Raw genomic sequence first — 261,418 nt, 5'->3', positions numbered from 1 at the left:
TCCAACTTCAGTGGGAGGGAAAATACAGGTTGGCATTTTGAGGCCAACAATGTCACGCAGACTCTGTGAAAAACCTACGTATACGAATAGCACCCCCCTTCATGGATCAATGCCTTGTCGTGGCGAAGGGGCTTGAATAACTCAGAGAAGCTATGAGCTATGCCATGCAGGGCCACCCAAGATGGACAGGTCATAGTGGAGAGTTTTGACTAAACGTGATCCACCTGGAGAAGGAACTGGCAAGCCACTCCAGTATCCCTGCCAAGAAAACTCCATGGACAAAGACAACAGGCATATAAAAGTTATGACGCTGGAAGATGAGCCCCTCAGGTCGGAAGGCGTCCAACATGCTACTGAGGAAGAGCGGAGGACAAGTACAAGTAGATTCAGAGCTGATGAAGCGGCTGGGCCAAAGCCGAAAGGACGCTCAGTTGCGGATATGCCTGGATGCGAAAGGAAAGTCCGATGCTGTAAAGAAAAATATTGCATAGGAACCTGGAATGTAAGAACCATGAGTGGAGGTAAGCTGGATGTGGTCAAAAATGAGATGACAAGAATAAATATCGACATCCTGGGCATCAGTGAACTAAAATGGAAGGGAATGGGCGAATTCAGTTCGGGTGACTATCATATCTACTACTGTGGGCAAGAATCCTGTAGCAGAAATGGAGTGGCCCTCATAGTCAACAAAAGAGTGGCAAAAGCAGTAATGGGATGCAATCTCAAAAATGACAGAATGATCTCGATACGAATCCAAGGCAGACCTTTTAACATCACAGTAATCCAAGTTTATGCACCAACTACCGGTGCTGAAGAAAGTGAAATTGACCAATTCTATGAAGACCTACAACAACTTCTAGAAATGACACCAAAGAAGGATGTTCTTCTCATTACAGGGGATTGGAATGCTAAAGTAGGGAATCAAGAGATAAAAGGAACAACTGGCAAGTTTGGCCTTGGAGTTCAAAATGAAGCAGGGCAAAGGCTAATAGAGTTCTGTCAAGAGAACAAGCTGGTCATCACAAACACTCTCTTCCAACAACACAAGAGACGACTCTACACATGGATATCACCAAATGGGCAGCATCGAAATCAGATTGATTATATTCTCTGCAGCCAAAGATGGAGAAGCTCTATACAGTCAGCAAAAACAAGACCTGGAGCTGACTGTAACTCAGATCATCAGCTTCTTATAGCAAAATTCCAGCTTAAACTGAAGAAAGTAGGAAAAACCACTGGGCCAGTAAGATACAATCTGAATCAAATCCCTTATGAATACACAGTGGAAGTGAGGAACAGGTTTAAGGATTTAGATTTGGTGGACAGAGTGCCTGAAGAACTATGGATGGAGGCTCGTAACATTATACAGGAGGCAGCAACGAAAACCATCCCAAGGAAAAGGAAATGCAAGAAAGCAAAATGGCTATCCAACGAGGCCTTACAAATAGCGGAGGAGAGGAGGCAAGCAAAATGCAAGGGAGAGAGGGAAAGATACAGGAAACTGAATGCAGATTTCCAAAAAACAGCAAGGAGAGACAAGAGGGTCTTCTTAAATGAGCAATGCAAAGAAATAGAGGAAAACAATAGAATGGGGAAAACCAGAGATCTGTTCAAGAAAATTGGAGATATGAAAGGAACATTTCGTACAAAGATTACCATAATCAAGGACAAAAGTGGTAAGGACCTAACAGAAGCAGAAGACATCAAGAAGAGGTGGCAAGAATACACAGAGGAATTATACCAGAAAGATATGGAGGTCTCATACACCCCAGGTAGTGTGGTTGCTGACCTTGAGCCAGACATCTTGGAGAGTGAAGTCAAATGGGCCTTAGAAAGCATTGCTAATAACAAGGCCAGTGGAAGTGATGATATTCCAGCTGAACTATTTAAAATTTTAAAAGATGATGCTGTTAAGGTGCTACACCCAATATGCCAGCAAGTTTGGAAAACTCAGCAATGGCCAGAGGATTGGAGAAGATCAGTCTACATCCCAATTCCAAAGAAGGGGAGTGCCAAAGAATGCTCCAACTACCGCACAATTGCGCTCATTTCACACGCTAGCAAGGTTATGCTTAAAATTCTACAAGGCAGGCTTAGGCAGTATGTGGACCGAGAACTCCCAGAAGTGCAAGCTGGATTTCGAAAGGGCAGAGGAACCAGAGACCAAATAGCAAACATGCGCTGGATTATGGAGAAAGCTAGAGAGTTCCAGAAAAACGTCTACTTCTGCTTCATTGACTATGCAAAAGCCTTTGACTGTGTCGACCACAGCAAACTATGGCAAGTTCTTAAAGAAATGGGAGTGCCTGATCACCTCATCTGTCTCCTGAGAAATCTCTATGTGGGACAAGAAGCTACAGTTAGAACTGGATATGGAACAACTGATTGGTTCAAAATTGGGAAAGGAGTACGACAAGGTTGTATATTGTCTCCCTGCTTATTTAACTTATATGCAGAATTCATCATGCGAAAGGCTGGACTAGATGAATCCCAAGCCGGAATTAAGATTGCCGGAAGAAATATCAACAACCTCAGATATGCAGATGACACAACCTTGATGGCAGAAAGCGAGGAGGAATTAAAGAACCTTTTAATGAGGGTGAAAGAGGAGAGCGCAAAATATGGTCTGAAGCTCAACATCAAAAAAACCAAGATCATGGCCACTGGTCCCATCACCTCCTGGCAAATAGAAGGGGAAGAAATGGAGGCAGTGAGAGATTTTACTTTCTTGGGCTCCTTGATCACTGCAGATGGTGACAGCAGTCACGAAATTAAAAGACGCCTGCTTCTTGGGAGAAAAGCAATGACAAACCTAGACAGCATCTTAAAAAGCAGAGACATCACTTTGCCGACAAAGGTCCGTATAGTTAAAGCTATGGTTTTCCCAGTAGTGATGTATGGAAGTGAGAGCTGGACCATAAAGAAGGCTGATCGTCGAAGAATTGATGCTTTTGAATTATGGTGCTGGAGGAGACTCTTGAGAGTCCCATGGACTGCTAGAAGATCAAACCTATCCATTCTGAAGGAAATCAGCCCTGAGTGCTCCCTGGAAGGACAGATCGTGAAGCTGAGGCTCCAATACTTTGGCCACCTCATGAGAAGAGAAGAATCCTTGGAAAAGACCCTGATGTTGGGAAAGATTGAGGGCACTAGGAGAAGGGGACGACAGAGGACAAGATGGTTGGACAGTGTTCTCGAAGCTACGAACATGAGTTTGACCAAACTGCGGGAGGCAGTGCAAGACAGGAGTGCCTGGCGTGCTATGGTCCATGGGGTCATGAAGAGTCGGACACGACTAAACGACTAAACAACAACAACAACAACGAATAGCACCAATCCCACAACATACACTCGTGTGAAAGGGCCTTAACTGGCTAACGTTGGCGCCTGTGTTTCTAAATAACAGCTCACTGCTTTCAGTGGATGGATTGACAAAGTGATGGGGAGTCATGTGCTGAAACAAATGTCAGAAAGACTCTGGGGCCTGTGAATTTGGCACAGTACTGAGGTTTCATTGCTTTGCAACTTAACAGCAAGAGGAAAGATTCTTGCCTTTTTGTGTCTCCTGCAAATTTGGATATCCAAAACAAAATACGATGTGTTTTGAAACTGTGACAGATTAATTTGAACTCTGTTGTTGCATCAAATTCTAGATAATTTGCAAAATTTGTTTTGAACCCTGATTTGAACAGTCACACACAGAGAGACACAAACAGACACAGGGGATTCAGAAGACCAGGAGCCTTCTATAAGCATACTGCAGAGCGTGGATAGGGAAGCAGTGACCCTCTGGACACTGATGGACTACAACTCCCATCATTCCTGACCATTGGCCATGCTGCCTAGAGCTGATGGGAATTGTAGTCCAAGAACACCCGGAGGGCCATGGGTATAGTGAGTATAGTGAAAGTGGATAGAGCTTCCTCCCCTCCTCCTTCCCATCTCATCACAGAAGCACTCTGTGAAACCGATTGGTGAATATACTAAATATACTTCTCACACAACACATGGCTGATTTGCAGCTACGCGATATGGCTGTGGGCATTCTTCTTAGCGTCTTAACAAATGAAACTGATTTGCAAAAATCATACATGTTAAGATATGAGTGACACTGCACACACCTTTGCAATTCAAGAAATCTTTAATAAAAAATATTTTTTTAAAAAAAAAGCAGAGAGGGATAAGGCTACAAGAATTTACAGAAGGCTTCTTCTTATCACCTGCCAATCACAGTACAGTCATACCTCAGGTTGCGTCCGCTGCAGGTTGTGTTTTTCCGGGTTGCGAACGCAGCAGACCCGGAAGTGTTTCCGGGTTCCGCCACGCACGCATGTGCAGAAGCATTCTGCACGCTTCGCGCATGCGCAGAAGCACTCTATCGCGCTTTCGTGCATGCGTGAAAGTGTCGCTCGGGTTGCGGACTTTTTGGGGTGCGAACGGCATCCCGGAATGGATCGGGTCTGCAACCTGAGGTACCACTGTATCTATTGTTCTACATCCCAGTTCCCTTCTGTTCCCAAACAGGACTCTGAAGCCTGGGCATTCATAGTCTCAGAATGCATGGTTCCCTCCAGATGTTATTGGAGTACAGCTTCCATCATCCCTGACTATTAGCCATTCTCGCGGGGGATTCTGGGAGTTGTAGTCCCACATGATCAGGGAGGGAACCCTGTGGACTACCCCTGAGTTAGGTTCCCAGTTGTGTTACTTGCTAAGGTGGAATTCTGACAGTTATATCTGGCCTGTACCGTTTCACCCAGGTGGAGGGAGTGAGGCGAGCGTTTTGATATCAACCTCCGCGCAGTTTCGCCACCCTACAGTCTACTTCCTACCTTGCTTTCATTGCGGCACACTTATCTCGGTAGCGTCTCTTTCTTTCTTGAAGTATCTTAGCTGATGTTATTGTCAGTTTATTTATTCATTAAATTTATATACCACCCTTCATCAAAGAAATCTCAGGGTGATTCACAGAATAAAATCAGGATGAACTTTGCAAAAGCTGAACTGCTATAGCAAACCAAAGCTCCTTGGAAATTCTCCTCTGTGAGGCCACCAGGATAACTGCAATAATAATGGCCAGAGTGGAGCTTATGGATCAAACTTTGAAAAGTGCTCCTTTGCAAATTTAGATAAGCTTTGACTGGAACTGAGCTGCTAGGCCATATTAGAGCACCTCTGATTAGGGTGGACAAGACTAGTGAGAGCTGAGCTGCTACCGCATAAATCCACTGTTCTTTCGAGAGATTCTCTGCAAGTTAATTGAAATAAAGCGAGATAAGCTTGGCAAGCAGCCAGCTGCATGTCAATTAAGATGAGAACTCACGAACAGCGAGAAACAAAAGAAGCCTTAAAATCTACTGTTAGGCATCAACAGATGGCAATAGGATAACAATTTTGCTTTTTGTTGCGCATGTGTATCTTTAGGAATGCGGTGTGCTAATATTAAAATGCCCACACTAGGGCTATGAGCTTGGCTCTCTGGTTGGATGAAAGGGTGGAGATAAGAGCCTTAAGAGGCACACTGGGAAGCAGCCACGACACACCCACCCACGCCACGTATAAAAGATGTACGGTGGGACATTTGCGGGGAGGGGAGGGCTGCAGCTCAGTAGCAGAGCATCTGCTTTGCGTGCAGAAGGTCCCAGGTTTGATCCCTGGCATCTCCAGCTAGGGCTGGGACAGATCCCCTGGCCGAAAACCCGGAGAGCCACTGCCAGGCAGCATAGAGACCATGGAGCAAGTACAAGGCAGATAATAATAATAATAATAATTTATTTATACCCCGCCCATCTGGCTGGGTTTCCCCAGCCACTCTGGGCGGCTTCTCACAGAAATATTAGAATACACTAATTTCTTACCGTAAAGATTAAAAGCTTCCCTAAACAGGGCTGCCTTCAAATGTCCTCTAAAAGTCTGGGAGTTGTTTTTCTCTTTGACATCTAGTGGGAGGGCATTCCACAGGGCGGGTGCCACTACCGAGAAGGCCCTCTGCCTGGTTCCCTGTAACTTGGCTTCTCGCAGCGAGGGAACTGCCAGAAGGCCCTCGGCACTGGACCTCAGTGTCCGGGCAGAACGATGGAGGTGGAGACGCTCCTTCAGGTATACTGGGCCGAGGCCATTTAGGGCTTTAAAGGTCAGCAGCAACACTTTGAAATGTGCTCGGAAACATACTGGGAGCCAATGTAGGTCTTTCAAGACCGGTGTTATGTGGTCTCGGCGGCCGCTCCCAGTCACCAGTCTAGCTGCCACATTCTGGATTAATTGTAGTTTCCGGGTCACCTTCAAAGGTAGCCCCACATAGAGCGCATTGCAGTAGTCTAAGCGGGAGATAACCAGAGCATGCACCACTCTGGTGAGACAGTCCGCGGGCAGGTAGGGTCTGCTTCCTAAAAGGCAGTGAGATAAGACAAGAGTCGGGCTCTGCACAGATGACAAACGTTTGAGGCTCCACAGAGATAGCAAAACTAGAGCAGTTTGGGAGTGCTTCCCCCTTGCACATCTTGAGAGCCATACTATAGATAATGGGGGAAAATATATGGGGAGAGAGTCTTCTTGCTGGAGGTGTGGCCTGGCAGAAGCCTGTTGATTCTCGTCTTCATCTCCATTCTCCACTACTTCCATCCCCCCACCCAAACAATTCCATGGAAGGGTGTGTGGAATGGATCGGATCGGATGGATCATCAAAAGCAGCACCTTCTGCCTGGCCTAGTCAATTCCACTCCCTGAGAAACAGGAAGTGGGCATGATCACGAGAGCAAGAGGCATGGGGATGCCTTCTTTCCTCCTCCACCCTTTGCTATGTAAGGCTATTGTTATGGTCTCGGTAACAGGGAAGATGCTCTGCAGAAATTTTCATCAGCGTACACAGCTCCAGAGGCGGAGCTAGCTGCTCTGGCACCCGGAGCGGCGCGCATGCTGTGCACCTGGGGCGGGGCTAGCGGGCCCATGGCGAGCGGCGAGTGTCCCAGGGGGGCAGGGCGTGATGTCACCCCCCCCTCAGGGATGACACCCGGGGCGGGCTGCACCCATGGCACCCTCTTCCTCCGCCAGTGCACAGATCCTGACTTACATTAATCTCAAATGTATCATTCCAATAGTGGCGCCTTCCCTGTGGAATGCCCTCCCTTCAGATGCCAAGGAGATAAAGAACTACAGTACATAACTTTTAGAAGACATCTGAAGGCAGCCCCATATCAGGAAGTTTTTAATATTTGATTATGTTGCGATATATGCTATAAACTGCCCGGAGTGGCTGGAGAAACCCAGCCAGATGGGCGGGATGTAAATAATAAAATTATTAAATCACTGGGTGGTTGAAATCACCGAGTGGTGGGGACCCAGTGGGGAGCTTTGAATATTGTTCTGGTCCCTCAAAAATCCCACCTCCTTAGGATTTCTACTTTGCTTTTCTACCTAAAATATAATCTGAGCAGCTAGCTGGGAACACTTGATGTCTGCAATGTCTCCTCAATCCCACCCTGCTGATTCAGTAAATTTCAGAAGAACTAAATTGTCATGATCCAGGTCTGAGTCTATTCCACAAACTGAAATTCAGCACCATTGCTTTTTAAAGCTAGGGCGGGTTTCAAGCCAATTAAGAGTGTGTAAAGAGGAGCTCGAAAGTGTGTGGCCATAAGAACATAATAGGTAAAAGGTAAAGAACCCCTGGATGGTTAAGTCCAGTCAAAGGCGACTATGGGGTTGCGGCGCTCATCTCACTTTCAGGCCAAGGGAGCTGGCGTTTGTCCACAGACAGCCTTCCGGGTCATGTGGTCGGCACGGCTAAACTGCTTCTGGTGCAACAGAAGAAGAAGAAGAGTTTGGATTTGATATCCCGCTTTATCACTACCTGAAGGAGTCTCAAAGCGGCTAACAATCTCCTTTCCCCTCCTCCCCCACAACAAACACTCTGTGAGGTGAGTGGGGCTGAGAGACTTCAAAGAAGTGTGACTAGCCCAAGGTCACCCAGCAGCTGCATGTGGAGGAGTGGAGACGCGAACCCAGTTCCCCAGATTATGAGTCTACCGCTCTTAACCACTACACCACACTGGCTCTCAGAACACTGTGACAGATGGCAGAGCGCATGGAAACACTGTTTCCCTTCCCACTGTAGCGGTATCTATTTATCTACTTGCACTGGCGTGCTTTCAAACTGCTAGGTTGGCAGGAGCTGGGACAGAGCAACGGGAGCTCACCCTGTCACAGGGATTTGAACTGCCAACCTTCTGATCGACAAGCCCAAGAGGCTCAGTGGTTTCCTAAGAACATAATAAAAGCCCAAGGGTCTAGCCATTTCAGCATTGTGCTTTTCCCACATTGGCTCATCAGATGCCCCACCGAAGCCCATAAGCAGGAGACAAGAGCCCTAGCACACTCCATATCTGCTCCCTAGTAACTGGTCTTTGGTCAGACAGAGAGGAGGGTGAGCAGAGGCAGGTGGGGGGTGGAATTGAAGGGAAATTAGGAAGTTCAGGTAAGGAGACAAAAGGTAAGGCAGATCAGGACAATGGTTGTGCCTCAAGTTTCCTTCATCAGGGTGAGGAGGGCAGGCTGGCAGTCGGTATAATGAATACAACCATATATATTTGATATGGTAAGATTAAAAAGTGTGAATGCCCAAGCAATGAATGAATGAACAATTTTAACAAAAAATATATACACAGCCTTCATTACCCAATTCGAACCACTGCAGGTTACTTGGCACCAGGTGTATTTGTTGAATGAATGAATGAATGAATGAATGAATTATGCAACCTACGGTAAGTTTTGCTTGTTGGTGGTGCAATGGCCATGTGACCTACTTTACAAAGGACAGTCCACCTGATCCCTTATATCTATGCCCAGTCACTGAGGTCTTGGGGAGAGTCACTGTTAGTGGTCCCCAAGCTGGACCGTTAAAGAAGGCTGATCGCCGAAGAATTGATGCTTTTGAATTATGGTGCTGGAGGAGACTCTTGAGAGTCCCATGGACTGCAAGAAGATCAAACCTATCCATTCTGAAGGAAATCAGCCCTGAGTGCTCACTGGAAGGACAGATCCTGAAGCGGAGGCTCCAATACTTTGGCTACCTCATGAGAAGAGAAGACTCCCTGGAAAAGACCCTGATGTTGGGAAAGATTGAGGGCACTAGGAGAAGGGGACGACAGAGGACGAGATGGTTGGACAGTGTTCTCGAAGCTACGAACATGAGTTTGACCAAAGGCAGTGGAAGACAGGAGTGCCTGGCGTGCTCTGGTCCATGGGGTCACGAAGAGTCGGACACGACTAAACGACTAAACAACAACAATGGCTTGGATGCAAAGCTCACATCCAGCAGGAGTCATGAGTTTAGTATTGTGGACCCAATTTTATGCAACTTCTTCCTAGTTGAGGTCAGGCAAGCCCCCTTTCCTGCTGAACTTCTTTTTATTTCAGCAGGCATTTTAACTAAAGTTTGATTTTATAGTTTTTATAGAATATGATATCTAAGAAGTATATAAACTGCATAAGTAAATAAACATGTGCAAATTCTATGCAAATATCTGTCCTCTTTTCTCATCTCTTTTTTGGTGAAGCATCGCCCCCCCTTCTCTCTTTCTTACATACACATGATGTGTGTCCTGGGGTGTGTGCATCCAGGTAGCAAGAGTGGGCCCACAGCACCTGAAGGGCCACATGAAAGGAAGTGGAGGGCCACACACAGCCCCTAAGCTGCAGTTGTCTCAAATTCCCAGGCTCCTTCTGTGTGCAACAGAATTCGCGACCAGGACAATGGGAGATTTCGGAAGGAATGGAGTAAATTTGTAGATTATGTAAAAGATAATTATAAAGAAATGAGGACACTAGCGGGACTGATGTAAAACCTTCATCTTTGATATCAAGTAAATTAAGCAAATGCACGATTAGATTGACATATTATACCTGCGGGTGGGGGGGAGGGAAGTCAGGGCTTGATAAAGCTGTATGTTCTATAAATGTTATGTATGTATGATATGCAAGAATATCAAACGAAAATAATATAAATTTAATGGGGGGGGAAACAAATTCCCAGGCTCCTTTGGCAGCTGCATGACAAGTAATACGGTCACAAAACAGGCTTAGTGGTGCAATATTTTGTGTGTCTACTCAGAAGGAAGTCCTAGGCCGGGTTCTTACTCCCTTGTAAGCACATTTATAATTGCAGCACATATTTGTCAATAGGGAAGCCTTTGGATCACTTATTATTAAACAAGGAAACAGCATATACTTTCATTCTTTTTTTTCCCTTCTTAGATAAGTGATTATACCAATAAGATGCCCTGAGAACAAGAACTGCTGATTTAGGCCCCACTTAACTTAAATCATGTAACACGTCCATCTGCCAAAGGCTAATTGTGTGGGCTTATACATCTGAGAATGTGCAGCCTTTCCCCACATGCGAAAATGTCTCAGTCATAGCTGAGAACCTGACAGGGTGAATTTACACACACACACACACACACACACACACACACACACACACACACCGTGTGTGTTTTAATCCTGTTTTTTTTCCAGGTACAGCACTGGCAATTGAACTTCTTCTATCCATTGAATGCACAAAAGCCCCCACCCCCCCTCACACACACACATCCAGAGACAGTCACATTATATAAGGGTTAGAGTATTGGGGGCGGGAAAGCCAAACAGCATCTATGAAAAGATTTTATGCCGGATGCTAGGCGGAGGATTAGCTCTGGGGCCAGCTGTCTTATTCTCTGCAAACGCACACAAAATGTTACAGCCGGCGGCCGGCTCCAGGAAAAAAAAAGGGAGCCGGCAAATGAGTGATACAGCTTCAATTCTCCCCCTGTGACAGGCGTTGAAGGTGCCGAGATAAATTTGGCTGAAGTCAACTTGGAAGCTCCATTTTTGACTGTGACAGAGCCATAACTCTGGGCTGGATAGGTGGAAGGCGAGATTGGGAGGTAGTATTGGCAGGTGGGTGAACTAGATGGACAGGTGACTGGGGAAATGTCAGGATCCATGCAAAACTGCAGTTCCCAGAGTTCTTTGGCGGCTAGTACTGATTGATGTAGGGTTGATACCACCCTTGTCTTTTGCACTAGACTGGGAAAGGTGTTGCTCTGGGGAAGCACTAAGAGTGGAAGACTAAGGGTGGCGCTGTGGTCTAAACCACTGAGCCTAGGGCTTGCCGATCAGGTTGGCGGTTCGAATCCCTGAGATGAGGTGAGCTCCCGATGCTCGGTCCCAGCTCCTGCCAACCTAGCAGTTCAAAAGCATGTCAAAGTGCAAATAGATAAATAGGGACCGCTCCAGGGGGAAGGTAAACGGTGTTTCCGTGCGCTGCTCTGGTTTGCCAGAAGTGGCTTAGTCATGCTGGCCATATGACCTGGAAGCTGTACGCCAGCTCCCTCAGCCAGTAAAGTGAGATGAGTGCCGCAACCCCAGAGTCGTCCGTGACTGGACCTAATGGTCAGGGGTCCCTTTAAGAGTGGAAGAAGGAGCTTTGGAAAAAGTCTGGCCTAAATGACCCACAACACCAGGATGAAAGGCATGTAAGACAAGAATGAATGCCAGCAAATGAGAAAGAGAAAAGGAAAGGTTTTAATACCTTGGCTTCAGTGGAGAGAGAGTTAGTCACACACTGCAGTGCTGTTGAAATCAACAGCAGAATTAGATCCTGATTTCATATCCCATTTTGTTTGGAGCCATCAAAACCACACTTTCCTCATTCAGATGTCATGGGAAATTGTGGTTTAACAAAACAGGATATAAGCACTGAAGCTGGCTGCATGAAAGGAGGAGGGAGCATATTCCATCAACAGCATCTCCGAAAAATTTTTACACATCACTTGGAAAGACAGCAAACTAATACCAGTGTATGGGAAGAAGCAAAGATCACCAGTGTTGAAGCAATGATTTTTCAACATCAACTTTGTTGGACTGGTCATGTTGTGCGGATGCCTGATGATCGTCTTCCAAAGCAACTACTCTACTCCGAACTTAAAAATGGAAAGCGTAATGCTGGTAGTCAACAAAAGAGGTTTAAAGACTGTCTCAAGGCAAATCTTTAAAAATGTAGTATAAACACCGACAATTGGGAAACATTTTCCTGTGAGCGTTCCAATTGGAGAACAGCCTTTGCTAAAAGGTGTCATGGGCTTTGAAGACACTCGATCTCAGGACGCAAAGGAGAAACGTGCTGAGTGAGGATTTGAACTCGGACCTCTCCAGCTGCAGGCCAATGCTCTTGCCTCATGAACAAATGGATAAGGAAATGGAAAGGCTTAGGTGATATTATAGGTGATGGAGACTCAGGAGTTTGAGTTTATATGGTCAAAGTTCATGGGAAGAATGTGGGGAGCTCATCCTTTTGTACGAAAGTAATTAGAATTAAACATCAAACTCTGCATTGCCTCGTCATTCCAGATTAGTAACAAAAATAAGCACCCAGTTAATGAAAAAGTTCCCCCTTTTCCCCTTCTGCCTCTGTGTGCACTGAGGATCAGGTTAGCAGAATATGCACGCGAAAAATGCTGCAACAACCTTCAGGCTTTTGAATCCGTCTCTTTCTCCACCTCACCCCCCAGCCTTGGCTTTCAAAGACAGGGCAGCTTTGACTGTCTAGGGGCACCTATTTCACACGCAACGTTTGTCTTACTGCCTTGGTTTGCTGTTATGGTTTGCTGTTAGTCAGGATGACGTAGCTGGTGCAGAATCAGGGTGTCTTGAACCTGAACATAGGAATTGTGCCTGACTGGGTCGCTCACACCAAAAGTCCATCTGCCCAGCAGGGATTTCTTTGGGTCTGCATTTTTTTAAAGAGAACACACCTGAACTGGACTTCCCAACTAGTGACTTTGATAAGAATTAGGGATGGGAAAACCGGTACATTTCAGTTTCTCTCTTTTTCTCCCTAGTCCTAAGTCCAGTTCTGCACATTTCTCCAACAGCTTGTGTGCGTGTTTAATCAGTCCTTATGAAAATTAATGGTCATTTTTTTTACTTAATTTCTCCTAATATGCACATTGTTGTAAGACCCCCCCAATAAACACGTTTTTGCAAAGTGTTTTGAAAGTTATCTTCACTAATAATACACACTTTCCCCTAGTATATGCATTTTTGAAAAACAGAATACTTGGCAGGAGAAATGCATAGCAAAATATTTTTTCAAAAGGAGCAAATTTTGAAGGCAGGCTGCATTTCTGTTTTGGTAAGTGCAGAACTGTTAAGTCCACCTTTAAATGCAAACTCTACCACCCCAAGCAGAATGCATTTATCCCCTCCCTCTTGAATTCATCTGATTCTTGGCTCAAAGATGCACATCAGTACCCCAAAAATGCACGTTTTAGAGGAGAATCCATCTATTTCCCCTAAAGCAGGCAGGATCACACTGTCTGCTTCAGATCTGTGCAGTGGGCTTGGGCAAGATGATCCCTGTCCCTCCCCGCTTTCCTAAATGGTCCCACCTCCTTGCCACCATCAGCTCTGCCTGTTTGATTTATTCTCCCGTAGGCCCAATTGGCGTCATTGTCCACAAGGAGCAGGCAAGGCAAGCAAAGGCAGGCTGCTACGCTTTCGCCTTGCTCGTGCCCCTGCTTGCAAGTGAGTAGACAGCTACAGCAGGCAAATGGATCAGGGCCCATGGTGAGGAGCTGGGGAGACCCTGCTGGGGTGTGGGCCACGGGAGATGGCCCCAAATCCCAATCCCAGGCTCCAGGGGGCAGGGGAAGAAGGTCCTTGTGAAGCATCAGCATATAGAGAACACACATTCCTGGTTATTATGAGGTCATCATTAATGAGAGGAACAGTGCTGAAGAATGAATGTGCTTCCTGAAAGTTCCCTTTAAGAGGCCACGAGAGAGCAATGCAATAAAACTTGCATGAAATACAAAGACAGCCTCATTGCATCTCCCTGATGAAATGCAGATTACCCGACGTCACACCTAGATTAAAATTTAGTAGAGCTACCAGGGGCTGTGTGTGTGTGTGTGTGTGTGTGTGAGAGAGAGAGAGAGAGAGAGAGAGAGAGAGAGAGAGAGAGAGAGAGAGAGAGTTGCTTTGGGGACACATGTAGCTCATTTGCCACCCCTTGGCCACCTCTGATCCAACTCCTCCTCCTGACTCATGAATCAAACCTATCTAAAGTAATCTGGCTGAAATATTAGCCTGGCCTTTTCTCAAAGACTCCCAAGGTTGACAATGTCATGTGTTCCTAAACCATCCTTTCCCGTGGGCTGCCACCTCCCTTATAGTATGGATGCTCATCTTGGAATGTCCTACCTGAACCTCATCCTTTTGGACTTACTTCCGACTCAAGTGAGCATTCATAGGCTTGGTCCTCAAAAGACCCGCCTCCCATGTTGCAGCCTCATTTTTGCAGGCTGCAGAGTGAAGGCGGCTTGGGGTGATTTGGCGGCATGAGGCGAAAGTCACAGCCAAAGCCAGAGGTTCTCCAAGCAGCTGCTGGCCATTGGCAGATGTCACTTCCTACACACCCACCCAAAGTCCCCAGAATGATGTCCTGTAATGACACTGATGGGAGCATCCAGGAACTAACGATGGTCACCAGTGGAAGGTGCCATTCTGCCCCTCAAAAAAGGAGCTCCCCTTAAGATGACCCTACGCCCTCAAGTAACGTATAAATTTTGGAAGGGGAACCACAAGGCAATGGCAACGAATTTCCACCCAACTTTGGGACCAGTTGCAGGATCACCTCACACCCATACAGGGCCCACTAAACCTACACTTTGCAACTCGCTATTGGCATTGGGCCAGCGACTTCACTGTGCTCTTTTCAGCGGCTGCTTAAAAACAAATTAGTCTGGGCATGTCTGTAGAATGCTGAACTGTTTCCATCTTCTTTTTTAAGCTACTGTTGATTTTCATCATCTTTTGAAATATTTTAATACTTGTTTTAACAACAGCTTTCAATGTTTGATTTTCTATTGCTCTAAATGATCTGGGGGTTTGTTTCTTTTCTTTTTTACAATCATGTGGTATATAATTTTCTTGAACAAATAACATAAAAACCCACCTAACCCCACCCTTAAATTGATGGAGGGCTAATTGCCCGCCTCCTCCCCTTCCATCAGTCCAAATTTGAGTTGAAAGTTATGATAATGTTTGGCTTAATTCTGCGCTGGGCTCAATTCTATGTAAATCAGTCTGCTTAGAGGGCTCCAAAACATCCAGCCTAATTCTGTGGATAGCTGTTGCGGAGTAAGGGCACTTCTACACCAGGGATTTAAATGCAGAATTCCCACTCTTTGCCCTGCAAAAAAGTGAGGGGAAATTGGCATGGCAGAAGATGGCAGTACTTGATGAGGCAAGGAAAGTGGTTTTAGCTGTCAGTAGAAGAACAAGGAATGGGCAGGTCTAAACACCCTCAGCCTGGAAGCACCATTGCAGTGAGACTTTGTGACCCCCATCCTAGACACTGCCTTTGTAACAGACATTTTATAAAGGGATTATATACAGTGTGGGTGGAGAACCTCATACCCAGGGGCCAAATGTGGCCCTCCTGGCTCTTCTAACTGGCCCTCGGAATTCTCTCGAGGCCTCACCATCTCGCTGGCCAAGCATCACACCCCAAGAGTGTTTTGCCTGGTTGGAATGTGCCCCTGAACTCTGATCGTGCCTCTTGCTTGTCTAGATGGAGGGCAGACAGGGTCATGTGAGTGTGTGTAGAAACTGGCCTATTGTGCAAAGGCAATATTTGCATACGTTGCTCCACCCACATCTGTCTCTGGCCCCACCCACCCTTGGAAGGTTGTCCAGAAGGGAATGCGGCCCTCAAGTGGAAAAGAGTTTCACATTCCCCGATGCGCAAGGACCTGCCCGGCCCTTAAAAACATCCATATGCAATCTGAATTCTGCAGGGCGAAAAGCCAGGTTCTGCCACCCAAATGGATTATGAAAAATAAACCCTTTAGAATATATTTTGCATAATTAAGGCTGATTCCGAATTCATCTCTGCTGCCACAAGGTCTAGAAACTTTTGGATCTTAGGCAAGTCAATTGAACAACTTTGGGGTTTTCCTAAAAAAAAAAATGGCAACCCTAGTTATAGATACATATTTCACTCACTGGAGGCCTCCTTAACCCACAAATTTCCCTATTGGAAACATGCTTTATAAATGCTTCTGATGTCCCCAGGCATCCATATTTGGGGGAAGGACGTTCCACTGCATCTGCACAGTTATCCATCTCAGCCAAACACGTCAAGAGCCACAGAATATATGTGAGTAAATATATTTATATATAGGGAGAGAGAGGCAAGAGAGATCTCCGCGTAGCCACTTATAACTCTGGTGAATATTTTATGAAGTTCTGCTATGACGGTGCATATTTTGAACTGGAACTCATGCCAGTTATGTAAAGCAATTTTGCTATGGCCGCCAACCTTCACTCCCGTCTCCAAGGTGGGCTGGGAATTTTAATTTATTATTATTTTCCCTGTTTGGCTTCATTTTAAAAAAACCCAGCAACCATCTTCTAGTCTAGCTGCATCAATCAGGACCTTGTGTGACCTCTCCAAGCCCTGGAGAGCTTTGGTTTGACAAAAACCTGGGAGGAGGTGGTGGTGGAGGAGGAGGAGGAGGAGGAGGAGGAGGAAGAGGGTTGGTGAAATGGCAAGCCCCATTGCCCCTTCCTTATTGAAAAGTTTGCTTCTTCGGTTGGGCCTATGCCAAGTACCTAGACCCTACTGATCCCTAAATTAGGGTTGTGTTGGTGGGTCTGGTTGCCCCAAGCCTTGAGGATCCACAGCTCAATTTGCTCAACTCCTGAAAGATTCCTCACTTGCTCTCCTTTCCACCAGCTCCATTTCCCCACCCTAGAGAAACTGGCAACCTCTCCGAACTCGACCCCGGTAGGCTTAAGGAGATAATATGGGTTTGATACATTCATAATCGCCACTGCTCTCTCCCGCCCACCTCCTATCTGACTGTTTTTAAGCCCATTCAGGGGCGCTTCTCCTCTCCTCTCTATTATTTCCCCTGTGCTGGTGGAGGAGAGATCAAATTTAATCAAGGAAAAAAGAACACAGAGCATTCAGCCCGGCAAAATAAATAAATAAACCTAGATACATTGGGGAGTTGTGTGCGTTGTGGGGTTGGCAGGGGAGATTACTGCATGGGGGAGGGGGGTGGGCGGATGAATGGATGAAGGTTAAAAATAGAAAATTGTTTCCCTCCTCTTGTTTTTTTATTGCATTCACCTCTTTCTCCACCACCCCCGCCCCCCACACCACTCCCTGCTTTCCTGATGACCCAACATGCAATGGTTGGTAAGAGTTAAGTGTTAAGTGGTGACATGGTAAAGCCAAAAGTCCAGGGACGGAGGAGAGAGGGTTGGTAAGGCCAAATTGGTAAGGCCAAGGCAGCAACAACAAAAATTTGTTTTGCACATGTGGTTCAAGCAAACAAGCAGAACAGGATGATGCAAAAGACACCCAAATGCCCAGGTTTGCAGCACAGAGAGAGAGGGGGGAGGGAGGGAGGGAGACTCCATCTGGCTAAAAGCAAGGGAAGAGAGTTTTAAAAATAAACTGGATGGAAGGTGGATTGGTGGAGAGGGAGGGGTGAATAGGGCTGCGGTGGAGATGATGTACGTGCAGGACAAAAGTTGCGAGGAAAAGGAAGAGGTATGTTGAGGGAGAGAGCTTGTGGAAGAGTGTCAGAAAAGATAATAAGGCTGCACACACACCATATATTCAAAGCACACTTAAAACACACTTGCCCCACCCAAAGAATCCTGAAGTTTACTCCTTGTGGAGTTACAATTCCTAGGACCCTTAACATGTTACAGTTCCCAGGATTTGTGGGGGACCTGGGACGGGACTGCACTTTAAACATATGGTGTGTCTGCAACTGGAAAGTGGGCCTGTGACAATAGGGTGTGACCCTTGTCTTGTGACATACTGTACTCTCTTCACCTCTCATGTTATCCTCACAACAGTCTTGCAAAGTAGGTTTGACCTGAGAGGTGGCCATTGGCCTGAGGTTACCCAGTGAGCCTCCTGGCTGAGTGTGGATTTGGAACCTAAGCCTCTCCACAGGCTAATTGCAGCACTCTAGCCATTATGCCACACTTCCTATCCTGACCGCGAACAAGAGAATTTGCACTAGATTATATTGCTGGGAGGAGGGAGCTGTGGTTACAGAGAGGGAGCACAAGGGATTGTTGCAATAGGCTGTGTTAGTGCGGATGCAAGGACACACTTGTGATTGTACGTGCACACAGGATGTGAGCCCACAGCATCTGGGTCTGCATATGGGGCTATGAGTGTACAAGGAGTGAGCATTCCCACTTCAGATCTGAACCATTGGCACCCCACCCCCCCACCCTCCAAGGACATTTATTAATAAGCTCAAGAAGTAGAAATACACAGAATATTGTTTGTGGAATAAAGCTAAACTGGAGCTTTAAACCAGCGCTCCTCCACCTCGTCGTCCCAACATTGCATTAAACTTCCTTCCAACGTTGAAAATCTTGTTCACAGATACACACACACACACACACACTCCAAACCTTACCTGTTTAACTGCCCTAAGGTCCTCCCAGCGAACTTCCTTAATTCGTCTGTCCGAATCTCCATGGCTTCTGGCTTCTTCGGCTAAAAGAAAGAAGCAGGGTCCCCCCGGGCTATGTCCCAGTATCACCTTTGGCGACACGGAGGTTAAAAATAAATAAATTAAAGACTCCACCAAGACATCGCTGAGGCTTCTTTGGGGAGGGCGCGAGGTCACTGCTGGTGCTGTCGATGGATAGATAATAGGATATCTTTATTTGTCCGTTTCGCCTTTCTTCTTTCCTTCTCTCGTTCTGTGTCCTCTCTTCTCCTTCCTTCCTTCCTTCTCTTTCTCTCTCTCTTCTTTCCCCCTCTTCCTCTTCCTCCCTCTTCCTGCAGCGCAAATCCTTTTTCTTTTACCCCCCTCTCTCTTATGGCACCACGATCTCAACTTGAGGAACTGTGCGTGGGGATGCAACCATCACCGGCTCTGCCTGCCTGGCCCCGTGCCCGTTCCGCCACCGACACGGGCTTGAAGCGTCATTGGGGCAGCGTTTGCCCACATGCACTAATGCCCGTGCCCTGCGTGGGACGCTGCAGAGGCATCCGATCTCGATCTCTCTCTCTTTCACACGCACACCTAGACAACTCCTCCCTCTCCGCAGGCAAGATTCCCACCAGCCTGGCTCGGGTCCGCCTCTCGCTCCCGGCCCCGAGAGGGTCTGCGAGGGGAGACGCGGCGCTGCTCCGGGCCGGCGGAGAACTTTGAGCGTCCCAGAGAACTGGGCGGCGCCCAGAGAGGGGATTTCAGCACCGCGGACAGAGACACGCGCGGAGAGCGCAGGACTCCGGCGCGGGATTAAGGGACTCAATCTACGCGTGTGTGAGTGTGAGCAAGCGAGTGTGTGTGAGAGAGAGAGACGGGGAAGGGGGGATCTAGATAAGAGATTAGAGAGGTGTGGGGGATGGATAGGCGGACAGATAAAGAGTGCGCGGACAGAGTGCTTTATTGGGAGGAAAGCAGAGGTCGAAAGGAGGAAGGTCTGGGCAGAGGAAAGGGAGAGAAAGAATGTACGAAAGAATAAAAGAAAGAACGGAAACTAAGAAAAGAGGGAGGAGGAGGAGGAGGACAAATGTATAGACCCGTTCTTATTTTTAGGGAAGAGAAATACAGTACACACTAATGAGGACGGACGGGCGTCTGCAGAAAAAATAATAATAACGACACAATAAATACGAGCGAGGGCTTCGCGTCTCTCTCTGGAGAAAGCGGAGCGAGCAACGGGAGAGCGTGTGCGAGCGAGTTCCCTGCAAGTCCCGGCCGCGTCCCAAGAGGAAGGCAGGCAAACAGCTCCGTCATTAATCTTTCAAAAGTACTTAACTAAGCAGAGGCAGGAGGAAGCTGGGAAGGGCTTAGGGAGCGGAGCAACTGCAGACCCAGCAGGTCAAACAGACAGCGGCGCGGAGGTGCCTCTTTGCTGGCGGAGGCAAAGAGACGCTGCTTCTCCTCCCGAGACCTCAGACGCGCCCGGGGCTGGGAGATCAGTTGGGGGCGGGGAGTGGGGGGGGGAGAGAGACGTCTCCTGAGAAACTGCTCAGTAGAACACCTGCCGACCTGGGAATGGATTCCGCTCGTTCCCACGATACAGCCCAGCAGCACCCGATTACTCGGAGCCACTCCAGGGTGTGTTGCGTAACAAGAGGGGGTGGGGTGGAGGTGCGCTGCTGATCCATTGGGCTGCTTTTCTGCAAGGCGACCGCTCCTCTATCTCCGCGCGGGGCCCGCCTTTCCCAACATTTAAGCTGGTACTCGGGGTTCCTAAGGAATTATGTTGGACTCTGGAGACGATGGAATTCGCTCCCGCAAAGAGGCAGGGACGGCCACCAAGCTGGGTGGCTTTGAAAGAGGGTCAGACACATTCATTCGTGGAGATTAAGGATAGCAATGGCTGCTAGATCTGGTGCTTCCCAGTACCGTTTGCTTAGGGTTGCCATATTTCAAAAAGTTAAAAAAAAACAGGACACCCCGAAAGTTGTTGAGCTAAGACAAAACACAAAGTTGCTGAGTTGTTGTTTTTTTTAACAAAAACCAAGAAACCGTGATTGTTCGGTTGACTTCTCTAAGATCCAGGACAAAGCGCCTTTCAGAAATTCCTGGACATCAATTCCGCCTTTGAAATTCCAGTAATGTACTGTACTGGAAAAGTAAGACGTATGGTAGCCCTACGTTTGCTAGAAACGGCTGGATGGGAGAGGACTCGTGCTCAGGTGTCCTGCTTGTGGGTTTCTCACAGGTTGGCTACTGTGAGAGCAGGATGCTGGACTTTATCCTAATTCTTTATCCTGATTCAGCAGGGGTATTCTCAGTGTTCTGTTGTGAGCACATTATGATTTCATGAATAGTGAGGGCACGAAGGAACCCATTCACAAGAACTTTCCAGGGAAAATGGCATGGCCAACCCCTTGTGACATGGGCTTCCAGTTGGCATGCATTTATGGAATTGCTTGGGGGGGGGAGGGCGAGAGAACAGCCAAACATGCCCTGGTTTGTGTGTTCACATTATACATTGCATTGTAGAAAACACAGTGCCCAACTGCAAAATAGAAAAGGGCTCCTGGACCTTAATTGAGAGAATATTAGCAGGTGGAGCTTGCATGACAAACATCTGCTGAACATTGTCTCTGTAGCAAAATCCTGCATTAAAGGTTCAGGAGTCCTGTCCTCCACATTCTGGGCATCGAATATGAGTAATACTTTCCTTTTGTGCCATAGAGAGAAGTGTGCTTGTGTGGCTTCCTTTTGTCCTCACTGACATCAGCAGAAGCTGATGAGGGCTTTTTTGTTTGTTTGTTTTTTTGGGTTAAGCAACAACTGAAGACAGATGCATATTTTATTGATTGGTTGAATGAGTGGTGGATCACATGTTTAGCCTTCTCTTCCACCAAGGAGCTCAGCATGGGATACATTGGAGTTTAATTCCCAAAGCAGCCCACCAAGAGAACCTGTGGAGAATCTGTGGTCCTTCCATTTCCCTGATGAGTAGCCATGCTGGCTAGGGCTGATGGGAGTTGTAGTCCAACCTCTGGTGGACCACAGCTTTGCCACCCCACATAGGTTGAGAGATAACAAGTAGTATAAGGTCCCCCTCAGCCAGCTTCATGACAGGGAGTAGGAACTAAGTTGATTAGTTCATTGATGAAATTTATTGGGAGGGGTATCCTTAATAAAATAAGAGAGTTCAGTGAAAAATGACTTTTTTAATATGTATGTGCATATTTTCAAGGAAATTATATTAAAAAAAGAACTTCATATACCATTATGGAAAAACCTAAGAATTGCCTTTTTGAATTACACACACACTTTCGCACAAATTATACATCCTGCATATTATTACATTAGTGTAATAGCACCTATGCACACACAACCCCACCCCACCCCATCCACACTGTATAGAATTCAGGTTTTGGAGTTATAGAGCCTCTATAGTATAGTAAATATAATAGTAGCCCAAAATAGGAGTTCAGGAAGCATGCTCCCTGGTTAATTGGGTGTAGAATTAGAAATTTATTATGTGGATAAATATCCTAGGAATATCCACACATTTTAGTGCTTATTTCTAGTACTTTCCCCTTAAACCCATCACGAAAGCCAACCTTTCAAGGGTTTTTTTCCTTTGCCTGCATCCCTGGGGTCCACAGGTTTTCTAAAATTGTCCCATCACACCAGCAAAGCAACCAGGAACTAGAGTTTTAGAGCAAAGGCACTGGCAATCCAGGCATTGTGACATGTCAGGCCAGGTAGGAGAAAGGCACTAGAGGGGGAGAGGTCTTTTCTGAGTTCTTCATGAGCCAGGAGGGGGGATTAGGGGGCGGGGGGGGTTACTGGGAAGCAGGAGTCCTCACACACACACACACACACACACACACACACACACACACACCCTAAAGGTCCTCCCCATCCCACCTTGCTATGCACAAAGCAGCTAAAAAGTGTGTGCTCTCAAGGACTTCCTAATGAGGTTTGTTCATAACTCTGATTGCGGGAGGTGGTGGAGGGTGGACTTAGGCCAAGCACAGGAAGCAGCAGGGGGAGGAAAGGAGGACTTGACGCAGCAAAATGTCAGGAATTCAACTTGCAAAGGTTCTTGTTTCCCTCTGGTTTGTCGGCTCAGGAACTTCTCTCTCAGAAAACCTGGTTGCCAGGCCAACTGCTACTAACCAGATACACCTGCAGGGATGGTGTCCAGCATTGGCATCCCTGGGCACCTGCTGAGGCTCCTCACCCCAGCAGGTGGCCCACAGATGCTGACCTACTGCCCAGGGACCCTGGCTTCTCTTCTCTTCTGCTGCTTCCAAGGTTTTAGTAGGGCTGCAGTGACAAGAGCAAGAAGGAGCAGCAGCAGCAGCCTTGAGAGAAGGATCCTAGCACAGGCGTAGAGCATCTCTTTTGCATGCAGAAGGTTCCCAGGTTCAATCCTTAGCATCTCCAGGTAGGACTAGGAATGCTGCCCATTTGAAACCCTGGAGAGCCTCTGCCAGTCAGTGTAAGCAGAACTGAGCTACCGGACCAATGGTTTGACTCTGCATAAAGCTATATTGACAGTTTAGCCCAGGCATCCCCAAACTGCGGCCCTCCAGATGTTTTGGCCTACAACTCCCATGATCCCTAGCTAAGAGGACCAGTGGTCGGGGAAGATGGGAATTGTAGTCCAAACATCTGGAGGGCCGAAGTTTGGAGATGCCTGGTTTAGTCCATTTTCTTTCATAAAATTTATAGACCACTTGGTTGTAACAGTCGCGGACAACTGTTGGGACACGGGTGGCGCTGTGATGATAAACCACTGAGCCTTGGGCTTGCCGATCGGAAGGTCAGCGGTTTGAATCCCTGTGATGGGGTGAGCTCCCGTTGTTTGGTCCCAACTCCTGCCAACCTAGCAGTTCGAAAGCACGTCAAAGTGCAAGTAGATAAATAGGTACCACTCCGGCTTGAAGGTAAACGGCGTTTCCATGTGCTGCTCTGGTTCGCCAGAAGCGGCTTAGTCATGCTGGCCATATGACCCGGAAGCTGTCTGCGGACAAACACCGGCTCCCTCAGCCTGTTGAGCAAGATGAGCGTGCAACCCCAGAGTCGTTCACGACTAGACTTAACTGTCAGGGGTCCTTTACTTTACCTTTTGGTTGTAACAAGAACAACAGCAGCAGCAGCAGCAGCAACAACAACAACAACCACTTCAAATCATTTTACAAAAAATAAAATAAAACAGTACAGGTATACCTCAGAGATATTGTGGGTTCTGTTCCAGACCATCTCAGTGAATATTGCAATAAAGTGAGTTGCACAACTTTCTTGGTTTCCTAGTGCATATAAAAGTTATGTTTGCACTATACTGTAAAGCCAGGCCCTCCTGGCTGCAACAGCAGGAAGAGAAAAACTCTGCTCCAGCCCTAGCCAGCTCCACTCCTTTGGCTAGAAGAGGGGTTTCCTCCTCCCTGGAAGTGTCCGGGCTGCCTGAGGCTTATACCCACGTCCTCATAAGGAGCAATACAACCATCCTTCAGAATTCACACTGTCATCGTTCTCCAGCCAAGTGATGTGTACAGAAATTCATATGCTCTTGTAAAGTGTGCATCTAAATGCATATGCGAATGAAAGTAACATTAAAATGCACCACATCAGGGGAAGTTGCTTGCAAATATGTGCACATTATTCAAAACCGTATACCAAAAAACAGTGTTTATTAGGAGAAATTCACACTAAAATACTGGTTACTTTTCATGAGTACTAGTTTGACTAAAATCTGCAAATTGCAGAAATGTGGAGAACTGAATTTGAGATTGGGAATAATGAGAAGCAGAGAGAATCGAAATGGACAGCTTTGTCCATCCCTAATGAGGACTCAGCCAATGAGTGGGGAGCTTTCCTTTGCTGAATTTGCAAGTTCTCAGGTATCTCCATAAGGTGCCAAGCTCCCTACACACAGAGAGACACACACACACACACAGACACAAAATGCCCTTTTGATGAAATCATTGGAAACATGGCAGTATATACAAAGGTATACACTGTCAGAAAAAGCCGGACACACCAACGATTTAAAAATAACTCTTTAATCAGTTGGCAAGTGTAGTCCTGAGGCTAGCACTCTGGTCCTCTCATGTGTACATGCCATGCATTTAAAGCACATTCCCCCAAAGAACTACAATTCCTAGCATCCTTAAAAACTACAGTTCCCAGGATTCTTTGGGGGGGAGCCATGTGCTTTCAATCTACTTTAAATGGTGTCTGTGCGAGTCCCATTGTGGCACTGGGGTCTCCCTTTCACCTAAGGATTGCAGCTTACACTTTTGCAAACCAGGGCTTCGAGGAAGCCCAGCGGATCATCCTTCAAACCTCCCTCATGAGAGACGGGGGGCTTCTGTTTTGGAGGGCCCCGCCAGGTCCGGATTTAGGTTTGATGATGCCCTGAGCTACTGAAGGTAAGGGGGCCCTTTATATGTCCAGCTGTCCTTTGTCAACAACAAATTGTCCCTGTTTTTTGTGTTGAATATATGCTATATGGTAATTTATGGACCTAATAGGTATCTAAAGCCATTTGCACATGTTGCCCTGCAACCAGCCCATGCAGAATGTGGGCACCCTATATATTAAAGGTAAAGGGGGCCCTGACCATCAGGTCCAGTCGTGTCCGACTCTGGGGTTGCGGCGCTCATCTCGCTCTATAGGCCGAGGGAGCCAGCGTTTGTCCGCAGACAGCTTCCGGATCATGTGGCCAGCATAACAAAGCTGCTTCTGGTGAACCAGAACAGCACACGGAAACGCCGTTTACCTTTGAACCGCTGACCTTCTGATCAGCAAGCCCTAGACTCTGTGGTTTAACCCACAGCGCCACCTGGGTCCCTATATATAGAAATGAGCCTATATATAGAAATGACCCTATATATAGAAATGAGCAAATCAGTGATATTTTAGGGAGCAGGCTAGGAGGTGGGGCCCATGACTTACATCATAGGAGCCTACACAACACAAAACACTGTTGCTGTACGTACGGTAGGTTTTATTTTATTTGTTTTTTATCTTATATTTTGGAAATGTGCATCCAGGTCTCTTTTTCCTTTAAATTTTCTGGGGGCCCCAAGAGAGCGGTGCCCTAAGCTATAGCTTGTTTAGCTTATGCGTAAATCCGGCACTAGGCCCTGTGAACAGGCAGAGGCAAGAAGATGTCAGGATTGTCTGAGGCTGGCTCATCTCTCAGCCTCCACTAGGCTCTGGGGATAGGCCAGCTGTCAGCTGAGTCACAGACGGCCAGGGAGTTGGCTGCTCTGGATGAGGAGTGTGACTCTGGAAGGGAAGGAGGGGGGGGGACCCAGCGGGACCCAGATGGCGCTGTGTGTCAGGATGAAGAAAGGAAGGAGCCAGTAGCATTGAGGGCAAAGGGGAGATGAGTTGAACACAGGAAGCTTCCTTACAGCAAGTCATGTTAACTGACTCAGGTGTCTGGTCCATCTAGCTCAGTACTGTCTGGCCAGCAGTGAATTTACAGGATTTCAGGCAAGGGTGTCTCTCAGACTTACCTGGAGATGCTGGGATTTGAACCTGGGACCTTCTGGATGCAAAGCAGGCGCTCTACCACTGAGCTATGGCTCTTCCCATCCACTCTGGCTGTCAGCTGCTCCCCCATCACCTCTCCCCATTTGCAATACCGCCAGGCTTGCTGTGTGCTGGGAGAGAATAAAACCGCAATGCAACGCAAACATAGCTGCCAAGTTTTTCCTTTTCTCACGAGGAAGCCTATTCAGCATAAGGGAATTTCCCTTAAAAAAAGGGAGAACTTGGCAGCTATGAACGCAAACCCAGCCAGGTTTGTGGTCTGGCCAGGTGGTTCCTTTCAGTCCATAACCACATTCAAGACCAAAGGGGTGGGAAGCCTCTTTTTTTTGGCCAGAGGGTCACATTCCCTTCTGGGCAACTTTTGAGGTCACATGACACTGGTGGGTGGAGCCAAACATGGGCGGAGCAAGGAATGTAAATTGTTATCTTTGTACGGTAGGCTAGTTTTGACACACGCTCCTCCAGGCAACCCAAGAGGCATTTACATGAGTTCAAGGACACTTTCCAACCAGGAAAACGGAATTGGGTTGTGCAGCTGGGCCATAAAAAGGTGTGGCCTGGGGAATGTTCTGAGGGCCATATAGAAAGGTCTGGAGAGCCACATCCAGCCTTCCAGGCCTGCGGCTCCACACTCCTGCTTTCTGGGTGCAAAGGAAGCTATCTTATACCACATCAGGATACTATTATTATTTACTATTATTACAATTGATTCATTAATCTTCAAAACTAGCGTCTAAGTCAATTTACACATGAGATAATTAAAAACAGTTAAACCTCAAAGGCAGTTCATCCAACTTGCCCACTGTTTTCTAGTTCATCCAGAGTCTCAAGCCAAGGCCTTTCTCAGTGGTGGACCTTGTCGTCTCAAACTTCAGTGGCACCTTCTGCAACGCCAAAATTCAGTGTTTGCCCCCACCTCTCACCTGCTGTTGGATGTCATAGTTGCAGCCCCGCAGAAGCTCCTCACTTGATGTGACAGAACAAGACGCACTCTTCTAGCTCTGCCTTTGTCTTTCCCATCACCTGATCCTTGACCCTTTTCGCTGGAAAGACACGGGACTGAACCCCCCTCAAACTTCTGTCTCTTTGAAATTAAAGAAAGTGTCCAGGGTACAAGAAGACGGCTGTTTCAACCATGCAGCAATATTTGGGAGATCCCCAGGGCCTATGGGACTAAGATGGCTCCACCAATCTGTGCCCTGAGCCCAGCATGGTCCTTAACACAGCTTCCCTGCTGCTCTCCAAGCAGGACAGGAGGATGGAGGATCGTGGAAGGTGGTGCAAGCAGCGTGAACTCTATGGGAGAGGAAATGCCAGAGATGAACCACTGGCTGCATGAAGTACAGGCAGAGATGTACTTGAGCAAATTGACAGTACCCTGCTGTCTTTCGGGGGCGGGGGGAAGGCAGGGGTGTCAATGAGCAGAGAATATTTAAGCAGCCTTTTTTTTTTTGCAATGCTAGAATTCCTTCCACAACAACTAATTCCCCCAGATACGTTTTTCCAGCAGTTTAACAACCTGCTTTTTGTTGTTTAGTCGTGCTGACTCTTCGTGACCCCATGGACCAGAGCACGCCAGGCCCCCCTGTCTTCCACTGCCTCCCACAGTTTGGTCAGACTCATGTTGGTAGCTTTGAGAACACTGTCCAACCATCTCATCCTCTGTCATCCCCTTCTCCTTGTGCCCTCCATCTTTCCCAACATCAGGGTCTTTTCCAGGGAGCCTTCTCTTCTCATGAGGTGGCCAAAGTATTGGAGCCTCAGCTTCAGGATCTGTCCTTCCAGTGAGCACTCAGGGCTGATTTCCTTCAGAATGGATAGGTTTGATCTTCTTGCAGTCCATGGGACTCTCAAGAGTCTCCTCCAGCACCATAATTCAAAAGCATCAATTCTTCGGCAATCAGCCTTCTTTATGGTCCAGCTCTCACTTCCATACATCACTACTGGGAAAACAACCTGCTAGACGCTGAAATGGATATCTCAGAGTTTTAGTCCCACCCCCACCCCTCTGCTCCTGCAAAAGGCCTTGGAGAATTTGTGAAAGTGCTCGATTGTTTAAAATACCATCACTTGCCCTCACTCTCTCTCTCTCAATTGCCTTCATTTGCCCAAAGTTGGTTAATCATGTGGATCCACATTATACCGAACAGTGGCCAATTATGTCATCCCATCTCCAACATTATGACACCAGCCTGTTCACTTCAGCTGGATGTTGCTTGACTCCAACTCGCCTCCACTCCAGCCAGCATGGCCAGTGGGTTGAGGATGATGGGAGTCGCGTCCCAGTGATATCTGGAAGGTCAGTGAGGTTTGTGCCCCTGCTGCTACATCATACCTGATTGGGTGGGATCACCCATGTGACTAATTCAAGGCGGGGATATTAGTAGTAGCCAAGTGAAACCAGGAAGTCAAAGAGTTTTTAGAAGTGAATATTTGCACAGTATATATTTGCTTCCCCCAGCTTAGGGAAGGATAGGGAGGCAATGCCTTTGCAACTGATAAGCAGCCTGAGGGATAAAGCATGCAGCCTCCAGTATGGTTCTTTCTTCTTTAACATGCTTGGGAAAAGCCCTTATGAGAAGAGGCAGTGTCGTATAGTGGTTAGAGTGTCAGACTAAAGCCCTGGGAGGCCAGGGTTCAAATCTCCACTCAGCCATGAAGCTCACTCTTCATGGGCCAGTCACTCACTCTTCAGCCTACTCTACTTTATGTGGAATTGGTTCTTATACAAAGAAGAGGATATATTAATTGCAATTTATCTCTCCAGGTGTGGGGGCTGGAATTACGCTGTAAAACCTTCTTTTTGAACAAGTCCAGCTATGAAATAATATTATTATTACTGTATTGTTGTTGTTGTTGTTGTTGTTGTTGTTGTTGTTATTATTATTATTATTATTATTTATTCATTCCCTGCCCATCTGGCTGGGTTTCCCCCGCCACTCTGGGTGGCTTCCAACAAATACCAAAATACATTAAAATATCACAGATTAAAAACTTCCCTAAACAGGGCTGTGGGAGGGCGTTCCACAGGGCGGGCGCCACTACCGAGAAGGCCCTCTGCCTGGTTCCCTGTAGCTTTGCTTCTCGCAGTGAGGGAACCGCCAGAAGGCCCTCGGCGCTGGATCTCAGTGTCCGGGCTGAACATAGGGGGTGGAGACACTTTAAAGGTCAGCACCAACACTTTGAATTGTGCTCGGAAACGTACTGTAGGTCTCTTAGGACCGGTGTTATGTGGTGTCGGCGGCCGCTCCCAGTCACCAGTCTAGCTGCCGCATTCTGGATTAATTGCAGTTTCCTGGTCATCTTCAAAGGTAGCCCCACGTAGAGCGCATTGCAGTAGTCCAAGCGGGAGATAACTAGAGCATGCACCACTCTGGTGAGACAGTCTGCGGGCAGGTAGGGTCTCAGCCTGCGTACCAGATGGAGCTGATAGACAGCTGCCCTGGACACAGAATTAACCTGTGCCTCCATGGACAGCTGTGAGTCCAAAATGACTCCCAGGCTGCGCACCTGGTCCTTCAAGGGCACAGTTATCCCATTCAGGACCAGGGAGTCCCCCCACACCCGCCTGCCCCCTGTCCCCCAAAAACAGTACCTCTGTCTTGTCAGGATTCAACCTCAATCTCTTAGCCGGCTTCTGCCTTCTTCCCCTAACAAAGAATCAGGCAACAACTTGAGAAGTAAGATTACTTTATAATCATGCATTGGTTCACAGAAAAGGCAACAATAAAAATTATGCTGGCAAAACGCTTGCATTTACAGTATAGACGGCTTCAGACATTCACTTAAAACTGGAGCAAGTGTAGGCATTCTTGCATCCAAGAGGACAGACAACAGGAAGTGCAATATGTTCCTTCTTTAGGAGAAGAGGAAAAATGACATCACACACAGCCCTCTCTTCTGTGGCCTGAGTATCTGCCTGTCAGGGATATACTTCTGCAGCATCTCATACTAACTAGCAAGACTATGCATTTGTTAAATTTAGCCAACAACCTGTAGATTTATTGTGGGGATTAAATGAGGGGGTAACTGTGTACACCATTTTCAGCTTATTGAGCAAAAAGATATGAGTGGAATGAATGAATGAATGAATGAATGTTGCTTCTAGCCCCCATCTGCACTATAAATTTAAAGCAATATCATGGCTAAGAATCCTGGGAAGTGTAGTTTGTTGTGGGTGCTGCCAACGAGAGTCGCTAAGAGGCCCCTAGTCACCTCCCAGAGCTACAATTGCCACAGTGCTTTAACTACCAACCCCTCTTCACAGGGGAGGGGGACTATGGAAGGGGAATGGGGAGGGGCAGTCTCCTAACAATTCTCAGCACTCACAACAAACTACAGCTCCCAGAATCCTTTGAGGGAAGCCATGGCTGCTTAAAGTGGCATCATAGTGCTTTAAATGTATGGTATTAATGGGGCCATAGTTGGCCAAAGGGAGGGAGGGAGGAAAGCAAAGAATATGCCCCAGGGGGCTGGATTGGGCCCAGGAACCTGCAGCTGCCAACCCTGTAAGGCAGGGGAGAGGAACCAGCACCCCCGTGGCTTAATTACATGCAGGTTGGGGGCAGGGGAGAGAGACAGCAGGGGAAATGGGGTAGATGAACAGATGGGTGGCTTATCAGGAGGAGGAGCTGCAAGCCCTCAAGAGGGCAAGAGTGATTTGTTCTTCTTCCAGCAACTCATGCTGGGCAAGGTGTGAATGTGGCGTTAGTCTCCTGTCCCCATTAAAGCACAAACTCGGGAGGAGGAGGGGGTGGCGGCAGTGGGGAGCCTGCCCTCCCCCACAAGCTGTCTCCCCCAACTTATACTTAGAAGACAAATGCAACAGGTCTCCTGCTCTTTCTTTGCTCTTTCCCACAAAATCGCTTCTCGGAGAGGGGGAGAAAGAGGCAAGCGGCCTGGACAGATTGATCCTATTTCCCTTAAGTAGAAAGCTGAGCATGGCAGCCCCTTGACCCAAGCCCATTTTTTGCTCTTTGCAATGATCCCACGAAACACTCTCTGCCAAGCGGCAATTAACAGATATCGCAGCGGGGGAAGAGAAAATCCCCCACAGTGAGAGCTGGGGTGTGTGTGTGTGTGTGTGTGTGTGTGTGTGTGTTAGTGCTAATAAGATGCAAATATATTCACAGTGGAAGCAGTGTCAGCAGAGGACAGTATGGAGGGGGGCAGGTTCTCGGATATTTCTCCGGTGCTAGATCATCACCCCTTTCCCTCTCCCCCTTTCCCCTATTTGGCAACGGCTGCTGTGTGGCAGCAGGGTGGGGAAGAGAATAAAACAGTGAAGGGAAGGGAAGGGAAGACACCACACACACACACACACACACACACACACACTGGTGCCCTTGCCAGGTTAATTCTGACAGGGCAAGAATTCTTCCTGCAACGGATGGCTTTATGGTGGTGACTTCGGGTCAGTCACTCACTCTTGGCCTAACCTACCTCACAGGGTTGTTGTGAGGATTGGGATGCGGGTGGCGCTGTGGTCTAAACCACTGAGCCTCTTGGGCTTGCCGATCAGAAGGTCAGTGGTTCGAATCCCTGTGACGGGGTTAGGATAGAATGGAGAGGGAAACTATGTACGTTACCTCGAGCTCCTTGGAGGTGGGAAAGAAATTTATTAAACTAACTAACAAATAAACAAACAAACAAACCCAACATTAAAGGAAGACAAAAGAGCCCTTTGGGAATATAAGTTGGCACCTAACATGAATCAAAAGCCCTGTCTACACGGTACATTAAAAGCTGTATCTATTTTCTGCAGAGCACACGCCTGCCACACAGGCCAACAATGCACCTCAGTGTGGAAATTCCCATGCAGTTCACAGGGACAAAAAGACGCTCTGCAGAGACTTCTGGTTCGTCGCGGCGGTGAGAAGGACGCAGGGACTTCGCGTGCCGAGGTCCCTGGCTTCTCGGAGGGGGGGGAAGTCCGCAGAGCGAGCGGACTCCCCGTAAAAGCATCGGATAGAGAGTTCCGATGACTTAGGCGTCCAGCGGCTGCTCCGTTTGGCGGATCCCCCACCGCCCGAGAGCTCAATAGAGCGATCGTGAGCCGGCGGGGTTGAACCGCGGGAGCCATTTTGGGCCACATCTTACCTCAGGGAGGCGAAACTCCGAGTCCTGACCCGGCAAGCGGCGGATTCTTCCGATTTAAATTAAAGATTGCCAAAGAAGTAAGTGGAACTTTGATCTGGATTCTAAATTTGCCGATTGGAAAAATAGGAGAGACTTTAAAGTAACGGAAGTCGGTCTCTTCCTAATGGGAAACCGGGAGGCGATTTAAAAAAAAAAAACCTAAGCCGAACAACGAAAGAATTTGGAGTTGTGGACCCGAGAGGGAAAAAAAGACTTTTTTGGAACCATCTCAGCCCCCGAGTCCGGCACCCCTTGAGGCACAGCGGCATTAAGGGGAAGAGTGTTTTGACAGCTGTCAAAAGCTGTCAAACTGTCAAAAGACCGGGTGGATTGATTGCATTGTTGAACAGCTAAAAATTGTTTGGAAACGTGATAGAACTATTTAAATTGGAAGTAAGAACGGATTTGAGATTGAGTTATGAACTAAGGAAAAGAACAGCCAAAATGGAGTCGATCGTCTGAGAAAGGAATTTTCCAGTACCCATTGTTCCCTACCCCCTGTTTATCTGCGGTTACAAGAAGTATGAAAACAAAGCTTTCTCGAGCCTTCCAGGAGACTGTGTTGAACTATTTGCTGTCATGGGAAGACTTTTATAAGGAACGGCAACATCTCAACTTATCACCAGTCGAGACTGAAGTCCAAATCCAGGACTTAGAGGATAATTTAGATTTGGAGATTGCTGAATCTGAGACTGTGTGTGAGGAGAAACAATTGGATGAAAGGATTGAAGAGGACTTGGACTATGACAAATTTGTTTGGGATGAAGCAAAATATGATTTCCAAAAGGAAGAAAAACAAGCAGAAGAAGAAGATGAGAGGCAAAGGAACTTAAAGACTAATGGAATTAAAGATCCTGGAGGGGTTAAAATGTGGAGTGGTGTTTTTGAGGGATGGGAAGGACAGGGACAGGGGGGGGGCAAAGGTCTGGAGATGGATTTGGGAAAGAATGGGTGTGGGGTAAAAACTTTAGTTAAAAGGTATTGTTTTGGTTTTTGAAAGACGGTTTTTGAAATCTTGGCATGATAATGGAAACGCTGAACCAATTGGGGGAAAAAGACTTAGGCAGGGGAGATGGAATGTAAAAAAGAAAGGGAAAAAAGTTATGTTTTCTTAAGGGAGCATAAGAATGGTTTGGGAAAGAATTTTTAAGTTATTGTAAATTTTTGTAAGTTAAGTGAGGTGTTTAGGCAAGAAAGCTGCCTACCCCCCTCTCCTTATTCTGAGGCACTCAGTGGCAGGGGGTGCCCAGATGGGTGAGGAGGAAATGGAACCTTGGAAGTGCTGTGCCCTGCGGGTTCCTCTTGTGGCAGGAGGGGACCTGTGGGAGGGCAGCATGAAAAAGGAGGAGGATTGAGTTAATATTATAAGATTAAGATTTGAAACTGAGTTGGAAAATTCGCCACAAGTAATCAGAATTTGTTAGGAAAACCATGAGGAAGACTATCGAGGGAGTAGCAATTAAAATGTTAAAATAACAAGAACTGGGAAGTTTCAACTTTTCCCAATTTTCTTTTTCTTTTTTTTTCTTTTTTGTTTGTGGTGTTGTATGATTATGAAAGAGTTGGGGGATGCAAATCCCCATAACTCCTTCCTCCCTGTTCTCTCAGTGGCAGGGGGGGGATAGGGGGGGAGGAGGGAGGGGGGAAGCTGAACTCAACTCACAATTGGACCCCTTTGATTCTTAAAGCACACGGGTTCCACTGGTGGCAGAAGTGGACCGGTGGGTGGAGGGAAAATGAAGGGACAGTGCTATATTGTATGTTTTGTTTGTGTCTGTCTTTTTTGAAAATCAATAAAAATCTTTAAAAAAAAAAAAGACGCTCTGCAAAGCAGGCTTGGCCACAGAGCCCACTAAAGCAAGGATGGGAGAATCGATGCCCCACTAGGCGTTGTTGGATGTCATGGACTGGTTAGAATGGTGGGAGGAACCAAGGAAAGAAGGTTCAGAGTCTGGGGATTGGTGGGGGGGGGGATGACAATGAGCGGCCAAAGGGAAAAGAAGTGAAGAGGAGGTGTTGGAATCTAAAGGGGTAATGGCATAGTGAGCTGGGAGAATCTGTGGCAGAGAGGAGACCAGAATCAGAGGCAGAAGCGGAAGCAGGGGAAGAGGGAGGCCAAGAGGAGTCTGGCTGGTGAAGATTCACAGATCTCTCCCACCCCACTACGACAAGCTCCCTTCCTCCCATGTCTCCCAGAACCCAGAGAGGCATGAAGTGAGAGGAGCAGAGACAGACATGCAGGCAAAGTCTCAGATTTCTTGGGGAAAGCCCTGAAGAGGAGGGGACAATAAGTCTCCACAACTGCTTCATGCCGGGCAAGACCTACCAAAGAAGAGTTGCTGTGCTCACCAGGCCTGACATTCCAGTAGTTGACTTCACTCGATGTGGTTCATTTCTGGCTTGCTCCCAACACTGGATTCCAGCTGCCATCCGCCCCAGGCAGCATCACCAATTGCCGTAGATCATGGAAGTTGTAGTCCAACTTCACCTGGGTGTCATACAGCACGGATGGGGAATCTGTGGCCTGCTTGGTGTTGTTTGGTTCCAACTCCCATTAGCCCTGGCCAGTATATCTCATTGTCATGGATCATGGGAATTGTAGTCCAGCTGCATCCATTAGTCTTGCGGCAGGGATGGGGACATTTGACTATGGCTCCCATGAGCCCCAGTCAACATAATGGCCAATGGACAGGGATGGGAGTTGTAGTCCAACGACACAGGCTCCCTAGCCCCGTTCTAGACACTCTGCCACATCAAATGCCCTGCCCTGCCCTGTAGCCAGATACCCTGAAGAAGGGGGAGAAAGCATTTTGTAGTAAACATATATCCTACAGTCTCTCTCCTCCAGCAAAGTGGATGTGAGGGAGAACAGGTTGTATGAAGGAAAAAAAGGGAGAGACAGAAGGAGCGAGGGGGGAGCTGGCGGGGGTGGCAGTGATGGGCATGTGCTTCTGGAACAGGCTGTACGAGCAGGGGGGAGAGGAAAGCAAGTTGAGACAGGAACAGAGGAAGGAGAATTTGCAGCTTTATGTGATGTGTGTGCGCGCGCGCACCAGAAACTTGCATATTTAAAATTAATGGAAGGGAAGGTTAGTAGGGCGATCCTATAGCTCAGTAGTAGAGTCTTGCATGCAATAGGTTGCAGGTTCCATCCCCCATTGATCTGGTTGAAAGATGCAAGAGCTGGTGTGGTGTAATGGTTAGTGTGTTGGACTAGGACACAGGAGGCCAGGGTTCAAGTCCCCACTCAGCCACAAAACCCACTGGGTGGTCTTGAGCCAGTCATTGGCTCTCAGCCTAACCTACCTCATAGGGTTGCTGTGGAAATTAAATGAGGGACAGAACCACGTACACCACCTTGAGGCCTTGGGAGAAGGCGGGGAATATGAATGCAATCAACTGATCCACCACGAATGCACTATTGTTCCAACATGATGCTGAATACAGCAGCAAAAAATAAATATAAAAATCACACCAGTCCGGAGGGGCCTCAGTTCTGGTACTGAAAACAAATCCCCGGGCTGAGGATGTGTGCAGATGGACACCACATTTTATTCCCACAAATCACGACGTCTGCCTGCATCTGGGCTAAGAAACTTTGCGCTAACTTTTCCTCTTAATTAAGTTCACACAAGAAGTGTCCCATTTGAGCCGCTCTGCAGCTTTCCCTTCTGAACTTGTGCAACGATCAAGCAACAACTTTTTCATCCTAGGAGCTTCTTCGGTGGATGCTGGCAGCAGTGAGAACTTCCTTGGCCCAGAAGTGGAAGGCACAGCAGGAGTTAGCCTACACATTGTGGTGCAAAGATATGGGGACTCTGGACATTGCCGAGAAAGTAGCTCACAAACTAGGGCGTTTCTAAAGGGTAAAGAAGACCTGGAACATTTTAAACTCTCTTCCCCCACCAAATCACAGAATTTGGCTTTCCTGATGTGTCATGCTTCTTTTATTTTTCTACAAGATCCGCTCTCTATTTTGTGTTTTCTATTTATGTTTTCTGTTTGTTTGCACTTTTGAAGTACAGTACATTAATATTACACGCATACACATATACACACAAGTCCACATGTAAAAACAAACCCAGAAATGTTTTAATGGATGCCAAACCAAACCAATCCAGGATACAAATAGCTCAGCTCCTGCTCCTCTCCCGCTACAGAAGATGCACCACCCTCCCTTGTCTCCATAAGTATGGGGACGCAGGGGCCTCTCCCCGCTTCAACGCCATCCTACCTTCCACTGAAAAGGCAGGCAGGTAGCGTGCAAAGGAAGCATTGCCAACATCTGACCCAAAAACCTGTGTTATGTTGGCTCACAGTTACTTGCTTCAAAAACCTACGGAGATTTAAGCTTAAAAAAATACACACCAAAATGTTGGGAGGTTGCAGAGATGGGCAAGAATTAAAAAACAGCATCATAAGGAATCCTTCATCTTCTTACCAAAGAGAAGATTTAGCCCAACGTTCTCAGAAGAGACTATATGCTAACACACTTCAGCTACATGGCTTATTTCAGACTTCTCTTTTCAACTCAGAGCTAGAAACCTTGGCATTTCCCCCACAGGAAACTTGAACATGGTTTGAACAGAAGATGCCTGAGAATGAGGTTTTCACAACTGCACTGGGAGTTGTTGTGAAGAGATGCGTTGGGAGTTGTTGTGACGATGAAGAGATGCCGCAAAGAACTTTGGACATAACATACCAACTCTGGAAAATAAATTTGTGGGTCACCCTTCTGAGGAGGAGGAAGCAGAATTAGATAAAGGGTGCTACTGCAGGATCCATGGAAAAGGCGGAACCATGCATAGAACTATGAGGGTAGCTGGGTTATGACCTTTAGAGTAGATTGCCTTGGTTAGAAGCTGGGCCTCCAATACAGCACCACTTCTCTCCCAAGAAGGCTGCCTTGATCTCTCCAAGGATGCTTTCAAAAACCCTCACAGCTCAGAACAAGGGCGGAGTAAGATAAATCCACTTGCACCCTGGGCTCCTCATTAAAAAGACTGAGAGAAGTCTGCACCCATGAGGAAAAACAAACCATCACTAGTTATAGTTGGGCAAGGAGTGGCAAGGAGGCCTTAAGAATGCAGTGGCAGAGGGTAGACCGGACTGCACCATATCAGACGGCAGGTGGGGGATTCCATTTCTGAGTGGTCCTTTGGCATTCTCGTGTGCAAACGTAACACAGCAGGAAGAGAAATATTGACCTACCCACTTTCCTGATGTGGTAGGTGTTGTTTTGTAAGCATTAAAAAGTGCCCCCCCACCTGCAGCCCGAAGTGTACGCATAACCCACCCCTCTTGCCTCCTTTCTCACCCCAGCATGTTTTGACTCAGACCAGGTCCTCCATTTTTTGCTAACAGGGTCAAGGGGGCAGGTTTGCAGGCCCAGAGCCCGTCTCGATTCAAAACACACAGAGAGAGCGGAGCTGAACTGACTGCAGGCGTGAAGGGAGACAGGCTGGTTGCATGCGCAGACCAAGAAAGAGGAGGTAATAAAAAAGCCACAAAGAACAGCAGCTGTTGCGGGTGGAAGGGAAGTTTGAGAAGACAAATCGTAGGAGGAGAGATGAAGGCAAGTCCTGGGTCCCATCCAACATGTACAACACTCTCTCTCTCTCTCTCTCTCTCTCTCTTCCGCTGTGTGCGTGCGTATTTAGGTAGAGATTCTGCATTGTGGAGGTTGCCACCCCTGACCAAAACCTAGCCCCCTTCCTTCGACAGGAAGTCCCGCCCCTTGCCCGGCATCTCCATTCTTCACCCTGCTGTTTCCTCCACCGGCTGGTATCTCAAAGAAGGGGACCCGCCTCCAGGGTGGCTTTTCCTCCTCCGAGCTCACGGCAACAGTAAGGGGCGCTGGATGGGCATCAGTAAAGTCAGGACCTGGAAAAGGAGGAGAGAGAGAAATGGGTCGTTTCAGAGGCTAGAGCGCCCCCTTGCTGCTGCATTGAAGCTGGGCAGGGGTGGGGTTTTTTTTACAGTAAATGGTGCAGAAGCTAAATTGAGTTGGATCACACAATGCCAAGCAAAGAAGAAGCTGCTGGCTCACCGGCCATTTGCGGTTTAAGGGAACGTGGCTTGGCATGACTTACGCAGATCACAGAATTTGGAATGACTGAAGGTGAATAATTTTTTAATTATTATTTGAAAATCGAGAAGCCACTGGCTGGATTATCAGGCTGGGGGACCATAGCTGCAAATGGCTGAAGAAAGGAAGCCAAATCACATGTTCAAGGCCACAGGGCCCCCGAATATAGTAGGGGTGCTGGAAAGGCCAGCTTTGCAACCCTGTATGTCATCATACGTCCCCTTCAACTGGGGAAGCCCTAAAGGAAATGTTTGGGGCATGCAAACTTGCCTACCTTGGGTAATCTCCATACACACATCCCCCATTAGTATATAATTTATTTTATTTATTTATTTATTTATTATTATTATTATTATTATTATTATTATTATTATTATTATTATTATTGCCTGGCAAGGAGTATGGTGTTCTAGCGTCCATCACAAACACCTACACCTGTATCACTTCTTCCTTTCCAAAGCGTTGTTCCTCCTTTATTCAAAGTGGTTCTCATGATGGTCAAAAGAACAAATTTGACTCCACTTTTGGAATTTTTTTATAGCAAAGGCTGCAATGCACTTGGGCTGGGTTCTTGTGTCCTTGGAAATCAGCCTCAGAGGCTACTGTGTCATGTACTAAGAGAGAACGGGCTAAGCGGCCTGGGATGTAGCCAAAAGAAGGCTCCCTTTAAACCAGAGCGACCGCTTTCTTATGTTATCAGTCTACTGTTGACAAAGGTGATGCCAGTTCATCTGATACCAGCCTGTAGAACCTCATCACATTGTCAAAGGCACTAACAACTTAGACCTTTCCTTCAAAGGCACACATTTACAAAGGAAGCGGAAGCTTCTTAAGAGCTAAAGATTTTACCCTCTGTTAAAAAACGGTGGCAGGTGTGGTTCGGAAGGAGGGAGAAGATTTCTGCAAGTCTCCCTCTCCCTCTCATCCTACTCACCTTGGTTCCCTTGTGGAACTGGGCCCTACTCTCCTCGGGAACAATGCTGTAGGGGATGAAGATGTCCAAATGGTAGAGCTGGGGGTGTCCCTGTAACACAATGCGGTCCTCTCCCAGGTCCAGCTCGAGAGATCTTACTGAGGCCTGATTAGGGTGGGAGAACAAAGAAACACTGGAAAAAAAATACAATTCTTTTGCTATTTCCCCTGCTTGGGGACCAGAGCACCCAAGACACCACCCTTCAAACTGCATGCCAAATTACCATTTTAGGGAGGCTGATTTTCACGACCAGGCGGTCAGCGTGGCTGATAGATGGCTCAGCAACTATGGTGAATTCGGGAACTGCGGCCAAGCTACGGAATGAAGCACAACAGACTCAGCCGGGGGGGGAGGTGTCATGATAAAAAACACTCAGTTGGAATCACATACAGTGGTACCTTGGTTGTACAGACGCTTCAGGTTACAGACTCTGCTAACCCAGAAATAGTACCTCGGGTTAAGAACTTTGCTTCAGGATGAGAACAGAAATGGCGCTGTGGCAGCGGGAGGCCCCATTAGCTAAAGTGGTGCCTCAGGTTAAGAACAGTTTCAGGTTAAGAACGGACCTCCAGAAAGCAATGATATGTACAATTTTATAACATGCAGAAAACAATATGTACAAACAAACCAGAGAGGGGAGCTGAGGGGAGTCCTTAGATCAGGCACCCCCAAACTGCGGCCCTCCAGATGTTTTGGCCTACAACTTCCATGATCCCTAGCTAACAGGACCAGTGGTTGGGGAAGATGGGAATTGTAGTCCAAAACATCTGGAGGGCCGAAGTTTGGGGATGCCTGCCTTAGAGGGTGGGAGAGGGAGGGATGGGAGGGAAAAAAGGGGGATTGTAATTAGCTATGTATTGGCAATTTGTATTGTTTAAAAAATATTTTTCTTTAATAAAAATATTTTTTAAAAAAGAATGGACCTCTTAACTTGAGATACCACTGTTTTGCCAACTCACCAAAACAGGGATAGGCAACATGTTAGCAGATTAAGGGGCCAAGTCAGAAATGCAACTGTGGGCTTCTGACACACAATGTCCTGCCCGATCTAACTGAACTATATTTAATTCATTAGACACACAACCTGCACTATGGGTGGCTGACGACAGAGTCCTATTCTGGCCACTATGGGCCAGTTTAAATAAGCTTGCTTCATTGTACTTCTGGGAGATGCAAAGGCTAGGGCTTTGCCAAGTCTCCAAGGGAAGAAAACCCCAACGCTTAAGGGCAGCTATTCAGAATGCCTCTCTGTGTGTGCCTGCAGACCCAATTCGACACCCAGGTAGTGTACTCAAGACATCACTCCTGGTTGCTCTTAGATGCCTGGTACAACAGAGCAGTCTAGAGCGGTTTCTTGGGCTTGTACTAGTGGCAGTTTCTGGCCAGTCTTCAGAGGACTGCCCCACGAGCAATGCATTGCACCTGCCCAACCTATCATAGCAGACCATGTTTGAGATCACGGGTCATTCCATTCCTCCATTACCCTGACCCCCATCCTCATTGCACAGTCCCTCCCACCCCAACCACACCGTACCTCTGTGACGCAGGTGGCTGCAAAAGGTTCCTGCTTTCCTCCTTGACTTGGCTGCAGAAAGAGACACAAGCGCCTTGTAAAAATGAAGAAGGAAGTATTGATCCGACTACTGCAGTTGTACCAAGTCCCCATTCAAGTCTGGGCCTCAGAGATTGGTTTCTAAAAGGCCTCAGAGATTGGTTTCTGCGTCAACTGACAAGATGCATCTCTATACCGTAGAATGCTAACAATTGAAACGACATAATTCTCCCTCTGCCGCCCCTCATGTGTTACAAGCCCCTCCCATGCTAACATTTCCCACTGGAAAGATCTCACCTAACTCCACTACCCTCAACTTGGACTCCAGCTCCCATCAACCCCAGCCAACATGGCCAATAGTTAAGGATGATGGGAACTGTAGTGTAACAGCATCTAGAGCAGGCACCCCCAAACTGCGGCCCTCCAGATGTTTTGGCCTACAACTCCCATGATCCCTAGCTAACAGGACCAGTGGTCGGGGATGATGGGAATTGTAGTCCAAAACATCTGGAGGGCCGAAGTTTGGGGATGCCTGATCCAGAGCGCACCAGATTAGGGAAGACTCTCCTAATTCATCCAGATGGCCCAATGGCAGCCGGTGATTCTTATGCTCAGAAGAAGAGGAGGCGGAGATAAGCTTACTCCAATTCTAGTCTGTTGCAGAAAAACGAAGTGCCTCAGGGCCCCTGAAAATTTAACTAATTTTGCAGGGCATTGTTTTGTGCACTAGAGCCCATTTCACCAGATGCATGACATGTATCACCCCAATTTAGCATCACCCTTTTGGGGGTTAAGATGAGCAGAGGGGGAGCCCTCTTGGGAGTCCCACCACTCTCAGAGGTCCGGGTGGGAGGGCTCCCGGTAGAGGACCTTCTGTGTGGCATTCCCCTAAGTTGTGGAATTTCTCCAACGTACCTGCTATCCATCTCTTGGATGAAAGGCTTGGATTTGGTGCGGATGGTCTGCTCGGCTATGGAGCCCATAAACTTCCTGTTCTTCAGAATCCGCCATTCTGGAAAGGGGCGGAAGCAGCCTTGTTAGCTTGGCTGCAGGGCCAAAAGGCTCTGGCTCTGGCCCAGCCCCAAAGGGATGGAAGCACCCAGAACCGAACCAAGGTCGCTTTTCTTTCAAGGGTATGCATAGCTGCCAAGTACCCCGTTTTCCCCGGGAAACCCCCGTTTTTACTTACCTTTTCCCGGTGGTCCCCCGTATCACTTCGTCTCCCGTTTTTCTCCGTTATTTTCTCCTGCCGGCCATTTTTTCCCCTGAATTGCCCTTCTATGGGCACAAAAATTGGCGGCCGCCGGCTTCAAAAGTCGCATCTACGCATGACCAGAAGTGCGTAGACACGACTTCTGGTGTCGGCGGCGGCCATTTTTGGTGCCCATAGATGGGCGGGGCGACACCGGAAGTTGCGTCGACGCACTTCCGGTCATGCGTAGAAGCTACTTTTGAAGCCAGCGGTGGCCATTTTTGGTGTCCATAGAAGGGCAAAGCGACACCAGAAGTTACGTTGACGCAACTTCCGGTGTCACACGGCTGCCGGTCCCGGATTCTGCAGTCCGGGACTTGGAAGGTAAGGGTATGTCCCCCCACAAGGAGGGGAAATGTTACCTCAGGATGGGCCCCAAGCGGGGCCTGTTGCCTCCCGGCAGCAACACCCATACCTTGGTTGCTGACATCCACCTTGTATTTCTCCGACAATCCTTCCATGGCGATCGTAATGAAGAACTCTTTGAGGAAGTGGTTGTTCTTGAGGCAGCGAGAGAAAACAGAGAGATGGGGGGTGGGGAGAAGGTTAGGTTCCCTTCTACTCCGCAATGAAGTAGCTGCCACCCAACTGCATGCATGTGTACGTAGAAAGTCCCAAACCCTTCGGGATTATGAAAATAAGAAGAGTCCAGCTGAATTGGGCCACAAGCCCACCTAGTCCAGCTCACGACAGCTATGCAAAGCCCTCAAGCAAGGCCCAAGTATGACAGCGCTCACCACTTGTGATTCCTGGAAACTGATATTCAGACACATGTCGATTTGGGGAGATGGTGCGGAGGATGGGATGCATCCATTCATGGCATAAGCAGCAAAAGATACGCTAAAGAGGCTCACCTGCCTACCTTGCACAGGTGTTGGAGTAAGGTTACCAGATTTTTTTCAATGAATCTGGGGAACTTCAAAGGATTTTGTATGGGGACCGATTTGTAAATCCGGGGACTGTCCCCGGGAAATGGGGACACCTGGTAACCTTATGCCCCTGTCTCCCAACATCATCCCCCCACCCTGGCGCAGCAAACAGCATCCAGGTGGTTTGGGGAAAGAGAGGCTCCTGCCTGCCATGGACACAGGAGTTTTGCCCCGTTTGGGACGCAAGGCCTCCCTTTCAAAAAGGCAACTCACCTCCATCTTGTTGTAAAAGGTGGTGCTGATGGAGACGTCATACACAGTGCAAGCATTGCCACCTGGGAATGAAGAAAGAAGGGTCAAGTCGCTTCTACAGAAGAGGGGGCTGTTCCTAAAGCCTACAAGGCAGGAGGAGGAGCCTTGGTTTCACAGTGGTCCTTCAAGGGCTGAGTCCACACTGGACCACCTCACTTGGGAGACGCTCTTATGCAGAGACACCCCCACGAGGAAAAACAAAAAGATCAGGTGTGTTTCTCTCTCTCTCTTCGGCCAGCATGGGTACAAATCAATGCTTTCTTAAAAACATTTGCACTTTCCCTGCAGATTTCTATTTCTGTGAGCTACGCAAATAAATGGACTGGCCGTGTAAAAATAAAAAGTGAGCAAGTGTGTTTAGGATGCCAAGTGATTCCTAGGCAAAAACGTTCCTCTTTAACGAGGCCTTTGGTCGATCGTCATCTGATGCCCATTTAAAATGTGGGGGTTGGGGGTGTGTGTGACTCAGGTGTATGTTTTTATTTTGATTATGTATTTTGTGTCTTTATATTGTGATTTTATCCTATGAACTGCCCTGAGATCTGTGGGTATAGGGCAGTGTATAAATTTTAAATTATTATTATTAATAATAATAGGAATATCCCTCAAATGATGAGAGCGATTGAACCAGGGATTTAGGTGACCAAGTTCCTTACTCCTTGTGCCACTCGGACTGCTCTCTCAGGCAGAGGGAATTCTCAGCCCAGTCTCCACTGTGCTGCAGGAATGGAACTACAGCTCTTCAGCCTGCCTAGATCACACAAAACGAAAAGTCCACCAAGACCTGGCTGGCTCCATTGAAGTAGGTGCTCCAGCCTTGGTTTTCCCTAAGTTTCAGCAACTCATTTCACGCCTAGCCCGTTCTCTCAGCATCAATGAAGCAGATGCTCACTCTTGTCCACTTCCACGTGGGCCTCTCCCAAGCTCATGGGGATCCGGAAGGTGGAGACGTTCTCCGACTCAATGAGGCAGGCAAGCTCTTCGTTGGTCAGGTCAGGAGGTGGGGGGATGTGGGGAGACCGGCAGATGTTCACGAAGACCTTCTCGCCAGAACTTGTGCGGGTTTTCAGGCAGAACCCTAGGGAGGATGAGAGAAGCAAGTCATAGATTTGCAGGTTTCTCTAAGCAACTAAGGAATCTGCTTTTGCTGGGCATGGACCACTTTTACTTTGTTTCCCCGTTCCACCTCTAACATCCACCCCACTCACCTGTAATCCCGGTATCTCTGCTTTTCTGGTCATATGAGACAGGGAGAAAAGCTTCTCCCTCTACTCTCTCCACATCATATATAGTTTTATACACCTCTACCATCTCCCTGCTTTCTCACCCTTTCTCTCTAAACTAGAAAGCCCCAAATGGCGCACCCTTTCCTTAAAAGGGAGTTGGTCTACCCCTTTGATAATTTTGATGGCCTTTTCTGAACTTTTCCCAAAAGACTCTTTTTGAGACGAGTTGGCCAGATACATAGCACATATGTACATAGTAGTCCAAGTGTGGTCACACCACAGATTTGTATAACGGCATTATGATATTGAGAGTTTTATTTTCAATTCCTTTCCTAATGATCCCTAGTGTGGCATTTGCCTTTTTTTACAGCTGTTGCACAATGGGTCAGCTTCTCCATCGAGCTACCAACTAGGACCCCAACATCTCGTCCTGGTTAGTCACCCCATGGGCTTATATATGAAATCTAGATTATTCTTTCTTTTGCACCCCAGCCGTGCATCACTTTGCCCTTGTTTGCAATGAAATGCATTTGCCATTTGACTGCCCAAGCATACACCCAGTTTAGAAAAAAAGTTCATTTAGAAACCTTCACAATCCCTTTTGTTCTTTACCTGGGAGCGGACGGATAGGCTTGGATTCTGCCGGAGAGGGCACGGAGCTCTGGATTTTCTGGGTTGCCTAAGAGGCAGAGATAAATTTATGACATAGCTATACAACTCAGACTTTAGAGAAGTTTTTAATGTTTGATGTTTCATTGTGCTTTTAATACCGGGTATTCTGTTGGGAGCCGCCCAGAGTGGCTGGGGAAACCCAGCCAGATGGGCGGGGTACAAATAAATTATTATTATTATTAATTATTATTATTACTTAAACAGATCCCATTTCTTTCTGCGATGAAAGGCTGCAGCCTCTTACATCTGGAATTAGACATTACAAGAGCCCCATTTCCTTCTCTGACCCCAACCCTTCATGTGACTTTCAGCAACATTCAACCCAAGAGGTCTTCTCACTTTGTGTTTCTCAGGTCAGCTTCATTGAACTCCATTATAAATTTGAAGCAGTATTATACTACTTTAAACAGTCACGGCTTCCCCCAAACAATCCTGGGAACTATAGTTTGTTAAGGGATGCTGATAGTTGTTACAAAGCTACCATTCTGAGTTCCCTGGAAATAAGAGCTGGCTATTAAATTATCTGAGAATTGTAGCTCAATGAGGGGAACAGAGGTCGCCTAACATCTCTCAGTAACCTTAACACAGTGTTTCTCAACCAGTGTGCCTCCAGATGTTTTGGGACTACAACTCCCATCATCCCTAGCTAGCAAGACCAGTGGTCAGGAATGATGGGAGTTGTAGTCCCAAAACATCTGGAGGCACACTGGTTGAGAAACACTGCCTTAACAGACTATACTTCCCAGGATTCTTGGGGGTGGGGGGTGGACCATGGCTGTTTAATGTGGTATGAAAAAGCCTTAAATGCATAGTGCAGGTGAGGCCTTGAAAAGACACATCCAGCTACACATGGTCTGCGCTCCCCAATTTTTCCTCCCCTCCCCCAGGCCTTCTTGCAGACCTGGAGTAGAAGACGTCGGAACTCCTCCTCTTCCTCCTCCTCCTGCAGCTCGGCTGATAACAGGGATGTGTCGGCTACAGATGCCATGGTAGTGCTAGTTGGAACCTGCAGAGGTTAATATTTATATTTTATACAGGTGATTTTAGTTAAAAGAAATAAAGTGATACAGGGGGAAAAGAAGGAAAAGTGAGAGGGAGAAAAACAACAACAAAGATATATAAGAAAACGAAAATATACCCCCCAAAAGTAATATACGATATTCCCATACATTCTTGTATAAATTGGTATAGTGTTATTGTCCTGATGCTTATGTAAATGCTAATAGCTTACTACATTTTGTATAAACTCATTCCAAATGTTGTCATGTGTATCCATACAGAGTCTGCACTTGTAAGCAGTTTCGTTCATAAACTGCCAGTGGTATCTGTCAGGGGGGACTCCCTACAGGGAGCCTCCTCCCATCATCCTGACCAGCACTTCGCCCAGCGACAGCGCTAGCAGCGGGTCAGGGGAAAGCAGAATGGAAGGGGGAGGCCTCAGCGAGGCATCAGAGCCCTGGCAACGCTCTGGAGAACAGACAGTGGAAGAAGGGCTCAGCGACATATCTGAGAGGAAGAAGGGACACCGCTCCTTCCGGTGCCCAAACGCAGGGCGAAGGGGTGGCGTTTTGGGGTGCCCCAGTTATTATGCTGGCCCCGAAGCCGACAGGCGCCATTGCCGGGTTCTGAGAGTGACTAGGCTGTCATGTTTTCTGCAACGTAAATAGTATGCACAATAAAACCTTGAAAGACACAACGGACTGGAGCGTTTTTACCCAGGAGTAGCCGTAACAACTCCCTGACAATATCATATCATCAGTCCATTGATTGAAGGGTATCATATATTTTATTTCCCTCCCCCACTCCTCAATATCTTTTTAATTTTTTAAAAATTATTTTTAGTTCATTTTTCAAATGCAATATAATACAAAAAATGGAAAAGAAATACCGGTAAATACAAACAAACATGAATACACGCAAACAGGAAAGAATAATCAGAATACAAATCCCCCTTCCCACCCACCACCCTGCGTTGACTTCCAGCCTTTTCGATATTGCCCTTTAAATATCTTGATTATGGGGTATACTTCTATATACAGTATATATTCCCTTTTCCTTTTGATTGTTTTTGAACCTTTCACATATTTCACACGGCAGAAAGCAGATAGCCAACTCCTCAATATCAATCTCTTGGCCACTATTAGGGCACGGAAAAACCTTTTCCGTTGTCCCGTTTATAATTTCCATACTGCAGGCATATAATTCAATAAAATATTCTCTGCGGAAAGGCTTAACTTTTAAGATTTAACTTTAACACACACCCTACCAGGCATCCCCAAACTTCGGCCCTCCAGATGTTTTGGACTACAATTCCCATCTTCCCTGACCACTGGTCCTGTTAGCTAGGGATTATGGGAGTTGTAGGCCAAAACATCTGGAGGGCCGCAGTTTGGGGATGCCTGCGGCGCCTAAACCAAAATCAAGCCCCCAAGGGTCCCAACTCACTGCTCCCCGCACTCAAGACTTGCTGCTACACCCCTCCCTCCAAGGAGGCCAGCGCAAGGAGACGACGCTTTCTCAACTCTTCACTTCATCCTCAAGAAGACAACCCTGTGAAGTAGGGCTACCAAGGCTACTTGGCTGAAGCTGGGTTTGAATCCAAGCTCGTGATATCTCAGCTTCACGCTTTGCTGTCTCCAAAAAGAAAAAGAGAAAAAAGGGGGGGGGGCTTTTAAATCTCCCCTTCTAGGAATCAAGATCCCGCACCTGCCTCTGCCAAATCGAACTTCTTTTCTAATCAATGGATCAAACTTCCGTTGTTGCTATGGCAGCGACTCCCGGCCTTAGCTGTACTGACTACCGAGAAAAGGACGGGAGGAAATAGTGCCTTATGGTTACAGCAAAAGACTGGAAGTGCGGCGGGGGGATACTTGCCTCTCTCTGCTCCCCTTTCCGCGTCCCATGCACATGAGCCATAAATATAATCATTTTTAAAAATCATAGCTTCCAGGTCCATGTTTACCTTGGTATCGAATATAGTTTATATATCTGTCTCTCGTCGATTCCGCGGCGAAGGAAGCGACGACACGCGCGGATGCCAGCAGGTTCGCTTTTGCGGAGAAGCGGGACCGGAAGTCGAGTTCTCTTTGCCTCTTTCTCAGAGGCTTCTTATCTCTGCGCTCTGTATTGAGGATGCAGGAACTCCATAGAGTTAAGGACGCGAGGGCAGACAAATGTTAGACTATCTCAAACATCCGGTTAGATTCGGGGTTTTCTTTTGGATTAAAGCGGGGCTGGGCGCGCTATTAGACAAGAGTGAGCTTTTGGTGTCATGGAAGAGCAGCAATTTGTTGTTGCGTTTAATTTGTTTTGTTTTAATGCTACTACTGGGGGGAAAGGGGTTTTATTTCCTTAAATGCTGTTGAATGTCAAAATAGGCTTCTAACGTTTGGGTGAAATAATGGGAGGGGGGGCAATGCAAGCATTTTAATATAAAACACCATTTATATAACAAATCAGATTCTTCAACTTCATGAATAGCCAGCCTTTGGTATATGTTCCTATGTAAGAATCTTAGAATACATTGCAGGCTTGTCATAACTCCTCTCTATATCTCTCAGCTCCTCCCCTGTAACCTGCAGTGTTGAGATAAAGGTAAAGGTTAAATCCTATACACACTTACCAGGGAGTAATATTAATCGCATGCCTTGGATTGCTCTATAAGGCTGAGCTCTAATTTTTCTTCTATTGGGGTGGGGGATGGAGAAGGGTGAGGCAACAGCCTCTGGCCAATCAATCCCATTCACGCCAAAATCTTGGATTTCGCTGTTGATTCCGAAGGGTAGCTGATATTTAGAATCCCAACTAGCAAACAAAACAGCTCCCAAAAGTAACCAAGAAGATGCAATCTCAATGTTGGAGGGTTTTCCTTGTTATGCATTTCATTTTGTTGTAAACAAAATAAAAAGTAACCAGGAAGCCTCGTCTGTAGTCATGAAAGTTTATTAGAATACTAAAAAAAAGCTATAAAGACTTTCTCTCTTTTTTTCCCCTAGCTCTGTGATAGCAATATACCTCTTCCCTTCCCATCTCTATGGTGCCAATACTCTCCACCTCCCAGTCTCTATGGAAGCCAGGAGTCCGGAAGTGCCGCCCCTAAAGGGGGCGGGTGGCTGAATGTTAAGCCCGGCTGGTGCTTATTCCAACTGTCAAGGGGGAAGCAGCCAAATTAGTGCCCATGGCTGGCTCAGCAGCAGCAGCGGCGGGAGGCGCCGGCAAGCGTGGGGCCCCTTCAGTGCCCGATATCTACAGCTCCATGGAGTATGGGCCTGTCCCAGAGGGCACTGGGGCAGCCCAGGTAAGGGAAGCAGTCTGGGAAGCGCCCCCCGGACGCCTGGGTCCCCGAAGAGGAGAGCGCGAGAGAGGGATTCAGTGGGGGTTAGGAATTCAGGGAGATGTTGGAAGAGGAGAAAAGTGTGGCTCCAAGTGGGATTTCTTTTCTTAAAAAGCAAAGGTGGGAGCAGGAGCAGATTGCAAACAGGAGGGTCTAGGTCTAGGAGAAGGTCTGCCTTCCTTCCCCAGAGCCCACCGCCCTTTGCCCTGGTCTTTACCCTCTCTTCCCCGCCGCTCTTCAACCCTGACCTTCGATCCTCTGCTGAGCCAGCGGTCTCTGCTGGCTGGACTCGCCGCCTCTCACGTGGGTGTCGTTGACCACCCGAGCTCTAAAGGTCTCCCTCTTCCCTCCACGGTGGCACGTTTCAACTATTATTGTTATTTAAGTCTGCATTTAGGAAAAGGGACGCGGAAGAACTTGCGCGTGCTCAACGTCAGGCAGCCCTGCCTTTAACTAACAGAGCTAGAGAACCCTGGAGAACGCAGGAATCCGGCCGATCTTTGCTGCAACGTACAAAACACCCTTAGAATGGGAAGCAAAGTCTCGCCCGTGCTCGAATCCTGGCAAAGCTCTTGCTTCGCTCCTTTCTCTCTCTCTCTTGTCTCGTCTGAATGTAAATGCACGTCTGCATTCCAACCCCGTGTAGGGCATCCTCTCCGCCCCTTGAGAGAACACGGGAACTGACTGGGGGATTCTGCTGCAGATATGCAAGCACCAAACTATGCTTTTCTTGCTATCTTGCTGGGCTGCAGCTAGACTAGCTGTCCTGGGGGGGGGCAGTCCGTGCCGTGCAGCGATCTGCTGCGTTGAATGAGCAGAGCGCCCAAAGGAGGCGAGGTAGACGAAGCTGCGCTCGGACTCCTCGGTTCCACGGGAGGTTCAGCGCCTCGTTCTCTGCTTCGCGGGGGCAAAGAGAGGGTCTCTTCCAATAGGCGTGGCTGAGCGACCCGATTTGAATCAGGGTCATATGCATACTGCGCGCCCATTGGCCAGCGCGCCCGTGGTAAGTCCCACCTCGGGTTACGTGCTACCGCGGAGGTACCCGCCCCTCTTACTCCGCCTCGCTCGGTCTTCTGGGTTAGGGAGGGGGCTGTATCCCAGCGTGCACCGGGGTTAGGCTCCTAATTAAACCGAGCTGGGGGGACCCCTATTCCATTTATTTTTATTAGATGTTTGCTATTATTTTATTATAATAATTATTATAATCGCCAGCCCTTTTCCCATTCCGGGCATGTCCTCGCCTTCCCCTTCTTCCTTCCTGGGCCCCAAGAGCGCGGATCGCCCCAAAGTGCCCCGCACCCGGGCAGCCACTTGGAGCCACCGGGAGACGCTGGATTTCCTCGCCTTGTGGGGGGAGGAAGGGATCCAGGCGCAGCTGAACCGCTGCCACCGGAATGCCGACGTCTACCAGTGGATCTCGGAGCGGATGGCGGAGAAAGGCTATTTCCGCGACGAAGACCAGTGCCGGACCAAAGGCAAAGACCTGAAGAAGAGTTACAAGCAAGCCAAGCTGCAGGACGGCATCGCCCGACAGAGGTGCCGCTTCTTCCACGAACTCGACGCCATCCTGGGCAGCGGCGGGAGCAGCAGCAACGGAGGGGGCGGAGGGGGCGCGGCGCCTTGGTGCCAGGTGGTGATCAAAGAGGAGAGCGATCCCGAGCTCGACCCCGAGCTCCACGAGGACGAGTACGCGTGGACCCAGGTGTCCGTGACCGACGGCAGCAGCGACGTGGATCCTCAGGGCGAGCCTTCCTCCTCCGCAGTAGCGGCCGCCGCCTCGTCCTCCTCCTCCTCCCAAGCAGGGGTCGGGGGTTTGCTCCACTCCGAGGACCCGACCCTCCACCACCAGCACCACGTGGCAGGCGGGATCGTCAAGGAGGAGAAAAGTCCCGGGAGAGAAGAGAGGGGCGGAGGGGGAGCCTACCTCTACGGCCAGGAGGACGCCCACGTGGAGACCCCCGGCGGGGCGGACGAACCTCTCCTTCGCCGGGAGAGCCGGACGCACTTGGAGACTCCTTGGAGACCAGGGCTGAACCGGAGAGGTGAGTGGAGCGAGAGGTGGAGTTTTTAGATGGGACGGGGAGGAGGAATATATGTGTCACATGTGACACATATATAGATCCTGTGCCGCATCTCCGGAGAACCCAGGAGTTCTAGTCCTCAGCCCTTTTCTACCCGGCCCTCCCCTGGTGCTGCAGCCCCGATGCCCGGGTTGTCAGAATGTTTGCCTTGCACTCTCTCTGTTCCTAATGACACTGAAGCCAGGAATCCTTTCCCACATTTCCACTCCCAAGGTTTCCCCAATAAATGGCTTCTTTCTACCTGGCCCAGGAAACCCTGATAACCTGACCACGCCCCCTTTTCCTGCACCCACTTTCCCAACATGGCATCCCTGTTAAACCCACTTCCTTACTGGAGAACCCTGGAAATCTTGGCAGCTTCGTTCCCAGCCACCACCCCTTCCTGACAGTAATAGAGCCCAGGAGTCCTGGCTCTTCTATGCATGCATGTTCTCTGATTATCTGGCTTGACACTCTTGGCCACCTCTACCTTTCTTGAGGTAAAGCCACTCAGGATTCTGGGGTAGCTCTTTCCAAAAGCACTACATCCCTTTCCTAAGGCTCTTAAGCAGTCCTTCCTTCACCTTCCTGCTGACAACTGCTAGGCATCACCACCTTCCAGAATGCCCAGGAGTCCTGTCTGGCTTTCAAACTCCTTCCTTTCCATGGGCAATGAGTTGCCTTAAGTGGTCATTCATCTGCTCTGCGTGCAGAAGGTCCCAGGTTTGGTCCCCGGCAGCTCCAGGTAATGCTGGAAGGACTTCTGCCTGATAACCTGGAGAGCTACTGCCAGTCAGTGCGGACAGTATTGAGCTAGACACACCCAGTGGGTCAGACTCGGTATAAAGAGGAATCTGTGCCCCCAGGAATCTTGGCCCATAACCTTTTCCTTCAAACTGGTCTCTGCCTAGTCTTTTTTCTCCTAATAGGAACCTAGACATGTGCTGGCTCTTGGGCTCTGATGGCCAAAGGGATGCTGAACTTAAAATCCTGAAAGCTTTCCTGATATATTTATGTGTGTTGGAGCCAATCCAGGCTAAAAAACCAGGAAATGTAAAAATATCAGCCTATTAATATCCCAGCCAATTTCCTGAAAGCACTCTTTAAAAAACAAACAAACAAAACCCCACAATTTTGCATCCTGTTCGTCGTATTAGTTTGTTACTCCATGGTCTGTTTTTGCTACTGTATTATATTTGGATGATCAGAGTAAGTGGAATATCATTGGAATGCAAAATAGAGCCTTGTATTTTAAGGCGTTACCCATTCGCCTTGGGCAACAAGGACAGGAAGGCGGGCAAGTGAGTGGGTTGGTGAAGAAGTGATGGAACCTCATCCATCCTCTGTGCCCAGTGTAGGAACAAGACAAGCTTCCAGAAGAGGGAAGCCCCTTTATATAAATGCAGTCTGCTTCCGGAGGAGGAGGGTGAGGTTCTCTGTATGTCCCCTCCCTACCCTCAAGGCTAGTACATTTGTTTTTTGCAGGCTAATAACCTTGGTGGGATGCAGGTGGCACTGTGGGTTAAACCGCAGAGCCTAGGGCTTGCCAATCAGAAGGTTGGCGGTTCGAATCCCTGCAATGGGGTGAGCTCCCATTGCTTGGTCCCTGCTCCTGCCAACCTAGCAGTTTGAAAGCACCTCAAAGTGCAAGTAGATAAATAGGTACCACTACAGTGGGAAGGTAAACGGTGTTTCCATGTGCTGCTCTGGTTCGCCAGAAGTGGCTTTGTCATGCTGGCCACATGACCCGGAAGCTGTACGCCGGCTCCTTCGGCCAATAATGCGAGATGAGCGCCGCAACCCCAGAGTTGGTCACGACTGGACCTAATGGTCAGGGGTCCCTTTACGTACAAAGCTTGTCTAAGAAGCAAAGAGGCCCAGGGACCTCTTAGGTTGAATGAACCAGCTGCGTCTTTATGTGTTCATTCTTGCCCCACTGTTTTCCATCTTGCATCTTGCTCTTTAAAAAAAAAAATCGATATAATGCCACTTGGGGTGCGATTGGACTGTTTTCCAATTCTTTAATATTTTCTGGGAGAATGTAAGGAAGCCAATCTACCATTCACAGCTACTCTTCATAAAAACAACCTTGCAGGTTACTTAATCGATGTAACCCATGTGGGCAAGCTGTTGGCCTGGAGAAAAGAGGAAGAGAAAAAGAACCAAGCCTCCTCAGCTTCACACAATTATTTATTTATTTTTAATTGCCAGAGGTAAACAGGCAAGCCGAAGTAATCGACAGTTGCCTGTAGCGCACTGAGGCTCTTAGCCAGTGGTCAGCAAACTTTTTCAGCAGGGGGCCGGTCCACTGTCCCACAGACCTTGTGGGGGGCCAGACTATATATTGAAAAAATGAAAAAAATGAATTCCTATGCCCCACAAATAACCCAGAGATGCATTTTAAATAAAAGCACACGTTCTACTCATTTAAAAACACCAGGCAGGCCCCACAAATAACCCAGAGATGCATTTTAAATAAAAGGACACATTCTACTCATGTAAAAACACACTGATTCCCGGACCTTCCGCGGGCCGGATTTAGAAGGCAATTGGGCCGGATCCAACCCCCAGGCCTTAGTTTGCCTACCCATGCTCTTAGCAATGGGTTGGATTTTATGCTGGTTTATGTGTAGTTTTGTCAGCTGACCTGATGGTGGTGCTATTTCATATAGAATCGGTGATGCTTTATTTCCCCCAGTGGTGGCATTGGGCTGGGTAGGGTATGTGGTATCGCATATCGAATCATAAGAGTTGGAAGGGACTCTGAGGATCATTTAGTCTAATTCCCTGGAATGCAGCAATACGCAGCTGCCCCTTACAGGGGATTGAACCTGCAACCTTGGCATTGTGAGCATTGTGCTTTATCCAACTGAGCTATCCAGCTTCAAGGTAGCTGTCTTCTTGAGTTTGGGTCCAAGCTCCTTAGGGCTTTCAGCACCACATCCTCAGACCTGGCCCATTAGCAAATTGGCAACAGCAATCCTCTGCAGATGAGGGACATGTTTCTGGTCGCTTGCTGCTGTGAGCAGTCCGGCCACCGCTTCTTGCACTAACTGCAACTTCTAGAGCAGATACCAAGGCAGCCCCACATAAAGCATGTCACAAAAATTAAACAACTCCTCTCCACCCTTCCCCCTGCAGTTTTCTCCAGGCCACGGACCCTGCTGAGCACCCGGGAGAAGCTGGCTCAGCTCCGCAACAGGAGGAAGAGGCCCCGGGACGACAAGTTCGGCGATCTCGTGCGGGACATCCGAGCGCACTTCCGAGAGAGGGAGAAGCTGTTCCAGGGCTTGTGGGAGGAGGAGAAAGCCCAGCGGGAGAAGGACCGGAGGCTGTGGACAGCCGAGATGGACTGGATCCGGCAGATGTGGGCCAAGAGCCAGAAGGAGCGAGAGGCGGTGGGAGACGGCAGGGAGGCAGATGGGCCTCGGCATGTCAAGGAGGAGAGCTGGAGCAGGGACCTCTGCAAGGACCCTGAGGGAGGACCTCGGAAAGACACCAGCGTTCAAGAGCCCCTCCTCTTAAAGGTTGCCTGCGCTGTAGTAGCCTGTCGGACCTCTGCTCCTTTTTCGGAGAACCCAGGAGTCCACATCCCCAGTCCCCACCCTAAGTCAATTTTTTCCAGTTCTTTAGGAACTTTCTTAGGGCCTATCCGATCTTATTGCTATTATTTATTTGAGGGATATCCTGCCATTCCTCCCGAAGGAGCCCCGAGCAACAGGCACAGCAGCAATAAAACCTTTTAAAATAAAATCTGAAAACGGCTTTTGGAAAAAACCTGAAAGCATTCTAAAAGCCTCTTAACCAGTGATCTCAGGGTTATGATAAGTCAGCAGTGGTTGTGCCCATTGTGTTGGTAGGGCGGAAGGCAGGGAGTCCATCAGTAGGTGGCGCCAGAGACAATGGCAGGCCAACTAATTCTGCTTTTGCCCTGTCTTACTGCTGAGTTCTACAAGGGCCAACACTGAGACTAAGGAGGAGGACGAGGAGGCCATCCTCTGGACCGGTTGTTGTCAGTAAGAAGTCAGGCAGTTGGGGATTGGCAGAGGGTAGAGTGAGGTTGGTGGGGCAGTGCCCCGCTGGCCTTAATGGGGCAGCCTCTATTGTGATTGGCAGGTCCATGAATGGTTGTAGCCTTAAAACCCTTGATCGTTTAAACAAAATGTAAGTAGAGGCTATGAACAAAAAAAGAAAGCAGAGACCCATGTAATCATTGTGGCGGTAGATTATTTCTTTCTCTTGATGTGTTCTTCTTGAAGTGACCTTGTCAATGTGGTTGAGTCTCTGTCTCTGGTGTGCAGAGGCAAGTGGGTCTGTCAAAATGCAGCAAGCAAATAATGACCAGACTACAGCCCACAATAGGAAGTGCGAGTGAGAGAGAGAGCATGCTTACATTCACCCACCTATGGCAGGAACAGACTGTAGATCCTTAGCTAGGTCAACAAAAAGTTGAGCGTTCAGGTTAACACCCCTGGACTTATGTCTGCCTCTAAGCAGCACACATTGCAACTCCCTCCTGCCTCATCCAATAGAGAGGCTGCTCTGGGATGCAATCGGCTGAAAGCCTTTGGCCGACCCAGTGATGGCGCAAGTCTCAGGGCCCTTGCAAAATGCCTCAATACCAGGCTGTTTATCCATCTGTCTTCTGTGTTCGGTTTTCCGTGTGCTCAGTCGTCTTCCTGGTTTCTGTGGACTGTTTTTTATAAAAAGAAGCGCACCCAAAATCCACATTTTAAAAACATGCATTTTGTACGCATTTTTTAAAAAACACACATTTCTCTGTGCATCCCTTTCCAGAAATATGCCTCTCTCTCTCTCTCTCTCTCTCTCTCTCTCTCTCTCTCTCTCTCTCTCTCTCTCTCTCTCTCTCTCTCTCTGCACATTTTCTGAACCAAAACCACATCACAGATTTAATCCTAATTGATAGCTGTGTTTCCATCCAAATAAATGGCTGTTATACACACAGCACATTTAAAGCGTACACACCCAATAATCCTGTAGCTGAAGGATGCTGGGAATTGTAGCACATTGAGGGATACTCTACAGCTTCCAGGATTCTTGCGGAGTGTGTGTGTGTGCGTGCTTTAAATGTACGTTGTATACCTAGCCTAAGTTCAGGTTTATCAAGTTAGGCTTGAAGTGTAGACTGAACAGATTCATCCTCCTGTCCCTATACCTGGCCCAGTGTTGTCTGCTCTGTCTGGCAGCACCCTGGGGGCCAGTGGTCTTTCCCCATCACTGGCTCTCAACCAGGGGTTCAACCTGGGCCTTCCTGCTTTCAAAGCATGTGGTTGGGTGTTCCTCTCCTGCCAGGTTCCAGCATCATTACACTGATTCAGACCCTTGGCTGATCTAGCTCTACTCTGACTAGGAGTGGTTTCAGGTAGGGCTCTTTTCTGACCGGAGATCCCGGGGATCGAACCAGGGGGCTCCTGCATGCAAAGCAGATGCTCTGCCACTGAGCTATGACCTCCTCTTCTCTTGATCAAAGAGTTCCAGCACTGCTGCCCTTTGCTCACTCGACCTAAAAATAAGCTCCCTTGATCTGGTTTAGTTCCAAATTAGCTTGCACACAATTGTGCTGTTGGTTGATTAATCGTTTAAGCTTTAGCTGATTGGATCCATTAATCAATAGCTTGGGTGTGTATAGATTTGCACATGGCAGTACTTTGGGTTGGGGTGGATCAATACTTCCTGCGAAGTGCAGCTGGCACATGCCCTCCAACATTTCTCCAACGAAAATAGGGACATCCCATTCCATAATGATATAATTTTACCATTTATACCCACACATGTTACTGGGGACCCCCAGCCACTCTGGACCATAGCTGCCAAGTTCTCCCTTTTTTTAAGGGAAATTCCCTTATGCTGAATAGGCTTCCTCGTGAGAAAAGGGAAAACTTGGCAGCTATGAGATGGACAGCTTCTGACATATATAAAAACATCATTGAACATTAACGAAACTTACCTATACAGGGTTGCCTTCAGGCGGCTCGGGGATCGGATAGCTCCATACCCTCCAACATTTCTCCAATGGAAATAGGGACATCCTAAAGAAAAGTGGGACATTCTGGGATGAAATCAGAAACCGGGGTGGCTTCTCCAAATCAGGGATGTCCCTGGAAAATAGGGGCACTTGGAGGGTCTGTGGCCATATCTTGGAAGCGACATTGCTTTGTATGTGAGGAAGAATGTGGGGAATACATCTTCTATTTGCTTTTTTAAGAAGTGCTTATGCAGCCTTACAGACACAGTTAAATCAATTTCTAAAAGACATGCAGAAGCACCCAATTACAGTACAAAACTAAATATGGCAGCAGTTTTAAAAGCCCAGCACCCTTTTGGTGAAACATTCAAGTTCTTAAGGTCTGTTTGAAAAGAAGAACGATGGGAGTACACAAACCTGGGTGTCCCTTTAATTTTTTGTTTTCTCTCCCCACCCCCTTACTTTTTAGACCTGGCTGGAATCCCATGGCCGTAGTTTCGGGCATTTCATAGGCGGAGAATGGCTGAAGCCGGACGGAAGGGAGACCAGCACCACCAAGAATCCTACCACAGGTAGAGGCAGATGAGATGAGCTCCACAGCTTAGGGGTTGCCACAGAGAATGCCCTCTCCTGCCCTCTCCCCAAGCATCTGTGGACCAACCAAAAGAGCTTCCTCCACTGATTTTTACACCCATGAGGGTCTCTGTAGGGAAAGAAGCAGTCTGTGTGGAGCCTGAGTTGTTTAGGGCTTTAAACACTAATGTGAGCATTTTGAATTTGACTCGGAAACAAAGTGGCAGCCAAGGCAGCTGTTTTAAAACAGGGGTTGCATGAGATCTCGATGGAACTCCAGCCAGTAACCTGTCCACTGCATTTCGGACAAATGGCTTTTCCTGAGTCATCTTCAAGAGCAGCTGCATGTAGAGTGCATTGCAATAATACCACAATATCCAAAAGGTCTCTTGCAGATCATCCAGTGGATGCCAAACTGCCTTCTGTCCATTCCTGTTTCAGATGCTGTCAAATAGTCAATTGTCAAACAGATTAATATTCCTGTTTGTTTTTTTAAGAGACAGAATCTGACGCTGCTTTTTTATTATTATTACATAGAATTCCAAAAAGCCGCAGGGGTGTCTGATGGGGCTGTCTGTTATTCTTTGCGAGAATTTTAAAGCTCAGTTCCTGTGATGTTCAAAGATGAAAACGTTATCTGTGCAAACAGTGGCTTGGAGCTAGATGTTGCCCTCCGTCCATACAAGCCTTTTGATCTAGCAGTGGGAATCTTCCTGGTGGAAAGAGGCGGGGAAGCTCCCCGTTCAATCCCCAGCACCACCTCCTACCCTGTTCCAGAGGGTCCCTCACCCCACCCTGACAACCCTCTGGAGCAAGTTTTTGGATGGCAGAAAGTGTTGCAAGGGGGGAAGGGGAATGGGCAAAGGAACCTATACCCCTGTCTTCCGAAGGTAGTAAATGGTTAGATCCAAGTCGTTTTCTAAGTATATTTGGATATCTTGATTCTGAGACCTGCATTGGTATGGATTGGGCAGGGAAGGTTAGGATGGGTGGGGAACACATTGCAGAGCTATTAACCAAGGTAAGCTGAGGTTGAAAGGCTGTTTCTGAGTATTGATATTACCCAGGTGTAGTCTTTTTCCAGGACCCTTCTTCTTTCCAAATTGGAATGGCTGTTACTTCTTTGTCCAAAATAGTGAGGACTAGAACCCTCTTCTCTCTCTCTCTCTCTCTCTCCCTCTCCCTCTCCCTCTCCCTCCCCCCTTCTTCTTTGTCTTCATCGTCATCTTCAACTTCCAGATTCTTCTTAGCTTAAAACAGGGAGGAGCTGTGTCCCTCCAGAAGTTGGTGGGCTCCAGCTCCCATCAGCCCCTGCCAGCCTGGTCAAAGATACTGGGAATTGCATTCCAACAACATCTGGAGGGGCTGCAGATTCCCCACCCCTGAAAAGCCTTCTGCATCCTTCCTTCCACATTGTGCTGACGCCTTTGCAGAGTTTACGATTTGCTATAAAACCAGCCCTGGGAGCGGTGAGAGAGACCTCTTCTCCTTTCTTCCACACCCCACAGGGGAGCCACTGGCCACCACCCTTCAGGGAAGCACAGAAGACGTGGACGCAGCTGTTGATGCTGCCACCAAAGCATTCGAAAGTTGGAGCCAACTCCCTGGCCATGTCCGGGCCCGGCACCTGTACAAGTAAGTGGCCAGCCTTTTCTGACTCGTGAAAACTTTTCCTAGGCTTCTTTTGTTTGTTGCCGTTTCCCTCCTATAAAAACTGCGCAAGGCACCCTTTCAAAGTTTGGATAGCAATAACTTTTACTCACAGTGCCCTTTGCACTTGTAAGATTCAATATACACCTACAAGGCAGGCAGATACTACTTACGTTACTAATGTGTTATATAGGTTTATCAGCAAGACTAGCATTCTTACAGACACGGACTAATTCTGAGGCAGGCAGTGGCAGAAGAGAGCAGGCCTACTGCTCAGCTGCTCTTAAAAACACAAAAAGACTGTTATTAACAGGTATAGCGGTGTCAATTTACACAACTATACACAAGGCATTGGACCTCACAAGATCCTTTCTTGGAATTTTGCAGCCCTTGTGAGTATCAGCCCTTTACTTAGCATGTTGGATGCTCATTTCTCACATAAACAGGCGACCTGCTTCCTCTCTTAAGGTGTCACAGCTTCCCCCTGTTTACTGCGAAACATACAAAGGCCCTTTGGGTATTCTCTGAGGCCCACTTACACTTGACTGGTAGCCATCTCTTTTCCCCCCTCTCCCCAGCGTGGCCAGGACCGTCCAGAAACACCAGCGGCTCCTCGGTCTCCTCGAGAGCCTAGACAGCGGGAAGCTGATCCGGGAAGCCCGAGATGCAGACCTGCCTTTGGTCGTCCGCCATTTTTACCATCACGCTGGCTGGGCCCAGCTGATGAAGGTGGAGATGAAGGGCTGGAAGCCTCTTGGTGAGTTGGAGGGGCTGGATAGGGGCAGAGAGGGGCCTCCACCTCCCTCCTCCTTGCCCCACCTTTCCCCGCTGAACATTGCAGGGCCTCAGCTTACTGCCCTCTGCCTGGTTTGTTTTTTTAACACTGCGGTTTCTAATTGTGCCCAGAGGTCCAATACAAACCCAACCTTCCCTCCAATAGGTGTTGTGGCAGCTCTCATTCCCAGGAGTTTCCCGCTGCTGACTCTGACTTGGAAGGTGTGTCCTGCGCTGGCCATGGGTATGTGAAATGGAGGGAGGGCAGTGGGAACATCTGTTGGCCCCGAGAAAAGTGACAAAAGTGGACTAGAGCTGGTGGGACTCGGGTTCAAATCTCTGCTCAGCTCGCCGGCTGACTTGGAAGAAGGCTCCACAGTTCTGTCAGTTTTCTTGAGCTCTAGCGATAAGTGGGGATGTGGAGGGTGGGAGAATCTCTTGCCCTCCCCACCTTTTCCCCACCATTTCATACTTTTGCAAACCTTTAGCAGGCGCCCTCCCAAGTCAACTTTGCATAAAAATTGTTTATATTGCATTGCCATGCTGGCTTATTTTTCCACTATTAAAAAAACCCCAGAGACGTGGAAACTGGAGCTGTAAGATATCGGGGCACAGTGTATCCGGTTGGGATAACTCCTGGATTCACCTCTGCTCCTGGAACATAGGTACCAACTCCTAGGGGCCGAGGTCCCTTCGTCTCCCCTCCCCAATAAAATATTTGAGAGGGCCAGCCCCCCCCACAAAGTTGTTGAGCGTTGCCATTCAAGCGGTGTGTGTGCACCGTGTCTGGTGATCGATTATGCAGGGCTTACTGTGGCCTCCCAATATTTTATTCAAGTTGGCACCCCAGCGAGGCACAAGTGGCCTCTGTACGGTAGCCTGGAGTGCTCTTCACCAGTTTTGACTGGTAGCCTTCCTGCGCTACCATATGGATGTGAATCTCCTAGTTCCAGTTGAAGGGGAAACAGTGTGCCTTCTTGCATCCCTAGCAAGCGAGGTTGTAAGCAGAAAACGGGGGACCAGAATGTGTGATGCTAGTCTTTGCTCTCTTTCCTTGGTTGCCAGAACAGCACCAGGGCGGAGTGGAGACTACAAAGCTGGAGATTTCCTTTGCTTTCCACTTCACATCTTCTTTTTCTTTCTCTCTCTCTCTCTTCCCCTCAACCTGCCCCTCGTTTCTTGCCACATAGGAAACACCGTAGTCCTGAAACCAGCCAGCTCTACCCGGCTGACGGCTCTGCTCCTGGCTGAGGTTTGCGCCCAGGCTGGGTTACCTCCGGGGGTCCTCAACGTCATCACAGGCGACCAGGGGCTGGGAGAGGCTTTGGCCGCCCACCCAGGCATTGACAAAGTGGCCTTTGCTGGCTCTGCCGAGGTGAGTGCTTCACTCCCCCCAGGGAAGTGGCTTAGAATAGCCATGGTTTGGGGCCTCACAATCCCAGTATCCATTACCTTCAGAACGCTGCCATGCTGCAACCTTCTTTCCCGGCGCTTATGCATGAGTGCAGTTAGGATACTCCTTTGCAGCTGATGGATTTGCAGAAATTTTCCTTTTCCATTTCCTACGTTTTTGATGCGGTAGCGGCTTGCCGGTTGGGGATGCGCTGTTCACGTGACTTCTTTCCTGCTGGGTTGCTTCTGCACATCAAGTGGAGGAGGGGCGGTGAGGTTGGCGCGGGGCAAACTCCTTGGCAGAGCCAACCTGGTGCTCCTGCCGGCAGGTATGCACCGCGCTAACCTCTCCTCTCCCCTTCTCCGCCACAGTGACTCTGCTGGAGGGAGGCCGGGTGAGCAGCACAGCCCCGCCATGCTGCCCGTTACTGATTAAACGTTGATAGAGAGTTATATTGCGGGGCTTGCTATTTCCAGCGCCGAATTCTAAATTCTTTGGCCTCGAAAAAGTGATGCTCCGAAAGACGGCCCATGAATATTTTAAAACAAATGTGCTGCCTTAAATACACGCAAAGCAGTGTTCTCATGCGCACGGACCCTTTGCCATCGCTCCAGGTGGGCCGCAGCCTGCGCCGGGCCACTGCTGGGACTGGCAAGAAGCTGTCTCTGCAGCTCGGCGGGAAGTCGCCCTTCATCGTCTTTGACTCGGCTGACCTGGACAGCGCCGTTGACGGGCTGGTAGATGCCGTCTGGCAGAACTGGGGGCAGGTAGGTTGAACCAGGGATAGGCAGACTGGGGTCTAGAACGGGCATTTTAAAATTATTATTATTTATTGAATTTACATATTGCTGGGGCCTCTCCCTTTCTATCACCTAGTAGCCTGCGGGTTGGGGATGCGGGTGGCACTGTGGGTTAAACCACAGAGCCTAGGACTTGCCAATCAGAAGGTCGGCGGTTCGAATCCCCGCGACGGGGTGAGCTCCCGTTGCTCCGTCCCAGCTCCTGCCAACCTAGCAGTTTGAAAGCACGTCAAAGTGCAAGTAGATAAATCGGTACCGCTGCAGCGGGAAGGTAAACGGCATTTCCGTGTGCTGCTCTGTTTCTCCAGAAGCGGCTTTGTCATGCTGGCCACATGACCTGGAAGCTGTACGCCGGCTCCCTTGGCCAATAAAGCAAGATGAGCGCCGCAACCCCAAAGTCAGTCACGACTGGACCTAATGGTCAGGGGTCCCTTTACCTTTACCATAGCCTGCAGGCTGGGGCAGCCCCTACATTTTGCCAGGCCCGTGGTAGGCATTTTGGCTCTTGCTGAGGAGTGGGAGCTGAATGCAGCCCTCCCAAGCCTCTCTGTCTCGCCCTCAGGATTCTTTCCAGGCCACACTCCCTCCTTCAGGCAACATTCACCCTACTTCACCCCCCACCACCACCCATTGAGCATTTTTGCCTGGCTGGAATGAAGTCCTTGAACTCTGCTTCTTCCTTGCTTGGACGGAGGATAGAGAGGGATGTGTGTGGATCTGTGTGGAAAGAACTGTACACTACAAAGGTTGCTCCACTCCCTTTTTGGGCCTGTGGCCCTGGGAAGGTTGCCCAGAAAGGAATGCGGCCTTTGGGTTTAAAGAGCTTCCTCACCCCTGATGTAGTAGGAACTCTGACCAGTTTTTCAGTCACGTGGAAAAGAAAATGTTTCTCCAAAGCTGGGCAGGTGTTGCCACATAGTGTACTACAGGTTATTAATTTGGTTTAAATCAATTCCCTCAAGATGTTGGCATTTTCCTCCCCTCCTCAGCCCCAGAGTGCCGGGTCTCAGCTGCTCCTGCAGGAATCCATTGCCAAAGACTTCGTTCAACGCCTGAAGCGCCGAATGGGGCAGCTCCGCGTGGGGGACTCTCTGGATAAGGCCGTGGACTTGGGAGCCTTGGTCAGCGAGAAGCAGCGGCACGCCATTGAGGGCCTGGTGGAGGAAGCTCGAGCAGAAGGTGCTGAGGTGAGAGGCTTGGGCCTCTTGGAGTTTCTGGAGAAGGGGGTGCTCTTTAAGGCCACACACACACACCATATGTTTAAAATGTTGCCTTGCTACTTCAAACACATGTCTCAGAGAATCGGAGAATTGTAGAGCTGGAAGGGACCCCGGCTGTCATCTAGTCCAACCCTCCTGAAACGCAGAAATCTTTCACCCAACGTGGGGCTCAAACCTGTGTTCCTGAGATTAAGGGTCTCATGCTTTACCACCTGAACTATCTTGACATGGTTTCCCCCAAAGAACCGTTGCAGGGGAGGGGGTGTAGTTTCTTAAGGGTGCTGAGAGTTGTTAGCTGTCTCCCCTCACAGAGCTACGACTCCCAGAATTCCCTGTGAAGAGGGGCTGGTTGTTTAAACCACTCTGGGAATTGTAGCTCTTGCTCAGGCGGGTGACAAAGTCTTCATTATTCCATTTTACAGTAGCATTTCCGCTTCTGTTTGGTTTTATGCCGATTTTATTGTTCTGTATGATTTCTTTTATGTACACTGCTTAGCAAATAATTAGTAGAAGCTTTACATTTTAAAATGTGCAATTTCATAATGCTTTTGGCATGGCCTATTCCTGGATTTTTATTTTTAAAAATCACCTGGTTTGTAAAATATGTTGCCTCCTAATTGTTTTGCCTTTTTAAACTGTGTTATGCTCTTGGGCATCGATGTGATGTGATGTATAGAAATAAATCATTTCCCTCCCCTTTTAGGTTTTCCAGGCATGGGCGTCCCTCCCGCCAAGTGGGCTGTTCTACCCTCCGACCTTAATTACCGGCGTATATCCTACCTCCCGTTGCGTCAGGGAAGAGGTAGGAAGATGTGACTGCCAAGACTTTAGTCCCATACTTTTCTGGTTGGTGTCAGTTCCTCCACTCCCCCCCCCCAAAAAAAGATTAAGCAGGGGACATATTAGTTGCCCATAATTGTCCACTTGTTGAGCCTGTCTAGGAAATACAACTAACCAATAAGAGAAAGGAGAAGGGAGCCCTCTTTTGGCAGAAATCAGTATTACCACATAAAATACTGTTTACCAAAGAAATGGTATACAGTGGTACCTCCGGTTAATTCCGGAGGGCCGTTATTAAGCCAGAACTGTTCATAACCTGAGGCGCGGTTTCGCTAATGGCGCCTCCTGGTGCTGCCGCGCCGCCGGCAAACAACTTCCGCTCGCATCCCGGGGCAAAGTTCGCAACAAGGGGCATCAATTTCCGGGTTAGTGGAGTTCGTAAACCGCAGCATTTGCAAGGAGGACGGTACGTAACATGAGGTTCCATTGTAGTACCTTTACTCCAGATGTCCTTTTTATTTTTATTATTTTATGATAATTTGTGCTCATGATGGAATCGAGGTGGTTATACGCAGCCCCACTTCAATACTGTAAGCGTCTGCAAATTTTGGGGGGGCAGACATGCTAATGCACGATTATTGTGTGTCAATGATATGTTTGCAGAATACACTTGCAGAAAGACACCAGTCTGGAGGGAGCCCAGGACCGGCTAAAACATTGCAACAAAGTGGGCAAATTTTCACCAAGACTCCTTTATCAGACTGGATATTAAGCAAAAAAGAAGCACATGGTTAGAGGTGGTAAAAATGTCACTCATGTACAGCCGGAAAAGCTCCAGGGGGATGTAAAAAGGGATCTGACTGAGCTCCTGAGACAGAGAAGCGACAGTTGCCCTCCCTTTTGGTTTCTCTCTCTACCTTCTAATCAAAAATGCAAAGGGGGAGAGGGACAGGAGGTAAAAAAAACCCCACCATGCTACTCCTTACGAAGGCTGAGGATTTAATTGCAGGTCATGAGTTAGTCACACAGCGGTGGTTCCCCCAACTTTCTCCCTCTCTTCCCCCGCTTGAAAACTTTTTGATGCACCACTTAATAGTTTTTCTGCCAGATGTAGCAATCGCAATGTGCTGTGCTGTATGCTGTGTAATCTTTAAGTCTTATTTTTACAAGTATGCCACAAACCTCCTGAATGAAGCTTGTGGACCACTGACCGCCACTGGGGAAACCCCTGGTATGGAGTGAATAGAAGCTAAAACTGGGTAGTGTTTCCTAATGGTTAGAGGGCATATGGATTTCCCTCCCCACCCCAGTAGGCAAAGCCCTAACATTGCAGTCCACCCCTGCATGGCGGCTCCCTTCAACTAGCAGTGCCTGTTCCCATATTCTGCGCTATAAAAACCACTTAGAGTTAGCCCAAAGCAAGGGGGAACTTCTTCTCCTTGAGGTTGACGTGGGTGGGTGTCTGCCCCGTTCTGCTGACTTTCTGCCAGATTGGGATCCTCATCTAGTCCAACCCCCTGCAATGCAGGAATCTTTTGCTCAATGTAGGGTTCGAAACTACAACCCGGAGATTAAGAGTCTCGTGCTCTACTGACATTGCTGCCTGAGATGTCCACTCCTCTCTTCCTGACAGCAGAGCAAAACCTTGCTAAGGAATTAAGAGACCCACGCAGAGCAATGGCGTAAAGAAGTCCTGCCTTGCAACCACGGAAGTCTTTTTAATTTTTGAGCTTTCCGCATACACTGCTCTTGTGCTTCCAGTCCGTTTTCTACCCTCCCAAACCAGGAGGACTGGAATCTTGCCTGGGTCATTCATTTTAGCAAAAGAGCTTTTGAGACAGGGTTTCTTCTTCTTCTTCTTGTGACATTCTAGGCAGGCATAGGCAAACTCGGTCCTCCAGAAGTTTTGGGACCACAACTCCCATCATCCCTGACCAACTGGTCCTGTTAGCTAGGGGTGATGGGAGTTGTAGTCCCAAAACATCTGGAGGGCGGAGTTTGCCTATGCCTGCGTTCTAGGATTGGACTATGCTGTATGTCAGATCCTAGAATCCTCTTCCTCCCTCCCTCCCTGCTCTTGTTCAAAATTTGTTTCGTGTGTTCCAGATCTTTGGCCCCGTTCTCGTATCGTTGACTTTCCGGACAGCCAAGGAGGCCTTGGCGTTGGGGAACAGCACCCCCTATGGGTTGGCTGCCAGTGTGTGGACGGAGACCCTTCCCCTGGCTCTGGAAGTCGCCCACAGGTAGCTTTTGTCACTCCAGTCTAGCTTTCCCACCTCACTAACACAGAAGTATGCAAATCCCCCGGGAGACTGTCCCTGATCTGGTCTATGCCTGCAGTAGAACAAGGCAACAAGGCAGTACAATCATCGAGTGGAATGTTTCGCTTCAGAATGCAAGTGGGGAGTAGCCTTTTTTGAATGGTCTTTATTTTTATTTTTGAAATCTTCCCTGCAAATTAGCTCCCCAGGAACCTTGGCTCTCCAGATGTTGTGGAACTCCCATGATCCCTAGCTAACAGGGCCCAGTGGTCAGGGATCATGGGAGTTGCAGTTCCAAAACATCTGGAGAGCCAAGGTTGCCAATGCCTGCTCTAGCCTATCCTGTGCCTAGTTTGGCCTTGCAAGATAAATGCCCTTCTCCCCTGTGTTGTGAAGTGGTCCGTTCTGCCGCCTCCGCCCTCATTCTGCTGCGTATACAAGGCCAGGCTTCGCACAGCCCATGCGGAGCAATGTGAGGGGTTTTCCAAAATGCCTCAACATGAGTTCCCTCAGGAGATTTAAGGAGCCCTGTGTACAGGGCCGGCCTTCTCTGACCCTCTTCCCATTCCGCCTCCCCAGTTTGCAGGTGGGGACTGTCTGGATCAATGGCCACAACATGCTAGATGCTGCATCTGCCTTCGGGGGATACAAGGAAAGCGGTTATGGCCGAGACGGAGGCAAAGAGGTTAGCTGGGAAAGCTGGCTTAATGCTAGCGCAGAGGGATCACTGACTGGTTCGTTGGGAGGCGGTGTGTGTGTGGATACAAAATAAAACAATTTGACTTTTCAATTTTATTATCTTCTTTGCTCAGGGCCTTTTTGAGTATGTGAGACCAAACTGGGAGGCCCGCCCACACCTCGGCACTGTGGACCTGGACTTCAAGACCTTTGCTACCTCACAAGGGGCTGGGATCCCCTCAGTTGCTGCAGGCAGTAGAGTCCCGCGTTCCTCAGTGTCTGACCTGGAAGGAAACATTCCAAAGTAAGGGTGTATTGGGCCAGACCCAAACCTCGCATTCAAAGCATGTGACTCCGCCCCACCCTCCTGAAATAACCCTGGGAACTGTAGTTTGTCATGGGTCCTTGGAATTGCAGCACTATGAGAGGGTAACTACAGTTGCCAGGATTCTTTGGGGCTTTAAATGTGCTTTAAATGTATGGTGTGGATCTGCCACTTAGAATGTGCCTGCTTTCACTGTGCCCCCACTCCAACCCCCCAACCCCCCACCCCAGTATTATGCTTTAAATGTAGGAACTTGGGGGGGGGGAATCTGCTTTGGTAACGTTATGTAGCCCAACCAGGGTGGATAAAAATCAATGATTTTTTTTTATAAAAAAACACCCAAAACCCCATTTTTTATTTAAATCGGATTTTTTAAATTTAAATTTGATTTTAAAAATAAAATGCTTTTGAAGGAAAAATCTTTCTAAAGATAGTTTTCTATTTAAGTTTCATTGTAGTCCAAAGGCTATTCACCAGGAAATAAGGATTTGTTTTAAGTTTTTCATGTGTGCTAAAACTCAGTCTAATTTTTTTTTAATTGTTTAAGAACATCAGTTAAAAACATGGATAAATATGCTAGAATGTTATTGTTTTAGTTAAATAAATTGTTTAAATTGTTATTAAGGAAATGATTGTTTTTCTCCTTCCAAAAAAGTACAGAAGAAAAGTTTTCCAAATATAAACAGTTAACTTATTAAACCTCACAATAATTTCATAAGGACCTGTCTATGTATTTCTAATACAGTAGTGTAACCAAATCAGTAGTTTTTGATATAACTGTAAAAACTAATCTGAAAAATTGTCATTTCAAAAATGAAACCTTCATCTGGTTGTAAATATTAAGATTATACCAGCAAGAATCGGTCTTTCTGAAAAAAATAATGATTTAAATCAAGTCTTACTGACTAGTGATTTAAATCATGATTTAAATCAATTTGATTTAAATCAAATCCACCCTGAGCCCAACCTCAAGAGTTCTTTCCCCTAATCCTTCGCAAGGCCTCTCCACCTTCTTTTGTGCTCAGCACAACCACTAGAATGGGTGGCTTCCTGAAGAGATGAACTGAGGAGAAGGGGGGTGTCTTTATTCCCCCCCATGGAAGACTTCACATCTAGCTATTTACTGTGAGAACAGGGTCAGACAGGCCTTTTCTTGCGATCTTAATTTGCAGACTAAAAGTCTGGGAATTGGGCGGTTTGTGTAGTAGGGGCTGAGCAAGAAATCTGTGCTGTTTTGGACTTTGTGACAAAAGGCGACATTCGGGAAGTGTGGCGTTTTCTCTGAAACAAGCAGCCAAGTGAGCTAGCGGCACAAAATGCTGGGCCTTTACCCCTTTCCCTTCTCCTCTGTGATGGCAGTGTGGACCGAACCTACAAGCTGTACTACGGGGGTGCGCAGAAGAGGCCAGACTCCATGAGTTCCCGAGCCGTCCTTGACCACGCTGGCAAGATAGCAGCCTACGTGGCAGACGGGGGCGTCAAAGACATCCGTAATGCTGTGGAAGCCGCTCACAAGGCTGCTCCGGGGTGAGTCTGAGCAGGGGAAGGAGGTGGGAGGCAGAGGATTTTTTGGAGGAGAGCCACAGCCTCAATGGGAGTCAGGTAAGCAGGGGTACCTTCAGGGTAGGGCTTGAGGGTTTGGCCCCACTCAGCAGAAAGGGCCCCCCAAATGCAGACATTTTACCATTCAAAGAGGACTGTCCACATTAAGTCCATAAAGGCCCCATTCACATTATTATTATTATTATTATTATTATTATTATTATTATTATTACTATTACTATTTTATTATTAAAATTTATATACCGCCCTATACCCGGAGGTCTCAGGGCGGTTCACAGAACAAAATCAAAATATAAAACGACAAAATACATAAAAACAGCAACCCAATAATAGCCCCCCCTTTTCTTAAGGGTATAGGGCAGGCATCCCCAAACTTCGGCCCTCCAGATGTTTTGGACTACAATTCCCATCATCCCTGACCACTGGTCCTGTTAGCTAGGGATCATGGGAGTTGTAGGCCAAAACATCTGGAGGGCCACAGTTTGGGGATGCCTGGTATAGGATGTCAACCATGATACCACTTTAAATAGCCATGGCTTTCCCCTAAGAATTCTAGGAACTGTAGTGAAGGGTGCTGAATGTTCTTCGGAGACCCCCTATTCACTTTGCAGAGCTGCAATTCCCAGAGTGGTTTAACAATCAACCCCTTTTCCCAGAGAACTCTGGGAATTGTAGTTCTGTGAGGGGAATGGGGTCTCCGAAGAGCTCCCAGCACCCTTAACAAACTACAGTACACTTCCCATAATTATTTGGGGGAAACCACAGCTATTTCAAGTGGTGTCATTACACTTTAAATGTGTGTGGTGTGGATATGGCTTATGTCCAGAGTCCAAAAGTATTTCACTTCAGCTGCACTGCAGGTAAGACTATTTAGTCCTAAATAAATAACTTAGTGTAACAGAAAATACAAAAAGCTCTGCTGTGGAACTGTAAAGCAGGGGTTGCATTTGTTTCTCAGAAAAGGTTTTGAGTTTGAGTGGTGGGACGAGGTCTCCAGGGTTCATGAGGCCCCAGATATACCTTTATAGTTTTGCCTCCGTTGTAATACAGTTCAATATATTTTACATGCATTTGGAATTATTGATAAATGTACAGTATGTCACTTTTTAAAACAAGAAAACCACATCTTGATTACCGTAATTATCTGATAACGAAGCAGATCCTAGAAGAGTAACAAGTCTTTAAAATGTCTTAATTGATATGAGAAGTTTGATTTGCTATGAAGTGCTCTGTTTGCAAGAACAGCAATTTTGCATTGTGCTTCCTGCCAAGGGAGGCCAGGGGGCAGAACTCTCCGGAATTGTGATTAGGCTCTTCCTTGTGAACAATTTGGGCACATGCACACACACAAAAAGAGGAAGGCAAATCATTCGTGGCATTGCTGCTCCTTTGTTTGGCCAGGTGTTTCATTTCTTGAGCCAGAGACAATTTTTTCTTTGCCGTGATCTTGACAAGCCAACAGAGGCAACGGTCTTTGCCATATTCCTGGGAAAAGATTGCCATCCTACCCCTCGAGTCAATTGGACTGGCCTCCTCCCCACCTCCAGGCTGACAATGGGTTTTCAGAAGTGCTTCCCGCCCCACCTGCCCCCTAACTTAACATACATAGGCCAATGGCAGCTGCCTTTCAACTGAGCCATGTTTTCACCTGTCCCACAACCTCAGGTGTGTGTCAGGCTCCGCCCTGTTCCCCTTCCAGGCATTCCGAGGCACGTCTGCAGGGTGCTGACAGACGTGCAAGTTGAGAGCCTGTTTCCTGATCATGTGTGTTTGCCACAAGGTCCCTTTTGAAAGGTACTTCCAGGCTTCTTTAAATTGGCCTTGCATATAGGACCTTTTGCATGCAAAGCAGGGGCTCTACCATTGAGGCAAGGCCTCTGAAGGCACCACCTTGCACCACCTTGAACAGTGCCTGGGCAGGAGACTGCCTGGGAATTTGCAGGTCCATTGCTCCATAGCACAAGAAAGGCAAGATACAAGCAGGGATGACGTGTCCTGTTTTGCCGCTTGAGGCAAAACTAGAAGTGCCGCCCTGCCCTGTGACACTTGGTCTGTTGCTTCTGCCGCTAGCACTGGCGCAGATTTCTCTTGATGCCGCATGATTTCGGCGACATCTTGCCAGAAATCAGCGCTGATGTCAGCGACCGAGGCATCAGGGTGCCCATGGAGGTGCTGTCAATACCTGAGGCAATGGCTTTATCCCACCTAATGTCAGGGCCGGCCCTGGATACAAGTGTAGGAAAAACCAAAGTAAAATCCATTTCCAAAACATCTCCTTCCTCCAGAACATTCTTCTACTTAATGTGGACGTGCAAAGCCCTAAACGCCCAAATAGCCAAAGGAATGCCTTTCCTTTCTTGGACAGGACGGGAAACCTGTAGGCCTCTGGAAGTTGGTGGGTGAAAACTCTGTCCCAGCCAGCGTGACTAATGCCCAGGGATGCTGGGAGCTTCATTGATGGACGGTTATTCGTTTGGTACACCGCCCTTCCTCCCAAAGGAGCCCAGGGCAACAGATGACAAATGATAAAACAGTAAATAATTATGTGTAAGAGAATGCAATACAGCTGCAGGCAAAAAAAAAACGATCTCGGTTGAGAAGCCTTGTGGAGAGGTGAAGGCAGGAATCCAATATCATTCTTCTCTATTTACTGGCATGGGTTGGGGTGAGATACGTCTGGGATTCTCTATACTCGTAAAGGAACTTGGCTGGCTTCCGGTGCTACGCAGAGTGCCTTGGGCAGGGGGTGGCCTCTTTCAGCTGCTCTGCCTCAGACCAACTAGGCCTGAGAGCCGGCACCGAGGTAGACAGACCAGCAGTGTGACCTGGTTCAAGGCAGCTTCCTGAGTGTGTAATGTGTTACGTGACGGGAATTGCAGACCCCAGGCCTTTGTCTTTTTTCCCCCCAGAGGGCTTTTTTCTCAAAGATGCTGAGCCCAGGGGACTTTGCTCAGGTGAGAATCTCAAAGTCCGGCAGTGCCAAAGTGGCGCCGGGCCAGGTGGTGATGTAAGCCGGCTGCGGATAAGGCACAAGGGGAAACCGGGGGAAAGGGAAAAGGAGGTTGCATTGTGCTTTGTTTCATGGTTAGCGTGATAGGGTATGTGTTTTCATTGGTTTTTGTTTGTCTGAAAACTGTCTAGAGGACTTTGGTCAATGGGGTGGTCTGGAAATGAAACAAAGTGGGAAGTGGGTGGAGAGACGGCAGGCAAATACACCTGCTCGCTTGCCAGAGCTGCTCCATTCTCAACCATGACATCTCATATCTCTCAGGAGGCTGGGGTAGCAGCCTGTGTTCTGTTCTGTTCTGTTGTTTAGGTTTTTTTAATAGCATCATCAGGTGCAATGCAAGTGGACAGGCCCCTGCCCTGAGGAGCTTACAGCCTAAAATTTGACACACACGGAGGAGACAAGGAGAAAGGGAGGGAAGGCCGGTGTAAACCAAGAAACGATATGCCACTGGCTTTGGTCTTTTTCGTAAGATAAGGATAAGGTTACACCCATAGTCATTGATAGTTCTGTTCCCTAGTAGTCGCGATATAGCCAACGGAACCTGCAGTCCAGCCTCAGACGCCGTATGCTTCTGAAAACCAGGTGCTTAAGACAAACGCTGTTAGAGAACGCTTGCCTCCCTGCCGTACCTATCAGGCTTCCCAAAAGCAGCTGGCTGTGGTCACACTGAGAATCCAGAATCAGAACTTGATGGACCAGGGCAAATTTCACGTCATGTCCCTAGTTCGGTGTGATGTGCTGAAGCCTCAGGCTCATCTGCTCCTTCCTCTCCTCTCGCACACGAGGTGGTGTTCAGCTACATTTTATTCAGAGCAGACCTATGGAAATTAATGGACCTAACTTGGTCATGTTCCTTTATTTCAAGTCGGTCTACCCTGAGAAAAAAACTCTGCTGAATATTGCCCATAATGATTAGCTCCCTTCTTTTCAAGCTTGAGGCCAACCATGGTTTGCCATTTCCCCATACCCAGCAAACAATGGTTTGCAGTTTTCCCGGCATAGAGCTTGATCCTAGCTTTGGTTTGCCATTTGCTGGATGAAATAGGAGACTGCAATTTTCCTCAGACCAGAAAAAGTGGAGGAATTTCCATGTGTTGAGGGGGCGGGGGAGAGGGTGGCAAGCTTACACCAGATTTCTTTCTCTAGCTCCAAACCATTGCTGCTATTATTATTATTATTATTATTATTATTATTATTATTATTATTATTATACTACTACTACTACTACCCCACCCATCTGGCTGGGTTGGCCCAGCCACTCTGGGAGGCTTGCAACACATATAAAAATAGAATAAAACAGTTGGATCTGAACAACCTCAAGAGTTGCTGTTTGAGATTTTGGTTACGTTCACTTTTGACCCTACTCAGCAAGGCCTTCAACTGAGGAAGAGTTAGAACGAGGTGAAGGAAGAAGATTTTGATTTACACCCACTCACTTTGGAAGCTCCAGCAGATCCTCACCAACGGACATAGACGTCCAGTTTTAGATGGCGAGCCAACATTTTTGTTGACAGATTCACAGCTGTGTGGCTCTTTTTCTTTTCCTCCCCAACGGGCCTTAGCCTTTGCATCAACTTCATCTGGTTGGAACTAAATCAGCGGCAATCTTGGAAGCCGCAGAGAAGATTGCTGTTGGAAACATTGCGAAAGAGCTCCAATATTTCCTATAGTTAAGCTTATAATAACCAACAGGTTCTTTTTATGTGGGCAGCGGCTGCATAATCCCTCCATCGATTCGAGCCTTTTCTCTCCTGTTGCTCCATATTGTCTGGTTTGTAGGCACAAAGCACACTGAAAGCCAAACTCATGCAGAGCCAGCCAGACAGAGCCGCGATCGCTGATCACCATGAATGCAGAGTGAAAAAGATGCCTGGCACAGTGCAGGGAGGCGGGCAGGCCTTAGGGTGTTTCTGCAATATATTTTGGTTGGTTGGTTGGTTGGATTAGTTGCTGTGTTGAACTCCGCGGGGCTCAAGCTGGCATGAACAAGAATGCAGAGTCTGTGTGTGACACACATCGGAGGCTGGAGGCTGGAGAGGGATCCCCTGCTGTTAAGGATCACGCAGGGCTTCCTGGGCCAAGTTATGCACACAAAAAACCCCTCAATCAATGGGCTCGCTCAGAATCCAAAGATTGTAACTGCAAGAAAAGTCACGCTGAGGCATTTGTATGCCTGCTACTGCATTCCATTGTGAGTCATAACAGCCTGTTAATCTTCATGATCGCTTGCCTGGTAGATGGTTATTCATCTGTCTCTGGGCCTGATTCTGGCATGGAAGCTTCCTTGGGCGCACCTGGTGGGTAACATTCTCCAAGGTACAGGAACAGAGGATCCTGGGAACTGTAGTTTGCTAAAGGTACCTGCATTGGCTCCCACTACGTTTCCAAGCACAATTCAAAGTGTTGGTGCTGATCTTTAAAGCCCTAAATGGCCTCAGTCCAGTATACCTGAAGGAGCGTCTCCACCCCCATCGTTCAGCCCAGACACTGAGATCAAGTGCCGAGGGCCTTCTGGCGGTTCCCTCATTGTGAGAAGTGAGGTTACAGGGAACCAGGCAGAGGGCCTCCTCGGTAGTGGCGCCCGCCCTGTGGAGCACCCTCCCATCAGATGTCAAGGAAATAAGCACAGAACCATCTCAGGACTATTTAATTGCTCATCTTCTAACATTGTGTATGCCTTCAATTGCCAACAGTGCCTTTCAGCTCTCTATATTAGACAAGCAGGCCAAACCCTACACCAAAGGATTAACGGACATAAATCTGACATCAAGAATCACAAGGCAGAGAAACCAGTAGGAGAACACTTCAATCTCCCAGGACATTCTATACAAGATCTCAAAGTAGCTGTCTTATTACAAAAGAAATAGACTGGAAAGAGAAGTTGCTGAATTGCAACTTATTACCAAATTTAACACCATGGAGAAACCTGGTCTGAATAGAGACATTGGATTCTTATCTCATTATACATGATAAAGCTATTTTTAGCCATCTCCCCCCTTGCTTTTTCCTGTAAGACCAATTGCAGCCGTTAACAGTCGTCAACAGGCTTACCACACCTATCAGCCAATCACCCATTCCCACCACCCTTCTGAGTGATACCCCTCCCCACCCTCTCACTATATATAAGGGACTGGTGACTTCCGTTTCAGTGTATCTGAAGAAGTGTGCATGCACACGAAAGCTCATACCAATGACAAACGTAGTTGGTCTCTAAGGTCGTACTGAAAGGAAATAAGCAACCACCTTACTTTTAAAAGACATCTGAAGGCAGCCCTGTTTAGGGACGTTTTTAATGTTTAATGCTGTATTGTGTTTTTAATATTCCATTGGGAGCCGCCCAGAGTAGCTGGGGAAACCCAGCCAGATGTGTGTGGTTTAAATAATGTATTATTTATGGGAGTAAAAAGCAATGACAAACCTAGACAACATCTTGAAAAGCAGATACATCACCTTGCTGACAAAGGTCTGTATAGTTAAAGCTATGGTTTTCCCAGTAGTGATGTATGGAAGTGAGAGCTGGACCATAAAGAAGGCTGATCGCCGAAGAATTGATGCTTTTGAATTATGGTGCTGGAGGAGACTCTTGAGAGTCCCATGGACTGCAAGAAGATCAAACCTATCCATTCTGAAGGAAATCAGCCCTGAGTGCCCACTGGAAGGACAGATCCTGAAGCGGAGGCTCCAATACTTTGGCCACCTCATGAGAAGACTCGACTCCCTGGAAAAGACCCCGATGTTGGGAAAGATTGAGGGCACGACAGAGGATGAGATGGTTGGACAGTGTTCTTGAAGCTACGAACATGAGTTTGACCAAACTGCGGGAGGCAGTGAAAGACAGGAGTGCCTGGCGTGCTCTGGTCCATGGGGTCACGAAGATTTGGACACGACTAAACAACAACAACAACAAATTCTTATTAATATTATCAATATTATCATTATAATTGTATTTTATTTATTAGGGTACTTGGAATGGTAGTTCTGTGAGGGGCAGACTAAAGTTCTCATGTTTCCTCCAAGGAAGCGAAGGAAGCCATGCGCTTTAAATGTATGTTGTGCACAGAACATTTCCTCCTGGCTCCATTCCCCACTCTGTTGTCCCCTCCGTAAGTCCCTTGAGGGCAGTTTTGGTTGATAGTGCTGAGAGTTGTTAGGAGACCCCCGTTCCCCTCACAGAGTGATGATTTCCACAGTGGCTTAACAGCCCGTCCTTCCCAAGAAACCTGTGGCTGTCTTATATCCAGTCCGCCTGACAAGCCCTTGACAACAGCCTGATAGGTTGCAGGGACAACGGGCATCTTCAGATGCAATGAAAAGGCTTGAGGCACAGGATCTAAGAGTGGAATTAGGAAACTTCTGAGGCTGGTAGTCAATGGGCCTGTGCAGGTTGGTGAGATGAAGGGAAAGGGGCGTGATAGAAGAGAGAATGAAGAAATAGAGGCAGGCCTGATTTTTGGTTTAAGGCCGCTTCCCATGGCCTGTGTTTCTTGAGATGAGGCAGCTTCCTTTGGCCTGTGTTTGCTGAGCATTGGTCCATCCGTGCCACACACAGCAAACGTATTTTGAATCCCCAAGGGGACTTCTCAAAATCAGAGTAGTTTTTATGGGGTGGGGGTTGCTGATTTTACAGGAAAGCGTTAAAACTTTCACCAGGCAATGTTGCAAGCAGATATTTGGATCCCTGCCCTTGATCGCAATATCATTTTCAGTGGGGGGGGGAGTTATCCAGTTCTCCTCCCTTTTAAGATACTATAGGAATGTACAAGGCCTGACTTCTGACAGATGGGGAAAGATGGCATTTGATGCAAAACGACAAGATGTAGAGGCAGCTGCTAAAGATACAGGCAGCTTCGCTTCCTGACAGCGATGACATTAAGCTCGGGGGTTTCCAATTCCACCTTTGCCAGATTTCCGCATCCATCTTTTCTGCTATGTCTTCTGTGGGAATGCTCTCTCCCCTCTGCCACCAGTTATTTCTGAGACTCTTCCAGTATCAGCTGTTGCTCATTTTCCTGCCTTGTTTCTGTTCCCTTGAATGGCATTTCATGTATTTAATTTTTTTCGGTTCCTGCAGTGCTTGTGTTTCCTCCTTTCCCCTCTTCTTTGAATTTTTTTCTTTTCGGCGGAGGTTCCTAGAAATCAGCCCACATCCTTGCCACTGCTCAGCTGTTTTAAGGACAGATCTGCAGCATAAATATAAAAAGCATCCGATTCATATTTAAAACACATGATTCCCCCCCCCCCAAAAAAAGAATCCTTGGAACTGCAGTCCGTCCGTCCGTCCCCAGCTGCAATTCCCAGAACCCTTAACAAACTACTGTACTGTTCCTTGGATTCTTTGCGGTGGGGGGAGGGAAGTCATGTGCCTTAAATGTGCCTTGGAATGTGTGGATCTGCCCTAAATCTCCAGTGTTTCTGAACAATCTTCTCTACTCCCCGTCCCCCACCCCCGGCTGCCTGTGTTTGTGTGTTGTCTGTTGTCTGTGCAAGTGTGAGGTGTCTGCCCGCTGCCAGGTCTAGTCATGGCACTTTGGTCCTGCCCACCTTTAGGTCCAAGTTGTAAATCTTGGGTCCAAACTAAGTCAAATGCGCTAATGGAAAAATTAGTGCAGAGCACACTTGACTTACAGAACATGACTTGCTGAACACAATTTCTCCCTGATGAAGGGAGCAGGGTGGACAGCAGGCGGAGATTCACAGCAGAAGGTGCCATAGCAATCCATTTCGGAAGGACGTTCGACTTCCGAAATGTTTGAATTCCGAGGCGCAGCTTCCGATTGGCTGACAGCTAGGCTTTTTGCGGATCGGTAGCCTGGGTTCCAAGGGACATTTGAAAGCCGGAACACTTACTTCCAGGTTTTCGACATTTGGGAGCCGAAACGTTTGGGAACAGAGTGGTTCGAGAACCGGGGTTCCACTGTAGTGTCAGGAGCCGGCCAGCAATAAAACACCCGGTGCCTGTGAAGTGAACTCTTCCCCCCCCCCAAAGAAACCAAAACAGCATAGGCCTAGTGATAACAGCAACTCTTCCCAGGAGGTCTTGCCCCAGGGAGGCAGTTGCAAGGACTGAATGTCCCTGCCCTCCCACCGCTCTCGAAAGCTTCTCCCCTGGGTCCTACCCCAGCAAGGCTCCTTCACCTTGTCTCTCTTTGTTTCACCCTCTTCATTCCTCTCTCTGTTCTGGCAGACTAGAGGGGAGGGGAGCTGGTCACAGCAGGAGGGGGAGACTCCCTGGCTGCTTCTTCAGCCTTCACTCATCTCTGCCTTTTTTGCATCTCTCCCTCTGGCATTTGCCTGGCTCCTGTGGGGAAGAGCAGAATGTTGGGCTAGGTGGGAATCTTCCATCTGATCCGAGAGGGGCTCTTCAGGCGTTCTTAGGAAGAGCAACAAGGCCTTCTGTGGTCTCCAAATTGCACATCGCCAGGAGGTGTGAGACCACCAGAACCCACATTTCCCCTCAACTAACACGGAGTTGGTCTCCCCAGGTGGGCTAAGCAGACGCCTCATGCCCGGGCGCAGATCTTGTACTACCTGGCTGAGAACCTGGAACTCCGCCGAGCAGAGATTGCATCGTGCCTGGAGGCGTTGGCCGGTGCCGAGAAAGAGGCGGCTCTGCAGGAGGTGGACCTCTGCGTGCAGCGGCTCTTCTACTGGGCGGCGTACTCTGATAAATACGGCGGAGCTGTGCAGGTGCGAACCGGCTTGGCGGGGTCATAGAGCTGAGCACATGCCGTAGGACACTCCCCACCCCTATAGCTTTTGTGGGGCTTGGCTCTACAAGCTTGGAAAGGTTTGGGAGAAGGGCCACAACTCAGCAGGGAAGCATGGGCTTTTTTTTAGGCAGAAGGTCCCAGCTTCAATTTCTGTCCCGTTAAAAGGATCCAGCAGCAGGGGTGGGAAAGGCCTTCATCTGAGATCCTGGATTAGAGAGACAAGAAACCTCCTATATCCCAAGGGATGACGCAGCCCAGACTATGGGTCAGCTGCAGTTCCTTCCAGATGCCGAACAGTTGGATGGGAAGTTTTGCACATATTTTTTGTTTGGGTGACCCTGTGTTTTAGTCTCTATCTTTTAATGAGCACCAAAGGATGTCTGCGCTTAGCCAGACTAAAGAGGAAGGCAGACTTTGGGGAGCGGGCTGGATGGTGGGGGTGTCCACATGGAGCTTCCCTTTGGGGGTAGGTTTTTATCCCCTTTCACAGACTATATTAACCCCCCCAAACCTCACTCACTCAGCGCCTTCTGCTTGCTTCTCTTTTTTTATGCTTTATTGTTCACTGTCACATCTTTACAACACCATCTTATTGTCATCAAATCTAAAACATCACAAAACACATAAAGAATATAACAACTTGCAAACAATAAGTTTCTTCGTGAACATTAGACTTCCCGTCCCTTCCATATATTTTCCTTATTAATAAACTTGATACTTAAACTTGTCCGATTTTTTATTAATGGAATATTACTGCTATTTTTTCTTAACGTATATTATCTACAGAAATTACTCTCTCTGTTGCAGGAAACCTCTTTGTACGGCGCCTCCCTCCTCTTTCGGGAACCTCTCGGTGTCATTGGCATCGCCTGCCCCGATGAACAGCCTCTCCTCGCTTTCGTCAGCTTGCTGGCTCCTGCTGTCGTCCGCGGCAACTGTGTGGTGATGGTCCCCAGCAAGCGGTTCCCGTTACTCGCCCTGGATTTCTACCAGGTATATAATAATAACAATAATTTATTTGTACCCCGCCCATCTGGCTGGGTTTCCCCAGCCACTCTGGGCAGCTTCCAACAAAGATTAAAATACATTAAAATGTCACACATTAAAAACTTCCCTAAACAGGGCTGCCTTCAGGTGTTTTCTAAATGTCAGGTAGTTGTTTATCTCTTTGACATCTGATGGGAGGGCATTCCACAGGGCGGGCGCCACTACCGAGAAGGCCCTCTGCCTGGTTCCCTGTAGCTTCGCTTCTCACAGTGAGGGAACCGCCAGAAGGCCCTCGGCGCTGGACCTCAGTGTCCGGGCAGAACGATGGGGGTGGAGACGCTCCTACAGGTATACTGGGCCGAGGCCGTTTAAGGCTTTAAAGGTCAGCACCAACACTTTGAATTGTGCTCGGAAACGTACTGGGAGCCAATGTAGGTCTTTCAGGACCGGTGTTATATGGTCTCGGTGGCCACTCCCAGTCACCAGTCTAGCTGCTGCATTCTGGATTAGCTGTAGTTTCTGGGTCACTTTCAAAGGTAGCCCCACATAGAGCACATTGCAGTAGTCCAAGCAGGAAATAACTAGAGCATGCACCACTCTGGCGAGACAGCAGGTAGGGTCTCAGCCTGCGTACCAGATGGAGCTGGTAGACAGCTGCCCTGGATACAGAACTGACCTGCGCCTCCATGGACAGCTGTGAGTACAAAATGACTCCCAGGCTGCGCACCTGGTCCTTCAGGGGCACAGTTACCCCATTCAGGACCAGAGAGTCCTCCACACCTGCCCGCCTCCTGTCCCCCCAAAACAGTACTTCTGTCTTGTCAGGATTCAACCTCAATCCATTAGCCGCCATCCATCCTCCAACCACCTCCAGGCACTCACACAGGGCCTTCACCGCCTTCACTGGTTCCGATTTGAAAGAGAGGTAGAGCTGGGTATCATCCACATATTGATGGACACCCAGCCCAAACCCCCTGATGATATCTTCCAGCAGCTTTATGTAGATGTTAAAAATTCTTTCTAGCCTACCTTGTAGATCTGGGTGCAGGGGGTCTTAGTCCCAGAGACCAAATGCAGCCCCCCAGACCTCTCTGCCTGGTCCTTGTGACTTTTTCCAGACCACAGCCCTTACTGCCTCTGCTTAGTACCCTCCTTGAATGTTTTTGCACTGGCTGCTTCATCCACTTTTGTCTCTGGCGCCACCCACCACTGCCATGCGGCCCCTGGAAGGGATTGTGGCCCTCAGGGATGCAGGAGGTCCCATTTGTAGATCAAATACAGTGTATCTGTGTGTCTGCTCCATCCATTCAGATGGTCTTTTAGGCAGTAGTCATTTGTTCTCATTGGATTCATTAGCATTTACCTAAGTGTATAGATCAGGCATCCCCAAACTGCGGTCCTCCAGATGTTTTGGCCTACAACTCCCATGATCCCTAGCTAACAGGACCAGTGGTAGGGTGTCAAGGAGGTTGCTGGCTACCCTCGAGCAATGACACTCCAAACCATCTTGTCTTTAAGACTTTTATTGTGAATATTATTTACAGTGCAAGAGCTTCATGAAAACATGTCTACTCAGTATCATCAGATTCTCCCAATGGCGCTTTTCGGCTCCTCCCCCAGCAGAGTAGTTTGGGGACCCCAAATCTCCACCCCCTGCGTTTGCGAGCTGCTGATTGCCTCAGTTCCGGGGTGAATTTGAAAGAACGCCCCTCTGCTGTTTCCCTGCTAGAAACCTCTGCTGGCCCCTCCTCCCTTGCTGGTATCACAGGCTGTAGGCAGTGCTCCTGGATGCTGCCTGAGCCCTGCCCCACTCCGCTCACTTCCTCCTTCCTGTCTCCTGCCCCTCCTCTGTCGTCAGAGCCGTTCGAAGAACTGGATTTGATGAGGGGTCAAGGGCGTACCCACCACGGGGCAAGTTAGGGCAGCTGCCCTACTCTAGAAGCAGGGCTGGTGGGCAGAGGCGGAGCACAGCCCGGCGGAGCGCGAGTTCGCCATTCCCGCCGCGCCGCGCCGCACCCTCCCTCCAGCTCCCCGGCGCGCCCTCAGGCAAGGCCAAGCGCGGCGGGGAACCAGGGAGTGCGGCGCGGTGGGCGGGAACGCCGAACTCGCGCTCCGCTGGGCTGGGCTCCGCCTCCGCCCACCAGCCCTGCTTCTAGGGAGGGGCACAGCCCAGCGGAGTGCGAGTTCGCCGTTCCCGCCCACTTTGTGGCCCCTCCCTTTCCGTGCCTTGGCCCCTCCCCTTGCCCCCCCTAGTTTTGATCCTGGGTACGCCCATGTGAGGGGTGGCTGTTCCCTGTAAGCCCACCCCCTTACATCGGGGAAGGTGGGAATTGTAGTCCAAAACATCTGGAAGGCCGAAGTTTGGGGATGCCTGGTATAGATCTTAGAACCTTTGATGTGTATGTGCCAAGATAATTCAAACCAGAGTATCCCTGGGGTCTTGCCAGCTGGGATATTTCCAAGTTTTTAAGGGACAGTGTAAGCATAGCTTCTACATGCACCCCCTTTCCTTCCCCTATCTGTCATTAATATGATCCCAAATCTCCACTATAGAGGGGAAGGGTTTAGATTGGCCATGTTGCTCAATTTCATATACTTTGACTTGGAATATGAATCTCAGCAACTCACTGTACCCACACCAGTACACTTCAGTTTTTCTCTGACTTGGGTTTTAATCTGAACCGGGGAAGAATTCAACTCCCCTCCTCCTCGTCCCATTAGCTGGCTTCCATCTTCCTCCTCCTCCAGCTGCTCACCTTGCTGCGGTTCTGGCAGATATTAACCATAGCTTCTGTTGGCTTGGCTTGCTGCATTTGAAGTACAAGATACCAGGAGTCAAGGGCAGGAAGGGGGGGGGAGGAAAGACCGGCCTCCCATCCTCTTCAGTCAGTAGCAGCAACACCTGGGCAAAGTCAGAGGATGCAGGTGGGAGGAAATCAGACCGCATTGCACTTCCAGAGGTGTCATTTTCAGGGCAATGGCATCCGCTTTTTCGTTCAGCTGGACGATGGAGATTTCTCTTTGTCCCATTTGCTTGGGGATTTCTCGCACGGTTCCCTTTTTAAAGAACTTCTGGCAGGAAGAGAGGCAAGTGTGGCTTCTGTGGTCCCCATGAAGGAATGCAAATTCTCCCTCACTTGGGGAAACCCAAAGTCTGCGCTCTGTAAGTTGCATAACTGAAGACGGTTGCAGACATGTACTTGGCGGGGATAATTCAGCTTTTCCGTAGAGGTGCATTTCCTCCCGTTTTGCAAAGAAATGAATAAAAAGGGGGAAATGAAAAAGGTGTTGCTTAGCCACTTCAGTCAAACGTGATTTGCTAACTGGAAGACAGGAGATGAATATAACACCTCTTCGTGAATTTTTCATGTTAGGGGAAAGAAGAAGCTTTCTCAGTTTCCCTTCCCCATCAGCCGCATTCACAAATGGTGGGGCTTTGGGGATGCAGAATGGAGGAAGTTTGAGGAGGTCATGGCACCCTCCCTTCATTTTCCTGCTTGAATAAGCATAATTTTCAAGACTGGAAACGAAAGCTTCCTGTTTTCATCCCTTCTGTTCCTAATGCAGTTGTTTTGTGTTCTAGACTCTTCTCCCATGTACAAAATGCGCCCTAAATGTTGCCTTTATCTTTTTAAATTGGGAGTGTGCAAATTTTATTTGATAGTTTAATACAGATGAAACTCGGGAAATTAGAATCTCGTCGAAAAGTGCATTTATTTCAGCAATGCAACTTACTTTTTTTTTCTTTTAATTTTTACAAATGCTTTCTTTTGGAAATTCCACAGTAATAAAATAAATAGTTACAATAATACAAAAATAAACATTGCTATTACATTTCATTAATTACATTCCATTTATAATTGACCTGCCTAACGACAAATAATTACAATTACAACAAATAAAGGCTTGACATATCTTGCTTTGCATGTCATGCATCTATCTCATATATTGGTTTCACCTTTTAAGTTGCATTACTGAAATAAATGCACTTTTCGACGATTTTCTAATTTTTCGAGCTTCACCTGTATGTTGTAGACCACTTTTGAAGGTTTCTTTCTTAAAAATATAAAGTGGTGTAGAAATGAAATTATTATTATTATTAATAATAATAATACAGAACTTGGCTTCGCAACAGTGCAGCTTGGTGAGGTTAGGCATGTATCACAGATAGTTGTCCAGGGAATGAACTCCTCCAATGAAATAATCCCAGAGGACGGGGGCAGTGTTAGTTGAGGGAATGTGATGAAAGTTTCTATAAAATGTAGGCACAGGGTGAAGAAAGTGGTTTAGGGAAAACCGCTCTTAGAATGACTCAGACACGCAAGAAGGCAGCAGCAGCAGCAGCCTCCAGTGAAACAGATAAGGGGACACTTCAGGGCAGGCAAAAGGAAGTTCCTGTTTACATATTATGGGGTTAATTTGTGGAATTCTCTGTCGGAAGGTAAAAGTGATGGCCGCAGGCGTAGGCAGCTGTTGAAGGAGATTAGACAGTTTCATGGCGGGTGTCAGAGCATCTGTGGTTTTTCAGGGACCATTCAGGTTGCAGCAGCTACAGCATCCAGGACAGGTGTCTGCCCAGCCTCTGCTTAAATATTTCCAGTGAAAAGAGGGGCCATCCTTCCCTGCTAATTATGTGACCATGAAATAAAGCACATAAAGCCCTTTTTGTCTAACGACTTGCTCTTAAATATGCAACAAAAATTATTAATTACAAATATTTGGCTTGATCCAGTTGCGTGTTGGCCAAAGCAGAGAAATGCCGTAGGGAGCCTTGTTTACCTGTCCTTGCCCTTTCCCTCCCAGGTGTACGTACATGCAGATACTGCAGAGAATGAGAGAATTGTGTGTGCCGTCTCTGTTGCCCATTGATGCACCTTAGAAGGGCTAGGCTGTGAATAAGGGAGGTTCACATGGGCTTCTCGTTCCTTTCAGTGCTTCCCTGCCCTGCCTTAGACTCTGGTTCTGTTGAGCCTTATTCAGCTCCTCCTTGTGAGGGGCCCATGCCTTCTTTCTGCTGGATCAAGCCCTATATTTTTTTACAGATTTTGTTTTGAAATTAATATTTTCAGAAATTTCGTGCTTTAAATTTTTTTTTTTGTAAATTTATTTGTAAATGGGTGAAAATAAGGCGCCTAATTGCAACGAGCTGCATCAGGGTGCTAGATTTAATGTTGAGTGCTTTGCATTTAACACTTGTCATTAATAATGTCGAATAAAGAGGGGCCATTCCTTCCACGGCAGCCTCTCCTGAAAGTAGGAATAAATATATCCTAACAACATTCACTGAGGTCGTGCTGGTTTTTTTTTTTACTAAAACTGGGGTGGAGAATATTATTACTAATATCAGTACGTACTACACTGTAAATACATGAATACAAGTCATAAACAAAAGGAAACAAGCTGTTACTTCTGTATGTGGTACTGTTACGTAAAGAGAGACGGCCAACACAAAAACACTTTAGTAGCAAGGGCATACGGTGAATTGGTGATAAGCCAGTTCATGGATAAATAATGATATAGTAGAATAATAGATTTGTAGAGTTGGCCTATCTCGCTGTTAAACAATGATTACAAGTTATTTGCTAGCATCTTAGCAGTTAGATTAAAGAACATCTTACCCAAGATTATACATGAAGACCAGGCGGGCTTCCTTCCCCGATGCTTAATGCAAAATAACATCAGAAACATCATAAATATTTTAGAATATTTAGATATGAGGATTGACAAACCAGCTCTATTGATATCAGTCAACGCTGAAAAAGCGTTCGACAAAATCTCATGGAAATTTATGCAAACTTTGATTCAGCAAATGGGATTTGGAGAACCTTTTGGCAATGGAATCCGAGCCAACACACAAACACTTTAGTAGCAAGGGCATACGGTGAATTGGTGATAAGCCAGTTCATGGATAAATAATGATATAGTAGAATAATAGATTTGTCGAGTTGGAAGGGACCCAAAGTGTCATCTAGTCCAGTCCCCTGCAATATGATTAGTGATCAATTAATTAATAAATATTATTATTGGTACTCTGTCTGTTTACCTGTACTTGGGCATAAGTGTTAAATGAATTGGGCCAGCACAACATCCCATCTGCATTTCACCCATTCATTCATTTTACTTGTGTGCCCTTTTTCCACACAGAAACTCATTCTCAAAGCGGCTTACAACCAAGAAACAGGGGATTAATTTCAAGCAAATCCTATGAAAACAATTTCACAAGAACGCAGGAAAACATAGCAACAATTTCATAACATAGCACAACAGTAGCAATTCCATAATGACCTAGCAAAACAATAGCAAATATAATAACATACAGAAACCACATTCCAATACAATATAACAAGATTACTTAAGCCGTGGTCAAGTGGCTTGCAGGGTGAGAGGGAACCGGCAACAATAGTGTTCCACAATGGAGGCCTTTTCCCACTTCTATTTTTTCCTTTGGGTATGTGGATCAGGATACCGGTCTGATTTGGTGTGAGGATTCGAGTTTCGTTGCATTTTTTTATGTTCTTGATTTCTTCTTCACTGCCCACTTTTGGATTCTGCGGGGGGGGGGGAGAGAGAATCTTGTTTATGAAATGGCGTTTATGAAAGCAGCCAAAGCGGAAACCACGCTCTCGTTGGAACATGTTGTATATGCATTTCCAGAATTTGTCTCACCAAGGATTGCAAAATATAGTGCTGAGCCAGAGTGTTTTGTCCCAATTTAGTCAAGGAATGTGGAAGAGCCTTTCTGTGAGACTCCCCATCTATGTGACCAGGCAAAGCAGAGAGAGAGAAAGAGAGAGAGAGAGAGAGAAGGTCGTATCCAATGCTAGTCTTGCTCAGACCCATTGAAATGAATCGGCATGATTAACTAAGGTTTATGAACTTCAGAAATATCAACAACCTCAGATATGCTGATGACACAACCTTGATGGCAGAAAGTGAGGAGGAATTGAAGAACCTTTTAATGAGGGTGAAAGAGGAGAGCGCAAAATATGGTCTGAAGCTCAGTATCAAAAGATCATGGCCCACTGGTCCCATCACCACCTGGCAAATAGAAGGGGAAGAAATGGAGGCAGTGAGAGATTTTACTTTCTTGGGTTCCATGATCACTGAAGAAGATCAAACCTATCCATTCTGAAGGAAATCAGCCCTGAGTGCTCACTGGAAGGACAGACCCTGAAGCTGAGGCTACAATACTTTGGCCACCTCATGAGAAGAGAAGACTCCCTGGAAAAGACCCTGATGTTGGGAAGGGGACGACAGAGGACGAGATGGTTGGACAGTGTTCTCGAAGCTACCAACATGAGTCTGACCAAAATGCAGGAGGCAGTGGAAGACAGGAGTGCCTGGCGTGCTCTGGTCCATGGGGTCACGAAGAGTCGGACACAACTAAACGACTAAACAACAACAACAACATGAACTTGGGTCTGCTCTGCGTAAGGCAAGAACGCAACCCAGTGGGTTCACCAGGCTGGTTCTAGGAGCATGGTAGAGCAGGAGCTAAAATGATAGCCCTTTGTCTTCATCATGTTTCTAACCCCAGCCTTATTACGTCAGCCTAGAGGAGAGGATGGCACAAGAAACCAGTCAGGTTTAGATTAGGGCTCATAAGAGCAAAATCAACTTATATTACTATATTACCATACTTCTCTAAAGTAAACTTGTTAAACTATCTAGTGTAATAAAAGACCTGGAAGTCACAGCACTGAGTCCCTGCCTGTATAATAAGTTCAAAAAGAAAGCAGCATGTACTACAGCCCTACCTATCCCAAAACTCTCAGCCCCCCTCTTCAGTAACTCTAGGATTTCCATATATCTGGAATTTCCCAGACATAGCCTGAATGCTGCAGTTGGGAGCAGTGCCTGGGCGGAAATCGGTATGGCAACCGAAGTGTAGATTTTGGTGCACGTCCTTAAAAATAGCTCAAACTTTGTTTATCTTGCCAAAAAAGCTCAACAACTTCGGCCAATTTTTTTAAAAAAAGCTCAACTTTGGCCAAAACAACGACAACCCTAAGTAATTCATCATGGATATCATCTGCCTTTGATCTCTGTGTGTTGGTGATTCTGCTTTATCGCCATTGTTTGGTATACTTTTAATATGAAGAGGCACAAGGAATTATAGCTATTAGTGGCTTGAGAAAGAAAAGAGAGTAACTTCCTGAATCTGCAGCACAGAATGATGTTACTTATGTCCATTTGTCAGAGAAACCTAAAACTATTAGCCTTTAAAGTACCACAATCCACATATATAAATTGGGAGGCGAGAGCGGAGCTTACATGACCAGCTTCCTACTTTGCCACACCCCCTCAGGAAAGTAAGGATACTGCAAAACATTTTGTAGTCGGGGCAACCAATGGCTCTTTAGCATAGAAAGCTGTGTAGCTGAAAACATTGAGGATGACAGCTGCAATGGCAACTGGTTTGAGAACAGGCAGAAAGACCAAATGCATCTTATCCCAAGGAGAGACAGGGAGTTTTTCCAATTCCCTGCACAGACTCTTCAAGAGGTTCTTGTCAGCAATGCAATCTCCTTTTCGTCATGGATGCACGAATGTATCACTACGTAGTTTGAAATTATCTGTTACTGTCAATCTTTAAACCACTAGGATTAATTCAACGACTCAACGGGGAAATCAGTCTTCTCCTTGTCAAGAACTTGGGGCCTTTTGAGCAGCAGGTGTTCAGAATCATAAACAAGCTGTAACTCCCTCTCAATTATTTTTTAAAAATCTATTTGTACTACAGGCAACTCCCCATTTATGCGGGGGTTACGTTCCGGGCCTCCATGCGTGCCAGTGAAATGCACATAAATGGGAAGCACCTAGTGGCTCGCGAGAAGACCCTCTCTGGAACCCGAAGAGGACATCTTTGGAACTCCAGGGAGGGTCTCCTTGTAAGCCACAAGGACTCTCCAAACTTAATCAAGTTTATAATACCGGCAGCTCAACAGGTAATAGTGAAGAATCCAAAGATGGCTGGCTGCTTAATCCCAAATCAGTGGTATTGGGAATTATGGCAAAGAGCAATTGTTGGAACACAGCATTCATTCAATCAAGGACGTGGCAAATAATCTAGATTTTTACATTTTATGGCATGGCTTCATAACCTACTAAGTGTGAGGAACCTCTCAGGTGTTGCTAAAGTGCTGCTTCCATCAGCCTTGGCCACTGACCATGCTTGCTGGGGGTGATGGGATTTGTAGTTCGACATCTAGCAGGCCAAATGTTCCCCACACATGAACTACACAAGGGAGAAAGGACTATCAAATCCCTTATAAAACCTTTATTTGACTGCGGAAGTCCATCTGGAAGAGTAATTGCCTATCTGCACAGTGCGGACACAAATTGTACAGAAAGGATGTCAGGCAAAGGCAAGATGAGAAAGAGAAATGAACACAGAACTTAAAACTATTGCTATATATTGCTGCGTAAAAAAGCCTCTAAGCCAGGTGTAGGCAAACTTGGGCCTCCAGATTTTTTTTGAGACTACAATTCCCATCATCCCTGACCGCTGGTCTTGTTAGCTAGGGATGATGGGAGTTGTAGTCCCAAAACATCTGGAGGGCTGAGTTTGCCTATGCCTGCTCTAAGCAATGGCTTGCAGCTTTCTGTTCTCTGTGGTTTGGTGTTCATTTTTATTACTCTAATAATAAAAAAATGTGTTTATACAAAAATCTGGGAGGGAGTTGCAATTTTCCCCTTGAGAGAACTAAAGGCTTATAATAACAAGTGATTTCAAAATTACGCAGTGACTAATTCATAAATCACTGTCACAAAAAGCTTGTAAAATTGCTGGTAGAAACCCTTTGGGATTCTCTTCCTCTCTTATCCCACTTTAACAGTCATGGCTCCCCACCCTTCAAAAAACAATAATAAATCCTGGAACTGTGGTTTTGTGAAGGGTCTTCTAGCAATTCTGAGCACCCGGAACAAACTACAGTTCCCATGATTCTTCACAGAAAGACAATTGTTAAAATGATACAAGTGTGCTTTAAATATAGCCCAGGTTTCCTTTACTGCTGCCTGGTAAGGAAAATGCTGTGATTTTCCCATGAAAGAACATGTAGCTGTCATTATTCTGAAGCAAGAGCCGTCTGCAATGTTCAGGCACTGAATCCCCAACTTCTTTTACATGGAATGAAAAGGAGCACACACATATCTGTGGGAGTTTGTGCTTCTGGAGGGGATGCTGTTTGCCCAGTAGTGCAGTGTCTGGGTTTTCGGTTTTCAGTTTTGTATATTTTCTGACAGATGGCTAAGTGGAGACAGCTGGTAACATGCAGTTGAAAGTCAATGCCCCATATTTCTCAGTGCTATTCTTTTCCCAAACAAGATCTGAAAAGTTACTGTATTCCTCACATGTCGATACACATTCTGCACAGTCCATTCTGTATCTCTTCCGTGGCACACCTGAAGTATTCCAGCATGTTGTGGATCTCTCCCAGTAGTCCTCTGGGACCCAAATGGGACAAAAAAGTGTGCAATTTAGAACTTCAAACTCTCACACCAACCAAGTTTAAAAAGAAGATCTTAGAGCTGTAGCCTAACAAAAGAAATTTCAGGTTACAGGTAGGTAGCCGTGTTGGTCTGGGTCGAAGTAAAATAAAAAAATTCCTTCAGTAGCACCTTAAAGACCAACTAAGTTTTTATTTTGGTATGAGCTTTCGTGTGCATGCACACTTCTTCAGATACACTTCTTCAGGTATCTGAAGAAGTGTGCATGCACACGAAAGCTCATACCAAAATAAAAACTTAGTTGGTCTTTAAGGTGCTACTGAAGGAATTTTTTTATTTTAAAAGAAATTTCAGGCGATTTTGTATAGAAACCAAGTTCAAGGGGATTATTGCATTATTTAAACAAAAACAAAAACCAGAGATTACATAATCCTTGGTGTGTTACCAATAAACCCATATTTTAAAATGTATTTCCAGTTTGCCTTATAGCCTATATGGGACCTTTGAAGTCTTGCCTCCAAGATTTATTTTGGTGCAGACCAGTATAATGGTGTAGTCAGGAAATACAGTAGTTGCAGAGGCAATACAGGGCGCAGTTATTAATTGAACAAAACAACTGTGTTAGCAGGTCTCATCCCAGGCTCTAGTCATGTGACCAGAATTCTCTAGGGGTTCGTCTTAAAGTGCCAGTCACCTTTGCAACAAATGGCATCCATCTCTTCTCTATCAGGTACTAGACACTTCGGACGTCCCTGGTGGAGTGGTGAACATCATCTCTGGCAACCGGGACCATTTGAGCCGGGCCTTAGCCGAACACCAAGATGTGCAAGCTGTATGGTACTTTGGCTCTAAGGAGGTGAGTATCCCTTGCAAATACTGCAGCAATCAAATGAAGTATCCCTGGAAGGAAAAAAAAAGCAGAATATGCTACCAGGACAGAGCTGAGCTTCCTGAGAATCTCTGCTTTCGTTCTGTATAAATAAAGCAAGTTCCAGGTCCTTACATATGCAATAGTACACCTTCTTCTCTCAGGGAAATGAAGTCATCATCAAGGCTGTCTGTACTTATTTCTGCACCATGAAGAGGTGAATTCTGTGACCTGTGTAAAAGCACACATGCATGGTTTCTCACGTTGCATGAACCTCTGCATTTTTAGTATAAAGGAGCAATATTGGAGTGGTATTAGCACATGTTCAATCGCTGGCATCTACTGGGTTAGAAAACACCCCGTACCTTGCATGGCTGTTGCCAGTCTGTGTAGACATTGCTGAGCTAGATGGACTTGATATCCTGTGGCCTCACAATGCAACATACAAACAAGACTTTGCAAAGTATAAAGGTAGAATAGCCACAGCAGCAAACACACAGAAAAATTAAGAAGCTGCTCTGTGATGCCCTAGCTGGCCAGTTAGCTCAGTTGGTTAGAGCATGGTGCTGATAACGCCAAGGTTGCAGGTTCGATCCCTGTATAGAACAGTTGCATATTCCTGCATTGGAGGACTAGATGTTCCTCGGGGTCCCCTTCCAACTTTAGGATTCTGTGATCTTCATTAAAGGTAGCATTGAAGAAGGTCTCCAACGCTCACCAACACTGGGGCAAGGTACGAATCAATAGGTTCCAAAGTTCTGGGGCCACCACCAGTTTTGTGTGTGCAGGTCAACCTAACTGATATTTTGAGGGAGAAACTCAAGACCCACCAAAGCAGAATTTAGGCTGGTGCAGGACTATATGAGTGAAAATGGTCCTTTAAATAACTGCCCCAAGCTCTTTAGGACTCTGAACCTTTAAAGGAAGCTTTGCCAGCAGCCAGCATAGCTTCAGGGTTATGTTTCAGACATCTGGCTTCCCCCAGCATCCAGCAGGCCGAATTCTGTTCTAAGCCCATGCGAAAATACTGGTTTATAGAAGGTAGAAAAGTCAGGGGTTACCTTGGAGTGAATGTCTTGAATACTTTTCTATATATAGCTGACAGACAATGAATTTGAAGTTACCCCTTACTTTTTGCCATTCTTTTTTTGCTTTGTATACTTTTTATTTCCTTATTTTATTTCCCTTTTCACAAGGTTTAAACCTTTTCTTCCTCTTTCTTTATCCTTACTTGTTTTTAAGAAAAAGGATATTGTTTTAGAAAAGGATATTTTGCACTAAATTTTGTGTGTGTGGACTTAATAATAATAGAGCCAGCCCCAGGTGAAGTCCATTCCAGTAGCCTAGTTTTGGAGCTAACCAGTCTGGCCCAGCCTTCTTCTGCTCCAGCTGCAATGGTCTGACTGACCCCCAAAGGCTCACTCCTCCATTGTCTTCTAAGACAGACGTGTGCCAACAAAAATAGGGCACGGATGACTAAGAGCAAGTCCAACTGCTCCAGATAGGGCTGCGACTGGTGTACAAGCGAACTAATATCAGCGTACTGGAAGAAGCAAAGATCACCAGCGTTAAAGCAATGATTCTTCAACATCAACTTCGTTGGACTGGTCATGTGCGGATGCCTGATCGTCTTCCAAAGCAACTACTCTATTCCGAATTTTTTATGTGCTGTGAACCACCTTGATATATATACAATGAAAGCACAGATTATAATATTTCAAATTAATTATTATTTTTTATCATTTAGTGGACGTTATTAGTTGCTTGTTACTTTAAAGGTTGCCAAGTGATTTACAGTGGTACCTCTACTTACGGATTTAATGTGTTCCGAACACACATTTGTAAGTCGAAAAAAATTGCAAGTCAAATCCCATAGGAATGCATTGGGAGAAAAAATTCGTAAGTCAAAGCAACCCTATCTAAAAATTCGTAAGTAGAAAAAATCCTATCTAAACCGCATCCAAGATGGCGGACAGAGCTCCGTTCGTAAGTAGAAACATTCGTAAGTAGAGTTATTTGTAAGTAGAGGTACCACTGTATGTTTAATAATACGTGAATAGGCCCAAGGCTAAGGCCTAAGACTGCACACAGCAGTCTTGACAAACTGCCGACCCCCATGACCGTGATGGGGCACACTGCTGATGCTATGGGCCCCATTTAGGGGTTTGTGACCCTCACCAGGTAGATCACTGTTCATAGAGCATGATGCTAAGGCCTGTCAAGACAGCGGGACTGAGCATATACATGAGAATATTTCCCAGAAGCCTCTGCAGTGGGCATGAGTTCCACATGATAGATAAGTCAATTGGGGGCAGAAATGACCCCGGAAGATCAAGAACTTTTTTAAAAACAAAAACCTCTGCCCGAGATCAATGAAGGTACCCCTTAACTTGGAAGAGTTCCAATTCCTCTGCTTTATTTTGTTTTTACTTCCCCTTCTGCCTAGGGTTCTGCACTTGTTGAATGGGCCTCGGCTGGGAACCTGAAGAGGACCTGGGTGAATTATGGAGCGGAGGAGCGTTGCTGGGCTGACCCACAAGAGGGGGCTGGGGAAGAGTTTCTCTACCAGGCCACACAGTGTAAAAGTGTTTGGATGCCCATGGGTGATATATTTGCCAACTGAGCCTCCGGATCAGTGGGGCTGAACTGAAAAGCAATCAGGGTTGGGAAACATTGAGATTGAAAATAAAGATCGTTTGGTAGTTTTTTATATATATAAGAAAACCCCTCTGCTGTGGAAATGTTTCTATATTTATAGCTGGTTGAATCTGTTCCTTATCCAGGAGAATCAATGGTTGCCATCTTCCCTTGTCCCATTCAAAAAGGACCACTCCCTTCCAATGAAACCAGCCCCCTGCCATGTAGGGATTAGATCAAGGGTTCAGAACTGGATGTGGGCCAAATCCTTATCTCCCCTCCGCCAATCCCTGCAGACTAGGCAAGGGTGCTCACCTGTCAGCCATGAATATCATAGAGACGTCAGGCAACTCATTTTTGCTCCATGTGATGCTCTGAAGCCCTGACAATCGGGTGACGGCAGGTTGGTGTGGCTTGGCCAAAGGAGCTTCACAGGCCAGAGGTCCCCCCCCCCCGGCCCTGCAGTAGTTAAACCAGGGATGGGGAACCTGTGGCACTCCAGATGTTGCTAGACTAGCATGGCTGATGGTCAGAGGGTGGGAGTTTTAGTACTGCATCTGGAAGTGCCACAGGTTCCCCACCCGAGTTAGGCAGATCTCCGTTGAGTGTGGTTAGGAAGCCCCTTTTCCCCTTGCAGAGCTACAGTTCCCAGAGTGGTTTAATGACCAATCCCTCTTCACAAGGAACCTTGCGGGGGCAGCCCATCTACCCATCACCTGACATCATTGTGATGTCAAGGGATGCTGCACTTGGAAGCCCCGCTTGTTGGGACTTCAAAGCGCAGAGAGCAGCGCTGTTGCAAAGCTCACAAACAACCACACCTTTAACCTTCTGGTTTTTCAGAGGTCGAAAGGAGCAGTACAAAGGTGTTTCAGAGCATTGGATAGCGAACTGTTCTCCCCACCCCACCACTCCTTGAGCAAGGCACTCTCCCACTGCCCATTGTTTTTTTCATATTTTCAAATTGCCAGCTGAAAAGGAAAACGGAGAACCAAACTTGGGCTGGGAAAATGAAAAGGGGGGGGATTGCCACATCATTCTTCCCCTGAGCCAAGATTTAAGTGTTCCTTGGTATTGGTGGGGAACCCTGTTGTCCGACTCAATCTCCTCCTTCGGCATGGCACTGCTCACAATCTGGGGCTCATTCTGCTCCTGTTCTCATTTGCAGAGTCCCTGATCAATTTTGGAGCCTGATTGGGGGGGGGGAGCACCCCACTGTTGAGGTTTTCCAATGCTTCACCATTGGGGTGGGAGATGATAGTGATGTGATATTAATCAGAAGAAATTCCTTCAGTAGCACCTTAAAGACCAACTAAGTTTTTATTTTGGTATGAGCTTTCGTGTGCATGCACACTTCTTCAGATACTGCATGCACACGAAAGCTCATACCAAAATAAAAACTTAGTTGGTCTTTAAGGTGCTACTGAAGGAATTTTTTTTTATTTTACTTCGACCCAGACCAACACGGCTCCCTACCTGTAACCATTAATCAGAAGAGGCTGTGATATTTTCAAACACTGGTTCTGAAGAGATAAAGGTCAGGAGGATGGTGGGTTGAGGTGGGGAAAAACAGTTCTGAGAGGCGTTCTTTGTGAGTCAGAAATGGAAAGTCACTCGTCTTTTTTTTGCAGCCTGTGTTGAGGTCTCATGCAAAGGTTTGGTGAGGAGAGAGGGGAGGGGCATGCAGTGGTTAGGCCATTAGGCTTAAAGGTGAGAGGCCTGGGTGTAAATCTCCCACTCAGCCATGAAACTCATTGGAACATCGTACGCAAGTTGTCACTTATCTGCCTGACCTACTGCGGTTGGAGGGAGGCAGTAATTCTTCTGAATATCAGTTTCTGGAAACCACAGGAGGAGAGGGTGCTCTTGGGTCCTGCTTGCAGGTGTCCCCAGGCATCTGGTTGGCCACTGTGGGAGTAGGATGTGGGACTAGATTGGTTACTGGCCTGATCCAGCAGCCTCTTCTTATGTTTGTTATGATGGGGTTCTTGTGGGGATAAGACTGGACATAAAATGATGCAGTCCATGAGCTCCTTAGAGGGTGAGATACAAACGGTAATGTAAGTAATTGAATCTAGCACAACTGTTAGAAACTTGGATGCCTAAGGTTGGAAAAGCATCCAGTTTGGAAGACCGGAGGGATCCTACACGCAACTGTTGCCGCAACTGACCTTAATAGATTGGAGAACTGAGCCAAAACATATCAAAATGAATTTCAACAGGGACAAAAGAACCAGGTGCACATATATAATAGCGATACTTTGTTGAGCGGATAATCCCCTTCCCCCTAAAATTTTGCCAGCCCCCCCCCCAAAAGAAACAGAACTAAACCCCACTCGGGGGTCCCTTCCAACTCTAGAATTCTGTGATTCTTCTGTCATGAGCTGAGTGTGACTGGAAATGTGTGTGTGTGTGTGTGTACTGTATATGTATAACTGTATTCTGAGAAAATGCAGAATACCAATGAGAGGGCCTCTTGGGAAGGGGCTCGGGGCTCTACTAGCAACTTATGTGGATGGATGTCAGTGCAATATCTGTGTTGTTGTGTTGTTTAGTCGTTTAGTCATGTCCGACTCTTCGTGACCCCATGGACCATAGCACGCCAGGCACTCCTGTCTTCCACTGCCTCCCGCAGTTTGGTCAAACTCATTTTCGTAGCTTCCAGAACACTGTCCAACCATCTCGTCCTCTTTCCCAACATCAGGGTCTTTTCCAAAGATTCTTCTCTTCTCATGAGGTGGCCAAAGTATTGGAGCCTCAGCTTCAGGATCTGTCCTTCCAGTGAGCACTGCCTCCTCCCACAGATATTGCACTCAGAGTGCTCACTGAGTGCAATATCTGTGGGAGGAGGCAATTATGAATTTTAGCAATAAAAATATAGTATACTTTTATGTGTCAAATCAGCAGAATTTCCATTTCACAGCTATCCAGCAGGTCTACAAAAGCCAACTCAAGCTGAATTTGTTGTGGTGGTGGAAGCAGTGCCATAACTACTGGGGGAGGGGGGCTAGCTGGTTTTTTTGCCCCAGATGAAGCCGGGGGGGGGGGACACACACCATTCAGGCCCCCTGCCTATGTGTGCATGTACACAAATGTGTGTGCCAAACTGGGCCTTTGACCCAGGTGAAATAAAGTCTACTTTCGCCCCTGGATGGAAGCGGTGCTTCTAAATAACAGGAATATAATATTACACCAGGGCAAATTTTCTAAGTGCCTGTCCATAGCTTGGCTTAATGTGGATTGTAAACCCCTTGTGCCTCCTTTAATTATGGATAAGAAACCATGATATATTTTTTTAAGTGTCCCTGAATTCATTGAAAAATATCTTGTAACCATCTACATACCCGGTAAGTGTTAACCAGCCAGAACAGCTGTGTTTTCAGCTATATACCTATGATCAATATTCCACTGTGTTGGGCTTTCTTTAAAGTTGGACTTTCCGAGCACTGCTGGGGTGTGAGATTCTGAACAGGGAAAACATGGAAGGAACATCTTTTTGAGCACAGCTTGCAGGTGTGAGAAGAGAGGGTGACTAAAATGGGGCAATTTCCACAGAGTAGAAGCAGCCTGGGACTTGGCTCTGCAGTGGATGGGACCAAAATTAGTGGGAATCTTGAGAGTGAAAGTGACCAAGTTATGCTGGGATTTGTAACGTTATGTAAACCTCAGATTTCAGTTGATTTTAATGAGCTCCGATAAATGATTATCAGGATGATTCCCATGGCTTGATAATCCTGGTTGGCAGCACAGAGTCCACAACAAGCAGGAGAAACTCAAAAAGGAGTCACTAAACAGGGCAGAATTTTTAAAGGCAATTCTCCCAATTCCTGCTCTCTAAATGGGTGGCGCTGTGGGTTAAACCACAGAGCCTAGGGCTTGCCAATCAGAAGGTCGGCGGTTCGAATCCCCACGATGGGTAAACGGTGTTTTCGTGCACTGCTCTGGTTCGCCAGAAGTGGCTTAGTCATGCTGGCCACATGATCCCCGCGACGGGGTGAGCTCCCGTTGCTCGGTCCCAGCTCCTGCCCACCTAGCAGTTTGAAAGCACATCAAAGTGCAAGTAGATAAACAGGTACCGCTCCGGCGGGAAGGTAAACAGCCTTTCCGTGCGCTGCTCTGGTTCACCAGAAGCAGCTTAGTCATGCTGGCCACATGACCTGGAAGCTGTACGCCAGCTCCCTCGGCCAATAAAGCGAGATGAGCGCGCAACCCCAGAGTCATCCGCAACTGGACCTAATGGTCAGGGGTCCCTTTACCTTTACCTTCAAACAATACAGAAACGAAGATGCAGCCTTCCTTCAAAATTCACACTTTGAATTTTGCAACACACAGTTCTAAATTCGCATAATGTATACAAAAATGCATGTGCTACATGGACAAAAATGTAGTTTATTTAGAAATGCTGGGAGTTGCTGGGAGAATTTCTATTCACCTATGTATAAAAATACGATTCCCAGAGTTCCCAGGTCAAAGGGGTTGACGGTTAAATCTGGGAAAGATTGTGACTTCCTATGCGCTGTTAAGAATCTGCTTTTATCGCTTTCCTCAAGTTTAGGTCCTGCCCTGTGAAACCAAGGAAGTGTCCTGGTTTGAGACTGAGTTTGAGGAAATTTAACCAGAATGGGAAGGAGTGTGAGAGTTCAGCAAGAGAGCACATGTTATATATTCCAGCTGGCGAATTCAATCCCTGACTTAATCCCTTAAATACCATAAATAGAAAGGTTGCATACCTTGCAAAGATCTGTTCCTGGAAGCTTGCAAGGGCTGTAGCCAATAGCTCTATTTATTTATTTATTTATTGGATTTTTTGAAACAAAATGCTATCGTGGTCACTGATGATCTGACAAGGCACTTTCATAGGCTCAGAGTAAAGGGGTTTTCCCAATTGTTCTACCACTGTGGGAACTTCAGCTAAATCAACACAATGGAAGGGGATTCCCTGCCTCAGGGAACACATTCAAACCCAAATTTTCCCCACCCCACTCTCTCAGTCCCCCATATCCTACCCTGTTCTTCCCACCCCTGCATTAACAGAAGGACAATAATTTATAAGGAATGCAGACCATGTATCTATCAAATACAGTAAATATAACGCATTGTTATAAGAATTTTAAGGTCTTTGATCTATAAGAAATGTTCATAAATGCACCAAGCTAAAACATGCACGAAGACAATCCTGAAGCCATTTTGACTCTCCCAAAACTGACCAAATGTTTCTCCGAAAGGAGGAAGGAAATGGTAGAAACCTCCCCATTCTCTCTATGCTCACAGATCCTGCCTTAAGGGCACATTTAAGGTGTGAATGGGGTGAGCCTGGGACCTGGATTCCGGAATTGAGTAGTGAGAAGTTAGAATAACAAAAGAGTTGCCAGGCTCCCAGGTAATCCAACATTAACAGGTAAAATGCCAGACAGGAGATAAACAAATAAAATAAAATAAAATAAAATCCTTCCAGTAGCACCTTAGAGACCAACTAAGTTTGTCATAGGTATGAGCTTTCGTGTGCATGCACACTTCTTCAGGAGATAAACAAGGTACTCAGATTTCTGCTGTAGATCACCCTTTTTCTGTGAAGCAGGTATTACGTGTCTGGGGTGGTGGTCTTGGGCTACACCCCTTCTGTGATGTATGGTATGTATGATGCTTCTGGGGTTTGCCTTGGAGGGCAATTTTAAATGTCTATATCAGGGCAGGCACGCTTTTGTTCTGGGTCCTCCTCCTCTCCTGTGTGAGAGAGAACACCCTATTGCAACAGTCAGTAAAGATCAGGCTTATTAGCTGCTTTGCTTCTCAATATTCTCTGGTTGGCCTCTGTTATTTTCTCCCACCGAGGGAGGACCTCCGAAGAACTCTACAAGGGCTCTTGTATACCCCTTAAGGCAGGGGTAGGCAACTTAAGGCCCGCGGGCCGGATGCAGCCCAATCGCCTTCTCAATCCGGCCCACGGACGGTCCTGGAATCAGCATGTTTTTACATGAGTAGAATTATGGGCGTACCCAGCGCGGGGCAGGGGTGGGCAGCTGCCCCTCCCTAGAAGCAGGGCTGGTGGGCAGAGGCGGAGCACAGACCAGCGGAGCGCGAGTTCGCCGTTCCCGCCCGCTGTGCCGCGCCCTCCCCCCAGCTCCCCGTTGTGCCCTCCGGCAAGGCCAAGCACGGCGGGGAACCAGAGAGCGTGGCGGGCGGGAACGCCGAACTCGCGCTCCGCTGGGCTGTGCTCCGCCTCCGCCCACCAGCCCCGCAGGCAGCGCTGCTCTTGGCCAGCTTCTTCCTTGGTGCGGGGCAGGCTGGCCCCGGCCGGCCGGCCGGAGGGGCAACAGCAGCAGCCCAGCAAGCCGAAGGGAAGCGCTGCTGCTGCTATGTGGGGCTCGTTCCTCAATCTTCCCGCCCTTGCCCGGAAAGAAGTCCCCAGTCGCAGCTTCCTCTCATTTTCCTGCGTGCCCGTGGCATGCTTTTAGGTAATTTTGTGCAGGAGTTTAATGAGCAAACCTCCGCCCCCCCCACCATGTCAATCACCCACATTGATCACTGATAGCCTTTTCGACTCCCAGTGCTGATCTCTGGCCCTGTTTGTGCTGATTCAGCAAATGGCATCAAATGTGTGCAAACAGTCTTTGGACATGCTGATAAGTGAGTCAAGTCACTAGCCTGAGATGAAGGTAGGCTATCTTGCCCAGTGATCTGTGGCAGAGGCAGGAGGCTAATTTGTAGAGCATCCTCTATCTTGCGAAGTGTAGGAGGACTGATTGGTCCATTCTATTCTAGTCTTTCAGATTTCTAAACCTTCCAATCTTAAAGTATAGTTCCAATGATGTTGGAACTTCAACATTCGCAAGGCTCCGGGGGAAGGGAGTCAGACAGCTGTGGTACAGTGCCTGGAAAAAACTCCGTTTTTGATAGGCAGGTGGCTTGTGCCTAGGGCAATCTATGCACATAATGAAAAGCACGTAATAAACACTTACTGGAATTGTACCACTTTAGAATGCAAGGGAGCAGAGCGTAATAATAATAATAATAATAATAATAATAATAATAATAATAATAATAATAGTTTGTTTGCGCTCACCACGTTAAACAGCAGCAACTGACTATGCAAAAAATGGCACACATGAAAATGACACTTGCTTAGATTCCCTTTTGCTGACATTCTCAATTTTTATGCACTGAAAGTTTGGGATGTAGAAAAGGACTCCCATGTGTTTTCTGAAATTCACTCCCACTGCAAGCTTTCCTAGGCTTGTCAGTCAGTAACATCTCTGAACACAGTGATGCAGTATTGTGAGTACCTGTCCATTTCATTTCTCTCCATTTCCTGATTTTTCCAATCTTAAATTTGGTTGTTTCTTCAGCAATTTGCAAATTTTTCCTTAAAAAAAACCCCCTCAAAAAAACTGCAGCCTTTCAATGCACAATTCTTCTAAAGGGAAATCTAGCCACAACCTCTGTTAATAATTGAATCTGCCAAAAGACCGCTCAGCCCTGTGAGGTAAATTAAGCTGAGAGTGAGTGACTGGCCCAAGGTCACCCAGTGAGCTTCATGCCTGTGTGGGGATTTGAATCCTGCTTTCTCGGGTCCTAGTCCAGCACTCTAACCACTGCACAACACTGCCTCTTGCACACAGATACTAACAGAGCTGGTGATGATGGGTTTTAACAAAAGCCATTGTCACAAGCTTCTCCCCCCACCACCACCCTGGCTTGGGTTTGCCCTTTGGAAACACACCCACCTCCAAGCTTTTCTGCCTCAACACTTGTTGCTGCTATTTCTACCTGTGTTTCTTTTCTGCCTCTTTCGAGCTGTGCGCTTCCGGCACAGAAACTGAGAAAGCCTTTTACCTCAAAACCACCAAGTTGAATGTTCTGCAAGGCGTCTGGCTGCTGGAGCGCATTAGGGGGAAGAGAGGCTGAGGTGTTGAAACCTGTGGTTGATTTCTAAGAGGGGACGTGCCACGGGCTGAGGCCTACCAGGAATGGAAACCACACCCCAAGCCATGACCTAAAAGCCACCTCCTTTAACCTTAAGCATGGAGGGACAGGCTGCTCCCCTGCACATCTTCAGAGGGCCTTTTTTCCTGCCTCGCTTCTTATTTTCCAGGACTGAGCCCCAGGCATCAAGTCCAACTGCTTCTATGGCTAAAGGCAGAAGGTTGTGGGGCTGACACAGGGTGGCAACTTATGCACCACCAAAGGAAGGCATGTGTTTGTTTGCATAAAGTCTGCATGTGCTAGTAATAGGTGCAAATGTAGAAGGAATTGCTGGAATTTCCAAAGAAATGCAACCTAGCTCACTGGAGCAGGGAAGGTGGTAAACAGGTGGCCTGCTGCAGGCCTGATGTGTCTGCTGTCTGGATGTACTAACTAGTGATGGGCAGCTTCAAGCCCCTCCTGCTTCCTCCCCAATAGGGTTCTATAGCTTTAAAGCAGGCAGCCCTTCAAAGAGAGAACCACGACCCATGGAAAATGAATCGGGTCAAGAGGGTCTTAATCTTTTCCCCAGCACCATTTTGTGGGAATGTTCAGGGAGGCAGGAGAGGATATATTGTTTATTAATATCCTTCCTAACTTGCGCTAGCAAGTTCTGTAACTTAGCAGAGTTTTACATTCCCCTTTTAAGTGCACAGCAGATAGCTGGTTGCAGGCTTGTTTAAGCCTCTCAATATTAGGTTCCTGGTAAGTTCCCTTATGTCCCTCCTAAAAGAATACCACACGCCACAATCTTGGGTAAAAGAAGTTTACTCACGTCATCAGTTCACAGCTGGATCCCTGAAGGCAGACTTAGTACAGTGGTACCTCTACTTACGAATAAGTCTACTTACGAATGTTTCTACTTACGAATGGAGCTCCGTCCGCCATCTTGGATGCGGTTTAGATAGGATTTTTTCTACTTACGAATTTTTAGATAGGGTTGCTTTGACTTACGAATTTTTTCTCCCAATGCATTCCTATGGGATTCGACTTACAAATTTTTTCGACTTACGAATATGCGTTCGGAACGCATTAAATTCGTAAGTAGAGGTACCACTGTATATACATATGGAACTATCCCATGGGTAGGCAAACTAATGCCCGGGGACCAGATCCGTCTCAATCGCCTTCTAAATCCAGCCAACGGACGGTCTGGGAATCAGTGTCACGGTCCGGTCAGCGGGCATCAGGACCAGAGGCAAGATGGTGGTGAAGAAGCAGGAACAGGTGCAGGGCTGAGGGTCCAGCAGCAGGCAGTTGCAGGGTCAAGGAGCAAGGCAGAGGCAAAGGTCTGGGAGTCAAGGAGCAAGGCATCGGCAAGGTGAAGGTCCAAGGAGCAAGGAGCAAGGCGAAGGCTCAAGGAACAAGAAGCATGGCGAAGGTTCAAGGTTCAAGGAAGAAGCAGCAAGGCGAAGGTTCAAGGGTCGAGGCTCAAGGCGTCGGCAAGGCAAGGGTCCACGGAGCAAGGATCAAGACGTCGGCAAGGCAAGGGTCCAAGGAGCAGGAATTAAGAGGCCAGAGGCAACCAGGCTGGGATAGCGTTGCTGTGGCAAAGAGCTGAAGGGAAATGCTGAGCTTTTATCCCTCCCAGCTCCTGCCACCAGGTGCAGTGAGGTATCAAGTGGCCTCACCTGAGTGACCACTCCTTGCCTCTCCAGCACAAGCTGAGGTCTTCACCTGTGTGGCCACGCCTTGCTGCTCCAGCACAAGCTGAGGCAGGCCCCAGTCCTGCAAAGCACTACAGGCCCCAGAGCCTGACTCCTGCCCATACTCCTGACAATCAGCGTGTTTTTACATGAGTAGACTGTGTCCTTTTATTTAAAACTAGCTGACCCGGCCACGCGTTGCTGTGGGGTTTTCTCTTTTTTGAGAGAGAGAGAATATTGAAATCATTTTCATTTTGAAAGTTAATGGTTTAATAACTTTGTTTTTTGAATTGTAGGATGTAGTCTGTTTGTCTGGATGTTTCAACTTTGTCTTTGTATTTATGGTTTTTTGTTTTTGTCTTCTTATGATTGTGTATTTTTGTTTGTTTGTTTTGGTAATTTTTTATTTATTTTATTTTTAATATTTTAATATTTTTAATTTTTTGAAGTGTGATTTCCTCCACCCTGTTCTGATCCATGACGTTTCCTGTCCCTTTCTCCCCCCACCACTGCCCCACCCTCGGCTTATCCCTGTGATTCCTCCTCTCCCACATGCTCTTTTTACATTTATTATTTGTGTGTGGTGGTGGGTTGGGGGGTGTTTATTGTTGAGAATTTGTTTGGGTTTTTTGTTTTGGGGTTTGGGTTCGTTTGACGGTGTTTGTGGCTCCCCACAGTCGGCTTATCCCTGCGATTCCCCCTCTCCCACATGCCCCTTTTAAATTCAGAGATATATATAGATGGGGATTAATGGATTTTTATTATGTGGTGATTTTTTAGAGGTTAAATTTTTAGAAGTTATTTTCCCCCACCCAGGCAGGCCCCTACCTCCACTTGGCCTAGTCTGGAAAGTGGCCTAGTCTGCAAAGCCGAGGTGAGATACTGTGGAGAGGGCAGGATTTACCTCTGTGTCTCCCCCCACCCTGTTCTGACCCATTACCTATCCCTGCCCCATATTTGCCCCCCCCCCAGGCAGGCCCCTACCTCCACTTGGCCTAGTCTGGAAAGCAGCCTAGTCTGCTGCGGCCTATTCAGTCTGCTGGGCAATGTTGGGCCTTGCTGCTGCAAAAGGCCTGTTTTCAGTTGGTTGCTGTGGATTTTTGTGATGTCATCTGGTGGCGCGGCTTTGGAGGCAGCAGCATGCGATCTGCCTTTCTATTGGATGCTGCTGGAGTCTTCAGAGCTTCTGCTGGTGATGTATAATTTGCGCTTCTGCTTGTGATGGATAATTTTGTGTTTAATCATTATTTTAGGTATGAAAGGTGTGCTTTTGGGGGGGGGATTTACGCCAGATCCCTCCCTGATGGGCAAGGTACACTTTGCCCTAATTTGATGCAATTTGTTCAGCGGTTATGGTGAAAGGCTGTTACATCCGCGCGCGCAATGTCTACATTTTTATATAGATAGATAGATAGATGCATCTCTGGGTTATTTGTGAGGCCTGCCTGCTGTTTTTACATGAGTAGAATGTATCCTTTTATTTAAAATGCATCTCTGGATTATTTGTGGGGCATAGGAATTTGTTCATTGCTATTTTTTCAAAATATAGCCCTGACCCCCACAAGGTCTGAGGGACAGGAGACTGACTCCCTGCTGAAAAAGTTTGCTGACCCCCGAGCGTCCTAGGGGCGAATTGCTCAGCGGAGCCCCAAATCCGGACTCCCCAAACTCCCCGGTAGCGCTAGTAAGTGCACCGGGGTGAGAAGGGTCGAAGTCGCGGGGGCCATTTTGAGCGCCATCGTTGCTCTAGCGAAGGGAAGCTCCGAGACAGAGACGGGGAGTGCTGGATTCTTCCAAAGAAGAAATTAAAGAATTGGACTGTAAGTAATTTGGCTATATAATTTTAAATTTCAATTCGGAACTGGGAGAGAGAGAGAAAAAAAAACCGGAAGCCATCTCCTCCCGCTGGTGGTTTGAAGAAACAGTAAAGCAAATTCCCTAGCCGGGAGTAAAAAAGACTTTTTAATAAGGAAAACCTCAAAGACGAAAGAGTACCCCCCCCCTGGAAGCAGGGTGAAAGGGGGAGCGGATTATACAAAAAGTAAAAATCCCCTGCAAAGAAATTAGAAAAACCCTATTACTCCCTGGAGACCGGCAGCCCATCTGCCCCAGCGAGAGGATTAAGATTACAAAGAATAAGAAAGTTGGATTTTATTATAGACATTTTAACATCATTTGGAATTTTATATGGAAAAGACAGGCAGTTGGCTTTAAAAGTGGATGAGAAAAACAACAGTAACTATTTCCCACATTGCAAGATAAGCAGTGACCTTGACAGGATTGAATGATGTCAACAAAAAGATATTCCCCTGAGTTCCAAAAGACTGTTCTGGAACTCTTGAGGTGCTTAAAGAGTGACATTATTGGAGAGTATCTACAATCACAAGATTCAACGCAGCACACACAGGTGGTGGACTGTGGAAAGGATTTTGTAGAGGACCCTGCAGATGAGGAATATATGGACTTTGAACGGAATGATAATAACAAAGACAATGCTGGAGAAAATAGTGACAAAAACTGTGAGATTATAAAACAAAATGATGTCCACCACGACAGAGAAGAAGATTCCTTACTGCAAAACAACAGGAGGATTGTCCTCCTTCTTCGAAGGGGACGACAGGAGTTGGCAGAACCTCAGATTTACCACAAGAGAAAGGAAAAAGGCAACCAAAGAAGAACGGAAACTCAGGGGGGTTACAATGAGGCTTGGAAGATAAAATATGGGGGGAAAGGGGGTGGGATGAAGAGAGAATGTAAATGAGATTGCTAAAATGGTTTAACGGGATTGAAACAGGACTGTGAACTGAATTTCGCTGGAGGGAGGGGGTGTTGGGTAACGGGGAGGGCAGGGCAGTTGGAGAATAATTATACTATAAATTAGAATTGGGATATGAAATAAAGATCTAAAAATCAAGAAAAGTCTAGTGAGGGGTAAAATAGGCTAGGGCAAAAAAAAAATAGTTGGTGATAATATTAGAGTAAGATATTTTATGGAAGTGATAAAAGTGAAATTTAGAAATTGTATGATGAATTGAAAGGAATTATCACTTTTAAATTAAGGTTAGAATAATTGGTAAAGATGATTGGAGATATGGAGAAATGAAACTGTTAAGATGATTTAAAATAATGAAAATCGGAGAAGGGGGAGATTGGGGAAGCCCCTTAAAATAATGTTATGGACAATAAAAAATTATGTATTTATTTATTTTCTCTCTCTCTTTTTTTCTTTTTCACGTTTTTCTTGGTTTCTTTTTTGTGGGTTTGGGGGTGGGGGGGTAGGGATTTTATTTTTTAATTTCTTCTGTTTTTTTCTTTTTTCTTTTTCCTTGTTCTTACAATATGATAAGAGTATGAAATGTTGGCTGGGCGGACACTCGGCTCTGTCTTCCCCTGTTACCCTGGGGCCCACCGGTGGCAGGGGTGGGCGTTGGGGAGGGGAGGAAGGGTAGGGGAGAAACCCAGCCACTAAAATGAACCACCTTCGACTATTTGCTCAGCATGGGTCTTTCTTGTGGCAGGAGGGGACTCATGGGGGGGGTGGAAGAAGGTGTGAGATTATGATTGTTTACTTTTTTGTATTTTTCCCTCTTTCTTTATGCTTATTATAAAATTAATAAAATTATATTTAAAAAAAAGAAAGAAAAAGTTTGCTGACCCCTGATCTATCCCATATGGAGATAACCCCAGTGTCCTCTCTTGGCTGAGAGCCAACAGAGCAATCATAGCTAAAAGCTGCTCCAGTGACGGAGGAGGTCAAAGAGAGAGAGTGTGCTGCGTGACTTGCCATTTTGTTACCTGGACAGGTAAAGTCACGCCTACCTCTAGTCACATGCAAAAGGAAGTATGTCCCAGCCAGGAGGAAACCAGATGTTTTTGACTGGCTGGACCAAACATTCCCCCATATGTCCACTCTAGGAAAACAAGGAATGTTGTACTTGACTGTTACTTATGTATCAATCCCACACATTTCCCCAATTAAACTCCCAATCCACCGTTTCCATTGCACAAACTGCAGTTTTGAGGATTGGGACACGTAGATAAGGAAAACAGAGGCGCAAAGAACGCTGAGGGGGCCTGACACAGTGCCTTGACGTCATGCACGCAACATCACACGATGTCCTGATGTCACACGTGCGACGTGCACAATGTCGCTCTGCACCTGGCCCCACATTTAGCCTCAACGATGGGGCCCCACCGGTTCCCTCAAAAAAAAAAGTTTGAGGGGGCCCAAAGAGCCTTGCTCCCTCTGGAGCCGGCACCTATGCAGGAAAACTTTACCACCAACCTCTTTCCTCAGCATCGTGGTACCGATGTGATCCACATTTCCCCCTTCTCAGCTGTTTCTCTTTTTAAGTGCAAGACAGATGCTGTTCTCTCTCTCTCTCTCTCTCTCTCTCTCTCTCTCTCTCTCTCTCTCTCTCTCTCACACACACACACACACACACACACACACACACACACACACACACAGTTTCTCATGTCCCAGACGAGGTCTGTTCAGCTTGCAGTAGCAACTGGGCTTTTAGTGTTGCAGCTCCAGCCCTCTAGACTCAATTGCGAGCTAAAAGTAGACAGGCACCTGAAACCATGATGTTTAAGGGCCTATCAAAGACGTCTTTATTCCAGGTTTTCTGAGGGGGGGAGGGGAGTGACTCAGCACCCACGGAATATTAACTGCCTCTTTGCGGAGCAGAGATTATTTTATTGTTTCCTATAAATTCTGGTTTTTGTGTTCTTTGTGGCTTTTAGGAATTTGCCTCTGGCCATGATGCAGTTTCTAAACCTGTTAAAAAATAAATACCAGATGAAGATAATAAAAACAGCACATGCCGCTGGGTTACTGTAAGAATTATTAAGATTACATATACAGTGGTACCTCGGGTTGCAAACGCTTCGTGTTACAAACTCCGCTAACCCAGAAGTAGTACCTCGGGTTGCGAATGTTGCCCCAGGATGAGAACGGAAATCGTTCGCCAGCGGTGCGGCAGCAGCAGGAGGCCCCATTAGCGAAAGCACGCCTTAGGTTAAGAACAGTTTCAGGTTAAGAATGGACCTCCAGAACAAATTAAGTTCTTAACCCAAGGTACCACTGTACTAACAACCCCACCCAATACTTAATATGATTATATCTCATTGCTATCAATAATACTTAACAACATCTTATTCCATCCTTTTATTCTCCCACAGCTCAGTTGCAGCAAGAGTGGTTAAACAATATTGGCTTACCAAAGGAAGCCCACAGAGAGTCATGACTCACCCAGAATTGTTTCATTTCCATTTTCCCCCAAAAGCACCTTGTTTTCCACTTTTCATCCTGGATTGGCCCCATGATTACTTCGTTGTAGTGAAAAGTAGGTGACAGAACCAATGTCTTGAACAGGAAGTCCTGGCATCTCGTTGGAACAACTACATTTTCCCTTAAGTATTTTGTTTGTTACACTTTTTTTCTTCCAGGCTTTTTCCAAATAATTTGGAAAATACTTATTAGTTTCCTGTTTTTTTCCTCTCTCTCTCTCACACACACAAAAACCCCACAACACTGCGAGGTATTCTGGGTTGAGAGACAGCAATCACTCTGGCAGCTTCAATAATACAGTGGAACCTTGGTTTTTTAGCATCTTGGAAGCAGAACATTTCGGAAGCCGAAAATTGCTTCCGTTTTTGAACATGCCTCGGAAGTTGAACAGCTTCCGCTACATTTTTCCCATTTTTTATTATTATTATTATTATTATTATTATTATTATTATTATTATTATTAATAATACCCTGCCCATCTGGCTGGGTTTCCCTAGCCACTCTGGGCAGCTTCCAACAAAATATTTAAATACAATGGTCTGTTAAACATTAAAGCTTCCCTAAACAGGGCTGCCTTCAGATGTCCTCTAAAAGTCTGGTAGATGTTTTTCTCTTTGACATCTGGTGGGAGGGTGTTCCACAGAGCGGGCTCCACTACCAAGAAGGCCCTCTGCCTGGTTCCCTGTAACTTGGCTTCTCGCAGTGAGGGAACTGCCAGAAGGCCCTCGGCACTGGACCTCAGTGTCCAGGCAGAATGATGGGGGTGGAGACGCTTCTTCAGGTATACTGGACCGAGGCCATTTAGGGCTTTAAAGGTCAGCACCAACATTTTGAATTGTGCTCAGAAACGTACTGGGAGCCAATGTAGATCTTTCAAGACTGGTGTTATGTGGTCTCAGGGGCCGCTCCCAGTCACCAGTCTAGCTGCCACATTCTGGATTAGCTGTAGTTTCCAGGTCACCTTCAAAAGTAGCCCCACCTAGAGTGCATTGCAGTAATCTAAGTGAGAGATAACTAGAGCGTGCACCACTCTGGTGAGATAGTCCGCGGGCAGGTAGGGTCTCAGCCTGCGTACCAGATGGAGCTGGTAAACAGCTGCCCTGGACATAGAATTGACCTGCGCCTCCATGGACAGCTGTGAGTCCAAAATGACTCCCAGGCTGCGCACCTGGTCCTTCGGGGGCACAGTTACCCCATTCAGGACACCTGCCTGCCTCCTGTCCCCCAAAAACAGTACTTCTGTCTTGTCAGGATTCAACCTCAATCTGTTGGCTGCCATCCATCCTCCAGCTGCCTCCAGACACTCACACAGGACCTTCACCGCCTTCACAGGTTCTGATTTGAAAGAGAGGTAGAGCTGGGTATCATCCGCATACTGATGAACACCCAGCCCAAACCCCCTGATGATCCCTCCCAGGGGCTTCATGTAGATGTTGAAAAGCATGGGGGAGAGGACAGAACCCTGAGGCACCCCACAAGTTAGAGCCCAGGGGTCTGAACACTCATCCCCCACCACCACTTTCTGAACACGGCCCAGGAGGAAGGCGCGCAACCACTGTATGACAGTCCCCCCAGCTCCCAGCCTCTCTAGACGGTCCAGAAGGATATCATGGTCGATGGTATCAAAAGCCGCTGAGAGATCCAGCAGAACCAGGAAACAACTCTCACCTTTGTCCCTAGCCCTCCGGAGATCATCAACCAGTGCTACCAAGGCAGTTTCAGTCCCATGATGAGGCCTGAATCCCGACTGGAAGGGATCCAAATGGTCCTCTTCTTCCAGGCGTGCCTGGAGTTGTTCAGCAACTACCCGCTCAATCACCTTGCCCAAGAATGATGATGATGATAATAATAATAATAATAATAATTTTATTATTTATACCCCGTCCATCTGGCTGGGTTTCCCCAGCCACTCTGAGTGGCTTACAGCATATCTAAAAACATAATAAAAACATCAAACATTTTAAAAGGCCCAATACAGGGCTGCCTTCAGATGTCTTCTGAAAGTTGTGTAATTCTTTATCTCCTTGACATCTGAAGGGAGGGCATTCCACAGGGAGGGCGCCACTACCGAGAAGGCCCTCTGACTGGTTCCCTGTAACTTAGCTTCTTGCGGTAAGGAAACCAGCAGAAGATCCTCAGAGGACCATAGAATCAGAGCTGAAGGGTGCATCAGAGGACATCTAGTCCAGCCCCCTGCCAATCCACAGGCATTTATATGTATGATCATCGGAAACAAGAGGCAACTTCCTATGTTCCTATACTAGAAATATCTCCATGGTCAGGCGACTGTCACTGCAAGAATTCTAATCAAAACTGGTGGGGCAGAGGTTCGGGGGGTGGGGGGAGAGGGTTACCCAATGCTCCGTTAATGCTCATTGACCCCAGACAAAGCTTACAGCTCGTTCTGCTCCGTTTCAGACTTTTGTGGGATTAAGAAATAAGCCACCAGCTCCAGCCTCGTAAATCATCCTTGATATGTAAGTAAAGGGCTGGTTGCAAGAATGTGGAGAGTTCTGTGCTCTTGCCACCCACAGCTAGTAGCCTTAACAACCAGCCGAAGGGATATCAGAAAACACAAAGGACAAATGATTTTGCACCCACACAGAGAGTCAAGTTGCACCCATCTGGCTCCAGGGATTTCCCCAGGGAAAGTTCCCTTCTGCTGTCCAGACTTTCTCCTTACACCCACACACAGCAAATATTGATTCCCTGAGGTGGTGACAGCCATCTAACCTGAACTCCTATGTGTTCAGCCCCTAAGCTTGGCTGCCCACCCCACTTCCATTATTTCCACCACACATGGCCCTATTACTGTCTGACAGCCCACACACTATTTCCCTTTAGAGCCCACTCAGCATAGCTGCCAAGTACCCCGTTTTCCCCGGGAAACCCCGTATTTTCTTACCGTTTCCCGCATGGCAAAATACCCCGTATTCCCCCGGATTACGGAGCTCCTGCCAGTGGCCATGTTCTTCTGGTGCTGCGCTGGCACCAGAAGTCACTTCTATGCACTTCCAGACATGCGTAGAAGCGACTTCTGATTCCGCTGTGCTCATTTCCAAAATTCCCGCAGTGCCAGAAGTCACTTCTACGCATGTCCGGAAGTGCGTAGAAGCGTCTTCTGGCGCTGCGGACATTTTGGAAATGGGCACAGCGGCATTGGAAGTCACTTCCATGCATATCCAGAAGTGCGTAGAAGCAACTTCCGGTGCCGCGGCGCTGCTGATCCCGGATTTTTCAATCCGGAACTTGGCACCTATGCCACTCAGAGCACATTCTTTCCCTCAAAGAATCCTGGGTGCTGTAGTTTGTTACGGGTTGCTGGGAACAAGAACTCTGCGAAGGGCAAACTACCATGCCCATAATTCTTTGTGGTGGGAAACGTGCTTTGATTGTGCTTTAAAGGTATAGTAAGTATGCAGCCTTATTTTCCTTACAGGGAGGAGAGAATGCACAGGAGTCAGAAGTCTGTCAGAAGTCAAGTCTCTCCTTGTGATGTAACCTCTTGACCCTGAAGTCTCGTCCCTTAATCCCCCGTGATCCCCCAGTGAGAGGCGGCTGCTTGTAGTTACACTGAGATGAGCATAGGAGCTAATTCCTGGGGGCTGAGGAGTCTTCACCCCCCTCAATAAAATATTTGGTCATTGCCATTCAAACAGTGTGCATGTGCCACATCATGTGATCAATTATGCAGGGTGGGGCTTACCTGGGTCACCAAGGTGATTTTTCCCAGAATCACACCCCCTCCCCCCCTTTTTTTGGCCACACACTCAAAACTGAATGCCTATGAGTTAATTGGGCGTAAATTGCGGGCTTACTGTATTTCAGTTTAATTTAGGCCATTGGAGCTCTGGTCTGCTATAAGTAAAAGAAAATATGCTATATTATTCAGGAGATTCCAGAAGACCTGTCCTGCGGAGCATTTCTCTTGATATGCCTGAAGGGAGAATAGATGGCAACAGCTATTTCATGAGCATTCGTTCGGATTTTTTTGCAGGGAGATTAGATGATGTTGCCTCAAAGCAAGTGTCACACCCCACACTTTTCAGTGCATTTCCCCATCCTTTTCCCTTACCCCAAAAAGTCTGATTTTTTGGGGGGGGGGGTGCTGCTGCTGTGCAGAACCTCCCAATCAACGATAACTGTGCAACCTGAATTTTCCAATTTGTGGTTGACTCCCACCCCAAAATAGCGAGTCTGGAAACACACCTTGAGTGTATTAATAAGGGCATCTTTTCCAGAGATCATGAGAATTGAGAGTTCCACTCTCTTCTGTGCTGGACAGCCCACCTCCGAAGAAGAACTCTGGCTGGCTTACTTATGAGATGAACAAGAGCAATAGGAACATTTGCAAGATACACCCCCCCCCCCCCGCCCGCTGCTAATCCTGTCATGTTTGGCTTGTTCCCTTTCCTATTTTTGCACCATGAATTCTAATGCGATTTTGATTTTGATGCTATGTTTTCAACAGATTTGTGATTGCATTTTTTTTCTTAATGCCACTGGCTCTGGATCGGGCAGCAGTCACATTTTGCGAAGGCTGTTGCTGCCCAGTGGAAATTAGCAGACATGTTCAGCCAACAGTTATCTAGTAAAGAGCAAGGGAAGTTCCGAAAGATCTTTGCAGTACACATTATCATCCTTTTGAGCAGCAACAGCAACAAAGAATACAGAGGTCTTTCAGAAGAATATTCTTGCAAAAGATCACAAGACCCCTGCTTTTTAAATTTTGCATGAAGGTGTAATTGCCCTATCAGGAGATAATTGTAGAAAGGACCCCCCCATCGCCAGCCGTTTCCCCATAGAAGGGAAAGTTGGAGTTGGAGACTATCCGGGTCTACGGCTCGGGTGAGATCCAAGGGCCAGTCCAAAGAACAAACATGACTGTGGCAAGCAGCCTCTGACTTGCACATGCCCCATGCCTGGATAGCACGGGTCTGAGCAGTTTCCCGCTTGCCAGCTCTGACCCTGTCTTGTTTAGATTCAGCTTTTCTGCACCCCTAAGCCCTGGGGTCCATCCATGCATGAGGGGGGCCAGACCTGTGTTGAACACTGTGCCATGCCCGCAGCACCAGCCCCCTCCCTCCTCCTGCTCCCCCTTTACCACCATCTCTCCCTCCCAACTTCTTGGCCACAACTTTCTCCCAGATTCCTCAACCTCCCAGATGCTTTTCCTAACCCCAGACCCCCACAGGGACCCTGTGGTGAGGCCAGAAAGAGGGAGGGGGCACAGCTTTGCAACATGGCCCACTGTTGACCTTCAAGGGGACGAAGACTGTGACTTGAGTTTGGTCACTTTTTCAAGGCTCGGATCCAGACATGGGAAGTATCCAGGGTCAGGGAAGGTCTTGGTGGTTTCGAAGAACCAGCTTAATTAATGGACTCTAGGAAAAAGGAAGCGGCAGATCATTGGGTATGGCTAAGAGGGAATAATTTTTTTTATTTTTTTGTGACAAGATCAATGGGAGTTATAGGACTGCTGAGAATTGGGAGAGCAGAACATTTGGAACCTGTGGGAGGGAGAAATGCCTGAGAGGTGGAAATACTCTATTGGTGTGTGTGTGTGTGTGTGTGTGTGTGTGTGTGTGTGTGTGTTTATGTTTATGAGTTTGTGGATGCCAAATCCTTCTACAAATCCCTGAATCCGGCAAGTTTTAAAATTTAACCCAGGTTAGCTTCCTGATGAGGTAATCGCTTGGGTAATGGGCCATCAAGAGAACAAAGGGAGCTCTGTGCTAGATACCAAATGGGTCCTCTCTCAACTTGCAGGTAGTGAGAAGAACAAAAGCCAGAGTTTTCTTGGTGGGGATGTGACTTAGAAGCAAAGCTGAAAGCAGAGGGCCAGAGTCTGAGCAATGTTTGCTTTATATTTGAATCCAAGGCTGCTTGAAGAATCCAAGGGAGAAACAAGACCCATATATATATTTAGGGTATATGGTAAATAATCCATATACCCTAAAGACATCACAGGTTCCTCTGTGCCTCATTCCCAAAAGGAATCATGAACCCTGGGGGAGCACCTCGGACCTCTGGAACCCCGCACCGCTTTGAGACTGGGGCGGCTTGCAACAATACCTAGCGTGAATAGCTCAGTCGGTAGAGCATGAGATTTTAGATCTCAGAGTCGTGGGTTCGAGCCCCACGTTGGGCAAGCGCTAACCCTCGCCCTTTCCGAGATCGCACGAGCGGCTCTCCTTCTGGCCGATTGCTGGAACACGTGGAACGGCGGAGCCTAGCCCCGGAGCGCGGCTTGGGCTTGTCGCTGCGGAGCCTCGGGGGCGGGCGAGTGGGGGCGTCCCGACGTGCGGGAAAATATCTCTCCCCCCACCAATATTTGGGGACGGGGGGTGCGGGGGAGTGAGGAGGGGCGTCACCCCGGACCAAGCCCTCCCCCTTCAGAAAGACTTTCACTTTCGCCTAAACAAAACCCAGGCAGCCCGGGAAAGGCAGCTTTCTCGTGGGGTGCGCAAAGCATGTGAGGAGCCCGGACGACGCTGGGGAGAAACCCCCCTTCCTTCCTCCGCCCTCCCTCTAAACCTCGATCGTTCACAGGTGAGTTAGGGCGTTATGGGAAATACAGGGCGAGGGTCCATCCAGGAGAAGGGGGTCGGCACTGACTGGCAGAGGCTCTACGGGCGTTTTCCCGATCCCTTGCGCCTTACCTGGGCAAGATGTCAGGATTCGAACCCGGCGTCTCCCGCGTGCGTGGCACCCTCGCTCGCGCGGCCAGGGCGGAGTGCGGGCTCTTCACCCCGCCGCCAGCAGTCAGGGCGAGGGGATCGGCGCAGGGGGAAAATCGAGAGGGCGGAACCTGCCGCTTCCAGCCCTTGGCTTCTGCGGGAGCAGCGAGCGCCGTGGCAGAGGGAGACCCCAAGCGCCAAAATCGCGGAGGCTTCATAGTATCACAGAATTCTACAATGGGAAGGGACCCGTTGGGTCATCTAGTCCAACCCCCTGCAACGCAGTAATATTTTGCCCAATGTGGGGCTCGAACCCGCGGCCCTGAGGTGAAGAGTCTGCCGACTGAGCTGCTCTCTCACTCGTGGTTCTTTCTCATCTTCGCGGTGATTTGTGGAATTTATATTCTGCCCTTGTATCAAGGAGGTGCCTATATAGGTGTTTTCGGGGGGGGGGAGCAGAGAGAAGGGCCTCCGATGGGGCAGGGCTTAAAGGTAAAGGGGCCAGTGGGGAGAGACCCCTGCCGGAAATCCTGGAGGGCTGCTGCCAGTCATTGTAGGCAGCACTGGGGTAGATGGGGATAGTGGACCTGGCCTGGCAGCATGTTCTGAAAGGGATGATAAAAGTGATAAGTGAAATTAAGAAGTTGCCTCTGTTCCCCACTTGAGTCCTGGAGAATCCTGGGAACCATAGTTTGTTCAGAGGGCTGGGAATTGTTGGGCCTGTGTGGTCAGCACCCTTAGCAAACTACAGTTCCCAGAATCCTTTAGGAGAAGCCCTGAGTGTGCTCTAAATGCACAATGTGAATGGGACCTATCTGACAGTGGACGGCACAGACTCCCTCAGGAGGTGGTGGACTATTCTCCCTCTGAGGTTTCTAAGCAGAGGCTGAATGGCCATCTGTCAAGGATGCTGTAGCTGAGATTCCTGCATTGGAGGGGGTTGGACTGAATGACCCTTGGGGTCCCTTCCAACACTACAATTCTATTAAATAGTGGGTGGACATATCAGACGACACAGAGATTTCTCCAAGTAGTTCTTTATAAGTAAGCTGGAACTGAACTGCTCAGCTGGCCTGCTTTTATAGGCAGCTGGCTGTCAGCATTGTAACAACAACAGCCCAAAGATTCCCGCCTAAATTAACTGACATGGACCTGAATGAAAACTATATACACCAGGCACGTCCAACAGGTAGATTGTGATCTACCGGTAGATCACTGGACGTCTGTGGTAGATCACTGGTAAACTACTGGCTCCCCCAAAGAAGCTCAAAAATTCTGGCTCCCCTAAAAAAAGCTCAGCATTTTTGCCCTATTTTCCTCCTCCCCCAAAAAAGCTCAACAACTTTGACCTGAACCCCTAAAAAAGCTCAACAGTTTTAAACTCTGAGAGTAGTTCGCAGTCTCTTGGGAGTTGGCCACCCCTGATATACACAATACCCCTGGTGGCCGGGGTGAGAACTTCAATACATAACACCCCTCCCCACTGAGATAAGGCATTAGTTACAATCATAGTGATTCCATTACATACAGCAATATCCCTATTGGTTTCAGTAAAGCACATATTAATTAACCCTATTTACCGTACAGAGTTACATGTGCAGTTATCCGGTGAACATAGTCTTTTAAATAAGCTGGGCACTTGGAAACCCTGCTGGACCGTTGAGGGTCAGTGCCAGAGTCTGGGTGGCTACCCGATTCTGTCAGTGACTGCGGTGTGACCAAAGGTGGCGTTGAGCCCGAGTTCCCTGGCTCTGCTTCTGTCAAAGGAACCACTGCGAGCGGACTCGGTGGACGGTCAGGCACAGTAGTGGTCCGAGTCTCTGGAGAGCCAGGCAGAACCACCGGAATGACTCGGCTTGGCTCTACGCCTGCAGTTTGTGAGGAAGATGTAGGTGGAGCCTCACCTTCCATTAATGTCTGCTCCGGAGCCGGGGCCACAGTTGGGGGCACAGCGGTAGTGTCCAAATCCCCAAGCTGGTCTATGTGCCGGCACCATAAGCGTCTGTTCTTGAGTGCCACCTGGTACGAACGGGGCCCCATGACTCCCACTACCATGGCCGGCACCCAAGGAATGTCCCCCACAAAGTTCCGGGCAAAAACCTGATTCCCCAGAACAAAGGACCGTGGCGCGTTAGTACAGCCCGGGGGCTTGGCCACACCAAAATCCGGGTGCAGCCGGTCAAGCGGAGACCTGAGGTGGCGGCCCATAAGCAGTTCGGCTGGGCTCCGCCCTGTGGCTACATGAGGGGGGATGTGCTGCATGAGCAAGTATTCAGTGACCAGCTCGTGCCAGTCCCTGTAGCCCAGGCGCGCCAGTTCCTCTTTTGCCGAGCGCACCATTCTCTCTGCCTGCCCATTGCTGGCTGGGTAAAGTGGTGCCGTTAGGGCATGACGGAGGCCCAGCCCCAAGAGGTACCTTTCAAAGGTGCCTGACGTGAACTGCGGTCCATTGTCCAAAATGAGAAGATCAGGACAACCATGTATAGCAAACAGGCCCCGCAGTACCCGAATGATGGCCTCTGTAGTGGTGGAGGGCACCAGGGCCACCTCCAGCCATTTGGAATAGGCATCCACCACTACCATAAAGGTCCGGCTGTGAAAGGGGCTGGCAAGATCGATGTGCACCCTCAACCAGGATGCTTTTAGATGCTGGTGGTGCAGGTCTCAAAGTCATTGTCTGCGCTGGAGAACTGGTGGCCTCCTCGTGGTGCTCTGGGACTGGCTTCTTAGCAAGATGTGGGCTGCCATCCTTGTGAATCTCCTGAGTGAGAGTTCAGCAGCTTCTGAGGCCGCAGCCTCCTCGATGGTCTTCTGCAGTGTGAGGTCTGGCTTGGCGAGGAGACGCCGTTGCAGACGGTTGTCCCAAACCCCGCACAAGTCGATCCATCAGGGCATCATCTAAGTCTCGAAACTCACAGTGCAGTGCAGCCTTTCGGAGGGCGGCAATGTAGCTGTTGATCGACTCCCCCTCTGCCTGTTCCCGGTGGTAGAACGTATGGCGGGCAGCAATTTTTGATGGTTTTGGAGGTTTTTTTTAGTTTAGTTTATTGTTACGGTTCTAGACCAGCATATGGTTTTGGAGTGTAGTGGTTTTTTAGCTTCTCTTTTAGCACGTCCCACGGCGCTGCCTGTATTGCTAGTGGCGTGACCAAAACTCGGGCCATCTCAAACACCCCAGGCCCGCAGAGGCTGAGGAATAGACCCTGTTAACGCTCCTCTGACCCTTCTATCAGCTTGTTTGCTTGGAGGTAGCAGGCGAACTGAGCGAGGTATGAGTCCCATGATTCAGAGCCTGGGGCAAATGGCAGTAGAGGCATGAGTGAAGCCATGCTTCCGATGCCAACGTGGTGGGCGATGGATGGAACACGCTGTATAAGGTCAGCTCAAATTGGGATCTGTTCAGTGATTTCGCTCAGTGTTTCAGCTCAGTGATTCAATACATAACAGATTCTATGATAAAGCCTTTCCCAGCCCTACCTGGAAATGCCAGGGGCTGAACCCGGGACCTCCTGCATGCCAATCAGGTGCTTTCCCACTGAGCCACAACTTCTCCCCATGTGTTCAAGCCAGGCTACTGTTTTTATTGGCTCTCTCCAGTTGCTTATTCAAAAGAGAGGTGCAGAAGCAGCTAAGGATAAGGAACTGACAGTTTTGCACACTGCTGCTCTCCCATCCACACACACAAAACCATCCTGCCAATGGAAGCAGCGCCTCTGCGCTGTCTCGGTGTCTAGCCTATGGCATCTTTGTTGCAGTAGCATGCCAGGTTCGCACAGGTGGCCCTGAAGCTTGAGATGGTTGTAACCGAAGATGCCAGGGAACCGCATGCATGTCAGAACACGCCCTTGGCCCCCAGCTGACTTATCGAAAGATGCTTTCTCTAAACCAAATGCATGCAACCAGAGAAAAAGCAAGTAATGACGCATGCCTCTTGAGAAAGTGGGTGGAATTCCCCCCCTCCTCTTATAACAGTGGAACTTGTGGACATTCAACGGAGATGACAGTAGGGGGGTGGACTAGATGACTCTCGGGGTCTCTTCCAACTCTTGTGATTCTATGTGGAAAGATCCAGGACAGATGAAAGGAAGTACCGGTACGTCTTCATGCAAGAGAGAGGAAAATGTGGGCGGAATGGAATGGAGTATCCTGGAAGTGAGCATGGCTGACTAGAATCTAGAAGAACCCCAGCCGCCGCCCCCCCCCCCATGTGCTGTGGGTTGTGTACACCCGATAGTATCAGCACTTGGCTATACCCAATCTCGCTTTCCATACATCTTGTGCCTGCAAAGGTTTTGGGGTGGGCATATACTGCTTTGTTTCCAGTTAGTGCATGTCCTAGAGTCTAGCTAGCACATGCACTAATTCAGGCCTAGGCAACCTCGGCCCTCCAGATGTTTTGGGACTACAACTCCCATCATCCCTGACCACCGGTCCTGTTAGCTGGGGATGATGGGAGTTGTAGTCCCAAAACATCTGGAGGGCCGAGGTTGCCTATGCCTGTCCTAGAGCTTCCTGCTGAAATCCTGCAACTTTTCTGACTTCTCCTTCATTGGAGGTTTTGAAACAGAGGCTGGATGATGGCTCTTTAGCTGTGGTTCCTGCATTGCAAGATGACCCTTGTGGTCCCTTCCAACTCTGCAATTCTGCGGTTCTATGAAACGTTCTGATTTTGTTGTGGTGGCCCCACTTTTGTTGCATCGCGGTGCAAGAGTGCCTCTTCAGATGGCAGTAACAGGGGAAGCAATTGCAGAATGACGTGGAATGCACTGTGACTGCATACCTGGGCAATTTATGTGACAATTGTTTCAGTTTGGTTGTGTGCTTTTTGATGCCTTTCATTTATTGCTTATTACTTTTGTTATTCTTGCAATTATGTGAATCTGGTTATGTTACAAGCCGCCTTGCGCATGGCTTTAACTATGAAATAAGATGATGATACACTGAGGGACAAGGGTGGCACTGTGGTCTAAACCACTGAGCCTCTTGGGCTTGCCATCAGAAGGTCGGCGGTTCGAATCCCCGCAACGGGGTGAGCTCCCGTTGTTCAGTCCCAGCTCCTGCCAACCTAGCAGTTCGAAAGCACGTCAAAGTGCAAGTAGATAAATAGGTACTGCTGCAGTGGGAAGGTAAGCGGTGTTTCTGTGCCCTGCTCTAGTTCACCAGAAGTGGCTTAGTCATGCTGGCCACATGACCCGGAAGCTGTCTGTGGACAAACGCCGGCTCCCTCGGCCTATAGAGCAAGATGAGCGCCACAACCCCAGAGTCGTCTGCAACTGGACCTAATGGTCAGGGGTACCTTTACCTTTTAAGATGATGATGGTGATGATGGAACCCACAGGAAAATAGCAGGAAAATGCACTGGGGGGGGAGTGAGATAAAGCTTGTTTTGACGCATCCTCTAGCTTCTCCACAAACAAATCAGAATGGGTGTTCATTAAATAGCCCCATGTTGTCTGATCTCCCTGTGAACAAACCTGGATGACTGTTCGACAAACCGGTTGTCTGGAGGCGCCCAATGGCATGTTGCAGAATATACCTCATTAAGTGGGCCTCACTCATACTTCAATATCTGGTTGCATGTGCCATTTGTTGTGTGGTCAAGCTTTTGGGTTGGGAGCCTGTTAAGAATAATGCTGGATCCTGACTCTGCAGTCATATCCTAGAATCCTGGGAACTGGACTTTGCTTAAGCATTCTTGGGATTGTAGCTCTGTGAGGGGTAAACTGCAGTTCCCAAGATTCTTGGGTGGGAGCCTTGTGCTTTACATGTATGGTGTGTTCACGGCAGGGGCGCCAACTTGCTTCGCACATTGAGGGGGCGGGCTGGGACCAGGGCCAGCTCTACGGCCAGGCTGGGTGGCGCAGGGCGCCACGGTGCCAGCCCACCAGGGGGCGCCACGCAGCCGCGTCTGCCCGGCAGCTCCGCAAGCCCGCGTGCCCGCCCGTCGCGCAGCAGCGCCCTCGGCAACCGCGCTGCGCGCTGAGCCCGCCCACCCGCCCGTCGCGCTGGAAAACGGGGCGGAGGGATCTGTCGCACCACGGTGCCAGGGCACCAAAGGTGCTTAAGACGGCCCTGGCTGGGACAAGCAAAAGCAGAAATTGCCCTCCACGCTTGTCCCAGCCGCCACCTGCCTTCTGGGCTGCTGAGCAGAGGTTGGGGCTGGGGGGCGGTGAGGGCTCCCGGCAGTGGCAGGGGGGGGTGGCTCCCTCAAAATTGGGGGCACCGCACCCTGCCAAAAACATTGGGGGGAGCTGAAGCCCCCTCCACCCCATATACCTTGTGCCGCTGGTTCACAGACTTGCAGAATGGAGGACAGAACACTTGCATGCCATGTTTTCAGTTCATCCTTCCCCCAGCAGTCAGTCATCATTCTGTAGTCACTGAGCATGCTGAATCCTGGGGCGCATTGGGTTTCTCCCCGCTCTTACAGTTTAGTTTCCTCAAATATTTTTTTGTGCTTCTACATACCTGGGGATTCCCCCTAACATATCCCTCTTGCGTCTTGTGGCTTTGACCACATAAGCAATCACTCATGAGCATGAGAAACAGAAGGAATTTGATACACCTATACTTTTTTCATTTGGTTGGCTGTGTACCACATCCTTCCCTAGGGAGCTTAGAGCAGCCTAGATAGGCGTGGTGGTTGTTATTCCATTTTATCCTCTGAACGACCCTGTGAGGTAGGCTAGCCTGAGCTAATTGTTGCGGGAGCTCCATAGATGTGCGAGGACTTGGAACCCCAGGAAGTTCAGTACCCTGTTTCCTGCTACACTACACAGGCTTTCTAGCCATCTGGCTACTTAAAATATAGCAGAGTGGTGGATTATCCTTCCCCATTCTTTTCAGTGCATGGATATGGGTGAAATATTCACTGTCATCTTAATATTTCTGACTATTCAGCTGGAATCGTAATCCATTCAGAGGGACGGAGGGATGGTCATTCTACTCTCAATGTGAGCTAATGTGTTTCCCCCACTTTCCTTCCTCTGCTTTTCTTTATTAAACATGTTATAAACAATTAATTTAAAAAGAATAAGCTAGTCTCATGCAGAAAGTTAAAACCTAAATCCACTGCCCCCAGGGCTATCAGTGGGCCTTGCGTGGAAGATGGAATCAGTACAGTGGTACCTTGGTTCTCAAACGCCTTGGTACTCAAACAACTTAGAACCCATGTAAAAGGTAAAGGTGCCCCTGACCATCGGATCCAGTCGTGTCGGACTCTGGGGTTGCGGCGCTCATCTCGCTCTATAGGCCGAGGGAGCCAGCATTTGTCCGCAGACAGCTTCCGGGTCATGTGGCCAGCATGAAAAAGCTGCTTCTGGCAAACCAGAGAAGTGCACGGAAACACCATTTACCTTCCCGCTGGAGCGGTCCCTATTTATCTACTTGCACTTTGATGTGCTTTCGAACTGCTAGGTGGACAGGAGCTGGGACCGAGCAACGGGAGCTCACCCCGTTGCAGGGATTCGAACCGCCGACCTTCTGATCAACAAGCCCTAGACTCTGTGGTTTAACCCACAGCGCCACCTAGGTACTGCAAACCCGGAAGTAAGTGTTCCGGTTTGCAAACTTTTTTTGGAAGCCGAACATGCTCCATTTTGAGTGTTACGCTTCCAATTTGAGTGCCACACTTCCGTTTTGGGTACACTGAGGTTTGTCTATTTATTTTGTGCTTTTGTTTTTGCAGCTCTTTTTTGTTTTGTTTTTGTGACTGTGTGGAACCCAGTTCAGCTACTGATTGCTTGCTTGCTTGTGTGACCGCAGTACATTGTTTATTGCTTTCATTTTATGGATCAATGGTCTCGTTAGATAGTAAAATTCATGTTAAATTTCTGTTTTAGGGGTTGTTTTTAAAAGTCTGGAATGGATTAATCCATTTTGCCTTACTTTCTATGGGAAAGCGTGCCTCGGTTTTCTAACGCTTTGGTTTTGGAACAGACTTCCGGAACGGATTAAGTTTGAGAACCAAACTGTATAGCTCTGGATACCAACTAGGGTGAGGGGGGGGGGGGGCAAACAACATTTGTGCTTCTTCCGCGCTATTGTTTATTTGTTTATTAATACCCTGCCTCCCCCCCCCATTGGATTCAAGGCAGCTGACATATAAAAATAAGAATTGCTAAAACCTTTTTAAAAAATTGAACATTGATAGGCGTAAGACTCTTTGGCGTTGAAGGAGAATCCCTCTTCTGCTGCTGGCTGTCAGTGTGAATTGGAATGGTTATTCCACAGTCTCCAGAAATATCCAGCAATGTACATCTGCAGGGTTGGTGAGGGTGGAATGGGGCTTGTGTGTGTGTGTGTGTGTGTGTGTGTGTGTGTGTGTGTGTGTGTGTAGTTTGACAGGACACCTGAGGAGAAGGCTGTGCAGATAAAGCAAACACCCCGCCCCACCACTTCCTTGTTGCACTAAAGCTTTGCAAAACAGTGGAGATGTCTAGCTGTTACTATTTGCAGAGCTCTCAGCAGCTCAGCTCAACCAAGAGGGATTCCCGTCCGCACTCTTTCTCTTCTTCTTAGGAGCTAGGGAGCTGGAGCTGTCCCAAGCTGCACCTGACCTGGAGTTAGGAATTTGGGGGGGGATTCATGCACTTTCACATATAAAGGCAAACACACCTCCTCTGTGCTTTCCTGCGCACATCCGCCTTTTGAAATTTGCAGCTCTCCAAAGCTTGCAGTACCATAATCCAGCTAGGTAATGTGTGCAAAAGATGCATACGCTAAGGTTAGGTGTGCATAAAAATGTATGCAGTAGTGAAAATAATGTACCAAAAAAAAAGAAGCAAAAGGGCGGAAATCACTTTGCACTTGGGGTAACCTTGCACATAAACATTTGCACATTTGGAGACATTCGCACTAGAATGCTGTTAAATTTTCACTGTTTTTTAAAAAAGCAAACTGATGCGGAAATGTGGGGGGGACTGAACTTAAGGCTGGAAAAACAAGAAACTAAAATTGATTTGTTTATTCCTGCTGGGAGACACTTTGTATCCATACTTCATATTAACTCATTTATATGGTTTTGTGTTTACCACTTAAGGGTTTTTCTAAATACACAGTTTATAAATTCTTCTAAACAAGCAAATAACATAATGGGAAGGAGTTTAGAAAATGCATATTGCATTAGCTCGTGGGGTGGACGACCAGACTGTTAATGGGGTCGAAGAAGATGTGAGAAGAACGTTTAACCCTCTTGCACTGAGCCTCGGAGAGCTTTGCAAAACACCAAGATCTTTTGCAACTTGGTGCAACACACGGACCAACCCCATCCCCTCTGCTTGGCAGCTGAAGAAATGGGTTTTATAAGCATTGATTGCTTACTCTCTATGCACCAAGGAAGTGAGACTGGGGAAACTCTTAGTATAGTGGAGGAAGGAACTGGAACTTAAAAGCAGGGTAAGAGCCCTCCTGCTGATATTGCTGGTCCTGTCAGATCATAACCCTGTCAGCATAATAAAATTTGCAAAAAAAACCCAAAAAACAAAACCCAGCAATAACCACCACCCAAAACCAGCTACAGTGGTGCCTCGCTAGACGAATGCCCTGTAAGACGGATTTTTCGCTTAACGAATAGATTTTTCTAGCGGAGGTTGCCTCGCAAGACGAATTCGTTTTGCGAAAAATTCATCTAGCGAACCACGGTTTCCCATAGGAATGCATTGAAATTCAATTGATGCGTTCCTATGGGCAAAAATAAAAAAAATCAATGCATTCCTATGGGATTCACTAGACGAATTTTTCATTATACGAATTGCCCCGTGGAACGAATTGAATTCGTCTAGCGAGGCACCACTGTAGCTATATTAGCATTAGATCAGTGCAAGGCAGCTTGTCAGTGTGAATTGTAGGCGTTATGTACCGGTATGGAGATGGTATGATCCTAAGGATGGAAAACCTTGAGAGACAGCAATGTCTTTGAAAGAAATTCTCAATCACATTTATGGTTTTGATTGATTGATACTTATTCAATGATATACAAAAAATACATACCCATTACAAAGTATTTTTTCATGTTATACTGAGATAAAACAGCTACTTAGAGAAAATCAGAAGGAAGAAAAGACAAGGAAAGGAGAAACCTAAAGAAAGACGAAGCGAGAGAAAAGGAAAATAAAGGGGGGGGGGACTAAAGAAGGATAAAGAAGAAAACAATGTAAGGATTTCTGGCTCTCTGTCCTTGCAGCTACGGTATTTTTTTTTTCAATCTTCAAATCCATTTACTACAAGTTCGTTTTCTCTTTCATGCAAAATGTCCTTAAGAAATTTCCAGTCCTTAACAAATGTTGATAATGATTTTTCTCTAATTAAACATGTTAACTTTGCCATCTCAGCCAAGTCCAATAGCTTTATCACCATTCTTCTATGGTGGGTGGGGTTGTGTCTTTTCATCTTTGTGCATATAGCAGGCACGGCCAACACCCAACAGGATGCGAGCCACCATGCAATATAAAAAAACCTGGCCATTGTCATTCTTCAACTTAAACATATTATATGTAGCTGGGGGAACCCAGCCAGATGGGCAGGGTATAAATAATAAATTATGATTATGATAAAAGTAATAAAAAATTATTATCTCCACACCAGCGCCCGCCCAGGGCCATTGGTGCACACGGGAAGCCAACATGCCCCCGAAATGTCCAATTTCCCCTTTACCAGATGGGAAAGCTTCAGGGGCAGTGGCTTACTTTTGAATAAATGCAGCTGGGCTGGAGCTGGAAAGGTAGGGAAAGTTCAGCATCCATGTAGAACTAGGAGGGAGAGGGTTTTCTTTCCATGGGAACCAGCAGGAGGGGGATGAGGGGCGAGAAACGTCTCTATCTCTGTGTGTGTGTGTGTGTGCCCTTCTCTCGGCTCCCTTTCCCGGCTGGCCAGCTGACTGGGTGTCGGGCAAAGCCAGCGGCCAAGCAGGGTGATTGATCCCTGAGTCGATCACGGTCGTCGCATTGGACATACATGGCATATAGCAATCTCGCGGCTGTAAGTATATATTGCAGTCGTCTTCCATAACCCCGTTCTTATTTTGTGTCCGTTAGCCCTAAAAGCAAGAGTTCTGGATTCAACTGAATAGTAACCTTTAAAATCTGCTGTATCCACAGAGAGTACGAGACTCAGAATTGTGGGTTTGAAGCCTACGTTGCATTGCAGGGGGTTGGACTAGATGACCCCCCCCGGAGTCCCTTCCCAACTCCACAGTTCTATGATTTTATGAATCTGTGTATTCATATCCAATATATTTTACCTTTTTAACATGCCCACCAGGCATGATAAAATGTCCCTTCATGTTTTTGGCATTTCCAGCAAACATTTGAAACGTCTTTATACATTCTGAATAGTTTCTCAGGAGTTGAATACAGTCATACCTCGGTTTATGTACGCTTCGGTTTGAGTACTTTCAGTTTAAGTACTCCGCGGACCTGCCTGGAACGGATTAATCCACTTTCCATTACTTTCAATGGGAAAGTTGGCTTCAGGTTAAGTACGCTTCAATTTAAGTACTTCGTGGACCGTCTGGAACGGATTAATCCACTTTCCATTACTTTCAATGGGAAAGTTTGCTTCAGGTTAAGTACGCTTCAGGTTAAATACAGACTTCTGGAACCAATTGTGTACTTAAACCGAGGTACCGCTGTACCCATTGAAATCAACAAACCCGAGTTCATCCAGGCCAGGGACTTCAGTGGCTCTAATCTGAGTAGGACTAGCGTTGACGCCCAACCCCTAGTGCAGAAGCAACCTTGGAGGCACCTGGTTCTTTACTGTGAGCAACAATAGTCTGGGATGGATGGACCTTTGGTTTGACCCAGCAGGTCTCTTCATTCTTACGCCTTTTTCCCGGATAGTAGCAGCTAACATAGACTGCACATGGAATCTCATGCCATTGTGCCAACATTTTGCAGCAACTTGCCGGCTAAATTTCATCTGCTATTCTGTTTAGCCGAGTTTGGGGAGGTGGCCAGGGAAGGAAGAAATCAGGCATTGCTCCTGTATCATTAATAGTTGTATTAAAGAAGGAATTTCAGTAGCTGTACCTTGTCCCTTTTTTTGCCTCTGGTGCCCTGTCACGTAGACACCCATTCCCCTTGCACAGGCATGACTTAACCGAAAAGCACTCTTCTCCTTTCCAAACCCTTATTTAGCTTTCATCCTCAATCATTTGTGGCTTTTTGCTATCCTTCTTAAATTGGTTTTGGAATTGCCACCCGATTTTTTATGGGGAATTCACATGATGTCATTTCCCGCCCATTGTATTTCAGTCATCTCTCTCCCCCCCCCCGCCACCGCACCTAATTTGTGGCAAGGTAAACAGCTTAAAATCCTGCCATTGTGTACAGTACTGGCAAAGTGCTATTAAGGCTTTCCCAGAAGGGCCAGAGATCACTGATAAAACTTGGTATGCAGAGTCTCAAGTTCACTTCTGGTAAAAAAAAGGATCAGATGGCATTGTATAGGAAAGATCTTTCCTAAGGAAGGGGTGAGGAAGCTTATTTTTCCATTAAAGGCCATAGGAAAGTCAACCAGGGGCTGTGGAAAATGGTAGGTGGAATTAGAGCCAACAGTGGGTGGAGTCAGAGCCCAAAGTGGGTGGGGTTTGAAACAATACAGCATTGTATAGCAATCTTTTGCTCTATGTGCCTCCCCATATCTCTCTCTGTGGGCCTAATAATAAAGGGAAAGAGCTCAGAACTCCCCTCTCGAGTTGAGCAGTGGTCCATGTGCTTCTCACAATCTGGACCAAGAGAAAGGTAAGGAAGAACGATAGATAAGAGGGCAGAGAATTCAGTTGCCAGGAGTCACCACCCCATTCCCACCAGTGCACTGGATTTCAACCTATACTCGCGCGTCTTCTGTTGCGATCCCGGGATCGATGAATAAACCAGCTGGGTCTTGCCTTTGCTCCCTGGCTGGGTCCCTCGAGGCTAGCAGATTACTGCCCCTGAAGATGGCCGGGGGTCCAAAAGGATCTTCCCAGGCAAAAGGGCCCGGTGCTGGCTGAAGATTTCAGGGCCCCTGGTCAGCAACACTGGAGAAGCGCAAGCCCCACGCAGTTGGGCGCCAAATGTTATGGCGAGGAAATCTAGGTGTGAGGCTGCTCAGCCACCTAGCTCACTGGGCAGAGCCTGTGGGTCCCTGCGGAACAAAGAAGGAGTCCAGCCACCAACAGGAGCAAATAGCGTAGACCAAAGTTTATTGCGCAACAGGTTCAAAGAGGAATTGAACCCAGAGCATGGGGCGACATTGACTTTTAAAACTTCCCACCACATCCCAGGATACAGTTCGCACAGCATCACTGATACATCATCTTTACATCACTGACATGTCACCAAAGGGGAGGGGTAGACAGGGGTTACACTAGTTCAATCTTGGCAAACATGTCCAGACGAGTCCTTGGTTCAATATTAGCATAAGCAGACATGTCAGGGCAAGACACCTCCAAAGTCCCACCACCCAGAATACAATAGAACTTCCTTTGCATGTCTGGACCCCTTGGCATGTCTGGTGATGGGATTAAGCTTTTCTTTGGCCAACAATCTGTTCAGCAATTGTCACCTCTGGGCACTTCCTGGAGTCCCTTTTCAAGGGCAAAATAGCGTTGGAATGGAGGAAACTGGCAAAGGAGTTGATTTTATATGATTTTTAAAGCTAGGTAACTTCCCTGAGCTGTCAAGTCGAAAGGATACATTTATGCATAATATTTGTAACATTTAACAACTTTAAAGATGCCCCCCATAATTTCCATAGTAATAATAATAATGATGATAATAATAATAATAATGATACTTTCAAATCTGCTGATGATTACAGCTGCCTCTGCTATGCTTCCTCAACTGGAATCTAGGTTAGCAAAAGCAAATGATTAACATCTGGACTATAATAAATGAATTAACTTTGCTGTATGTTAGCTGTTTGCTGTAGGGTTGCCAGACTCAATAGAGGACAGGACTTCTGTGCCTTTAATTGCCCTGCTCTCTGTTGAGTCTGGAAACTTTAAAGAGAAACCAGCAGACCCTTTGTTTAATTTCCAAGCAAAGGGAAATAAAGAAAAAACAGTTTTAAACAATTTACAATTACAGAAGTAAGGTGGGCCTTAAAAATATTCATCTCAGTTGTCAAAAGCCAGGGTAAAGCAGTGTATCTTTAGGGTGAGGGCTACTATACTGCCATTTATCAGAAGATTGCAGGGCAGTTTACAACATTAAGAACACATTTTATGGTGCATCAGTAATAAAAAGCGTAATAGCAGACAGCATAATAATAAAATAATCATATGGGAGAGGGAAGGGAACATCTCCCTTTCTACTTCTCCCATATTGTGCATTTATGACGGCTTATAGTGGTAAACCACAGAAAAAGAGCCTTTGGGTCTGTGACATACCCTGAGGTTCTTCAGAGACTCTTTACACCAGGCATCCCCAAACTACGGCCCTCCAGATGTTATGGACTACAATTCCCATCATCCCTGACCACTGGTCCTGTTAGCTAGGGATGATGGGAGTTGTAGTCCCAAAACATCTGGAGGGCCGAGTTTGGGGATGCCTGATATATAGCAAGAATGCAAAGCTGAAAACGAATGAACTGCAACTAAAATTTTATGTTTCATTTTTCACATGGTCTAGTCCTCATCTGAAGACTGCAAAAAACAGAACCATACCGTGTTTCTCCTAAAATAAGACACGTCTTATATTTATTTTTCCTCTAAAAAAAATACATCGCGGCTTATTTTCGGGGGATGTCTTATTTTTTTTATTAAGCATGGTACAGCATTGTTAAGTATGGTACGGGGCTTTCTTGCGCCGCCCGCTGAGCCTGCTGCTGGGTCCCAGGGCTTCACGCTGCACGGCTGAGGCTGCTGCCGGCACCTGCCGGGTCCTGCAGCTTCGCATGCTGCCCACTGCTGGGTCCTGGGGCTTCACACAGCGCAGCGTGGCTGAGGCTGCTGCCGGCTCCTGCCGGGTCCTGCGGCTTTGTGCGCTGCCCGCTGAGCCCGCTGCTGGGTCCCTGGGCTTCACGCGGTGCGGCGCGGCGCGGCTGGGTCTGCTGCCGGGTCCTGCCGGGTCCTGCGGCTTCGGAATGGCGCTCTGAAGTCCGGGTGTGGATCTGCGCTCCTGCTATCTTGAGGCAGACCCGACGCTGGGGGAAAGAGAGAGACGGGGGACTTGGCGTAAGTTACCCCGACCTCAGGGGGGAAACCTGAGGGCGTGAGCTCAAGGCAGTGCAAAGGGGTCTCCCGAAGCCACGCTCAAGCCGAAAGGCGGGAGAAGGGGACAACGGGGAACTTCAGCACTTAGGGGCCGCTAACCTCCCCAGCGCCAACGCCCAGAATCCCGGCGAGGAAGCGCCGAACTCTCCCAAACTAGAGAGGCTGTTATAAACAAGACGTCCTCCCCACGGAGCTTGAAACTCAGCCAAAACTGTAAACGGACTCCGCTTAGCGAGAGCGGAGGACTGGGGAAAGCGCGCCGCCCGCTGCCGGGTCCCTGGGCTTCACGCAGTGCGGTGCGCAATGCTGGGGCTGCTGCCGGCTCCTGCGGTTTCGTGCGCCACCCGCTGAGCCCGCTGCTGGGTCCCTGGGCTTCACGCGGTGTGGCGCGGCACGGCTGGGGCTACTGCCGGCTGCTGCCGGGTCCTGCGGGTTCACGCGCCGCCCGCTGCCGGGTCCTGGGGCCCGTTCAGTCGGAGCTCCACGCGTCGCTGTGCTGGGGCTCCCGCTGGGCTGGGGCTCGGCGCGACGCGCGCTGCTGCGTTTGCCAGCTCCCGCTGGGTCGGGCAAGTACCGGTACCCCCAACACATCTTATTTTTGGGGATGTCTTATATTTTTTTGCCTTTAAAAGATCGTGCCATGGCTTATTTTAGAGGCACGTCTTATTTTAGGAGAAACACGGTACTTCTCCTGCCTAACCCCCCCCCCCGGCAAATATTCTTATGAGGGCTCCTTCTTCAGTCTTCAGAGAGTGGCTGGAAGTGGGCAGGCAGGAAAAGGTCCTTTTCCTCTAGCCTTGACAGTTTTACTCTGAAATCCTAAGCTCAGTACTGCGCCCAGAGCTCAGAAACTGCTTGCGCTGATGGAATTCCCTGCCGCAAAATGCGCCTAGAACAATGGGATGCTGCCTGTTTCAAATGCTGCCTGTTTCACTGTCAAACAGCTCTTACTGTCAGAAAGTTTCCCCCTGAATGTTTAGTCGGAATCTCCTTTCCTGTAACTTGAAGCCGTTGCTTCGAGTCCTACCCTCCAGAGCAGGAGAAAACAAGCTCCAGTTTGCTTACTCATGTATAGAATTTCTTACCTGGCTGGTAAGTCCCTATTTTAGTCCTGGAAGACGCATGCTGGGCAGTATGTTACACTGGCAGGGCTTGGACCTAATGTGAGCAATTAGCTATGATTACGGAAATTAAGGTGTGCACAAGCTGTTAAATCAACCACAATCAAGAAACAAACCGCAGACACCCGACTTGGTTTCCCAATTGTGGTTTATTTAGGAGAATAAGTAGGAGAATGCCACAGTTCAGATTAAATATTAAACCTGCTACTCCTCAGTTTGTTCATTCCATTGGAAGCATGGATGGAAGGCTCTGCCAATTTCAGTCCCCAAGTTTCACATTTTCCCCCATCTTAAATTCAGTTTTGCAGCAATTTTTGCAAGGAGTTATTTGCCCTAACATAATAACCTTTTATATGTTATTTCCCACAAACTTCTTTATTGTTATACATGCTTAATATATGTGTTTTTGCGAGCATTGTTTGGTTGGACAACTGCATAGCAAAATTCAGGCAGGTATGAATTTTGAAGGAATTTTGAAGGATGGCTCTTTCCCAGTTTGCAAGTTGCTCTGTAGAAATTTGCAAATTTGATTTGGCTTTAAATGCACCCTGTTCTCACAAGGGCCAGCTGGATTCCTGTGGGAAACTCTCAGGCAAGACATGAGTGGCATATCTGGCATTCAGAAGCATACTACCGTAGTCTCCGTCCATGGAGGCAGCACTCTGATAATGGTCTTGCCTGCTTTACATCAAGAGGAGCGCCAGCCATGTCAGTCAGAAAATTCCCCAGAGCATTCAGGAATCCAGTGGATTCCATAAGTCTCTGGGGGCAGGCCAACCTAATGGGCCGGGCCTTGTAGGTCCCCGGGGGCTGCCGACTAACCACACCTCACCAAGAATGTTCCATCCACATCAATGGGTGTTAGAAAACCTGTTAGCCCACCAACCAGCCCTCCTGTTGAAAAGACCGTCTTGAGAGTGTGACCATGAATGTGATGGAGGCTCTAATGTCCCAGGCTGCTCCATCAAGTTGGCCCCTGTGTGGATGTTGAAAGCCCCCAATACAGGTCAAATGGTGGATGACTGAAGAAGGAGAACCATGTTCATCACCTTGAGATCCTTGGCAGATAAAGGTGGCATATAAATGCAATGAATAAATGAATAGATAAAATTATGGGCCGACCTGGTGTTTCATGTGAACCAGTGCTATTTTTCTAGAAAAAGAGGTGCCGAAACTCACCCCGAGTGCCTCCCTTGTCCCCTTATAATGGCGAGTTCCGGAGAGTTCCAGCTCAAATGAGCCCTGATGTTAGGTGTTTTTTTATTATTTTGCGTAACTTGTAGTGCAAAACACTTGGAAGGCCCCACGTTGGTAAATGCTGGTTTTGCTACATCCCAAGCCCGTGTTTTCTTGGCCTCTTAACCCCTAACCATCCTTTCTTTTATCCCCACAGCTCCCCTCCCCCTTTCTAGAGGGGTAGTCCTCAGCATGTTGGTCATCCACCAGACCATGTGGAGATGATTTGGCGCCATGGAACCCCAGAGTCTTCTGTGGTAAGTTTTCAAAAACAATTGGCAGGATCAAGGAAGAGGCCTCAGCCTCTCCTGATATACCAGTCCAAGAATGGTTGTCAGAGAGGGGGAGAGGGGGGTTCTTTGGACCTCACCATTATCTCCCCAGAACCAGGCAGCATTAGTTCAATGCATGCTTTCCAGCACTCTGATTTCTGAGTAATTTCCTTTCTATCATTCACTGCCTTTTTGAGCAACACAGATTTCCTTTTTTAAAAAGTTTTTTTTTTGTCCTCGTGGTTGCAGACGGGGGGAGCGTTTCTGCAATCAGCCTCTTCCAGGCTATTCCCTTCTCCTCGCCGCCACCTTTTCAGTCTTCGTTTCTCCAACTGTCAGCCCACTGAGCTGTAGAGTTTACCTATTAGCAACATACGACTGGGACCTGCAAGAAATGTTGCAGTACAACATGCTGCAGAGGGAAATTGGGGTGGGGGTGGGGGCAGATGGGGCTCGTCAGCCTGGGAAGGTAGCTCATCTGGGAGAAGGAAAACTCTGATTCTCAACCTCCGCTGCCTTGTGGCTACACTCATTCATGAGAAAGACTTTGGGAGTCAGCCCTCCATACCCCTGGCCTTTGCAAGACAACTTCGGGAGAAGAAAAAGCTATGGAGTAAGCCCTACACAAATTCAGAGTGGAGTCCCTAAGATGGTTGGATGGCGCCTTGAACGCCTCCTTCCAGCAACTCCTGCAGCCAAAGTGGTGCCAAATGTATTTCTCTGCTTTCCTTTGGAGCACATCAGTGAGTCTGAGAGGGGGATCTTGTCATCTGGGCAGCCCAGGACCTCCATTGCCTAGGTTTGCACGCTGAAAAAGTCACTTCTGTGATCTCTGCAGCCACAGGAGGTGCTATGATTCTCCAATAGTTTGACTTCACCCCCGGAGTCACACTCCATTTTCTCTCGGGAAAGTCCGATGCCAACATCCCCATTCTACTGTAAAGGAAGGAGGGTAAGATTGGGATGGCTTTAAAAGCGGATCAGGCAAGTAACAGATTTGCTCTGTCATGTATGTGACAGGTCTTCAGATATTTGAAGATGGAAGTTTGGGTCTGCATTGCATGCTAGCTGAGAGGTGCTTGGGAGTTCTTTTGAGCTTCCACTTAATATATAAACTAAAGAATTTTTTCCTGTCCTTCTAGGTCTTCGTTCTGCTGCTGCTGTTTCTCACCCAATGTGAGCCGAGCAAGAATTGCATCTTTCAGTATTCTCCGTTTGACACAACGAACAACACTCAGAAATTTTTGTCTAAAATTGAAGAACTGGTGAGTGTGCCCTTGAGCAGACTATATCAGGGCAGTGCTATTTTTCTAGAAAAATAGGTGCCGAAACTCGCCATGAACCTCCCCCATTCTCCTAGAATGGCAATGGCACCCACTGGGGGGGGGGAAGCCCTGGATTGGGGTCTGTTTGCCGATCATTGGGGCAATTTGCAGTAGATCTGCATAGGTTTCTGACTCACCATGGTTTAACAATAGCACATAAAATTTCATGTAGGGGGAAAAAGTTTTCTGGCCTTGTGAGAATTACTTCTCGTTCAACCTCAAGATTCCTTACCCATAAAATATGAGTACTGTATTCGTTGGCTGCCTTCGTCCCCAAGTCTCTTTGCAGAATTGCTGGCAAGTTATAAAGCTGTACGTTAGAATCTCTGATCTGCAGGAGCTCAGGTGCTGACTTGAGTTGAATATGCAGTATGTCTCTGAATCCAGTTCCTGGGAATCATAGTTGGGGAGAATTGCTGTTACACTGAGGTCCTGCTTGAGAACTTCCTACAGGCATCTAGTTGACCACTGTGAGAACAGGATGCTGGACTAGATGGGCCAATGGCCTGATCCCGTGGTCTCTTCTTGCGTTCTCGGAGCTGGTGCTACCATATGTTGATGACACTCAGCTCCAAATCCCCTGATGTCCTCACCCAGTGGCTTCTAATAGATGTTGAACAGCATTGGGGATGCGAGAAAGTGTTGTAGGGACCATACAGTTTAATTGCCAAGGGACAGAGCAAGTCATCCCATGGCTACCACCTGAAATTGGCCCTGCAGGTAGAAATGCAACGCTGTAGCGCTCATGGGAGTTGTGGTCCAAAACATAGAGAATTGTGCCAGGGTAATGAAAGCTCATCTAGATGAACCCAGATCACCCTTTAATCCCTATTTAGAAACATTTTGTGGCTAGACATTTCTTGCTCTTTAATCCATCCTCTTCCTGCATTCAACCCAGGCCTGTCTCTTTCTCTCCTCAGAAGCAGTACCTGCTCCTCAATTACCCAGTAGATATGCCATCCAACCTGAAACCGGTAAAGTCTTTAAAAACAACCTGTTAACTAAGGAAACAACTAGAGATACAGGTGAAACTCGGAAAATTAGAATATCGTCGAAAAGTGCATTTATTTCAGTAATGCAACTTCTTATTTTTTTTTTTAATTTTTACAAATGCTTTCTTTTGGAAATTCCACAGTAATAAAACAAATAGTTACAATAATACAAAAATAAACAAAAATTAACATCGCTATTACATTTCATTAATTACATTCCATTTATAATTGACCCGCCTAACGACAAATAATTACAATTACAACAAATAAAGGCTTGACATATCTTGCTTTGCATGTCATGCATCTATCTCATATATTGGTTTCACCTTTTAAGTTGTGTTACTGAAATAAATGCACTTTTTGACGATATTCTAATTTCCCGAGTTTCACCTGTATGTTACCTACCTTGGTGTTGTTATGTTACTTGCAAGGGCTGATCAGTTGCAATTATTTTAATTCAGGAGCGAATTTTTGCGTGGAGACGAAAATGTGCGCTGGCTCTCCTTTTACAAAAAGCAGAAGTTCCACCAGGAGTGGAAAGATTTGAAAGACAATTCCGCTTATGTCAATTGTGCTGGTGCCAACCTGTGTGGGCAATACTGAGTTAGTTAGACCAAAAATCTGACTCACTATAAAGGCTTATCTACACTTACCTTTTCTCTGTCCTTTCCAGGAAATGGTCCATGCTTTAAAACTCTGTATCCAAGAGCCCTTTCCCACTCACCCCGCTCCGGAGCTTTCCTTGAAAAAACCCTCTGCTCTTGACAGCTGAATTGGCACAAACAGCAATCGGTGTGTGGGTGTGGAACCTGAATTGCTGTTTGTTGCACTTCTGCTTCAAAGAGCAGGTTTTCATGGGGAAATACCTGGGGCAAAAAAGAAGAAAAAGGAGTGCTTGTACACAGAGCTTTAAAGTGTGGACCTGAGCCTGGAAAACATGGGTCAAAGGGTAAGTTTGGTTGAGCCCTATGGCAGCTTTGTATGTTCTTAGTGGTTTCGAACAAGAATACGCCCCTGACTTTTTCCTAATCATGCATTCCTTCCTTATATTCCCCCCCCCCAATAATTTCCCCCAGGATGGATTCTGCCAGGAATTATGGGAAGTTCATCTCATCAACAAAAAGCTGAAGCATCTGGCCAGCGTATCTGGGAGAATCCTGCAACAAATGTTCTTCAGTATAACAGAGAACTTACGCTTTATTGAAGGATGTAACATTGAGGTAGGTCCTGGGTGGTTCCTTTTTTTAAAAGGAGACAGGTCATTTCCCTCTCTTATTTATTCATCTAATAGCTGTTTTGAAAACCTGACCAGTCCTAAACGCTAGCAATTATTTGTATTTCTTAAGGATATTTTAAAAATAATTAAGTTAAAATTTGGATCAGAATGAAATACCACAAGGCGCTCCTCCCTCCAGATTAAGCCAGGTAGGAATGGAGAAGAATTTCAGCCATCCTTCATAATTCATACTTCTCCAAGTGCTGCAGTTCTCCAACCAAGTACAGTCGTACCTTGGTCGCAAAACACCTTGGAACTCGTACATTTCGGCTCCCAGACAATTGAAAACCAGAAGTGAGTGTTCCGGTTTTCAAACAGTTTTTGGAAGCCGAACGTCCGGTGCGGCTTCTGCAGCTTCCAATTGGATGCAGGATGCTCCTGCAGCCAATCAGAAGCCGTGGCTTGGTTTTCAAAGGGTTCTGGGAGTTGGTTGCACTGCCGGGAATGGATTCTGTTCAAGAACCAAGATACAACTGTAATGTATCCAAAAATGCATGAACTTGTGAAAATAATGTACCTACAGAAATGCATTTATTACAGGGAAAATGTATTCTCCAAAAGTGTGTATCTTAGGCAAAATGGCAAAGAAAAAAATGTGTATATTAGGAGACCCTTTCAATGAAGGAGCAATTCCATTGACACCAAGTCAGCTGGCATAAAGTTACGCCAGATCCAAAACCCGTTTATCAGTAGGACTGCTGCTTTTGCTCAAAACAAGCCTTTAAACTAGTGTGCTATGCTGGGTTGACAGGCCACGTGACCAAACTGAACAGGCTTAGGATCCAGCCCAAGTCCCCGCCCCCCCACCGACCCCTTTGGGCGGGACCTACACCTTGGCTCAGCCAGGGGGAGCAAGTTAAACGGAGCTCGGAATTAATGCCAGCTGAACCAAAGATCTGTTGAATCCTAAGCTGTTCATCCCAGCCGTAGGATTTCCCCCTTAAAATGCTGGTGAATGGGGCCTTTAAAAAGATGTTCAGGTTTTCACTTTAGGGGTTGGAGGGTCCCCTTCAAGCAACAGAGGGTACAGTAAGTCCACAGGAAGATTCACACCTTATTCTGCCTCTCCTTCTACTCCTCCCTAACATGACACTGGTGTTCTTCAACCTTGGGCCCCTAAGTTTGATGGAGAAATTCAGTTTTGCTTGCATTAGAAACTACCTGATTCACATTTTTTAAAACCTATTTGACTCCAGAGTTAATGCCTGCAGTCGGCAGCAGCAGCAGTGGGAGTAAAGAACAGCTGAGAAAGAGGGCGATTTTCGGCAGGAAACTGCCACAGGGCCCTGATCCAGAGTAGGGGCCGGTGGCTGTTTTGTCTTCCCGTGTAGTTTGGCCCCAGTTCCTCAGGTGTGGTAGCATGGCTTGTGGGCTCAGTACACATCAGGACGAAGCTGCTGGGCTTGACTTTTTCTCTCTCACACCTTAACAGGATAGCTGTGTGCGTTTTGTCAGGACAAACATCACTCAGTTCTTGAATCCCATTCCTTACCGCATCGGAAACCTGGCAGACAAGATGGAACTCATCCCACCGGAAGAGCCTGCCGACTACAGTAATTGCACCGTTATTCAGTGCCAACCAGGTAACATTCCAGGTGGTCAGGGTGGGGGGGGAGCAAGGCTGTGGGGATACAGAGGACCCATTTCTACCATGGGGGGCTGACACAGTGGGGCAGTGCCATGGAGCTGCCCTCATAAAACTGGCGTTGCTGCTGCTTATCAAGGTGGTTCACTGGCATGGGGGAGTGTGGGGGAGATCGGCTTCCGTTCTTTAAATCTCACCCCCTTTCCAGATTTAAAATTCCAATAAAATTTTTAATCCATTTACTCACGGTCTTCAGCTTTTTCAAATCCTTCTTTAGAAGTATCCAGTGCTCTCCGCCTCCAGTACGGAGCTTCCCTCCGCAAGGGTAACGATGGCGCTCAAAGATGGCCCCCGTGACTACAACCCTCATCGCTCCGGAGCTCTTATTAGAGCCTACCGGAGAGTTGGGGAGTCGGTTTTGGGGCGCCGCTGAGCTTTCTTCATCCCCAGAACGCTCGATCTGGGGCTCTTTGGGGTGCAGCGTCGCTCTCGCTGCTTCCCTGGGTGGTGGCAAACTTGGAGCAGAGCCAACCTGTGCCCACACAGCCCTGAGCTCCCCACCACCTCCCTGCACCCCAAGCCGGTCAGGGGCAGTGATGACAGTATTAGGAAGGTGGCTTCGCAACCCTGCCCCCACTGCACCAGCCGCTCCTGTTTTCCACTGGGTGAACAACTTGCCATGGTGTGTATGAAACTGTATGTGGTAAGATGATCAAAGAGGATGGTTTCACCCCAGTGTCGACAATATGGGGAGGCAGAGAAAATGAGCGAAAGCCGCCTCGCTATCTTGGCAGGAGGGTACAAATTCTTTGCCTACCGAGCGGTTGCATGTATGCTCTGAAGGTTCGTTTCTGCCAGAAATAATACTTAGCATCCATACGGTGCTTTGGGGGTTTCAGAATGCTTCACAAACATTATCCCAGTAGCCATGACAACCAGGCCCAACATCGACACTTCAGCTCACCCCCCAACTTCTAGGCCCACCTGGTCGCAATAGGTCCTTGACATACTGCGCCACTCTGGGTAAATTTAAATAGATGCCCTCGGTGGCCTCACTGCAGCTGCCACTGTAATTTCCCAGAATTCCCCAGACCAACATGACTTCAAGGGCATTGTGGGAAGTTTAAAATGGCAACTCGCAGCTGTTGGCAAGTAAGCTCAAGGGCAGAGGCCTAGCAGAGGGCATTTTGCCAGGGAGCCCCTTAGACCTGAAGCTGCCCATGTTTACAACATTGGTACAGTGGTACCTCGACTTATGAAGTTTTTGACTTATGAATGGGGCAAATGGCTGCACGCTTACGAATTTCTCGACATCCGAATGGAAACCGCGGCGGTTTTAGATAGGGTTGCTTCGACTTACGAATTTTTCAGTTTCCAATGCATTCCTATGGGAAATCGCGTTTCCAATGGCGCTTTCTACTTACGAATTTTTCGACCTACAAAGGTGCCTTCGGAACGGATTAAATTCGTAAGTCGAGGCACCACTGTATTATCATGCCCAGCTTGCAGTAAGGGGAAACTGAGGCAGAGAGAAAAGTCAGTTGCCTAAGCCCACTGAATGAGTATGTGGCTGTGGTCTGATTTGAACGCAGGACTTCCCAATTTACAGCTCACACCCAGCAGTCAGTGTCACCAACTTTTGCAGCCCCAGGACTGCATGAAACCCTAGTTTCTACTACAGGGCCCACTTTATTTATTGAACAAACTTTATATACCTCTGCTTTGTATCAAAACCTCTTAAGTGGTTTACAGTTTTATCTCTCTTTCTCCTGCCTCTTCCCCGCGACCCTTTCATTTCTGTCTTTCCGAAGGCATATCTACACTTGAGGACCCATACTGGTTTATCTCTCCCCCAGGGAATCATGGGAGTTTTAGTTCAGCAAAGGGAGAATTTAGAGGCCCTGAACAGTGTTCTCAGCACCTGCAACAAACTACAATTCCCATGATTGCTTTGGGTGGGGGAGTCCATGACAGTGAAACGAGTGGGCCATTGTTAATAATTTGTGGTGTAGAGATGCTCTCACTCTTTCTCCTTCTCCCCCTGGACTTTCTCCCCGTTTTTCTCCCTCTCCCCTTAAAAAACAAAACAAAATATTGCGGTGCCAGTCACTTGATGTCAGGCCACCACCCGCTTCTTGTGAAGCCAACGCAATATTCTGCACCTGTTGTCATGAAAAAGTGGTTCAGCAACACTCTGTGGGTATCCTCTCAATATTATCTGCTCTCTGCCCCTCGCTTGTTACCGGAAGGCATTCAATCTGCCCCTATAGGTCAGTCTCTCTCTGTACTGCAGACTCTTTTACTACTCCAGTCACCGAAAACTTTACACAGACCCCTGATAAAATCCACTCGTCTCAGCAAACCCCACTTCAGAGATCTCACTGGGGACCGTTTCTACTTCTGCTTCTCGTTCCCATCTCTTGCTTTCTACTCATGATGACACGTCCATTAAGGAACCTATTTCAGGTAAGCAAGAAGCCTTTTCAAAGAGCTCTGGGATATTATGTTCTGGGCACTCACTGAGCCATGGCTGACAAGGATCTGGTGGGAATTGCAGTCCCAAGTTTTTAAAGGGCACCAAGTTGGGGAATGCTGTCCTAGGTAAGGATGGGGGGGGGTGGATTCCAATGTAAAGGCAAACCTATTCGATCCGTTCTTTCTGAAGCAATCTGAGAACCCAAACACGGCTGTCCTTTGACATTTGCGCTTCCCCAAATTTTGCAATTCTCCAGCCCAGCAAATGTGTACAAAAATCCATACACTGGGGTAAACCATCTCTAAAAATGCATATGTTCGTGAAAATAACATACGAAAATGCAGTGTTTCCCAGACTTAACAATAATCACATACTCCTTTTACCTCTTCTCAGACAAAGATAATTTGGGGGTAGTTTTAACAATGCAATTTTATCTAGGCTAGGGTCACATGTTTGTGCTTGCAGTGTACATGGGGGGGGGACCACACAGCACCCCTGCCTTTGATCAATCATCCCAGGATAGGTAACCACGGAATCCTGTCGCTCTCGCATGGCCCCAACCCTCACCTTTCAGCGCTATGTGTGACACTGGCTCCACCTCACAAGTAGTTCTGTTACTATTCTCCTGCTGCTGCCTCCTCCACCCACACCAGTCAATTTGAGATCGTAATCGTAGCTCCCTATTTCATCCCCCAGAGGCACCCAAGGTTTCAGGAAACTCCCGTTTGAGCCTTCAGAGCACCTTTGGGAAGTAAAGGTAAGGGCAAGACTTTCCTGTATTTCTGTGGCGAAAGGCGCATAGAAATAAATCTCTCTTGGAAAAGAATTTCTGCTGGGGGAAATTGCTTTGCAAAAACGTGCATTCGATAAAATCCCGTGCAAAGATTAAATTTGCACTAAAATGCCAGTGCATTTTCACGAGGACTTTTAAATTGGTTTTTTAAGAAACTGTAAACCAGACATCCCCAAACTTCGGCCCTCCAGATGTTTTGGACTACAATTCCCATCTTCCCCGAACACTGGTCCTGTTAGCTAGGGATCATGGGAGTTGTAGGCCAAAACACCTGGAGGGCCGCAGTTTGGGGATGCCTGCTGTAAACCGATGAGGATATGTGGTGAACTGAACGTAAGTTTAGAAAAATGAGAAACTGAGGAAAAAGCCCCCAAATGGACATCCATTTCATCCATTTCTATGGAGAAACAGCCAATTACAGAAGCTCCACGCTTGAACTCTAAAATGTTACATGCCTGGCACACATTTACAGCCACCTGAGTGAGAATTAGACTCCAGGGCAAGCTTCATGGTCTTATCTAGTGGGGAATATTGCAAAATGACCAAATGATTTGTGGGTTTTTTCCCGCAACCTCCTCACTCCTGACTTCTCTTCTGCCCAGGCACCAACCGATTTTTTTTTTTGTCCTCTTATCTTCCTCCCGCAGCATCTTCAGGCATGAATGGGACAGCATCCTTTTGCTTACACACCATCAACAGCAGCACATTCCCCACTTCCACTGTTTTCTCCCTGGAGGACTGGACTTCCATAGCTATTGGGGGGAGACAGGCAGCAGGGAGAGAGACTCTTTGCAGCATCCCTCCGAGGAGGAGCTGTGTGGGCATCAGTTCCAGATTCTGCCACTGGGTGTTGCTGCACCCCCATTTTTATATTGAGAAGAGTGAGAGGAGAAAGACACGGACAGGTTTTTTTTGTTTTGTTAATATATATATGTGTGTGTATATATTATTTTGTATAAATAAAATAAAAATAAAAATGTTTAGTAGCCATGTGGACGTATCATTTAAGTAGCATGACACCAAAAGGAATTCTGGCTTCAGTATCTAGCATGCTCAGGGAAGGGCAGCTGGACCTGGCAGCCACCTGCCTTTCTGAATTCATCACAAAGTTCCTTTTGCTTCCAGGCATATCCGCAACTGAGCCACCTTTCGGCTTTGGCCCAGCCGCTTCATCAGCTCTGAATCTACTTGTACTTGTCCTCCGCTCACAGAGTGTTTGTTGTGGGGGAGGAAGGGAAAGGAGAATGTTAGCCGCTTTGAGACTCCTTTGGGTAGTGATAAAGCGGGATGTCAAATCCAAACTACTACTACTCTTCTTCTTCTTCTTCTTCTTCTTCTTCTTCTTCTTCTTCTTCTTCTTCTTCTTCTTCTTCTTCTTCTTCTTCTTCTTCTTCTTCTTCTTCTTCCACTCTTCCTCAGTAGCATGTTGGACACCTTTCGACATGAGGGGCTCATCTTCCAGCGTCATAACTTTTATATGCCTGTTGTCTTTGTCCATGGAGTTTTCTTGGCAGGGATACTGGAGTGGCTTGCCAGTTCCTGCTCCAGGTGGATCACGTTTACTCCACTATGACCTGTCCATCTTGGGTGGCCCTGCACAGCATAGCTCATAGCTTCTCTGAGTTATTCAAGCCCCTTCGCCACAACAAGGCAGTGATCCATGAAGGAGCATTTAAACCTGGCACCATGATAAATCTGTGAGACTTTGAGGAGGGCCACCAAGGCTATATATTCATATTTTATATCTATATTTATTTTTGCTGTTGGAGATTTGACCTCTGGAATCTGCTTGAGTGAAGGGAGAGTTCTCTCTATAGAAGAAAAACTGCTTCCTCCCATTACGGGCAACAATCACCTGAGCCACATCGTCTCTGCCAGAGAGCAGTAACTTTTTCTCTTTTGTTGTGACATAGATGCGCAAACCACCCCAAAGGCAAGAGGGTTCCCCAGTTAAAGGCCACCGGCGGCTGTTGCGTGTGAATAGGCCTGAATTGTGCCATACTGGTATTATTTATTCTGAGCTTTTGTACCCATCTCTTCACTCAATAAAAGGCTCCCAGAGTGGAGTCCCTGCCCCACGACACGCAAGGAAAAAAGGATGGGGAGGGAAGAGGGGGGGGAAGTGAATTGGGCACTCGGGGAGGAGGCAACAGATGGAGCTGCAGAAGGAGGAGCTCTACATGAGCCTGTGCCCCTCCAGAAGTCGCTTCCATCATCCACGGCCTTTCGCCATGTTACCAGGGAGGGACTGATGGGAGCCGGGACCATATCTGGAGGCCCACAAATTCCCTGTGCCCACACTGCAGCTTCCTGTGGGGCAAGCACTCGTATTGAGCAAGCCGAGAGGGTCAGATGTAGGGCTAGGGTTCAAAGCCCACTTGGCCATGAAGCTCACCGAGAGGCCCTGGGCCAGTCCCTCTCTCTGTCCCTGTCTCTCAGCCTAGCCTACCGACTTGCCTAGCTGCCTGCCTACCTCACAGGGCTGTTGGGTGAGGGTGGCATATATTTATTTAAAAGCAAATGCTGAAAGGGGGGGGGGACACGCACACAAATGAGAAGGAACAGTGCCTGTACATTTCGCCTTATATCTCAGGTTTTATAAATGCTCTAAACTCTCCCCTTTGGGGGAAAAAAGAAGCAAGGAAGCTGGGAATATGGGGTTGTGGGTGCCCATGCTTCTAGAATGGTTTACAACTTTCCCGTATTCCTTGGAGAAAGTCACTTTGCAGAACCTTCATAAGCATTAAAAATATGTTCTGCGTTTACCAGTGTATATAAAACAATAACAGTGTTATTTTCTCCCCCTCTCTCTGAACATCAGAGACTTTTCCCCTTCTGTCTGGGGTACTGTGTAACTCTAAGGCTCTCTCTTTTTCCTACGCTGGTCAGATATATCAGTTTAGCCTCTCTTAACATGTGGGGCCGGCCCGAGATTCCCTGTCCTATTACAAGCAAGGATCTGTCTTCAAGGAGGTAACAATGCCTATGTTTTAGAAGCGAAATCAAGTTACTGATGCGGCAAGCAGTTCGAGGTGAGTTAAGACAGCAAAACGTCAGTGGTTTGAATGACACTAAGTCGCTCTCTGTGGGACAGATGGCATTTGCTAACAGATTCTCCCCCCCCCTCAAAAAACACAACCCACATTGCCTGTGAAACTGCAGTAGGACCAAGTCTGTATTTCATAAAATAAATTCTTCATTGTGGGTGCCTAACCCGTCCTGCCACCTCTGATGTCTCTCCCTGCCCCCCCTTTCTTTTTAAGGGCCGCTGATTAAACAGCGCTGTCTGCTCAGCCCCCAGTTAGGGGTATTATCCTCATGTCCATTTTCCCTGTCCTTTGCATAGCTCTGCTCCTTTTTCTGTTCGTAATCTTTCTTTACTCTTTCCCCCCCCCCGCCTTGCCTGACCACACTTGTTCTTTGACGTCGTCGAGTGACGGGGGCACTAAGCCACTGGAGTCTCCCCCTTTGCCGCCCGCCGTCTTCAGATCCCCCTTCGCCTCCCGCCAAGACGCACCGTCCCCCCCTCCCTACGTGGGGTAAGGAGCAAGGGAGAGAGGGGGAAAGGGGGATGGGGCAGGGGGACGAGAAGGGGTGCAGGGAGGCAGAGGTTAGGGGCAGGTATTGCCCAGCCTCTTCAAGGGCTCTTTTGGACAAGGGGGGAAGAAGATTGGACAAAAGATCATGGGGAGATTTGCCCTCTAGAGGGAGCTGCCCTCTGTTCTGTGATAAACTCATCCCAGAATGGGTAGTCTTCTCAGGGGGGTTCAATTCAGCATTTCTGGAGTGGAGAATTTGTGCACTTTCTACACACTCTCTCTGTGTTAAATTCTAAATAACAATGTAGAACTGCTGCCTTCTTAAGCAGGTCCTGCCGCTGTGTTGAACACGGGCATGAAGAGAAAGCTTCACTTGCTTCCTTTCTGGATGTTAAAGGCACAGGAGCAGGGGCAGCTAAAAAAATTTGGCAACCCTTGTACAACTTAGAAATGGAGTTGTCTCTGAGAAATGACAGGATGGGGGATAGCTAAGTCTAATCGAGTACTGGCTACTAAAAGATGAGTTGAATATGGGGTCTTTTTTGTATACTCTGTATGAAAAGGGGAAGACCTAGAGCTTTTTCCACTTAAGGGGTTAATGCTTTTGTAAGTGTCTTTGGTAGTATGGTGATCCCAACATAGAGGAGCTAGAAAGCAGATGTAATTGTATCTTTTTATGGCATGGTGCTGTAGGATGGTGCAAGCTTTTGAGTTTCACGGGACACTTTGTCTTCATCAGGACTGCCTGAGCAGGAATCCTGTGAGAGACAAACTCTTGCATACACTTGGCATCAATCAAAGATGATCAAAAGCAAGATATTGTTGCATCTGCTTTCTTCTTTCAACCCAAGATTCGCCAAGTTTTGCCAGAAAAGTTGTGTGTGTGTGTGTGTTTGGGAATGGCATGAGGAGGGGGGTAGTTCACCTCTATGAGGTTTTGCCTCTGATCCTGCATTGGCTTGCTCAGTAGAAATGTAGAATCCTTGTCTTTTCCTGGTTTAATCTAAACCTATTGCATCCTTTAAAAAAACCCCCAAAAAACCTTTAAAAATTGTTCCACTGCCTCCTCATTGGAAAGGAATCTGTGACTTAATTAAGAGGAGAAGGATTATTTTTTGCATGTGTCCCTTTTCTATATTTATTCTCATGACTGAAATTGTTGAACCAACCAGAGGTTCCAAATCCTGCAAGTTAATATGGATTAGTAGATTCGACGTATGGGAGCCAGCTGCTGGTCAATAGGAGAAAGGGGAGATGAGAATTTCGAACAAAATGCAAAAGGGGAAAAATGTATGTGTGGACCAGTGATAGGGGATAAATTTGATTCACTTCACATCTATTTACCTCATTCACACTTAGCCAGCCTTTGAAATTCGCACTTATTTGAATTTTGCAATGCAGTTCTCCAGCCAAGTATATTGTAGGATGCATATAGATACATATACTTGTGAAATTAACACATGAACATGCATGATGTGAGGGCAACTTGTTTTGCAAATATTTGTCTATTAGTCAAAATTGCATTAAAAATGCATATATTAGGAGTAATTCGCACTAAAATGCTGGTGGGTTTTCATGCAGAGTTGTTGCGGTTTTTTAAAATGTCAGACTGATGTGGAAATGTGGAGAACTGAGCTCCAGATTTGGGGGGGGGGAGAGAGAAACCTTAATTGACAGATTCCTCCCTAGAGTTTGGACCCATAATTCTCTGTCTGCGCCATCTCCTTGCATTGTGTGGTATGCCAATCCTTCCTTTAATCATTTGCATCCCTGTCCCAGTACTCACTCCATCCCCACCGAACTGGCCGGATTCATCTTTAACACAGATATACGCCCGCAACTCAGAGTCACTCATGTACAGATTGGGGCCTATGTCTATATCTTTGCGCAGATGGCATTACTTGTCATGCGGGGCAGCGATATGTTTCTCCTCTGCAAATGGCCTTTACACTACTGGGTTTATTGATCTGCTCCACCATTACAAATTTATATCTGGTTTCATGCTATGTGAACGGTCACGGCATCCCCCAAAGAATCCTGGGAGTTGTAGGAGAGACAGAAAACCACAGCTTCCTGGGAAACACAGGAGTCAACGAAAGGAAGCTCCCTCTGCATAGAGTAATTTTTATCGGATGAAAGGAAGAGGGAATTTGATTTTGTTTGCTTTGACACTTCCTGTATGTCCAAAATGTGTTTTGAGAGACAGCTCCCTCTCACCTGGTCTGACAAGCCTCTTATCACTAGAAAGGTGTCCAGGAAACCTCCAGAAGGAAGGAGGCCCCTATTTTTTTTATACCTGTCCCTGGCTGCTGCCCTGTTTCCTGTTGTTTTGCCTTTGTGGGATGCCTTGTTAAACTCCTGTTGGTGTGAATTGCTAGCACTGTCATTTCTGCCCCGCCTTCAGGGTCTCTAGAAGAGAGCCAGTGTGGTGTAGTGGTTAAGTGCGGTGGACTCGTAATGCTGGGTGACCTTGGGCTAGTCACACTTCTCTGAAGTCTCTCAGCCCCACTCACCTCACAGAGTGTTTGTTGTGGAGGAGGAAGGGAAAGGAGATTGTTAGCCGCTTTGAGACTCCTTCGGGTAGTGATAAAGCGGGATATCAAATCCAAACTCTTCTTCTTCTTTCCCTTCTTCCCAAAAGGAGAACTGTTCTGATTTTGCCTAGAGCACGCAACATGGCCAGGGAGGCAGCTGACGGCAGATGCTTCCGCTTGAGTGTCCTGCAAAGTCCAGGTTGGTGCCAGTCCCTGGTGCCATCTTACCGCAGGGAACCAGTTCCCTGGTATAAAGTGCTTTTTCATTTGGAGCCAAACTCTGACCTTCTGACAGTCTCCTGTAGGTCCATTTGCACAGAACTGGCAGCCACCATGGAAGTAACCTTTGTGTTTCTGAATCCCCGTTTCTGCCTAAATGATTGACATGGGGATTCATGGAACACAATAAACCACAAGCAGCGCTGTATTAGTTTAGACCAGCTCTGGTTTTCCTGGACCACAAGGACCGTAGCTCAGTTTTACAGCACCAGCTAAAGATCCCAGGTTCAATCCCTGGCCTTTCCAGGTGGGGCTGAGAGAGATCTGTGCCCCAAATATTGGAGAGCCTCTGCCAGTCAGTGTAGGCCATACTGAACTCATAGAATCGTAGAGTTGGAAGAGACCGCAAGGGCCATCCAGTCCAACCCCCTGCCAAGCAGGAAACGCCATCAAAGCATTCTTGACATATGCCTGTCAAGCCTCTGCTTAAAGACCTCCAAAGGAGGAGACTCCACCACACTCCTTGGTAGCAAATTCCACTGCCGAACAGCTCTTACTGTCAGGAAGTTCTTCCTAATGTTTAGGTGGAATCTTCTGTCTTGTAGTTTGAATCCATTGCTCCGTGTCCGCTTCTCTGGAGCAGTGGAAAACAACCTTTCTCCCTCCTCTATATGAAATCCTTTTATATATTTGAACACGGCTATCATATCACCCCTTAACCGTCTCTTCTCCAGGCTAAACATACCCAGCTCCCTAAGCCGTTCCTCATAAGGCATCGTTTCCAGGCCTTTGACCATTTTGGTTGCCCTCTTCTGGACACGTTCCAGCTTGTCAGTATCCTTCTTGAACTGTGGTGCCCAGAACTGGACACAGTACTCCAGGTGAGGTCTGACCAGAGCAGAATACAGTGGTACTATTACTTCCCTTGATCTAGATGCTATATTCCTATTGATGCAGCCTAGAATTGCATTGGCTTTTTAAGCTGCTGCATCACACTGTTGACTCATGTCAAGTTTGTGGTCTACCAAGACTCCTAGATCCTTTTCACATGTAGTGCTCTCAAGCCAGGTGTCTCCCATCCTGTATTTGTGCCTTTCATTTTTTTTTTTTGCCCAAGTGTAGTACTTATACTGTTCCTAACCCTTTTGGCTTGGGTCAGTTGGCATTGCATCTGTGCTTAGTTGCTGACCTGTGCTGTTTTGTGTCCGATTTTCCACGGGTGGCGCATCAAACCTGTTCCGACACCTTCGCCTTATTTGTTGCCGTGAGATTGTGTTCCAGAAATCATTGTGACTATAACAGGAAATGTGATTGGGGGGGGGGGCAGCCGAGAGAACTACTTGAGAAGAAGGAATGGCCGGTCCGAGGGTGCCTGTATCAGTGACTCACACAGGAATCAATAAAGCAGTTAAGCCAGTTTAAATCTGCAGAGCGGATCACGCCCACTCGCTTAAAGGGGATGGAGTTTCGTGATCCGGTCGGATGCCGTGACCAAAATCCAATACGTCCGTTTGATTATCCCCTAGCTGATTAACGGCAGGAAGGCTCATCAGTCGGGGCGCAGGTTGTCTGTCCCATTCCCGGCTAGTTCTTTGCTTCCCAGCTAGAGGGTGCCAAATATTCTTCTTGACCCCTTGAGCAGAAGGATTGTCCTGCAATCAAAGTCAGGGCAGTCTCAAGGAAGACTTTTCTTGCCAACCCACCCACCCCGCCCCCCAGTAGTATCTCAGCATTTATTCCATTTGGACAGAGAACGAAAAGAGGTCCTTTAAGGAAGGGTGTATTGGGGAGGTGATGGAGGGCAGTCAGGCCAAATTTATCCCCTTATGGCACCATACTCCTGCCAAGTAGGCTGCATGCTGAGCTTTGCTATTGAATCGGGCTCCTCAAAGGTGTGTCGTTCCGTACAGCTCATGAGCAGGGTTCTTAACACAGGCTTCAGCCTGGGCAGGCTGGGTTTCTCCTAGTCACCCAGGAAGAGAGAGGGGAATCAGGAGGTCACCTTACCCTTAAGGGGACAGCCAGTGCTATTTTTCTAGGAAAAGAAATACCAGATACACCTCCCTCATTCTCATTCCTTAGAATATTTCTGGCAGTGGGGGAAGAAAAGAAGTCAAGTTGGCAACTGTGATGGACTAGCTGGCACTCTCAAGAGGCCATATTTGGCTCCAGGGCTGCCAGCAGCAAACCCAGCTCTGAGCCAATGTTTGTGAAGTGTTTTGAAATCTTCAAATACACCGCACAGGAGAAACTCCATTATTATTGTTGTTGTTATTGTTATTTCTTTCTCACCTGATTAAATAAATCTCAGTTAATCTTATTTTTAATTAGATCAATCCATTAGCCAGTCAATTAAATTCACATGCATTTGTATATTGGGGGGGGGGGGAAATACTTCTGAAGCAAAAAAAAACCATACTTCATTTTCAGATAACAGGTCAGATCTAGATTCCCAACATACTTAGAGTAGTCCCATTGACTTCAGTGGGCCTGCTTTCAGTAGGCTGGGAATAGGGAACTCTTCTGTTGTAGAGGCTTTCCCTCCTACCTGTGAGAAAAAGGAGGAGGCCTTTTTGAACCTGCTGTTATTGTTAAGTAATCGTATTAAAAAACGATGCATTTTTAAAATAAAAAAATCCGCTGCCTGATTAATCAGGGGCACATTTTTAGTAAATTAAAAGTCTTGCTAATTGATTAATCTACCTGGTTCATCTATTAATTGTTGTTGTCGTTGTCGTTGTCGTTGTCTGGGTCAAAGGGGGTTCTCTCCAGATTGGCTTGTGCCCCTGCCCCTCTCTGTTCTGAGGTGGAAAAACAGAGTTTTGTTTCCATCCAAATTAACTTTTTCTTTTCTCCCCTCTCCCCCCTCTCCTCTTGAGACGAAACAAGGGGCTTTGGGAGTTGCCCCGGAAATGACTAACCATGTGGAGGTCCCCATGGCGGATGGGCCCCACATCAGCTTGGAAGTGTTGCCAAAACCTTGCCTGGATAAATACTGTGGGTGGCTGATTCGAAACCTGCTGCTGACCCTCACCATCGCTGGTAAGATTTATCTATCTATCTAAGATGACTTATGAACCACTTATGTTTTTAAAAATCAATCTCTCAGCATTGCACATAAAAGAGAACAGGAGAGTTACCCATAAAATACAGATAAAAACAAACAGAATTTGAAAGCAACTATAGACAATGGGCTTACGTGTTGGGATGGACTTGCTGGTGCTAAAACATTAAAACTGCAGGTGCTACACACTTAGAGATTGATTTATCATAGGTACGGAACGAAGATTATTTGGCACTTGTAAACTAGCCCCAGACTGTTAATTGGTAAGATGACGTACAGCCTCCATCTGGGAACAATCTCCTTGGTCTCCGTTTACCCCTTCCTGTCTCTCCGTGGTTCTTCATGGCTAAAGTAACTTCCACCTTCCTTTAAGTCCTTCTAGGCAGGGCTGACATCTGATCTAGGTTCTGTGCAGCATCTAGCACAGTCTGCGAATGACAAATAGTAGTAGTGAGATAGGCAGGTCAGTAAAACAGTGGTCAGGAACTGATGGGCTATGAGTGAAATCTGGCCTAAACTATCTGCCAGTTGGCCCATCAGATTAAAACAACCTTTCTAATTGTAGCCGTTCTCTTCAAAACCAGATGTTCCCATTGGAAGGGGCAGTTTCCAAAACAGGTGTGTGTGTGTGTGTGTGTGTGTACGTACACGTGAGTGAGTGAGTGTGTGTGTGTGTGCCCCCATATGCTTAAGTTTTGGCACTCTGCCTTCTCTGTCCCAGATCTGGAATTCTTCCAATATGGTGTTTACAGGGACATGATGGAGGAGGGGATGACTTCCTGCCAGCCTCTGTCCTCATTTGACCCATCAACTGATGTACTTGCCCCACTGCTCTAGGGCATCCTCGTAGGTTGGATCCACACATGGGGGGATGACACTTTAAATAAGTCAAAAATTAAATCGTTATAACAAAAGGGGGGGAAACACTAAGGAAAATTGCTTAGAAATTTGTTTTGCTCTCTGGCACCACCTGGTGTTGCATGTTTATAACGCTTTCAAAACGCTGTTTCTTGACTAATGTAGCTGAATCCATAGATTATTGTAGTTGGAAGGGCCTTTGAAGGTCATTAGCTCAACACCCCTGGCTGTTGCAAGGAGCTTGCTGCAGCATTTGCTTCCGAACATGTAAAGAAAGAGAACCCACCGCCTTCCAAGGCAGCTGGTTCCTCTTTCAAACAGCTTGAAGTTCTTCTTAAGCTTCAGTTAAAATCCTTTCTCTTATCATTAGAACCTCTTGGTTCAAAGTCTCACCCTCACTAGAGCTCCAGAAAACAAATGTGCTGCATCATCCTATGGCGGTAACCTTTCGAGTACTGGAAGATAGCTATCTGACCGCTTCTTAATTGTCTCTTTCTTCTCTGCGAACAGAAACAACCCCACTCAGAGCTGCCTCCCATCCTGTTTTGCAGGTTGTGAGCTGATCCCTTGTCTTGTTACGTATGCAGCTCATCAGATCTGCAAGGCACTTGAGCCAGTGCAATTAGTTTAGGGTCCCTCCAGAGATGTCCTTTTTATGATCTCTGCTCAGGAGGACGCTATCGGAGCAGCCACTCACAATCCCGCTTTCAATACCGTCCGCACCTGCAAAAGGTTTAGAGAGGCCACCCGGCTGCATTCAGTCCATAACTTCCTGCTGAAATCCTGTAACTTTTTATACCACAAACGTCCTGCTTTATTTTTACCCCACTTTGGAGTAAGATAGCCTTGGAGAAGCAGCACAGAATAAATTAAAGCAGAATAAACCCACCGCTGATTTAGTATTCTTGTGTAAAGAACATGTGGCAGGCTATGTGCACCATGAAACACTAGTCTGGGTGTGGAAAACAATGTCGTACAACATTCCCAGAAGGGATGCTCAATAAGTAGCTATCATCTGACCTCCCTGAAAGCTTTGTGCAAACCAATGAGGATAAACTTTCGGTCAACATTACACTGAGCAAATGTTACCCTACACTCGTTATTTTCCTTATTGTAAAAAGTCTGTTTGTTATGAATGGTTCCAGAAAGACTTTGTGATTGTTCTAGATAGAATTACCTCTCTGACCCCCAAGCCGTAAAGAAATAAATATAGCAAGCTGTCCATCAAGGAGGCTACTTTTTCTTTTTTTCTTTTTAAAAAGACCCATCTGGGTAGTAACTTTCCATCACCCCTCTTCTAATCTCCCATCTCTGGGCAACCTGCCATATCTTGCAGCTGTGCACACACCCAAGAAGCATGGCTGGCTTCTTGGCCTTAGATGACCCCTTCAGGGATAGGCAGAGGGGCAGAGTAGCTAAAGAAAAAGGACCCGTTTCTTAGACGTGGAGGAGGGAAAGCGTGTGGGATTTACGTATGAACAGGACCCATAAAGCGAGGAGGGAAGCTTTCCAAGTGTGCACTATCTGAGAAACTCTCTCTGCGTGTATTGCTATTAAGTTCAAGTTCTGTTGAGTGCAGCAGTACACAAGCACCCACAGATCTCTTTGTCTGTTCTTCGTTGGCTGCAAACACACAAGCTTGTGTACCTTTAAACAGTAGCTTAATGACTGGTTTATTTCCTCCACTGGATGCATTTCCTGCCCTTCCTCATGAACGAACACAGGACAGCTAACAATAGAAAACAATACAGACAACATAATAGCTCAGTTGGTTAGAGTGTGGTGCTGATGACGCCACATTTGCAGGTTCATCCCTGTGTGGGACAGCTGCATATTCCTGCATTGCAGGGGGTTGGACTAGATCAGGGGTCCCCAAACTAAGGCCTGGGGGCCGGATGCGGCCCAATCGCCTTCTCAATCTGACCCATGGATGGTCCGGGAATCAGCATGTTTTCACATGAGTAGAATGTGTCCTTTTATTTAAAATGCATCTCTGTGTTATTTGTGGGGCATAGGAATTCATTCATATTTCTTTTCAAAATATAGTCTGGCCCCCCACAAGGTATGAGGGACAGTGGACTGGCCCCCTGCTGAAAAAGTTTGCTGACCCCCTGAACTAGATGATCCTCATTGTCCCCTTCCAGCTCTAGGATTCTATGGTTCTATGGAATACAACCAATCAATTCTTTATTGCAGTCCAAATCCATGAAAAACAATGATGGAACGATGCTTTGAAAAAGGAAAAGAAGATCAACATTATTAGCCACACAGTTATTATCTTCCTGATTCCTTCCTTCCTTCCTTGACATCTTCATAAACACATAAGGGGAGCCCTGCTGGATCAGGCCAATGGCTCGTCACGTGCAGCACACTCTTTTCACAGTGGCTAACCAAACGCCCAAGCAGAACATGAGCACAGCTGCTCTATGCTCACCTGTGATCCCCACCAACTGGTATTCAAAGGCTTCACTGCCTCCGACAGTGGAGGGAGACTATAGCCATCACGGCTAGTAGCCGCGGCTAGGTTGGTCCTCCACGAATTTGTCTAATCCTCTTTCGAAGCCACCAAAGTGGGTCACCATTGCTGCCTCTTGTGGAAGGAGATTCCATGGTTCAACTATACATCACAATTGACCAATATCTGTATGGTTAACTTGCCTTTCTCGCAAATCGTCGCGCACAGGAAAAAACACACACACTCCATCTAGCCATCCAGTCTCGCAGCATAGGGTAAAAGGCCAGGATTTCATTAGTCTTTCATTGTTTCTTTTACGTCATTGGCCTGGAGGAAGAAAATTAAACAGGGTCTAATCCCTGTAGCTTCACCCAAAGCCCCCGCCCCACCCACCCTGCGTCCACTGACAGCTCCTAATCAGCTTGAAGCAGAGGGCGAAAGGGTCCCGAGGACACCAGCGTCTCATGCGCTGAGAAAAAGGGAACAGAGAGCTTTGTGCCACAGAGCAAAATGTGAGCAGGGTTAGCCATATACGTGTGTGAAGGAGAGGGAGCTCTCGTTTTGAGTTACTGTCGCACTTCTCCAAATATTGCAGTGCAGGTAATGTGTGCAAAAATGGATCATATTAGGGGGGAATTGGGTTTTTTTGCAAAAATGTGTATATTAGGTATTTACAGGTGAAGATGAAGATGAGCTATCGGGCAGACATTTGAGCTGAATGCTTGTGACAGGTGCCCCTCCTCAAAGCCCATTGCCCCCCATGCCCAGTTCCTAAGGCAGATTGTTGTTGTTGTTGTTGTTTAGTCGTTTAGTCGTGTCCGACTCTTCATGACCCCATGGACCATAGCACGCCAGGCACTCCTGTCTTCCACTGCCTCCCGCAGTTTGGTCAAACTCATGTTCGTAGCTTCGAGAACACTGTCCAACCATCTCGTCCTTGGTCGTCCCCTTCTCCTAGTGCCTTCAATCTTTCCCAACATCAGGGTCTTTTCCAAGGATTCTTCTCTTCTCATGAGGTGGCCAAAGTATTGGAGCCTCAGCTTCACGATCTGTCCTTCCAGGGAGCACTCAGGGCTGATTTCCTTAAGAATGGATAGGTTTGATCTTCTTGCAGTCCATGGGACTCTCAAGAGTCTCCTCCAGCACCATAATTCAAAAGCATCAATTCTTCGGCGATCAGCCTTCTTTATGGTCCAGCTCTCACTTCCATACATCGCTACTGGGAAAACCATAGCTTTAATATTAGGTATGCTAATTACAAATGGGTTTACACAGGAGGCTGAAGCCTTATATCACTTGATTCTGACAATGGTACACACTGGCCTTTATTCATATTTCTTTCCAGGATACCTGCATATGCATAATGCCACACCATGCCCGATATCTGGTTCAAAATGCAAACCCTTGATAATCCCGGCTTCTGTTGCTGTTGCCATTTGAGCAGGTTCCTAGCTCCCAGCGCTGTTGAAAAACGTTTGTGGGAAATGCCAGCAATGTCTAGAACAAAGTGCTTTCATAATACCCTTCCCCATTTGGATTTCTCTGTTGCCCCTCACCTTTCCTACCTGTGGCTAAAATGATTTTCCACGCACCCTTCCCAAACCTCTAGACGTAGTTCAAAATAAAACCTACAGCTCTGGACCAGTTTCTCTGGTTTATACGGTTCGCTTTGAACGTCGTTTCATTGGGCAAGAGAATCCGTGGGTTTCAATGCTACAACAACTATGAAAAGACCTCCAGTAAGTTTAATAAGGGGGGTCTCTGCAGCCCTGGATATAATAAGTAGGACCAGGAGAGGGTTGGATTTGTCCCTCCCAGCTGACTTCCTGTCCTGACTTTGCCCTGGCAGTATCCAGCCATTTTTATCCTGGATCTTTTCCCAGCGCGGATTCGGGGGCGTGAACCCCTGTAGCCTGGCTTTACTCCAAGTAGGACACTGACTCTGTGAACAGATCCCATGAAAAGATCCTGTTTTCACCAAACGGTTTAAGAAATCGGTATCATCATGATCCTGCCCTGAATGCTTGAATTTAGCACACCCACACAGAATCCAGAGCTGCAGCTCAGCTTTGCGTGGGGGGGGGGGCGGGCGGTGTCGGTATCTGTGCGCTACGATCGCAAGCCAGTTTCAGATAGTTTTGCAAACTGAACGGACCACTTTCTGTCCTGTGCATTTAACGGCAGCTCAATGTGCCAATTTTAGCAGGTGGCAAGTGGCCACTCAAGAATCCAGGCACTCATTTCCATTCATCCCCACCCACCCAGTTGTCACCCACACACACACCCAACACTCAGTCAGCATTCCATGACCACTGAGCGTGCTCAGCCCTAATTGTTGTTGTTATTATTTATTTCATGAAATTCATACACCACTTGATTGTAAACAACAACAACCTCAAAGCGGTTTACTAAAGATAAAACAGTAAAACCCAGAAACAAGCGACAGCTATATTTTTAAACATACAAAAGTTAAAACACTAAAACAGATGGAAATTACCTCACTGAATTTGGTGGGACTTGGGTAGCTCAGTTGGCTAGAGTGTGGTGCTGACAACGGCAAAGTTGCAGGTTCGATCCCCATATGGGACAGCTTCATATTCCTGGGGTTGGACTAGATGATCCTCAGTGTCCCTTCCGACTCCACAATTCTATGATTCCTCCCAGGTAAGTGTGTTTAATGGGGCAGTGGTCTTAGACCAGGCATCTCCAACCTTTGGCCCTCCAGATGTTTTGGACTACAATGCCCATCATCCCTGACCACTGGTCCTGTTAGCTAGGGATCATGAGAGTTGTAGGCCAAAACATCTGGAGGGCCACAGGTTGGGGGTGCCTGTCTTAGACTCTAACGTAATGGGTTTATGGGAGTGTCCATCTTTAGATATTGTTTCTATTATTATTAATGAATTGTTTTCTAAGGTGGTTTCCATTAAAAAAGCAACCTGAAAATAGCTTTAAAAGCAGGTACAAAAAATGGGAACCCCAAAGGCCAACCTTACTGGTACCACTGATAAGGGACTCCCTGTCTAGAAACAGCCTAGTCCTGCTCCCAACCTGGTGACAGCTACTTCTGAAGAATCCTGGGACCTTGTCTTTTTCCTCTTCGTTTCAGGAGTGATTTTGGGAGCTCTGTTTGGAAGTCTCCTGAGGTTGCTCCCACCTCTCGACAGCGACCTGATCATGCTTATTTCTTTTCCCGGGGACATCCTTATGCGCATGTTGAAAATGCTGATCTTGCCTCTTGTGATATCCAGTCTCATTTCAGGTGAGAGTTGGGGGGGAGGTGGGAGAAATCGCCCCAGATCCCAAACCTCAGGAGTGGGGCGCTAGCCTCTGTATAGCTTAGCTGGCCTTCCAAGAGATTGGGTTTTCGCTGAAAGAGATTGAAACAAGGAACAATTTGTGAAACTTGGGGGGGGGATGACATCCAAGGTGAGTTCATAAGAGGGCCCTCCCCATGCCTTGAAAGAATGTAAGAGAGGGTTGTGGGAAAGGATGTAAAGATCGGTCAGTTTCATTTTTCTCAGTTTCTCCTTTTCCTAGTCTTAAACTCAGTTCTCCACACTTCTGCAATAATGAAAAATCATCAGGAATTTAGAGCAAATTTATCCTAATAAACACATTTTTATAAGCAGTTTTGACTAGCAAACATATTTTTGCAATCAATTTCCCCCAATTTAACGTATTTTTGTATGTTATATTTGTGGGAGGAAAATATTAATCCCTGTGATCCCTGTGTGACTAAAATAACAAAAGAATCAGCTGGGTGCCTAGATTCAAAATACAGGGATAAAGTCACTCTCCAGCAGGAGAGAGCCCCCAGTAGCAGAGTTTAAGCTCACAAAAGTCAAGCAGCAGTATAGCAATGGGGATATAGGTTGTTAGACCCTTTTATCCTGTTTAGTTGCATACAGCGCTTCCCCCGTTTTCTCCTCCTCTTGAAATGATCAAAGCACACACTGTTAAGTAAGTTTAAAATGTTTTACTTACAAAATGTTCCAAAGGTCAGATTCTTGTATTTGTCCAAGTAGCAGCAAGGTGAACACAGGCAGAACACTCTTGGGTAGAAAATGCAGAAAGCTTAAAATATGTGTTCTAAGCTTGCAGTTGGCTTAGACACATCTTCCTTGGTCAGTTAAAAGGCATGGAGATAGTAAAGGGAAGAACAGCTGCTTCGCTTCCTCCCTCATGGAGGTGAGGGGGCATGACTTAGCTGAGTCTAGGAACAGAACTCTCTAGTATTAATCCCTTTGTGCACTAAATAGCATTCATGCATAGTTATGTCTGACTGCAATTTCCCACCACTATCACTAATATGTTCATTTTTATACACACACTCTGCCCTATATATGAATTTTTGCAGACAATGGTTGGAGAACTGCACTGCTAAATCTGAAGAAGTGTGAATTTTGTAGGACATCTGTGTTTTGATTCGCAGTCACGAAGAGTCAGACACAACTAAACGACTAAACAACAGCAACAACAACAACAATTATTTTGTCAATATACGTCTTTAAAATGTGAACTGAATTAAACTTCTCACCCATCCCTAGTTGTGGGAGACCAGCCCCCTATCACTGCCAACACATGCAGTGAACATGCCACCTGATCTGTGCATTTGACTGGTGTGTGAAGGGGCTGTACATGTGAGCTAAGTTAAGGTGTCAGGCAGTGACTGGCCCAAGGTTTCTCAGTGAGCTTCATGGCCAAGTGGGGATTCAAACCCTGGTCTCCCAGGTCCTAATCTGACATTATAACTACCACATTGGCTTTCTCCTTGGCCAGGTCTTTGTACACCTCTCTTTGCCAATATTAGTTTTTGTGTTAGAACCCCCAATTTGTTCTACATCAGATGCAGATCTGTTCTTGTATTGGATGCTCATTATCTCACTACAAACAGCATTTCCATGCGCTCTGGCACTCATCACGGTGTTCCATGCGCCAGAAGCAGTTTAGTCATGCTGGCCACATGACCGGAAAGCTGTCTGTGGACAAACACTGGCTTCTTTGGCCTGAAAGCAGAGATGAGCGCCACACCCCATAATCGAATTGGACTGGACTTTAACCATCAGGGGTCCTTTACCTTTGCCTATCCCAGTGTATGGCTCATCATGAGCGGCAGGAGGAAGCTGGTTCCACTCCCTGAGACACCATTCTGCAACTGCCTCCTCTCCTTCCAGCTGTTATTTTCTTTGTGACTCTCTGTTTGGTCTGTCCACCTCTTACAAACTTCCATGGAGGATGGGCTTAGGCAGGGTGGCCTCTCTTCATCCCTTGACCCCGTAACCTCTTGTGATGTGTTTTGTGGGCAGGTCTGGCCGGCCTCGATGCCAAATCCAGCGGGCGCATGGGCACTCGCGCCATGGTTTATTACATGTCCACCACTGTGTTGGCAGCCATATTGGGTGTCATTCTGGTCTTGTCCATTCACCCCGGCAACCCAAAACTCAAGAAATCCCCCACGGTGATGACCAGGAACGAGGAAGTCTCCAGTTTGGATGCTTTTCTGGACTTGATCAGGAACCTGTTCCCCGAAAACCTGGTCCAAGCCTGTTTCCAGCAGGTAACACACATAGCAAATCCATGTATGGATCAGGGAAGCAAAGGCCGGCAGGGGCTGGGGCAGTGGTTTGGCAATGGTTGGTCACTTCCAAACCGCCCTCTCCACCTACCATGCCGCCTCTTTCTCACACAGATCCAAACCATCTCGACGAAGGTCCCTGTGCCCCCAATTGTGGTCCGTAAGGAAAACGTGAGTCAGATCGTCCACGCCAGCGGGTCAGTGCTCAACACCACCATCACGGAGGTCAACGTGGGTCCCAGCACCGTGACCCAGAAGCAGCTGGAGTTCAAGGCTGGAATGAATGTTTTGGGTGAGCCTTTGGTCAAGAGCAAGACTGGAAGAGCTTGGCAGAGAGGCCGAGAGCAAAAATGGAGGGTGCTGTGGATAAACAACTCACGAAGTCATAGCCACGCCACGTGGAATCATTTTTAAATTTTAAAGCTATATATGCATGCTTTTAGAATGTCCTCCATCATGAATGCTGTTCATGCAGCAGAATGAAGTGGTAGAAGCCTGAGATGGTGAGACTTAAGGACTGTACCACTGCAGGCTGCGGGTAGAGGATAGCATTTTATTCCCCAGGGGGAAAACTCCCTGCCAAAACTATACAAACAAGAGGAGGGGTGTGGACCCAGGACATCAGCAGGAAAGGTTTGGTCTCAACCTTCTCTTTGCTGTGAGTGCTTTCTGCTTTCTTTATAATATGGGAGCATTTGCTACTGTGATCTTCCCTCTGCTGTCCGAAATGGTACTGCCCATTCTACCACCTAGGAATTCGGACACCTTCCTCTCCATGTGTGGACAAGGCCTTAGATACTTGCATTTGAATTGTGTGGTTTTAAAAGTTGTGATCTTTCCCCCCCCCAAAAGCCCCACTGTTAATTGGGCAGTACATTAATTCAAAAGCAAATAAATAAAATAGGGGAGGGGCAGGAAAGCAGAGAAGAAATTAAATTTGGCACATTAATCCTTTTTGGGGGGCCTCCAAAAGTGATTAGTTAAGACTCATTTTTACATGCTTTTCAAACTCAATGTTATTTCAATATTTTGAATTTAGAAATTTTCAAACTCAACATTGTTTCAACATTTCAGTTTTGAATTTTTGAAATTTAACATTTTTAATAAACATAAATTAAGCACACCTCTCCTCCTCCTACCTGCATCTGGTGTGCACATAAGAGAAGAGAGGTAGGTGGGTTTGTGTTTTTTTTACTGTTCATTCAGCATCCTGTATTGGGGAGACAGAGCACAGGGTTGGCGAGAGATCCCTCCTTCTCTTTGACTCCCCCTTTCTCTCCTCCCCCTCCCCTCCCTTGCAGGTTTGATTGGCTTCTTCATTGCCTTTGGCATTTGCATGGGGAAGATGGGCGAGCAGGCCAAGCCCATGGCCGACTTCTTCAACATCCTCAATGAGATCATCATGAAGCTGGTCTCTATGATCATGTGGTAAGAGAGACTCACATACAGATATGCAACCTAGAGATTAATTTCTTTTAAAAAAAAATCAGTGTCAGTTTCCTTGTAAGTATGGAAGCAAGAACTACAGTCCTGTGGGTTATTGCTGTTGTTTTTTGCCATCAGAGATAGGTAAAGGTAAAGGGACCCCTGACCGTTAGGTCCAATTCGTGACCGACTCTGGGGTTGAGGTGCACATCTCGTGTTATTGGCCGAGGGAGCCGGCATACAGCTTCCAGGTCATGTGGCCAGCATGACTAAGCCGCTTCTGGCGAACCAGAGCAGCGCACGGAAACGGCGTTTACCTTCCCGTCGGAGTGGTACCTATTTATCTACTTGCACTTGATGTGCTCTCGAACTGCTAAGTTGGCAGGAGCTGGGACCGAGCAACAGTAGCTCACCCCTTTGTGGGGATTCGAACTGCCGACCTTCTGATCGGCAAGCCCTAGGCTCTGTGGTTTAACCCACAGCTCCACCTGCGTCCTTTGGGAGATGGATTAGTCTGGATTAATCTGGAATGGAGTGCCCTACAAAGGGCATGGCTGGCTGGAACCCTAAAGGAGGAGAACTCCACAAAGAAGTGTTGAGTTGCAGGTCACACTTGTACCTGCTTATTTCCAAACATACAAGTCGAGCAGACTGTGCCAAACACCCAGAAAGTGCTAGTCTTTAAAGCAGGTGTTGGAAGTTTCTAAAGACAGTGATCAAATAATGGGGGAGGGAGTAGGGGACCCTTTTTGAAACACACTCAAACAAACCACTAATTCCCTCTCCCCCTGTGGTGCCCTTCCACTAATGGGGCCATCATGAAAGATAGGGAGGCCCGGATCCCTCTGACTCCTGCCCCCCTATTAATTTGAACACCACCCAGACGTATAAATGAGCACCCACATCTCCATGTACAACTCCCCCATGTGGTAAGAGCTGGGGCGGGGGGTGCAGACTGGAGCAACATGCGAGGCAACAAAGGATTCCCAGGGTTTGAAGTGGCTCCACCTGTCCAGCCTAGCCATCAAGGCTTCCTACTCTGGATGGGATTTTACCTGCCTCCTCACCAGCCTGACTCATCTCTGCCTCTTGGCTTCACTCCTCTCTTGCTTCTGTGCCTGCTCTGATTCTGGACTGCCCTCTGCCGCAGACTCTTCCTGCTCACTAAAGCCTGTTGCTTCTCCAACTTCCGACTCATCCCAGTCTTCTCCCTCTGACCACTCTTCGTCGTCCCACCACTAATCCCCTGACTCTGAGCCTTTTTCCCTCAGGGGGGCTCCCCAGCTGGTGCCTCCCACCATTCCTCTGTGTCTAGCCAGTCCAAGACAATGGCCATACCTGTTTCCTGTGGGAGGGAGTTCCGTAGTCTACCTGTGTGCTGCTAACTCAGCGGCTGCTTCAATAGCATCTAACAGTCTTCTGAATGTCCCCCTCCTCAACATAGGTACTCGCCATTTGGCATCGCTTCCCTCATCTGCGGCAAGATTGCCAGTATCAAGGACCTGGAGATGGTGGCCCGTCAGCTGGGCATGTACATGGTGACGGTCATTGTGGGGCTGGTCATCCACGGTGCTATGGTGCTGCCCCTCATCTTCTTCGTCATCACGCGCCAGAACCCCTTCCTTTTCTACGCTGGCATCTTCCAGGCCTGGATTACGGCTCTTGGCACAGCCTCCAGGTAAGGGCAGCTCTCGCGTAGCTTCCATTTTAGCAGACACTGTAGTGTTTATGTGGCTGTGGACATTTCATTTATCTGCTCACTTGGGAAAATTTATAATTAATTAAAAAAACAAAAAACAAATACTTACCAGTTAAGCATATTGTTAATTTATGAAGTTGGGTGTATGTTGGCAGGTGGTTTATGGAACATGTTTGTTGTGTGTGTGTGTGTGTGTGGTTGTTTGTTTGTTTGTTATTTACTTTCTTACTTACTGTGGTACCTCAACTTACAAAGGCGATCTGTTCCACGGCGCTCTTCGTAAGTCAAAACCTGTGGATGTCAAAGTGTCCATTTTGCACATGCACGAAGCACAATTTTGTACTTTGCGCATGCAGAGTATTAATATTCCTCATGGAATGTTTTCAGTCCCAGAGCAAGGGAACAAAGTAATGCAAATGAACAGAGAAAAATAGTATGCAAAGATTACAAAAAGACATATAACAGTACCAATAGACAACTTAGAAATTCTTTCATAAGCTAAACAAGCAGAATTACAAGAACATAAGTTAGCCTTTCCAATTTAATGAAATATGGGCCTCAAGGTCAGCAGGTAGCGATGGGCAGGTAGATTTCCTGGCCTCCCCCATTTCTCTTCTCCTTGCCAGGCAGCGTTCAGGGTGGAACTCCTCAGGATAGAATTCCTCTCTTTTCTTTGGAGAGAGAGGAGCAGCCAACCTCAGCAGCAGCCATGTTACTCAAATTAAGTATGGATTGGCCCTTTAGGATTGCTGGCTACAGGGTGTACAAACAATGTGTGCCCAGATATGGATGCACAAGATGGAAGGAGAGTTTTGGAGAAATTGCATACGGACATGCAGCTTTTAAAATCTCTTTTCCCTACGTCCCTGCTACCCCTGCCGCCTCCTTTGCACACCAGCGCCGGGACGCTGCCTGTCACTTTCCGCTGCCTTGAGGAGAACTTGAAAATCGACAAGCGGGTGACCCGCTTTGTGCTGCCCATCGGGGCCACTATAAACATGGACGGCACCGCTCTCTACGAGGCTGTGGCAGCCATCTTCATTGCACAGATGAACAGCATACACTTAGATGGCGGACAGATCGCAACAGTCAGGTGAGGTGACTTGGTAGGCCTGTTTTTTTTTTTCCCCTCATGAGCCGGCTGGTGCCCAGGTCAGACATAACTCACCCCAAGGGCAGGAGAGGAGATCCCATTTCACATACAAAGTTGCCCACTTACTAAGCGGTTCAGCAGAGTCCTTGTTTGCAGTAGTGGCACAGTGCAGAGCCTTTTTGGTTGTGGCACCGGCGTGGAATTCCCTACCATAAAGATTTGTATAGCTTCTTTTCTATGGGGCTTTCGTACTTGAGCCATTAAAGCTAGCACTGGACCAAAGTATTTGTCCAAGACTTTTTCCACAGTTTCGGTGTGCAAAAACATCCCCAAATGTTCTTACCATGTCAGACCACTGGTCCATTTAGCCCTCGAGGGTTTCAGACCGGGGTCTCTCCCAGCCCTACCTGTAGATGCAGAGGATCGAACCTGGGACCTTCTGCATGCCAAGCAGGATGCCCTGCCCCTGAGATACAGCTGCTTTCTGCAATTACATTGCTTATTTTAATAATTGCTTTGTTTACTTATTTTAAATTTTGGAAGCTGCTTTGATGCTCTGCGGCCTATAAATGTGAACGAACATCTCATTTCTCTCCCTTTCTGTTCCCACAGCCTAACAGCCACATTGGCTAGTGTAGGGGCAGCCAGTATACCCAGTGCGGGGCTGGTCACCATGCTTTTAATCCTGACAGCCGTGGGACTCCCGACCGAGGACATCAGCCTCCTCATTGCTGTGGACTGGCTACTGTGAGTCACGTCAAGGGCAGGGGTTTGGTCTGGGAAAGTGATAGCAGAGTGTGGTCAAACCACGGCATCAATGTCCCCCTTCAGGGTCATTAAAAAAAAACCCCACAACACGTCTGAGAGACAGTGCAGTATAGTGGTTAGTATGTTGGACTAGGACCCTGGGTGACCAGGGTTCATAATCCCCACTCAGCTGTGAAGCTCTCATTGGGCGACCTTGAACCGCTCACAGTCTCTCAGCCTAACCCGCCTTCCAGGGTTGTTGTGCAAATAAAAGGGGAAGAGGAAGAACCTCATCCGTTGCCTTTTTATCTCCTCGGGCCTTAATTTGTTTATTTATTTTTAGAAAAATGTGTGGAATTTGCATATGTTCATTTATACCTCTAGAGGCAAAAATTCTGAGCAAATTAAGATTGTCTCGGTAGCTGCGTCTCACGGGAACCATGCTCTGAAGCATGCCGGCGGCCCTGTAAATAAAGGGGCCCTGCAGACAGGTGGGTTTATTTTTTAACAATAAGGGTGTCTTTGTGGTGGATTTATTCTGCAGGACCGCTCACCCCACCCAAAATCCTTTTTATTACTAATTCATCATGATTTGCACTCGTGACGCCATTGGGACGGTCACACACAATCCCGCTTTCAATACCGTTCACGCCAGCAAAAGTTGTGGGGCGTGTCATACTCATACCCGCCAAGTTCCTCTCTGAAAAATAAGGGACCGACCGAAAGTAGCATACCGGAAGTAGCGCGGCGGCCATTGTGGAACTGGGCGGAGCATGCTCATAAGTGACTTTTGATGCTGCTGTGCCCAGTTCCAAAATGGCCGTCGCACTGGGTTTCCCAGGGAAAACGGGAGACTTGGCAGCTATGGTCATACTGCTTCATTTCCAGTCATTGCCTATTTCTGCCGAAGTCCCGTTAACTTGCATCAGAGATCATCGCCCAAAATGTCTGAACAGCCACAGGCTCCGCCCATCCCTGCTGTAAGCCAGGTTTTCAAATTGGCCATGGTCACCGTGACATTTCTAAGGGCCACCTAACATGTACAAGTAGGGATAGGGGAATGTTGAGTTCGGTTTGGATTTGAAGCCACATCTTTTAAATTTGCACTCTCCCTTGGCTGTAAATTCTGTGTTGAAATTTTTCAACACAGAATAAAATAAAGAAAAAGAATAAAGAAGAACAAAAAAAATAAAAAGAAAGAAAAATCAAGAGATAGAAACTCAAGAGAGAAAAAGCAAAGAAAAAAAGTGAACTTTCCACTTTCTGAAACAATATGAGAAGAAAAACTGCCATCCTTCTGTTTTCACTTACCTGAATTTTGCAATGCGGTTCTCCAACCAAAGTTTACAAAAAGGCATATATTAGGGGAAAGAGTGTGCGAAAAAGACTCTATGAGTAAATATAACATACAAAAAAAATGCATTATATTAGGAGAAAACGCCTGCGAAAATGTGTGCATTAGTTAAAACAGTTTACAAATGTGTTTATTAGGAGAAATTTGCATTGAAACGCTGCTCAAATTTTCATTTCAAATAGCTGAAGAAATGTGGAGAACTGAATTTAAGATTGGAAAAGGGAAAAACTCTGTAAACCGAAATTGACAGATCCTTCTAGCCCAGGGGTCCCCAAACTAAGGCCCGGGGGCTGGATGCGGCCCAACTGCCTTCTAAATCCGGCCCATGGACGGTCTGGGAATCAGCATGTTTTTACATGAGTAGAATGTGTCCTTTTATTTAAAATGCATCTCTGGGTTATTTGTGGAGCCTGCCTGGTGTTTTTACATGAGTAGAATGTGTCCTTTTATTTAAAATGCATCTCTGAGTTATTTGTGGGGCGTAGGAATTCGTTCATTTATTTTTTTCAAAATATACTCTGGCCCCCCACAAGGTCTGAGGGACAGTGGACCGGCCCCCTATGTACAGTTCTCGACATTTAGTGATGTACACGTCTGAATGTGGCACTGAACCCAGTGGGAAGCATAGTTTTCAAGGCAGGCCTGTACATAACTTGTCTAAGGCCTGGGGTGGCAGTCTTGTTCTTGGCATGACAGGCCTGAGAGGCCCCTGGTGGACCTTAGCTCTCCGGGGCCTGGGGCAAGGGCACCTGGCACAAGCCTGGCCCAAGGAAGGGCGAAGCAACATGATGTGGGTTTTTTCTGTGGTGTCCAGTGGCTCATTCACACATCCAAGACACTACTTGGGGGCGCAGTCACCAAGCAGCAAGAGCGAATGTGCGAAGCAGCTCCCTCAAGAGAGGTCGCCTGTTCCTGGAAGGCTGTCCAACGGACAGAGAGCTCCAGCGGCAGCAATGGCCAAACGTAATGGGCCCAAATGCAAGCAGATAGGTTGGGAAGCAAGGACAATGGCAGGATGGGCAGCAAAGGCAGGGATAGGCCTTGACCACATCGCTCTAACCCCCTCCTCCCTGTTTTCCTCCCTCCTCCTTGCAGGGACCGCATGAGGACCTCCATCAATGTGGTGGGAGACTCCTTTGGTGCCGGCATCGTCCATTTCCTCTCCCAGAAAGAGTTGGCGCTCATTGACGGAAGAGGGGAGGAGCTTGAGACAGACCCCACTACCCTTAAGCTGCAGGCTCTGGCCAATCACCAGGAGGGCTCCATCGGGTCCGGCTACACCGTCTTGCCCAGCCAGGACGAGGAAGAGGTGAGGAGGAGAACATGGGCCTGGGAGAAGCCGACAGTCACTGGGGACATAAGAACATCTGGACATGAGAGCTGAGCCCACACAGCTCAGGATAGTCTTCCTTCGGGCACAATAGTAGTGGGCTTCTATTCTCATGCCTGCTGTGTCTGTATGTAACAGAGAACCATTGTGGCGCTGAGGGCCAGATCTAGATTCAGAGCAGGGCCTTTTTAGTGCTGGCCTCTTTGGCTTTGAATCCCGTCTCTGGGTAAATCCACAGTGCAAGGGGCATTTTGAGAAGCCCCAAGCATAGGGTTAGCAATACACTTCTTTCTGCCATTCCCATCAGCTGAGGGGGTAAGGAGGAACCAGCATCCACGGGGACCGCTGCGTGCGAGAGAAGTCCCTCTCACAGCAAATGTCTGCAAAAAGCAGCTTCTTCCCCGCTCCCTGCATGCCTGGAAAAATAAAACAGGGCTGTTTGCTTTCACTAAAGTGAGGCAGGAAGGTCTCTCTTCAATGGTGACAGCAGCTCCAATGAAAAGCAGAGCCTTCAAAGTGATATGTTTGTAAAGGGCACAGAAAGCTCTAAGCTTTAATTTTGTTCGATTTTGTGCACACATGCTGTGATCCTCAAGGAGTGAGTGAACAAAGCCAGTGAGTCCTATTGGTGCTCAGTTTTGCATCGTGGAATGGGGGGGGGAGTCCTTCCCTTTGCTTCAACCTACGCCTTGATTGTAGTGGGTGGACCCTGAATACAGTGGTGCCTCGCAAGACGAATTTAATTCGTTCCACGAGTCAATTCGTTTCGTGAAAAATTCGTCTTCCGCAAATCACGGTTTCCCATAGGAATGCATTAATTAAATTTCAATGCATTCCTATGGGAAACTGCGATTCACAAGACGAATTTTTCACAAAACGAATTCGTCTTGCGAGTCACCATCAGATCGCAAAACGCATTCGTCTTGCGAAAAATTCATCTTGCAGGGCATTCGTCTTGCGAGGTACCACTGTACCTGCTTTTGAGAAGGGGCAAATCACTTTTTCCTCTTCACTCTCTCCATCCCTGTGCATCTCTGTGGCCCTTTCTACGTGGTTGCATTCCAACTCCCATCCTCCCTGGCCATGTTGGTTGTGGCTGATGGGAGTCGGCGCCCAGGAAAATTCAGAAGTCCACAGGATCCCCAATCCTGCTGTACGTGATCTCCCAAACCTTTTAGTGTCCTGCGTTTCCTGCCTCCCCCACCCTCTTTTTCTCTAAGCTAAGATGTTTGCTGTAAGCCTTTATTCACAAGGAAGATGATCTTTGAGCCCCGTTGACCTACCTTTCCGTTGTTCCCTGTAACTCTGAGCCAGGACTTGATTTGAGCCAGGGATCAGGAACATTGTCAGGATTTAGCTGCAGGGCGTGTGAAGTAAAGTGAACCCCTGAGCATGTGCAAAGGTAATTTCTCCCATCACTGGGTTAAACACAGTCAATTCACTTCTGTGTTGCAAGCTGAAGTCATGCAGTGGAAATCCTTTCCGTTCCAAAATGGGCTTTAGCTCCAGCGCCTTTTCAGAAATGAAAATATGCTCATTCACCTCTACTCTTGAAATCACGAAGTCCGATCTTCCTTTGTGCAAAAGTATAATAAGGAAGTCCTGCTACATGCAAATCAAGCTAATTAGATAAACTTTTCCTGATTTGAGGAAAGGGCAGGATCTGAATTTTTTCTCGCTGCCTAGCAGAGACTCCTGCATATTTAAAGAAGTCCAAGCCAGGTCAGGGGAGAGAATTCAACAGGTATTTTGCTCTTCCCCGCATTGTTGTGCTTGCATTGCATTGCTGTGCTCCCTGCCATGCAGATGTTAATAGCACAGGAGCTTCTGCAAAGGAAAAGCCCCTGGAATCCTTGTTGGCTGATCAAAGGGATTTAGAGAGATTTCAGCACAGAAGTCTAGACACCAAACACACACACATGCACAGATAATAAATAATAATCCAACCCCCCAACCCCCCGTTTTCTCTGCTTCCAGCTTCCAGAAAAAATGGATGCGGCATCACAGTATAGCGAGAAAGATGAGGAGGAGCCTGATGAAGAGGAGGAAGAGAAGAAAAAGGAAGAATAAGCACCTTTCCCCCATTCACTTCACACACAAACACACACACACACACCGGTAGATGCTACCAGCATCAGCAACACAGATGGGGGCGGGAGGAATTGCAGGGGCCACCAAACTGATTTGATTATTATCCTTATGACTATTATACCCAATGGAAGGTTGGTCCATTCAGGTGCATGGGTCAACTGCCCCACCCACCTCATTCTGCCTTCAGCCTGCCCCTACCCCAACACCTGTCTTCCTGCTTAACAACCAGTCCAGGAGGAGCCACTGCCTGTCCGTTTCCTCCTCTTTCGTCTCACTGTTGCCCTTTGTATAATTCGGCAGGAGAAGGACGGGGGATGGGGGGCAAAACTAGAATTAGTTGGCTCCGCCTGCCATTGGCTCTATGGCGCCACCTACTGTTGGGCTCCCTGCCTTCCGCCCAACCAGTCCCAAGGAGCACTAGTTCCACAGTTCATACCTGAACCCGCTTTTTGCAGCAACCTCAGCTGTGAATGAGAGATACCTGGATAACTTCAACAGCCACACACAGAGAGACACAGCTGCTGTATCTACGCATTGTCTTGTACGTGTGTGTGCGTGCGTGTGTGTGTACACATATACATAGACTTGTATATTTTTTGCACATACCTTTTGTAGATTGCTTGGGGGTGGGAAGAGGGGATCTATTTTTCTTACACAGACACATTCCACCCTTGAGATTCTCATAGGATATAGAAATCTGCCTTATACCAGGTCAGACTGTTTTGTCCATCTAGCCCCAACTAGCCTGCTCTGACTGGCAGCAGCTCTCCAGAGTCTCCAGAGTCTTTCCCATCACTTCCTGCCTGTTCGTGTTAACTAGAGAGGTCAGGGACAGAGCTTTCCACCTTCTACACTCAAAGCATGTGCTCTGCCACTGAGGTTTGCACCCCAATTCCCTTCACGTGCATCTATTCATTCACCTTCAGAGACCGAGCGTGTGATTTGGAGCTTCTGGGCTCTGCCATGAACCGAGGCAAGCCTTGTTGTTTCCCCTCTCCCATCTGTAAAATGGAAATAATAATTCTGGGCCAATTTTGCAGGATCGTATTGTGAGCTTTATGCAGAGAATGTAAGTGAAGCGCTTTGAGCACTTTGGGGGGGGGTGGGGAAATACTATATAAATACAAAGTATTATTACTATTATTATCTTCATGCATAACCACCCTCCCTCTCACAGAACGTCAGTAGACATTTAGCACCCTAGAGTGGAATAGCCCCATTGGATCAATTCCACCCTCTCCCACAACATATATACCAAATACCTGTCTTTCCTTCTCTGGAAAGCTTCCAGCAAATAACACTTCATTCATGCTTTGGGCAACTTCTGTCATTGCCAAAACTGCCCTCGTAAATGAGGAAATCTTATCCTATTCTAGTTTCCTCAGGTATTTTTCAGGCCTCCATTGCCTCACAATCGTTACCTCCTTCATTGACCGTGAGAGCTCTATATAACCTTCCTGCCTCTGTTAAAAACAACACCCAATGCCAAATGTTTTATTGACAATCTGTTGTTTTATTCTCCTTACTGGGTAAATTTTAGTCTAGGAATCTTCTGCTAGTTTGCTGTTTTTTAACTAAAGAGCTTTCCTAATCCCAAACAGCTATGTAACAGAGACCTGCGGTTGGGCAAGCAGCTCTTGCAAGGCCTTGGAGAGATATTAGCTATTCAGAAGCTCAGATTCGATAAAGTTATCCTAATTAACTTGCAGAAGAGCTGAACTCTGTTTCCCTGTTCTCAGCTCAGCTCCCGGGGTGTATATACACCTTAATTAATCCATTATGAAACCGAACAGAACAGAGGCAAGGTTGGGTCATATCTGAAAGTAGAAGGCAGGCTGGTCAATCTGTGGAAAGAGTGGTCGCCTCAGTGGGTTTTGGCCAGGATCTGTCCCACTTTGTTCCCACAAGTGCTTTACTGTTTTGCCCACAGTCTGAAAGGTAAGCAATCCCTCCCCATCTTAACTGCTTTTCAGACAGCACACTGTGAATCACCCTGCATGTTTCTCTTAAAAAGAGGGTACAAAAACTGTTGCATATGCAACAATGCCAACATGACCAAACATTTCTGGAGTAATTCTGAATTCCTTTCCTGTCCAATAACTGTGGCTTTGCCATTCACTATTTTGCAATGCTTTCTGGCTCTTACAGCATTAACCCCAACTGGGCATGATGAAATGTAAAAAAATCGTGGGGAATCTTTGACAGGTGTCCCAGTGATAAAGGAATAATTTTGCTCCTCTTTGTTCCCACCTCTGCCCTAGAGCAACCGGAAATGCATTTTGGAGAGAGCCTGGCCTGGCCTTTGCACATCTCACTACTGCAGGGCAGTCGGGGGAAAGCAAGCACAATGGGAATGCTCAGGCCAGGGGACAAGAAGAACATCAGCTGCATTGGTTCTGAGCTACAGGAAGGAGGGCTGTACCTATCTCAGGGGAGGTGGAAGAGAGAGATAGAGAGACAGAACAGATTGGAGAGAGATGGGGAGGGAGGGGAAGAAGGAGACGCCGTCTGTCTGTCGGGCTTAAGAAGCCGAAAGCCAGGAATTTAATCAATGTCTGGGGACTGGCAGGAGGTGATGACGCAGAGCGAGGCTTCGTCAGTATGGATTCAGCTAGCTGGCCTAATCCAGCACAATGGCTGAGCCGTGGCTCTCTCCCCCTGCCTAGCAGTCTGTCAGAAAGGGGAGTGAGATTTTGTGTGCATGCACAATGGACCGAGATGTATATTTAGTGCGTGTGCATTTTTGAAATATCAGATTGAGGTTATGCAAGGTCGTGCAATGCATTTACTTTCAAATTACTTGGTTAGCCCACGGTTAAAGGTTAAGGAACTTTACACGTCAGGCTTCTTGCAGTTTAACTCTCCCACCCCTTGTCAGGAGTCGACCTCGGATTTCCCCACCAGGCAAGCATGGGATATTTGACCCCATGTTGCCATCTAGTGTTTAGCTTGAGAGTTACACCTTTCCCATGGATTCATTTTGGCAAGACTATGAGCACACACCACAAAAGGTTGTTACAGGGTAATGTTGCCAACTGACTAGAAAAGCAACAGCAGATCTAGACAGGCCTGCTCACGTGCTTTTACCAGCAGGCTGCAGGTGCCACAATCAGCTGGTGAGCGTTCTCACATCATGGATATAAGCCATATCGCCCAATGTCGACAAATCAAGCTTATTTCAGAGAAACTGCCATGGCAGCATAAGCAACGAAGTCTGGGGGCACCTTAAAGAATGCATTAGTTCAGGCTACTGTGAAAGACACAGCTGCTGCTGCTGCAGCAGCTGGTTAAAAAGTTGGCAGCCCCATTCCTAAAGATTGGGAAACTAAATGCATGAAGTTCAGGAGGCTAGAGTACCTTTAAGCATGTGCAGAGTGCACTTCCCAAAAGCCAGTCTCTATGCCAGGCATCCCCAAACTGCGGCCCTCCAGATGTTTTGGCCTACAACTCCCATGATCCCTAGCTAAGAGGACCAGTGGTCAGGGATGATGGGAATTGTAGTCCAAAACATCTGGGGGGGGCGAAGTTTGGAGATGCCTGCTCTATGCTTTCAAGGTTTGGGAAGGGATTTGGTTTTTTTTATATTTTATTTAGAAAGTGAAGCTTCCTGTTTGGGTTTCCATGTCTCTATTTATTTAAAATATTTCCGCCTTTCCATACATATTCTCAAATTGACTTACAACACCTCGCATTAAAAACACCGCATCGCATAATTTTTTTATTTAAAAAAAATGCAATGAAATATAACTGGCAGCATTAGAAACCAGCTATGCAGATGAAGATCCACTACTGTGAGAATGCCTACCTTCAGGGGCACCTGGAGATAGGCTGTGCTCTATAGCACATGTGGGCAAACTTCAGGATTGCAAGATCTGCCTTGTGTTTGCTTTTACTATGAAGCTGATCTCCACCAATCAGAGCGAGGGACAAAGTGGTGACTTGGGGTGTGGGGTGGAGATGGAGCCAACTACTTTCTGCACCCATGACCCAGGCAAGGGAAGAATATATCAAAAATTCCAACCAGCATCTGCATTTCTACAGATCTGCATTTCTACAGATTTGGGAAAGGGGTGGATTTTTTCTCATTACTTTTTTGGGGAGGCGATCTACCGCAAATTCTCCAGCAGCAGCCTATCAGTAAACAGGCTGTCCTAGCTTCTGCCTAGAGTTCAGTCTGCAGGAGTTGGGGAGAGGGATTTGCACGTAGCCCATATTTTTTTCTGGAAAGGGCCCAGAGCCTCAGATGAAGTTCCCAGTGCGCAGGTTGGCTGGGGACAGGCACTCCAGCTTCACAGGGTTTGCCTGAGGCTGCTTGGTGTCTTGCCCTGCCTCGGAAGATGCCAGCTTCCCTGGCGACCCGTCGAGAGCAGGGTGGGGTTGCTTGAGAGCTGGGATCGAGAGGGTCTGGATTGGCTGAGGCTGGGCTTGGGAGGCCGTTGGGTAGACGTAACCGTCAGTCTCGTAGAAGAACCAGTCGTAATCCTTTGGGCTGTCCAGGAAGAGGGCTGGGAAGAAAAGGGGGGGTGGAGTAAGAAATAAACCCATTGCATCACATGACCATGTCAGGTGCCACTTGAAGTTGCTTTTCACTGAGTCAATCTGTTTTGCCTGGTACTGGCTGACTGGCAAAAATAATAATCTTTTTCAACACCTGCTAGCTGTAACTGTGAGGAAAGGGTCTCTTCAGTGGTGGCCCCTTATTTAGGCAATTCTCTCCCTAGGGAAGCTCACTTGACACCCACATCAACGTGTTTCATTTCTCACGGCTTTTACTACTCAGGTCGTCATCTTACTCAGTTATTGTCACTGGTGGTCTATTTGTTGTTTCCTTTTACTTATTTACCTGACAATTGTTTGTAGATTAACCCACCCTGCTCATCTTTGCCCTGAAGGGTACCATTCAAGTAACCTATTACGTTAAGAAAAAAATACATAGGCAGACCACACAACACTTCCGAATTAAGCAGGAGATCCCAGAATTACAGAAGCCAATCCTGGCTTCTGTTTGGATCCAGGAATGTCCCATTGGAGGCGTGTGCCAGAGTGATGGACAAGAAGACACTCATTTTTTGGTCTTGTGAGACCAAAAAACGAGCATATTTTAGTCTCGTGTCCTTGCACATGTGCAAGTGCTTGGGACCAAATAAAGGAGTGTCCCAATTTTGGTCTCCAAGATGCTGGAGGGTATGCAGGGGTAACCAGTGATGGTCTTCTGCAGCTGTGGAGAACCTTTGGCCCTTGAGATGTTCTTGGACTCCAACTCCCATCAGCCCCCACCAGCACAGCCGATAGCCAAGCATGATGGGGACTGCAGTCCAATCACAGGTTCTCCATCCTGATCTTTCCCTTTCAACGGTGCAGACAGGCGGCTGGTATAAAAGCATAGTCCAGCCGCCTACACTGCTCTCCTCAATCCCAGCCCACCGGGTCCCACTCACTCTCCTTCCCAAAGACCACCCATCGCTTACCAGGGTCATCAAATCCGTCCTCATACAAGCGATGGTGGGAAAATGGTTCTTTCTTGGATCCTCGGCTGTAGGCGCAATAGACCCCGATGAAGAGGCAGAGCAGCAGGCCGCAACCAGCGAGAAACAGCCCCATGGCGTGGCTAGCTGCGGTGTGGGCTTCCCGCGCTGACGGTTGCCCTGTGGAAGACAGATGAATGATGTCACGTGGTCCACACTAGGGGTGGAGGAGAGGTCCCCTCCGCATTTAAAGCCAAATCTACCAAATCCTCCCTTTATGAAACAATACACAAACCCAAACCCAAATGCAGCTGTCCTCAGAAGTTCACACTTCTCACAATTTTGTAATGCAGTCCTCAAAGTTTGCAGCAGTGTGTGTGTGTGTGTGTGTGTGTGTGTGTGTGTGTGTACCATCCATGAAAATGAAGGTGTTAGTGGGGCGGGGAAAATACAAAACACATTATATCTGGGGGAATTGCTTTGCAAAAACGCGTACGTTAGTCAAAGCTGCATATAAATATGTGTTTCTCAGAAAGAAAGAACTTGCACTAAAAAGCTGGAGAGTTTTCGTAAGGATTTTTCATTAAAAACACACACACAAATGCCTTCAAAATGTGGAAAACTGCATTTAAGACTGGGAAAATGAGAAACGGAGAGAAACTGGAATGAAAAGATCTTTTTCATCCCTGGCGCACACTGAGAGCTTCGTGGAAAGCATGGACATGGCTCCTACTTTACGAAACGCAGTCCTCCCTTCTAAGGTGTCTTCTATGAAATAGAGGAGACTGTCCACGCAAGCCTCCCGTGTCAAGGAACAATCAAGAGGGTGTGACATGGAAATGGCCCCATGGGCCAAACTGAGACCCTTGCAGAGTCTCACAAGGCCCACAAGCTGAAAGTTCCCCACCCCTTTCTCTCTTTGAAGGGTTGTCTCATCCAGGTCAAGATTAAGACTGGAAAACAGTAAGTTGCCTTGAAATTGCCAGTTAACAATTCGCACCCGGTAAGCAGGCTCAGCAAGGGACGCGGGTGGCACTGTGGGTTAAACCACAGAACCTAGGGCTTGCCGGTCAGAAGGTCGGCAGTTCAAATCCCCATGACGGGGTGAGCTCCCGTTGCTTGGTCCCAGCTCCTGCCAACCTAGCGGTTTGAAAGCACATCAAAGTGCAAGTAGATAAATACCCGCTACAGCGGGAAAGCAAACGGCATTTCCATGTGCTGCTCTGGTTCGCCAGAAGCGGCTTTGTCATGCTGGCAACATGACCTGGAAGCTGTACGCCGGCTCCCTCGGCCAATAACGTGAGATGAGTGCCGCAACCCCAGAGTCGGCCACGGCTGGACCTAATGGCAAGGGGTCCCTTAACCTTTTAAGCAGGCTGAGCAGGCAGGCACCCAGGTCACCTTCTCTACTAGGGTGAGATTCATAGAGCCATAGAGTTGAAAGGGACCCCCCAGGGACATCTAGTCCAACCCCTGCAATGCAGGAACCCTGCCCACAGCCATCCCTGGGTGGGCTCAAACTACCAACCTTCTGGTTAACAGCCAGACACACTGACCCAGATGTATTGCATTTCTATTTAAATAATAGCAATTATTTCTAATACTGTGTCTATCCATAGAAGTTAGAAGGCGTGTGCCATTTTTATGCAAATCTGTATCCTTGTTTGTGCACTTTCTTGACAATGCACTTCATTTGGACTACATTTGAGCACCCAAGCGGGGCCTCATCTACATTTAAAGCAGTATCATGCCGCCTGAAACAGTCATGGCTTCTCCCAGAGAATCCTGGGAACTGTAGTTTTTTAAGGCTGCTGAGGGTTGTCAGGAGACCCCTATTCCCCTTACAGTGCTACAGTTTCCAGAGGGCTGAACAGTCAATCCCTCTTCCCAGGGAACTCACACAATTGTAGCTCTCCGAGGGGAATAGGGGTCTCCTCTCAGGATGCTGAACAAACTGCAGCTCCCAGGATTCATTGGAGGAAGACATGACTGTTTAAAGTGGTAGGATGCTGCTTTAAATGCATAGTGTGGATGGGGCCTGTGTCTGGGTCTAGCCCATGCTAACCCCAATTTTACAGATATAGCAACTGAGGCTGATAAATCCCAGCTTGCTTAGGCTCACCCAATAGCCACATGATTTCATACTGGTCTGTGAGCGACTCGACCCCAGCGCCCTTCTGGAGAATCCAGGATTGGAATTGCAATCAACGAAACCCTCCACAAAACACGGGTGGCGCCGTGGTCTAAACCACAGAGCCGAGGGCAGACATCCCCAAACTGCGGCCCTCCAGATGTTTTGGCCTACAACTCCCATGATCCCTAGCTAACAGGACCAGTGGTCAGGGATGATGGGAATTGTAGTCCAAAACATCTGGAGGTCCAAAGTTTGGGGGTGCCTGGCCTAGGGCTTGCCGATCAGAAGGTCGGCGGTTCGAATCCCTGCAACGGGGTGAGCTCCCGTTGCTTGGTCCCAGCTCCTGCCCACCTAGCAGTTCGAAAGCACATCAAAGTGCAAGTAGATAAATAGGTACCGCTCCGGCGGGAAGGTAAACGGCGTTTCCGTGTGCTCCTCTGGTTCGCCAGAAGTGGCTTAGTCATGCCGGCCACATAACCTGGAAGCTGTACACTGGCTCCCTTGGCCAATAAAGCTAGATGAGCGTCGCAACCCCAGAGTCGTCCGCCACTGGACCTAAAGGTCAGGGGTCCCTTTACCTTTACCTTAATCCCTCCACAAAACCCCACACAGGCATAGGAAGGTGCCTCATCCTCCAGCCCTACCTGGCGAGGCCAGGGATTGAACCTGAGAGCTTCTGCATGCAAAGCAGATGCTCCACCCGTGAGCCACAGCCCTTCCCCTGTCTGAAAGCCCAGGAGAAGCACCCTCACCTTTGGGTTTCATCAGCATAATGGCCACTCCCTGAGCTGCAGTCTCCCATTGCTGACGTCTGCCAGACTCCTCAATGTCGACCTCAGGAAACTTGAAAGGAGCAGCCTCCATCTTCTCTTGGGGAAGCCTGGGTTTCTGTGTCTGTGGGCTGGAGACTGAGGGCTCCTTGTGGTCCTGGTCCTGCTGCGTCGGGGAAGGTTTGGGCGAAGATGTCGCGTCGGTGGTGTCTGATGTGGGACCTTGCGTGGATTCGGGGGATGTTTGTGGGGTGGAGGACCAGGTGGTGGGGAGAGGTGAAGGAGAGGAGAAAAGGGGCGTGCTGGGAGCTTCGTCGGTGGTAGCGTGGCTTGCACCCAGGAACAGCAACAGCAGGCAAGTGAGACGAGGGTGCAGATCCATTTTCAAACTGCCACACCAGGGAGTCTCTGCAGAGGAAGATAAAATGCTGACCTGTGGCACAGTGCAAACCCAGGAGACCTTCCACACATAATACAGGAGCAAACCCTGGATAACCCTGCACTCTAGCTGCAGACCTGCAAGGCCCTGCAAAGTTCCTTGGGGCCTAAGGAAATGCACTCTGCTCATTCTCAGAGGCACTCTTCACTGACATGTTTCATGGCCAAGCATTTGCCATTGAAACAGCTTCCCCAGTCCAAGCGCAGCAGGATCTAATTGAGCCTGGCTGCCCACAAGCCCTCAAGGATGACCCTGAGCAACAAATCTTTTCCTTTCACAGCCACCTCTGACAAAGCTGCGGCACAACCCTAGATACGCAACTGCGGATAAAACTCTCTTGTGTGTCAACGGGGTCCATAGGGAAGCCCTTGTTTACAGCTCTCTTGATTACTGATCGTTCCCCTGTCATCATCAAGCAAACACAATTTTACTTGTAAGAGCCATTTGACAGAGCAGGGCGACTTCGGAGACCTTGTTGCGAGGGGGGTGCTATTCTGACGGGAGCAAAGAGATATCGGATAAAGAAGATCGAAGTCTCAGCCACCCACCCTCGAATGCTCCTTGGCCATTCCTTCAGTCAAAAAGAATTGCAGGATTGTAGCTCACACCTGCACCATACATTTAAAGCACCTTTATGCCATTGTCACAGTCATGGCTTCCTCCAAAGTTTATCCTGGGAACTGTAGTTTGTTAAGAGTGCTGATAGTGGTTAAGAGACCCCTCACAGAGCGACAACACAACAGCTCCCTTAACAAACTACAGTTCCCCGGATTCTTTTGGGGAAAGCGCTGTTAAATGTATGCTGTGCACATTCTCAGGGAGTCTGCCACTGAATGCAAACTACACAATGGTGCAAACAGCAAGACCTCTTTATTCTGCCAAGCTTTCAATGCAGAGTAAACCGTTGGCTCCGGGGTTTCCAGCTGACTGATTTACCTTGCTCTTGACTAATATAATTAGAAATTTGGACTGTTTTCCTGTTGTTGTTGTTGTTGTTGTTGTTGTTGTTGTTGTTGTTGTTGTTTGCAAGCTGGCTTGAGGTTACTTTACCAAAAGAAAAATCACAATGTGGATTTCTAAACACATACACACACATAACCTAAATGCAGTCTGCATTTAAAACTGGAACGTTGCTGTGCGATACAGAAAGCATGAAAGGACCCCATTATAAAGCTGCATAATGTGTATGTTATCTATCCATGTACTGTAGGTTTATTCCATGCTTTACAGCAGAGGTGACTACAATTCCCATTGTCCCTGACCTTTGGCAATGCTGGCTAGGGCTGGTAGGAGCTGCAATTCCGCCACTTCTGAAGAGTTTAACAAGGATGCATTGGGAGTTATTTAATCAGAAAGTTGGCATAGCGTAAGGAGAGGCTGCTGGATCAGGCCAATGATCCTGTTCACAGTGGCCAACCTGATGCTTGTGGGAAACCCAGCAAGCAAGACCTAAACACAAGAGGCCCTCCCCCTCCTGCCGTTTCCAGCAAGTGATATTCAGAATAATGGCTAGTAACCTTCTCCTCCACAAATTTGCCGAATCCTCTTTTAAAGCCATCACTGTCCTGCAGGGGTGAGTTCCACAGTTCCACTGTTTTCTGTGTTTTACAAACTTCTGTCTATCATGTCACCTAATTTCACCTTTTCTCTAAACTAAAAAAATCCCTAAAGCTACAACCTTTTCCTCATAAGGGAGTTCCGCCCTTCCCTTCATTGTCTTGGCTGCCCTTTTCTGAATCTCAGATGGGTAAACATTTTAATAAATGTATTGCCTAAAAAGTAGGAGGCCAACAAATAACATTCAAGAGGTATTTTTTTTAAAAAAAATGAAACCAGCTGAAAATTACCAAGCTCCTCCTAGTAGAAGATTTGTAGATACCTGAACTCTTTCTGCTAGGGTTGCTTTTCGAAAGGCATAACAAACAAGAAGGAAAGGCGTTAAGATTTACCTGCCGTCCAGTGTAGGTTAAGGAGGGGTCTCCTATTTGGCCACCTGCCCAAGGAAAGGGAATAGAGCGTGGTGGTGTTCAAAGGTACCGCTTGCCACTAAATGCAACAACGTAGGAGCGGAATGAGAGGCCCCACCCCAAACATCCTAACTCCCCACAAGGGATAGAAACAGCTAACAAAACACAAGCCCCAGGAGAGGCCAACTTAGCAACACGGTTGTAGCTAACACTGCATCCCTTTTATGAAAGGCTGGAAGCACCAATAGCAGCTGTCAGAATTCAGTCTGGAGGGTCAAATGTTAGCTCTAATGTTGTGCCTCCCTTATTCAGAAATGAAGATTTAGAAACGCACACCTGTGTTTTGAAAGCAAGGGGAAATTGATTCCTTTTAAAAGGAGAGAGAGAAGTCAAAATTTTTAATTATTTTTTTTTTGGTAGCCATTTAATTTTACATTCACACATAAAATAGAATCAACAAGTGTAGAATTCTCCGAATTCTCGAACTTCCTTCCTCCCCTCTGTGGAGTCCGCTAATAACAATTTTCCACTGCATAGCATATCGTCCTCTATTTATCTTTAAAACTCTATTTAGAAGAAGTCAAAATGTGTGCAGTCTTTCAGGCAAATTGAAAATGGAGAATTGTCTGCAATATACCACATCAGCATATATGCACGTATCCTATATAATAATGTCCAAGTTGTCCCTGCGTCCAAGCTGTCCCGTGTGTCCCTGGGGTACTGCGCATGTGCCCCAGGGATACAGGGATTGGACAGCAGAGACTGCGCGCGCGCACTCTCCCCCCCCTCTGCCTCCTCCAACCGCCGCTCCCGCCGGACACCGCCTCACTGCAGGGCACGTCAGGGAAGCGAGGGTGGAGGCCGGCGAAGGCCTCCTCGCAACCCTCCCTGGCCCGTGAGAGGAGCGGCGGTTGGAGGAGGCAGGGGGGGGAGAGTGCACGCGTCCTTCCTGTCGGGGGCTGGGGGAGTGGAAGGAAGGAGGAGAAAGCGCTCCTCCGTTCCTGTCCCCCTGCCGCCGACAGCAAGGACGGGTCCCAGGGTTCGGAGAAGTGCTGCACAAGCGCTTCTCCGAACCGTGGGATGTCTGCTTCCTGTCGGCGGCTGTGGGAGAGGAACGGAGGAGGAGAAAGCAGCGCTTTCTCCTCCTCCGTTCCTGTCCCCCTGCCGCCGACAGCAATGACAGGTCCCAGGGTTCAGAGAAGCGCTGTGCAAGCGCTTCTCCGAACCCTGGGAGGTCTCCTTGCGGTCGGCGGCTGCGGGAGAGGAACAGAGGAGGAGAAAGCAGCACTTTCTCCTCCTCCGTTCCTGTCCCCCTGCCGCCGACAGCAATGACAGGTCCCAGGGTTCGGAGAAGCGCTGCGCAAGCGCTTCTCCGAACCCTGGGAGGTCTCCTTGCGGTCGGCGGCTGCGGGAGAGGAACGGAGGAGGAGAAAGCAGTGCTTTCTCCTCCTCCGTTCCTGTCCCCTTGCCGACAGCAATGACAGGTCCCAGGGTTCGGAGAAGCGCTGCACAAGCGCTTCTCCGAACCCCAGGATGTTCTAGAGCCCGTTATTGAACGGGCTGAAATACACTAGTATAATACATAATCATATGATGTGCATATATCACGTACCAAATCAAAAGGCTTAAAAAAGGACTGTGCTTATAATTTATTATTTACAGCCTTATCCTAGCACTGACTTATCTCTATAAAGTTACTAACAAAATATATAGGTCCATGTTATCTTGTTGCACCAGGCTCCTTCCCCCAACCCCCAATAAATTGTGTTTTCTTTCTTTCTTTTAGTGATTTGTTGCACTAGGGGACAGAGCACTTTTAATACATTTTAATTGCGCAAACCTAAATTTCATGGTATGCACTTCAGTCCTTTCCACAAACTAGTGACCATCGGGAGGGAACCTGTGTACCTATGAAAATAAACAAATAGTAGTGGGTTTTTTAAAAAAATAAAGGCACAGGTTATGTTCCCACTCCCATTTACTGTGCTCTCACACCATCTCCAGTGTTGGGTTTCTAACCCGTGTTCACACAGCGTTATCCAAAACGCATATGTATCCTGTACTTTGTTATACTGTGATATAGTATGGTCTGAGGTGTTGTTTCTCAAACCGGCGTCACAGCCATGGGAGTCCTTGAGCTTCTTCCCAATTCCTCTCCAGCCGAGGTGTGAAAACACACCTGCATAAAGACATCCCAGCCTTGCCAATTTGCCAAATTGAACAGCTGGTGGGAAGTGGCAGGAGGAAGAGCTGTGAGATGCACCACAACTTCCCTGTGCTCTAGGGTGGCAATGTGAACGACACCCATAAAAATCAGTGCTGATTTCGGGGTGGTTCTGTAAGTAGCAGCATCAGGGAACACTGAGATACTTCACTCTGGAGATTTGATGTGGGATGGTGGGTACGGGTTGTCTGTTGGGAGTTGTTAAAGCAGTACTTCCACCACGTAGGGGTGGCGCTGTGGTCTAAACCACTGAGCCTCTTGGGCTTGCCGATCAGAAGGTCGGTGGTTCGAATCCGAGTGATGGTGGTAAGCTCCTGTTGCTCTGTCCCCGCATCTGCCAACCTACCGTAGCAGTTCAAAAGCACACCTGTAGCTGGAAGTTAAACGGCATTTTCGTGTACTCTGGCTTTCGTCATAGGGTTCCGTTGTGCCAGAAGTGGTTTAGTCATGCTGGCCACATGACACAGAAAGCTGTCTTTGGACAAACGCCAGCTCCCTCAGCCTGAAGCGAGATGAGCACCACAACCCCATAGTCGCCTTGGACGGGACTTAACCGTCCAGGGGTCCTGTGGGTTAAACCACTGAGCCTAGGGCTTGCTGATCAGAAGGTAGGTGGTTCGAATCCCTGTGACGGGGTGAGCTCCCATTGCTCGGTCCCAGCTCCTGCCAACCTAGCAGTTTGAAAGCACGTCAAAGTGCAAGTAGATAAATAGGAACCGCTACAGCGGGAAGGTAAACGGCGTTTCCATGTGCTGCTCTGGTTTGCCAGAAGCGGCTTTATCATGCTGGCCACATGACCTGGAAGCTATACGCCGGCTCCCTCGGCCAATAATGCGAGATGAGCGTGCAACCCCAGAGTCGGTCACAACTGGACCTAATGGTCAGGGGTCCCTTTACCTTTACCTCCACTATCTTGCACCCAGCCATAAGATTCTGCGAGGCCCCAGGGTGAGCTCCTAGTTCGTCTGCATCGCAGGGCTCACCCAACGGTGGTTAACCAACCCTTCACAGACTGCCAGCACAGCAAGGCTGGAGTCGGATGATGGTGTGCATCTTTCGAATGCAGGAAATGATGCTTGGCTTGACCATCTTTTGGTCCTCGCTGCTGGAAGTCGCATTTGGTGCGGCTGCCTCTCCCCTGCTGCTATTAATAAATCAAGGGAGTTTTTTTGGATCTAGCAGTGGCCAAAAAGGTGTCCATTTCACACCCAGCCAAAAAGTTCAGCGAGGCATCCCTATACCGTGATATTACAAAACTACACAAGCTCCCAGAGACCTCCTGCCAAAGGAAATGAAACCAAGGAACTTCACAGTGCTGGGAGAGTTTAACAATGTGAAGCTGTTGCATCCTGAGTCTGACCTACTCCAGACTTCAAGATGCTGGTCTCCATCAGCCTCACCCAGCACAGTTGTGAGTTGCCACCCCCAGCAAAAACACTCAATCCAGAGAAGAGCTAGAAGATCGAAAGGCAAGGCACGTTTATTAGGCTGCTATAAGAACGTTGATGACACTGGAATGTGGGCAGGTCTTGGAATCCTACACTGGGCCAGGATTCCGTCATTAAGTGCTTCCAGTTCACAAAGTTAGGGAAGATCACTGCTGCCACCCAGGCACGATTAACCAAGCAGCCCCCAAAAGTAGGAACACGGTGATGCTTAGCACGACTATGACAGCCACCAGCCCTCCTGAGAGGCCTCCGAATGCAACATCTATGGAACGGAAACTGATGGGTAGACCTACCATGGAAGGAAAGGGAAAAGAGATGAGACACATTTCATATATGTAAAGGTAAAGGTAAAGAGACCCCTGACCATCAGGTCCAGTCAGACGACTCTGGGGTTACGGCGCTCATCTCGTGTTATTGGCCAAGGGAGCCGGCGTACAGCTTCCAGGTCATGTGGCCAGCATGACAAAGCTGCTTCTGGCGAACCAGAGCAGCCCACGGAAATGCCGTTTACCTTCCCACTGGAGTGGTACCTATTTATCTACTTGCACTTGATGTGCTTTTGAACTGCTAGGTGGGCAGGAGAGGGGACCGAGCAACGGGAGCTCACCCCGTTGCGGGGATTTGAACCGCCAACCTTGTGATCGGCAAGCCCTAGGCTCAGTGGTTTAACCCACAGCGCCACCCACGTCCACTTGGTATATGTAGTTAGCCCATAATATGCACAGGGGTCATGTTCCATCATCCCCAGCTAACACAGCCAATGGTCAGGGATGATGGGAAATGATACTCTTCAGCAGTATTTCTGGAGGATCACAGGTTTCCCCACCATTCTCCTAGAGGAAGGAAGCCTCTCTCCAGTCCTCTATCTCCCCTCCCTCCCTCTATAAATCTTGGACCTGGACTACCCAGATGCCTGAAAGCTGTAGCTCCCCTTGTACCACCACCACTCTGCCCCGCATGTCACCTCGTGTGTGGAAAGGCCGGGACCAGTTGGTTGCAGCAAGGAGGGTCTGGACTTGATTGTAGAGAAGGTACCGAACACTGTCCAAAGTGGGAAGGGCAAGAAAAACAGATTTGGGCATGACGTGATTAATGCTTTATGGGACACACACATAAAGCCCACTGTCCCCCGAGAGGTTTTTCAGATTATTATCCTTCTCTTTCTCCTGAGGAACTCTGAGCAGGGTAGATAGTGGTTGCTTCCGGGTGACCTGTTTATTAGGTATTCATCCTGATTCAAAATAAAAAAATTCCTTCCAGCAGCACATTAGCGACCAACTAAGTTTGTCATTGGTATGAGCTTTCGTGTCGGTCTCTAAGGTGCTGCTGGGAGGAATTTTTTTATTTTGTTTCGACTACGTCAGACCAACACAGCTACCTACCTGTAACTCATCCTGATTTGTTTGCACAAAGTTTGTAGGGAGGTTATACAATAGGCATTGTTTATTGTACATTCTTTCCCTCAGTAGGTAGCGATGGCCACCAACTGGGATTAGACAAATTCATGGAGGGCAAGGCATGCAACCAAGACCTAGATGACACCATTCCCCTGCAAACAAGATATTTGCCCAACGAGACCAGATAAACTTCTCACCTGTACCCTCGCCCAGGAAGGACTGCTTTCGTGCAGTTGTCATGGAGGCAAACTAAGGTGGGCCCCACCTCATAAGCAAGGTCTTTTGTGATTGAAGGCTCCTCTGTCATTGGGCCACAATAGGGTATAGGGAACCTCCGACCAATCTTATAAGTGTGGTTGTGTCCTGGAAGGAAAAAGAGCAATCTGATCTATTCTCTCTTAAAGAACCCAAGAGAGGCAGGAGATTCAAATTGTGCCTCAATGACCCGTCACCCATGTGAAATAAATAAGACACAAGGGCACGCGATTTTAGGTTAATGGGTAAATAAAGGCCTCAACTTTATTGGTTATAGCATGCCTAACCGCCAATACCAAAAGTTGTGACGAATTGCTATGAGGTAGGCGAAAAAACTAAGAGGCCAGTGCCAATTTGCCAAATGGATAAAAAACTCCTACCAGGCCCCTTGGGCAACCAAGGTGACCAACTAGTCAAAGCAAAGTACACCTATAGAGAAGGAGGGCGGGTGATCTGATGCAGGCAGGAAGTAAAGAGAAAGATCCCCCGCCACAGCAGCTGTTTGAACGGAGCTGGACTCCGCCCCCCAGTGAGCCCCATTGGCCAGCTGAGGGGTATGACGCAGCGGCGGGGAGGGGCTGGTGCAGGGAGCTGACCACGCCTCTCTGCAGACGCGGGAGGCGAGCTCCGCGCACAACACCTCGCCTCTGGAAGGGAGCAGAGACCTTACTTAGTGATAGATGTTGATATACAGTGTAGCATCTGCCAATTGCCCAACAATAGGGCCAGCCCCAGCAGCAATATGGCAAGCCTCTCCAAAAAGGTCATTTTATTATGTACATTTGGAAAGAGATAGTAATAATACACCCATTTCTCTCCCCCCTTACGATAACCCGATAAGGTAGATCAGGTTGAGCCAGTGAGCGTCATGGAGTGGGGATCTGAACCCACATCTCCTCAGGTATTAGTCCATGTTCTCAACATTTACTGACCCATCCTTCCCTACAGCTTCTTCCCAGAGAAGGTGGAAATGACAGAGAAAGGCAAACAAAGGACTACCAGTAATTTCTTTCTGGATTATATGGAATGGCGCACCACATTTTCTGTACGTCAGGGATGTTGCGCTTTCCAAAACAGCACTGGAAGGAGAATTTTTTGATGTGCCAACTTATCAACAAAACTCTTGAGCATCTTTTTGTTTGCACCACTTCCATTACCTTCTGGTTTCACTTCCACCTCTATGGTAGCTGTCTCCCGGGAGGCCTGGCTAGGATCCAGGTCCTCTCTGGTCCACTGTTCATACAGGCAGTAGGCAGGTCGGAGCCAAAGAACGGTTGAGAGGCGGGAGTCTGCGTAGTATAAGGAAACAGGGTAATCTAATGAGTAAAGGAGGAGGGAGGGAAAAGGAACAAATACAGGCAGATGAGAAAGCAATTGAGGAAAAGAAGGACAAGGTGCTTGGAAGTTATAGCTTCTATATTACACTGCTCTCAGCTAACTGTATTGCCTCCTTATGCCCCCCACCCCAAATTCCCACAGGGACAGAATCCCAGCATCCTTTGTCCAATGAGCACAAGCTCCTTCTGCTTTCCATAATTCAGCAGTCTCCCGTGGTTTCATTTCAAGGTTAAAGCCCTAAACAGCCCAGTAGACCTGAAGGAGCGTCTCCACCCCCATCCTTCAGTCCAGACACTGAGCTCCAGCTCTGAGGGCCTTCTGGCGGTTCCCTCCTTGCGAGGTTACAGGGAGACAGGCAGAGGGCCTTCTCGGTAGTGGCACCCGCCCTGTGGAACGCGCTCCCATCAGATGTCAAGGAAGTAAGCAACTGCCGGTACATATCTTACTTTTAAAAGACATCTGAAGGCAGCCCTGTTTAGGGAAGTTTTTAATGTCTGATGTTTTATCCTGTTTTTAATATTCTGTTGGGAGCCGCCCAGAGTGGCTGGGGAAACCCAGCCAAGATGCGCAGGGTATAAATAAATTTATTATTATTATTATTATTATTATTATTATTATTATTATTATTATTAACAGCATAGGGTGTAATAATAATACATTTTTAATTTGTATCCCACCCTCTCTGGCCGATTGTCCCCCCCCCCACAGTACCCATTTTTAAAGGCTCCATGAAGGTCTAGCTCAGGCATCCCCAAACTTTGGCCCTCCAGATGTTTTGGACTACAATTCCCATCTTCCCTGACCATTGGTCCTGCTAGCTAGGGATCATGGGAGTTGTAGGCCAAAACATCTGGAGGGCCGCAGTTTGGGGGTGCCTGGTCTAGCTGCAACCTACAAAACAGGACTAGGCAGTGCTCTAGACACCTCTTGTGATTCACCTGCTTAAAAGGCGGGTGTGTGTGTGTGTGTGTGTGTGTGTGTGTGTGTGTGTGTGTGTGTATATATATATATATATATATATATATATATATATATATGCAAACAAGTCACAGTGGGCCACCACTGGTTCTATGTACCTCCTCCTCTGGGCCAGTCTGTCAAAGCCCCCCTGCTACCTGGAAAAGCTTTGCCAGGTGTCAAACCCAGATAGGGCTCTCAACAAGGCAACAAGTGTGTGTATGTGGAAAGGTTCTCTCCTGGCCAATGAGGGGGGGGGGGAGACCAACCTCCTCTGCAGCAAGAAGTGAGCCTGCTTGAGCGGGAAGCTCACCTCCACCAGCAGCTGCCTCTAAGAGAAAATATAAATGGCAGGGTCATCGAATTGTAGAGTTGGGAGGGACCACGAGGGCCATCAAGTCCAACCCCCTGCAATGCAGAGATCTTTTGTCCAATGTGGGGCTCGAACCCATGACTCTGAGAGCATGGCTGAATCTAGACATACCGTATATTAAAAATGCTGTGAAAATGCTTTAAAAAATAAAATAGATCTACCTGTATATTGAATTTGCCATTCGCTCACCATCGCCATCTAGTGTCACATTTGTATAATGCACTTAAAACTTTATATTTGCAGTCCTACGAGTCCCATGCTCTACCAACTAAGCTGTCTGCAGGCACTCACACAGCCCGCTCTGCCCTACATTCACGATCAAGAATTCAAGGGCATATTACAGTCAGGCAATGCAGCATCCCCACCAAGGGGTGGGGACAAAGTCACTGGTGGGGAGTGGCCTGAGAGGAGAGCTCAGAGGGCCAGAGAGCGAGGCCTGGAAAGCCACTTTAGCCCCGCCCTGGACTTAGCGTTCCCCAACCCCCAACCCAGATGTATGGGCTCAAGGGCTATGTGCAGAAGCCGAGACCCTTGGACTCCACAGTAACCAACCAGGGCAGCTCTCAGCCTCTGGTCCTGCACTCACTTCACACCCCAGGTAAGTTCAGCAGCGCCTGCTCAGCAAGTATAACTTTTCCCCTTCACCACCTTGGGAATTTCCACCCGATGCGGCTTATAAAATCACAGGACTTTTACCAGAAAAGTAAGAGGGGGGAAATTGAAAACCTAGCTCTGCATTAAACAAACAAAAAATCACTCCAAGTTCAAATTAGAGCTGCCGTCCATTAAGGATATCTTAATAAAGGGGTGCAGTCTACACTTTGCTTGTAGTCGACAGCCTGTGCTTATATCACAACTAGTGTCACCTTAAAAACAATTGTGTGCATGAATGCCTCTTCCTAAGATAGCACCTGCAGTCCTTATTAATGTTTGTATTATGAATAGTTGCCTCTTTAAAAAAAATGCTTCCTGGTTGGTCTGGGATGCCTTTATAGTAAGTTTAAGAGTAAGTAAAAGATTACAATCCTAGAATTGATTTCTTGGTCTGTTAAGCATACCCAGTGGAACAGGGAACCAGGCAGAGGGCCTTCTCGGTAGTGGCACCCACCCTGTGGAATGCACTCCCACCAGAGGTCAAAGAGAACAACAATTACCAGACCTTTAGAAGGCATCTTAAGGCAGCCCTGTTTAGGGAAGCTTTTAATGTCTGGTGGATTTCTGTATTTTAATGTTTTGTTGGAAGCCGCCCAGAGTGGCTGGGGAAACCCAGCCAGATTGGCGGGGTATAAATATTATTATTATTATTATTATTATTATTATTATTATTATTATTATTATGGTGCTTATTTCCAAGTTGATGTATATAAATCACATACCGCCCCACTGCAAATACAGTATGGAAGGAAACTCTTAAGCAATCCTAAGTATGGTTGTTCCTGCCCACCTAGCAATTCGAAAGCACATCAAAGTGCACGTAGATAAATAGGTACCGCTCCAGCGGGAATGTAAACAGTGTTTCCGTGCGCTGCTCTGGTTTCGCCAGGAGCGGCTTAGTCATGCTGGCCACATGACCCAGAAGCTGTCTGCGGACAAACGCCAGCTCCCTCGGCCTATAGAGCGAGATGAGCGCCAGAGTCTTCCCCCGACTGGACTTCACAGTCAGGGGTCCCTTGGTTGCAGCCTGAGTCACTCACCTAGTACCAGCAGAGAAGCAGATCCGCCATACAGCAGAAGGTTTATGCCAAGCAATAACATGGCCCCCTTCATCTTTGAAAGGGGACAAGCAACCCCCCCCCCCACAAAGGCTATAAAGATGGCTCTCCTGCAGCTACAGCTGATCTGAGATAGAGGGGAAGGAGCAGACAAGGATATTTAAAGGGGGAAAGACTCAGGCCACACACGCTCCTAACATTTAAAGAACTACGATACCACTTTAAACAGTCGCGGCTTCTTCCACAAAGAATTCTGAGAGCAGGAGTTTGTGAAGGGTGTTGAGAGTTGTCAGGAGTCACCCCACAACACACACCCAGCTACAGTTCACAGAGGTCCCTGTGAACAGGGATTCACTGTGAGCCATAACTGTGAGGAGAATTGGCGTCTCCTAACTTCTCTCAGCACCCTTAACTCAATGCAGTTTCGGGGATTTTTGTTGTCAAAGAGTGCCAAATCAGCTTTCATTGTGCAACCTGAATTGGCTGTGTGTGTAAATCCATCTCACCTAAAAAATACCGTGTTTCTCATATTATAAGACATGTCTTATATTTATTGTTTCCTCAAAAAAAAACACTATGGCTTATTTTCAAGGGATGTCTTATTTTTTTCCTCCTCCTCCTGCTGCAGCCGGCATTGCTGCTGCGCCTATCACTATGTCTTATTTTCGGGGTATGACTTATATTCCTTGAATGCTTAAAAATCCTGCTATAGCTTATTTTATGGGTATGTCTTAAAATATGAGAAACAGGGTATTTCTAGGACAATCCTAGACATCTCTACTCAGAAGTAAGTCCTGCAGTTAAACTCAAGAAGACTTACTCTCTGGTAAGTGAGCACAAGAGTTCAGTTCTTTTCTTTCTGTCTTTTTTTGTTGATAAATGAATACCCGTGTCCTTCGAGCATGTTCCACGTGGCTTATGGGGAGGGGGGTGGAATTATAAACGCCACAAAATCAAATCACATGCACCCTGCCAAATCTATAAACAGCAGAGCAGGAAATAAAAAACGCCTGGATAAAAATCAATGTTAGGTTAACAAAAAGTAAGCTCAAACAAATGTGCAAAACAGCAGCAATAAAACACACACACTGAATTAAAATGTCTTGAGGAATAATTTATTATTATTATTTTATTGTCCTGGAAAGTGGCAACAAATTTAAATGCCGGCTAGGTAAGTACTGTTGCATCTCCCCAACAGATCTTGCAGAAAACCCCTACCCTAAAGTTGTTCATGCAGAAGTCTCACTGAATTCAACAGCATTTCCTCCAACCCCAATAAATATGGTCTTAGTCTTGCTCTCTGTGTTCTGTCCACCTCCTACCCTTACGTAACTTGCGTGAAAACAGGGCAGATAGTCCTCCAGGTGAATTGCAGGCGTGGCCAGTCCAACCATTGGATAGAGTGAGTCGGCAGATTCTTTGGTGTTATGAAAGGGTGGCAAATTGTTACTTATTTAATTTATTCTTACTGGGTTGTATCCAGCTAAATTCTAGATGTGTTGAAATCATAGCTGCCAAGTTTTCCCTTTTCTTGCGAGGAAGCCTATTCAGCATAAGGGAATTTCCCTTAAAAAAAAGGGAGAACTTGGCAGCTATGGTTGAAATGATTGGGCCTAAATTAGTTGTGGCCATTAATTTCAATGGGCCTATTCTATGACTGACGTTGAATACAATCCACTGGATTTTTGCTGCCAAGCAGGGATGGGTGAGTCTGTCCATTTCTGTTTTCTCGTTTTCCCAGTCTTAAATTCAGTTCTGCGCATCAGTTTGCATTTCGTTTAAGTTCTCTTCAAAACTTATCAGCATTTTAATGCGAATTTCTCCTAATACTGTATAAATGTGTTCGTGTGCAATTTTGCCTAATATATTGATTTCTGCTAAGCAATTCCTCCTAACAAAAAGAATTCTTGCATGTTAGGCATTTAAAGGCACACCTTACCCTCTCTCTTTTTTGTACATTTTACTTGGTTGGACAACTGAGTTACAAGCACAGTTTTCAAAGGATGGCATTTTGAATCCCGTATCATTTCAGAAAGAGCAGGTTATGTATGGTAGGTTGCCCTTCAAATGCTAACCGAATCAAATTTCTCCCCCATCTCTGCTGCGAAGGAAATACTGTACATTTGCAGGGTTGTCTGCCTTGGGCATCGAAAACAACTTAGCCAACCTTAGGTGCTACACTGTACATCATGAGGGCAAAAGAAGAGGCTGCTGGATCAGGCCAATGGCCCATCTAGTCCAGCATCCTGTTCTCACAGAGGCCAAACAGATCCCTGGGGGGAAACTCTCAGAAAGAACCACAAGAACCCTCTCGCCTCCCCTGTGGTTTCCAGCAACTGGAATTCAGAAACATTACTGCCTCCAGCTGTGCAGGCAGGACACAACCACCATAGCCTGATTTGTGAGGTGGCCATTGGCTCTTTTGCCTCAGGTGGCAAAATAAAAAGCCCCCCCCCACCTCAGGGCATTGCATGGGCGATCTCCCTGCCCATGACTGAACCCTTCTCAAGTTCAGGCGAACATCTCTTGCGCAAAACACACACCAATCTAGTTGCCAGCATCTGCTTCACATCTGCGAGGGGCCTGTGTTGCTTTTATATTGGAATGTTTAGACCCCCCCTTAACTCTACAGGCTGAGACTTCCATGTCTTTCTGTTTGTTTGTTTGTTTGTTTGTTTGTTTGTTTGTTTGTTTGTGTTGGGATAAAAGTCAAGTGCCGCCTCTGAAAGCGTTGAGAAAATCAAATTCCAAGAGCTCTGGCCAGGTAGTAGATTAATTTTTAGAAAGTTTTCAATTGAGAATAATAAAACATATTCCAGTAGCAATCCAGTTTTTAGAAATCCAGGACAAGGCCCTGTTTTCGAGAGAGAAACATGAATAGTACGCTTTGACCTTGAAACTATGAAACTAGAGTTGATCAAGAATAAACCGAAACAGGGCCTTGTCCTGGATTTCTAAAAACTGGATTGCTACTGGAATTTGTTTTATTATTTTCAAATGGAAAACTTTCTAAAAAATTAATCTACTACCTGGCCAGAGCTCTTGGAACCTTCTTCATTTGATTTTCTCAACTCTCCAAGGCCTCTGAAAACGTTGCCTACGCCTGAGAGGCCTGGGCACCCGGGGGTGGGGGTGGGTGCCCGGCTCCGTTAATTTACGAAAGCGATTGAGCATCTGGCTCTGCATCTCTGATCCCAACGCCCAATTAGCCGCATTGGGGTCAGTGCTGGCAGCTGAGGCGCTATTGATAACTTCACTTCAGCGACAACAACGCCTCGCTGTGCTCCCTCCAGCAAAGTCGGGATCTGAATGTCTGATTAAGATATTCACTGACAAAACCCAGAGTCTGCTCTTCCCCACACCTTCTCCTCTCTTAATCCGCCAGGTCCTTTTAAATGTATGGTCCCATGCCCTCAGCAGGTACACCTCATATCTAGATATCTAGATACTGTATCTGTAGATAGGAAGCAGCCGTGAATTAAGCTGCTGTTATTAGACCCTGTATTCCCCCAGAACCAGAAGCTCCTGCCTCTTTCCACAGCAAATGCAAAGGATTGAAATATGGGTTCTGCTTGTGGACCCATGGCATAAATTGAGGAGCACTGCTGAATCTCTTCAGTTTTGGGAATACAGTCATACCTCGGTTTAAGTACGCTTCGGTTTGAGTACTTTCAGTTTAAGTACTCCACGGTCCCGTCTGGAACAGATTAATCCACTTTCCATTACTTTCAGTGGGAAAGTTCGCTTCAGGTTAAGTACGCTTCAAATTAAGTACGGACTTCCAGAACCAATTACACTCATACTTCGGGTTAAGTACGCTTCAGGTTGAGTACTCCGTGGACCCGTCTGGAACGGATTACTTTCCATTACTTTCAATGGGAAAGTTCGCTTCAGTTTATGAATGCTTCAGTTTAAGTACTCCGTGGACCGTCTGGAACAGATTAATCCACTTTCCATTACTTTCAATGGGAAAGTTCGCTTCAGTTTATGAACGCTTCAGTTTATGAACAGACTTCCGGAACCAATTGTGTACTTAAACTGAGGTACCACTGTACAGAACTGCTGCTTCGCTTCCAGTCTGGCAATTCAGCAGGCCTGCTAAAATCAAAGTTCTTCTTGGTGGGAAGAACTTTGCCATTTTAGGCCTTGCTCTTTTACTATATAAAGAATCCTGGGAACTGTAGTTTGTTAAGGGTTCTGGGAATTGCAGCTTTGTGAAGGGTAAACGGAGGTACCTAGGATTACTTGGGGGAAGTCAGGTGCTTTAGAAGCATGGTGTGTCCATCTTCCTTCTCCTTTTCTTCTGGTAGCCAGTTATTAAACAATCCCGGTTGGATGGCTGCTGATGGAATGGGAGAGGAGAAGCCAAATGGCAGTTGGTTTCAGCTGCTAGGCCCATATGGGGAAGCCAGGTGGAATGCCCTTTGAGAGGACACTTCTGGAGAAGGCTGCATCTAGCCCAGGCATCCCCAAACTTCAGCCCTCCAGATGTTTTGGACTACAATTCCCATCATCCCAGACCACTGGTCCTGTTAGCTAGGGATCATGGGAGTTGTAGGCCAAAACATATGGAGGGCCGCAGTTTGGGGATGCCTGAGCTAGCCTGACCGATGGAGTACATCTTTCTTCTCCCTCAGTCACAGCCAAGTAGAATTGCTGGTGATGGAGACAGTCCTGGAAGAGGAACCCCAAACAACAATTGCTTTCAACCAGGCTGGTGGAGCAGACCTCAATCAATATGTACATACCCTCCAACATCTGAACAGCAAAAACTGGACCGCCATCTTCCCATTTTTTGTCACAAGAGGACAGTGACCATGTGATCGCTGCACAATTTCACACTGCAACCCCTCCCCCAATTGCTTTTTTTTCAGACACAGCACCCAAAAGCGTGTGTTTTGTGGTGCCACACAAGATCGCAACCCTGAAAAAAGCACTTTTATTCCCCCCCCAGGGGAAATTGCAGCACAAAATAATGCAGGGTCACGGCGCCCAAAATGGCTGCCATTCTCTCGCAATAAAAAATGGGATGTCCCAGTTTTTCCGGGACACTTGTGAGGTATGTGTGCATCACAGCAGCACTACTGCCTCTTGTAAATACCGTGGAAATGGTGGGCCTAATGATGAATACCAAAGGCCATGTTTGGCTCATGCCTGCGCTCCAACTTGAGTTTGATGCACAGTCCCTTCTCAAGAGTTGCTGTGACCCAGGATGCACTTCTTCCACCGCCCAACGCAGAGGCCCATCTCCTTGCCCTACCCTCAGTCGCATCAACTGCAACTTGTTTGCGTGCGTTTTAGCGAGCCTCGTGTTAATGAGACCCGGAGGGAAGTGAGACCACCCAACCGCCCACCCTCCATCGACAACCAAGCGGTGAGTCACGCCATAGTGTGGGAGCAAGTTTCATTAGTGGTGGTGCTGAATGAGACCTTTCCAAGTAGGGTCAAGGGGATCCGATAGAGATTGCTCTGATAATGAGAAGAACACAACCAGCCTAATTTCCCTGTCTTGTTAACATTCACATCATCTCCATATACACACACTTCCGTTTGCTCCTTGACTTCTAGGCACAAGTTCAAAAAGGTTTTCAGCGGGACAAAAGAAAACCTCCTGATCCTATGCGTAGAAGTCCCAGACCAAACGGAAGAAATCGCAGGACAAACACACCACAAATGCATATTAAACCTGTAATTCTTTTGCACTAAAAATTCCACTCTGTCTGTGCCTATGGACTTTTAACATCAATATGTTCTCACCGAAGTCTCCCCACTATCCCCCACAATAACATTTCCATCCTTCTGTTTAGTTCCATCATCTTTAATCACCCGTCCTTTATTTCTCTCAGTCACACTTTTAAAAACCCTCTCTCTCCCTCTCCCCCTCCACAGTCCATATTCTGACCCCATTCCTTGCTGTGCCTCATTATTTTCTTTTATTAGTGACACGGGGGCAACCCATTCCGATCCGATCCATTCCATCTTTTCCCGCCTCAAAGCATCACCCTGCCTTCCCATTGATCAGGACCCCAGACGCCTCCGCTTGCCCTCTGTGCTGATGTCACAAGCAGAGGCAGAGGGGTATAAATTCGCCAGAGGGAGATTGCTGGAGGCAGGAAACAGAGAACTGGGATACAAGAATCCCTGTGTTGTGCCACCAACATACATAGGTAAGGAATCCAGGGGTGGAAGCCTGCTGGTGTTGCCCAGAAGCGGGGTGACATTTGGCCCTTTCACACACCAATCCCTTTCCCTGTCTTTCCCTCCTAACCTCAGGAGCCATGGAAGCAGCGTTTGGAGCCTGCAAAAGTCCCAGGGCCACTTTAGTCATTCTCAGTTCTTGCTTGCTGCTGTCTTCAGGGGCTGTGATGCACAACTCAGGCAGGTAAGTTGAAGGGGTTTTTCTTTGTGTGGGGTTTTCCCCCTGACCACCTTTTCCATCAGTCATTCTAGATCTGTTAAAAACCATGATAGCCGTTCTCCATCTGAACCAGATTTACAGTGGGCAAGATTGGGCAGGGTTGGTATGTGTGTGTGTGTGTGTGTGTGTGTGTGTGCATTTAAAGTTTAGTAACATGAGCAAAGTCTTGCAAAAGAGTATGTGGCAGAGAAGGGGATTGGGAAAGGAAAGGAGAACGTTCTTCACCCAGAATAGTTTTTAAGAAGCCAGTGTAGCCTTGTCCCATCAGTCCCAGTCAATGTGAACGATGATCAGGGATGATAGGAATTGTAGTTATTCAACATATTGGTGGAACCAAGTTGACTATCCCAATATAGGTAGTGAAATAAATGGGGGATACCTTTTGTTGCCTTTTGGGGAACCTCCTCTCTCACTTTTTCAACTGTTGGTTGCTTCTTTCTCTTCCAAGTCAGGCTGGGGAAAGAAAATACTGGCTCTTTATCCTTTTTGGGGGAGATAATAGTTTTAGAATGGCTGCAGGAAGCTCACAAACCAGACTGACAACACTGTACACTTCTGTAACCAGAAGAGGCAGCAAGAAGGTGCAAAGGGAGAAGTTTGACGTTGCAGGAGAGGGTAAAGAGGGGCTGCACTGGGAAGGGTTAAGCAGAATGTGGATGGAGCGGGGGTTTTGTTTCAAAGTATAATGAGAGGTTCTAGAGTTGGAAAGATTTAGGGCTCTTCCAGACTGTCGAGATTTTCAGGTGAGATTCACTCACATACCTGTGGACTCGTGTCTCACAGTTACAGTTGATTGAGATTTCTTGTGCAACAAACCCCCGTACCCAAAAGATCAGATGTTTTGCAGTAAGGAAAGTGGCAGGAAAATGCACCGGGAAGAGGGGTGGCGGCACTTGCTTTGACACAACTGCCATGTGACCAACCTGCAAACAACTCAGGATGAAGGTTCATAGTCAAGGTTGTCCAATCTCCCTGCAGACAAACCAGGATGAACAAACAGGTTGTCTGGAAGAGCTCAAATAAGCCACAATTCTATTATTGATTTAAGGACTAGCTCCACCATTTTTGTCCATAATTTGCCCGTGGAATTCTTCAGCATGGATTCCAATGTAATGGCCAATTGCTTAGTCATGTGGGGCCTGCAACAAAATGTTGCAGTGTTTGTGGAGGCTTCTGTTCAAGATTCGAGGCCATCTTCTCCACCACCAACACCCCATATTTTCATATCCCATCCTCAACTGCTTCTCAGTATTTCATAGCAACTGTGCATGCTCGGTCCTTGGCCTGTTTTTGAGGTTACCTTCTCCTTAGGTATGTTCCCCCCTTACAGGTGAAACTCGGAAAATTAGAATATCGTCGAAAAGTGCATTTATTTCAGTAATGCAGCTTATTATTTTTTATTTTTATTTTTTATTTTTACAAATGCTTTCTTTTGGAAATTCCACAGTAATAAAACAAATAGTTACAATAATACAAAAATAAACAAAAATAAAGATCGCTATTAAAAGGTAAAGGTAAAGGGACCCCTGACCATTAGGTCCAGTTGTGACCGACTCTGGGGTTGCGCGCTCATCTCACATTATTGGCCGAGGGAGCCAGCTTATAGCTTCCAGGTCATGTGGCCAGCATGACAAAGCCACTTCTGGCAAACCAGAGCAGCGCACGGAAACGCCGTTTACCTTCGCGCTGTAGCAGTTCCTATTTATCTACTTGCATTTTGACCTGCTTTCGAACTGCTAGGTTGGTAGGAGCTGGGACCAAGCAACGGGAGCTCACCCCGTCACAGGGATTCAAACCACCGACCTTCTGATCAGCAAGCCCTAGGCTCAGTGGTTTAACCCACAGCGCCACCTGGGTCCCCTTAAGATCGCTATTACATTTCATTAATTACATTCCATTTATATTTGACCCGCCTAACGACAAATAATTACAATTACAACAAATAAAGGCTTGGCGTATCTTGCTTTGCATGTCATGCATCTATCTCATATATTGGTTTCACCTTTTCAGTTGCATTACTGAAATAAATGCACTTTTTGACGATATTCTAATTTTCCGAGTTTCATCTGTAAAGTTGTTTTCGGACTTGTGCAAACTTTGCAGTTTCCTTGAGTCCACAATAGCTCCCTCTTCTGCAGAGGCAGTGCTTTGTTTTTGTCCGAATAAACGATGAAACTCACAGCCTGGACATAAGTAATGGAGGGAATGACGGTTTTGAAGAAGGGAGCTGAAAAAGGCACAGAGAACAGGAGCCTCTCCAGACTGGTGTTTTATTGCGGGTGTATTCTGCAACATGTTCCTGAAACAATTGTAATGTGTCGGTTGTGGGTTTACTCTTCACGTTTTATTTGTCATTCTGCAAACGCTTCCTCGATGCTACCACAATATTGCTTTCCCGCACGACAAAAGTGGGGCAAAAATAAACCAGACTGTTTGGGGTAAAGAAAGTTATGGGATCCCAGCAACAGGTTATGGGATTATTAATGATTGTAGACAAAGCAGTATATGACCACCCCAAAACTTTTGCAGGCACAAACTGAATGGAAAGCAGAACCGTGCATGGCCAACCTTATTGCCTCATGAGAACACAATAAAACAGATGTCTGGAGGGGCCCAAAGTCTATCAGATGTCTAGTTGAGCAGTTGAACAGAACAGGGAATTAACAGCAGGGAATGCCTGTCCCCTCCTTCCCTCTCTTGAGAGCATCCTGGAGGAATCTGCCTGACAGAGACAGAATGCTGAAGGCGGACACTGAGCCAGCAATGCACCCGCCAGAATCTGAACTCTCCACCTTACTGGTGGAGGTGCCTCCTACGTTTCTTCCAGCAGGCTTGAGACTATGGGTTTCTCACTCCACTTCCTGCCTATTAATTAAGCTTCCATTATTTCCCACCAACTAACAGCCGCCAGGTTACAGTATATCAAATTCCTAGCGCAGGGGTGGGGAACCCACAGAGCTCACATTTGTTGCACTGCGGCTCCCTTCAGCGCCAGCCAGCATGGCCAATGGTCAGGGGCAGCAGGAGTTAAAAGCACCTGACTCCCCTCTCGTCAAAGAACTGTAGTTTGTGAAGGGGGCTGGGAATTGTAGCTGTGTGAGGGATAAACTACAGTTGCAGGGACTTTTTGGGTGGGTGCGCTGTAAATGTATTCTGTATACGCAGCCTAGATCTTTATAAATATAATTAGTCTTTATTAAGGCACCAAAAGGCTTGTTTTTGCTGCAACAGGCTAACATGGGTGGCTTTCTGGAGATTGCACATTGTGTGGGCAAGATCTTAGGGGGATCCGTACTTGTGCTGTGCTTCCTTCAGAAGGCAATATTGGGATGCCTCCTCGGTTCCAATCTACTTGTTCCCTCCTCTGGAGAACTCAGGTTTCCTATACTTTCTCTCCCAGCAGGCTCTGGAGACGTGAAGTGTCCCAGTATCCTCCACCAGGGGGCATCGTTGACCTCAAAGGAGCCCTTGTTCCCTGGAGCCTCCGCATCCCATCCACTACCTTGCGTGACTGGATGCTCAAGTGGATGTCCTCAGATGTCACCACCCCGTGGGCTGAGGACAATGAAGATGAAGGGCAAAACAGGAAGTCCCGCCTGTGGGGCCCAGCAAGACAGGAATCTCCGTCTCCTAAGGGCCAGAAGGTGGCGCTGTACCAGGCCAGCTGGGTCCCAGGTTGGGTAGGGAAGCGAAGTATTGTGCTAGCGGATGATGCCGCCTTCAGGGAGAAAAGCAAGATGCTGAGAACCATGGAGAGGCAGAAATGGCTCAACTCCTACATGCAAAAGCTTTTGGTGGTGGAGTAAGATGAAGTGGGGGAATTGGCAGGAGGTAGAGCAGGCATGGAGATGCGAGGTGCAACAAGGGTCAACCCAGCTGCATTTCGCCTCTCAGAACCAAATCCAGTGTATTGCTTGAGTGACTGAGTTGACTGAGTTGGCTTTTCCACAAGGAGCGGGGCCCAAAGCAAAACAACTACAGTGGAACCTCGGTTTTCGAACTTAATCCATTCCAGAAGACCGTCCGGCTTCCGAAAAGTTCGAAAACCAAGGATCAATGGGCTGGCTGCAAAGTCAATGGGGGTGTGGGTGTACCCAGCAAGGGGCAGGGGGGCAGCTGCCCCCCCTAGAAGCAAAATTTTTTTTGAATCGTCCTGCTTCACGGTGGCTGCAGCTGAGCTGGAGACGCGTTGGGGACCCACAAGAAGAGCCTGAAGCAGCTCAGCAAGGCGCAGCGGCATCGCTAGCCTTCTGGCTGCCCGGGGCAGCAAATCAGAAGGCACGCCGCCAGGGGGCGGGGCGTATGTCGTGCACATAAAGGCTACAGATGCCGCTGGAAGGAAGGGACCCGTGCGAAGGGAAAGGAGGAGCAATAGAGACAGGGAAACGGCTTCCTCCTCCTCTCCATTTCTCCCTCCCCTCCTTGAGCTCCAGCGTGAGGTCAGCATGGAAGCCACGTCACTAACCAGCCCAGCCCAGCCCCGGCGGCACCACTTACTGCTCCTGCCAGCCGCGGCCCGACGGCATTCCCAACCCCACTCGAGCGCGCAGCTGCTTGGCCAGCCCTCCCTCTCCTCCTCCTACTCAGGCAGGGCAGTCGTCGGTGGAGGTGGCGAGGGGGCGCCGCGCTGCCCCCCACAAAGTGGAGCCCGAGGCCCCCCGCCCCCCTATTGCGACGCCACTGGCCGCACACACGCACTCTCCCCCAGGGCAGCGCCCAGGATGAAACTTCTTCCCAGAGTCAGTTTCACCTGGGCTCCGTAGCCCCGCCCATGTTCTCACTTTGTGGCCCCTCCCCTCCCGTGCCTTGGCCCTGCCCCTGAACGACCATGGCTTGCCCCCCCCCTAGTTTTGATCCTGGGTACGCCCCTGAATGGGGGGGGAAGAAAAATGTGGCTCGGAAGCCGTTTGGCTTCTGAAAATCATTTTGAAAACTGGAACAGTTACAGTACTTCCGGGTTTTCAGCGTTCGGAAGCCGAAACGTTCCAAAACGGAGGCATTCGGGAACCGAGGTTTGCTTGTATACGAAATACAGAGCATGTCAGTAAATGGCAGAAATGAACCATTAGACAAACACAGAATAAATTATGTATATATACACACACACACAGGTTTAAGTACATAAATAAAAAACAAAACAAAACGAGTTAACTGACAACTGACAATAAGGTTTCCGGTTCTGATCTTCCTGCACTCAGAGGTGAGCGGTGTATCAGCTGACCACCTAGAACAGGAATGGGCAACTGGAAGTCTGGAAGCAGCATTTTACCACCCCTCCACCTTAAAATGCTTTTTACCACTTGTGCTTTGGCATAGCTCCTGATGCCAGGGAACTTGGACGCACCCAAAGTGCATCCACGGTTGAGTTGCTCAGCAATTTCTCCCTAGCTGAGAGCCAGGCAAAATCTCTTTCACCCCTGCAGTTGGCATGGCTAGTTGGTGACTCTGTAGGAGTCCAACCCCCATAATCACCGCTAGGCTCCTCCAGATGATCTATTTATTCAACATTCATCCTCATTTCTTTGTACAAAGCTGTATGTGCTGGGTAGACTATGGCTGTGTACACATAACTGGCTTAAACACAGCGGGGTTGTGTCATTTCCCCCCCCCCCCAAAGGCCTCCTCTTATAGCTGCTATTACAGGCATAGGCAAACTCAGTCCTCCAGATCATCCCTAGCTAACAGGACCAGTGGTCAGGGATGATGGGAGTTGTAGTCCCAAAACATCTGGAGGGCCAAGTTTGCCTATGCCTGGATTAGGTCCACAGTGGGTGAAAATGCAGGTACAGTGGTACCTCGCAAGACGAATGCCCTGCAAGACGAATTTTTCGCAAGACGAATGCGTCTGATGGTGACTCGCAAGATGAATTCGTTTTCCAAAAAATTTGTCTTGCGAATCGTGGTTTCCCATAGGAATGCATTGAAATGTAATTAATGCATTCTTATGGGCAAAAAAAGAAATTTCAATGCATTCCTATGGGAAACCGCGATTCGCAAGATGAATTTTTCACAAAACGAATTGACTCGCGGAATGAATTAAATTCGTCTTGTGAGGCGCCACTGTACCTGCATCTTCCCTGCCTGCCCCACATATGCAGGTCTAATAGCAGCAGGTGCGTGTGATTTAGATTGGGGAAATGGTTCATTGGAAATGATTAAGCCTTGCCTCCATAACATCACTGTTTCACAGTGGACCTGTAATTTATTTAAAGTGAAGCGGGGGGGGGGGGAAACACTTGGGGAGCCAGTAATGGATTTTCTGCTTCATCCCTTAGGTGGTGAAATGTAGAAGGTCTGTTGCAGTAAAACCCTTAAAGAAAAAGAGATTCAGGTTGAACAAGATAATTTAGAGCTGGATGGGTCCTTAGAGGTCGTCTTGTCCATCCTTGCTCAGAACAGGAAACTTGCAAGTACAGCAGGAAAGGGGAATCTCTGACCCTCCAGAGATTTTGTTAGACTCCATCTTCCATCAGCCGGAGTCAGTGCAACCAAGAGATAGGGATGATGGGAGCGGCAGTCAAAAGGTACCCCCATCCCTGAACTATGCCATTCCTGGCTGACAGCCACCTGCAATGTAGGAGAGCCCGCTAACTCCTCAGGCAGACCACCCCACATACAAAACACGTTTTACAGTTGAGAAGGGTCTAACATTCTGCCCAAATCTGCTGCTCTGCAAATTCCACCCACTTTGGTCTCGTCCTGTCCTGTGAGCGACAAATAGCAAGTCTGTCTTGAGACTGTGTAGCAGGTGGATTTATTACTGCATGAGCCTCACTAAAGGCAGTTGTGCTTGGTTAGAAAAGATGGTCCCTTTGCGTTGCCAGTTGGCCAGAGTTGTGGGAGAAGGGAAGTCACAGGAAGGTCACCGAGAGGGTTGCCTCTGCCCTTTGCTGAACACCTGTTTCACACTCTCTCCACTTATGTTCACTTCAACAACATCTGTACTGAAATTGGAAGGATAGAGAGAAGTTTAGGAAGGCCTCTGTGCTTGTATCTCGCACTCTCCACTTGGCTGTTTTATTTTACCTGTTCTAATAAAATATGAGATTTAGTTTGTCTTGTTTTGTATTTCCTCTGTTGGGGAATGAACAGCACAACAACGAGGTTTCTCCGGGGAAAGGGTTTGCAAGTTATTTATTTAAAAAATTATCCCTCCTAATATTTATATGTATACCAAAAGTGCAAACAGTGCATTCAACAGAATTTCCTAAAAGCTAAGTAAAAAACAACAAAACTATAGGAAACAGAGCAATGTGTAAAAGGGTAAACTAAAAATTAAAGCGTCTCAGTCCAGGCTTTTATGATTTTCTGTGTCCATGAATTACATAAGGGCAGTGCTTTGTCTCTGGGGAGATGCAGGGGGACGCATATCCCTAAACATTTTGTGAATCTAAGTTTGGCCTCATTGAGGGGCAGTATTTCAATATGAATAGGAAAATGAGAGTACCCCTAAACATTATTTTTAGGGGGGGTCACTGCATAAGGGAGGGCATCTAAAAGGCCCTAAAAGGCCCACTTCTCCATTATCAACAAGTGAAAATCCACAGGTTTTCCAGCAGGATCTCCTCAATATATTAAAAACCAGTGTGTTCTGGTATTAGGTATCCTGTTCCCAAGTTTTTGAGGGCTTTACATGTCCGCAGCAGAACACTGAACTTGGCTCAGTAGTGTGCAGAGTTTTCAACGCCACTGTAATATGTGTAAAGCTGGGTGTCCGCCTGAGCACCCTAGTAGCTAAATTTTATACTAGTTATAGCTTCCAAGCCAGGCAGAAGGGTAGTCATATGTATGGGGCAGTGTGGTGCAATGGTTAGAGCACTGGGCTAAGACCTGGGAGACCAGGGTTCAAATCCTTATTCAGCCACAGCGTTCCCTGAATCGCCTCAGGACAGCCAGTCACTCACTCTCAGCCTAACCTACCACATGGAGTAGTTGTGAGGATAAATGAGGAAGAGGAACCATGCGCATTGTCTTGAGCTCCAGTTAACTAGCCTGCATTCAGGTATGGTACCAGCTTAGGACATGCACAGCATCTCCCAATTCAGATGTTTCAGCGAACAGAGCTGGGCATTAGTTTACTGGAAACCCCTTGTGCCAAATCACCTAATGACCCTCCTCCCCATGGTTTCAGCTAACTACAATATGAAGCACTGAGAACAAAAGCACGAAGAGCAAAACTCTCCGGCACCCTGCAGACCAACAGCTCCAGCCAGCATCACGAAAGGGCAGGGATGGTAGAGGTGGAGCCCATCTAAACGGCCAATTGCATTACAGGTTGTTAAAAGACAGTATCCAGCCCAACACAGATAGGCTCAGAAGCAATCTTCTCCTTTGGCGATCACTCGTAGCCAAAAAAGATTGTCTTCCATGAACACAATTTTAACAATGTTAAATTGTTAAAATTCTGGATCCAATTCTGGATCCACACGTCCTTCCACAGTGGGGATATTGGTTTCCAGGCGGGAGTTGATCACTGTGTGAATTTGCCAAGCATGCCTTCCTCTTAGCACATTTCTCCCTTGCGTCCCGAGATCGAGTTTCTCCAAAGCCCACGACACCTTTGGTAAAGGCTGTTCTCCAACTGGAGCGCTCGCAGGCCACTGTTTCCCAGTTGTCAGTGTTTCTACTACATTTTTTAAGATTTGCAATAAGCAAATAACTTTTGCTTATTGCAAAAATTTGCAGAAGCAATAAGCTGCTCAAAACCTGTGGAAGAACAACAGGGTAGGGCTATTTCCTCTGGGTTTGGCTTGTGGGCACCTGGTTTGTTGATGCACACAAGACAGGCTACCAGGCTAGATAAACCTTTGGTCAGATCTATCCGTGCTCTTAGCCTTCTTGCGAACCTACAACTGCAGCTGCGCTGTTTGCAGCCATTCGATCCGCAGCACATTAGCAGGGGATCCTGTTTCGCTCCTTGCCACGAAAAGTGTCGCCCTGTTCTTTTTTTAGGGATAAAGAAAGCTGTGTTATGCCAAGTCAGACCGCTGGTTCATTTAGCTCAGCACTGGCTGGCTGGCAGTGGTTCTCCAGGATTTCAGATAGAGGTCTCTCCCAACCCTGCCTAGAAGTGCTAGGAATGAGCACTGGGCCCTTCTGCATGCAGAGCAGATGTCCTTACCGCAGAGCTCATTCCCTTCCCGCTAGTTTAGCATGTCAGGCTGCTGTTAAACGAGTAATGAAAATCCCGTTCTGGCAGGTGTCCGCCAGCAGTCTCAGCATCTGCTTCACGGGAGCAAGACCTGCTGGAGATCATTAAGTCTGACACTCCTGTGCAGATCCTGTTTTTGTGAATAGCTCCTATTTCCCCAAATTGACTTAAGTTGTGGCTGGGCTGTGATTGAATCCCACCCCCAAAATGGAGACAGCTTGGTAGCCCCTCCCTCCGTAGATTCTGAGCTCCGTCTCCCCTGGACCTGTGCTGATCAAAGACATCGACACTAGAGAGATGAGCAAATTCAGAAGAGAAATGTTTATTCAATCAGTTCATTTACAGGGCCTCTTCTCCCCTGTTCCCAGGTCTCCTGTCCATAACCACAGCCCCACATTCTGATCTCTCCATTCTCAAAGCAGGATGAATACATTTGTTCAGAGTGAAAATGTAGCAGCAGGGATGAGGGGGCAGCTAGTAGGTGTGCACAGTTGTTTCATCTACTGCAGGGCTGGCGAATGGGGTTTCTATTTTTTTAAAAAATAACGTTGAAGGCCTAAACATTCTCAGGGGCTCCATTCCAGGGATAGGGAAGTTGGTTGGGGTGAAAAATAGCAGTACGGTGCTGATGTGAAAAAGAGGACAGGACTCCTGCCCCTTTAATTAGATATGTGTAGCAGAGGGGATTTCAGAAGAGGGAGCTTCTACACAAAGGTGCAGGAGCCCCCTGTTTTTATTTTATATCAGGCATCCCCAAACTGCGGCCCTCCAGATGTTTTGGCCTACAACTCCCATGATCCCTAGCTAACAGGACCAGTGGCTGGGGAAGATGGGAATTGTAGTCCAAAACATCTGGAGGGCCGAAGTCTGGGGGTGCCTGTTTTATATATATCAACTGACCACAACAGCTAGCAGAGCTCTCTCTTTCTCCCCATCTCTAGTTTTCTCGTCCACTGTGTGCTACCCAACAACAATTAGGCTTAGAAAAGAAGGTTAAATTTGTGTGTCTCCATGCAAAGTGTGTCTTCTAAAACTGAGCTATGGCTATTCCTATTAAGGTTCACGAGCATGGCAAGGGTGCGACACTGGGCCGGTGCCAAAGGAGTGCTCCTTGCACATGTGGACATGTGTTCATCTACACTCCAATGTTTCTTCCTATACAAACTCACACATGCAAATGATGCGTACATGTGTGTGTGTGTGTGTCTAGAAAGGAGCGTGTAAAGGTGTAATGATGATGGGGGAGGCTGAGCTAATTTGAGTGTATAGCTCTGCACACACCATATATTTAAAGCACATTGGAAGCATGTGACTTCCCCCACCCAAAGAATCCGGGGAACTGTAGTTTGTTGAAGATGATGATAATAATAATAATAATAATAATAATAATAATAATAATAATAATAGTTGTTGTTGCTGTTGCTGTTGCTGTTGCTGTTGCTGTTGCTGTTGCTGTTGTTGTTGTTATTCCCCACCCATCTGGGCAGCTTCCAGCAAAAAAAAAAAAGTCAAACGTTAAAATCTTCCCGATACAGGGCTGCCTTCAGATGTCTTCTAAAAGTTGTGTAGTTCTTTATCTCCTTTACATTTGATGGGAGGGTCTTCCACAGGGAGGGTGCCACTGCCGAGAAGCAAATTATGAGAATGGTGACTGTGTGGTGGGTAAACTACAGTTCCCAGAATTCTTTGGTAGAAGTCATGCGCTTTAACTGTATGGCGTGTTTGTAGCCTATATCTCTGGGGCGGCTTAGTCAAGGGGAGGGGGTTCTCTCAAAGGGGGGGTGAGCTCTCAAATGGCTGTGCATATAATGGGCACAGCTGTTTGGGGCGCCAGAATGTATTAAGGTGGCTTTGTGTCAGGAATAAAGCAGAATCCTGTATGTGGGGGGGATGGGGGGGTCTGCGGTGTAGTGGCAGCAGCAAGCAGCTCTGAAAGGGCGCAGGCTGGAGGCAGGCCGCTACTGCCGCAAGGACTCTTCCTCCGACAGCAAGAAGGGCAGGCGTGAAACAGCTCTTTGATCTGTAAAAGACAACGGAGGAGAGATTTGATTTTCCAGGTTCCCAGCCCTACCCTACCCTGCTCCACACAGAGCTCCCAGCATTCCTTGTTCCAAAGCAGAGAATAATTCAGAACCAGGTTTCCCAACTCCTTTTAAAAAATGTCCCTCTTCTCCCAAAGAACCTAGCATCTGTCCATACCTTGGGGGTTCAGGTAGGATAGAAAATCCATCAGGGTTTGGAAGGCGCTGTCATCTAAGGAGTGCACAGCATGTGCTGAAAGACAGATGAAATGCAGTTGACGGGAACAGGCAAGTGTTATAGGAATTCTAAGGTCTTACAGTATATAAAAAAATAAATGTTCATAAATTTACAAGGCAAACACATACATAAGTATATAAACCACATGCCTGAAATAGTACAGGAGAACCATCCTGAAGCCGTTTTGACTCTTCCAGTAACCTCAAATATCCGCCCCATTGTCACTTTGCTCACAAATCCTGTCTTAAGGGCATTATTTGTGTATGAATAGGGTGAGCCTGCGACCTGGATTCAGGAACTAAGTTACAGGTAGGTAGCCGTGTTGGTCTGGTGTAGTCGAAACAAAATAAAAACATTCCTTCCAGTAGCACCTTAGAGCATGCACACGAAAGCTCATACCAATGACAAACTTAGCTGGTCTCTAAGGTGCTACTACAGGAAGGATTTTTTTTATTTTGCAGGAACTAAGTATTTAGCATCTCAAAAGAAATGCCCAAGCTGCCCAGGTAAAACAATCAATGACCATTATCAGTATCCTGACAGACAAGATTTCTGCTGGAGCCCGCCCCTTTCAGTGATGTATGTATGATTTTTTTTGGGGGGGGGGTCTCGAACTACAGGGTGGGCAATTTCAAAAGTCTATATAAGAGCTTGCACGCCATTGTTCGAGGTTCCTCTCCTCCCTCCCTGCGGGGGGGGACCAGGGCCGGCTCTAGGGGTAGGCTGGGTGGCATGGGGTGCTAGGGCGCCGACCCGGCAGGGGGGCATCGCCATGCTGCGCCCTGCGCCCGCCCACCCACCAGCCGCGAGAAGAAACAGGGTGGAGCGGGGGCGCCGGAGCGACATGGTTGAGACGGCCCTGGGGGGGACGGGACCCTGTTGCAACAGTTTAATAAAGATCAGGCTTACTAGCTGTTTTGCTTCTCGATATTCTCTGGTTGGGAAAAGGAGCAGGGTTTCTTTCTTTCTTATAACACAAGCATAATGGAGCATGCGGGGAGAGGGCAGAGAAGTCATTGAAAGGGTGCTCACCCAAGGAATCCTGCCCTACGGAATACAAGTCCTCCGTAGCATCTCGCTTATGCGCCAGGCTCCCTTTGTTGTACAGTGTCTGGTGCGCATCTGCTTTGGGGAGAGGAGAGTGCAAGGGGAGAAGTGCTGCAGGTTACATAGGGGGGGAAATACAGATTACATCAGGTTTGTGAACAGCCTTTTAACTAGTGGCACATAAGAATCACCCCTTAGCTACCAGGCAGGACGTCTTCATACATTGAAAAATAACTTGTTCTTTCCTCTTACGCCATCAACGGGCTAGAAACAAACTATCGTGGATCCGGGAGGTTATGTAGACCAGTAGCAATCTCTGAGGACTAGCAACTTGTGCAGACTTAACTTGCATGCCTGTCTGTCTGGATTACCCTACAGAAAACTAATTTAAAGAGTGAGGAGATCAAATTTATGATGATAAGGATGACGGATAGGAAGTATTTTCCCTCCCTCCTTGTTTTCCTCCCAAAACCTATTGCAAGCTCCTTGGGGCAGAGACCTGCCCAGTTTTATTCTTTTAATCTGTAAAGGGCCTTGCACATTGCTAGCACTGAGTTACTCTTAACATGCAGCCCCTTGACACCCTGCCTGTTTTACCCTAACAAGGAGATGGCCAGTCCAGCTCCAGGTCTGAGGAGAAAGGAGGAGGAGGAGGAGGAGGAGGAGGAGGAGGAGGAGGAGGAGGAGGAGGAGGAGGAGGAGGAGGAGAGTTTGGATTTGATATCCTGCTTTATCACTACCCAAAGGAGTCTCAAAGTGGCTAACATTCTCCTTTCCCTTCGTCCCCCACAACAAACCCTCTGTGAGGTGAGTGGGGCTGAGAGACTTCAGAGAAGTGCGGCTAGCCCAAGGTCACCCAGCAGCTGCATATGGAGGAGTGGGGAAGCGAACCCAGTTCACCAGATTACGAGTCCACCGCTCTTAACCACTACACCACACTCATTGTTGCAAACAACCAGTGACGCCACGTCAGTTCAATGCGGTCATGTCACCCACTGTCTCGGATTTTGATGAAACTTGGTGTACACCCTTCCCTTATGGTTGAAAGAAACCCCCTTAATTTTTCCCCCTCTATCTCAAATGGTTTTAATTTTATAGCACTTCAAAGTTTCATGAAATCTGTCCCTCTTCAGATCCTCGGCCTTGTGTACATAAAAGACCCATAAATTTTATTCTTTGTTGAGAAAGAGCATGTCTTTGCAATAATTTTCACCATCAAAAACTTTTGATTCCATCATGCCCACACGCTGAAAATTTAGGTTTTCTAAACCTAGTTTTTCCACCAAAAAAACCCTACATTTATACATTTTTAAAAAGACATTTCTAAAATCTTTCGAGTGCTGGTGTATTTTTTCCTCAAGTCCTCATGATGTTATTGAGCTCTGTTTAAAATTTTAAAGAGATCTGATCATTGGTTATGGAGGGGAAAAAATAAAATGTACACAAGGCCAAGGATCTCAAGAGGGACAGAAACACAGATTTCACAAAACTTTGAAGCGCTATAAAATTTAAACCGTTTGAGATAGAAGGGAAAAAATTAAAGGGGCTTCTTTCAAACATAAGGGAAGGGTGTACACCAAGTTTCATCAAAATCCGAGATGGTGGATGACAAAACCCTTGTTTTTTGCGTTGATTTGATGACCCATTGGGCAGCCGTCTAAGAAGAGGCCTGGCTGGATCAGACCAGGGGCTTTTCTGGTGCAGCATCCTGTTCTCACATTGGCCAGCCAGATGCTGCAGGGTAGGAGATGGGCACTCTTTCCCCTAAGGAAGTTGCCTTAGAGCTAGTCAATATGAATGGACAAAGCTGTCCATGATTTTGACGTCTCTCTGTTTCTCATTTTTCTCAGTTCTGCACATTTATTTATTTATTTATTTATTTATTTATTTATTTATTTATTTAACCTTGTTCTCAATTTCTTTTTCAGCCCCATTGAAAGTTACCAGCGTATCAGTGCAAGTATCGCCTCAAATTTATATGCAGATTTGCCCGATATACACATTTCTGCAAGACGTAATGCCTTTTTATACATTACAGGTTTTTACTGACACACACATTTTTTAGGCACACTTTCCCATCCCATAATAACAGTACACGCATGCTTGGGTTGGAGAGACGCACCCTGGAGAATTTGGAGAAGTGCGCACAGTGGCACCTCAGTTTAAGTACACAATTGGTTCCGAAAGTCTGTACTTAACCTGAAGCGTACTTAACCTGAAGCAAACTTTCCCATTGAAAGTAATGGAAAGTGGATTAATCCGTTCCAGACGGTCCGTGGAGTACTTAAACTGAAGCGTACTTAACCCGAGGTATGAGTGTAATTGGTTCTGGGAGACGCATCCTGCAATTTGGAGAAGTGCGTACAGTGGTAAAAGGTAAAGGGCTCCCTGACCATTAGGTCCAGTTGTGACTGACTCTGGGGTTGCGCGCTCATCTCGCATTATTGGCCGAGGGAGCCGGCGTATAGCTTCCAGGTCATGTGGCCAGCATGACAAAGCCACTTCTGGCAAACCAGAGCAGCGCACGGAAACGCCGTTTACCTTCCCGCTGTAGCGGTTCCTATTTATCTACTTGCATTTTGACTTGCTTTCGAACTGCTAGGTTGGCAGGAGCTGGGACCAAGCAACGGAAGCTCACCCTGTCACAGGGATTCGAACCGTCGACCTTCTGATCAGCAAGCCCTAGGCTCTGTGGTTTAACCACAGCGCCACCTGGGTCCCTACAGTGGTACCTCAGTTTAAGTACACAATTGGTTCCGAAAGTCTGTACTTAACCTGAAGCGTACTTTCCGATTGAAAGTAATGGAAAGGGGATTAATCCGTTCCAGACAGGTCCGCGGAGTACTTAAACTGAAAGTACTCAAACCGAAGCGTACTTAAACCGAGGTATGACTGTATTTCGAGAAATAGCTGTTTGTTTCAGAAAGTGTGAAATAAGCAGCTCTGCATTAAAAGCCCAACTTATTCCTCCCCCACCCCTACAAAATCAGACCATTGGCCCATCTGCCTCAGTGCTGCCTGAAGCGGCTGACAGCAGCTCTTCAGAGTTTCAGTCTCTCTTACTTGGAGATGCTTGGGATCGAACCTGGGACATTCTGCATCCCAAGCAGATGCTCTGCCTCTGCCTCTGAGCTACAGCCCTTCCCAGGAGAGGCATCTGCGCTGGCATTCCAGCAGCTGCCCATGGGTGCTGCATGCTCATGCCAGGCCTGGAAGGTGGCATCCCTAACAGCAGAAATGTTTCTCTGAGAGCTGAAGTGGTTATGCTAAAGGCATCGTTATGTCATCTCGAGCCCAACAGGATTTGCAGGTTTCCTGAAGTGCCGGGGAAATAAACCAGCAAAGGTTTATTTGAGCAGAGAGGACAGAGGCATAGACGAAACGGGTGCGTATTCCACTATCGCAGGCCTTCTGCTTGGCTTCCACAGTCAGAGGTGGCATGCATCCTCTGAGTGTCAGCTCTCGCACTCGGGTTCTGCTTACGGGCTTTCCTGGTTGGCCACTGTGAGAACAGGATGCTGGACTAGATGGGCCATTGGCCTCATCCAGCAGGCCTCTTATTCTGTTCTTCATTATTATTAACTACAGTGGTACCTCTACTTACGAATGACTCGACTTACTAATGTTTCTACTCACGAATGGAGCTCCGTCCGCCATCTTGGATGCTGTTTAGATAGGATTTTTTCTACTTACGAATTTTTTCTCCCAATACATTCCTATGGAATTCGACTTACAATTTTTTTCGACTTACGAATGTGCGTTCGGAACGCATTAAATAGGTAAGTAGAGGGACCACTGTATTTATTTATTAAATTTGTATACTGCCCCATACCAGAGGATCTCAGGGCAGTTCACAACATAAAATTACTACACACACACACACACACACACACACACACACACACACACACAACAACAACAACTCCTGGACCTGCTTCCACACATGGTGGCAGATACCTTATAGTGTAATCTTAGGCACTTCTACTCAGAAGTAGGTACCATGGAATTCAATGGGATTTAACCACCAAGGGAAAGGTAACTTCAACCTCCAATATTATTTCATTCTTCTCCTTGCCCTTTGGCCACATACCCTCCAACATTTCTCCAATGAAAATAGGGACGTCCCATTCCATAATGATAATTTCATACCCCACATATCCTACTGGGTTGCCCCGGCCACTCTGGGCAGCTTCCGACTTACAGAAAAACATCATTAAACATTTTAAAACCTTCCTTATACAGGATTGCCTTCAGACGGCTCGGGGGGTCGGATAACTCCAGAACCTCCAACATTTCTGCAATGAAAATAGGGACATCCTAAGGAAAAGCGGGGACATTCCTGGATCAAATCAGAAACTGGGGCGGCTTCTCTAAATCAGGGACGTCCCGAGAAGATAGAGACACTTGGAGGGTCTGTGGCTGTATCTTTCTCATGCCAAGCAAATCCTGACTTGACTTACGATGTCCCAAGAGGTATCCAGCGCTGTTCAGGGTCCAGCCGCGTTTGTCCTTGGGCTGCACATGTAACAAGAGGAAAAGTCCCCTGAAACTAAGCCTGCCAACAGTGAGTCAGAGGGTGACATTTGCTATGGGGAAACCTTCTGTGGATGGAGGGATAGATGCCAGTACAGTGGTACACCGGTTTAAGAACAACCCTGCTTACGAACTATTCAGTTTACAAACTCCGGAAAACCGGAAGTAGTGTCCTGGTTTGCGAACTTTACCTCGGTCTAAGAACAGAAGCCGAACGGTGGAAGGCCTCATTAGGGAAAGCGCGCCTCAGTTTAAGAATGGATGCAGTTTAAGGACGGACTTCCAGAACAGATTAAGTTTGTAAACCGAGGTACTATTGAGCTCCACTGTAGTGGCTTACACCATAGACAACAGTGGGTGGGGTTAGGGGTGGGCAGGGCCAGAGACAACAGTGGGTGGGGCAAGAGGTGGGCACATACCTGCCAAGTCTCTCGTGGAGAAATCCGGGATTGGCAGCTGTGCAACACCGGAAGTTGCGTAGACACAACTTCCGGTGTCGCTTTGCCCGTCTATGGGCACCAGAATATGGCTGGCGCTGGCGCCGGAAGTCACATCTATGCATGTCCATAGTTGCGTAGACGCAACTTCCGGTGTCGGCGCCGGCCATTTTTGGTGCCCATAGATGGGCAAAGCGACCCCGGAAGTTGCGTCTATGCACTTCCGGACATGCGTAGACACGACTTCCGGCGCCAGCCATTTTCTGGTGCCCATAGATGGGCAAAGTGGCACCAGAAAAATGGCCACCGACAGGAACCAAAATATGGGAAATTAACGGGAGAGGAGCTGGAACGGGAGACCTCCGGGAAACGGTAAGGAAAAACGGGGGTTTCCCGGGAAATACGGGGTACTTGGCAGCTATGGGTGGGCAGGGCCAGAGACCAAAAGTGGGAGGGGCTAGAGGTGGGCAGGGCCAGAGACAAAGGTGGGTGGCGTTAGAGCCCAAACTGGGCGGAGCAAAGGATGTAACTGTCACCCTTGCACGATAGGGCCACATTTGCACCTTACTTTTAAAGCACGATTATGCCATTTTAATGAGCCATGGCTAAATAATCTTGGGAATGGTCATTTATTCAGGGTGCTGAAAGTGTAAGGAGAGTAACAACTCTCAGCACTACAGCTCCCAAGATTTTTTAGGGGAAGCCAAGACCATTCACACAATTTAATAGTGCTTTAAATGTATGGTGCAGATGCATGGGCATAGCCAGGATTTTTGTTGGGGGGGCAGAACCTGAGTTTGCTATGAATTTTTATTGATTTTTATTTATTATGGGGGGCAGATGCCCCCCCTGGCTGCGCCCATGTGCAGATGTGACCTAAACTTCAACCACACAAGTCAGAGGTTTCTTCTCTCTCTCTCTCTCTCTCTCTCTCTCTATCTATCTATCTCTCTCTCTATCTATCTATCTCTCTCTCTCTCTCACACACACACACACAGAATAGCTGGGAAATAGTTGGGGTAGAATCTTTATCCCTGATGTATTTGCTGTCTATCTACAAGGATTTTTTGTTTGTTTGTTTGTTTTTAAAGTGTTGGAGTAATCAAAACTGGGGTTTTATACGGACCATACATTTTCCTCCCACCCTACCAAGAATCCCGGGAACTGTGGTTTACCCCTTGCAGAACTACAGTTCACAACACCATTCACAAACTACAGTTCCCAAGCTTTTGGGGGGGAGTGCTTTAAATGCATGATATGTATGCAGAACCTGCTTAGTAAGCTGCTTAGAAGCCTATTTTGAAATTAAGCCTAAATACATTAAAAACAAACAAACAAACTGTGCCACCTGCAACAGTCTGAACAGATGGAGTTCCATCCTGCCACTTCATTTCTGCTGCATGTGAGGACCAGACCAGACCATGCAGGCGATCAGGAGGGACGGAGGGAGGCCTATCAAGTAGAGTTGTTGGGGTGGGTCAGGGGGAGCCCGGTGTAACTCACCATCAGAACGGTTCCACAGCATTCCCCGAGTAGCCCACAGAGGAGCAAAGAAGCACAGAGCACAGATTGAGACCTCCACATCATCTGTGGGGAAGAAAGAAATCAAGGAATCATTCTGGTTTCCAACCTGACTCTGTTTCCCCCACTAAATCACATTCCCAATCCAGAATAAGTAAAGCAAAAAGTAAAGGACCCCTGGACGGTTAAGTCCAGTCAAAGGCAACTATGGGGTTGTGCTGCTCATCTCGCTTTCAGGCCGAAGGAGCCGGCGTTTGTCCACAGACAGCTTTCCTGGTCATGTGGCCAACATGACTAAACCGCTTCTGGCGCAATGGGAAACCGTGACAGAAACCAAAGTGCACAGAAATGCCATTTACCTTCCCGCTGCAGCCGTACCTATTTATCTACTTGCACTGGCGTGCTTTCAAATTGCTAGGTTGGCAGGAGCTGGGACAGAGCAACAGGAGCTCACCCTGTCGCGGGGATTCAAACCAACGGCCTTCTCATCGGCAAGCCCCAGAGGTTCAGTGGTTTAGACCACAGCGCCACCCAGAATACCAGGATTATGATAGACATTATTTCTTGAGAGGTTCCCAAGAGGCACGATGAATATATAACATTGGTTCCCTTGGTGGTGTGTATACAATTTTTGTCTGCCTGTTGCCAGTTTTGCAGGGGGGTTTTAAGCACTAAGAAGTCTTCAAAAGCTCTTTGACCACAGACCATAGTCACGAGCCACATAGCGGCTATGGTCTGTGGCAGGATACAAGTGTGCACCAAGGGCACCGTGAGTGTAATTTCAAGCCTTTGAAAAAAAAGCGCTGTCTGCTTACACACACACACTCCTCATCTTCTTTCCAATTCCACCCACTGGATGATGCTCTCAGCAAATCCACATAGCCAAGACTGCCAATAGCCATTGCCAGAGGGAATGCTTTGTATGCAATGTTCCCGGATTCAATCCCTCCACAAGCACGGCCATTTGAAGGGCCAGATGCAAGTCAGAGTAGTTGCACTAAGCTAGAGGGCCAAAGAGGCTGATCTCAGAATAAGGCAGCGCCCCATGGTCTGCATCATGCGCTCTGGCACTGCGCTGGATGGTACCTGCCCAAAGATAACTGAGCTGCGGGCCTCTTCTCTTCAGCTCAAAGCCCAGCCGCATCGTGACCTCTAGCCCCTAATGACCTGCAACCCTCTCAAACAGCGACGACTTCACGGTGCTTTTAAGATGCAGGCGCATGAAACGTGGTACATGCATGCCAAATCTTCCCTGACAGGGCTCCTGTTCCTCTTGGCACCTGCACAACAGCCATACATTCAACAGGTGGAGACATTTCTGTCACTGCTTTACCGGTAGGCCACAAAAAACCGAACCTGTTGAATTTCTGCCTACCCCGTTAGGGCAAAAAGAAGTGACACCGCTGCTGTGCCCCATTCCATGGAACTGGAGAGTTGGGTCATCTAGTCCTGCAATGCAGGAATCTCAACTAAAGCATCCCTGACAGATGGCCATCCAACCTCTGCTTAAAAATCTCCAAGGAAGGAGAGTCCACTGTTGAAACGCTCTTACTATCAGGAAGTTCAGTCGGAATCTCCTTTCTTGTAATTGGATCCCTCTGCCTGAGTCCCACCCTCTTGAGGCAGCAGAAAACAAGCTTGCTCCATTTAAACTCTCTTAGCAGTCTGTCAGCCCCACACCCCCAAGCCAACACCCTTAAATCCCAAACCTCCATCGTAGATTTAAAGGAATTCATACCTTGAAACCTGCCAGGAGCCGCTGGATGTCTGATTCCCCACAAAGTAGGGGACCCAGGATTTATAGAGGGGGAAGGCACAGGTTGCGTTGCGTCATGACTCCATAGACAAAAGACACAGGGCGGCGGGAACATATGTGTAATTGACCGTAATGGCCCCCAGAAACCCAGCTGAATGGGGAACAGAGAGAGAGAGATGTACTAATCTCTTTTAATGTGCAATTTATTCACATCCTTTGTCAGAAAATTGATGGAACATTGGGGTAGGGGGTAATTAGAGCTAATTGACTCCTCAAAGTGAATTGGAGGAGGGTGGTCAACCATGCAAGAAGTAGACACCTACCAAGAGGCCTTCCTGTTTTTGAGGCCAGAGAACTCTGTGCCCTGCTGCCTCTTCTCTAATCTCGCTGCCCTCCCAGAGAACTCACAGATCTTACAGCCACTTCACCTGTGTACGCTGTTCCTCCTGCAGTGCTTTCCCAAACAATCCCATCTTTGAGAGAAATCTGGAGATCTAGCTCCAAGGAGGCCCACTCTGGAGGGCTGCTGTGTGTTCATTATTACTGGATTTTATTTAAAACATGTTCACCCCACCTTGTGCTGTAAGGCCGGCTTCCAAAATGAGGCATTAAAATCAGTTGCTATAAAATATCACAATTAAACAGAGATTGCTGGGTGAGCATCGGTCAATCTAACATTAAATCCTGGGGTGGAGGGAAGCAAACTTTGGAGCTGAGGCCCAAATGTTATTAGCATTGGCACAGCGTGAATTGTTCTGGCGAGGCAATTCAAGAGATGAGGTGCTACCACAGAAAACAGGGGTGCAAACTTGAATATAATATTGTGGGGGCCCAGGTAAGGCCCACCCCACATAATCGATCACATGATACAGTGCACACACACCATTTGAACGGGAATGCCCATCAACTTTGTGGGCCTCAAATATTTTATTTGAGTTGGCTCCTATGACAGAAAATATTCTACAGCCGCTGTCAGGCCTCATCCACACTGCTGCTTGGCACGGGCTTTCTAAGCACAATTCTGAGAGGTTCTTTGTTTGCCCTGCCCCATTTCCAGGGGAAACCCACAGTTTATCGCAGAATTGGAACAAACGTCAGTCAGGTTTTTTTTTGCAGACTGGCATATGTTGCGATTCAGCAGTTCACAGCGGGTTCTCTGGGGGAAAGCAGTGGGACGAATGAAAAGCCTCTCAGAACCGTGTCTAGAACAAGTGGAAGAAAACACACCACAGGACAAGCCAAAGTGTGCAGTGTGCACAAGCCCTCAGAGGCAGCGACCCTGAATACCACTCCTGTTTGCAGGCTTCCCACAGACACCTGGTTGGCCACTGTGAGAACAGGATGCTGGACTAGATGGGTCACTGGCAAGTCCCAGCAGGCTCTGCTTATGTTCTTAAAAGATCCCAAATTGTCCCTTGTCACCTCCACCCATCTCACTTCTGAATAATGGGCTCAGGCAGGCTCATATGGGCACAGTCCCTTCAATGCAGATTCTACTGCACCAGACCCAGGGCTGTCTTAAGTATATCGGGCGCCCTGGTGCCGTGGTGCCAAGATCTCTCCGGCACCACCCCCCGCCCTGTTTCCCACCGCGGCGGGCGGGCGGGCGCAGCACGCAGTGCCGCTGCAGCAGGCGCCCTGCACCACCCAGCCTTGCCTTAGAGCCGGCCCTGACCAGACCCAAACTCTCCAGCTCTCCTGGCCAAATTTCACTCCCCAACCCCTAAAGAAATCAGCAGCTGGAACTCCCAGCGAGGGCGTCCAACTTCTTCTCCCCCAATAGGCCTAGCCACCCTGCCTTCTGCAGCAGTCGGACACATACAAATAAAGTTTTAATTCTCCACTACATTAGCTTCATGCTGGGGGAGAGGCTGGACTGATCTTTGAACTTCAGACAGAGCTTTTAAAGGCCTGGAAGATGGCCTATTATAAAAACGGCAACCCTGCTCCCAAATAAGCCTTGCTCCATCTCCAGATTCCTCAGGGATCCTGCTCCTAGCCAGTACTTGTTTTAATACTGTAATGTAGCCTTCCCTGACCAGGTGGGGCCCTCTGTATGGTTGGGTTTGATGGGATTTGTAGTCTAAAGCCTTTGGAGGACACCGGCATGTTGGGGAAGCCTGCTTGAAGCATCATATATGGTTAACAACAACGGTCTCATCAGCATATGCTTCAAGCTGGCTTCCCCAAGCTGCTGGTGTCCTCCAGATTACAAATCCCATCAGCTCCAAGCCATACAGAGGGCACCACCTGGCTGGGGATTGGAAATTCTGCTTTACAGATTATTTGAACAAAAATAAGCACTCCTGTGTCCTGTTGTCGTTTCCTATCTAAAAACTGATGCAGGGGGATATGGGAGGCAAATGCCACCCCAGCTACTTAAGATTTCTTTCCGGCACAATTTAATGCATTGAATGCCACTCCTGCCCAAGTCCTATTTTTCACTGCATCCTGTAATTCCCCCCCCCCCAGTTCGCCCTCTGAATCTAATTGGTACCCTGTTGGGCTTTAGGACAAGGACTTTCATCTGCATCTGGCCTAATGGTCCCATTAGAGATCTTGAAGACCTTTCGGGAAAGAAGAGGCACCTGCAACACGTCAGGAGTCCAGGCTGCTCTGGGAGGGGAGTAGTACCCAATATAGAACTGATTTGTCAGAAGCTAATAGGTCATCAAAAGATGCAAAGAGGCACTCGAGGCCTCTTCTTGCAACATGCAAAAAGCGTATTTGCGTACATCCATTTCTCACTGCTTGTTTGTTAACGGCTGGGGGTTTGAAAGGAGCACTGGAGTAGATTTTCAAGATTCTCAGGGTGGCATCCAGGACCCTTGGGTTCGCAGGGCCATATGTTCATTGCCAACCATGTTTCGGGAAGGAGATTAGAAATTAGTTTCCTGGCACCCATCCAAAATGTTACCTTTGTGACCTAATAGAACTGAAAAAATGCAAAGCTGTCGGGAAAGATTCAGCCAAGCCGATCTTGCTGTTAATGTGCACTATCAAAGCACATCAATGTGCACTAAGGCATCACCATTGCGTAGCCATGATTTTTGTTAGGGGGGCAGAACTTCAGTTAGCTATGTACTTTATTGATTTGTATTGATTGGGGACAGTTGCCCCTCTCTGCCTACACCCATGGACATCACACTGGTGTGGGTGTGGGTATGTAGGGGCTTTTTGCACGCAAACTGTGAAAGCAAACACATCGTGCCACCCTGCTCTTAGTAAGATCACTGTGCTCTTAATAACTGGATCACAATGTTTTTCTCCCAGCTGCTGTGCAGCTAGGTGGATAAGCCATATAGCCCAAAGCCCTGGCCTCCCCCGCACCCTCATGGCTTCATGTTTCTCCCAGGTCAGGATTTCAGTTTGGCCCCCTGAAACCATGACCCGGAAGCTGTCTGCGAACGAAAGCTGGCTCCCTTGGCCTATAGAGCGAGATGAGCAAGCAACCCCAGTTGTCCGTGACTGGACCTAACGGTCAGGGGTACCTTTACCTTTTTAACCTGGAAGAGGTGGGACATGCAGACTGGGAGTTCTCTTAGGGCACTTCAGAACTGTTGCTATTTGCAGGGTGGGGTTCCATCCTACAGTGACCAATTCAGGTTGTCCAATCAGAGAGGTTTTGGAGATCTTGAACAACAAACCCACTTCCCCCAAAAGAGCAGACTTTTTGTAAAAAAATGAAGAGGAAATTCATCAGAAGGTATGGGAGAACAATTGTCTGACACGTCGCATAACCTCCTCACATACAGATCAGAATCGATGCTCAATGAACAACCAATGTCGCCTGGCCTCCCCATAAACTCTGCAAACAAATCAGGATGAACGCTCAGTAAATAGGTCATCTGGGTGCAACTGCAGGCTACATCTAATCGTCTTAGATCATGGGTGTCAAACACAAGGCCCGGGGGCCAAATCCGGCCCGCCAGACCTCGTCATGTGGCCCGCCGAGTGCCCCAGCCAGCGGGACCCAGCAGCGGGACCTTGCTGCTGAAGCGCCGCGCCGACAAAGCCCCGACAAACAGCTGGGGCCGGGGGGATAGAAAGGCGGCTGGAGCAGCACCGCACGGAGAGTCCCGAGCCTCTGCGACGCAGCAGTGCGCTGTAGCACTTTGAATCCTCCTCCTCCTGCCACGGCTTGGCACCTGGAAACGGCTGCTGCTGCTGCTGAAGCACAGACAAAGCACCCAGCAGCGCTGCGTGGAGAAGGAGGAGGATTCAAAGTGCTACAGAGCACTGCTGCGTCCCAGAGGCTCGGGACTCTCCGCACGGCGTCGCCGGGCACCGACCCGGCAAGCCGCCTCCTCCTCCTCCTCTTGCCTCACCTCCTCCTCCTCCTGCCGCGGCTCAGCCTCACGAACGTGCAACTCTGAGGCTTTACGCACTTCTCCTAAAACGGACACCCGCTGCCTCACGCTGCACGGAAAATGCTTTTTGCCCCTGGGTCCCTTCGCTCTCTTTTCTGGCGCTGAATCAAGGCGGCAACCCCCCCCTTCCCTTTCTTCCTTCCTTCCTCTCTCTCGTTCTTATTCTTTCTTTCCCTCTCCTTCCTTCCTTCTTTATCTCTGTCTTCTCTCCCTCTTTCTTTTTCTTTCCTTCTTTATTCCTTCTTTCTTACTCTTCTTTCTCTCCCCTCTTTCCTTCCTTCCTCTCTCCCTCCCACTCCCTCTTTTCTTCCTTCCTTCTTTCCTTCCTTCCTTCCTCCCCTCCCATCCCCTCCCTCTCCCTCTCCTCAGAAACATAGGATGCTGCTTTATACTTCTGGCCCTTAAACCCTGGAACCAGGAGAGCAGCTCCAGTGAGTCAACCTCAGCCAGTCCCTTTGGTGAAGGGTGGTGGCTCACTGGCAGAACATCTGTCCTGCATGCAGAAGGACCCCAGCATCTCCAGGTACTAGTAGCTCTGCAAAGGTCCTGCATGAAACCCTAGCGAGCCTCCACCACCCAGTGCAGTTACCAAAAATCATTTTTCAATAAATTGTACAATAATTGTACATTTGAATATCTACTTGCCATTATTCTGACTATGTTTCTGCTTTCAGAGCTAGTTATTACTTACATTATTACAAAAAACAGTAATAATTGAATGCAGTGACAATAATTTATGATAATAAAGAGTGGACACATAGTCCTACAGATACAACCGGCCCTTTGAGGGTGACCAAACTGCTGATGCGGCCCCTGATGAATTTGAGTTTGACACCCCTTTGTGCCAAGTCAAAATGATAGCACTGTTAGGGCAGCAACGGTCCCTCTGCTGGTTTGGGGGGCCCTGGTTGCCCTCTAGCCCTGGCAGGGCAAGAGGCATGGATGAGGAGAAGGTACGTCAAGATTTACTGGTAGCTCTCAGGATGATCAACAGGCATTTTTGACTCCCAAGAGTTTAATGACAACAGCAGCAAAATGTCTCCTCCCATCCCTTCTCTGAAATAAATCGCTGAAATGAAGAAAACTTGGGGATGGGGAACCAGGAACTATTTGCATTTGAAAGGACTGTGTGATCCAGTTCTGGGTCAAAAAACAAATTCCAGGACTGAAATGTGCCCAAGGGTACACTGGCACTTGGTTCAAAGTGTGCACAAGTCCTCTATGCCATCATTCCTCACCTTGTTCTGGCTGGTGGATCCTGATGTTCTAGTTCAAAACAAAACAAAACAAAGTTATGCCGAGTCTGCAGCCTGCCTGCTCCTGGTCCAAGGCAAGCAATACATTATTTGTGGACTCAGAGTCACTTCCATCATCATCATCTTAAAGTACAATCCTTTGTTGCAGGGATACAGACAAGTTAGGGTGAGTATGTTAAGCAGCGGGCTCAAGGAGAAATGAAATGCAAGAGAAGGGACAACAATTCAGTTGGAGCTGGAGTGCCTGCGAAATAAGCGAAGCGGCCCTTTTCAGCAGCTCTGAGCAGTGGTGGGATAAATAACAAGGGTGTTTTAATGAGGATCCGCAGCAGGAAAGGAACCCACGGTCTCTATTCAAGCCCAAATAAGCAGAGGTAAGCTCTCCCAAGTCTAACCTGCTTCCCTTTGGATAACTCAGTCGTTAGAGCATGAGACTCTTAATCGCAGGGACGTGGTTTCGAGCCCCACGTTGGGCAAAAAATTCCTGCATTGCAGGGGGTTGGACTAGATGACCCTCGGGGTCCCTTCCGACGCTACAGTTCTATGATTCTGCACATGCCCACCGCCCATAGCTGCCAAGTTATCCCTTTTTTTAAGGGAAATTCCATTATGCTGAATAGGCTTCCTCGCGAGAAAAGGGAAAACTTGGCAGCTATGCCACCGCCCAGCTATCCCGACCTCTGTTAAATCCATGGGCCTACTCCCTAGTCAACCTGCAGCGCCAGCCGTCAAATTTGCCTGAACCCACAGAGGAGGGAGAGAAACTGGGGGGGGGGGGCCCGCTGGCCCTTTAAATCTCACCCGCCCCGCCTCCCGCAAGCCCGTCCATGCCAACCTCTGGCGGACGCTCTTCCCTCCCGTCGCCGCCCTAGTCCTCCAGCCCATCCGGCAGCTTCTCTAGCCGCACCCATTCCCCTCGACTCTATGGCGCCACCCGACTCCGATTGGCCAATCCGGGGCGGCGGCGCGCTCCTATTGGCCGGGCGGCTCAGCCCGGCGGGGCGCGGAGGGGAGCTGTCAGGCTGCGGAGGGAGGGGTTTTCCGCTGCCGGCCCAGGGCCCTGAGAGCGCGCGCCGCTGCCGCCGCTGGCCCCCCTTCCCTCCCGCATGGGGGGTGCCTGAGACCCCGAGCCTGTCTTCCCCCTCCCCGTAGGGCGGGTGAGTGCCAAGAGGCGAGGGGGCGGGGGCGGGTGATTGACAGCAGCCCCCCAAAGGGGATGTAGGGCGGCCGGCCGGGCGTGTGTTGGGGGGGGCTTGGAAGGGCAGCGGAGGGCGAGAGGGCAGGGCGCGGCGGGGGCTTCCCTTCTGCAAGGGCCGCCGGGTTGACGCTCGGTTCGCGGCCCCTGGAGGCGCGCAGCCATTGTGGGGTTGCGCCAGGGTGGGGCACCTGCTTAGCAAAAGCGGTGCATAAACATGGCAAGGTGGCTGCTTCTGCGCGCGCAGCCGGGGTAGGGCTCCGGGAGGGCAGATGCCTGCCTGCCTGCGGGAGGACGAGGGCAGAAAGAGGGCTGGCAGCTGCGCGAGGCGTGTTGCAATACCGACCGAGGGAGCCCGGCACTGGCTCCACCCATCCCGCCGCCGCCGCCACCACCTCTTTTCTCCCGGGCAGCCTCTTCCCCTCAAGTCCAGCCTTCTGCCTCGTCCCAGGTTTCCCACGTGTGTGGTTTGTGCCCGCATCTCTCTTCCTTGGCAAGCGTCCACGATCCCTTCCTGCTTCTTCCCCCAGGTGGGCCGCATCTGACGGAGGAATCTTGACTTTTGCTTGCATGGAGCGATTGGGTGGGTTCGGTGTCGTTCCACAGAACTGGGGTTGCTTGGCAGTGAGGCCAGCAAATGCACCCCTGTAATATTGCGCGCGGGCGGGTGTGTGTGTGTGTGTGTGTGTGTGTGGAGTTGTAGCAAGGAGTAGAAATCTCAGGATGTAGGCCTCCAGAGTCCAGCCAGACGTACCTTCCCTTACGCTGGTGGACCGCTGAAATGGGCAAGTGGGTCCAAAGGTTTGAACTGAACCTGCTACTTCTGGAACTGCTGTTGAAACGAGCAACAGTTGTTGTGGGGATGGGCAGGGACCCTGCATGGCTGGTGTGGATCAGCTGTACTGATTCAACCTGCCTAAGAACATAGGAAGCTGGCTTCTGTTCTGTCTGGTTTACAGCTACCGTATCAGCATTGACTGGCAGCAGCTCTCAAAGGCTTCAGACAGGGTTCTACCTGGAGATGCCAGTGATAGAACCCAGGACCCTTTGCATGCAAGGCAAATGCTGTTTCATTAAGTTGCAGGAAGCACTGGGGCAGGCAGCCAGTGTTCTGTCAAGTGACCTGAGTCTCAGCACTCAATTCCACCAGACATCACCCATAATCCACAACCCTTGAGAAGCCTTTACTGCAACCCTTTAGTTCCCACATCCTGCTGTAGTAACCAGGTCTGATTACATGTAACTGAAATAAATGCATAGGCCTCCCTACTTCCATGTCCTCTCCTTTCTCAGTTTTTATTTTGTAAGCACTTTGAGACAGAGACACTTTGCTAAAAGAGTTGTGTGCTTAGTTGATGCTGTATAAATCAACAGTAAAAACCTCCAAAGTTGAATCCTCTGATCCACCATATATTCTTTGGGCTGTGTAGCTCCTCTTCCAGGTTCCTTTGTGGCCCCACCCAGGTGTCCAGGGTTGTTGTTGTTGTTGCTGTTGTTGATTTTTGGTTCCAGGGTGGTGGTGGTAAAAGCTGGTAGCCATAAGCATCCCTGACGCAGACACAGTCCTGCTGCCTGCAATTTCTCTAGCAGCTCTGTATGAGAAGGAATCAACTAACACCAATCCCAGCTTCATGATAAAGTGACCTGACATTCATCTACCTGGAAAAAGCAAGAATTCTAGTTAGATTGTCCAATTCAGAGTGCTGCCTTTGGGGAAAGTGTTGAAAGGATTTCCTGCAAATAGAATGGACATAGCAATCTGGCTAGGAACTACCGGAATATCTAGGAAGATGTGGCCAAAACTCATGCAAACTCTGGGTAGCACAGAGGGGAACTGACTCTGTGTCTTCTGCTAGAGCTTGATTCTACTTTCTTTTTTCTTTGTTCAGCTTGCTCTGGAACCCAGCAGAGATGACAGAATACAAACTGGTGGTGGTGGGTGCTGGTGGTGTTGGGAAGAGTGCATTGACTATACAGTTGATTCAGAATCACTTTGTGGACGAGTATGATCCCACTATAGAGGTATGTGAACTTTGTAATGTTGGCAGCAAGTTCTGCATGGCCCCATTTGTATGCCTTTTCCGAGTCCTTATATTCTTGACCTGCCTGCCATCTCCAAAGCTTTGGATAATAACATCTCTTTTCTGGGCTTCTAAAACGCTAGTCCTCTTTCTATTGCTTTGTCTCCCTCTGAGCCAGGCATCCCCAAACTTCGGCCCTCCAGATGTTTTGGACTACAATTCCCATCTTTCCCGACCACTGGTCCTGTTAGCTAGGGATCATGGGAGTTGTAGGCCAAAACATCTGGAGGGCTGCAGTTTAGCGATGCTTGCTGAGCTCTCCATTCTTTATAGAGGCAGCTAAAATCTTTTTTTTAAATCACGTCCAAGATTGGGTCCATTTCTTTCCTGAATTTTGGCATGAACCATTTGTTTCCAACTGCCTCCTTGCTGGCTTTCTCTTGCTGTGCTTTACACCCATGTTTCCCATGTCACTTGTTAACATCTTTTCTTTCACTCTTGCTGCTCTTGGTGCTTCTGAACCCCAGGATTCATACCGGAAGCAAGTGGTAATCGATGGAGAGACGTGTCTCTTGGATATCTTGGACACAGCTGGGCAAGAGGAGTACAGTGCTATGCGTGACCAGTACATGAGGACAGGAGAAGGCTTCCTCTGTGTCTTTGCAATCAACAACACAAAGTCTTTCGAAGATGTTCACCACTACAGGTGTGTGGGCAGCTGGCTTCTCTCTGTCCTCCATCTGTTTTCCTTCCTGTATAGCAGGGGTGGGGAACCGTTTTGGCCTAGTCCCCATCTCCCCCTACCCCTGCAGGCCACCTTTGTCAAGTGGGTGGGACAACCCACCCATCAGCCACCTGACATTTCTCAAAGCACATGCCAATTGCCTGAGAACCAGCTGGAGTTTGGGCGCTTCAGGAACTTTGCAAGCCCTAAGCTTATTGTTTGGGAGGCGCCAAGCACAGGCCTTGCATATTCTTTGTGCTGTGATTCTCAAGCACCTGACAACTAGCTGGTTGCTACCTGGGAAGTACTACGCAATGGAGCTTTGCAGGCATTGCCAATTGGCAGGGCCTGCAAAGCCCCTTTTGGGCTAGCGCCATCACATTGGGCGGGTGGGCGGGCGGGCAAGACTTGCAGCAGAAGGTGGAAGAATCTGCGGTAGGTAAGAAGAGGAGTTGGAAGCTGCATTGTGCAAAGGCCTTTGTCACCATATGTCAGGAACCAATATGCTTGGAAGCATCCCAGACTGCATTCCTGGGCTAAGTACCTGAACATGCTCTGCACTCTGCAACACTGGAAAGTACCTTTTCAGCATCAGTCCCTAAGTATGCTGCTTCTGTTGTCATCTAGTCAAATGTAGCAGCAGTGGTACCATCACTGATGCTTCTGCCCTTGAATCTTGGATCCAACAAATCTGTAGCAGCATGAATTGGATGTCAACAAAATTATGTTGCTCTTGCGCTATACTTTCCCCCACTCCCAGTCCTTTGAGGCCTAGTCAGAGCAGAAACAGATCCACCAAGTATGCCAACAAGATGAAAGCCACAAAGACAGTATTGAATCCTTCCTCGTGCTCTTGCATTTGAAAGTTGTACTCTGTGTACAACTCAGGGCTTGCTTGTCCTCCGTGTACAGGAACTGTAATGATCTGCTGTAGTTGTACATAAAAGTCTCCCTGTTACACAATTTTAGAAATAATTTTGGGGGAGTAAATATATGGACCTCTGGGTATTAAATATATTCTGTTCCTTAGTCTAAAAGAAACTATTTTGTAATTTTTATTTTTTTAAAGCAAAACAAGCTTCAGAAAAATCGACAAACACCAATGTGTTCTTTTAATTTTTCTGGGATTTTGCCAGGCCTTCACATCTCTAGACTTCTCTAAAGTCTCTTTCTAAAAAAGTATGAATGCATACTTCAGCAGCAAACCACTCCGAAGTGTGTGCAATATCTAATTTTTAAGTGTAGAATGGCTGTCTCTTAAGGGCAAACTACACTGGCACATGGCTGCATGTATTACTTCGTGTGTGTGTGTTAAAAAGAAAGCCAACCAACCAAAGCAAAACAAAAGTCAGTGACTTAGGGTCAGGTAATGGCAAGTGCTGTTCAGTCCTTTTTTTTTTGTTTTATTCTCTTCCTTGGAATAGCTTTTGTTGACTGCTTTTCTCCCCCACCAGAGGAAAGCAGCTAGTTGTGACATTTAAAGCAGCAAAAGGGAAAGGGATTAAACAACCCCACCGCACCATATCTCTCAAACTTGGGAACTTTCTAAGCCTTTTTGGGTTAGACCCAAAAAAATGGGAGTGTGTTCTTGTGCTCAGGTCCTGCTTACGCACTTCCCACGGGCATCTGGCTGGCCACTGTGAGAACAGGATGCTGGACTAGATAGGCCATTGGCCTGATCCAGCAGGGCTTTTCTTGTGTTCTCATGCATACATCTGTATGTCACATTTAATTTGGACCTCAGTTGCTTTGCACACAGATTAAACACAGGACGAACTGAACTTCTGGTGCATACTTCATTAACACCAATAATCTCAAATATATTTTACTTTGGGAGCTGCTAGTTTGGGAGCTGCTGATCTAGGCGGCTGTTCCCTGTTTGTGACTCGCTGCCTTTGTAATTCCAGGGAGCAGATCAACCGTGTGAAGGACTCCGATGATGTTCCGATGGTGCTTGTTGGCAATAAATGTGATCTGCCCTCCCGGACGGTGGATACAAAACAAGCCCAGGAGCTTGCCAGAAGCTACGGAATCCCCTTTGTAGAGACCTCTGCCAAAACCAGACAGGTATGATATTTACTGTGCATGTGGGAGAAAGTGAAAGGCCTTTGATCTTCATAGCTATAGCTCAAGACAATGTCCCAAATGGGTTTGGGGATAAATTACAGCTGAATCTTGCCCAAGTGTAACGGCAGCATCCACGCGCCCCCTCCCCCCAAGTCATGCATTTCCAGCCTACATTTTTTGTTCATCAGCATGTAGACGAAAAGCAAAGAGTTTTGCTTTACGTTGGCTGTGTGCTCAAAATGCCAAACAACGGGATCCACACTATAACCCAGCAGAGTTGCTCTTCTCCTATATGACTTGGATTAGGAATGGCATTGGTACAAGGGAACCATTCTTATTTGCGAACTGCCATGCCATTAATGCCTGCCCTCTTAGTTCGTGCTGCGTCAGCTTAATGATAAGACGGTTATCAGCATTCTACTCCTTTCATTCTACTCCTGGTGTCCAGTTGCCAAAAAACCTTTCTGACCGTGAAGGCAGATGTCAATGAATGGTTTACTGATATGAAGAAAATGGCTTATCGGGAGAGAAAGGATCCTGTAAACAGGAATAGCGTGATGACCTCCCCACCCCCAAGTAATATTATTTCTGCCTACTAGCAATGGATAGAAAAAAAACCATCACCGGCATGAAAATCCAATACCCCTGACCCATCTAATATTTAAATGGGAAATCTTAACGATGTCTTCTGTTTGTGTCTTTTCTTACTTTCATTTGGTATACTCGTTCGTCTTAAAAGGGAGTGGAGGATGCTTTCTACACCCTGGTGCGAGAAATCCGAAAACACAAGGAAAAGATCAGCAATGGGCGCAAGAAGAAATCTTCCAAAAGGAAGTGTATTATCCTCTGAAGGAGAGAGACTCTGTTGCACAGTTGGGAGTGCAAAACCCCCCTTTTTGAGTCTGGGTATTTTCCCAAGCTGCAAGATAAATTCTGATGGCCATGCCCTTCACCCATTTTCAGCTGGAAGGCGAAGGTGGTTTTGAGTTCTTACTGTCAATTATTTTACTATTTTTAAAACTGGGACGTTGCATCCAGTATGAGGATTTGTAACCACATTTGATGTTCTGTTGCTTCTTGCCCCTTCATTATTATTATTATTAAAGATCATGTTTCTGGTCCTTAGGATTATAGAGGTCACTCCTAAGTGTGACCTGGTGTAGACTGATCCTGCAGCTTAAGATGGAAGGGATAGCACGAAGTCAGTATCTCAGTCAGAACCTTAGGGGCCTTTCTCATTTTTTGTAGCATTTTACCTACCTTGGTTCTCCGTGAGACTGAAGAGGAAGCCACATAGACTTGACACCATTGTCTTTTTATTTGTTAGCAGAGGAATAAAGGTAACCTTGGACAGAAGGTGATCTGTTGAAGGTGGCAATGAGGAATGCCAAAAGAGAAAATGTGGAAAGCCAAACCCTCTCTGTAGCTGACTATTTCATCCCACTATTAAAATAGATGGTGCTCAGTTATTTTTCTTCTGGGTGGTTGAAATTCTGTATTAAGTTGGTCTCTCTCTCTCTCTCGTTTTCGTTTCGGCTGTTATAACTTCTGAGCAAAAGCTCATACTTTCAAATGAATGGGGAAATGTACTTTTGCTCAGCAAGTTTTATTTTAAAAAATGTGTGGTGATGGGGAGATATCAGCAAGTTATGAGAGGTACTTTTAAATGGTTGTACAGCTTCCACCATCCAAAGGCAGTGGCACCTGTTGTTTGTGGAAAAACAACTGTTGGAGATAGCTGAATATTTGCACCATAGGAGTGTCCTAAATTAACCTGCCTCTGTTGCTCTCCTTTACTAATTGGTTCTTGGGAGTATAGTGATGTTGACTCTCTTTATAAACAGAAGGGAGGAATATGATCCAAAGGTCTCTTAATCATCCCTCTTTTTTTAGTCCCCTGCATAGTCCTGGGGTTGCTCGGATGGGTTGAGATATAGGTACTTAAATGCTGGCATGGAGAGAAAAGAGTCTGAATTTATTATCCTGTTAGTCTTTATAAGCCATCGGAATTATGTTCTGTCATTATTTGATCTTATTCTCTTCCCCCCGCCCCCATCCCACCCCAAAATCCCACCCTTGAAATCCTGTGTTGATTTGGTCTTTTTCCATGGTCCTGAGGATCTGTACAATAATTGCCACCACTTGGAATAAACCTGTGAATAAGCTACCTGATCTACAAAACCTGACTTTTTCTAAAGGGTATGTGTGGTAGATTTATGGTAGTTTTCTGGCTATTTTTCCTGGAACAGATTGTTTTGGGAAACTGCAAAACATGTGGAGGCTTTCAAGGAAATTGTAATTGTCTGTTCACAATGGTGCTAGAGTTAGCAAAGCCTTCTCTCAGAATATGGTACCTTTCAGCCAGGAGTTGCCTTTGTTCAGCTCAACTCCCTATTTTGTGGGCTTTCTCCCCCACCCTCATGTGCTTCTCAAGAGCATGTACCTATTTGGGTTGCATCTCTAGATCTGTTCTTATTCTGTTTCCGTCCAACTTTTTTGAACATGATTTTTTTAACAGAAATCCTGCGGATGTAACTTTTCAAGAAGCGTGGTAGGCATGCTTGTTGAAACAGCCCAGCGGGACCTCAGATTGTGTGTTCATAACCAGCTCCTAATTTATTTTACAAGTTACCTGGTATCCAGTTATTCTGTTATCAATGTTTTTTTTCCTTTTGACTTAATATGAGTATCACTGGAAACATATGACAAAAGAAAACCAGACTGTTATCTCTGTAACTGGCCTTCTAGGTACTCTAGTACGTGTTTCAGGGATAATTGGGGTAGGGGCACAGCTTTTCAAGCAAAAATATTTTTGTAGTGTAGTTGAAAGTGCTCCTTGCTTAATTTTTTTGAAGTGATGGATGCTGCCACTGAAAGGATTTTACTTACTTTGGGTGGATCCTTCCCCCCCCCCCCCGGTGGAAACCATACTTGAACCCCTTTTATAATGTTTTGCTGCTGTTCTTCTCTATGTGATGGAAGGGGGTGGAGAGAGGCTTTAGATAAGAAGCCTCCAAGCTCCATCAGTCAAGCACCCCTCCTGCTGATTGTCCCTTCCCTATCTGAAAAATGCAAATTTGGAGAATTATGTGTTTGCTGCATCATTTGTAGTTCAAATCTGCAGCAGCTGCAAAATAATTGCAATGGTCAGGGTAAGGCAAGTCTAGGGTGAGCTAATTCCTGAGGGTAGGCACTCCCTAGAAGGCTAACAAATGGATAGGAATATGACTGGCGGCTGCAGAAGAGAGGGGCCAGAAGCCTCATGAATGGGAGACACTGCATAGCTATTCATGCCAACCTTACAACAAGGAGGGCTACATTTTAGAAGAGATTTGAGATTTTCAGAAATTCAAACATTCTCAGGATGCACAGTAAAAGCATTCCATGCCTGTGCAGATGCCTCTAACACACCTTCAAAATTGTTTGTGGGCCTAATACTGTGGTTAAATGGGCCTGTTCTAGAAACTAGCCCCGTTGCCTTTAGCCAAACTCCTGACCTGCACTTTGGTTTATATGAAAGAAGACCTCCTTTTGCTTTTCCTGAACGTGATTTTTATTAGGCTGAGGAGGCTTCCCTTAAAGATGCCTAAAAATGCAACATTTGAAAACTGACAATAGTCTACTTTTTTCCACAAGTCTCAAAAATACTGGAATGTTAGATCCCGGTCAACAGAGTGTTTATCATCTATTAGGTGGGAGCAATGAGCTGTCTGAATGTCCCACAGACTTGGCAAAAGATAATAATTGTGAATGTTGTGTTCACACGAAGATTAAACTCAAAAGTGGTTCACTCCATTTATTTTTTACAGGTTCTTTTATCTGTCTTGCATCAGGACTTCTTAGCAGCTTCCTTTTCTCTCCACAAACTAGGAAAGGGAAGGGTGTTAGGTAGGTGGTGGTTGTAGGTACTGCAGTTGCAACTGAGGCCAAGAGCATCCCTTGGGTTCAGCCCAGGCAGGTTGCTGGTTGAACGGTAGCACGAAGGACATGGCAAGCAGTGCAATGAATGCAGGGAGCCCTAGCAGAACCAGATTCCAAAGGATGTGCAGTAACAGGCAGCTGGATGAGACAAGAAACCTGTGTGGAGAGAGGACATTGTGCCGTTCTTATGCCTGTGGGATAATTTCATACCACCAACTTCAACAAACCCGTACCAGTTAACAAGTTTTTTTTGGGGGGAGGGGGTGATAAGGAGACAAAAGCAAGGAGGAAAGTTAATGGAAGCAGTTGTGGTTTTCAGATAAGGCAGCAAGATCTCAACAAAACCAACAACAGCAAAGTGTAGCAGGGTGTGCAACATTGAACCACCCTACTGTGGCCACCTGGGAACAGGTAGTAAAAAGTGTGAAACACTAATACTGCCAGGAATGTAAGAACAATTATGTGCAGCTTTCTTGTTTATGTGAGGGCCACTGGAGGGTCTTCTCCACCGGGACGTATCTTGTATTACCATCACTGGTGGTATGGGGGGGGGGGCAAAGACTCCAGAACAAGCTGTGAGGATCCACCCACTATGACCTCATCCTTACTTGGACCGTGCATAACAGGAGCAAAAGGGAGGAACTCCCCCTGCCAAGGGAAGTTGTGGAGACCAAGCAGCAAACTTCAGCACTGGGCAGGAGGTGTCAAGTACTGCAGCCCATGTTGGTATAGTTGCCTTCTTGTGTTGTCAGTTACTGAGATTCTAGTCAGGAGGTAGGTAGTGCATTTCATTTCTCCATGTCTTTTTAGAGACAAGTTCAAAAAGCTATGTCACTTAGTGACAGAAGCTTGGCAGGCCATTGGACAACTACCACTGAGCCCCTAAATCAGCGATTTCCACACCGTGTGTCGCGACACATTAGTGTGTCAGCTGCAATGTGCAGGTGTGTTGCGTGAATGCCCCCCCCCCACTCCTCCAGGGCTGGAAAGGGGTTAGTTTAACCTCTTGTTTGCTAGTAAAACTGAATGACTGTGTTGTGAAATGATGCATGTCTTAAAAAGTGTGTCACCAACAAGTTTAGAATGCTCTGCCCTAAGTCATGCTGCTGGGGAAGTCTGCCAGTATCAAGGTCCCTGGAGGAAGCCTGCTACCCCAGAGAACAGAACAATGGCTAGGTTCATAGTGTTTGATGGAGCTGGTGTTGAGCAGATAGTCTATGGCTTGGAGACCACAGGCCTCAAGGCCATCTGCCCACTCCAGAGCTTTCCCCCAAAGAGCTCACAGGCATGAGGCTCTAGTACTTCATTCCTAAAGGCTGGGGTGACAGAAGTCAATAAAACGGCCATTTTTTGGACAGACAAGGCATAAACTCTGCCTGCCCAGTAGAAGTTTACTCCCACCAGAGGGACACTTTCTAAATAATTTGATTTTCTGAACCAAAGGCTAGAAGGACAGCAAAAAGGAGTGGCCAAGATGTGCTTGGGAACCGAGTAGAATAAATGCATACTAAGAGGGGTGGGAAAACTTAACAAAAGTTAGAGCAGATAAATACTCCACACCACTTGGATGGATTCAGACTCTGGTTTATAAATTTGTTAAATAAATTAGAATACAGGCTTTTTTCTACTCTAGCTATGTGCAGTGAGGAATCCCAAAGTGACACTACTGCAGCTCTCAAGAGAGAAATTAGCAGGAACCTGGATGTGTGCATGGAGCTGGAGTGCACATTAACCTATCTAGCTTTAGATGTTACCCAAGTGGGACTGTGCAGACTTAGACCGCATATTGGGACTATCCAGAGAACATGAAGAAGGGTGAATGGGCTAGCTTCACACTTTGTGTCCCTTAATTTCTATACCAACAGGCAACTACAGTATAGTTTGCCTTGAAGCGATACTAACTGCCTGGGAACACTTAGTCCTAAATTCAAATATGCAGGGCTAAGCATGGTTACTCAGTAGTGGAGGAAAGGCACCCTACTTGGGTCTAAAAGTGATCCCCTTTAGTATTCACAACACCTACAGTGTATGGGGTCACAATACACTGACAGTGTCTTCTGTGGCTGAATTCTAGCTCTGCGTTGATCTAGACAGCAGCTGTAAGAAATCTGCTAAAGGTGAGGGATATATATATGGACATAGGAAGGAAGGGAATCTACTTCAAGGTGAAATGCTCTATAAGGCCACATAACCGATATGGCAGGAAAGTTTTTCCACAGCATAAATCTTACAAAGGAGTTCTAACAATGAGGCACAAATCACATTCTTGTCAAAACTGTCTGTGACAATTGCAGTAGTTCCTGACCTTTGAAGCAAGATTTCAAACAAGTTTTCATCTGACTTCTCCCTAACAGTTGGGATTAGCTCTCCACGCACTGGGACTAAAGCTTGTTCCTGAGAGGCAGTTGCAGAATATCTGAAGAGCCAAGCACATTAAAACACCTCATATGTCAAAATACTTCATTTGGAAGATTTAAATTGTTTCCTGTCATTTGTTGCACCACAGAAGCAGATGCATAAGTTTAATAATTCATCTCATCCTGAACATGGTGCTTTAATTTGATTTCACCACTATGCATCTGGTATTAACAGCAACTGTACAGTGGAGAGGATTACAGTCAGGGATTTGGGCAGCAAGGCATATTATTTCTGTTTTCCTTACAATTAGGGCTAATCCAGGAACAGGCTTGTGCCTATATCCCAGCTTCAGACAGTCCTTGAATCAGTGCAAGAAACCAACTGTTCCTAGAGCATATGCTATATAAGTAATTTTCAGTTTCATATTGCTTTCCAGACTGACCTATTTGAAATTGATTCTTTAAATCTTCTGTGTGGGAGATTATGCTCATGTTTTGCTGATTAGAAACATGATTACAAAGTGTAGTATGATACAGTGCCCTCCATTGTACTTCAAGTAGACCACCATATCTTGCCTAATGGTAGGGGCCAACATGCACACTTACGATTCTGCTGAGCTGAGCGGTGTGGTTTCTGGAAAAGTAGAACACACAGCCTTGGGGAAAACAAAATTGATTGGTGTGATGAAGACATTTTTTAATGCTAATTAAACAAATTATGTCTACATACTAGCCTTATTATTTCTCTCCTGTCTGAGTCTCTGTTACTTTGCAGTGTTTGATACACCAAATGACTCCTTGTGACATTTGAAAGTTTTAATTATTCACAATGCTTTAAAGAAATATGCTCCACAAAGCAATTCAAAAAGGAACAAAATCCTGCCAGAAAAGCAGGTACAAATGCTGTACCTAGTCTATGTGCAACCATTACCCACCCCCAACAATTTTACACAGCCTTGAACATACTTTTCACAGTATGCAAAGTCATCATGCAATTGCAACACATCAAATGCTCTGTAGCTAACTATGTAGATGAAACCAAACTTTTTGAGAGTGTTAACAAACATTCACAAGGAAAGTTGTCATGGAAAAGAAAGGCTTATTTAGCAAACATATCACCTGAGGTACATTTCCTATCCTTATCCCTAAAGCAGACTTCTTATAATATGTTGTAATTTGCATTCACATTCCAGTTACCTTATCCAGGATCACTTCCAGTATCTTACAATTTCTTGCTCTTTATCTTTCAGTAGTGGTGGGGAGCCTGTGGCCCTGTAGTTGTTGGTAGATTATGGGCTCCCATAATCTATTACTGACTAGGGCTGATGGGAGTTTGGGGTCCAGCAACTCTAGAGGGCCACGAGTTCCCCACTCCTGCCCTGCAACTTCTTCCTTGGTTTTTTCATCCTGCTTCCCCCTTTGGCCCTCCAGATGTTTTGGGACTACAACTCCCATGATCCCTTGCTAACAGGACCAGTGGTCAAGGATTATGAGAATTGTAGTCCCAAAACTAGTTTGCCTATGCTGTACTACAGCTTAGTCCCCAAACCCAGATGGTGGGTGCAATCTCTTCCCATTGCCACTTTTAAGAGATTTATTTTGAATCCTTTGGCCGTCTTATGCCTGTTTCAGAACTGAGTGCTAATATTTTTCTAGGACTGTTGGACTTCCTTTTTCAGGGGAGGTCAATAACCCCCATGAGGACCAGAAGAGGAATGACTGCTGGGAGGAGTGCAGAGAGAAAAAACGCCATGCTGCACCTGTAGAAGCAAAACCAAATGCCTTCCTCTACCTCAACAGCAATAAAATATGTCTCTCCCTTCTCTACAACCACAGCTGGCGCTGTAACTCTCCAGTTTGACTTTACCCCTGAGGGCAAACTCTTCCATTGTCTCCCAAGACGCAAGGGGGAACCTCTCTGTATATGTATAGAAAAATAACATTTCTAGTAGAAAGCACTGAACACTTTTCACTGGCATGTTAGCATTCCATGCTGTGACAAATTGAAGCACTTTTGAAATGTTTATTCCTGCCCGGCTGGCAAAGAGTTAACCCACCTCCAGCCTGACTGGCATAGAACTCTGATGGGGGCGGGACTGTGCCCGGTTTGAAAAAAGGAGGGAGAGTCGGTTTGGTGAGTTAGGAGGGAGAGGGAGGAAGGTGTGGTGTGGTGTTATGTGGTGGCTTGTATGAAGACAGTTAAGAGGCTAGGAAAACTTAAAGTTAAATGTTTGACTGAGTTTATTTTGTAAAACTGGAACAAAGCTAATTAATAAATGACACGTTAAAGAATCACTTATGTTTTTAACACAATAAAACTTCATCTCTGTTTTTGCCAACAAGAGGTCCGTTTGTATTTTTCCAGCGAGGTACCAGGACTCACAGCCGTGGTGACTCAAGAGAGGGCCAAACTCACCTCAGGCAGGGAGGTGGTGGTTTGTGTCCTGAAGTTACACGGAGGAGGCTTAGAAGGGTAACCTGAGGTGCCAAGAAGTTGCCAGAGTGCCTAGGGCAAACTTCTACAGCGGGGGAATCCAACTGAGGGAGACCCTTTACAGGAGGCAAGAGGTTATTCCTGGGGGACAGCCTAGAGTTTCTTAAGGTACCAGGCCACGTAGGCTGGAAGGCTCTCCTTACTTAGAAACCCATTAGGAAAAGGGGTTTATTTTTGAGGCGGCAGGAGAAGAGGGTGGGTGTTTTCCCCTCTGGATTCCTGTGTCGCAGTGATAGTAAGGTAGAGTGGGACCCGGGTCGTCACATTTTTGGTGGCAGCGTCGTGATCGAAATTCAAAGCTCACGCGCCTAGTTTGGTTTGAGTCTGTCAGGATTTTCCTGTGAGGAAAATGACTCACGTAAGAAAACCCAGAGAGGCAAAAGGAGATGAAAGAACGGAAGGGGCTGAGGGAAGCCCAGGTTCTGAGGTAGAACTGATGAAACTACGAATTGAGATGGCCCGAATTGAAGCTGAGAGGGAAAAGATAGCAGCTGAAAGTGAGAGGGAAAAAGCCAGAATTGAAAGTGAGAGAGAAAAAGCCAGAATTGAAGCTGAGAGGGAAAAGATAGCAGCTGAAAGTGAGAGGGAAAAAGCCAGAATTGAAAGTGAGAGAGAAAAAGCCAGAATTGAAGCTGAGAGGGAAAAGATAGCATCTGAAAGTGAGAGGGAAAAAGCTAGAATTGAAGCTGAGGAGAGAATGCAGTCCGAGAGGTTAAGGGTTCAATTAGAACAGGACAGAATGAAGCTTGAAGAGATACGTTTGCGATCAGAATTAACTAGTAGCCCAGTTAATAATGATAGTATCGCAATTAATTTAAAAAGGTTCCCCAAATTTGGAAAAGACGATAATGTCGAATCGTTTCTATTTACCTTCGAACGCGTTTGTGTGGAATTTCAAATACCTGAGGAGAACTGGATGCTTTATTTAAGACCTCAAATTTGTGGGATACTAAGTGAAATTTATGCTGACCTGAGGGAAGAAGAGCTGTCAAGTTACCAAGTATTTAAGCAAAGGGTCAGGGTTCGATGTGGACTCACGGCTGAACAAAGCAGAAAGGCTTTTCGTGAGGCAAAAAAGGAACATAAAGAGACTTATGCCCAACTAGCTAGCCGCTTAGATAAATTACTTGACAGATGGATTCAAGGGAGTGGAGTGAAGGACTTTGATGAGTTAAAACAATTAATTTGTTTAGAACAATTTTTTAAGCAAATCCCTAGCAATTTACGTTGGTTCTTGAGGGATAAAAAACTGAAAACTGTGGCACAGGTTGCCGAGGTCTTAGACGAACTACAAGGAGATTTCAATGAAATAGCATTCCCAAAACACTCACAGAAGGGTAATCCATGGAGAAACAGAGAAAATAAAGACAGGCAAGAAAATTTTCCTGTCAGGGAATCAGTTTCTGACAAGACAGGGTCTAAGAAAATCACTTGTTTTTTCTGTAATCGTGAGGGCCATGTACGTGCCAGGTGCCCCCTGCTGGTTAAGTCGCAAACTACACCTTCTGCAGCTAAACAAGTAAAACTGGTACCGTGTTTCTCATATTATAAGACATGTCTTATATTTATTTTTTCCTCAAAAAAACACACTATGGCTTATTTTCAAGGGATGTCTTATTTTTTTCCTCCTCCTTCTGCCGTGGCCGGCATTGCTGCTACGCCTATCACTATGTCTTATTTTCGGGGTATGGCTTATATTCCTTGAATGCTTAAAAATCCTGCTATGGCTTATTTTATGGGTATGTCTTAAAATATGAGAAACAGGGTAATGCAGTCTCAGGAAAATAGCTCGCCTCAGACAGAAGGCTCAGAGAAAGCGGACAGTCCAGCTGAGACTACTTCTAAGGTCTTGCAGGTCTGGAGGGCTGAGCAGGAGTGCAACCAAGATTACATGGAGCCAATTGAATTAAATGGTCAGGTTTTTTTAGGTTTGAGGGACACAGGAGCAGAAGTCTCACTTGTCAAATCACAATTTGTTCCAAAGGAGCAGTACCTCAAGGGTCAGTCCTATAGTTTAAAAGGCATATGGGGCCCACATTTTGAAGTACCATTAGCTGAAGTTGATATTACCTACAAAGGATTTTGTGGCAAATGGAGAGTTGGAATCCTAAATGAATTGGAGGTACCCTTTTTAATAGGGAATGACCTAGCTAGTCAGAAGCACCGTATTCAAGTGATAACTAGGTCACAGTCTCAAGTCACTGAGAGTAATCCTCCTGCAGTTATAGAGTCACCCATAGAGCCTGGTGAGGATGAAGGGCTGATTAGCGTGCCAGTGGTCCAGGAGCACGGTGCCCAATTCTTGAGTGATCAAAAAGAGGATGAAACTATAAAAGAGCTGTGGGGTAAAGCACAAAGTCCTACTGCAGAAGTAACTGTGGAGAACCCCTGCTTATTTACCACCATTGAGGGAAGACTGTATAGAATTTCTAGGAGGAGGAAAACTGCTGCGGTTTGGGAAAGGAAGAAACAGTTAGTGTTGCCAAGAGCTTACCGGTTGCAAGTGCTACAAATGGCACACGACGCACCCTCAGCAGCGCATCTAGGCATTAGAAAGACTAGTGATAGAATCCAAGCAAGATTTTACTGGCCTGGGATGGGCAAGGACATCAAAGAGTATTGCAAGTCCTGTGTGATCTGCCAAAAAGCAGGCAAAAGAGCGGACAAAACGCGAGGCTTGTTACAGTCTATTCCCGTAATTACTGAGCCCTTTTCCAGAGTAGGAGTGGACATCCTCGGGCCTATCTCCAGAGTTACAAAAAGGGGGAATAAGTTTATTTTATGCCTCGTGGATTATGCTACGCGCTATCCAGAAGCAATACCTCTAAAGGACATTGACTCAAAGACTGTAGCAAAAGCCCTCATGTCGGTGTTCCTAAGGCTGGGATTCCCCAAAGAAATTATAACAGATTTAGGGACATCCTTCACGTCCAAGACCATGGAAGAGCTTTTAACTCTTTGTGGAATTAAGCATGTTAAAACTACGGCTTATCATCCACAGTCGAATGGCTTGACAGAGAAATTTAATTCGACCCTGAGCCGGATGCTAAAAACCTATTCCATCAATCATCCTAACGACTGGGATGAGAGGCTGCAACACTTCCTATTTGGTTATCGCGAAGTGCCGCAGGAGAGCACAGGGTTCAGTCCTTTTGAACTCCTATTTGGACGACAGCCACGAGGACCCCTAGACTTGATGAAAGCAGCGTGGTCAGGGGAGGAACAGATCGACAGCCCTGATGTTGTGACGTATCTACAGGAGCTGCAGAGCGACCTTCAAGAGCTACGGGAGCAAGCTGCTCACAACTTGCAGCAGGCACAGCGTCGACAGAAGCAGTGGTATGATGCACACGCAAGAGACAGAACTTTCCAGCCTGGTGACAGTGTGCTCGTGTTAAGAACAAGACGTCGAAAGAAGTTGGAGATGTCGTGGGACGGTCCCTTCAAAGTGGTCGAGAGGATATCTGCGGTGAACTATTTGGTAGAGTTAGATGGGGAAGGGAACCGATGTAAAAACTTTCATGTAAATTTACTTAAGCCTTATTTTGACAGAAATAAGTTGGTGTTACAAGTAAAGGGGAAGGTGACCCAAGGGATTCATTTAACTGGGTGGGGAGAGCTAAGTAAGGGCACAACTCTAGCAGAGGTGTCATTCGACGAAGGTCTGACCCCAGAGCAAAAGGAGCAGTTAAAAATAGTCCTAGCTCAGTTTGCTCAAATCTTCTCAAACATCCCAGGGAGGACCAGCCTAGCAACTTATAAAATAGACACAGGGTAAGCACATAAGTGGGAAGGAAAACATCATAGCGGACGCTTTGTCTAGGTATATTTTTGAGAGGTATAGAATGGTGCAAAGTATTATATGAAACGGTAATAACCCTAGCAGAACATTTGTGCTTAGGAGTTATAATCTAACACATGCCAAACATGGTTTATTTGTGTACAAGTTTATGAGATGTTAATTTAGTTGACTTTGTAATATGAATGTTATAGAATGCATTGAAGTATTTTGGACCCCAAGCCCATTGCTTTGGCATTGCTCTAGTTAATTAAGAGCAAGCCGACGCAATGTCTTTGTGGTGGGGGAGATATGTGACAAATTGAAGCACTTTTGAAATGTTTATTCCTGCCCGGCTGGCAAAGAGTTAACCCACCTCCAGCCTGACTGGCATAGAACTCTGATGGGGGCGGGACTGTGCCCGGTTTGAAAAAAGGAGGGAGAGTCGGTTTGGTGAGTTAGGAGGGAGAGGGAGGAAGGTGTGGTGTGGTGTTATGTGGTGGCTTGTATGAAGACAGTTAAGAGGCTAGGAAAACTTAAAGTTAAATGTTTGACTGAGTTTATTTTGTAAAACTGGAACAAAGCTAATTAATAAATGACACGTTAAAGAATCACTTATGTTTTTAACACAATAAAACTTCATCTCTGTTTTTGCCAACAAGAGGTCCGTTTGTATTTTTCCAGCGAGGTACCAGGACTCACAGCCGTGGTGACTCAAGAGAGGGCCAAACTCACCTCAGGCAGGGAGGTGGTGGTTTGTGTCCTGAAGTTACACGGAGGAGGCTTAGAAGGGTAACCTGAGGTGCCAAGAAGTTGCCAGAGTGCCTAGGGCAAACTTCTACAGTGGGGGAATCCAACTGAGGGAGACCCTTTACAGGAGGCAAGAGGTTATTCCTGGGGGACAGCCTAGAGTTTCTTAAGGTACCAGGCCACGTAGGCTGGAAGGCTCTCCTTACTTAGAAACCCATTAGGAAAAGGGGTTTATTTTTGAGGCGGCAGGAGAAGAGGGTGGGTGTTTTCCCCTCTGGATTCCTGTGTCGCAGTGATAGTAAGGTAGAGTGGGACCCGGGTCGTCACACATGCGCAGGTGGTTTTGTTGGTTTTTTAAATATACAATTCCTCCTCCACACATCACATACACCTGCTGCCTAAAGCAGGACAGTCAGTCTGGGGCAAGTATTATTATTTATTATTGACTTATTTAAGGTATAAACTGGCCATTTTTTCTTTTTTAAAGAGGCACCTTCACCGCAGAAAAATGATGAAGTTGGCATCGCCAAGAATGTACACCAATGCTTTTCAGAGGTTCCACAAAAATATGGGAGAAAGGAGTGATTGCTTCTGCTGAGTTGTTGTTGGCATCCATCTGTCTCGAGAGACAATGGAGGGTGCCTTCAGGGGTGAAGTCAAGCCACTGCATTAGCAGCAGCAAAGTGACCTCCCTGGGACACAAGCCTGGGCTGTGTATAGAGCCCCATGGCTACTCAAACAAGACCCCCCTCTCAGACTCGCTGGTGTAGTCCAAAGGAAAGCAGCGCAATACGCTTGGCACCAGCTTGACTGCAGGAGTTGCCAGAAGGAGGCATACAAAGTGCTGTCCAACCATCTTTGGAACTAAAAGGTTGGTAATCCACAAGGCAATGCAGCTGACATCTATCTCTTTCATTGGAGGAGTATGGTTTCTTGGCATACGTGTACTTTCAGCTGCCTCATTCCAAGGATGGAACAACCCAATGATGGAGGCTGTTCCCACAAAATGAAGGGAAAATAGAAGGGTATCTAGTTCCATCAACTATAAACAGAGGAAGGAGTGATGAGTCTTCTTACTGGTGTGAATCTTTGGCCTTCTTCAGCATCATTCAGAAAAGGAAAATCTGCCTCTGAGTTTTCTTTTAGCTAAAATCCAGTACAATCAAACAAATGTTGAGATGATGGAGTCAGGTGGTGGCTGTTACGGTAAGCAAGCCCCATTTGCAGTAAATAACCCAACATGGCAAGTAATTGTGATTTTTGTATAAAAGGCACTAGACTCAGATAAAGGTTTTTTTCTTCTTCTTCTTTGTTTGATCCTTTTCTCATCTAATAGAAAAGCAATTACCTTTCAACAAGGTACAAGCTACCGTACTTGGGTAGATGGAAAAACAACTCTTTGGCCTAGGAAAGGGTAATTTACAAATACAATGTGGTAGAGACACATTATCTCATTGTAAAAAAGGAATTTTTCATTAGTCTAAATAGAATGAAGAGAGGCTGTCCACTCTTTTTCTTTTTGTTCATCCTAGCTTTAGGACCATTAGTTATATGCCTTAGAACAACACCAGACATCAAGGGAGTCCAAATTGGAAAACAAAACTATATGATTGGACTGTTCACTGATGATTTAATGATTATGACACCTGACCCGCTGAACATGGAAGCAGCAAGACTTCAAGAGCTTAACAACTTCACAATACTATCAGACCTGCAGGTTAACTTCTCAAAATCTGAAGCTTTATGCTTCAGTGTACCACCCAGGATCCAAAATTCATCCACAGAACTCACAGGCATTCGACTCTGTCACACGAAGCTAAGATAGTTAGGAATAAGTATAACAAGAAACCTTAACAGACTCTATTCACAAAACTATCCCCCTGTATGGTGGATAATTCTTTAAACTTTGGGGGGGGGAATCTGGTATTTTTCTATGTTAGGGGAAGAGGGGAACTTTGGAAAGAACTTAGAATGGCATATTTTAAAGGTCTAACAGCCTATATTTCCATGCTTTACCTTGCTGCATATTTTGTGCTTTTAAATCTCTGCTGGGGTTATCTCACCAAAGAGTACTTGCCCTAAACCTGCATGTTGGCATCCAGGGAATTCTCCTCTTATATACCTATTTTTTTCCCTTGCCACCAACAAGATCATCTGAGCTTTGATCTGGGATGCTGATGATAGGCTGAGTAAAGTATGTTATGTGCTTCATTATTATTATGATAAGATGGGTGACACAATTGATTCTAACTGAAAGGGGAAACTCCAGCAATACTGGATTCCTGCTTTCTGCCACTGATCTGTATATTTTTTTAAGCCTGTTTCCAACTGTGTGTAGCTGGAAAGAGATTAGAATATTGGTGCCCTCCCATTCCAGACCTTCTTTATCTCTGATCACATTCATATTTAGCTGAAATATGTGAAAATTTTACCAAGATGTCTCTCAGTTTGTTGTTGTTGGACTGCAAACTATCACCACAGTGATAAGCATTGTCAGTGTCAGTAACAGCTTGTTGTTGTTTAGTCGTGTCCGACTCTTCGTGACCCCATGGACCAGAGCATGCCAGGCACTCCTGTCGTGCACTGCCTCCCGCAGTTTGGTCAAACTCATGTTCGTAGCTTCGAGAACACTGTCCAACCATCTCTTCCTCTGTTGTCCCCTTCTCCTAGTGCCCTCAATCTTTCCCAACATCAGGGTCTTTTCCAAGGATTCTTCTCTTCTCATGAGGTGGCCAAAGTATTGGAGCCTCAGCTTCACCATCTGTCCTTCCAGTGAGCACTCAGGGCTGATTTCCTTAAGAATGGATAGGTTTGATCTTCTTGCAGTCCATGGGACTCTCAAGAGTCTCCTCCAGCACCATAATTCAAAAGCATCAACTCTTCGGCGATCAGCCTTCTTTATGGTCCAGCTCTCACTTCCATACATCACTACTGGGAAAACTGGGAAAACTATACGGACCTTTGTTGGCAAGGTGATGTCTCTGCTTTTTAAGATGCTGTCTAGGTTTGTCATTGCTTTTCTCCCAAGAAGCAGGCATCTTTTAATTTCGTGACTGCTGTCACCATCTGCAGTGATCAAGGAGCCCAAGAAAGTAAAATCTCTCACTGCCTCCATTTCTTCCCCTTCTATTTGCCAGGAGGTGATGGGACCAGTGGCCATGATCTTGGTTTTTTTGATGTTGAGCTTCAGACCATATTTTGTGCTCTCCTCTTTCACCCTCATTAAAAGGTTCTTTAATTCCTCCTCACTTTCTGCCATCAAGGTTGTGTCATCTGCATATCTGAGGTTGTTGATATTTCTTCCGGCAATCTTAATTCCGGCTTGGGATTCATCTAGTCCAGCCTTTCGCATGATGAATTCTGCATATAAGTTAAATAAGCAGGGAGACAATATACAACCTTGTCGTACTCCTTTCCCAATTTTGAACCAATCAGTTGTTCCATATCCAGTTCTAACTGTAGCTTCTTGTCCCACATAGAGATTTCTCAGGAGACAGATGAGGTGATCAGGCACTCCCATTTCTTTAAGAACTTGCCATAGTTTGCTGTGGTCGACACAGTCAAAGGCTTTTGCATAGTCAATGAAGCAGAAGTATATGTCTTTCTGGAACTCTCTAGCTTTTTCCATAATCCCGTGCATGTTTGCTATTTGGTCTCTGGTTCCTCTGCCCTTTCGAAATCCAGCTTGCACTTCTGGGAGTTCTCGGTCCACACATACTGCCTAAGCCTGCCTTGTAGAATTTTAAGCATAACCTTGCTAGCGTGTGAAATGAGCGCAATTGTGCGGTAGTTGGAGCATTCTTTGGCACTGCCCTTCTTTGGAATTGGGATGTAGACTGATCTTCTCCAATCCTCTGGCCATTGCTGAGTTTTCCAAACTTGCTGGCATATTGGGAGTAGCACCTTAACAGCATCATCTTTTAAAATTTTAAATAGTTCAGCTGGAATATCATCACTTCCATTGGCCTTGTTATTAGCAGTGCTTTCTAAGGCCCATTTGACTTCACTCTCCAAGATGTCTGGCTCAAGGTCAGCAACCACACTACCTGGGGTGTACGAGACCTCCATATCTTTCTGGTATAATTCCTCTGTGTATTCTTGCCACCTCTTCTTGATGTCTTCTGCTTCTGTTAGGTCCTTACCACTTTTGTCCTTTATTATGGTAATCTTTGTACGAAATGTTCCTTTCATATCTCCAATTTTCTTGAACAGATCTCTGGTTTTCCCCATTCTATTGTTTTCCTCTATTTCTTTGCATTGCTCATTTAAGAAGACCCTCTTGTCTCTCCTTGCTATTTTTTGGAAATCTGCATTCAGTTTCCTGTATCTTTCCCAATCTCCCTTGCATTCGTAAGTAGAAACATTCGTACGTAGAGTTATTCATAAGTAGAGGTACCACTGTATTCATATTAAACTTCCCTACTGCTAATTATGTCCCTGTTAGCTCCCTACTGCTAATTATGTCCCTGTTGTGCACCCCACAGGAAACCTAATGGGCTTTTCATTTTTCTGGTGCCAATGCCGGAGTCCCGCTTTCCCTTGAAAATGAGGCTGATGGGCCATATGTCTCTCCAAACTTTCAGCGTTTGCTTTGCTTCTATGACTTGCCATGGCACAAACACCCATTTACACTGTCAGCATCTGGCTCATATATGATTATGGAGGTAGGAGAAAAGGTTCCTCTTCAGTACAGTACAACACAACAAACAACATCTTCCCTTCAATCAACTGGATAGCAAATGCTCTTTAAATAGGAGGAGGAGATTGATTAATACTGTAAACAGTGTGCTTGTCTTGTGCAGCTTGCCGTCTTCCAAGCTCCTACGTATAACGTGGCTTTCTTTCCCCCCACATTCATGTCCACTAGTATATGTCCAAGTTAACAGGGGTCTTTTTCAAGATGCAAGGACAGGGCATGCTTTATCAACACCCACCCATACAGTTCTCAGTTACTCCCCTCCAATTGCCAACAAAATGCTACTGCAGCTTGCATAATAAAGAAGCAGCTTGATTTCACAAAACCCCTTTAACAAATAGGGCAAGCGAGAGCACAACTGACTCCACCCCAAAGGCATTAGCCACAATGTCCAATTCATAAGATTTCTGGTCATGCACTCTTCTTAAGCTGAGCAGGGAACTTGTTCATATTTTCAGCACCATAACTCTACACCTACACAAATTCCTACATGTTTACAGCAACAAAAAGGCAACAAGTCCCATCCACACTTTGATGTGACAGCAAATGCATGTCTACCATCTGGAAGCCACAGTATTCTTGGTGCTTTTGCTTATGTTCCAATTTGTAGACAGAGAGAAACAGACCAGTGGGAGGCTGCTGGAATAATGAGCCACACTGCAAACTGGGTCCTTAGTATTAAAGTATATCTTGGCAGGCCTGAAAACTGGAGTTCAGAGAAAGGTTACCAAGGTAATGAAAGATAAGACTATGGATCATGCTCTGCTTTCTAGAAAAAGAAATATATACAGCACCTGGCCCAACAACACAAAATTTGAGCTAGCTCCAGAGATCAGTAGGTATAAAGTTATTTTGAGAAAATTAGAGGCGTGTGCTATGGGATGGGGTGGTCAGATCAGTTTTTGAGATGACTTTCCATTTTTGAAACGGGGTCAAAGCTTAAAGTGCTGCTTGGTGTGAAGTCAATCTAGTTTCAGTATTACTAACAGCATACTGGTAGCTTTAACTCAGCAGACACGTTCTCTGGAATAAAAGGAAGAAAACTTTCTCATTATTTTTCTTACCACTTGTGAATTCCACACTCACCCTGTCTGCCAAAGATCCAGTGTCTCCTGAAGCCAATGGATCTGTCACCAAAGATGTCAACATCCCACACAAAGGACTAGGCAAACCAGCCTCCTCGCCAAACTGCTGCTGAAGACAGCAAGGGACTATCATCATTTTATAGCCCAATAAATCTTAAGCCTTTCTTCAACATACACTTCTGTGACACAGGTGCTGCTTTTCTCCAATACACAAAAGTGTAATATCTTGCTACTGGTAAAATGTTATTTTTCTCCCATTTAGCACAACAACAGCTACTACTATGAGTGTTGTAATTGTGTGAGTATCACAGGCTGGTATTGGAGAGTGCCTGCAACTGCAACATCACCAGTGCTGAACAACAACTCCCTTCAGACTAGATAAATGTGTAACCCTGTACAGCAAGCTTCTACCCAAGACTCTGGGTTTGTCTGAGTTAAGTATTGAGATCCTTTCCATTTAAGGTGAGAGCAATGGTAAGACATTCCAAGAAGCAATACTCATTTGTGGCTTCTTACTTTCTGTGATTCTTCAATTTCTATCCAGAGTGGCTGTGCAGGGGCCTGTGAGCAGGTCTTCACATTTTCTAGGAAATCTCCTGGCAGCCTGCATCAAAAAGAATGTTAACAGTTCATTGTGTCAAACCGAACTGCAAACAATTAAAATGGGAGGAGTTTACATGAATCTCTTGGCCACATAACTGAGGATCAACAACTTGCCTTGTAATTAACAAAGCAAAATAAACAATAATCATTAACATAAAAATAAACAACGCTATTAGTGCTCTTCTACACTAGAATTTCCTCTGGAATTTTCATGCTTTGCTCACTTACAATTTATGGGTCATCTGCATGATGTTATCAAATCATTGTCCTCCTGGGTTCTCCCTATGGTAATTCTGTCTTTTGTTCAGACTATACTACCACAATCACCACAGGGGTAGATCACCTTAGTACTATTCTTCTATATTTTTCAAAAGCTGTACAGTGATATACCAGGTGGGTGTACCTATCATCATGTATCTATTCTTTCACACACCTTCACTATTACCCTTTCCGGTCAGTGCTACTTTAATAGCATGCTTTTAATTTCTCTTTTAATTCACACTAAAACACCTTTTCAACTAACTATAGTTTAAAAAATATTATTAAAATATTTCTCCAGGACTGCTTGGTGTGCTTTAGTACAATTTTTTAAAATGAATTTTTAAAAACATGCAGCCTTTCTGGTTGGAATCATTTCTTAGTCGGTTAATTTGTGCCAAAACAGTTTTTTAGCTTAGCCTTCCTTTAAAAAAAAAAAAAGTTGTTATAATCCCACAATAGCACCTAAATAAAAACAAAACACTTTTCCCCTTTACTATTGTAGCAGGAGATCGGAGGTTTTATCAGTCAGTTATGAAAGATGGCAAGCTTGGATGCAACCCAATTTGTTTTTAAAAGGCTTTCTGTTTGTATCTGTCAAAGACTGTTTAGGTCTGGATAACATTAGGACAGCGAGGTAGGTTAGATCACCTTAATATTTATTTTTTCAGCTCTGATTTTAACAATCAAAACGACTCCTTTAGTAGAAGTGCAAACCCCTGTCTCACTAAAGTGCAAAGCAAAATTATCCATGTTCGTAACACACCCAGACCTGACCTCAGTGTCTCCCTAGCAAGTCAGAACAAATTATTTCAGATTCTTAGTGCTAGTCACAAAGAACTGGGTCACAGAACATGATGTGCGTGCGTAAGAGAGAGAGATGGACAGGTCTCAGAGAGGACAAAACTAATTTCTCTCCAGACAGCAAATTAAGCTGCATCTGTTCCGTTTCTTGAGCACTCCCAAGGTACAACTACCTGGAGCCAAAGAAATGATTCCCTAAACATTCCAGCTCCCTCTTCAGCTGCTTTGTGGACTTGTTAAGGAGGAAAAAGCTGTCTGCTTTCACTGTCTGAATATCTGCCTCCAGGGGGCACTCAATTTTAACAGCTTTAACAGAGCTTAATATTACACTACTGGAAAAGTATTGAAAAATTATTATTAATAATATAAATAATAATTTTATTCATGCCTTTAATTAAAATTTGTATCCTGAACCATCACTAAACCTCAAGGTGAAGTACCACAATTTAAAACTAGCACTTCCAAATACAAGGAAATTAAACAATACATGCTAAAACCCCATATGCTTCAGAAGCTTAATTTTATGCAATTAAATGAAAAGGTCTTGCTAACAACCCTCAAAAACATAATAGCTTACTTAGGGCTACATTCTGAGAATATGATTCATACAGAATTCAAGCTAATAATAAACAGGGAGCATTTTGATGATTGCCAGTTAAAAGAATGAAATAATTACGGTAAATCATTTTGAAATTGCTTTTGGGATTTATTTATTTTTGGAAAATTCAAAAGCATCTCAGTCATAACTAAGCAATTCTTAGTTATGATTTTAATTTAAAAAATATTTTGTTTAAATAATGTAATTTAATTTAATTTAAACAATCATTAAACAATAATGATTTTACAGGCAACTGTAACAAAAATCATAGAGCTATCCCTGGCTGGACACCACACCTTCCTTTATACTAGATACATCTGGGCTTGTGCTGTATCCTAACCACCCCCCAAAACACCTAGCTTATTCTGGCAACACTCACACGTATTGGTCTTGATAGGATTGGGACAGGTGTTCTTGAAGTCTGCTGACCTCCAGTTTCAGTTCCTAATGGAGATCACAAAGAGAACCTGGTGCACATGTATGGTAGCTACTATACTAGCACAAAGAAGTGGGGAAGTCTGTATGGGTCCACCTTGCAAGGTCCTGTGTTCAATTCTGTAAACTTTTCAATGTTTCTTTTTAAAAATGTTTATTGAATTTTCAGTTTAACATTTCAAAATAAACAATTTACATAATACCGGTACCATATAATCAATGGCTTCCCTCCTCCCCCTTCCATGGTTCATTTTGTTTGCCTATTATACCTGCATATTTTACTATAACCATTTCAGTCAGTTCTCCAATTGTACAATACTCAAATATTAGTTAACCTGTTGAATTTATTTTAATGCTGCCAGCGTTTTCATCTGTGTGCAATTATTTTCAATATACTCAACAAAAGGTTTCCACACCTCTTCTTGCTCTCTTATTCTATATGTTATACCTGCTAGTTCCACAAATTCTACCATCTTAAACTGCCAGTGCTCCTTACAAGGGACCTCCCTCACTTTCCATTTTTGGACTAATAATACATGAGCGGCTGTTGCAGCATAGACAATTTTTTCTGACACCTGGGAACTTCTGCTTGAACTATTCCTAACAAGAATGCCTTTGATCTTTTTGGGAAAGTTGTTTTAAACATTTTTTTCATCTCATTGTAAATCATTTCCCAATACTCTTGAACCTCTTTACATGCCCACCACATATGAAAAAAGGTTCCCTCCATTTCTTTACATTTCCAACACAAATCTGATTCTACTTTATACATCTTAGCCAATCTACTAAGAGAAAGATACCATCTATGGATCATTTTCATGTGATTCTCTTTAAATGTATAGCATGCAGTAAATTTCAAATCATATCTTTTTTTCATTCTTTGAGGCAGCTTAAATTAACAATCAGGAACGTTTGGAATAATTTTAGGAAGTACAGTGGTACCTTGGTTCCCGAACAGCTTAGTTGCCGAACAAATCGGCTCCCGAACACCGCAAACCAGAAGTGTTCTGGTTTGCGAATGTTTTTCAGAAGCCAAACATCCAACATGGCTTCTGCTTGAGTGCAGGAAGCTCTTGCAGCCAATCGGAAGCCACGCCTTGGTTTTCAAACGGTTTCGGGAGTCGAACAGACTCCCGGAACGGATTAAGTTCGAGAACCAAGGTACCACTGTATATTAATTTTGATGGCTGAAATTTAACCTAGTAGGGAAAGCTTCATCCTTTCCCGTATCACCAACTCTTGTTAAATTTCCAGTTTAATATAATTAACTTGAAATAAGTTGAGATTTCTCACAGTCAGCCAAATCCCAAAATTCTCAACTGTTCATCCATGTTTTTGACTAACATCTTGGTCTTTTCTGTGTCTATTTTAAAACCTACAACTTCTCCAAAATATTTAATTTGCTCTAATGCCTTGGGAACACTTATGTTAGGTTGTTCCAATATTAACTCCACATCATCTGAAACTTTTCAGTTTCATTTGTTTAAATATCAAAGAGTTATGTTAGCATGTTCCTTTTCCTAGGGTAGCCTCTGCTATCTGTCATGATGAGCCTTTGGGATCAACAACTGTGAACCTGTTATTCATCATTTCCCATTCCTTATCATTATTACCAATTCTGACTTGGTTTTTCTGTGGTCATAGAATTTGATGGGGGATACTTCTGGTTAATACACAACTAACTAACTTCAAATATAGCTCCAGTCTGCTGATGGGGGCACCTGGATGAGAATATGTGATACCACTGTTGTAAGATCTGCACTAGCTGTCCATCTACTGCCAAGCTGGGATAAAGATCCTCATATTGTCTTTTGAAGCCCTGAACAACTTAGGTCCAGAGTACCTTGGGGACAACCTGAACCCTTATATCCCTGCTTGATGACTGAGATGATCTGCAGGAGCGTTGTTTGAACATTGTTGGTTGTTTCCCAAGTTGGTGAGGATCATTTGACAACAAGAAACCCAATACTTTAGTGTCATCAGCCCAGTATCGTGGAGTACTCTGACAATAGAGATTTAGCAGGTGCCTTCCATTTCAACTTTTAATCTCCTGCTGAAAACTTTTCTATTCCATCAGGCTTATGCAGGCAATTAAGAATACATATTTCCATAAAGGTAAAGGGACCACTGACCATTAGGTCCAGTCATGACCGACTCTGGGGGTGCGGTGCTCATCTCACATTATTGGCTGAGGGAGCCAGCGTACAGCTTCCAGGTCATGTGGCCAGCATGACAAAGCCGCTTCTGGCGAACCAAAGCAGCACACGGAAACGCCGTTTACCTTCCCGCTGTAGCGGTCCTATTTATCTACTTGCACTTTGACGTGCTTTCGAACTGCTAGGTTGGCAGGAGTTGGGACCGAGCTCACCCCGTCACGGGGATTCGAACCGCCGACTTTCTGATCGGCAAGCCCTAGGCTCTGTGGTTTAACTCACAGCGCCACCCGCGTCCCTACATCTTTCCATAGTAGTTGACTATTTTCTGATTTTAACATTTTTATATGTTTTTATTGTACGCTTTTACATTTAAAAAATAAATAAATAGCAGTATATAAATATCTTTATAAACAAATAATTTTTCACCCTAGACTGTAATATATATCACTCTAGATTCCTCCTAGTCCCACATTACCTGCACTACCATTCTGTATTCATCCAAGGTGACTGTTAGTTCTTCAGCATGTTTTGTTTTCTGTAAACATGAAACACAATCAAACATTAAAAATACCAAGCAAACAAGAAAGTAACTCAACCTCATCTCAAAGCAAACCATAATCTTACAGAACCTCTGTCACCAAACTACTTTTTCAAAATGTGGATGGTTTCTTTTCAGAACGAAGTTATGTCTAGCGATGAGGTTGCAGTGACACCTAGTGTTCCCTGAATACAGAGACAAGCCAAAGCTGTTAAAAATGTCAGAGGAAGGATGCATATACAGTACCCTGTTTCCCTTTTTTTAATACGTAGTCATAAAGTAAGCCATGGCAGGGTTCTTAAGCATTTGAGAAATAAGACATCCCACCGAAAGTAAGCCACCCTGTGTTTTTTTTTTTTTAGGAAAAAAGTTATAAGACGGTGTCTTAAAAAGGGGGAAACACGGTAATACTTCAAAGATTATCAAGTCATACAAATAGGACCATAATGTTTATCAATCATAACTTTAAAACTATTGTTTTTACCTGTGTGGAACTATAACCAGTCAAATAAAAGTTGTGCAACTAATCACAATTAATCAACTAAGATTTGTTTAATTAGGTGGCAATATAAAGTACAAACTAGCAACATATGTACTCATTCAGATAGCTTCTTTCCCAATGGAAATACAGGGAAATTGTCTTCATGACACAGGTGGATGCTACAAATGACTCCCTGTTCATACCACTGGAAACTACCACTCAATGGACTCCCCAATGTACAAAATTGTTCAATGGGTAACCTAGTAATTAAACCTAGTGTATTGACAGGATAGCAAGAACTCTTTTCTTCCATGCAAAGAGGTGTGCAACTTGAAACTTCACCACATTACAAACAATATGTGGTGCTACTACCGTATCATCCACAGTGTCAATGAACCCAGGAAAACAGATACTCCCAGACACTCACCTCCATCATAGCACCTTAATTTTAGACTTCCAATTTTTCATTTTTCCTATATATACCTCACCTCGTTTAGGGCAGCATCTTTGCAGGAGATAAGGTTTTCGTATTCAGAGATCTGGGACTGCAAGAAGAAAGCAGAATACAAATAGCTGCCCTCAAGTTATGGTCACAAAACCATACTACAAAAACAGCTGTCATCTGACAAATTAGTTGAACATGGATATTTTTAAATACCTTCATTTTAGCCTTCTTTGAAAACAGGTCTTTGATTTTACACTTTGAGCTTTCCTTCTCCAGAAGCAGTTTCTTGTTCTAGAAGACAAATGCAACAGACATTTAACATTACTATCTCCCATGTGCTGCATCAGTTTATTACATCTGAGTTTTTTTAGATTAATAAGGAAGATATGCATTCTGAAGGGGTCTCATGGTGTGTGCATATAGTGAAACAGTTGTGTGATGATATCCTGGAGGAGGACATGTCGTTTCTTGTATGGAATTTCATTATGCATGCAGTGACTTGTTTGTAATGGATGCTTATTCTCCATTGTGCAGTTGGTAGCTGAGATTTCACCTGTACCACAATGCCACAAGCAGCAACCTGTACTGAACCACATGCCTCATTTCCTTACATTTGGGTTATCCCACAGCTGACATGGCTGGTTTTACTTTTTTAAAGTCCCCATTGCCCCTGCTCACCATCTCCTGCACTTTATCCATTTGAACGGAGAGGAACTGCTGCTCTTTTACCTAAAGTTTGGAAGGGAATGTTACAGTTTGATTGGCCTGTATGAGGATCCAGAATTCCAATATAACATTTTTCAGCAAAAGCATAACCTGAAGTGGTTTGTGAAAGCTTCTTGTGCAGATATATTATCCAAACAGGCATAAACAGTAGTTTCTAAAAAGCCAGCTGTCACAAGTTCATCTAACAAGCTTTATAGAATTATCCACACACATAACACATTTGCATGTGTATTCAACTACATGAACTCCTTTCTTCTCTGTTTCAGAAGAACTGGCTGAGATAAAAACCCAAACTCCCCAACCCAAAATTCAAAATGTCCTTTGAATAACTCAAACAAACTAAGACAATGGTGTGTAGGCTTTACAAAACAGTAAAGTTTACCAGAAACTAAACTGAAGCACCTACCAGCTGTCGGGCTTGTGTGTGCAGTTTACTATTTTCTTCTTCCAGACTTTTTGCGAAAACCTTCAGATCCTCTAATTCATTTGCCATGACCCTAGCTTGTTCCAAGGCTTGTTGGGTGCTGTAATAAAGAATGGTGGTTGTTTAGTTTAGTTATAATGATCTGAATTATACCTCCAAAAACTCATCAAGCTAAGTGAGAAAGATCCAAGAACTGGAAACGAAACAGGGGGCTGAAAAGTAAAAGAGAAGCTTAATCCAAACCCAAACTTATGTTGAGTAGGTAGCATTGTACTCAAAAGGGAAGGAAATAGGGAATGGTATTGAAGGTAAGGAAATACATGCACATCAGAGGGTACAGTGTCAGATTACAATAACCCCTTTCAGCACAACCAACAGCCACTCAATATTCTATAGATTCAACAAGGCTCTTGCCCCACTTCCTACAGCCCTCTTTTCATTACTGACTAAATCTTCTACTATTTGCCTTCTTGTATTAGTCATAATTTATGATACCAGGTCAAGCACGTCCAACATTTACCCTCTCAGCTTCCCCTTCAGGTCACAGATCTCCTCAGAGAGTCTTGAGTTGAGCTCTTCTGCAGCCTCAATAGTCTTTTGCAGCTTGATGTTCTGCACTGCTAGCTTCTTGTTGCCATGTTGCAGATCTTGGATGCTGTTTGTTAGGTCTACAGCATCTTCCCTTTTGTTATGAAAAAAGCAGGTGGGAAAACAAGCCAGAATTATATTTTCCGTTTGTTTACATCATGAATAAATTTAGGACATCAAATCCTGTTTTTCCTTCCTCTGCAGGTGATCAGAGGAAGGTGGATAGCCTTCACCAAGACTGTTCTTGGAAGAGAGAAAATAATCCAAAGTAAGAAACATTTTGCATATCTAGTTATATTAGGCCTCACAGAACTCTTGGAAGGCAGGAAAGACAAAATTATTATATTAGTGAAGCTGGAGATTAATCTGAAAAACACAACATGTACAGCAACATTCCCTAAACCTGTGTCCCCAAAAAATACAACTCCAATCAGCCTCAACCAGCATTGCTAGTGGTCAGGGATAATGGGAATTGTAGACAAAAATCTTTGGAAAGTCACTACCAGGGCAAGGCTGGTGTAGAGTCTCTATTTTTAAAAATGTTACTACTATTATGCTTTCTTAAAAGTTGAGAAAGTCACAGATATTCATGTATCTTCTCCATCCTCCATCTATGCATGCAAGCAAGCAAGCAGCATTAGAGTTCAAGCACAAATTCCGACCAGGCAAAAATACATTGGGCTGGAGAGGAGCATGGCTCCAGAAGGTGTATGGCCTGGGGAAGAGTTCTGAGGGCCATTTGGCACCCAGGCCTGAGGTTTACCATCCCTACTCTAACTACTCATCATCTTAAAAGAAAATTCACCATGCCTCAGGATAGAATACTAACAATACAGACATCTCTCAGGGAATTTAATATTGAAACCAAGGCCATGTGTAAGGCAATATCTGACTACTACAATTACTAACCCCTCTTGTCGACAGTCTGAGATCCAATCTTTCATAACTGCACAGAAGGTAGAAAAATCAACAGCAATCCCTCTCTCTTGAGGGTCCAACCTCTTATATAGGGACCGAAACCTCCAGTCTTCGCAGTTTTGCCCTGTCATCTCCTGCAAGTATTCAATGATTCGGAAGACAGACACCTCTCCTATAACCAGAATACAGGTAGACAGAATTACACAGGTAGGTAGAAAACTCAAATATAAAAATTGCATAGAACAATAAATATGGATTTAGTTGTCTCTGCTATCTACCAATGCAAGCCATTATGATACGTTTTATATGTCTTTGTTTCTCCAGTTTAGAAAAAATGAGGCATTTGTAACTGATAAAATCGTCAGTCATAAATATATGAACTGTATATATAAACTAGTCTACATATCTGTATTGTTTTAAAATACCCCATTGCAGTAGCTCACAAAGCAATTTTGCTTGGTCTGAAAAGTAGTGTGAATTTATATTTAATTTTTAATCCATTAGCTTCTAGTCTCCACGATTAAAGAAAATGAGTGATGTATCAGGAACCAACCTTCAAGAAAAATAGGATTTTTAAAGGAATAGTAGCTTTGTGCCATTGCTTCCCTTTCCCACCCACTTCCTTCTTATTATCACTTATTTTCTTGTCTTTTCTTCAAAGTTTATGTAAAGTTTATGTAACTTTGAAGTACTGGGAGGAGTCCTGGATAATTTCTATCAATGGATGATTTTTATTTTTTTGCACATCCTAGTCAATAAAACTTTGTCTAAGAAGTTTTATTCTTTCTGCTAGGACTTATTGTCATTAAAGTTGACCTGGAATTGTGTTCTTCTTCAATATTCAATATTCAATAACCTTCAATGTTAGGTTCACTGACAAAATGACATATAGCCAAGAGTCTATAATATATAACCTGATGCTAAACTATTCTGAAAGGTATTTGCACATCTTAACAAAAAACTGATCTCCCAGCAGTTTTGAAAACTGATAGTTTTCAACTGATATTAAAAAAAACTTGCTACCTGTTTGTTCTGGATCACAGGCCTTGAATGTGCATTTCAGAACATGTTCTTCAGAGCATTGGCCTGCATTCAGGGTGATATTCTTGCTGCTGACGCCAATGCTGTCCCGTGGCATTGCTAAGGAACATGGGGAAGTAACATTTATATAAATGATGTTTTCCCCTAAGCCTAGATTATCTGCAGACCAAGTCATCCTTCTGGGGCTGTTATGAAATGTACAGTATTTACAATCCCATTACTGAGGTGAGGGCATCTCGGTCTGCTTGATAAAACCTAGGTAAATCAACTGGGTGGAAACTATGGAGGAAATCATATGAACTGGGGTGCTTCCAGATGACCTTTTTACTGAGCCTGCATCTTGATTTGTCTGCAGGGAGATTTATTATGTTACCTCAAAGCAAGTGTTAATTCAAACTTTCCAGTGCATTTCCCCATCACTTTCCTTTTCATAAAAAGTCTGATCTTTTGGGGAAGCAGGTTTGTTCCTCCTAATCAATTATAACTGTGTGACCTGAATTTGCTGATATGTGACTGAATCCCAACCAAAAATGGCAACAGTCTGGAAGTGCCCTAAGGAAGGGGAAATGGTTCTAGGAGCAGATGTTTCTGACGCAGTTACAATACTGTTACATGACTGGCAGCTTAGAATGACCAATGCCTACTTTCATTGGACAAGAATGCAGTTAACTGTCCAACTGCTTCATTTTCAAGTGACTTGTGATAAATATCCTCCATCATCACACACAGGTAAGTTCTTCCACAATCAGAACTTGGTTCCAGGTGCGTTCTTATCCAGGAAAAATAGATTATAAGATCACTTCTGTGTGTACCTGCAACAAGCAAAACAAGAACATATCTGTGAAGCAAAAAAAGCTACTTGGGTAATTAATTATTTGCTAGGCTTTGTGAAAGTAGCAAAATTCCTAGGTGAATTACCTCAAATTAAACTCATTTGGACTGCACCAAACCCACAACAACTTCATCTGTTCGAAGCACATCAGTCTCATAAGACTTTAAGGCTACGTAACAGTATACAGTACCCACTTATCCGGGAGTAAGCTTCCTCAAACTCAGTAGTACTTCTGAGTGTCTAGACATATACAGTATAGGACTGCTGTGTGAAAGTTAAACCTGGCTTAAACATTGCATTAAGAAATACAATGATAAAATAGGGAGTTACTTTCTTATCTCTTTGTGTGGCAGTAGCATGGATTTAGTTGATGAATTTGGAAGGTTTTCTTTGCTAACATCATAATTATATTAGAAAACAGTATTTTCTCTCCTACAGGGCACTCTGTGCTGTGTGTGCACAACAGGCACAGGTTTTCAGCTGTATCATACTGTCGTGGACCTTGGATTGACTATATGATTTGCCATTTCACATATGTGGAGTGACCCCCAAATCTAGATTTAAATCAAAATAATGTATAATTATTAAGGGACGTGGGTGGCGCTGTGGGTTAAACCATAGAGCCTAGGGCTTGCTGCGACGGGGTGAGCTCCCGTTGCTCGGTCCCAGCTCCTGCCAACCTAGCAGTTCGAAAGCACGTCAAAATGCAAGTAGATAAATAGGAACCACTACAACGGGAAGGTAAACGGCGTTTCCATGTGCTGCTCTGGTTTGCCAGAAGTGGCTTTGTCATGCTGGCCACATGACCTGGAAGCTGTACGCCGGCTCCCTCGGCCAATAATGCGAGATGAGCGCTGCAACCCCAGAGTCAGTCACGACTGGACCTAATGGTCAGGGGTCCCTTTACCTTTAATGTATAATTAGGTTGAGATCCCTCCCTATGATGGTGTAGTTTTAGTTTGAACAAATTAATTGGAGAGTCCAACCTACTATGAATGGCATATTCTATGGAGGTGATGCATGGGGTTGGCACATCTTTCTTTTTCTCATTTCAGAAAGAAGCTGTGGTTTTTTTTGGGGGGGATGCATTATTGCATGAGAAACAAGACAGGATCAATATGGATTGCGTATTCACTGCTTCACAAACCAGCAGTGGGAGGGCATTGGATGCAGAATAAACAAGTGTATGCAGCCACTGTATTTAATTAAAGTACTGTACTGGTAAGTTTATTTGGTAAAAGAGTGTGTTTTAATAGCTGTGGAAGGCCAGGTTGCATTTGAAAGGGCTTTTTATTGATTTATTGTGGATGGCGGTAGGGGTCTGAGGCAGGGGACGAGGACAGCTGTTTTTGAGCCGCAATCCTGAGCCGAAAATTTGGCTTTGGCTGTTCCGCCGTATTAAGGAAGCTCAGTTAACAAGATACAGTACAGGGATAAAGGGCTGGTAGCCATAGTAATATTTGTCCGCAGGTCAGAAAAAACCCAGTCACTGACTGGACGTTAGAATCTTTTTAACCGTGGCTGCCATTTTTTAGACACTTTCGATGGCAAATTGATTTCAGAATATTTTAAGAGTGGTTTTAGCCTTTAAGCTTTGTTTTTGAACTTCTGTCTGCCACAACTGATCTCCTCAGGGAGGAAAATAAATTCAATCAATAATTAAAATTTCAATAAATAAATTGCATGAGCGTGCTACTTGTAGCTTGCAGCCTAGCAGCCTAGTCATTATGGGCCACCAACAGACGGTTGCTTTTTTTTTGCTTCTCGAGTTAGCAGCAACGTTAGGAATTGGGAGGCTATAAATCCACGGGAGGGAGGTTTTTGGAGACCCTCAGCCACGTGTCGGGTTAGAAGAGGTATAATGTTCACCTGCGAAGAGAGAGAGGCGTTAGCGCGGCCTTTTTTTCAACTGAAACGGGGCAGATTTATACAGCAAGGCATCTACTTTCCTTGGGGGGGGGGGTGTTGCAGGAAGGCCGTTTAGCGGGGACTCTGTTTTCGCACAGCGCAGCTCTCTCAAGCAGCCTTTATTCGCGAGGCTGAGGAAGAGCAGCCCCTCACACGAGGGAGAGGAGCCAACCGAGAAGCCGAGGTGGAAGCGTCCGAGCGAGGGAAGGAGACGCGGAAGGAGAAACCTTGCCTCAGCGAGAGTCGAAGCACGAGCGGAGATACCCCTCCGCCGCGG

The 261,418-nt window shown here is 46.8% G+C and overlaps 10 protein-coding genes, 1 long non-coding RNA gene and 1 other non-coding gene across 25 annotated transcripts; 6 read left to right on the top strand and 6 right to left on the bottom strand.

Moving 5' to 3' along the window:
* Positions 1-36,292: 36,292 nt before the first annotated feature.
* Positions 36,293-49,954, bottom strand: PIH1D1 (PIH1 domain containing 1). Of its 4 annotated transcripts, XM_035134261.3 has the most exons (12): positions 49,748-49,954; positions 48,129-48,287; positions 46,068-46,172; positions 45,107-45,173; positions 44,161-44,346; positions 43,230-43,291; positions 42,503-42,587; positions 41,751-41,847; positions 40,818-40,868; positions 39,507-39,597; positions 39,245-39,388; positions 36,293-38,105 (listed from the first exon to the last, which is right to left on the bottom strand). In XM_035134261.3, exons 3-12 carry the CDS (start codon positions 46,152-46,154, stop codon positions 38,058-38,060), a joined length of 918 nt encoding a protein of 305 aa, XP_034990152.2. In that variant the 5' UTR covers positions 46,155-46,172; positions 48,129-48,287; positions 49,748-49,954; the 3' UTR covers positions 36,293-38,057. The 4 variants fall into 4 exon arrangements, with proteins under 4 accessions (XP_034990152.2, XP_088512086.1, XP_088512087.1 ...); XM_088655960.1 differs by lacking the exon at positions 49,748-49,954 and having other exon boundaries at positions 48,041-48,226; XM_088655961.1 differs by lacking the exons at positions 48,129-48,287; positions 49,748-49,954 and adding an exon at positions 47,873-47,925.
* On the top strand, positions 49,272-94,313 carry ALDH16A1 (aldehyde dehydrogenase 16 family member A1). Of its 2 annotated transcripts, XM_088655959.1 has the most exons (19): positions 49,272-49,463; positions 50,770-51,541; positions 54,701-55,086; positions 58,015-58,117; positions 59,627-59,753; positions 60,347-60,525; positions 60,709-60,786; positions 61,733-61,917; positions 62,550-62,702; positions 63,725-63,922; positions 64,659-64,757; positions 66,842-66,978; positions 67,576-67,681; positions 67,809-67,978; positions 69,359-69,526; positions 79,055-79,259; positions 80,090-80,275; positions 91,452-91,577; positions 94,036-94,313. In XM_088655959.1, the coding sequence occupies exons 1-19, from the start codon at positions 49,344-49,346 to the stop codon at positions 94,210-94,212; spliced, it is 3,675 nt and encodes a 1,224-aa protein (XP_088512085.1). In that variant the 5' UTR covers positions 49,272-49,343; the 3' UTR covers positions 94,213-94,313. The 2 variants fall into 2 exon arrangements, with proteins under 2 accessions (XP_088512085.1, XP_034990150.1); XM_035134259.3 differs by lacking the exon at positions 49,272-49,463 and having other exon boundaries at positions 50,570-51,541.
* On the bottom strand, positions 85,554-115,968 carry LOC118094184 (uncharacterized). Its single transcript, XR_004693736.3, has 5 exons — positions 115,793-115,968; positions 91,725-91,820; positions 91,416-91,621; positions 90,626-90,718; positions 85,554-86,817 (listed from the first exon to the last, which is right to left on the bottom strand). It is a non-coding gene; the product is annotated as an uncharacterized LOC118094184 (long non-coding RNA).
* TRNAI-GAU (transfer RNA isoleucine (anticodon GAU)) lies at positions 92,125-92,197 on the top strand. Its single transcript has one exon. It is a non-coding gene; the product is annotated as a tRNA-Ile (tRNA).
* FLT3LG (fms related receptor tyrosine kinase 3 ligand) lies at positions 115,348-143,073 on the top strand. Of its 3 annotated transcripts, none has more exons than XM_035134264.3 (9): positions 115,348-115,682; positions 133,524-133,623; positions 134,781-134,903; positions 135,884-135,937; positions 137,032-137,175; positions 138,664-138,814; positions 141,110-141,282; positions 141,989-142,049; positions 142,733-143,073. In XM_035134264.3, exons 2-8 carry the CDS (start codon positions 133,588-133,590, stop codon positions 142,019-142,021), a joined length of 714 nt encoding a protein of 237 aa, XP_034990155.1. In that variant the 5' UTR covers positions 115,348-115,682; positions 133,524-133,587; the 3' UTR covers positions 142,022-142,049; positions 142,733-143,073. The 3 variants fall into 3 exon arrangements, with proteins under 3 accessions (XP_034990155.1, XP_088512088.1, XP_060137590.1); XM_088655962.1 differs by lacking the exon at positions 115,348-115,682 and adding an exon at positions 126,754-126,787; XM_060281607.2 differs by lacking the exon at positions 115,348-115,682 and adding an exon at positions 128,499-128,553.
* On the top strand, positions 138,688-171,208 carry LOC118095416 (excitatory amino acid transporter 2-like). Its single transcript, XM_035136661.3, has 11 exons — positions 138,688-138,814; positions 151,257-151,419; positions 157,864-158,016; positions 160,064-160,314; positions 160,447-160,624; positions 161,634-161,760; positions 163,202-163,435; positions 164,355-164,549; positions 165,162-165,296; positions 167,746-167,959; positions 169,958-171,208. Exons 2-11 carry the CDS (start codon positions 151,290-151,292, stop codon positions 170,048-170,050), a joined length of 1,710 nt encoding a protein of 569 aa, XP_034992552.3. The 5' UTR covers positions 138,688-138,814; positions 151,257-151,289; the 3' UTR covers positions 170,051-171,208.
* A 2,567-nt stretch (positions 171,209-173,775) lies between these two features.
* On the bottom strand, positions 173,776-181,010 carry GFY (golgi associated olfactory signaling regulator). Its single transcript, XM_035137268.3, has 4 exons — positions 180,829-181,010; positions 178,423-178,848; positions 175,540-175,716; positions 173,776-174,576 (listed from the first exon to the last, which is right to left on the bottom strand). The coding sequence occupies exons 2-4, from the start codon at positions 178,820-178,822 to the stop codon at positions 174,311-174,313; spliced, it is 843 nt and encodes a 280-aa protein (XP_034993159.2). The 5' UTR covers positions 178,823-178,848; positions 180,829-181,010; the 3' UTR covers positions 173,776-174,310.
* A 3,654-nt stretch (positions 181,011-184,664) lies between these two features.
* Positions 184,665-190,593, bottom strand: LOC118095488 (uncharacterized). The gene is made up of 5 exons (XM_035136737.2): positions 190,533-190,593; positions 187,328-187,486; positions 186,113-186,278; positions 185,483-185,559; positions 184,665-184,807 (listed from the first exon to the last, which is right to left on the bottom strand). The coding sequence occupies exons 1-5, from the start codon at positions 190,591-190,593 to the stop codon at positions 184,665-184,667; spliced, it is 606 nt and encodes a 201-aa protein (XP_034992628.1).
* Positions 190,594-196,828: 6,235 nt separating this feature from the next.
* PTH2 (parathyroid hormone 2) lies at positions 196,829-200,774 on the top strand. The gene is made up of 2 exons (XM_088654728.1): positions 196,829-196,932; positions 200,369-200,774. The coding sequence occupies exons 1-2, from the start codon at positions 196,829-196,831 to the stop codon at positions 200,772-200,774; spliced, it is 510 nt and encodes a 169-aa protein (XP_088510854.1).
* Positions 200,775-206,421: 5,647 nt separating this feature from the next.
* On the bottom strand, positions 206,422-224,276 carry LOC118095351 (galanin peptides-like). Of its 4 annotated transcripts, XM_088655296.1 has the most exons (8): positions 224,134-224,207; positions 223,281-223,308; positions 217,655-217,823; positions 215,899-215,982; positions 213,886-213,940; positions 209,411-209,536; positions 208,319-208,393; positions 206,422-208,139 (listed from the first exon to the last, which is right to left on the bottom strand). In XM_088655296.1, the coding sequence occupies exons 4-8, from the start codon at positions 215,980-215,982 to the stop codon at positions 208,078-208,080; spliced, it is 402 nt and encodes a 133-aa protein (XP_088511422.1). In that variant the 5' UTR covers positions 217,655-217,823; positions 223,281-223,308; positions 224,134-224,207; the 3' UTR covers positions 206,422-208,077. The 4 variants fall into 4 exon arrangements, with proteins under 4 accessions (XP_088511422.1, XP_088511420.1, XP_034992439.1 ...); XM_088655294.1 differs by lacking the exon at positions 217,655-217,823 and having other exon boundaries at positions 209,411-209,503; positions 224,134-224,276; XM_035136548.3 differs by lacking the exon at positions 217,655-217,823 and having other exon boundaries at positions 224,134-224,273.
* A 41-nt stretch (positions 224,277-224,317) lies between these two features.
* On the top strand, positions 224,318-231,472 carry LOC118094849 (GTPase KRas). Of its 2 annotated transcripts, none has more exons than XM_035135552.3 (5): positions 224,318-224,455; positions 226,383-226,515; positions 227,042-227,220; positions 229,146-229,305; positions 230,045-231,472. In XM_035135552.3, exons 2-5 carry the CDS (start codon positions 226,405-226,407, stop codon positions 230,153-230,155), a joined length of 561 nt encoding a protein of 186 aa, XP_034991443.1. In that variant the 5' UTR covers positions 224,318-224,455; positions 226,383-226,404; the 3' UTR covers positions 230,156-231,472. The 2 variants fall into 2 exon arrangements, with proteins under 2 accessions (XP_034991443.1, XP_034991444.1); XM_035135553.3 differs by having other exon boundaries at positions 224,318-225,023.
* Positions 231,473-233,087: 1,615 nt separating this feature from the next.
* Positions 233,088-259,212, bottom strand: KASH5 (KASH domain containing 5). Of its 4 annotated transcripts, XM_088655293.1 has the most exons (15): positions 259,046-259,212; positions 258,384-258,500; positions 257,352-257,532; positions 256,375-256,536; positions 255,837-255,954; positions 255,383-255,433; positions 254,918-254,995; positions 254,748-254,804; positions 253,716-253,775; positions 251,029-251,093; positions 248,903-248,990; positions 248,388-248,495; positions 236,190-236,239; positions 235,532-235,642; positions 233,088-233,382 (listed from the first exon to the last, which is right to left on the bottom strand). In XM_088655293.1, the coding sequence occupies exons 1-15, from the start codon at positions 259,119-259,121 to the stop codon at positions 233,190-233,192; spliced, it is 1,515 nt and encodes a 504-aa protein (XP_088511419.1). In that variant the 5' UTR covers positions 259,122-259,212; the 3' UTR covers positions 233,088-233,189. The 4 variants fall into 4 exon arrangements, with proteins under 4 accessions (XP_088511419.1, XP_088511416.1, XP_088511417.1 ...); XM_088655290.1 differs by lacking the exon at positions 259,046-259,212 and having other exon boundaries at positions 248,388-248,492; positions 257,352-258,446; XM_088655291.1 differs by lacking the exons at positions 235,532-235,642; positions 259,046-259,212 and having other exon boundaries at positions 257,352-258,446.
* Positions 259,213-261,418: the final 2,206 nt, after the last annotated feature.

The sequence above is a fragment of the Zootoca vivipara genome, chromosome 12, assembly GCF_965207765.1.
Source record: "Zootoca vivipara chromosome 12, rZooViv2.hap1.1, whole genome shotgun sequence".
NCBI lineage: Eukaryota > Metazoa > Chordata > Lepidosauria > Squamata > Lacertidae > Zootoca > Zootoca vivipara.
The sequence above is the reverse complement of the archived record's forward strand: the minus strand, read 5'-3'. Positions and strand labels throughout refer to the sequence as shown.

Coding starts and splice junctions, on each gene's coding strand:
- KASH5 (XM_088655293.1), bottom strand. CDS start 259,121: ATGATGGAGGATATTTATCACAAGTCACTTGAAAATGAAGCAGTTGGA. Junction 254,996..255,382: donor TGGATAAAGTGCAGGAGATG/GTGAGCAGGGGC, acceptor TTTGTCTTCTAG/AACAAGAAACTGCTTCTGGA. Junction 253,776..254,747: donor AAGATGCTGCCCTAAACGAG/GTGAGGTATATA, acceptor TCATGTTTACAG/AAAACAAAACATGCTGAAGA.
- LOC118095351 (XM_035136548.3), bottom strand. CDS start 224,183: ATGGGCTGGAGGACTAGGGCGGCGACGGGAGGGAAGAGCGTCCGCCAG. Junction 223,309..224,133: donor GGGAAGAGCGTCCGCCAGAG/GTTGGCATGGAC, acceptor GTTTTGAACTAG/AACATCAGGATCCACCAGCC. Junction 213,941..215,898: donor GCTGTGGAACCGTTCTGATG/GTGAGTTACACC, acceptor TTACATGTGCAG/CCCAAGGACAAACGCGGCTG.
- LOC118095488 (XM_035136737.2), bottom strand. CDS start 190,593: ATGTTATTGCTTGGCATAAACCTTCTGCTGTATGGCGGATCTGCTTCT. Junction 186,279..187,327: donor GGTGGAAGTGAAACCAGAAG/GTAATGGAAGTG, acceptor TTTTCCTTCCAG/GACACAACCACACTTATAAG. Junction 185,560..186,112: donor CTTCCTGGGCGAGGGTACAG/GTGAGAAGTTTA, acceptor CACTTTGGACAG/TGTTCGGTACCTTCTCTACA.
- ALDH16A1 (XM_088655959.1), top strand. CDS start 49,344: ATGGCTGGCTCAGCAGCAGCAGCGGCGGGAGGCGCCGGCAAGCGTGGG. Junction 79,260..80,089: donor AATACGGCGGAGCTGTGCAG/GTGCGAACCGGC, acceptor TCTCTGTTGCAG/GAAACCTCTTTGTACGGCGC. Junction 80,276..91,451: donor TCGCCCTGGATTTCTACCAG/GTATATAATAAT, acceptor CTTCTCTATCAG/GTACTAGACACTTCGGACGT.
- PTH2 (XM_088654728.1), top strand. CDS start 196,829: ATGGAAGCAGCGTTTGGAGCCTGCAAAAGTCCCAGGGCCACTTTAGTC. Junction 196,933..200,368: donor GTGATGCACAACTCAGGCAG/GTAAGTTGAAGG, acceptor TTTCTCTCCCAG/CAGGCTCTGGAGACGTGAAG.
- FLT3LG (XM_035134264.3), top strand. CDS start 133,588: ATGATTTGGCGCCATGGAACCCCAGAGTCTTCTGTG. Junction 135,938..137,031: donor TGCCATCCAACCTGAAACCG/GTAAAGTCTTTA, acceptor AATTTCCCCCAG/GATGGATTCTGCCAGGAATT. Junction 141,283..141,988: donor CATTAAGGAACCTATTTCAG/GTAAGCAAGAAG, acceptor TTCATCCCCCAG/AGGCACCCAAGGTTTCAGGA.
- LOC118094849 (XM_035135552.3), top strand. CDS start 226,405: ATGACAGAATACAAACTGGTGGTGGTGGGTGCTGGTGGTGTTGGGAAG. Junction 226,516..227,041: donor AGTATGATCCCACTATAGAG/GTATGTGAACTT, acceptor TCTGAACCCCAG/GATTCATACCGGAAGCAAGT. Junction 229,306..230,044: donor CCTCTGCCAAAACCAGACAG/GTATGATATTTA, acceptor TCGTCTTAAAAG/GGAGTGGAGGATGCTTTCTA.
- LOC118095416 (XM_035136661.3), top strand. CDS start 151,290: ATGACTAACCATGTGGAGGTCCCCATGGCGGATGGGCCCCACATCAGC. Junction 158,017..160,063: donor GATATCCAGTCTCATTTCAG/GTGAGAGTTGGG, acceptor TTTTGTGGGCAG/GTCTGGCCGGCCTCGATGCC. Junction 165,297..167,745: donor ATTGCTGTGGACTGGCTACT/GTGAGTCACGTC, acceptor TCCTCCTTGCAG/GGACCGCATGAGGACCTCCA.
- GFY (XM_035137268.3), bottom strand. CDS start 178,822: ATGGATCTGCACCCTCGTCTCACTTGCCTGCTGTTGCTGTTCCTGGGT. Junction 175,717..178,422: donor TATGCTGATGAAACCCAAAG/GTGAGGGTGCTT, acceptor TGTCTTCCACAG/GGCAACCGTCAGCGCGGGAA. Junction 174,577..175,539: donor GGACGGATTTGATGACCCTG/GTAAGCGATGGG, acceptor TTTTCTTCCCAG/CCCTCTTCCTGGACAGCCCA.
- PIH1D1 (XM_088655960.1), bottom strand. CDS start 48,094: ATGATTATATTTATGGCTCATGTGCATGGGACGCGGAAAGGGGAGCAG. Junction 39,598..40,817: donor CAGCCACCTGCGTCACAGAG/GTACGGTGTGGT, acceptor TTCATTCCGTAG/CTTGGCCGCAGTTCCCGAAT. Junction 38,106..39,244: donor AGTTCCACAAGGGAACCAAG/GTGAGTAGGATG, acceptor CTCCTTTTCCAG/GTCCTGACTTTACTGATGCC.